The following is a 264,026-nucleotide window of genomic DNA, read 5'->3' on the forward strand; positions in this document are numbered from 1 at the left end:
GTTTTTAAATGTACATGGCTGTATCCTTTTCCATTTCTAATGATTATTCCTGGTGCTGGGTGTCAGACCCCAGTGATCTGATATTGATGAGTTATCCTAAGGCTCAACCAGCAATACACAATAGACAGCATGGTGGCTCAGTGGTAAGCAATACAGCCTTGTGGTCCTGGGTTAAAGTCCTATCCAAGTTAACATCTGCAAAGAGTTTGTATGTTCTCTCCGTGTTTGGGTGGGTGTCCTCCGGTTTCCTCCCACACTCCGAAAACATACTGGTAGGTTGATTAGATTGTGAGCCCCATGGGGACAGGGACTGATTTGGTAAGCTTTGTGCAGCGCTGCGTAATCTGTGTGCGCTGTATAAATAAAGGAATTCAATTATTATGTTACCTATATCCTAGGGGGGGGGGCTGCAAAAAACACTAGAGAAGGAGGTGGGTGAAGAAGCATTTTTCATCAAATAATAATAGTAATAATAATAAATCTTTATTTATATAGTGCCCTCATATTCCACAGCGCTGCACAAATCACTTGTGGTTACATTATGTTCTAAATGGAAAGAGACAAAATAACCACACAACTTAACTCTGATAATATAATAATTCCTTTATTTATATAGCGCACACAGATAACGCAGCGCTGAACAGAGCTTGCCAAATCAGTCCCTGTCCCCAATGGGACTCGCAATCTAATCAGCCTACCAGTATGTTTTGGAGTGTGGGAGGAAACCAGAGGACCCGGAGGAAACCCACGCAAACACGAAGAGAACATACAAACTCTTTGCAGATGTTGACCTGGGACATGAACCCAGGACCCTTGCATTTTTGACCATCTCTAATGTTAAATTATAATCTATGTTTATTGCACAGTAATTATTAAGGGGTAGGTGCTATAAGAGGGAAAATGTCAGTCATATTAACGCCCAAAACTAAATATACTTTTACAAACTGCCATTAGAAAGCCTTGACCCTATCCCTACATTGTTCTTCTCCTTGCCCCTAAACGTAAAGGGATTCTACCACCAGGGTGAAGGATTGCATGCAAATGAGCCTCAGCTGGAGGCTGGAGCCTCTCAGGCTCATTTGCATACAGCCCTTCACCCTGGTGGTAGAATCCCTTTAAACGTGCAGTTCCTAAAGTTGTATCCAATCAGCGTCTTCCCTGAAGTAGAGTCCAGCTTATTCTGCGCCTCCCAGTCTTTGATTGACAGCCCATATGATGAGCTACTACTGTCCAACCCTGCTGTGTGATCTCAGTGCTTAGAGGAGCAGGAGGTCAAAGGCCGCCCCTCCGTTCAGCTCCATCCTCCTCCTCCTCTCATGACTGTACAGCAGATTGTGAGAGGAGCAGAGATTCATCTACCGGGAGTGAAGACTAGAGGCTAGTGCAGCCATGTGTTGTGGGAAGATTACAGAATGGGGGAAGGTAGCTAGTAGTGAAGATAGGGAAAGAAGGTCAGGTATTTTGTGTAGCTGCTGCCTTATCTGTGTCTCTCATAGGCAGCAGCTAAAACAAAATAACTACAAATGCTATGCTTTGCTTTACAAAGAGATATGACAAGGGGGAGGAAATGGGAGGGGCAACAGGGAAGCCTCCGCCTAGCTCAACTTCCTCACTTGCTAAAGCTGAAATATATGGATAAATAAGATAAAGACTTGGATGGAATCCTTGTTAGCTGCTCTAAAAGGTAGTGATGTCAGAATTAATGAAAAAGAATAGCTGACAGGTTCTCTTTAATGCCCCCACATGTTCCATAGGTCTTACAAGTATAGCTAAGGACACAATGCCATTTGCCTTTGGGATAACCTGAACCGTAAGCTTTTAGTTCCCCTGCACTGCCTCCACAGGGGAAACTTAGTATTACACATTGCTAATTCAAATCAACGGAATGCCCGAATAATTCAAAAACAGGTCAAGTCCTCCAGAGACCCTTTTTGTAGCAATTCTTCCGTCTGGCCAAGAAATGTGTATTTGAAGTGGAGGACCCCTGAAAGGTCACATGACAAACCAATCCATTGAGAGTATTTACAGGAAGCTGTTAAACTTGGTATTTTTTTTTTAGCATAGAACAAAGGGGTAACAAATACAGATGTAACACGCAGAATATATTTAATATCATAATTAATGTCCACTATATCTGAAGGACAATCCTGCAATTCCTACCATGTCACAGGCCAATAATGAGTTAAAAGTTTTGGCAATTCAGCGCATTTCCGAATTGTTTTCAAGAGGACTATTACTGCACTCACTTATTGGACTCCGGAGAGTCTGGAAACGTTCTGGTGTCTCCAGAGAGGACGCTGGCTTCATATTGTCTTCTATCCAGCGCTCTTACTGTCTTCTAAATAGAGAATTTTTTCATTCCCCCCCCCCCCTTTTACTGACCCCTCTACCCATTTAGTGGTTCCTCATTTTCACCAGTCTCATAAGTGCGCTTCATTGGAGTAACCATTGAATTCACTGTTTTCAAGCTATTACTTTCTGCAGCCTCTATCTTAAAAATATATAATCAAATCTTTTTGTCAACCTTAAAGGGGTTGTCCGAGTTTAAAAAAAAAAATATATGTGGCCGGGAGCGGGGTTACTAAAACAATAAAGCTGTACTTACCTCCCGGTGCCCTCCCGTATTCAGCTTCCGGCCGGATGCGACAACCTTCCGGTCCCCATACACAATGCAGTGTATAGGGACGGATAGGCGTACCCGGCCACGGCCGGCCGGAAGCTGAGTCCAGCGCTGCTACGGCGGCCATGTTTGTTTACATGGCCCCCGGACCGGAGCGACAGCAGCGCTGGATACGGGAGTGCACCGGGAGGTAAGTACAGCTTTATTGTTTTAGTAACCCCGCTCCCGGCCACATATATATTTTTTTTTAAACTCGGACAACCCCTTTAAAGGAAACCTACCATTTGTTTTTATGCATTATGAACCAAACATACCTTGAGAATGCTGTAGCGACACTGATGCAGAAACATATCTTGTTTAATCCCTGATACGAGTGGTTTTGCTCAAAAAACAATTATAAAATTCAGGACCTTGGGAAAGCTGGGTGCAGACTGGCTGCCATACATAAACACAGGCTGGAGCAGTGCATAATTAGGGTAAGAGTAGAAGTCCAGGATAAGCCACAGGAGCGACAGAGCCTCATTATCAGAATTTTATATTAGTTTTTTCAGCAAAACCACTTGGTTCAAGGATTAAATAAGATATGTTTCTGCATCAGTGTAGCTACAGCATTATCAAGGTATGTTTGCTTCATAATGCATAAAAGCAAATGAGCTAATGACCTCATTATCGCCCACCTAGAACACCGCAACATTCTTCTCTTTGGTTTCCCTTCTAAGTAATCAAACAGCTTTGCTTCACAAGAGAGGGGTTAACTTGCAGATCAGTTGGGGTCTCAGTGATCGGAACACTATGGTCCATTGTATCCCAGTCATACCCCGAGATAAAGCGCTGATGGAGATACCCAAGTGCTGTACTCGCCAATCTCCTCCGTCCATAGAGACGCTGGGGTCCTGGGTTCAAATCCCATCCAGGTCAACATCTGCAAACAGTTTGTATGTTCTCTCTGTGTTTGTGTGGGTTTCCTCTGGGTACTCTGGTTTCCTCCCACACTCCAAAACATACTGGTAGGATGATTAGATTGTGAGCCCCATTGAGGACAAGGACCAATTTGGCAAACTCTGTGCAGCGCTGTGTAATCTGTGTGGGCAGACCCCTATTCTCATGATCCATGGGGGTTCTATCCCTGAGGCCCCCACTGATCAGCCTCTTTGGATAGGGGCTGACATGTTTGTCACTGGAGAACATTTAAGATTAATTCACAAGTACAGGCAGTCCCCGGGTTACATACAAGACAGGGTCTGTAGGTTTGTTCTTAAGTTGAATTTGTATGTAAGTCGGAACTGTATACTTTATCATTGTAACACCGAGCCAAATTTTTTTGGTCTCTGTGACAATTGGATTTTAAAAATGTTGGATTGTCATAAGAACCAGGATTAACAATAAAGCTTCATTGCAGACATCAGTGATATCTGTCTTAGCTGTTTATTGTAGCCTAGGGCTAAAGTACAGTAAATTGGCAACATCCAGAGGTCCGTTTGTAACTAGGGGTCGTCTGTAAGTCAGGTGTTCTTAAGTAGGGGACCGCCTGTACATTAAAAAGATCAATTCACTATGAACACATGGATTTACTATAAAAACACTTAAGTCTGGACCCGAAACGCGTTTCATGTTTTACGTGTCTTCATGATGTGTTCATGGTGAATTCATCCTGTAAAAGTACCTGTTAATTGAAATACTTCAATATATTAATATAAATCCTATTCACCTCGAGCAAGGAGTGCCTAAAAGTGGATCTTTTTCTCCTGAGCCTTCGCACATTTCTATACACTTTGAACACCAGGTTTTGACCAACCATGTAGGTATGAAATGTAATAACTCATTACATTAAATAGAAAAGTGAAATAGCGACAAAATTCAGGCATGATGTCAATTTTGTCTAAAATATTTTGCTATTTTTAATATCTTCCTCAGAAATTAAACGAAGGTTATCACCAAGTTAATAACCCTGAACATTAGATTAATCTTATATCAACATTTTCTGGCCGATAAGATGCTGCCTGCAGATAGGACACTATGTACAATCTGCTCAGCTCCTCCTGCTCAATAACATGCTGCCTTCAGATAGAACATTGTATAATCTGCTCAGCTCCTCTGGCTCTGTAACCTGCTGCCTGCAGATAGGACACTTCGTTCAATCTGCCTTGCTTCTCTTGCTCTATAACATGCTGTATGCATACAAGCAGGGCTGCCATAATGGGGGGGGGGGGTCTAATTTGAATGTGTCTAGGGGTCCTGAGGAGGAGAAGAGGCATGAAGTCAAAGAAAACCCTCCTCCCTTCTCAGGTGCAGGGAACTCACTGTGCAGACAGGGCCGGATTATCATTCTGTAGAGGGCCCACAAAATTTTCCATTCTTGGGGGGGAGGGGTTGGAAACTTTCTAGCGGCACTGCATATAAGACACTATGTACAATCTGCTCAGCTACACCTGCTCTTTAACATGCTGCCTTCAGATAGTACACTATTTCCAATCTGCTCAGCTCCCCCTGCTCTATAACATTCTGTCTGCAGATAGGACACTATGTACAATCTGCTCAGCTCTTCCTGCTCTATAATATGCTGCCTGCAGATAGAACACTGGGGGTCATTTACTAAGGGCCCGATTTGCGTTTTCCCAACGTGTTACCCGAATATTTCCGATTTGCGCCAATTTTCCCTGAATTGCCCCGGGATTTTGGCGCACGCGATCGGTTTGTGCCGCATCGGCGCTGGCATGCACGCGATGAAAATTGGGGGGCGTGGTCGAACGGTACGGGCTGGAACGGGCGGAAATGCTTTGTTGATGCCAGAGGTCAGAGGAGAATGGGCAGACTGGTTCGAGCTGATAGAAAGGCAACAGTGACTCAAATCGCCACCCGTTACAACCAAGGTAGGCAGAAGGGCATCTCTGAACGCACAGTACGTCGAACTTTGAGGCAGATGGGCTACAGCAGCAGAAGACCACACCGGGTGCCACTCCTTTCAGCTAAGAACAGGAAACTGAGGCTACAATTTGCACAAGCTCATCAAAATTGGACAGTAGAAGATTGGAAAAACGTTGCCTGGTCTGATGAGTCTCGATTTCTGCTGCGACATTCGGATGGTAGGGTCAGAATTTGGCGTCAACAACATGAAAGCATGGATCCATCCTGCCTTGTATCAACGGTTCAGGCTGGTGGTGGTGGTGTCATGGTGTGGGGAATATTTTCTTGGCACTCTTTGGGCCCCTTGGTACCAATTGAGCATCGTTGCAACGCCACAGCCTACCTGAGTATTGTTGCTGACCATGTCCATCCCTTTATGACCACAATGTACCCAACATCTGATGGCTACTTTCAGCAGGATAATGCGCCATGTCATAAAGCTGGAATCATCTCAGACTGGTTTCTTGAACATGACAATGAGGTCACTGTACTCAAATGGCCTCCACAGTCACCAGATCTCAATCCAATAGAGCATCTTTGGGATGTGGTGGAACGGGAGATTCGCATCATGGATGTGCAGCCGACAAATCTGCAGCAACTGTGTGATGCCATCATGTCAATATGGACCAAAATCTCTGAGGAGCTTCCAGCACCTTGTTGTATCTATGCCACGAAGAATTGAGGCAGTTCTGAAGGCAAAAGGGGGTCCAACCCGTTACTAGCATGGTGTACCTAATAAAGTGGCCGGTGAGTGTATGTACAATCTGTTAAACTCTACCTGCTCTATAACATGCTGCCTGCAGATAGGATAATATGTACAGTCTGATCAGCTTCTCCTGCTCTATTACCTGCTGCCCGCATACTTGATACTATGTACAATCTGCTCAGCTTCTCCTGCTCTATTACATGCTGCCTGCAGGTAGGACACTATGTACAATCTGCTCAGCCCCTGCTGCTCAGTAACATGCTGTCTGCAGATAGGACACTATGTACAGTCTGACCAGCTTCTCCTGCTCTATAACATGCTACCTGCAGATAGGACACTATGTACAATCTGTTCACCCCCTAGTGCTCTATAACATGCTGCCTGTAGATAGGACACTTTGTACAATCTGCTCAGCTCCTCCTGCTTTAAAACATGTTACCTGTAAATAAGAGACTATTTGCTCACACTCTCTAAAGTGCATATAAGAGATCTGCTGGCTTAGAAATAATGATGAGCAGACTTTTCCTAAATGCATTACATCGGAGAAAACTCTCTGTATGCAGTTTAACTCAATATAATTAATATTTCATAAAGCTGAAACAGATAATTGATTTCTAGTTGAGCAGCTCCTCCAGGTATCCTGCGTATCCGTCACCCATGGTAAGAGACCAGGTAAATCTGCATAGAAGATACATTGTTCTATAGGAATCATTGAGTCCGGTCATTACAATTTATATAGGAAATTCTATATTTCTGAACATATTATTGACCTGACAACATATTTAGGTTATCCTAATTGTAGGAGTTTATCCAATTTTATATAATGTATTAGATTTGCTGATCAGGACTATAGGAAAGCTGGGTGATGTGTTTTCTTTCTTTTTGTGTGCATTATTTATTAGTTAAATAGACAAAACCTATAGAGGGAGGTAAGAAGAGGTTTGGGAAATATTATACTCACTTTGTCATAGGAAACAGAAGAGAGACTTGATAAATATCATAGAAATCTTGTAAAATCTCTGTCGATGGAGGAAAGCTGAGAATGATACATTGTAAAGATTTATTATATTGTATCTGCCTGGTGAAAACAAATGACAGAAACACATGAAAAAGATGTGATTTTTTTTTTATTCGCCCTCCTGCATCATTTAAGGAAATCCACCAACCACAGAACCAAGTGTTCCCACCACCCACCACCCCCAACCCTCCTGCAATTCTGCTGCAGCCAGAGATCCGGCCATATTGAGTTTACAGTTCTGTCAGAGCTGCACCATCGAGGGAAAATTACATTATATAAATAGATATATTCCAGGACAGCAGCCGGAGACCCCCCTCACCCCTCCCAGGCCATGGGCAGGAGAGAGCGCCCAACACCCCCTGGGCTAAGCTTGGTAACACTGGCACTCAGCCTCCTGGGTAAGTTGTATGGCCAGTTCTGCATGCACAGCTGGGTATACATCTGCCGCAATGCACTTCCACCCTCCACACGCTCCGCTGTAACCCTTTCACTACCCCTGGGGGTAAACGATATCCCATGCATACAGCATAGAAATAAAGACAACAACAAAAAAAACCCAAAAACAATGTAATCACTCAAAAGGATTAAAAAAAAAAAATTAAAAAATTACATTGTATCAGAATAGAACATACAATGTCAGGACAGGGGGCACTGAAATGACTACATATACCATAGGGTGCACCCTAAGTCACCTCTATAGGCTTGACCTCATTGTAAGACTGTATGGTATTATAGGGAGAAGGGAGGGGGGATTAGATGACGAGGGGATTCCGGGGGGGATTAGGATGGAATGATGATACATGGAGGCTGACGGATCATATAGGGGATCCTTGATACAGAGAGTATGACTCTATGGGATTTTATACATATGGGATCAATTTTGATAGGAAGTGGTCATTGGACCGATGTGGATAACAATGAGGATCTATGGTACAAATAAATTGACTGTCAGCTATGTTTTTACCGGACAAGGTCACCAGATTCGTTACAATGTGTCAGTACGTCTAATCAGAAGTGATCAGATGGTGGTTATTATGTATCTCTAATGTGTTCATCACATAACAGAAACAAATGAATAGGACCATGTATGACCATATATATATATATATATATATATATATATATATATATATATATATATATAGAGAGAGAGAGAGAGAGAGATAGGACTACAACTCCCAGAATGCCCCGATAAGATGAAGAAATAAGATTCATTATTAGAACATATGGTTGCAACAATGTATAAAGACTATTCAGCTACCACTCCAGATTTTGTGACACTACCACCCCCAGCAGATGCTGAGAGTTGTAGTTTCCCAACAACAGGTTAAATATTATGGATGGTATCCTAACAATTTCGGAAAACGGGATTACGTGCTAAGTCCCATTACATCAGCATCTGAAATAGACAGCATGCTGCATACCGTAAAACTATTCCACCCCTCCTTCCACCTTAATGCAGCCGCTCCCCCTCCTCCACCCCCTGTTAACTTGACTCAGCAGAGTAGTTATTGATCATGTAATAATGGAGTTACCCTTGCCATTCCGGTGTAAAAGTGGGACTGCAGTACCATAAATCTCCACTAGGGGCCTCTTAACCCCCTCTTCTCCCATCTAGTGTGCAATGTGACCTGCACGGTGCACCAGATGCTGGTCCAGGATATACCCGCAGTGCAGCAACCATAGAGGAGACATTTAGAGGAGGGAGGGAGAGGGGGAAAGACCTGCAAAGGAGAGTAAAAGAGTTATTAGAGAGACATGCGTACAAATACGAGGATGGGAAAAAAAAAAAGTTTGTGTCATCGTTTATGGGAACTTATAAATTAGTCATTGATGCAATTAGTGTAGGATAATGATGTACGGTGTAAATGCTGCAGAATGGAATGAGGATGGAGGATGCTCTGTAAATCCATAACATAACGGAATGCAAAAAACGGTAACTTCTTATACGAGTTTATCATCAGAACCGTCACTATGCACAGTATCTTCTTATCTATACGTCCTGGGGATTATTAGTGTATTACTTCATGTCAATGCTGCACTCCGAAGAACTTAGACCTAACAGTTTGGGATAAAAAAAAACAAAACAAAAGCAAATAAACAACAAAAAATAGAGAGATGAAAAATTCTGCAACTTTATGGTTCAATTCTGCATCATTGTAATGCTATTGGATGGATATTGGATATAACTGGTACTAGAGTGGATTTACTATGATAAATGTGATTTTAAAAAAAAACTTTTTAATCACTTTTTTTTGTCTGACAAGGGGGTGGGCTTATTGGAAAGAGGGAGTGGCTTGATTGATAGGGTGGTGCTCAAGATGGCACGGAATTGAGCCAACATTAAGAATTCTGTCTCAAAAAGAAGTCAAGTAATAAGTGGCACAGACCAATATTGTTTGGAAATACAATAGAATTTCTGGTCAAATTTGTACTTTAAGACGAGGTCTTTGTAATTTCATTGTATCACTTATCTTCTGCCGATCCTGCGGTGCATCTTATAGAATCCAGAGATGCATTCAGGCTTTTCAGACTGCAGAGTAGACATCTCCCATGGTATGGACCTATGGCATGGACAAAGTAATCAAAGTAATTAATCATCTAATTGTTAATTTGCCATCAAATATTTGTTACCACTAATCAAACAAAAACCGATTGAACATTCAATCCTTTGTGAATGGGTGTGAGATTTAAAGGACTACCAGGATGAAGGATTGTAAACCAAGCACACTTACATCAAGGTTTGTGTCCCCTCTTATTATGCCTTTGTTTTTAAGAAAGAAAGGTTATTAAAAGTTACATAAATCAGCATGAGGGGCTCCTGACCCCGGAGCCCCTCAAGCTCATTTGCATAATGTTTAAATAGTTTTTTTTTTTGTACAAACCAGGGAATAAGAAGCTAAAAGTAGAGTGGATCCTGCTAGAGAGGACAGCCACCAGAATGGCAGTGTGCTTGGTTTACAATCCTTCATCCTGGTGGTAGATGACCTTTAAGGTGAAACAAGTTCAGCCCAATTGAACCACATGGGCTTGGGTGTTACAGATGTAATTTCAATGACACATTTGGCTATATGATGTCTTAAACTGGCCTTAAAGATAGTGTATTTTCTTAAAATCTGCATATGTTTATTATTTCTGCCTTCTATAAAGTTTCTGAAAAATTCCCATTTTAATCCATATGCAAATAAGGCAGGTGGTGCACCCTGAGCACTGCTATTCCTCTCCTGGTGAATTAAGTAGGAGATTCTTGTGAGAAGCATGGGGTGACATGATGAGAATGAAGTTACTCAGGCAGGAATAGCAGTTCTCCTGGTGCGATATGATATAACCACTGCACCAACTGCCTCATTAGCATATGGATTACAATGAGAATATCTTGGAAATGGAATAATGGACAAAAATATAAAGTGCATTTCTTTAGAGCATACTGACCACAGATTATAACACTTGGTGGGGGTGGCAGACTGCCTTTCAGAGCTATATACACATACACTTTATATATTTGGCATATTTCCAGTACACACACCATTCTGTATGTAAAGACTTTTAGTTATATCTTCATGCTACTAATGGTTGTATGTGCTCAGTTTGTGCATCCGGGATGGAGATCACTGTACCTGCTGTTGTTTATGCCCTTAATGGCTCCGACATACGACTGCCCTGCAATTTCAACTCATGCTACAAGATGGACACCAAACAGTTCTCCATGAACTGGACGTATCGGGGATGTGAGAACTGTACAGAAGAGACGGTGAGAGATGGTGTGGATCACTGTGAATTTAGTGGCTCATCTGTTTGTAATGCATTTGTGCCAAACCATTGTCCAGCAGTTTGTCATCTCTGTGTCAGTCCGTTACGCATCAGGATCCATCTGTGACCACCTTAAACGTCTGTCCACCATCTACACGGCCATTCACATGGTTTCTGATTCACTTCTAGAAATGTAAGGTTCATGATATAAGAAAAGTTGCAGCTATTTTGCCAGATTCAGAGATAAGCTTAGTAGTAGCCACATGGACCATAGCTACAAATGACTTCTATGGGAGAGTGTTGTGGGCATGCTCTGTGACCCGTGAAAAGGTCATTGTGCAGGGAGGTGAGCTGTGACCATCACCTATTGTGAATGGTGGATCCTGTGTTATCTAACTCTAGCTGTTACCTATTATCGTTATCCTGTCTATGCTAATGGCTGCTTGGTGATCTCAACAGAGGTAGAAGTATTAGGATTTTGTTATAGTCAGTGGCCAGAGAGAAAGCTAGAGGATTTCAGAATTATTTTATAATACAAAGTAACATCAAAACTGAGAGAAATTGTAAAAACAAATCAAAACCAAAATCAGACCTCTAATAACCCTGGGGGGGGGGGTCTGATACAGCTGCATTGCAGTATATTGTGAATATACTTCTATTATTGGAGGCCTGAAATAATAGTAAAAAAAAAAGTAAAATAAAAAAAAATCAAAAATTTAATTTCCCTAGAACACAAAAAAAAAGCTACCCCTGCATTTCAAAATGCTCGATCCATCCAAACTTAAAAAAAAAAAAAAATTCTTGGGTGCTGTGAAGGGGATAGAGAAAGAGGGGTGTTAAAAACGGAAATCCAAAATGTAACAGGGCCTGGTAAGGAAGTGGTTTTAAGATGTATGGCCACCTTAAGAGACTAGTAACAAAATTATTTCTCCATTCAGCTAAAATTGTTCTTTTAACTCTTTTACTCATGGCAAAGACAACAAAAAAGTTTTTAGGATCATAATCTGTTGCCATTTTCAATCTCAGATCTGAAGGGTAGAGACTAGCTGCTATCATGTCTCCCATACACTGCACACAGAAAGTAGTGGAAAATTACAACAGTGAGCTAAGTACAGCTATTGGGACAAAACAATAAGTCTGTCAATAGCTACAAAAGGAAATCTGTGTGATTATTCCTCTCTTCTTCCCCTAGATGCACGCCTCCTCTGTGATAACCACGCCCATATGAGTGGTGGGAGGGGCATACAGATGTCCCAGGCAAACCTCCACTGATGTGGGAGTGGTTATCACTGGGGACGTGCCAAGCCCCTCCAACCACTGATATGTGAGTGGTTATCACAGATGGGGTGTGCATATAGTAACGACACACTCCTCTTGTGGGCTATAAACCAACTTTACCAGAATAAGTATAATATGGGTGACCCTTCTTTACTTACTTTGGTGAATTTTGTTGTCAGTAGCTAACCCATTTAATGGTAATTTTAGTATTATATATATGCTAATTAGGCTTTCTATGGGGGAAAACAGCTGACTGTAATAATCAAAAAATAATCAAATTGATTGCTCAGGAATGGTCATGGATAGGGAGAAAATTTCAACTACCGTATTTTTCGGACTATATGGTGCACCGGATTATAAGGCGCACCATCAATAAATGCCTGCTAACACGTCTAGGTTCATATATAAGGCACACCAGAGTATAAGGTGCACCTGATTATAAGGATGAATGACCAGCAGGTGGCAGACCTGTGCACAGTTCAAGGCAGCTGTTGTCTGTAAGTACGGTTCATATATAAGGCGCACTGGACTATAATCACCTTTAATTTCTGGGAAAATCAAAGAATATTTTGTGCGCCTTATAGTCCGAAAAATACAGTATTCCAAAGTTAGTGGAAAAGGGCCTATTAAATAATGTAATTTCATAGTTTCATAGTTTATACGGTTGAAAAAAGACACTTGTCCATCAAGTTCAACCAAGGAAGGGAAGGGATTGGATGAGGAAGGGATTTAGGGGAAACAATTCTATATAACATAACCATCAATGTTATTTAGGTGTAAAAAGGCATTTAGACCCTTCTTGAAGCTCTCTACTGTCCCTGCTGTGACCAGCGCCTGAGGCAGGCTATTCCACAGATTGACCGTTCTCATAGAAAAAACTGCCAGGGTGGTGCAGGGTTTTCTGAAGGGAACCTGTCAAAGTGATTTGGGACACTAAACCACACACAGGTCCTTATGAATCAGTTGTTTAGTGTCCCAAATCCCCCAGTATGATTTTTTAACCATTCTGTTTGAATAAAAAACTTTATACTCACCTCAGCTCCTCGATCCCTCGGCGCCTGCAAGTGAAGCTGGTGTGTAACACCTTGGAATCACTGCACAAGCCATGTTGGAATGGCGGATGCACACTACAGATGGGATACTCCTAATGTGAGTCCTTGGGGGTTATTTATCATTAGACCAGCTCCCTGGAACATTCTATGTCTATTTTTGGAGCTCCAGTGCTCATCAGATCCATTAAGGCAGCTTGGTCCTTTAATAAATGTTCTTATGGTTTATTTTCTGTCTGGGATTATTTTTTGAAAAAGTCCCAAAAAAGTCTCAAAATGCATAAAAAGTCTCAGCACATGGACCAGCAGGGGACTGAAGTGACTACGAGACCCTCTTACATGACCCTCTTCCAATTGGAAAAAAATTTGGATTCAAATACAAATGGGTCCATAAAATATAAGCTAATATATAATACGTTGCTCCCCTTAGCAGAAAAATGCTGCGGACATAGACTGTGATGAAGAATTAAAATGCTACTGGCCCTTTAATCAGTCCAGTAATTTCCTCTGCACGGAGCAGACACATGACAGAAGATGCCGCTGGTCACATGTCCACATCACATGTCCTGTACCCGACTGAGCAGGTCATGTGATGATCACTATGTTTGGCTGTAGTAGGTTGGTTGCAGGGCATCCAGTATGGCCGGTGTTGTGGGGAAGTCATCACGGTGAGGTAATGTGCAGTGATGGCAGTTACATATCATTACTATGGTAACAGAGCAGGACAGTCTGTTACATCATCACTGGGAACAGTGCATGAGAGGGAGGAGGAGTTACTGAGAACTAAAAGATCATGGGATTTGTAGTTTCCAGTTGCGGCCATCTTGGTGATAACTCCGCATACTTTAGAGAGGCCATAACATTTTGTAAATCATAAAATCAAACTATTTAAGCTCCATTTTGTGACTAATGACATTGAGTTTTGTTATATTCATTTATTTATAGCATCATGGGTTTTTGTATTAGACGTTCATATTCCCAGAATACCCCTTTAAGTTGCTATTTCTTATTGCTTCATTCCAATAGCAATCTTGTGCGCACTCTCAATATGGAGAGTGGAGTAAGCTGTGACCAGATATGTCCGAAACACAACATGCCAATTTCTATCTCATAATATAGGAGAATTTGGCTAAAACATCCATATTTTGTAAATTTGCCTTGAAGATCGGAAGGTTTCCTCAGAAAATTCATGTTAAAAGCTGGTTCTACACTTTTGATATCTTTTAGCCAAACACAAGGCCAACTCCCCTTAGGAGAGAAACAAAAGATTGGGTATTGGAAATCCAAATGCCTAACATCTATCTACCTCAAAATCTGTTGATGGAGGTTTGGGACAACCTTAATAACTGTATTTTAGATGGATGACCAATACTATTGTAAATGGTTGGTTCCGCTAATAATCTACCAATAACTGCAGATCCCCGGTAGTATATGGCTTATGGGGTTAAATATTTGTAATGATATCCCCCCCCCCCCCCCCTCCAACCAGCACCTGTAAATAATAGAAAATTATTATTAAGCTTATAAAAAAAAAAATCAAATCTTGAACAAAAAGAAATGTTTTCTTATTATAGGAAAGCAAACGCTAATGGAAGTCGAACAATTTTTTTTAGTCACTAGAACCCACCACGCTATTGAAAGTGGGCTTCGAGGTCCCACCGCGAGTGTAGAAAAGTGTGGGAAGGTGTGAAATAAGAACATAGCGTGAAGCCAAAATGCAGAAAAGAAACAACGTGTACTGGATTAGTCAGTTAACAAGCCCTGGATATAAGTGCATAGGCCTGAACACCGGGGGAAGAAACACGTAGCGCTACACGTGAAAATAAAGCTTGTGGGAGAAATCTCCTCCTCAGGGAATAGGGACAAAAGGTGCTAGGAGGCGGATGTGGGAAAGGATGCCAACCAGGGATTACATAGAAGACTTCAGGAAAATTCAAGAAAAATAAAAACAGAATAGAAATATGAAGCACAGAACTTTCTGGCTTTTACACTTGACCATAGTATTATTCCTGCTTTGCTATGCACATGGATGTCTATTCAATGAACAGAGATGAATAAACTGCTTTCAGAAACTTCTATCTCCACTGAGAAAAAAGGGATGGGTTGGGGAACTTCAGAAATGATCAGTCAATGTGAAGTCAGTAAAGTTTTTTTCCATTTTGTATCGACAAGGTGAATCAGTGTAGTCGATGAAAATACAGTCAGGTTACGTACAAGATAGGGTCTGTAGGTTTGTTCTTAAGTTGAATTTGTATGTAAGTCATAACTGTATATTTTATCATTGTAATCCCAGCCAAATTTTTTTTTTGGTCTCTGTGACAATTGGATTTTAAAAATGTTGGATTGTCACCAGAACCAGGATTATCAATAAAATTTCATTACAGACACCTGTGATAACTGTTATAGCTGATTATTGTAGCCTAGGACTAAAGTAGAGAAAAGTACCAATTACCAGAGGTCCGTTTGTAACTAGGGGTCGTCTGTAAGTCGGGTGTTCTTAAGTAGGGGATCGCCTGTATAGAGAAAAATTCTTTTGACAACATAAATCATAAAAAGAAAAATAACTACTCTCATAATAATAATATAATAATAATAATTCTTTATTTATATAGCGCACACAGATTACGCAGCACTGCACAGAGCATGTCAAATTGGTCCAAAAAAACTTCTCACAGGGATCGGATCAGTACCCTGTCCCCAAGCACAAATCTGCTGAATTCTAATCATCAGTAGTGCAAATATCTTTCATGTGACCAAGAGGTAAAACAGACTCTAAAACAAAAACTTAATACAGACCCCCAATAGAGGTGTAGTTCCTAAAATTATTGTAAGTCCCAAAGTAAATGCAGGCCAACCAGACTGCAACCTAAAATACAAACTTAGACCATCTCCCATAATAAAGAGATGCATCAAACCAGACAGTAAGATAAACGAAAATCTCAGGCCAGACCCTGGAATAAATACATCCATTAAGCAAGAACCGTGATACAGACCCAACACCAGTCTCCGGAATTGATACAGACCTCAATTCAGACTATAGACCCCACACCAGACTCCAAAATTGATACAGACCTCAAACCAGAATCCACTATAAATATAGACCCCACACCAGAATCCAGAATTTATACAGACCTCAAACCAAACTCGACTGTAAATACAGACCCCACAGCAGACTCCAGAATTGATACAGACCTCAAACCAAACTCAAATGTAAATACCGACCCCACACCAGACTCCAGAATTGATACAGACCTCAAACCAAACTCCACCATAAATACAGACATCACACCAGACTCCAGAATTGATATAGACCTCAAACCAAACTCGAAAGTAAATACAGACCCCACACCAGACTCCAGAATTGCTACAGACCTCAAACCAGACTCCACTATAAATACAGACCCCAGACTAGACTCCAGAATAAACACAGACTCTAATCCAAACTCTAGAATCAAATAATCTCTTTATAAATACAGACTCCAGGCCCCTGTATAAAAATACACACACAGGTCAGTCTCAGAAATACAGAAATACACAGCTCAAAACCAACTCTTAAAAATAAGTACAGATTCCAGAACAGACCCAAAAATTAATAGACCCCAGACTTCATACCACCCTTATTCCATACCCCAGAATAAACATAGACCTAAGATCTGAACAGATAGCAGAAAATATACAGACTCACTACGTAAAGAAAGGCTCAAACCCTCAAAATGAGCCCAGCCGGTGCCTTATATACATGAAGACTTAGGGTTTTTAGACCGTTTTCAAGCATGCATTTTCAGACCGTTAAAAACCGCATCTGTTTTGTCCGTTTTTCCCAATTATCTTAATTAAGAAAATTGGGAAAAAAGGACAAAAACTTAAAAACGGATGCGTTTTCAAAATTTTCAAAAATTCAGAACTAAGCACATTCTTACTCTTAGACTGCTTGATAAATCTTCCTCAGTATGTTGTATTGCAGTTTAGCTCCATTGAAGTGAATGGTAGGGATCTGCAATACCAGATGCAGCCTGTAATCAGGTGTGGCGCTGTCTCTATAAAATCTAATTCACAACAGCTGCATATCACTGCCCATTGACCTGTAAGCAGAACTTTTCCCCAGCTACATAGTTATATGTAGGATTGCTATAGGGAATGCAGCAGGTACAGTACTTGGTGAGTGTAAGCCCTTCATAGTCTGTGCCAGTATATGACGATAGAACCTCCTTCCTGCTCTATGCAGAACTGTGGAGGTTGTAGAAATGTTTACAAGTCTTAATGGATCAATTGGTAATTGGTAAACACGGTCAGCGTTCTCTCTCCTGGTTTTTATATTGCGGTTTGTATTTCCGGAATTGATTTACTGCAGATTATTCTAGATCTGTTCTTCTCCACCGCACAGAATTACAGACCGAAACATAGAGACTGGTAAGTTCTGAAACTTCATTGCAGGACAATCGGTACATGATCCAATGTGATCCAATGTGATCCAATGTTCTGCAGGCAGGATGTTATAGAGCAGGAGAAGCTGAGCAGATTGTACATACAATCCTATCTGCTGGAAGCATGTTATAGAGCAGGAGGAGCTGAGCAGATTGTACATAGTGTCCTATCTGCAGGCAGCATGTTATAGAGCAGGAGGCGCTGAGCAGATTGTACATAGTGTCCTATCTGCAGGCAGCATGTTATAGAGCAGGAGGCGCTGAGCAGATTGTACATAGTGTCCTATCTGCAGGCAGCATGTTATAGAGCAGGAGGAGCTGAGCAGATTGTACATAGTGTCCTATCTGCAGGCAGCATGTTATAGAGCAGGAGGAGCTGAGCAGATTGTATATAGTTTCCCATCTGCAGGCAGCATGTTATAGAGCAGGAGGTGCTGAGCAGATTGTACATAGTGTCCTACCTGTAGGCAGCATGTTATAGAGCAGGAGGCGCTGAGCAGATTGTACACAGTGTCCTATTTGCAGGCAGCACGTTATAGATTAGGAGGAGGTGAGCAGATTGTACATAGTGTCCGGTATACAGGCGGCATGTTATATAGCAGGTGGAGCCGAGCAGATTGTACATAGTGTCCTATCCGCAGGCAGCATGTTATAGAGCAGGAGGCGCGGAGCATTTTTCACTTCAGATTCCACTTAGTGTTTCATCTACAGTTATCATGTTATAAAGCATTGCTATAAAGTATATTGCTATACAACATGCATACACTACATACCTTATAGTCCTTTTGTACAATTTCTATACAAATGTCTTAAATATAGTGCCACACGGGGCCGATATAATGCAATTTTTTGTGTCTCCCTTGTCACTTATCTCTGCAGGAATGTCTGTCCTTTTACAATATTACCATTTTGACTATAGGATTTGACTTTCCTCTGTTTCTGCACCTACAGTTTATCCAGTACGATAAGAAAATCATCAACCAGCGTCTCGAGCGTTTTCAAAACCGCATAGAATTTACAGGAAATCCCATTAAAAATGATCTGGCGGTGACAATCCATGACGTCCAGTTGACGGATGAAGGAGAATATCATTGTTATGTGTTAAACCCTCCAGACCGTCATAAGGGCACCGGCAAAATCCGCTTAGAGGTCCTTACAGAAGGTACTACATGGGCATCAATGTAATAGTGTTATGAGGATCCTTCCATTACCCATTTTTCACATCTTGTCAATAGAAGACATTAAAAAAATCAAGAAGGAACATGCACAGAACCAAATTTTTTTACTTTATCTTTATAAATATGTACATTTTTACCACATTCTGTCCCATACAATTAAACTGAGACTATAAAGTAATATTAAAAGTAATATCTCAGGATTTCTTCTTTTTCCTCCTTATTCCTTCTCATTGGGGCACATTTATTTACCCGGTCCTGTCGCGATCCCCGATGTGCGTTGTCCGATGAGGATGAACTCCGGCGCGATTCACTAAGATCATGCACCCGATATCCTGCATGTGTCGCTCCCCGCTCAGGTCCGCCGGAGTTCACCTTCTTCTTCCCGGTGTATGTGAGTGCTTGTCTTGCGACACAATTTGAATTTTAAATCCCGCGCTCAGCCCGGATTGGTCGGGTTGTCCAATAGCCATGCCCCCTGATTTGTGTCGCATGAAAGTTGGAGCGATTGCGCCAAAATCTGATTGCGTGCACCAAAAAACTCTGTTAAATGTGGCGCAAATCGGAAATAGCCCAACGGAAATGCGGAGAGCTGTAAGACAACTGACTGCAGCAGGAGCCCCCCCCCACCCCCCCCTGTCCAGTCTTAAGTAGGACAAAAATATTTTAAACACCCTGATACATTATCATATTATACACTTTCTCACTCAAGTTAACTGAGTTCTACTTGACTTAATGTTGCAAGCTTAGTAACTATTCTGAAGTAAGGACTAAAAATGTCCAGTCTAGTTGGAACCATGCCGTGGAATAGCTCTCTAGATATTAGATACTAATGTACGGAAAGTGGTACTGTTAGATGAGAGTAGCATATCAATGAGCACAATTGTCTAAAAAAACACATCACATTTGTAATATCTCTTGTGGTTCTAAAATTATCAACACAAAAAAGTTGCAACAACAACCAGGAACGTTTCCTGTAATGCACAGCTACGTGACGTGTTTCCATGTTGTTGAACACAGAGCTGAATGCTCTGGGATGAATGGTAGTGAACCCGCATTGATCTGCCATATGGTCAGCTTTTCAATGGAAAAACCTGCCCTCATAGTGTCTTTAAAGATGGCAGACATGTTACCAGCCATAACCTAAAGATAGGCCCCTCACCCATTATTCGCTGGTTATAGACAAGGCGCTCCATGTGCAGACGTCTTCTTTAAAATAGGCACTTAACTTTGGAAGTGTAGGTTGCCCTTAGTAATTCTTCAGATTTCAGCACAGTATTACTTCATATAGCTATAAATGTTAAAATGTAAGAATTTAAAGAATCTAATCAAAAAGTGTTTCGAATTTTGTGTGGTACTATATAAAATAAAAGAAGATTTTCAACTATATGAAGTTATCCTGCTCCAAAAATTGCTAAAAGGAATTACCAAGGACAACCTCCATTACTTGCTGGGGAATCCAGATACATAATTTTCCCTTTGCTTTCTGAAATAATATAGTCCAGGGACTTTTAAATCCTCCTGTGCCTCATATCTATACATACAGTATAATTGTATATACCCTGTGTATACTGCTCTGGTAACGTTTTACCTTTGTCTTCTTCACCCAGTTCCTCCAGAAAGAGACTCCACGGTTGCAGTTTTGGTTGGGGCATCGGTTGGCGGCTTCCTGGCGGTTGTCATTCTTTGCCTCGTCATCCTGAAATGTGTCAGAAGGAAAAAAATGCAAAACCTTAACTCAGAGGATCAGAAAACCGAAGAAGAAGTGAAGACTGACGGAGAGGGCAACCCTGAAGGAGAACTGAAAGTATGTGAACAATGAGGGAGAGATGGGAGAGGGTGAGTAAGGTGGGGAGTAGTTGGGGACGGGAAGCTGGCAGAGCACGCGCTTCGGGCACAAGGGGGTGAGCACAAGTCATGGCCTCTAGCGGGTCGGCGCCAGCACTGGGCATACTTGGGCAAGTGACAGGGCCCAGAGTTGCTGGGGGGGGGGCCACAAAAGGCTGTTCATAAGTTATACAAGTGGTTGAGGGGGGCTGTATCTAATGAATCCATAGGGTATAAGGGGAGCTTATATAAAATAACCATGAGGAGGCTGTTTGGTATAATAAATTAGAGAATATTATAGGAAACAGGAAACTGTTTTAATTTCTGATATTTTAATGCCGCCATGTGAGTTCACTACAAAGGGGTCCATGGAGGCTCTGTCACCCAGGGGCCTACTGAAACCTGAAGCCGACCCTGCCCTCTAGGATAGGTTTAGCATGTTGTGCTGAGATTTAGCAAGACCTTCTAATCCATATTTGTCCAAAATTGAGCTATTAAAGTTATTCCCATAATTGTTGGTCTATAGAATATGTCTCCAAAATGTGGGATCTAATCCTCGTACACACATAGACATTACCTCTCAATTCATAGCAATGGTACGGTATAAGAAATATTGCAGTTTGGGTGTTTCATCTATTTGATGTACAGAAGACTATTACTTGGGAAATTTCCACTCCACAGATAAATATAAGACATGTAACCCTAAGCCTCTATCTGCAAATCCGCCAAAAGAAAAAATCATTAGAAATCTTTTGCTTCGGACACAAGTGTCCTTCAGAACATGCAGAGCCGGGGTTCGTATTGCTCGGCTCCTGGAGTACAATACGTCTCCAGAGGGAATGAGGTTTCCATCTTACTAACCCACAGGAAAATATGTTACCAAATACAAGGACAAGGACTGTGCAATCCAGATATACCAGGGGAATGCGGGAAGGTGCTTCCCATATACATAGATTATTGCTTTGTATGTTGTGTTGACTAATGGTAATCACCGGATATAAAACAACCCTATGGAAACAATGACATAATATAGGGCATAAAGGGACATAGCTGGACTAAAAGTATATGGCAATAAAAGCGGACCAGTGTCTTACCTCTACTACCAAGACAGGTTACTAAGTACAGATCAGACACTTTGTATAAATTACTCTACTGCTACCATTACTACTGCTATAACATGTTGCATACAGATAGGACACTATGTACAATGGGGGAGATTTATCATTAAGTTTCTGAGGTAAAACTGTTCTAGTTGCCCATGGAAACCAATCAGAGCTCAGCTTTAATTTTATAAACAGCTGTGGGAAAATGAAAGCTGTGGTGTGATTGGTTGCCATGGTCAACTAGAACAGTTCTGCTCTGAGAAACTGATGATAAATCTCCCCCAATGTGTTTACCTCTTCCTGCTCTATAACATGCTGCCTGCAGATAGGTCACTATGTTCAGTCTGCTCAGCTCCTCCTGCTCTATAACATGCTGCCTGCAGATAGGACACTATGTACAATCTGCTCAGCTCCTCCTGCTCTATAACATGCTGCCTGCAGATAGGACACTGGGGCAGATTTATCAAGTGTCTGAAAGTCAGAATATTTCAAGTTGCCCGTGGCAACCAATCACAGCTCTCCTTTAAAATATTCATGAGCACTGATAAAATGAAAGCTGACCTGTGATTGGTTGCCATGGGCAACTGGAAATATTTTGACTTTCAGACACTTGATAAATCTCCCCTCCACTATGTTTAATCTGCTCAACTGATCTTGCTCTATAACATTCTGCCTGCAGATAGGTCACTATGTTATCTGCTCAGCTCATCCTGTTCTATAATGTGCTGCCTGCAGATAGGACACTATGTACAATCTGCTCAGCTCATCCTGCTCTACAATGTGTTGCCTGCAGATAGGACAGTATGTACAATCTGCTCAGCTCATCCTGCTCTATAACATGCTTCCTGCAGATAGGACACTATGTACAATCTGCTCATCCCTTCCTGCTGTATAACATGCTGCCTGCAGGTAGGACAATATGTATAATCTGGTGATAAAGGTTAGTAAAGGAGAGAAAATAATTAACCAAGAAAGGAAGCTAATTAAAGACTTATGAAGCCCAGGTCCATCTCTAGCCATGATAAATACAAGATACATTCAGAATAATGGTAGAAAATGAAACATGTAGGATAAACTAGACAACAAAATTTAGATATACAAATATCATATAAACTAATATTGTTACAAACAAATATTGTTGTCGCTATAGCCATAGTAATTATAGTCATAGCTTCCTCTGTGCCTGCCCTGGGACCGTGTGACATAGTTGCCAAGATATGAATAACATTTCCTGGGACTCTGCTGCTGGGTAGAGCTGAAAACATCATGAGCAGCGCTACCAGCATAGACCTGGGATTAATGCACTTATATATAATGTATCACCCTTCATATAGAATATATTTGTACATCACATATACATTTTACGTTATACTGTGATAATATTAATTTGAAGTGCTGGGTAAGCGTGAATAAGCTCATAAATGAAGAATAAAGAATAACACATTTTTACATATGACAAGATTCAGTTTCTTTGTTAAGTTACATTGCACACAGACAAGTCTCTCTCCCACACACTAAAAAACAGTATGTAGGACATTATACAGCAGTAATGAACATCATAGCTGTAAATCCAGCACTTGGTCAGTAAATTAAACACATAGTAGAAGCAGCAGGATGGAGGACATTATAAAGCATTACAATTATGAGAATCAAATGGCATAAAGAGTAGTATTATCTAGTGATTGGGTTAATCAGGTAACATAGTTAAACACATAAAAAGCAGCAGCATGGAGGACATTATAAAGCAGCACAATGATTTAAAGCAACAGTATTTAGAGCAGTATTAATTAGTAATTCTGTGAATCCAGCACTGGGTAACATAGTTAAACACATAAGAAGCAGCAGCATAGATGATATTATTGAGCAGTACAAAGTACAATTACTCAAAGCAACACTATATAGAGCAGCATTAATTAGGGATTCCTTAAATCCAGCACTGAGTAACATAGTTAAGCACATAAGAAGCAGCACAGTGCAGTACATTATTAGGCAGTAAAATTACTCAAATCATTAGTACATAGAGCAGTATTACTTAGTGAATCTGTAAGTCCAACACTCAGACACATAGTTAAACACATAAGAAGCAGCAGCATGCAGGACATTATTAAGCAGTACAGTAAATCAAAGCAACATTATATAAAGCAGCATTAATTTGTGATTCTGTAAACCCAGCTCTGAGAAACATCGTTAAAAATATTAAAAACAGCTACATCATTGAGGAATATACTAGTTATATTCAGAAATATACAGTTATTCAGAAATTCATAAAATATTAACAAGAATCGGCAGCAGAAGCATGGAAGACATTATTAGCGGTATACTTTATGGACAGCACGGTGGCTTAGTGGTTAACCTTACAGCCTTGCAGCGCTGGGGACCTGAGTTCAAGTCCCAGGGTCAACATCTGCAAAGATTTTGTATGTTCTCTCTGTGTTTGCGTGGGTTTCCTCCGGGTCTTCCGGTTTCCTCTTACACTCCAAAACTTACTGGTAGGTTGATTAGATTGTGAGCCCCGTTGAAGACAGGGAGTGATCTAGTAAGCTCTGTGCAGCGCTGCGTAATCTGTGTGCGCTATATACAGCAAATAAAGGAATTATTATTATAGCAGAGTACCGTAAGTGTCTCACTCTGTTTCTTGCTTCCTCCGCTCTTTCCTCCTCCTCTACAATCTCTATAGACTTCTACAGATTGTAACCTGATCCCTCTGTGATCTGATAATCTGTTCCCTACTTACCTGCTATTAACGCTATAGAAATTCAACATGACACCATTGGTGCCTTTTATAAACCACCATTGGTTGTCCCATCTAGAGTAAGAAATGTATCTTAGATTACTATATACAGTATTAGTATATAGTATATGTAGTTCCGGGTGAACGTATGGCTTCTGTTGGGGGTTAGAGGAGTAGGTTTTAAAATATTCTACCATGTATTTTTCCTAATGTTCTTTTCTACTTGTTTCTTTCCATGTTTCCCCAGGCAGCCATCCCTGAGGTCCTATGACCTGCCTCATACATGTATAGATTCAAGGGGATTCCAAGGAGAAGGAGTCGGCATTGACCCTAGAACACGTTACCAATTCTCTGATATTCATTTTGAGCATTTCTCAGCTGGCGGGCATGAAGATTATGTGTATAATCCCAGCAGACTGTGCGAACCCTTCTCCTGTGTATGATCCTGACCTGGTACTGAAGGAAACATCTGGGCATCTTCAGTCTGGAGACACACGTTCCCCTGTGTGTGATCCTCATAGACCTCATGTGATTGTCGAGTGTGTCGGGTTCCGGGGCTCTAAACCGATCCTGTAGACTGTTTTATGGAAGTGAATGAATCACAGAGAATGAAGGTCTTCTTTTATACACGGATCACTCACAGAATGAAGGGATGTTTTTGGGCACTGCATAGAATCTGTCATGTTGTATAGATGCTTCCCATTGCTCCCCATCACACAATGCCGTAGTATCTAATCTCATTGTCTAGACATGTCTGACATGGATAATTCCAAAATGGTTGTCCTTCTCTTGGATGTCATTGTGTTAGGAATGGTACAGACTGCCATGTTTTGTATATATATATAATGTCATACTGCTTATACAATGCATCCTGTGGATCAGGACCCCAAGTTACATGGTTTCTGAGACCTACAAATCCCCTGACACTACTATGCCACCAAGCTGGTTCCCTTACTGTCTTTGTGGTACATTGTTGTAAACCTAGAGACATTACGCAAAGCTATAGGGTTCCAATCTACATTATGTACCAGGCATTATCATATTAAAATATGGGGATGTTTGGACGGCTGCCCGGGGCCCATGGCCAGACAAACCAAAACAGAGACAGGGTTGTCCAACCCAGAAATTCATATTCATTTGTTGCAGCTCCTGACACAAATGTGTACAAGAGTCCATACAGGACATTTGAAGGTCCTCCAAAGGTCCTCAGGCTGGCATCAGGACCACTCCTTTCCCAAGAAGCTTGGTTCTCGATATGTTGGCAGTAAATGTCAAAACATTATAAAAAAAATCAGACCAGTGGGGGCCCACAATTTTTATACAGTACATTCTTAATTCATCTCTGGACCAGGCCCTCAGTGATAAGGTAACATTTTAGTATGTGGATACAACTACAGGAACAGTATATGGACTCCCATCCATATCTTATCATTAAATTCCTTAGCTCAGACATTTCCATACAATCTTATAAACACTGGCCTCAGTTGCCATGTGCAGTACATCCCATTACTGTTGAGGCCAATGGATATACAACTCGTCGCTCATTCAGTAATATCAGCAAAGACCACCAGGGACCCCTAGAGTTGCAGCAGTTGCGGCATTGAGGGCCTTATAAACCCTTAGAATCACTGGCCTCAGCGTCCATGTGCAATACATCCCATTACCGTTGAGACCAATGGATGTACAACTCCTCACTAATTCAGTAATATCTGCAAAGACCACCAGGGACCCCCAGAGTTGTGGCAATAAAGCGGCAGGGGATTTAAAAGGTTTTTTTAAAAAATAGCATTTTATGCCATTACTTTGCATAAGCCAATTCTTTCTGATTTTGGATAAACCCCTTCTAATTTTCCTACCTAACCAAAAATGGGAAATAACACAATAATGGGTCCAGTTTGAAAACTACAAACATAACCAGTTAAACACTGCCAGAACCAAATGTATTGGGCAAGAATATTTTGTAAATTTATAAACTCTTCCCACTATTCCTTTCTATGATACTTGGCAGGGTACAGAACTATCCATAGCATTAATTCGGTAGGTTCTTATCAGTTTTATAGGAAACGTATTGACGTACAGGATTACCTGCTCAGCACTGCCAATACACTGCCAATTGCATCAATATAGGTATTTTATCTCCCATTATTATAGCAATGTTATCTCTCGAGTCATTCAATTTCTTGGCTGGTGTTGTGCCAAGCCAATAAAGACCAGACTTTCCCGAGTCCTAAGCGATGACACTAAGCGGGAAAGACGGAGCGGCTGTGACAGCCCCCAATTCATTCAGTGTGATAACAGACTGGCCGTATCACTTCTCAGTAATGTAACAGTGTTTAACAGCAACACAGTCATCGCTTCTGTACTGCATGTAGACCACCAGCACACGTAAAGACCCTACTCTGCAAGATCCGTAACTATAGTGAATAGATGTCAAAGTTAAAACTCAGTAACAACACATGAGATTTAAAGGGAACCCTTCAGAAGGAAACCCCAGTGCAATCTGCCTGAGGCATGTTATAGAGCAGCAAGAGCTGAGCAGATTGCACATAGTTTCCTATTTGCAGGCAGCATGTAATAGAGCAGGAGGAGCTGAGCAGATTGTACATTGTTTCCTATTTGCAGACAGCATCTTATAGAGGAGAGGCTGAGCGGATTATTCAATGTATCCTACCTGCAGGCGGCATGTTATAGAACAGGAGGATTGAAGAGATTGTACATAGTGTCCTATCTGCAGGCAGCATGTTATAGAGCAGGAGGAGCTGAGCAGATTGTACATAGTGTCCTATCAGCAGGCAGCATGTTATAGAACAGGAGGATTGAAGAGATTGTACATAGTGTCCTATCTGCAGGCAGCATGTTACAGAGCAGGAAGAGCTGAGCAGATTGTACATAATTTCCTATAGACAGGCAGCATGTTATAGAGCAGGAGCTGAGCAGATTGTACATAGTGTTCTATCTGCAGGTAGCATGTTGTAGAACAAAAGGAGCTAAAGAAGTACATAGGGTCCTATCTGCAAGAAGTGCTGAGCAAATTGTAATTAGCGTCCTGTCTGTTAGCATGATATAGAGCAGGTGGGACTAAACAGATTTTATATAGAGTCCTATCTAAAGGCAGCATGTTATAGAGCAGGATGAACTGAGAAGATTGTATACCATATTATTTCCGCATGTGGCATGTTATAGAGCAGCAGCAGGTTGATATATGGTTTTGTGAGAAGAGATTGAGTGTAACTTGTTATCCATCCATATAACCTCTGACTATTTCTCAGTCTAGTGAGTAGTCAAGAGCTCAGACTATGAATCACTGCCAATCACTGAGTTAGAACGTCCATCCCTGAATCTGCTCATATTCTGCTGGTACATATCATGCTGCCTGCTGATGGGTTCCCTCTGAGTTGAAGCCATTACACACAGCAGAAGGGTCTCCCTCCTAATTGCATTTCTGTGTTTATGGGTCCTGCATGTCTAGATTAGGGAGTAAAGCAAACATGCACTGTATATTCATTATAAGGCCACTGTGGCTGCTATCAGGGGTGTAACTAGGAGAGGCTGGGACCCATAGTAGACTTCTGAATGGGACCCCCTTCCCCCTACGCTAAACAGTCTTCTTATCTCACATTTATGTCCCAGTAACTGCAGACCACATTGGGGAAGAAGACGGAAGGAAGCTAGAGACGAGAGATTCTTAGTCCTGCCGTCCCCTCCCCGACGTTTCTTATCTTAGTTTCCCAGTGTGTAATGTAGAAGATTTCACTGTTATATACATTATGATGTACAATTTGCAGCATAATATGTATATAATGGTGGAAATTTTCCATTCTTTAGTGTATCAGGTCGGATGCTGGGGCCCCCTGACACCGCGCGCCCCATAGCAGCCGCTATGTCTGCTAATGCTGTAGTTACTCCCCTGGCAGCTATAATACAGGACACAGAGTAAAGACATTAGCTTTATATTCCAGGTTAGTCAGGTTCTGCGCTGTTTGATACAGTTCTCAGCTATTATTCACTTTGTCCTTCATTACTTCAGGGATTATTAAAATTAGGAAAACTAATGTTGTGCTTCTCTGTGTGGTATCTTTACGTACATCCCAACACTCATTGAAAAGTTTTTGGATATATTAAACAGGTGTAAATGCACTACCTTCTTGTTCAATGAGGTCCAACTGCTGTGACACCAAAACATACATTAACATTAAGTGGTCATACACTGTTCATTTTTCTCCTATGCAAGGTATAGAAAGAGCTGAAGAGTCCAGTAGAGGGTCTTAAGCCATAGGCCCTTAATGGAGCAATACTTATGCCAACTCTCCGAAAATATTGTCAAAATAGGCTGCCCTAACATTACATTACACTACTGACAATAGATGATGTCACATCTTGTCTCCCCCCATCCTGTACATTGTCCTCTATATAGATAACACTGACCCATCATTACATCACTACTGACAATAGATGATGTCACAGCTTATCTCCTCCCCCTCCCTGTATAATGACCTCTATATATATAACACTGACCCATCATTACATCACTACTGACAATAGATGATGTCACAGCTTATCTCCTCCTCCTCCCTGTACAATGACCTCTATATAGATAACACTGACCCATCATTACATCACTACTGACAATAGATGATGTCACAGCTTATCTCCTCCTCCTCCCTGTACAATGACCTCTATATAGATAACACTGACCCATCATTACATCACTACTGACAATAGATGATGTCACAGCTTATCTCCTCCCCCTCCCTGTACAATGACCTCTATACAGATAACACTGACCTATCATTACATCCCTACTGACAATACATGATGTCACAGCTTATCTCCTCCCCCTCCCTGTACAATGACCTCTATACAGATAACACTGACCCATCATTACATCACTACTGACAATAGATGATGTCACAGCTTATCCCATCCCCCTCCCTGTACAATGACCTCTAGATAGATAACACTGACTCATCATTACATCACTACTGACAATAGATGATGTCACAGCTTATCTCCTTCCCTCCCTGTACAATGACCACTATATCGATAACACTGACCCATCATTACATCACTACTGACTATAGATGATGTCACAGCTTATATCCTCCTCTTCCCTGTACAATGACCTCTATATAGATACCACTGACCCATCATTACATCACTACTGACTATAGATGATGTCACAGCTTATCTCCTCCCCCTCCCTGTACAATGACCTCTATACAGATAACACTGACCCATCATTACATCAGTACAGACAATAGATGATGTCACAGCTTATCTCCTCCCCTCCCTGTACAATGACCTCTATATAGATAACACTGACCCATCATTACATCACTACTAACAATAGATGATGTCACAGCTTATCTCCTCCCCCTCCCTGTATAATTACCTCTATATAGATAACACTGACCCATCATTACATCAGTACAGACAATAGATGATGTCATAGCTTATCTCCTCCCCCTCCTGTACAATGACCACTATATAGATAACACTGACCCATCATTACATCACTACTGACAATAGATGATGTTACAGCTTATCTCCTCCTCCCTGTACAATGACCTCTATATAGATAACACTGACCCATCATTACATCAGTACAGACAATAGATGATGTCATAGCTTATCTCCTCCCCCTCCTGTACAATGGCCACTATATAGATAACACTGACCCATCATTACATCACTACTGACAATAGATGATGTCACGGCTTATCTCCTCCCCCTCCCTGTATAATGACCTCTATATATATAACACTGACCCATCATTACATCACTACTGACAATAGATGATGTCACAGATTATCTCCTCCCCTCCCCTGTACAATGACCTCTATATAGATAACACTGACCCATCACTACATCACTACTGACAATAGATAATGTCACAGCTTATCTCCTCCTCCTCCCTGTACAATGACCTCTATATAGATAAGACTGACCCATCATTACATCACTACTGACAATAGATGATGTCACAGCTTATCTCCTCCCCCTTCCTGTACAATGACCTGTATATAGATAACACTGACCCATCATTACATCACTACTGACAATAGATGATGTCACAGCTTATCTCCTCCCCCTCCCTGTATAATTACCTCTATATAGATAACACTGACCCATCATTACATCAGTACAGACAATAGATGATGTCATAGCTTATCTCCTCCCCCTCCTGTACAATGACCACTATATAGATAACACTGACCCATCATTACATCACTACTGACAATAGATGATGTCACAGCTTATCTCCTCCCCCTCCCTGTATAATTACCTCTATATAGATAACACTAACCCATCATTACATCAGTACAGACAATAGATGATGTCATAGCTTATCTCCTCCCCCTCCTGTACAATGACCACTATATAGATAACACTGACCCATCATTACATCACTACTGACAATAGATGATGTCACAGCTTATCTCCTCCCCCTCCCTGTATAATTACCTCTATATAGATAACACTAACCCATCATTACATCACTACTGGCAATAGATGATGTCACAGCTTATCTCCTCCCCCTCCCTGTACAATGACCTCTATATAGATAACACTGACCCATCATTACATCACTACTGACAATAGATGATGTCACAACTGATCCCCCCTCCCTGTACAATGACCTCTATAAAGATAACACTGACCCATCATTACATCACTACTGACCGTAGATGATGTTACAGCTTATCTCCTCCCCCTCCCTGTACAATGACTTCTATATAGATAACACTGGCCCATCATTACATCACTACTGACAATAGATGATGTCACAGCTTATCTCCTCCCCCTCCTCCCTGTACAATGACCTCTATATAGATAACACTGACACATCATTACATCACTACTGGCAATAGATGATGTCACAGCATATCTCCTCCCCCTCCCTGTACAATGTCCTCTATATAGATAACACTGACCCATCATTACATCACCACTGACAATAGATGATGTCACAGCTTATCTCCTCTACCTCCCTGTACAATCTCCTCTATATAGATAACACTGACCCATCATTACATCACTACTGACAATAGATGATGTCACAGCTTATCTCCTCCTCCCTGTACAATGACCTCTATATAGATAACACTGACCCATCATTACATCACTACTGACAATAGATAATGTCACAGCTTATCTCCTCCCCTCCCTGTACTATGACCTCTATATAGATAACACTGACCCATTATTACATCACTACTGACAATAGATGATGTCACAGCTTATCTCCTCCACCTCCCTGTACAATGTCCTCTATATAGATAACACTGACCCATCATTACATCACTACTGACAATATATTATGTCACAGCTTATCTCCCCCTCCCTGTACAATGACCTCTATATAGATAACACTGACCCATCATTACATCACTACTGACAATAGATGATGTCACAGCTTATCCCCTCCTCCTCCCTGTACAATGACCTCTATATAGATAACAGTGACCCATCATTGCATCACTACTGACAATAGATGATGTCACAGCTTATCTCCTCCCCCTCCCTGTACAATGACCTCTATATAGATAACACTGACCCATCATTACATCACTACTGATAATAGATGATGTCACAGCTTATCTCCTCCCCCTCCCTGTACAATGACCTCTAGATAGATAACACTGACTCATCATTACATCACTACTGACAATAGATGATGTCACAGCTTATCTCCTCCCTCTCCCTGTATAATGACCTCTATATAGATAACACTGACCCATCATTACATCACTACTGACAATAGATGATGTCACAGCTTATCTCCTCCCCCTCCCTGTACAATGACCTCTATATAGATAACACTGACCCATCATTACATCACTACTGACAATAGATGATGTCACAGCTTATCTCCTCCTCCTCCCTGTACAATGACCTCTATATAGATAACACTGACCCATCATTACATCACTACTGACAATAGATGATGTCACAGCTTATCTCCTCCCCCTTTCTGTACAATGACCTCTATATAGATAACACTGACACATCATTACATCACTACTGACAATAGATGATGTCACAGCTTATCTCCTCCTCCTCCCTGTACAATGACCTCTATATAGATAACACTGACCCATCATTACATCACTACTGACAATAGATGATGTAACAGCTTATCTCCTCCTCCTCCCTGTACAATGACCTCTATATAGATAACACTGACCCATCATTACATCACTACTGACAATAGATGATGTCACAGCTTATCTCCTCCTCCTCCCTGTACAATGACCTCTATATAGATAACACTGACCCATCATTACATCACTACTGACAATAGATGATGTCACAGCTTATCCCCTCCCCCTCCCTGTACAATGTCCTCTATATAGATAACACTGACCCATCATTACATCACTACTGACAATAGATGTCACAGCTTATCTCCTCCCCTCCCTGTACAATGACCTCTATATGAGTCTATCGGCCATGGCCATGAGGCTACTGTAAAGCATACTACAGCAGTCTTCATAATCATGGATAACAGATAGAATACACATGTATGTGTCCCTTTTATTTGGAATGGTTATTTTTATATAAGTCCTAAATATTTGGAATCCTCAGGGGCGGGGTTCTATCTGATATCTCGTTTTTATTCTTTTTTTATATTTCATATTTATTTTCATTTTATATTCATTTGTTGATTTATTTGGGATTATACAAATTGCCCCTATAATGTCACCGGAGACCTTTAGCAGATATGTTACTGCAGACTTCCCTGGGTCTTGGATAGAAGCCTCAGTTAGTTTGGAGATATATCTTTATGACAAAGACTGCAGAGTCTGTGTCTGCTAAGACCCAGCAACAACTACAGACACCCAGCTGCGGCAGCATGCAACATTGCTGCTTCCTGAACTATATGCACAATATATACCACCATCAGGAAGCATTGGGCGGTAATAAAGCACCCCTACTTTCTCTATAGGGAGTCTGGTTGTCTCTGACAGCTGTCTCTCCTGCATCTGTGTGATATCCGTACAGCTGCAGAGATCTCTAGTAACGTCTCTGCAGAGTGATACATGGAGATTTTCAGATGTTCCTGCAAGTGGTTAACCTGTCATTTACATTAATAGCTACGCCATATGGGAAGAGAATGTAGATGTACATATTATACACATTTACCATATATATCATTCTGCCATGTCTAGGCTATTGGGAAACCTAATCATATCCTCCTGTCAGTTTTACTAACTCATCGCTTTGATTTATTCCTTCTGACACCATTTTCCATATTCTGCTGAAACCTAATCTTCTACGGATGCAACTACTACTATTAGTCTTAGGCAGTGACTATGTATAGGATCTGCACGGTAGCGCATTATGGTTTATATGTGACTACAGGTTTCACCAAGGAATTTTAAAGACGAAAACAAGGTTCAAAGCATACAGTATTTTTCGGACTAAAAGGCGCACAAAAAATCCTTTGATTTTCTCTATAAACGTGCGCCTTATAGTCCAGTGCGCCTTATATATGAACCGTACTTACAGACAACAGCTGCCTTGTACTGCGCACAGGTCTGCCACCTGCTGGTCATTCATCCTTATAATCAGGTGCGCCTTATAATCCGGTGAGCCTTATATATGAACCTAGACATTTTAGCAGCCATTTATTGAGGGTGCACCTTATAATCCGGTGCGCCTTATAGTGCATAAAAAACAGTAATTCTATAAAGTTACAAAAGTATCCATGTAATTTAGACTAGGGGCAACTCAACTTCAAGGGGCAACTTTACACTAGTCACCAACATCCTAGATGCACCAATAACCACAGTACAACAGAAAATGTGTCTTTAGACATAAAATACTTTACCTATAACTAATACAGACCAGGCAATAACAGTAATGCAGACGCCAGATCAGATAATAAATACAGGGAACAACCCAAAAAATAATACTGGAGACCCCAGAACCAACAATAATAATACTGAAGACTCACAGAGCAGACAAATAAAAACAGTGTTGACCTCAGAGAAGACATGAATATTGGAGACTCAAGAGCAGACACTACTCATAGATTCCCCAGAGCAGACAATAATAAACACAGAGGCCCTAGAGCAGATAATTATAATAATGGAGAGACCCCAGAGAAGACTGTAATAATACTGGAGACACCGGAGCTAAGTGGAGATGTCCGATCAGATAAAATCAAGATAATATCGAATAATTAAATCGAATAATAATCAGATAAAAAGAAGACAATTGCTGGCGGCCCGAGGGAAGAAGACTGTAGGACAGACAATAGCTGCAGGAACCAGAACAGATCAAGGAAAAGAGCATTGCAGGAGGCCCCAGCGCATACCATTGCTGGTAACCCCAGAGCAGACCATCCATAGAGTCCCCGAGCAGTCCATCTCTGGACACCTCAGAGTAAACAATTGCTGGAGCCCCCAGAGCAGACAACAAATAATATTGGGGAACCCAGATCAGACACTGAAAATTGATTCCCCAGAGCAAACAAAAATTAAAATGGAGACCCCCAGAGAAGATAACTATAATAATGGAGAGACCCCAGAGCAGGCAATAATAATGAAGTGACCCGGATCAGACAATAATAATAGAGAGATACCAGAGCAAACAATAGTGATAGAGAGACCTCTTAGAGCAGACAAAATGCTGGAGACCCTAGAGCAGACAATACTGAAGACAGAGAAGACAATTGTTGGTAATCCTATGGCACACAATGGGGCTCAGTTACTAAGGGTCTGCAGACTGCACTATTTTCGGATATTCTGTCAATTTCTGATTTGTGCCACATTTAGCAGGGGATTTTGGCGCACGCGCCGGCTTTCATGTGACACAAATGGGGGGGGGGGGGCAGGCCATCGGACAATCCAATTGATTTGGACTAAGCACTGGATTTAACATTTAAATTGTGTTGCAAGACATGCACTTACATACACCTGGAAGAAGAAGGTGAACTCCGGCGGACCTCAGCAGGGAAGTGACACATGCAGGATATGTGTCAGGTAGTGGGTGTGGACCGTAATTGACTCTGCTCTGCAGGACACATGTGGCTCACAGGCCATCCACCCCTGAAACTGAACCACATATTCCAGATGTTTCTGAACCAAAGATTTATAAAGTGGTATTATCACATCAATATTCTGACAGTCCAGACCACTTTTGATACATGACAAGATCTTGCTGGCTTTAGAGGCAGCTGATTGACATTGCATGTTGCTATTTAACCCCTTAACGCTCTGCGCCGTAGCTCTACGGCACAGAGGTATAGGGAATGTATGAAGAGGGGTCATACAGAGGTGGGGGTTGTTGCATATTGCAGCAAACCCCCACCGCTAATAACCGCGGTCGGTGCTTGCACCGATCGCGGCTATTAACCCTTTCAATGCCGCCGGCAAAGTCGCGGCCTCATTTAAAAGACGGCGGCTTTATTCCGATCGCCGCGCCCCCGAACATCACCAGTGGCTCATTGTAATGAATGAGCTGCAAAAATGCCATATATTGCAATACAGAAGTATTGAAGTATATGGTAGGAGCAATCTGACCATCTAGGGTTAATGTACCCTAGATGGTCTAAGAAATAGTGGGAAAAAAAGTTTCAAAAATAAAAAAAAATTAATAAAATATTAAAAATTCAAATCACCCTCCTTTCGCTAGAACTGATATAAAACATAATAAACAGTAAAAATCACAGACATATTAGGTATCGCCGCATCCCAAAATGCCCGATCTATCAAAATATAAAAACGGTTACGGCCGGCGGTGACCTCCGAGACGGGAAATGGCGCCCAAATGTCCGAAATGCGACTTTTACACCTTTTTACATCACATAAATAATGGAATAAAAAATGATCAAAATGTCGCACAGACCTAAAAATGTTAGCAATGTAAAGGTCTGCACATTTAGCAAAAAATGACACCTCACACAGCTCCGTGCGCCAAAGTATGAAAAAGTTATTAGCTTCAGAAATGGCAAAAAAAATTTTTTCTTTTTTGTACACATTCGTTTAATTTTTGAAAATGTATTAAAACACAATAAAACCTATATAAATTTGGTATCACCGCGATTGCACCAAACCAAAGAATAAAGCCGTGCGTGCGCACGGTCGCGCGCAGCGCCGAAGCAGCTTCTGCTATAAAGTTTAAAAAGTGTTAAAACCGCGATACCGCGGTTTTAACACTAACGAAACTAGGCACCGGCACCAGCTCACCCTAAGCTGGTGCTCGGTGTTTACAGCTTACACCGACCATTTGAAATGGTAGGTTTCCTTCAAGGGGTTAATCTATGGTGTGCTAGGACACCCAGGTCCTTCCCAACAAGAAACTCTCCCAGATTTCCTCCCACTAGAACATATGTTGTGTGCAGATTATTAGTCCCAAGGTGCATAAGTCACCTTGTAGCCTATAATTATTATACATAGACTGCGCTATACTACACAACTTGTACTACTCCCATCCTCCATAGACTGCACTATACTACACAACTTGTACTACTCCCATCCTCCATAGACTACACTATACTACACAACTTGTGCTACTCCCATCCTCCATAGACTGCACTATAGTAAACAGCTTCTACTACTCCCATCCTCCATAGACTGCAACTTGTACTAGACATATGCAGGAGACTCCAGAGCAGGGCTGGAACGAGGGATAGGCGAGGGAAGGCGCAGCGCCACCCTCATCTCTCATCCTGGGGCACTGTCCCGACCCCCAGTAGCGATCATCTAAGCCGCACACAGCGCTGATCACTGGACGCAGGCAGGCGCTGTTATCGCTGCCTGCTCCCTTGTGTGTGACCCAGGCGCCGTTGATGAGATCCCAGCATCCACTCTTTCTACTCTGTGACCCAGGCACCAGAACAGGAAGATTGCACCCAGGGACAGGAAGAGGAGGGACCAGTTGCAGGGAGTGTGGAAAGGTGAGTATTCTTTTTTAGTTTTTTAACCTCTGCTGCTTTATACTAGGAAATGTGCCTGGGCTACCAATATACTATAGTTCAGTATACTGGGCTACCTACATACTATGGGGCAGTGTACTGGGCTACCTGTCTACTAGGGGAAAGATGCCTGGGCTACCTATTTACCGTGGGGCAAATACTAATAGGGATATTCCCATGAAGACAAGATTCTTAAATATACTCCGGATGACAAAATAACACATTCCCTATTAGCAAAAATACAGCATTTGACAGATATAATTCCAACCTCTCTCTATCAGTCCTGGTATTTACAATGTTGGTTGCCCCTGGATACGACCATGAATCTTCTGACTTTGGTCAGATTCTTCACATGAATTGCTTCTCTTTTCTGCACACTGCAGTGCTCTCTGCCTCCTGCCCCTCCCCCCTGCATTACAAGACCAGCTCAGACACAGGCACTTCCTGCTAGCAAGCAGCAGTGTGTAGAAAAGTACTCTACAAGCTACAGACAGATAAGGTAAAGTAAGGGGTTAAAAATGATCTTTACTGTGTAAAGATTACTAGGGGTTATAATTTGAGAACTTTCCCTTTTTAAAGGGAACATGTCATCAGGAGCCCTTTTACCAACTTATCTTTTTTCCAGAAAAAGACAGTTTTACTATAAAAACTCTTTGGCAATGTGCACACTATTCTCTACAGGGACACGAGGGAGCCAGGAAAAGGGCTCCTGATGACAGGTTCCTTTTAACTTGTACTTGACCGATACTCCATAGACTACACTATACTACACAGCTTGTACTACTCCCATATACTACACAGCTCAGTGTGAGCTACATTGAATACATGAGCCACCACTGATCAATGTTGTAAATGGCCTGTGTCACGCCTTCCCCGTATGAGGAGGGCCTGTGCTGTGGGGGCCCCGTATGTACGTTGTGTACAGTGTATTGTGTTAAGAGATTAAAGAAGTTTTCTGGCAGAGGATAAAACTCATTGGCCCACATTTACTAAGAACAGTGCAGTGAGTAGTACGTGCAGTGTCCTGTGTATAGTGCAGGGGGCGCCAGATTCAGGTTTACTGGTGCACGTTCTTCATGAATCTGGCACCTCCTACACTACTCCGACAGAGTGCACCACTTTTTTTTTGGTGCACTTTTAACATGGTGCGTGCAAAACAATTCTGTCAGACTTTGCTTGATAAATGTGGCGCGGTCCGACTGAGCACCGGAACATCCCCTTCAGTGCAGAAATTTGTGTTGCATGAAGTATAGAGCAGCCGCGCCACAAAACAGTTGTGTGTGACACAAATGTGGTGCAGACACTTCTTAAATATCTGTGCAAGCAGTTTGCACTAGAAAGAAGAAGCAAAGTCCGACAGAAAACTGGCGCACGGAGCTTAGTAAATGTGGACCATTGTTTATCTTTAAAGGAAATGAGCACCAGCTCAGGGTGAGCTGGTGCCGGAGCATATTTTCGTTATTCTCCTAAACCGATGTATTGCGGTTTAAACACTTTAGTAATCTTTTTATGTGAAGCCGCTTTGCCGCACCGTTGTATGCGCTCGGAGCATGCGCACATGCGCGGCCGTGCACGCATGATGTCACCAGCTCTCTGCTACTTCCTATTTAGATGCTCGGCGCACGGTTGCGCGCAGGGTGCGATGAGCGTGTTCCACCATGCGGCAAAGCGGCTTCACATATAAAGATTAATAAAGTGTTTAAACCGCAATACAGCGGTTTAGGAGAGTAATGAAAATATGCTCCGGCACCACCTCACCCTGAGCTGGTGCTCGGTATTTGAAGCTTACAAGTTGAATTTCATGTGTTAGGTTTCCTTTAAGTGGGGCTCCCTATATACAAATCATATTGCCAAAAATAGCCATAAGGTTTCACAACTGAACCAGATCCAGATATTATATAACAGTCACTTGCCCCTAATAGCTGTGTTTACATGCGGATGTTAACCTTTAAAATGCTGTGACACATTGCAACTTCAGCATCTAAGATTTGGGGTACATGGAAACCAATCCTCACCCTCATCCAGAATGTCACTGAGGGTGATCCAAATCATTGCCCTTTCCTCAAAAATATTAAAAAATGAATAAAAAAAAAAGAAAAAAAAAACACATTTAGTATCCCAGTGTCTTAATGTTCAACAGCAAAAAAAAAAAAAAACTTAATAAAAATTGCTCATGTTTCAGTTTATTTTCACCATGTTACCTAAAAATCATCTGAAACAATTTTGTTAATAATAAGTTTATCCAAGCGACATACGTTTCCCAAATGAGTACCAAAATAAACTACAGCTCACTCTGTAAAATTCCCCCTTACACAGCTCCCCATACACCCTAAATTGAAAAAAACCTGGAAAAAAACGCACCTTGGTTTTTACCAATTTCACCACATTAAGAACATTTTCCCTTGTCCCTGTCTATTGTCAGACAAATAACATGGTGCCTTCATCTAATACAGCTCGTCATGCAAAAAATAAGTCCCCATACGATAATTTAAATTCAAGTTGTGACTTTTAGAAGGCGTTAAGTAAAAAATGGAAAGGAGAAGAATCTACTGTAAACTTGGTGTTGATAAAGGTAGGACGAGAGATGGGACTCACATGTTGGGTGCCCTGTGGGTGGGGGGCGGTCAAGGACACAGCCCTATAGACTCCCAGCACAAATCCTTTAGCTAGATAATGATGTATGATGCTGGTCAGGTAGTAGTATAGTTACATGGAACAAGTGGTGCCCAAGTAGGGTATTACTCTATTATGATTCCGGTCAAACCCCTCAAGGGTCAATCATTTTTGGGACTAGAAAATCCATTTGCAAATTCAATAGAGTCAATAGAGGAGAATCCCCTGTCCATCAGCAACTAAAGAGACTAAGGGCAGATATATGAAACTACACTAAAAATAAAACCTTGTATTCCATAACAGCCAAAAATGTTGAATGTGTTTATGATGTGTTTCCCCCTCGGAGGACACTTATCTGTGTTCTGTGACCTCTATGAGGTGTGACCTGGAGGACCATCTCAGTGACAGGTTGGCTGTGGTCCCACCTCCCCAGGTGCCCTGATAAGGCTGTGCTAGGGGACTGGCATGTGCGTGGGCACAGTTCCCAGATTGTCACCTCCACAGGATATAGTCCCCCCTGGTGCCAGTATCTGCCTCGCACACAGGAAGCTAAGAAACCTTAATATAACTCAGACTGGATCTCACCATCACAGATACAACGTCCACAGCAGGAAAAGCCAACAGATGGCAGAGAACTTTGTGCAACAGTGAAGATACAACATTAATAGAACCTGATATTAGAAGGAAACAAATACAGACATTTATTCTAAAACTTAGATTGATGGAAATATATTTATTTATTTGTCTAGTTTAAACAAAGCAGAAAATTAATACATTGGAAAGAGACATGTCATTACATTACTAATCAGAAGGTGTGAAAAGGAAATAAGAAAAGGGAATAATCCATTGCCTGATGTCTCTGAAAATGTGGTCTACTGATATCATGTTATAGAGCAGGAGGAGCTGAGCATATTCTACATAGTGCCCTATCTGCAGGCAGCATGTTATAGAGCAGGAGGAGCTAAGCAGATTGTACATAGTGGCCTATCTGCAGGAAACATGATATAGAGAAGGAGGAGCTGAGCAGATTGTACATAGTGTCCTATCTGGAGGCAGCATGTTATAGAGCAGGAGGAGCTGAGCTGATATTACATAGTGGCCTATCTGCAGACAGCATGTTATAGAGCAGGAGGAGCTGAGCAGATTGTACATAAAGCCCTATCTGCAGGCAGCAAGTTATAGAGCGGAAGGAGCTGAGCAGATTGTATATAGTGTCCTATCTGCAGGCAGCATGTTATAGAGCAGGAGGAGCTGAGCAGATTGTACATAGTGTCCTATCTGCAGGCAGCATGTTAGAGCAGGAGGAGCTGAGCAGATTGTACATAGTGTCCTATCTGCAGACAGCATGTTATAGAGCAGAAGGAGCTGAGCAGATTGTATAAAGGCGGTCCCCTACTTAAGGACACCCGACTTACAGACAACCCATAGTTACAGACAGACCCCTCTGACCTCTGGTGAAGCTTTCTGAATGCTTTGCTAATGCTTTTGTCTGCAAAATTCACCCTGTTTTCCCTATTTGAACCTGATGCACTCTTATGTAACTACCTATGTGATGAGCTCCCCCTAGTGGCAGCTGCAGGTGACATACATTTTATCATTTAAATCTTTATCTCTAATTTTCAACAAACTTTACATAAAACAATAGTACAGAATATGTGATTTGTAATTTTTTTTAGCATACCTGCTCTTTTCCCTCTAAACCTCTTACTTTATTGCTATCCCTCAGTGGGCTTAAATCACAAGAGGAAAAAAGAGTACAAAAGAAGCCTGGTAAGTAGTGAAAGAAACATCTTACTTACTTCCAAATATATTATTTTGCATTCACCTTTACTACTCATTTATGCATTACCTGGCATAAAACTTAAATAGTGCTTTAGTACTTATAGTTTACTTATGTTGCTATGCTCCTTACCGGATGGCTAGCCCTATATCTTTACAAGTCACATATTCTCCAGGTGTGTAAGGAGTTATTCTACAGCCTCTTCTCCTTATCAGTCAAAAACAATGATGACTCCATTGGAGATGAAGGTAAAAAAAGACATGTATGTAATAAAATATACTACAAAGTAACTATTATGTACTACACTAGTTATTTTGTGTCTCTCAATACCTACATTTCCCATCATACCACTGGCTTTACATAGACAAAGTAGTGGAGTATCAACATTCTTTACTTCCTGCTATTAAATAGGACCAAGAGCAAGTGACTGCGCTTAAAAAGCACCTGTGCGTCGGCTTTGGCTACCCCACCCCTTGCCCTGCAGCACCAGGGTGGCACTCACCCTGTCACCCCATTTAAGTACCCAGCTGGTCATGAGCAGCGGCACTATCTATCTAGACTGTATCTATTTGTTATTATCACTATTGTGTTTTGTACTGTAATTGTTTCCCCATATGTAATGTAATGTGTTCTTGTATTGTGCTGTATCATAATGTCCTTTAACTATGTTTGTATGCAACCAAGGAACTAGCAACATGTAAGAACGTGCCTCTTGTAGTGTATGTATGGAACTGTTATATTAAGCCTCTCTAACTGTATGTAACAATTGCTGGGACACTATGTACAAAAGTATTCCCCCCAGGGGATCAATAAAGTACTATTGTATTGTATAATACCACAAGTGACAGATCAGTGCTCTCTTGTGTTGTAAAGTCTCTGTGTGTTCATGTGTGATACAGTTTCAATCTTGTGATAGGTTTCTCTCCATCTGCTCTTACAAGTAGGAGCCAGTGTGATGCTACATGTCACAGGATACACTGCATAAACTGCACCCAGCACCCACAGATCGTACAGGTAAAGACATTTTGCAAAGAATCACTGTATTGATATATCTATTATATTGTTAGATTCCTGCTTTATTACAGGGCAAATATTAAACGTATAGCAGTTCTCTATGATGAATTTGTCAGTCTGAAGTAGAAAGAGAGTCAAGCTGGGTAGGATTGGGTCTAATAGATACCAGGAGGGATTTGTAGGTGTTGATGCAATTCTGTAGCTCACAGGAAGTCAGTCATACAGGGCAAGATGTAGATTGGGGGCGGAGAGGAATCATATGACATACAGCTGTCCATCATACAACGGTACAAAATTACATAAGTAACAAATGAATGGATGCAAAAAATTTTACCTTTTGATAATTTATATATTTATACAGTATATGTATGTATACAGTGTATATACATCCCAATTCTTTTATTGGATTGTTTGATACAAAGAAGAGAATAAGACATACTATTATCCATATCAACCATGGAGTTACATCATAGGTTCATTGGCAGAATCCACAACCCTATACATATATGTCAAAATGTGACCTAAAGCTATCAATAGCTTTGTAATATTGACCCTAAACCAACATAGATAATAATTAATGAATATTAATCTCTAACCACTGGAGGGATCCTACATTGATAAATAGAATTTCCCTTCCTTCTTTCAATGTACTGGTGCCCTCAATACGCTTATCCGATTTAAAGACGAGGTAGAGCTGTTAAAAATAATTCACTGCTTCAATTGCAATGTTGGCACTTTACTATAGATTAATGGGTTTTGATTCTAGTTATGGCACTTGGTCTGTAAAAGGTTCACCATCACTGCTGTAGACCATGAAGAGTATTTGTTACTTTAATCAATTGGACTAAAAATGGGCTAATTAATATACAACGCTGGCAAAGTGAGTACGACAAAGTCATTTTGCTGCCTTCATCATGGACACCAATTCATTCTTAATCTCCAGCTTGTGTATAAATGCATAACATATACAATCGCTATATAATTGTTACTGGAGGTGGTTAGGATTGGAGAGAGATAGAACTGTTTATGTAGTACGTACAAAAGTTTGTAAGATTGACTTATTTTGTTACTATACTAAACAACATAATATAATTATATATAGTGGAGAAATATATGAAATAAAGTATTGATAGTAGAAGTTTCTATCATTAATCCTATATTCTACACAGAGCAATGTACTGTATTCCCCTCCTGCAGAACAGACTGTAAGTATTTGAATAGCTCCAAATAACCTTACTATACACATGGGAAGCCATACAGTTTAGTCATCTAGTGGTCATGACCTACCAATAAATAATATTAATATGATCCTCTTACCTCCGGACTCTGATCTAGCAGCTTGTCCTTCTGTCTCCTGTTCTGGACAATAGTCTTCAGTACACCACACTCATGTATCTAAATCTGTGATACTCCTTATAAGTCCCAACAACCCAACTCTCCTTACAGTTCTATCCCACTCCATGTCCCTATAATGTGGTCCCTGCAGCTTCTCTCACTGTCATTTCTTTCAAAATCTGATTCCAGGACTTTTCTCCCTGTCTCTCCTCCTCTCCCCCTCCCCTCCCTGTCCCATGTGCTGCTAACCCCCCTCCCTCCCTCTGTCCTTTACATCTATAGTCATCGCCCAGTCCTTATTATGACATTCCCTGCATCTTTCCCTATATATTCCTAATACTCTGCCCTGATGCTAAAATTAGGGGATACACCAAAAAGACCTGAGCATGTACATTTAGATTCTGCATAGTGAGTCCATAATAGTCTTGCAGCAATCTGTCTGCAGTTTTTCCATCCTGCATTGGACCGCTAGAGCTGAATTTTGTCATTTAACTCTTGGAGAACACGTCGTGTAACTCCGCATAAGATCTATGGTAAATCTACAGCCGGAGTTCTGCAAAACGACAAATTCAGTTTCCGCATGTGACAGACTCAGCTCTGCTACATCTGTATTAATTGTCTAATGATAAGTCTTACTACATACTACTATGGAATTTGATGGCGCTATATAAATAAAGATTATTATTAGATGATCTATTAATCTATGGTTTTTTTTGGGGGGTGGGGGGGTATAAGTTTGTTTGTAAATAGAATTGTGAGTATAGTAAATATTGACGTAGAATATTGTAAAAGCCAGAGGATTGTGGGACGTTATGCAGATGACATGACATGGGCACAGTGCAGCACTTATATATGTATACTAAGCACTGCCTGCATTGAAGTCTCTGCATTGTATAGCGATGGAGAGAGTATCTGCTACTCTGATACAGAAGATTCTGCAGACAGGGGCAGAGGCAGGGCTTAGGACTCTCTCCTCCCCCATTAAAACTGCAGAGATGAGAAGTCAGCAGTAGTGTATCTGCACATGGGAAGCAGTCCAGGGATAGAGAGAGGAGGAGAGGTGACAGGAGAAGAGGGGAAAAGGTGGGGGGAGCCACAGACACCCTACACTGTCCTAACACTAGCAGGTAAGTGGGCAATGTACTGGTGACATATAGTCAGGGTCACCTGAGGACATGCACTTATACATTTATTATTCACACATCTTATTTCATTGGGATTTATGTGTTTATTGCACTTTTTACTCATTCGAGTCATTTAATAGGGTCCTAAGGGACTGAATATCACCTGCCTTGGGTAGATAATGACTCTACTACCCTTTGCCACTCTGGATTGGCGCGGCTAATTCTCTTCATTATCCGAGGGCATGTAGAAGTGTACAGAGACGATGAAGAGTATTAATGCTCTTCTATCTCCTTCCAGCTCATCATCACGGCTCTTCCCTGGTATTTCGCTTCTCAACTTCTTAACTCCCCTGATAGAAAATGCCGGTGGGACCCCCGTGGGAGCGAGAATTATTCCCCTATATACGTCAGTCATGGCTCGTTGTGACCGTGGGTAAGTGGCATCATTGCTTTTAATAAGGTGTATAACTTATTCTACTGCTTAGCAATATTGTATCTGTAGGGTTTGCTTTAGGAAGATAGGAAAGTTACGTTGTATGCAGAATTGCATCCTTGCCATGATCATGTGCCAGTGCTGAGTGTGCTGCCAGGTGCCGCCTGTGCCCATAAACTCCCCCCATGTTAACGCTCTCCTGACGTTCATTACTTCGGAGTATCCAAAGTGTATCCAAATTTGATCCTCACCTCAGTACACACTAAATGGCAGACAGTGACTGCAGGGGGACTGCAGGAATAAGAAACTACCGGAGGGTGTGGTGTGTGTTACTTGGGTTGTGTTGGTATAATGCAGGTCTGACATTTTTGCTGGGCTTGCAAAATTCTGTACAAATCTGGGACATTTTAGGGGGGGGGATAAAAAAAGACGCAAAGTGAACAGATTGTTTGTGTCTTCTGTCAATGACTCAGCAGTAAGAGCCAAAAATGACAGAGCTGAGTCAGCAACTCGCCAAATCTGGCACATATCATGGGATTTCCACTACCTGCCCAATGTCTCCATAGCCCCAGGGGAGGGGATTTCTTCACCGTCAGACTCCCTACATCACCTATTCCTCAATTCATACACACTCCCTGCATCACCTAGTCCTCCATCTATAAAACTCCCTGCATCACCTAGTCCTCAATCCATACAGACTCCCTGCATGTCCTAGTCCTCCATCGATACAGACTCCCTGCATCACCTAGTCCTCCACCTATACAGACTCCATACATCACCTAGTCCTCCATTTATATAGACTCCATACATCACCTATTCCTCAATCCATACAGGCTCCCTGCATCACCTATTCCTCAATCCATACAGGCTCCCTGCATCACCTATTCCTCAATCCATACAGGCTCCATACATCACCTAGTCCTCCATCTATACAGACTCCATACATCACGTAGTCCTCCATCTATATAGACTCCATACATCACCTAGTCCTCCATCTATACAGACTCCATACATCACCTAGTCCTCCATTTATATAGACTCCATACATCACATATTCCTCAATCCATACAGGCTCCCTGCATCACCTATTCCTCAATCCATACAGGCTCCATACATCACCTAGTCCTCCATCTATACAGACTCCATACATCACCTAGTCCTCCATCTATACAGACTCCATACATCACCTAGTCCTCCATCCATACAGACTCCATACATCACCTAGTCCTCCATCTATACAGACTCCATACATCACCTAGTCCTCCATCTATACAGACTCCATACATCACCTAGTCCTCCATCTATACAGACTCCATACATCACGTAGTCCTCCATGTATACAGACTCCATACATCACCTAGTCCTCCATCTATATAGACTCCATACATCACCTAGTCCTCCATCTATACAGACTCCATACATCACCTAGTCCTCCATCTATACAGACTCCATACATCACCTAGTCCTCCATCTATACAGACTCCATACATCACCTAGTCCTCCATCTATACAGACTCCATACATCACCTAGTCCTCCATCTATATAGACTCCATACATCACCTAGTCCTCCATCTATACAGACTCCATACATCACCTAGTCCTCCATCTATACAGACTCCATACATCACATAGTCCTCCATCTATACAGACTCCATACATCACCTAGTCCTCCATCTATACAGACTCCCTACATCACCTAGTCCTCCATCTATACAGACTCCCTACATCACCTAGTCCTCCATCTATACAGACTCCATACATCACCTAGTGCTCCATCTATACAGACTCCATACATCACAAAGTCCTCCATCTATACAGACTCCATACATCACCTAGTCCTCCATCTATACAGACTCCATACATCACCTAGTCCTCCATCTATACAGACTCCATACATCACCTAGTCCTCCATCTATACAGACTCCATACATCACCTAGTCCTCCATCTATATAGACTTTATACATCACCTAGTCCTCCATGTATACAGACTCCATACATCACCTAGTCCTCCATCTATACAGACTCCATACATCACCTAGTCCTCCATCTATACAGACTCCCTACATCACCTAGTCCTCCATCTATACAGACTCCATACATCACCTAGTCCTCCATCTATACAGACTCCATACATCACCTAGTCCTCCATCTATACAGACTCCATACATCACCTAGTCCTCCATCTATTCAGATTCCCTACATCACCAAGTCCTCCATCTATACAGACTCCATACATCACATAGTCCTCCATCTATACAGACTCCTTGCGTCACCTAGTCCTCCATCTATACAGATTCCCTGCATCACCAAGTCCTCCATCTATACAGACTCCATACATCACCTAGTCTTCCATCTATACAGACTCCCTGCATCACCAAGTCCTCCATCTATACAGACTCCATACATCACCTAGTCTTCCATCTATACAGACTCCATACATCACAAAGTCCTCCATCTATACAGACTCCATACATCACCTAGTCCTCCATCTATACAGACTCCATACATCACCTAGTCCTCCATCTATACAGACTCCATACATCACCTAGTCCTCCATCTATACAGACTCCATACATCACCTAGTCTTCCATCTATACAGACTCCATACATCACCTAGTCCTCCATCTATTCAGATTCCCTACATCACCAAGTCCTCCATCTATACAGACTCCATACATCACATAGTCCTCCATCTATACAGACTCCCTGCATCACCAAGTCCTCCATCTATACAGACTCCATACATCACCTAGTCTTCCATCTATACAGACTCCCTACATCACCTAGTCCTCCATCTATACAGACTCCCTGCATCACCTAGTCTTCCATCTATACAGACTCCCTGCATCACCTAGTCTTCCATCTATACGGACTCCATATATCACCAAATCTTCCATCTCTAAAGACTCCATACATCACTTCGTTCTCCATCCATACAGACTCCATACATCACTTCATCCTCCATCTATACAGACTCCCTCCATCACCTAGTCCTCCATCTATACAGACTCCATACATCACCTAGTCCTCCATCTATATAGACTCCATACATCACCTAGTCCTCCATCTATACAGACTCCATACATCACCTAGTCCTCCATCTATACAGACTCCCTGCATCACCTAGTCCTCCATCTATATAGACTCCATACATCACCTATTCCTCCATCTATACAGACTCCATACATCACCTAGTCCTCCATCTATACAGACTCCATACATCACCTAGTCCTCCATCTATATAGACTCCATACATCACCTAGTCCTCCATGTATACAGACTCCATACATCACCTAGTCCTCCATCTATATAGACTCCATACATCACCTAGTCCTCCATCTATACAGATTCCCTACATCACCAAGTCCTCCATCTATACAGACTCCCTGCATCACCTTGTCCTCCATCTATACAGACTCCATACATCACCTAGTCCTCCATATATACAGATTCCCTACATCACCAAGTCCTCCATCTATACAGACTCCCTGCATCCTATACAGACTCCATACATCACCTAGTCCTCCATATATACAGATTCCCTACATCACCAAGTCCTCCATCTATACAGACTCCATACATCACCTAGTCCTCCATCTATACAGACTCCATACATCACCTAGTCCTCCATATATACAGATTCCCTACATCACCAAGTCCTCCATCTATACAGACTCCCTGCATCACCTTGTCCTCCATCTATACAGACTCCATACATCACCTAGTCCTCCATCTATACAAACTCCCTACATCACCTAGTCCTCCATCCATACAGACTCCATACATCACCTAGTCCTCCATCTATACAGACTCCCTACATCACCTTGTCCTCCATCTATACAGACTCCATACATCACCTAGTCCTCCATCTATACAGACTCCCTGCATCACCTAGTCCTCCATCTATACAGACTCCATACATCACCTAGTCCTCCATCCATGCAGACTCCCTACATCACTTCGTTCTCCATCCATACAGACTCCATACATCACTTCGTCCTCCATCTATACAGACTCCAGACATCACCTAGTCCTCCATCCATACAGACTCCATACATCACCTAGTCCTCCATCCATACAGACTCCCTACATCACTTCGTTCTCCATCCATACAGACTCCATACATCACTTCGTCCTCCATCTATACAGACTACAGAGAGGTTTTCTGTAATGAGGCCACCAGACATATGTGTAAATGGAGTAATGAGTATCCTTTCCATGGCCAATCCATAAGTAGACTAGCAACTCCCCCCCCATCTGCAGTGAGTCCTGAAGGTCACCTCTTAAGAAATGAGCTTTTACATACAAAGCTAAAACATATGTACAGTGGGGATCCTCAGCCATCATATCTCTGCTTCCTAAGTGTGAGATATGGGCGGATGAAGGGCCGGTGGAAATTTTAGCTTTCTGGAAGAGGTAATGGAGCTGTTTAGTGCTGATTAAAATTAGACTCCATTCTGGAGCTGGTTTACACCATTGATTCTGTGACTACCTAAGCCACGATAACTTGATATTTGTATGTAACCAAACATTGTACAGTTAAGAGATATATGGAAATCCACTCAATACGTGCTGGGCCTCCTCTCTTGTGGTGCCCATAGCAGCTGTATGAACGGCCATCATGGAACGAATGTCCTGAATTACTTCCATGGTACCTTTGTCCTGAATTTTCCCAGTGGAACAAACGTCCTGAATTTCCTTTATGGTATATATGTCCTGTCTCTATGTCCTGTATGTTCTTGGGTTCCTTCTATGGTAACATACAGCTGGCAGATAAGATGTTAAATGTTAACAATGTTGGAGCACTCAGTCGGAGCAGTGCAGGGAGCACCAGATTCATGAAGAACATGCACCATAAATCCTTAATCTGGCGCCCCCTGCACACTACACAGGCAACTGCACATAGTACAGTTTTCACAGTTTTTAGTAAATCTGGCTTAATGGTCCCCATTTATTACACTGTTTGCACCAGTTTTCTGTCTGAGTTTGCACTAAAACGAAAGTGCAAACCGCTTGCACATGTATTTATGAAGTGTTTGTGCCAGTTTTGTGTTGTGGATGCACCACAAAATTCAGCAACTACAGGGACATTCTGATGCGGAGTCTGACCGTACCCTACATTTATTACTGGGGCAGTGTCGCACGCCCTATGTTAAAGGTGGTCAAAAAAACAGTTGGTGCATACTGCCTGAGCAGTGCAGGGGGCGCCAGATTAATGGAGACATTGGGGCACATTTACTTACTGATTCCAGAGGTGCGTTCCCCGACTCCAATGCACAGCTGCCGCAATTCACTAAGATTGTGCGCCCAATCAGGTCCGCCGGAGTGCACCTTCTTGTTCCCGGTGCATGTAAGTGCATGGCTTGCGTCACAAATTTAAAATGTTAAATCCCGCGCTTAATGCAAATCCGTTGGATCGTCCTCTGCCCCCCCCCCCCATTTCTGTCGTGTGAAAGCCGATGGAGCTGAGCCAAAATATGATCGCATGCGACACAATCCCCGAAAAGTCTGGAAACCCGACGAAAGTGCGGTCGCGGGACCCTTAGTAAATAAGCCCCCATGTACCTTTGTATTCAATGTAATCTGCCGCACTCTGCACTACTTTAGATAAATCTGTGCCTTTGTCTAACTAACAAGTTTAGAGCTTCTTTTCTTGGAAGTTTGTGCTGTACCACTCTTGTGTTATTTCTCCTGAAAATGTCAAAGATCTGTTGGGTATTAGTAGTTTGGGGTTAAGTCCCTACATAGTTTGATACTATCCAATCATCACTGAAAGTATCAGACTTTAAGAACACATAGGGGCCGATGTATCAATCCAGTTTTTGGACTAACAAGGAATGAGAAAGGTGCACGCCCTGGAAATTGTGACTTTTCCTATTTTATCCTCCACTTGCGCCATTTGGCATGTACAGTAAGTGCGACCTCTTCGTAATTCGGTTGCTACTAATAATGTTACTACTTATTAACACAGTTGTAACAGGGATAAAATACCTAGAAGTGGTGACATATCCAGTATCAGTGTAAAGCCCTTGTCATGCCCTTTGTCGTGTTATAATGTATGACCTATACTGTGGTAGTGTATTACAATGATCTCTGGTGATTTTTGTTTTATTGCTCAGTATTGTCCGGTCTTTGCAGAGTTTATCATAATCACTATAAATATGAGCTATGGGGAGGACCTTAAATCACCATCTATTTAAAGAACGAGGCAATGTAAGGATCGGGCAGCTTGTGGTGTAGATAAGATAGAAATGTCAGCTTTCATGTGCTACAGATAATACATACACAAAGCAGGAGGCATTGGGTATATACTGTCATATACAGCTCAGGACACAAGGCTCCTGGGAAGTATATAGCTTCCCAAACTTAAAGTGGTTGGTCACTTTTCAATAAATCTCTCAATAAGTGTCTTTTCCTCCTTTGAGAGCTTCAGCCTTTCCCAGTTCTCACCATGCTGGCCTCTCTCTTATACACACAGCTTCCTCTCTTTCACTGCTCTAAGCCGTCCTCTCACTGAGTGTCCAAACTAAGAGAGACAGGAAAAGGGGAGGGAGAGGGAGCAGGATAAAACTCTACTACTACAGCTCCTCCTATTCAGCAGAGCTCAGACATGTATGCAAAGAATCATAGAGAGTCTGCAGGCAGCACACAAGTAAGTAGCAGGACTGCTGAATCACTTGATGAACATTCAAGGATTATTATTAAGGTAGTAAAGGCACATGGGCAACTTATGTAATAGAGTAGCCAATCCCTTTTAGCTTCCTAAGACTAGTACTCTGGGCAAAGCCGTGGGGTTTTTGTGTCTCTTCTCAAACTCTATGCAGATTACTTGTCTTTATGGTGGTTTTTGATATCTTTGTGCCAGTTGTAAAGATCTGAATGGTATGTGTATAGCCGTGTAATAATAGGTGGAATAATAATATTTTTTTATTTAAATAGTGCCATTATATTCTGTAGCGCTTTCAAAGGGAACATATACAAATATAATTTTACATTACAGAGTACAAACATTCATATCGAACAATAGGTGTGAGGGCCCTGCTCAAAAGAGCTTACAGTCTATGAGTAGAAATCAAAGAGAATTTACTTGGGGTCTGACTCTTACAAATTAGATGTTCAACAGGGGCAATGACCCTTCACACAACCTATTACAATCCTGGCAAGTGCTTTAACCCCTCGATTATTGCTTTATATCACAGTTAAAATGTCCAGCAATGGAAACGATCCTGGTTATTTAACTCTCTATATGTCTTGGTCTAAAGCAACCACCACATCTACGAGGTTATACTAAGACAGAAAGTCCCTTTTGGCAGCACATCATCATCTTACTATTAATATTATATATCAATCATCTGTCATACAGGAACAAGAGACTGTAAATAATATGGTGGGGACTTTCAAGGACAAGATAGACCCTGGTGGAAGCTGTACCCTTGATATGGACTTGTACACAAGGTGACTTTAGGCCCGCTGGTAGTATCAAAGGGAATTAGAAACTGTAAACAGGGTCCTGTTAAAAGGAATATCAAAGGGATTTGGATACTGGAATCCGGTCCTTGAATAACATTGAGAAGGAATTTTAATTGGGGGTCAGTCCTGATGCACAGAGCCCAAAGAGAGCTGTGATTGATGGGTAGAGCTTGGATTTCCATGGCCAAGGTCTGCGTGTGATGGGATGTTCTGTTTGCAATTTTAGATAGCGTAGAGAAATATTCCACATAACAGAGATGTGTGCGCAGGGTCAGGACAAGAACAAAGGGGCGAGCCGGGAGCTCGAATGCTGTTTAATTTCTGAAATGCTGAATGAAAGTAAGTAAGAACAGGACGCACGTGTCATGTCTGAAAGTGGGGACCGGATCCATGTAATATCCACCGGACTGGAAGCCCTTTTAGATAACAAATCCACAAAATCAAAAGAACTGTAGCTCATTGTTATTTCACTTGACTGCAAACCGCATCTGAGACCGGCGGCAGAGACAGTGTGTGGGCTTCTTACTCTTAGTAGTATATGTAATTTACCTTATGGTAGCGATCTGTAGCCCCCATTTATCAAAAGCATTGCAATCGGTACTAGGTGCAGTTTGCCTGTGTAGTCTGTAGGGGGCGCCAGAGTCAGGATTTCTGGTGCATATTCTTCATGAATCTGGCGCCCCCTACACTGCCCCGACAGAGTGCACCAACTTTTTTTTCTTTGGTGCACTTCGTTCTCGCTGCAGTATTGTGGCGCGCGGTCTAACTAAGGCTACATTCACACGGACGTATGAAAACCGCCGTATCCGTACCATAGCGTACCATTTTTTTACGGGTTACATACTGCCACATTCATTTCAATGGACAATATGTCCGACCATGTATTATGCCGTTTTTGACACCATATTATACCGTACCGTATACTAGCCGTATAAAAATATAGAGCATGTCCTATTTTCTCCAGTATTTCAGTACCGTATGCCCTAGTCTATGGGGACGTATAAAATACGGGATGAAAAACGTCACATATATACAGGCTCATACGGCCTGTAAATACGGGACTGGAGAAGTCATACAGTCGTGTGAATGTAGCCTAAGGACCTACACGCCCCTGTAAGTGTACATATTTTCTGCTTTGTCAGACACAGCGTAGCCACGGCACAAAACTGGCACCCACACTTTAATAAATATGACCCAATGATGTCACAATACACAGGTAATAAGCACAGTTGCCCGTGTTTACTAAGGACATTGCGCCGGTTTTCTGTCAGACTTTGCACGTTCTTTTAGATGCAAACTGCTTGCACAGGTATTTAAGAAGGGTCTGCGACACAAATGTGTTGCGCGTTGTGTCGACCGTTTTGTGGTCGCATCTGCACTATTTTTCAGGCAAACCAAATTTCTGCACTGAAGGGGGGCGTTCTGGTGCTCAGCTGGACCGTGCTCCAGATTTATTATGCAAAGTCTGACAGAAATGTGTTGCACACCCAATGTTAAAGATGCACCAGAAAAAAAGTTGGTGCACTCTGCGGAGCAGATTCTTGGGAGCGCCAGATTCTTGAAGAACGTGTGCAAGAAATCCTGAATCTGGCGCCCCCTGCACACTACACAAGCAAATGCATATAATACACACTGCACTGTTTTTAGGAAATGTGGGCCAGTAATGTCACAGTACAGGGATAATACACACAGTGATGTCACAGTACAGGGATAATACACACAGTGATGTCACAGTACAGGGATAATACACACAGTGATGTCACAGTACAGGGATAACACACACAGAGATGTCACAGTACAGGAATAATACACACAGTGATGTCACAGTACAGGGATAATACACACAGTGATGTCACAGTACAGGATAATACACACAGTGATGTCACAGTACAGGGATAATACACACAGTGATGTCACAGTACAGGGATAATACACACAGTAATGTCACAGTACAGAGATAATACACACAGTGATGTCACAGTGCAGTGATAATACACACAGTGATGTCACAGTACAGAGATAATACACACAGTGATGTCACAGTACAGGGAATATACACAGTGATGTCACAGTACAGGGATAATACACACAGTGATGTCACAGTACAGGGATAATACACACATTGATGTCACAGTACAGGATAATACACACAGTGATGTCACAGTACAGGATAATACACACAGTGATGTCACAGTACAGGGATAATACACACAGTAATGTCACAGTACAGAGATAATACACACAGTGATGTCACAGTACAGGGATAATACACACAGTGATGTCACAGTACAGGGATAATACACACAGTGATGTCACAGTACAGAGATAATACACACAGTGATGTCACAGTACAGGGATAATACACACAGTGATGTCACATTACAGGGAATATACACAGTGATGTCACAGTGCAGGGATAATACACACAGTGATGTCACAGTACAGGGATAATACACACAGTGATGTCACAGTGATGTCACAGTGCAGTGATAATACACACAGTGATGTCACAGTACAGTAATATACACAGTGATGTCACAGTGCAGTGATAATATACACAGTGATGTCACAGTATGGATATAATAAATACAGTGATGTCACAGTACAGGGATAATGCATATCATAAAAACATAGGACAACATAGAAAGCCACTGACCCTGGGCTGTATGAATATTATGGGTTCAGGCTCAACATCTGCAAAGAGTTTGTATGTTCTCTTCTTGTTTGCATGGGTTTCCTTCGGATCCTCTGGTTTGCTCCCACATTCCATAAGATACTGGTAGGATGATTAGATTGTGAACCTCATGGGGGGACAGGGACTGATTTGGCAAGATTTGTGCAGCGCTGCATAATCTGTGTGCGCTATATAAAGGAATTATTATTATCTCCTACAAATCTGGAATCACTTCCTACATATGGTATAAGAATAAAGCTTTTTGGGGGAATGGAGGATGCTTCCCTTCTGTTGCTTCCAAGCTGTGGTTTAAGGACCTTTGGAGGATCTTCAAAGGTCCTGAAATGGTTTATGTTTAATGAGAGCAAGAACAGATGTATGAGGATTTCAAGGGAGAAGATCCTTCTCAGTAAAAGATTTGGTAAGTGGTTTGGGTGCCCATGGGCCCCCAGAAGGATGGGGCCCCAGGCTACTGCCCATAAACGTCTATATTATAATGCTGTATAAAATATATAATCATGTTATATAATGCGGTGTAATACATGCACAATGTAACAGTAATCTAATGATGTGACAGTGAGAAAATAATTCTGCAGTAGGGATGGTGCCGCATGTCACATGCTGCATCAACATTGTCACCACTATGCTTTTCCTGGGCTTAGTTTTAAATGTACCTTATAAATAAAAAAATTGTGTAAAATTAACCTTTAAAGGGCAATTCCACTTAATTTTCAGGACATTGTCACAGTTTACCCCTCCTGCTATCAGAGTAGTTTCCCTGTAGCCCCGGCATGTGCTTCCTGCAGTGCTATGTCCTCTGTAGCATGCAATAAGCCTAATGCACTGGCTCCGCTGCAGTGTTGTGCTGAGTTATGTACTTACATGGGCCGATCAATATCACAGATGAGCTAAGCGGAAACCTCTGCCAATATAACCTTATACATTAACGGTGTGAAAAGTTGATTACGTAACATAATACAATAACCTATTATAATACAATATAAGAAGCTCTAAATAGTTTTATTGTGGGTTAAAGTGGGCAGTTATGATATATACATACAGGCGGTCCCATATTTAAGAACACACGACTTACAGAAGACCCCTAGTTACAAAAGGACCACTGGATATTGGTAATTTACCGTACTTTAGTTCTAGGCTACAATAATCAGCTGTAAAGGTTATTAATGGTGTCTATGATTAAGATTTATTGCTGACCCTGGTTCTTATGACAATCCAAAAGTTTTAAAATCCAATTGTCACAGAGACATTTTTGGCTGGGATTACAATGATAAAATATACAGTTCCGACTTACATACAAATTCAACTTAAGAACAAACCTACAGCACCTTGAATACTCTTGTATGTAACCCGGGGACTGCCTGTATATAATGGGGCACATTTACTTACCCGGTCCTGTTGTGATCCCCACTGTGCATTGTCCGACGACCATGGACTCTGGAGCGATTCACTAAGATCGTGCACCCGATATTCTGCATGTGTCACTTCCCCGCTCAGGTCCGCCGGAGTTCACCTTCTTCTTCCCGGTGCATGTAAGTGCATTGTCTTGTGACACAATTTAAATGTTAAATCCCGCTCTCAATCCGAATCCGTCGGATCATCTGACGGCCTGCCCCCCGATTTCTGTTCCATGAAAGCCGGCGCTGATGCGCTAAAATACGATTGCGTGCGACACAATCCCCTTCTAAATCCCTGTCCCTGTGGTGCGATCCCTAAAAAGCTGGAAAACCCGATGGAAATGCGTCCGCGGGACCCTTAGTAAATAAGCCCCAATGTGTCTTTTCCTAATTAGTGTGTGCGCTTTGTGTGTATACAGCATTTAAAGGGATGTTTTTTACCTTTGGATCTATGCATTAACTAATATTACTATTCAGTAGGGATCTAGTAACAAAAAATGCTGTATTGTGAATATCAAAGTTTTATGTGCAAAAATACTTTTATACAATTTTGTAAATTTTTTTTGCATTCCTAAATATCCTCAAGTTTTCTCTGTTCATAGGAAATGCACACAACACTCACTTCAATGTACGAAATTTATCAAAAGTTGCAAAGATGTAAGAATCTATACAGAGCTCCCGGTTTTTCACCTCCCGATACTATTACGTCTGTCACTTCTGCTGGTTGCACAGCTACAGATAAGAGAGAACCGTTACTAAAGAAAACCTTCCATTCAGATTAGGGACCGTCTCCCAATATTCATCTACATACCTGTAAAGCTCCCTTTACTTTCCCAAGGGCTGTTATCAGGGGTTATCATTCTACACAATGCCTTGCTGGAAAGTTGAGAGAGACAGACAGTGGTTGTGTGTGACATGATTCTGCTACATCAATCACACACTGCCTTCAGGAATTCTCTTCTGAGAGTCACATGTCTTTCTCATTCATGATGGGGCTGGGTTAGCAGGGTTAAGGTCAGGGAGGAGGTGGAGTATACACACTGTATGCTGTCTTCATGACTGGAACAGAGGACATCAACAAAAATTGTTTTTTCACAAGAAAATTGTCTCTAATCCCGTGGATAGAAGCCTCACTTTAACCAGGACTGGGTTATTTTTATAACTTTTTTTCCCATTTGGTGGTTTTACTTCTTACGCTTCCAATATGATTTCCCCAATGAGAAACAGCATCTACCGTATAGTTAACCCCTTCACAACTTGCATACAGCTGCATACTACACATACCCCGCGCCAATAGCAATAATATAGACATCATGGCAGGGGGGAACATTTCAAAAACCTATAACCATTGTAACTAGAAGCTGGGCAGATTCCAGGTCATTTGAACAACAGGCTGAACCTCCAGATTTCCCCCACCAAGCCAAAGTTATAATGCACACCTCAGCTGCTGCAGAACCTCATTATACATACCTCAGCTGCTGCAGAGCTTCATTATACACACCTCAGCTGCTGCTCTAGAACCTCATTATACACACCTCATCTGCTGCAGAACCTCATTATACACACCTCAGCTGCTGCAGTACCTCGTTATACATATCTCATCTGCTGCAGAACTTCATTATACACACCTCAGCTGCTGCAGAACCTAAATGATGCACACCTCAGCAGCTGCAGAACCTCATTATACACATCTAATCTGCTGCAGAACTTTATTATATATACCTTATCTGTCGCAGAACCTCATTATACATAACTCAGCTGCTGCAGAACTTCATTATACACAACTCAGCTGCCACAGAACCTCATTATACAAACCACATCTGCTGCTGAACCTCATTATACACACCTCATCTGCTGCAGAACCTCATTATACACACCTCATCTGCTGCAGAACCTAATTATACACACCTCAGTAGCTGCAGAACCTCATTATACACATTTAATCTGCTGCAGAACCTCATTATACACACCTCATCTGCTGCAGAACCTAATTATACACACCTCAGTAGCTGCAGAACCTCATTATACACATTTAATCTGCTGCAGAACTTCAATATACATACCTAATCTGCAACAGAACCTCTATATACACACCTTATATACTGCAGTACTTCATTTTACACACCTCATCTGCTGCAGAACAACATTATACACACCACAGCTGTCACAGAACCTCATAATACATATCTCAGCCGCTGCAGAACCTCATAATACACATTTTATCTGCCACAGAACACACCTGCAGAAAATCACGCTGCACACCTCAGTTGCTGCAGAACATCACAATACACACCTGAGCTGATGAAGAACATGATCATACATACCTCATCTGCTGCAGAATTACAAAATATATACCTCAGCTGCTGCAGAACCTCATAACATACAGCTCAGCTGCTGCAGAACATCACAGTACGAAACCTTATTTATAGCTGAATAAATGGGCTTTAGCGCTATGTTTTTAATTTAAATAATGAAAGGACAGGATGGAAACTAAGTTCACGCCTGCACTTTTTCTGTTATGTTCTTCTGTTTTGGAAGAGAATAACGGAAACTATAAGTGAAGGGGGAACAGAAGCTCCTCCATTCTCCTTCCTTTCCCCATAGGGATAAATGTACAGGAGGCTCCTTCCATATATGTATGTTCCATATATTCCAAATATCACAGCAGAAGTTATGTATGCTGCAACGGAGCAGGAGGACGGAGGGATGCAATGAAAAGGTGAGCCGGGCCTGACATATAGAAATACCCTTCTATACATCTCTAATATATAATGTCCCTTTATAACCTATACACAAATAAATCACCTGCTCTACTATACACATAATTATCACACACACCTATTCTTATCTGGGCATTGACATTTATTTGAATTAATTCACCATATACGTACATTTCTTCAATTGGATACTGTTAAAATAAAATGCACAATAAGTAAGTGTATGTCACAATAATTTCCCATAAATGTAGCCATGTACCTCATCTGCCGCAGAACAGATGTCATATTAATAATACCTTAGATTAATTAGTAATGAATAATCTCTCAGATAATTTAGTACATGTGCCCCATTGAGCCCCTTCTGTGCCCCGATCCCTTTTCTCTTCTCCCTGACTTCAACTGCTGCAGTTCTGAAAAGAGAGGACAGAGAATGCAGCAGAGACTGTGTTGGTGACCTTAATACTTTAGCGCCCTGGGCAGTATCACACCACCATCCGGTTTTTGTAATGTCCCTGCGTGGAAGCACAGTTCTGGTTTCATTTTAAAGGGTTGCTGTTTCTAATAGTGATGGGTCGTTCGCGAACGAGCCGGCACAAAGAGTCAGCTCTTGTTCGTGAATGACCCGGGCCGACTCCCATCAGATAATATCGGGTTAAAAGTGGAGTGGTGCAGGGCGCCTGACTGGCCTGCAGCTCTCTATTATATATTTAATAGGGAGCTGTTCAGGAGCCAGAAGAGCTGGCTCTTCTTAATGAGCAGAGCCTAACGAGCCAGCTCATTAAGAAGAGCCGGAATTCCCATCACTAGTTTCTAGGGGTCACAGAAACTAAATTTCTATTTTCAACTCCCCATTCCCACTGTGGGACTTATTTCTATAGCATCTGGATATGCAAAATGATCTTTGTATTCAATGATGTTTCCATTTACCAGTTCCACCAGAAAAATAATCTGACATACAGTGGCGTAACTAGAAGCTGATGGGCCCCAGTGCAAAGTCTGTGCCAGGCCCCGACTATAATGTATGGTTTATAGTAATAGTCTTCTCATATGGGAAAGTGACACCATAAGGGCCCCCTAAACCTCTTGGGCCCAGGTGCCACCGCAACCTCTGCACCCTCTCATGTTACGCCCCTGCTGCAGAATTGTGCAGAACTACCCATATACCAGAGATCTTTAGGCTGTGATGGGATAAACATTCATATACATGCCCATATGGTTAGTTGTGCCCATATCACCTGCTCAAATACCCCTGCCAGGGGATGTGGTGTATATATTTAGTAACCTCATCTTCAGCGTATGAGATCTTTGCTCCAGTCTGGACAGTGTCTTTATCCTGGGAATAACTTGTGCAAAGATGGTTTATTGGAAACATGACAGCTACCTGCCATATTAATAAATAGGCGAATGCTGATTGTGTTCTACTACAAAGCCCCATCTCTGAAAGCGTTCTTCAGGATGCGCTGTGAAAGGTGCGCTGGATTTTCCTGGCTCGGCAGTAACTATTTCTGGTGGATGTGATTGCATTTTCATGCAGAGAAGAAACATGGTATTCATTACCCTTGAAAGCTTACGTTCTGTTTACTAGTGTCTTAAGAAATGCTGAAGGTGATTGCTGAAAGGGAAAGTATTGAACCTGCTAAACATAGAAGAGCTTACAAGAATGCATTACAAAGTAACCGAAAATCTTACTGTGGAATGTATTGTATCGATCGGTGTGGAGAGAATAAAAATAATATATGTGTATGCTGCCTTTTATACATATATAGTAGATATTAGGCAATGTTTTTTGGAATTTTGTGCCGTGTGTGAAGAAAACAATGGAAAAGGTCTAGGTACATCCATTATCCATCTAATAATCACGTATCTGATATATGTATCTAATATGCATCCATTATCCATCTAATAACCATGTATATACGTATCCAATGTACATCCATTATCCATCTAATAATCACGTATCTGATATATGTATCCAACTTATATCCATTATTCATCTAATAATAATGGATCTGATACATGTATCCAATGTGCATCCATTATCCATCTAATAACCATGTATATAATATATGTATCCAACGTATATCCATTATCCATCTAATAATCACGGATCTGATATATATATCCTACATACATCCATTATCCATCTAATAACCATGTATCTGATACACATATGAATTCAATATCATCTTAGAATTCATTCAGAAAACATGTATCCAATATCCATCTATTAAACCATATTTCTGATATACATATGTTTCCAATGTCATCTGATAAAAAATAAAAAAAACAAATCCATCTTATATACATGTGTTTCTAAAGTATTTGTATCCCATAGCCATCTAATATACCACGCATGCTATATCATCTAATATCATCTGTGAAATAAATATGTCTAGAAATGCGCAGGCATATGATTCCATGTTTTAAGACAAGATTTAAGGGATCTGTGTTGACACAGATGGTAGAATGGGGTGGAGAGATGATCACATGTGTATTGATGAGACAGACACCTAACAACCCATATAGTGTGTGTGTCTTTGCATTTCCATTTGTACAGCCATGAGGAAGGACGCATTGTGTGTTTGAAACGCGTTGCTGTGATGCAAAGAACTTTGTAAGATGACATGTGGATTATTGTGAATTTTATGTATGGTCCTGAAATAAAGCACAAAGAAATGTTATTCGATAAAGCTTTGTGTTATTGTCCTGTTTGCTGGATCAACAATTGAGAAGCAAATATGATTCCAACCCCTATGACATTATAGTTGCACAAGTACAATGACAAGACTTCTGTGGCTCCAGTTACATGCTCCAGAAATATGAGCGGAACCTTGTAATGACCCACAACATCGCGCATTACGAACCTAAACACTTTATCTGACCCCTATCCAGTTAGTAGAGTGTGGCCAGCTCTATTGTACTAGTCTAGGTGATATCAGGTGATGCATTTTATGTTAAACCTATTTATTCTTTAGTATTTTCCGCCATCTACTGTTCATTTTTCATTTTGCAACTCTATTTACCTTCTTCCTAAATGAAATGTTTAAAGTTTAATGTTATAATAATAATAATCCCTTTATTTATTTATATAGTGCACACAGATTACACAGCGCTCCATGAAACATGGCAAATTGATCCCTGTCCCCAATTGGGCTCACAATCTAAACAACCTACCAGTATGTTTTTGGAGTGTGGGAGGAAACCGGAGGACCCGGAGGAAACCCACCCAAATGCAGTGAGAACATACAAACTATTTGCAGATGTTGACCTAGGTGGGATTAGAACCCAGGTCCCCAGCGCTGCAAGGCAGAAGTGCTACCCACTCAGCCACCTTATGATTACTGTATCTAATATGTATATATTGAAAATCCAAGGTAACCATTGTAAAGAGAGGAGGAAATTGTCATTCACTTCACCAGCCTTCAATGTCCTCACACTACCACAAAGGTATCGCGTCCACGGACGTCCCGCAGCCCACGGGATAAGCACAGAAAAAACACCCAGCACGATCCAACAGGTCGGAAATGGAGTTAAAACAGTGTATCTTTATTGTAGTATAAATCCATTCATAGCAGCAGCAACAAGTGTCACTGCGGTTAACAGTGCCAGAACCAATAGTGTGGCACCAACAGAAGCTAAATATTTTTAGATATTAGTAAAATTTTCCTCCTATTTCTTAGTAATCCCATTAATTTACTAGATGCTCATATTAGGGAACTGGATTCTGTATTATTAGAAATGATGTGAGGGGAGGTGCAAAGATGTCAGCTTCAACCCAGTACCACCCACCTGACGGGAGAGGGACTATTTAGCAAACTGGGTGCCAAAAATAACAGAAATTCTAGAAAACCCAGTGTGGGTGCTTAAATCACCGCAGCTCCGGGCAGGAGGTTCCAGAACCCGGATGTACTGATGTGACATGGGAACATGGAGCGGGGACAGCGTGAGAATTCCTGGCAAACCCCTTTAAAAGTGTGTTTTTTGGGGGCTAGTTGGATACTGACAAGCCACATGACAACGGTTAAAATTTTTTTGTGTATTTATTTAATTATTTTTTTCCCTTTAATTTTTTTCATTTGAATTAGGACACTATGCAGCCCGAATTTATCACCAATGAACGTATAGGAGATGATCATCTAAGGTGTTCGCAATGTTTCTATTGACCATCTTGCTGACTGTTTCCATCTGCAGTCTGCAGAACTATGAATGCAGCGCTAGGTTTTCGCTTAGAATTAGTGGAAAGTAAAAAAAAAAGTGACGTATTTGCAAACTTGATCAACTTTTTATCTAGATCAAATGCATTTGGGTATCAAAACAACAACCAAAACATCCTCTGTTGACAATTTTGATGGAAATATTTCAATGTTGTCAGCAAAAACGTGAAGCACTACGTTCGACAGGCACTTAGGGCCAACGGTGAATAATTGATAAGTAGTGGTGATAGAGCATCTGCTTCAAAGCTGTTTCCCATTTCTAAGCAATCCATTCATATTATTGTGGGTAATTCGAAATCAATATTTTTCCAAAAATATTCCTTTAAGAAAACATTCAGAACACATTCCAATAGGTTTATTTCCAGAGCCTAAATCACTAGTTATGTGACCTTGTAATGGGGGTCTCTCCTTATGAAATGAAGCCGACCCACCTTACACAAAAGTGGTGGGGTACACCTAATGGTTACATGACACGTTTGGTGGCACTGTACACTATTTGGTTACAGAATAATCTAAGTGACACAGTACACTTGCTGGTTACATGACACTCGGTGACACAGGATCCTAATTGGTCACAGAATATACTTAAAGGGCGTCTACCACCTCCCAAAACCTTATAATATGCTTGTAGTTTGTGTTGAGCGAACCCAAACCGCAAAGTACCGAACTTTGCAGATTCAGATCCCCCGGACCCGACTTCAGTAGACGTTTGGCTCGGCTTTCCCCGTAGTTAACCAGCATTGGTCATTAAAAGACCATACTCGAAGTCGCCAGCGCCATTTAAACAATTAACACCCAGAATCGGTGGCAGCACACCAAACAATCGTGTTTTATTGAGTCTAATCATTACTACTGCTGGAATGTTGTAGAGAAACGAACTCGACAATTCCAAAAGTACCTTTATAATTTCTGTCCATTCTACCGTTTCTGAGAAATTCCCATTTGAATACAATACTGGCCATATATTTTTTTCTATGACCTCTACAATGATCTATCATCCAAACAACTTAAAGGGCATCTACTACCACCCAGATTGTAGGATTGAGCCATAGATGATAATGGAGCCTGGAGCCCCTCAGGCTCATTTGCATAGAGTCTTTCATCTTGGTGGTAGATGTCCTTTAAAAGCTGACCCTGAATTTCATGTTTCCCAAGTGTTTTAGCTGCTGTTTCTTAGTGCCTCCTTCTTGACTTGCTTGACTTATAAATTACATTAAAAGCTGTTACATAATGGGGCTTATTTAGAGTCGCGGATTGCACTTACTTTGGTTTGTTCACTGTTTTCGGGATTTGCGCAGCTTTGATAGGTATTTAACAGGGGTCTGCGCTGAGATTGTGTCGCACGTGATCGGATTGTGCCGCAGTTGCGCTGGCTTTCATGCGGCAGAAATGGGGGGGCGTGCCGTTAAACGATCCAACTGATTTGGACTGAGCGCAGGATTTAAGATTCAAATTGTGTCGTACGAGTATGCACTTACATGCACCAGGAAGAAGGTGAACTCCAGCGGACCTGAGTGTGGAAGCGACACATGCAGGATATCGTGCGCACAATCTTAAGGAATTGTGCATGACCACCGCACAGTGTACTTTCTGTGAAATCCTCGGACCAGGTAAGTAAATGAGCCCCATGAAATGCTTAATTCTTCAATATAAAAGATGTAAGAGCAAAGATCATGGGATGAGTAGATATTAAACCATCTAATGTCCTGAACTTGCAGAACATTTGATAATTGGATCGTGGCATCTCACTGCAGACGGGCACAAAATGTGGACTTACAATGTGAAATGGTATCGCTGATTTGTGCGCAAAACAAGGGGAAGCCAAAAATATACAGTTTATAATATAACCAAGGATTGAAGGATTATGAGTCCTTTGAATTTACCATCAATTCTTTAGCTGTTTGGCTAAACGTTGTGGCACTGCTTAAGTCATTCAATGATGTGCAACACCCCTGCCAATACATAGGCAGGCTGGTAGTTGCGAATAGCGCCCTCTCCAGGTCAGGAGCTGTAAGGGGGAGTCGCAAACCCTGTATGAAGGTTCTAGAACCTGGTCATTATGTAATAGCAGCTGTATCCTCTGCCTGGAAAGGCAATAGTTAAATGGGTGTAAGATGTTATCCAATTATGTGGCTGTACTGTAAACTGAAGTGTGATTGGAGAGGTGCTACCACCTGACCAAGGGGGGGGGGTATAAAACCCCTGTGTAGTGAGAACACATAGTTTTGCCTGTCAGCAGTCTGACCTCAGTGTCAGGTCCAGTCCAGACTACAGGAGTCTGAGAGTGAACAGAGAGTCAGTGTACAGCACACCTTCAGTGAACAGAACCCAATCCCAGGACCAGAATCCAGAGTCAGCAGCTTCCACAGTTTGGACACAGCTCCACCTCAACTAACCCAGCCTGCATCTACTACCAGACTAGTGCACTATTTCTGGGGACCCCTCTCCATGACCACTCCAGTACCAGAATCCAGATCTGCTGTTTGACCGTTTAGGCCTGTTGCCTGCTACCAGTTGTTAAATAAAGAGTTGATTTGCAAACTAAATAAGGGCATAAGAAGCTAAAAAAGAACATATCCTGCCAGAGGGGGTACACAACAGTATGTCAGTGTGCTTGGTTTACAATTCTTCATCCTGGAGGTAGATTTCCTTCAAACAATATTTTAAGGGCTTATGCCATAATAGACACCTATGTCATACCCAAAGGATAGTTGATATGCATCTGAGTGCTATGACTGTAGTTCCAGTTACTGCATATAGCAGAGGTGTACATGCTTGACCGACACAGCCCCGTGCTGGCGAAGAGGAGGAGCACTGCTCGCCCCTCCCCTTTACATAGGGACATGTCCTATATTTTGCTGTGCACGGTCACAGTACGGTGAGATAACATGTGTTCACCGCACAGTGACTCAAATGTCAATGGGGACCGATATGTGCTCACAAAAGGTGTGGTCGTATATAAGTTCCCATTATGTTGTGTGAATAAGCCCCTAAAGGTTTTTTTTTCCATGTATGCTAAATACCAGCATATGTCGTAAATGATAGATGTTTGTCGGACCTCTAGGACCTGCACCTATCTTAGGAACTTTAGTTCGCTGGCCCCCTTACTGATGCCGACCATTCATGGCCACTCAACTGTATGGGAGCACCAACAATAGTATGTTACAGTGTGCTAAAACTTCCTCTGCAGCATTGAAATTATATCAAGCAGAGGGAGGAGGAAGTGGGAGGGAGCAGGTAGGAAGATGAGACAGTGTAACAGCCTGTGAAGCTGCAGCTCTTATTTTAAAAGGAATGTGGCCATGGATAACAAGTATAAGATTACCAACATTACAGTGCCCCTGGTTTATCATGATGTATTTTGATGGTAGATGTTCTTAGGTTTGCACCAGGACTTCTTCAGTCATCACTAGAAGCTCCTTCAGGTGATCTCAGCCTTATTTCTATATAATTGACTACAACCCCCCAGGTATGGAGGATCCCCATACACAGCATAATGTTACTAATGGCTTGTTATACTTTCTCTCTCTCGTCCTTCTGCTTCCTCCTTACCTTAGTAACATCAGGAGACATTGACTAATGATGCTAGGAGGAAGGCTCGCCATATGGGAGATGAAAATAGCTGACATTAAACCTCCTCACAGAAGAGGACCATCTAGGTTTATTAATGAATAGAAGGAAATTGACCACAAAACCACCAGCTCGTCCTAGCTTCGTCTTCTAGTTACAGAGAAGATTTTAATATTTGGTATCGGTAGTTACGAGAAAAAAAAATAGGGAGTTTATTATGACAAGCAGACATGAAAGGGTTACTTCTGCACATATCGAGGAATGTTGGGAGGTATTTGGAAGATTTGGGAGATATCGCACTGTAGGAAGTGATCAGATGTCTTCTAGAAATAGACCTTGATCTCCAGTGTATATTGGAGAACACCCCCCGGACATACAGGCTCTGATGGACCTGACGGGAATTCTATATTGTTCTGTAATGTGAAATAATATACATGTCACATAAATGAAAGCACTTGATCCTATTGTTTCCAGTTACGGTCAGCATATTTCCAATTTTCTAAAAATGGGATTCATTTCTTCCGCAGATCCATTAGGATCAAGCACGGTGCCTGTAGTAATCTTCTTATATTTGTAATCCTTCTAAAATCAACTGTTATAATTATGCTAATGAGACTGAAGGGCTTTGTGGAGTGTCGCCAATGCTCATCCATACTTTGGCTTCACAGGCTGTTACCCTGTGGACTCCACTTCTCCCCCTCCCCCCAGTTCCTTGGTACTACTGTAATTGTCCTTGATTTTACAGCATGGAGGGGCACTGGTAATGCCCCCCCCCCAACCCAGTCTTTTTGACTCATTAGTAAGTTAATGTTATTAGTAAGGAGGCCATGGGTAACGAATATAAGAAGATTACGTGTCCCTGGTTTATCCATACTTGATCTGGATGGTAGATTTCCTTTGTAATCTACCACCAGGATGAAGGGCTGCAAACCAAGCACACTGAGATACTGGTGTATGCTCCCTCTGGTAGGACCTGCTCCTTTTTTAGCTTCTTATGCCCTGTTTTTTTTTACAAAAAAAAAAGACTATTACAATTATGCAAATGAGCCAGAGGGGCTCTGGGCTTCTTAGGTGGTAAAGGAGCCTGTAACTCCTCAGGTTCATTTGCATAATTGCATAAAGCTCTTTTTTTTCTTAAAACAAGTGTATAGGAAGCTTAAAGAATAGTGGTTCCTGCCAGAGGGGGCACACACCAGTACGTCAGTAAGCTTGGTTTGCAATCCTTCATCCTGGTGGAAGATACCCTTTTATGGAGCTCTATAGAATCCTATCTGCAAACAGACTTAGGGAGTTGGGTATCGTAAGATGATAACAAGTCCTTCATTTTGCAAGTAATCAGATTTTTTTTTTTGGAAAAGGGAGATCATATAGATTGGAGTTGGTAGACAAGATTTAAATGGGGTCAAATATGGCTGACATGAAAATGTGCAACTCTCTTGACCTCTAGGCTTGGAGTTGTAGGCTTGGAATTAGTCAAACATAGCTGAAAAGTCATACAGGGAGTTACAGAATCAAGCTCCAAGAGAGAGGGATATTCCCATCCAAGCCAAGAAAAACTGACATGGGAATAGCCCAAACACAGTAAAGGAGACCAGATTATATGTCATGAAACACCCCCCCCCCTTAGGTTCGCAGCAAGACTCAGGACTTCCTGTGAAGTTGTGTGTCCTGCTGTCTTCTGGAGGATGGAAGGGGCAGTGGAGACATTACTGACTGCACTCCTCTTCCATCATAGCCACTCCCATAGCAGTGGTTGGAGGGGCCTGCAGTTGTCATTGATTTCAGAAATGTGAGTGGTTATGATGGGAGGGGAGTGAAGACAATAATGACTGCACACCCCCTCCATCCATGAGATAAGAAGGCTAATGATTAACTCTTTCCACACCTACAGAATATTTTCCTTAATGATTCAGCTTTCTAAAGAGATTAGACTGTCAGAGACTGACAGTTAATAGTTAATGCACATATGTTTTTCAGGATGGGATAAGAGAAAGCAATGCCTCTTTAAAGGGAACCTGTCACCACCCTTTTCACAAATACAGCTAGTGACAGGTTCCCATAAAGCCCTGTTAATTAAATGTCACTCTTCTTTTAGCTAAAAATAGTTTCCTCACATTTACCTCCCTACCCTGGCATACAGCTGGAGTCCAGCCGCCCCTCCAATCCTCACTCACCATTAAGTACTTCCTGTCATGTGACCAGGGTGATGTCATCTTAGGTCCCATCTAAGGTCCTTAACCCACTAACATTTGCAAATTGTACATGTCTGTATCTGATCACATGAAATCACAGAAGCTTTCCTGGACTTCTACTCCTCCCCATCCTACATGGAGGCTGCTGTGATCATATGTGTTTTCAGATACATACATACATGGAATAGACTTTGCAAATGTTAGAGGGTAAAGGACCTTAGATGATATCACCCTGGTCACCCTGAAGTGCTGAATGGTGAAAAGAAGGAATCTGGCTGTATTCCAGGTAAGATAACAAAGTAGATTTTGTGGGGATGTAAAGGAAACAATTTTGAGCTAAAAGAAAGCTGTCATTCAGTGAATAGGGCTCTATGGGAACCTGTCACTAGCCGTATTTGTGAAAAATGTGGTTACAGGTTCCTTTTAGCTACCTTGTAAGGCAGCCTCCTTAACATCAAGCATGACTTTCAGGAAGCCTAATGACATAATTTAGGATTAAAGTCAAACCATTAGATCCATTCCAGAAAGAACAGATTCCTAACTGTATACAGAGCTGTTTTGATGTGTTTGCATCTCTTCAGTACAGTGTAGGGAACTGGATTACCTGAGTGAGAGGCTTTTGACTAGGATCTGGAAGTAAGAGCTCTCCTTGTGGAGACTTTGCCAATTAAGGCCGCCTTGTAAAGAATTATGTCATTAGACACTTTATCGGGCAACCGATTTCTTTTATAAAGTCTTCACTATTGTTACCTCCACTGGTATTTGTATCTATTGTTTTACAAAAATTTGTCATTAATGCAATGATTGATGAAAAGTTATGGATCATTCTATGCCACCAAGGTTTAGGTGATACAATTTGTAAAATGTACCCCATCCCTTTCTGTTTATTTGACTGACCTTGGCCCTTATGTCTCAGTACATAACAGTGTAACTTCTATTTGATATTTCAGGATGTAAATTCTTTGTCCCAGTTTATTCCTACTACCCATCTTATATTAGGATGATAATTAACACTTTTTTTTTCTATTTCCAGCCGCGTTACTTGTCCATACCTGCTTCTCATTAGAAGTCACCGTAGGGAAAAACCCTCAGATCAAGGCTCGGAATGGAACAGATATCTACCTGCCTTGTACATTTACCACGTGCATTGGTTTTGAGGATGTCACCTTCCGCTGGGAATATACTTTCAATGTGTCAGCACCGCCGGAAATAGTGAGTATCCCATAAGTGAACTGGTTTGTTCCTGAAGTATACTCCTCAAATGGAAAGATAGGTCATTGCTATCCAGGAGTCTGGAATTTACTTCTTACATCTGCTACTAGAATCAGCTTCTTGGGGAATGGAGGATGTGTCCCTTTTACCTGTTTTCAATCTGTGGTTTAAGGACCTTTGGACGGCCTTCAAAGGTCCTGAAATTGCTCTTATGTAATTGTCTATTGAAATCAGGAACAGATGGGTGAATGTCCTTCTCAGTGCAAAATTTGGTTGTTGATTTGGATGGCCATTTGCCCCCTAGAAGGCTTTGTCCCCGGGCTACTGCCCACACCGCCTATGTTATAATCCACTACAGCATATGACCACAATGGGGCAGATTTACTTACCCGGCCCAGTTGCGATCCAGCGGCGCGTTCTGTGCGGTGGATTCGGGTCTTCCGGCAATTCACTAAGGTAGTTCCTCCGCCGTCCACCAGATGTCGCTGCTGCGCTGAAGTTCCCCAAGGTCCGCCGGAATGCATGAGCCTATACCTGGTGAAGGTAAGCGCGAGTCCCACGACACTTTTTTTTAAAAATGTGATGGTTTTTCCGAATCCGTCGGGTTTTCGTTTGGCCACGTCCCCCGATTTCCGTTGCGTGCATGCCAGCGCCGGTGCCCCACAATCTGATCTCGTACGCCAAAATTCCGGGGCAATACAGGGAAAATTGGCGCAAATCAGAAATATTTGGGTAACACGTCGGGAAAACGTGAATCGGCCCTTAATAAATGACCCCCAATATGTCCCCAGGGATGTTACTACGAAAGCTACAATTTAGAGTGAGTCTTGCCACATGTTTGACCCTACAAAGCTGCAGTGTTAGGTATTGGCCCTGGAGATCTGTATAATCAAACCTTTGTGTGTGTTGTTAGTAACAGCAGGACTGTGAAAAGTGGATTTATATTCCAGGATTTTAGCTGGACTTGGAGCACTGGAGGAATGTCCTCACATTGCTGTGTTCTTTGACCTTTTACATTTTAATACTGCGCTAAGTTTTTTTTCATGTTGCATTCAGTTGGTTTTTCATTTGGGAAGTGAAGTCCTTTGCTTCCAGTAATGAAAAGGGAGGTTTTTAATCAAGTACATCTGCTCGGAGCAGGTGAGTTTTTGAATTTTTTGCAGCTTTTTAGGTGCAAAATAACGATAAATGCAGTGCAAACATCTGCAGAACACACATCACATGTCAGATAAGGAGCAGACACTCAAAACCACTCAGTAAAAATAGAGACAAATCTACTAACTGCACCCAAAAATTGTGCCAAAAAACTCCAAAAACAAGCGAAAAAATTATGATCAATGTCCCCCATAATGATAGATGATTAAAGTAAAATTGGGCAAATAAAAAAACACTGTATAAATAAGGTATCGACATAATCGTAGTAACCCATAGAATAAAGATAAGATTTTTTTTCATGTTACAGTGAATGAGGCAAAAAAATTGCTCAAAAACAAGAATGAATGATTTTCTTTTCCACTCAGAAAAAGTTAATAACATCTGATCAATAACATACAGGAACCTCAAAATGAAGGATCTGAAAATAGCATCTCATCATGCAAAAAAGAAACCCTAATATGTCCACACTAACAATAAAAATATATATGATAATCTATACAAAGTGACAAAGCAAATCTGCTTTGAATGGTGCAGCTTCCTTTCAGTGTCCACCAGGTTACCACCACATCCCCAGTATCGGCATACTAAGCAGAAATTGGAAAACACATTGGGGGTCATTTACTAAGGGCCCGATTTGCATTTTCCCGACGGGTTACCCGAATATTTCCGATTTGCGACGATTTCGACGATCGGATTGTGGCGCAACGGTGCTGGCATGCACCCGACGGAAATGGGGGGGCGTGGCCGAACGAAAACCCGACGGATTCGGAAAAAACGCCGCATTAAAAAAAAAAAGTGTTGCGGGACTCGTGCTTACCTGCACTAGGAATCGGCCGGTGAACTTCAGTGCATTCCAGCGGGCTTTGGGGGAACTTCAGCACAGCAGTGCCACGTCGGAGGAACTGTCTTAGTGAATCCCGGCCGGACCTGAATCCACCGCAGAGAACGCGCCGCTGGATCGCGAAAAAACCGGGTAAGTAAATCTACCCCACTTTGCTCTGCATTTTGGTAGTTTATTCTGCGTGAATGTATACATTTTTGGAAAAATACATTCATTTAGCCCAAACAAAAATGACAATTTCAAAATCATACCTCCATTCAGTTTTAACCCCTGTGCAACACTGAAAGGGTTAACAGACTTTGTAGAATTCGTTTTTCATACGTTGAAGGGTGTAGTTTATGGGGTTTGACTATTATTTAGGCCTCTCAAGTCGCTTGGAAGCAGAGCACTTCAATATAGGAGTTTTTTTTATGAAAAAGTGAAAAATCACACCTAAAGTTCTAATCCTCCTATCATCCTACAAAAAATGAGAGGATGCATAAAAATCTATTCTAATATAAAGCAGACATTTGGGAAATGTTAATTATTGGTGGCATCTGTCTGAAAAGCAGAATTTTTATTTTTGCCAAATTTTCATTTTTTTTAAATAAAAAACTGCAAGGCATATCACCCAAATGTTTTAACTATCATGTGTTATGAGATAAAAATCTCAAAATCACCTCAATATGTAAAAGGGTTTCAAAGTGTCAAAATGTCAGATTTGAAAAAATGGGCCGTGTCAGGGGTTAAGGGATGAAATGCCTTTGTCAGCATTCTTAATCATTTCTGTACATTATATACGTTTAACTCACATTATCTGGCTCCCTGTAAGTAGTGGGTGGTAAGTCCCAGGGGGGAAGGGTGAGGGGACAGCTGCGGCCTTTGTGTGCCTGTGTCAGTCTCCTCTCCTCCACACTCATCCTGTTACCTCCCCACTTCCTGTAATGTGCATTGAGCAGGCAGGGGAGGGAGGGGAATAGTGTGGAGGAGAAGGAGACTGCATGAGGAGGCACAGGCACACACAGGCTGCAGCTGCCACCTTCCTGGGGACTCAATGCATGCGGCTGGCAGGGAGCCAGGTAATGTGATTTAAAGAGAACCCGTCATGCAAAATAACCCCCCTAAACTAAATATATTTTCATAAACTGCCATTAGAGAGCATTGCCTCTATCCCTTCATTGTCCCTCTACATGCAGTAAACCTAAGCAATGAGGTCCTAAAGCTGTATGCAAATGACCTGTGAAATGTCCAATGAAGCATTAGCATATTCAAGCTGTCCACTCTATTCATGAGTGGGAGGCACAGCCACACCCCCAGTGCTTGACTGACAGCCTGTATAATGATGTGAGGCTGTATAATGATGTGAGGCTGTATAATGATGTGCTTCCTGGTGCTGGTGCCCCCTGCAGCCTGTGTGTGCATGTGTGTGTGTTTAGGAGAGATACAGCAGCTCCAGGCAGCCATGTTACAGCAGAACATGTCAGATTCATGTGTAGCTGATGTCTGTGTCTCCCACCTGTATATTAGGAGGATGCAGCATGTCAGCAGATGCAGCACACACACTAGCCATGCTTTACTATACATTACACACAGACATGAGCAGGGGGAGGAGAGGGGAGGGGTAACAGGGGTGACATCACTGCCTCTGACCATGTGACCAGCCTCATTTACATAATAAAGAATAGATGATTTTACAATGATTAATGTATGAAATAAATAGATAAAGCCTGGGATGGGATCCTTGTGAGCTGCTCCAACAGGTAGAGGTGACAGGACAAGTGACACAGACCTGATGACAGGTGTCCTTTAAACTTATATAAAGTACTGAAATTATTCACAATGCTGACATTTTTAAAATCAGCATAGCGTAGGGTATTGGAACCTGTCACCAGCTAGAAATCACATACCTGGTGACATGTTCGCTTTAACTCCCCTTCATTACGGCAGAGCTGTACAGTGACTATAGCTTAGCTACAGTGTGTATAAGAGTCTGAAGTAGTCTGAGACAAACCTTCTTTTTCCTCATTGGTTTAGGCTGTTTCGTGCTTCTTTCTCTGATTGGCTACTGTGTAAAACCATCACTTTTCTTTCTTTTTTTTACAATCCTCCCCCCTAACCTATATTTCCTTTCCAGCTTTACCTGGGAAAACTAAAGAACAAGAAATCTCTCCCCAAAGCTTTAGATGTCCCAAATAGAAATTATCGACATGATCGACTAACCCTTGTTCCTAGCAACCAAACAAAGGATTATAATTTAACGTTGCTCTTGAGGGATGTGGAGTTTGATGATGCGGGGCGCTACACCTGTATCGTGAAGAATATGAAGGAAAAAGGCAATGAAAGCAACGCTACAGTCTTCCTTACAGTGGTGGACAAGTGTGAGTATAACCAGCACCTGCAGCATGTGTTACCCGGTCTTGGTCAGGGTCAAGATGGTGTCCCAACTCACAAACTAAGATGGTGTCCCCCTCACAAACTAAGATGGTGTCCCACCTCACAAACTAAGATGGTGTTCCACCTCACAAACTATGATGGTGTCCCACCTCACAAACTAAGATGGTTTCCCACCTCACAAACTAAGATGGTGTCCCACCTCACAAACTAAGATGCTGTCCCACCTCACAAACTAAGATGGTGTCCCACCTCACAAACTAAGATGATGTCCCACCTCACAAACTAAGATGGTGTCCCACCTCACAAACTAAGATGATGTCCCAGCTCACAAACTAAGATGGTGTCCCACCTCACAAACTAAGATGATGTCCCAGCTCACAAACTAAGATGGTGTCCCACCTCACAAACTAAGATGGTGTCTCACCTCACAAACTAAGATGGTGTCCCACCACACAAACTATGATGGTGTCCTACCTCACAAACTAAGGCCCCATTCAGATGACCAGATCATGGGCACAATAGAAGTCCATGACACCCGCTATGACAATGGTATTGTCTGTATAATGAAAAGTTCTACAGTTTTCCAATATACTTTCTGTATCACTTCCTCATAGTTTTCTAGATCTCTGCTTGCTGAAGCTTCATCGTTTACTTCCTGTGGAGAAACACAGTCTCCTGGTCATGTGATGTCACACAGGTGCACGGCTCGTTATATCAAGCAGCTTTGATTACTATCTGTGTCATGGCGAAGGACGCCGCCGCCTCGTCACGTGACGTGGGGTGCAACTGTACGGGTTAATTTAGCCTACTCAAACTTGCGCTCACCTTTCACTCAGGACACAAATTGAGCCTAAATAACACCTCATACAGCTTCAGCACCAGAACCAGACCCGCTGCCACCACTTATTGCATTTATACTGGGACCAATAAGTATCCCACTCTACAACAACTCTTGCTTCTCAGGCAGTCACTTTGTCACACCACTAGACATGCACACTCGGCACTCCAGCAGTCACACAGTTAACCACACTTCACAAGGCTATGAGTTCGCAGAGCATACAGGGACCAAAATTAAAGTGAAAAGCTTTAATTACAAAAAGTTGATCAGTGCATAAAAAGATATTAAAAACAAAAGAATTACAAAATAAAATGACACACAACACGGCAAAACAGTTATAAAATAAAAAGGGAGAAAAATAACAGAAACTTACAACTTAAAGTAAATCCTGATCCCTGGAGGTGGGAGAAATAAGGGACACACTCGGCTTGTCAAGCAGCCCCCAAAATGTGAACACCAATTCTTGGATTTCATATTGTTTTATAACTTCTCAGTTTGGTTCAGATTTCAGAACCTCCCATTCATTAATTAGTCCAGAGGGTCATTCACGATTGGGCAAAGTGGTAATGAGGGGGGGAGAGTCCAGGAATATTTAAACAGTTCTTTGTTTCCAAATCCTGATGCAGAAGGGGGGGGAGTAGGGAGACCAAATGTCCTTTGGGGTCTGAACAGACCAGTCTTCAGTTCAGAGGTTATCAGGCTGTTAAAGCTCCAGGATGTCATAAAAGCTGCCTGGAAGCTTCAATAGATGCCAAATATTTAAACAAAGTTCGTAATTACCCCGTTGTTAAACCCATCTTATACATTCACAATTAATATCTCCTTTACAATCTGTAATATAACGGCTCGTGCACCTGTGTGACATCACGTGGCCAGTGTCTGGTTTTTCTCCACAATGAAGCTTCCTATAGAATGACAGCAAGCGGAGATCTAGAAAACTTTGGGGAATTGATACAGAAAGTATATTGGAAAATTGTATAACTTTTCATTATAAATACAACACCTATTGTTTGCTGAAAGTGGCCAAGCCCTTTAAATGGAAGCTGTCATGGTGATTTGGGATACTAGGCCACCCACAGGTCCTTGGGGTTTAGTGCCCCAAATGTGGGCACTCGAAAAAAAATTAACATTTATACTCACCTCATTCTCTTTGGGCTGGAATATTACACCCCGGCTCCACCGCGCATGCGCAGTAGGTATGTCTCATGCGCAATAAAGCCGGGGTATTATCTCGGCTCCACTTGCCACATTACGAGAGGATGCGCCGGCGCATGATCTGCAGATGTGAGTTCGATGTGCCTCATTGGACTCACATCTAGGGGGGTAAAAAAGCTAGGGTCCCAAATCCATCTATCAGGTCCTCTTACAAAAGTTGACGGGGAAAAGAGTTTATAATTTTTTTGTCCTTTCCTGATATATTGAATAACGCCATTTATCTCCGCATTTTTTTGGTCTTTTCCTGTTATATTCACTTACGTTATTTATCTCCGCAGTTGAGGTGGTTGATAACACATTGACACTAATCATTGTGGGCGTCGTTGGTGGAGTCATCGGGCTTCTTATATTAATCCTTATCATTAAGAAGACAATCAGCTTCATTATAAAGAAAAATCGTGACAAAAAGTGAGTTTTTTGTTGCATGTGAATTTTTGTAAAATGTCATGTATTTGGAATGTATAAAGAATTTATAGAAAGCTGAGTAAATCTGAAAGCAGACGGACTCCAAGGAGAAAAAGGAAGAGTCATGATTGCCCCGCCCACACATAATGATTGAAAGTCTCCTGTGAGAGCTGTCAATCGCTGTCTGTGGGCGGGGTTACCAGGACTCTCGTTGTCTCTACCATGAGTCCTGCCAGGATTTACTGGACCCCAAATCACATAAACCAATCACGGAGCTCAGCTTCTTTCCCCTAGCATGTCCTGCTCTCAGATAGGGCAGCTGAGATCACATGGTACGTTCACTTGAAAGATATTTTTTAATTTTGACAACATTTCCAAGTAGGAATAGACAATTAGTATTTGTGGGATTTCCTGCCTCAGTGTGTGATAGCGCAACCCGCCCCCAGTTTAATTATGCAAAAGATAGAGAGAAGGATGTGGCCTGGAAATTGTCGTCTTTGTTTGACAAAGTCCAGATGTGGAGGTGTCAAGAAATATTAATGTGACATTCATTACCATGAAGCGAGTTGAGCCTTTGGCCTCAGGGTACAAGGGAGCAATTAATCACAATGCTGCTCTATGTATACATAGGTATACATGTGTCTATATACCATTATACATACAAAAAGTGGTTTGGGGGTGGGGGTGCATCCCTTGTGATATTACAGGCAGAGAGGTGCTAGGTAGCAGGCCTAAAGCATAGCTAATCTTTCAACAAACTTTACCCAAATCAATGGTGTAGTGTGTGTACATTTGGGTACATTTGTGTGGATTGTGTATTTTTAGCTACCCCCCCCCCCCCCCCGCCATGAAGGCAATGGGACTCATTTACTAAGGGGCCGAGTCACCGGGTTCCCTAATATCTTTTATGCTCACTTGTATCAGAGCTGGTAGCTGGAGACTAGCTTCTATGATGTCTCCAGTACATAGAAATTAGAGGAGAATCTGCTCATCTAACTCTCAATCTTTCTCTCTCACTCAGAAGCATCAGCAGCACCATTTAGGACATTATAGAGAAGTACTGACCAGCACTGATGTGAAAAAAAGCACTTGGGGTGAGATAGAAACTTGCTATGTAGCTCTAGCAGCCTCTGCTTATGCCTGTGCCTCTCCTTACTCACGCAGCAACCCCCTACCCCTGCTCCATAGACTTCAGTTTAATTTGCTGCAGTTCATCTTGCTCTAACAAGATGAATTCAGCAGGCATTTCAGAATGAATGTAAGCTTAGCAGAGAGGGAGGTGGAGGAAAGAAGCCTGATATGTGAAGAAAGAGGCTTTTTCCTCTGATAAGATATATGACATAGTTTTGTATATTTGCTTTTTCTATTGATTTTTGCAAAGTTTGTTGAAAAGTTAGTAACCATTTATGGGCAGCTTTTGCTTTTCCTTGTTTTTAAATTCACTTCTAGTTTTGCTTTATAAACGGCTTTTTAAAAAAAACCTGATTAAAATCTGCATGTGAATTGGAGTCCTAAACCTCCAGGCATATTCAATATTCACTTACATCCTTTTGCAATCTCCTTCCCTCCAAGGCATTTTACCTTTTTAATGCTGCATATTATTAAACCCTTCACATTGCCTCCATGATTTGCTTTATAACCAGCAGATATTGGATGACCTGCATATTGTCTTGAAATATTCTCTCCATGAAAACCTGCATACAGTTCTAGGTATTGATCCCAGAGAGCCATCTAATCATATCTTTGTGTGTATTGTTAGTAGGACTGTAAAAATAGGATATACAGTCCTCCCAACTTTTTATGGCAGGAAAAGATGGACAAAATCATTTTTTTATATCCTAGGCCACACTCACTTTTTCACCATTGTTCTACCTCCTAGCATAGTATAATATCCCAAAAAATGGCCCCACATTCTAGTTCTATCTGGCCCTCCCACACTCCCATTGTGGCCCCAGTCCTCCTGACATTTTGGGCCTCTCCTTGTCCTCCTCACATTGTGGCTCCTCTCTTCCTTCTACTCCACACATTGTGGGCCCTCATCTCCTCCTTATATTGTGGCCCCCTTGCCAAATCAGCCCCTGTCCCCAATGGGGTTCACAATCTAATCAACCTACAAGTATGTTTTGGAGTGTGGGAGGAAACCCATGCAAACAAGGAGAGAAAATACAAACTCTTTGCAGATGTTGACCCTGATAGCCACTACCCACTTCACATTGTGGGCCCTCTCCTCCTCACATTGTGGATCCTCTCCTCCTCACATTGTGGACCCTCTCCTCCTCACATTGTGGACCCTCTCCTCCTCACATTGTGGACCCTCTCCTCCTCACATTGTGGACCCTCTCCTTCTCACATTGTGGGCCCTCTCCTCACATTGTGGACCCTCTCCTCCTCACATTGTGGACCCTCTCCTCACATTGTGGACCCTCTCCTTCTCACATTGTGGGCCCTCTCCTTCTCACATTGTGGGCCCTCTCCTTCTCACATTGTGGACCCTCTCCTTCTCACATTGTGGACCCACTCCTTACATCGTGGACCCTCTCCTTCTCACATTGTGGACCCTCTCCTCCTCACATTGTGGACCCTCTCCTCCTCACATTGTGGACCCTCTCCTTCTCACATTGTGGACCCTCCCCTCCTCACATTGTGGACCCTCTCCTCACATTGTGGACCCTCTCCTCACATTGTGGACCCTCTCCTTCTCACATTGTGCACCTTCTCCTTCTCACATTGTGGACCCTCTCCTTCTCACATTGTGGGCCCTTTCCTTCTCACATTGTGGACCCTCTCCTTCTCACATTGTGGACCCTCTCCTTCTCACATCGTGGACCCTCTCCTCCTCACATTGTGGACCCTCTCCTCACATCGTGGACCCTCTCTTCTCACATCGTGGACCCTTTCCTCCTCACATTGTGGACCCTCTCCTCCTCACATTGTGGACCCTCTCCTCCTCACATTGTGGACCCTCTCCTTCTCACATTGTGGACCCTCTCCTTCTCACATTGTGGGCCCTCTCCTTCTCACATTGTGGACCCTCTCCTCACATTGTGGACCCTCTCCTTCTCACATTGTGGACCCTCTCCTCACATTGTGGACCCTCTCCTTCTCACATTGTGGGCCCTCTCCTTCTCACATTGTGGACCCTCTCCTCACATTGTGGACCCTCTCCTTCTCACATTGTGGACCCTCTCTTTCTCACATTGTGGGCCCTCTCCTTCTCACATTGTGGGCCCTCTCCTTCTCACATTGTGGACCCTCTCCTTCTCACATTGTGGACCCTCTCTTTCTCACATTGTGGGCCCTCTCCTTCTCACATTGTGGGCCCTCTCCTTCTCACATTGTGGACCCTCTCCTTCTCACATTGTGGGCCGTTTCCTTCTTCCCCTTCACATTGTGGCCCTGTCCTCTTCCTCTTACATTTTGGCCACTGTTCTCCTTATATTGTGGACCCTCTTCTCCTCACATTACACTTCCTTATTCCCATTCATATTGTGACCCCTGTCCTCCTGTTCCTGTATATTAAACAAGACCAAAGACATAAGTTAGTAATCATTCCTTGTTCTCCCACAGTAGTCCTGCTTCCTCCTGGTATCCAAGGCTCTGAAGCCAGCTGCACACAGCAGTAGCAGAGGTCAATGATGATGCAGGGAACAGTTGGCTCTTTATACAATATGATTGTAAACAATTTAATGTGAAGTTCTTCACTGCCCATCCAATCTGAGAAAAAGATTGACAGACCACATTGAGCATCCTCCCATTGGGGTTTGACCTTTTGGTGTTGGGGCAGCTGGATTCCCCTGGCACCTGAGTAGCTGGTTGAAGCTTAGCTTAGTGCTCAACGGGTCAGGGGTAGCTTGGTTCAGGTGAACAGGCCTCTTCCTTGCTAGATAGGGCCAGCGAGGGGATGCAAGAAGAGGGGGAAGTTGCAATATAAGGGAGGGTTCTCCCTGGGGCACACTCAGTGTTTGTGTGATGAAGGGATCACTGGGTAGATGGTAGAGGGGAGGTCCGAGATGTTAGCGGCAGCCAGGGATCACACGTTGAGGCAGTGGTTATAAACAGTATAAACATGGTCTCTTTATTCCAAGACTCCAAATACATCAACAGTTACAGGCTGAGGTAGTAGGTCCTATCTGCCAGGTCCGAGATTGTGGTTGGATGCAGTCTGGTAGTAGCTCACAGCCCAGATCCATTAACAAGAGGCTGGGGAAGAGTTTGGCTGCTGGGCAGAAACTTTGGACAAGCTCTGTAGAGGGGAAGACAGATATGCAGGCATGATGGAAGGGATAGACCTCCAATGAGAGAGGGCAACAGCAGGTTTCTAGTTTCTGCAGGCCTTGTGTCCTCATTAAAGCTGCATTCACACGATAGTATGCCCACCGTACCGTAGCACGGTAAGCACACGTCGGTGCCTGGGAGCGGCGGGGGTGAGCGCTACTCACACCCGCCCCTCTCCATAGCGGTATATGGCGCATAGTGCCGTATTCCGGGGGAAAGATAGGACATGTCCTATCTTTCTCCCAGGTACGGAACGTTGCCGCATGTGTGCTGCACCATACCACTCCCGTTCTGCACCGTGTGCCCATTGCCGCCTAATGGATAACAATGGATAACAAATATACAAAGATTACTACAGTCATGGTGCCTGGCGGGGCTTAACAATGTGGAAAGGCAGGGCCCCATAGAAGACTTCTGAATGGGGCCCCCCTATCCCTTCAGAAAATATACATATTTGAATACTCACACATTTAAGCTCTGATATCTTTCTCAGTAGCTGCTGATCACATGGGGGAAGTAGACGGGAGGAATAAGAGATGAGAGATCCCTAGTCCTGTTGTTCTGCTGTCCCCTCCCTCTCCCATGACATTTCTTATCTGAGCTACCAATTTATTCTGTGGAAGATGTGCAGTAGTACAGCTCAATATGTATATGATGGCGCACATTCTCCATTCTTCAGTGTGTCAGGCTGGATGCGGGGCCTCCTGACACTGCAGGCCCCATAGCAGCTACTATGGCTCCTACCCCTGTAGTTACGCCCCTAGAGCCTGGATCTGTGAGTTTTGCTTTATCCTTGCTGGGTTTTGATGGTAGATTTCCTTTAAGTAGATTTCTATTTTGGTCCATACCATTTATGATACATGTGTGGTGCTGAAGGGATAGAATTATTCATGTGCACATATTATATCATTGAGCATCCTGTGCCTAGGAGAGCCTAGGGGCCACTTTACAAGGAGTGTGCAGCAGTTCTGACCCCATAAACGGCACATGGCACCATATGGATGGTAGTATAATCATACCCAAGGTAATAACTCTGGCAGGTAAGTGACCACCTCAGTGCCTAAGGCTTCCTTGCCCTGAGGGCTCTCGTTCTCTTCCATTTTCTCTTGCGGGAGGGCTCCGATATCCAGTAATGAGTCTGCTAGAGCCATCACTCATGAAAATTGGTGGGAAATGGACAACCTTCATCGTGGAGCGGTATGGCCAATATACCTGTTAAGGTCAAGTTGCCTTGTAGCCTCCACAGTTTTGGCCTGAGCAGATGCAAGAACCTGGATGGTATATAGCACCACTGTAGAGCCTCATGCGTCACCCTTCTCTATTCCCAGGAAAGACTGCCTTGTTAGCTCTTCGGTCAATGACAACACAGACAACGCCTCAAAGCAAGAAGCCAAAGCCAAACCAAAAGCATGATGTTTGCACCCCCCGCCATGGACAAGGATGGAAGGACCTCGGAGCTTAGTGCACTGAGCCCCGGCATTGCAGGAACCCTATTAGGAGAACATCTTGAAGAATGAGGTCGATCCCTGTAGCCACTACATATGTTATTATCCTGCACTGCACAGTTGTTTTGTTGCCTCCTTTTTGGCCTTAGTTTAGGTATAGTAAATGCCTAATGTAATTCATCAAGGTGAGTGTGTTGCTGTTCAGAGGAGCAGGGTCCTCGGATAATCCCCCCAAAAAGTCCAGCACATGTTTGTGGCGAGGAGGAAATATTTAACTCTTTTTTTTTCTATGCATGGGGTGGGGGGCGGACAACAAAGAACCACTGCCATTGACTGTCAGTGAATGTATATATATATAAATATATCGAGGTTTCTATAGAATAATATTATACATACTAATGCACAAGTTTCACAAATGATGAAATACTTGATGTTTTTAAGGCGTATTTCCCGCTGTGGATTTCTGCTGTGCCTTGCCTTATCCCTCTGCTTACCCCACCGCTCCTCCTCCGCCTCTATATTTATAAATGCTGGCACCACATAACACGACCACCATCAATTTCCACTGCAATCGCCGCCTGGGCATCGCTCCTGCTTTCTGGATGAATGTAATAAAATGTATTCTTTAATATTAGTCGTTGTCCTTGTGTCATTTAGTGTGTTCTTTACGGTGTTTGTAGAACGTAGTGAAAATCAATATTCAACATCGATAATGTAATAATCATCTTTATTTATATAGTGCCATCATATTCCGTAGCACTTTACAAATCATAGGGGACATATACAAATATAATAAAACATGACAGAGCACTGTTAAGGTAAACCTAGCTGATAGATCAAATCCTATCATTTCTACTTGTCTTATTTTCTTAAAATGTACTGTAATAGAAACAATGAACTCAAGATGGCGCCGAGACAGAAAAGTTTTGAAGCTAAGGAATGTCAATTAGACTTCATCCTGACGTTAAAGGAGGTTCTCCAATCAAGAGACACGAGCTGGGAATTCTCCGCCCCCTTCTGCTTCTTCCCTAATTTCTGTATAGATTTGTGGAACCAAATAAAGCTTGGGCAGCGCAGATTTGCCACAGGTAATGATAGCATGAGTGAGACAAATCAGTTGTTGTCTGAACTATTCCTTACGATGTGCACACATGCTAATTGATTAGAAACACGCAGCCAACGCACACTTAGGGTGAAGACACACATGGCGTTTTTAGGCCGTTTTTAGTTAGTGCGTTTTCACATCGTAAAAAACGCATGCGTTTTTGGAAAACACATGCGTTTTTGACAGGTTTGACCAATTATCTTAATTCAAACTGGTCAAAAACGCATGCGTTTTCAAAAAACGCATGCGTTTTTAACGATGTGAAAACGCACTAACTAAAAACGGCCTAAAAACGCCATGTGTGTCTTCACTCTAAAAGAGTATGTCTTAAACCCTACCCCAACCGCACAAACAGTCATTTGGAACAAAAGGAGTTCGCAGGAGCTTACAGTCTATGAGGATGAGGGGTTGACACAAGAGCTTACAGTCTATGAGGATGAGGGGTTGACACAAGAGCTTACAGTCTATGAGGATTAGGGGGTGACACAAGAGCTTACAGTCTATGAGGATGAGGGGGTGACACAAGAGCTTACAGTCTATGAGGATGAGGGGTTGACACAAGAGCGTACAGTCTATGAGGATGAGGGGTTGACACAAGAGCTTACAGTCTATGAGGATTAGGGGGTGACACAAGAGCTTACAGTCTATGAGGATGAGGGGGTGACACAAGAGCTTACAGTCTATGAGGATGAGGGGTTGACACAAGAGCTTACAGTCTATGAGGATTAGGGGGTGACACAAGAGCTTACAGTCTATGAGGATGAGGGGTGACATAAGAGCTTACAGTCTATGAGGATGAGGGGTATGACACAAGAGCTTACAGTCTATGAGGATTAGGGGGTGACACAGGAGCTTACAGTCTATGAAGATGAAGGGGTGACACAAGAGCTTACAGTCTATGAGGATGAGGGGGTGATACAAGAGCTTACAGTCTATGGGATGAGGGGGTGACACAAGAGCTTACAGTCTATGAGGATGAGGGGGTGACACAAGAGCTTACAGTCTATGAGGATGAGGGGGAGACACAAGAGCTTACAGTCTATGAGGATGAGGGGGTGATACAGGAGCTTACAGTCTATGAGGATGAGGGGGTGACACAAGAGCTTACAGTCTATGAGGATGAGGAGTTGGCACAAGAGCTTACAGTCTATGAGGAGGAGGGGGTGACATAAGAGCTTACAGTCTATGAGGATGAGGCAGTGATACAAGAGCTTACAGTCTATGAGGATGAGGGGGTGACTCAAGAGCTTACAGTCTATGAGAATGAGGGGGTGACAAGGGCTTGCAGTCTATGAGAATAAGGGGGTGACACAAGAGCTTACAGTCTATGAGGATGATGGGGTGACACAAGAGCTTACAGTCTATGAGAATGAGGGGGTGACTCAAGAGCTTACAGTCTATGAGGATGATGGGGTGACACAAGAGCTTACAGTCTATGAGAATGAGGAGGTGACACAAGAGCTTACAGTGTATGAGGATAATGGGATGACACAAGAGTTTACGATTAATGAATCATCAAGTAGGCACGGGAGGTTTTCTGGTGTTGATCCCCTGGAGACATCAGCCATTTGTGCAGAGGTCACTTCTGAGGTCTAGGATTGGGCCCCAACTAGAAGAGGGTGGACCCCACAGCAGACTTCTGCATTTTGCCCCCCTTTCCCTTAAAGGGAATCTGTCATCAGGCCCCTTTTTTGAGTCTCCTTGACCCCACAGACAATAAATAGCATATGCCCAAACTGTTTTTATAAAACTTTTGGCATTAGTGGTTAAAACAATGGGGCAGATTTACTTACCTGGTCCATTCGCGATCAAGCGGCGCATTCTCTGAGGTGGATTCGGGTCCGGCCAGGATTCATTAAGGCAGTTCCTCCGACGTCCACCAGGTGGCGCTGCTGCGCTGAAGAGCATCAGAACGCACTCAAGTTCACCGGCCTATTCCAAGTGAAGGTAAGTGCAAGTCCTCCTGTAATGTGCCGCATATAGATCTGCCCATGTTCTCCCTCTCACCTTACTCGTGCATCTGTACACTGCTTCCCTCTGCAGGTCATGTGATCGTGACATCATCACAGGTCCTGCAGGGAAAGCAATTTAGGCTGTGTACTGTGAAGCTTCTCATCACGATCTATGTCCAGAGGACAGGGGAAGATGCCCGGGCAGCGGGACTGATGTCCTGCTGACCCAGGGAGATCCGGGGCACGAGCACATATAACTTCCTCCCAGGACATAAGCTGAAGCTTCCTTGATTGGACACAGCTACCTCCCAGCCTGCATCTACTACCTGGCTGGTGAAATACTCCTGAGGACCACTCTCCATGACCACTCCAGTAATCCGGAATATCAAGTAATCCGGAATCTGTACCAGAATTGTTTAGGCCACTGCCTGCAGTTATTCCAATAAAGAACCGTGAGTTATTATGCACAACGTTGCCTCCGTCTGATCCCTGGATACGGCTGTATCATTACCACGGGCACCCCATTACCCAGGGACATATATTACGGACACTCAGGGGTTGCCCCACAGAGATCCAGTACATCAGCCTCTCCCTCCATATTTCTTGCACACAGCACCTGCTGTAGACCTGCCAGGCTGTAGGTCAGCCCTCCGGTCCCCATACCAAGCACCGTGACACTAGCGTGCCCAAGGCTGCACTAGCCAGCCACTCCGGTATTCTGGGCCCCGGCTCCCTCCAGGACCCAAGAAAAGGCTAGGCCCCGGTGGGGGATGTTGCACATACTTTTATACAGGCGCACAGTATATAAACATTGTGTATATACATACACACACACACCATATATATACAAGCATGTGTATTTTTTGTCTGTCTTTTTTTGTGCATTCTCTCAATGCATTTCAAAACTACAAGGCAAACGCATCATGTGAACTCATTCTGAAGCAGTTTTGGATTCTAATGCCAGCAGTGGGTCATTGGAAAGACTGCTCCTGCGTCCAGCGCTGATCTCTTCTAGTAACATGCTGGGGGCTATGGGCAGAGTCGTTCGCTTGTTGGCACCAATAGATGGCATAAGTACTTGAGTGCCTAGGGCAGCATCAACACCAAATACGGCCCTGACTGTAATGAATCACACACTTGGGTCACAGGTCATAAATTTTATTACACAAAAACAGATAAAACAATTATATTTAACTGGTACTAAAAGTACTATATATACAGTTCACCTACTTCCTAAATACATAATGTACAGAAATGGAACAAAAGAAGTATAAATGAGGTATAGTCCCAACCACTCAATGTGCTGAACTATATCCCATTTCTCCAGTGATTCACTGGGTAAAAACACCTGAAAATGACATCCTAGTATAATAAAATGTTAGAACAATGTGTCATACACCTCCAGTGACCCCATTGTGGGGTAGCGCAAGTTAAAACATTGAGTCCTCGTGAACTCACATAGGCATACAGGGACCAATGCACATGAAAAATACTGTAGGTCCTCATGTGGGTTCAACACCATAGGGAAAGGCAATGGAGCAATGAGAGCTGGTCCACATCGTAGACACCTGGGGCTATAGCCCTGGTGGTCTTACTGTGTAGTTACTCTACTGTACATTGTAATGATGGACATTCAGAATATAATACGTAAAGTAATGATATTAAACAGTTTCCCTGCAGAAGGTATCTGTATTGTCCAATGCCCAGTCTATAAACGAGAGTTGTAAACTTATTGGAGGTCTCCTAAAAGACAACTTTGGTTGTAAACCAAGTGTAATGATGATGTTTAGTGTCTTAAGGTCTTTGTGTTCCTTGAAGAAGCTTATGCTCTGGACCTGCAGAGTCTAAGGCGATGCATGAATGATTGTCTCAAAGAAACAGTAGTGATGTCACATGCTCGACCCATGATTTTCACTAGGTCTGATGGAGGTAGAAATAATAATAGGACAGGTTCTGGAGGTCTACACGGACTACATTTCATAACTGAAAATTGAAGAAACAAACAAACATAAATGTAAGGCATTTATTTATATCTATTCTACATTACATGCATCCCCCCATACATCCTTGCTAACACAGATCTTGGTCTGTCTACATTAAGCCATCCATCCCCCCATTCCCCCACCCTTCCTTCCTTCCATCCACCCACCCACCCCCCCACCCTTCCTTCCTTCCATCCACCCACCCACCCATCCCCCCACCCTTCCTTCCTTCCATCCATCCACCCACCCTTCCTTCCTTCCATCCACCCATCCACCCATCCCCCCACCCTTCCTTTCTTCCATCCACCCATCCACCCATCCCCCCACCCTTCCTTCCATCCACCCATCCACCCATCCCCCCACCCTTCCTTCCTTCCATCCACCCATCCCCCACCCTTCCTTCCTTCCATCCACCCATCCACCCATCCCCCCACCCTTCCTTCCTTCCATCCACCCATCCACCCATCCCCCCACCCTTCCTTCCTTCCATCCACCCATCCCCCCATCCCCCCACCCTTCCTTCCTTCCATCCACCCATCCCCCCACCCTTCCTTCCTTCCTTCCATCCACCCATCCCCCCACCCTTCCTTCCATCCACCCATCCACCCATCCCCCCACCCTTCCTTCCTTCCATCCACCCATCCCCCCACCCTTCCTTCCTTCCTTCCATCCACCCATCCCCCCACCCTTCCTTCCTTCCATCCACCCATCCACCCATCCCCCCACCCTTCCTTCCTTCCATCCACCCATCCACCCATCCCCCCACCCTTCCTTCCTTCCTTCCATCCACCCATCCCCCCACCCTTCCTTCCTTCCTTCCATCCACCCATCCCCCCATCCCCCCACCCTTCCTTCCTTCCTTCCATCCACCCATCCCCCCACCCTTCCTTCCTTCCATCCACCCATCCCCCCACCCTTCCTTCCTTCCTTCCTTCCTTCCATCCACCCATCCCCCCACCCTTCCTTCCTTCCTTCCATCCACCCATCCCCCCACCCTTCCTTCCTTCCTTCCATCCACCCATCCCCCCACCCTTCCTTCCTTCCTTCCTTCCATCCACCCATCCCCCCACCCTTCCTTCCTTCCTTCCATCCACCCATCCCCCCACCCTTCCTTCCTTCCTTCCTCCCTTCCATCCACCCATCCCCCCACCCTTCCTTCCATCCACCCATCCCCCCACCCTTCCTTCCTTCCTTCCTTCCACCCATCCCCCCACCCTTCCTTCCTTCCTTCCTTCCATCCACCCATCCACCCATCCCCCCACCCTTCCTTCCTTCCTTCCTTCCATCCACCCATCCCCCCACCCTTCCTTCCTTCCTTCCTTCCATCCACCCATCCACCCATCCCCCCACCCTTCCTTCCTTCCTTCCATCCACCCATCCCCCCATCCCCCCACCCTTCCTTCCATCCCCCCATCCCCCCACCCTTCCTTCCTTCCATCCACCCATCCCCCCACCCTTCCTTCCTTCCTTCCTTCCATCCACCCATCCACCCATCCCCCCACCCTTCCTTCCTTCCTTCCATCCACCCATCCACCCATCCCCCCACCCTTCCTTCCTTCCTTCCATCCACCCATCCCCCCATCCCCCCACCCTTCCTTCCATCCCCCCATCCCCCCACCCTTCCTTCCTTCCATCCACCCATCCCCCCACCCTTCCTTCCTTCCTTCCTTCCATCCACCCATCCACCCATCCCCCCACCCTTCCTTCCTTCCTTCCATCCACCCATCCACCCATCCCCCCACCCTTCCTTCCTTCCTTCCATCCACCCATCCCCCCATCCCCCCACCCTTCCTTCCTTCCTTCCATCCACCCATCCCCCCACCCTTCCTTCCTTCCATCCACCCATCCCCCCACCCTTCCTTCCTTCCTTCCTTCCTTCCTTCCATCCACCCATCCCCCCACCCTTCCTTCCTTCCTTCCATCCACCCATCCCCCCACCCTTCCTTCCTTCCTTCCATCCACCCATCCCCCCACCCTTCCTTCCTTCCTTCCATCCACCCATCCCCCCACCCTTCCTTCCTTCCTTCCATCCACCCATCCCCCCACCCTTCCTTCCTTCCTTCCATCCACCCATCCCCCCACCCTTCCTTCCTTCCTTCCTCCCTTCCATCCACCCATCCCCCCATCCCCCCACCCTTCCTTCCTTCCTTCCTTCCATCCACCCATCCCCCCATCCCCCCACCCTTCCTTCCTTCCTTCCTTCCATCCACCCATCCCCCCATCCCCCCACCCTTCCTTCCTTCCTTCCTTCCATCCACCCATCCCCCCATCCCCCCACCCTTCCTTCCTTCCTTCCTTCCATCCACCCATCCCCCCATCCCCCCACCCTTCCTTCCTTCCTTCCTTCCATCCACCCATCCCCCCATCCCCCCACCCTTCCTTCCTTCCTTCCTTCCATCCACCCATCCCCCCATCCCCCCACCCTTCCTTCCTTCCTTCCTTCCATCCACCCATCCCCCCATCCCCCCACCCTTCCTTCCTTCCTTCCTTCCATCCACCCATCCCCCCATCCCCCCACCCTTCCATCCACCCATCCCCCCATCCCCCACCCTTCCATCCACCCATCCCCCCATCCCCCCACCCTTCCATCCACCCATCCCCCCATCCCCCCACCCTTCCTTCCTTCCTTCCACCCATCCCCCCACCCTTCCTTCCTTCCTTCCACCCATCCCCCCACCCTTCCTTCCTTCCTTCCACCCATCCCCCCACCCTTCCTTCCTTCCTTCCACCCATCCCCCCACCCTTCCTTCCTTCCTTCCACCCATCCCCCCACCCTTCCTTCCTTCCTTCCACCCATCCCCCCACCCTTCCTTCCTTCCTTCCACCCATCCCCCCACCCTTCCTTCCTTCCTTCCACCCATCCCCCCACCCTTCCTTCCTTCCTTCCACCCATCCCCCCACCCTTCCTTCCTTCCTTCCACCCATCCCCCCACCCTTCCTTCCTTCCTTCCACCCATCCCCCCACCCTTCCTTCCTTCCTTCCACCCATCCCCCCACCCTTCCTTCCTTCCTTCCACCCACCCATCCCCCCCACCCTTCCTTCCTTCCTTCCACCCACCCATCCCCCCCACCCTTCCTTCCTTCCTTCCACCCACCCATCCCCCCCACCCTTCCTTCCTTCCACCCATCCCCCCCACCCTTCCTTCCTTCCACCCATCCCCCCCACCCTTCCTTCCTTCCACCCATCCCCCCCACCCTTCCTTCCTTCCACCCATCCCCCCCACCCTTCCTTCCTTCCACCCATCCCCCCCACCCTTCCTTCCTTCCACCCATCCCCCCCACCCTTCCTTCCTTCCACCCATCCCCCCCACCCTTCCTTCCTTCCACCCATCCCCCCCACCCTTCCTTCCTTCCACCCATCCCCCCCACCCTTCCTTCCTTCCACCCATCCCCCCCACCCTTCCTTCCTTCCACCCATCCCCCCCACCCTTCCTTCCTTCCACCCATCCCCCCCACCCTTCCTTCCTTCCACCCATCCCCCCCACCCTTCCTTCCTTCCACCCATCCCCCCCACCCTTCCTTCCTTCCACCCATCCCCCCCACCCTTCCTTCCTTCCACCCATCCCCCCCACCCTTCCTTCCTTCCACCCATCCCCCCCACCCTTCCTTCCTTCCACCCATCCCCCCCACCCTTCCTTCCTTCCACCCATCCCCCCCACCCTTCCTTCCTTCCACCCATCCCCCCCACCCTTCCTTCCTTCCACCCATCCCCCCCACCCTTCCTTCCTTCCACCCATCCCCCCCACCCTTCCTTCCTTCCACCCATCCCCCCACCCTTCCTTCCTTCCACCCATCCCCTCACCCTTCCTTCCTTCCACCCATCCCCCCACCCTTCCTTCCTTCCACCCATCCCCCCACCCTTCCTTCCTTCCACCCATCCCCCCACCCTTCCTTCCTTCCACCCATCCCCCCACCCTTCCTTCCTTCCACCCATCCCCCCACCCTTCCTTCCTTCCACCCATCCCCCCACCCTTCCACCCTTTCTTCCACCCTCCCATCATTTTGTCCTACTATCAACCCATCATTCCTTCCTTAGCACCATCCACTCATCCTTCCTTCCATCATCCACCCTTCTGTCCTATCATCCACCCATGCTTCCCTACTACAATCCCGCATCTTTCCTACATACACCCTTCCTGTCATTCTTCTTACCTATCCTACAATCCTACTATTCATCTATAGCCATAACAGTCCCCATGTTATCATGTAGATGCCAGCATACAGCATTACCTTCATTACTTTAGATATCCATGGTAAATACGATGAGACTTTTGTGTAAACTCCTGGTTTGTTTTCCCTTCCACAGCCGTCTCCCCAGCTTACAATACCAACTTGTTCCCAGTGTGTATTACCCAAATACACCAGGGGGCCCCCACTGTCACCCTAAAAGTCATAAAAAAGAATATTGTCCACCTGGTCAGGACCCAAACAATAGTACAATATAGAAATAACAAGGAATTTTTAATGTCAGGAAATTCATGATGTATACCTGGCAAGTATCAAACCCTCCGGTGCTTCGACCAGCGCACATCATGGTTTTTTGGACTTGGCCAAAATAGTCACGGTTGCATTCTTCATTTGATATTAAGTTGATTGAGACTCTCTGTAGTGTGGAGGATAAGGATGCTGCAAGCGACAAAAGGAAGTAAAATGAGACACTGACGAAAGAAAAAAAAACTAGAAACCGTACTTTGGTCACATCTTAACTGAAAAGTTAAGGTTTAAATTATTAGGCGGAGTTCACATGGTAAAGATATGAAGAAACAAAACAAATCTAGAAAAGCAGAAGTATAAAACACAGCGTTGGTATCCAAAGTGAACTCACATCCTCCTTCCACAGTATGACCCCAGCCGGTCACTGACAATGGTGCACCATCAGGTAGGTCAATATCGTACCCCGGAAGACAGATTGGCTGTATTGATGCTGCAATGGAAAAGTTAAAAAAGTAAAAAAAAAAAAGTTTACAAAGTTTTACAAAGGCAAAAATCTGTCAAAGAACAAGGCAGAGGAGTATTCGATTCGATTAATGAAATTAATATCTTAAAATGTATTCAATAAGACAAAATTAAATGCCAAACAGGAAGTATGGGTGGAGCATGGCGAGATGCTTCCTGTCAGCCAGCCAATCAGCAGTGACCTTCCAAGGTAATCTCTTGGAAATATCCCCTCCGAACTCTTGCTATAGGAGATACCTAGCTGCAGCACCGCAGATCATTGATATGGGGTGAGGGGCACGGCATATTTTTTTCACCAATTTACACCATTGTTATAAAAAGTGTTGAACTGGAGACCCTAGGGCCCACCAGTAAAATCTTTTTTCCATGTGAAAATTCCTAAGACTGACCATAGCTTGCTTTCTAGCCCTGGCTTTAGACTGTTATGGTCCTAGGAGCCCTGTCAGTAACCTGTTGACTGGCCTTAGTCTTTAACCTAGACCATTTTAGCTCTTTGAGCCAGAAATATATGCCCATAATGTGTAATGTCCCAGCATTGGGATCTAAATTATGTGTCTGATAATCTTGCTGGAGTGGACCCAGTAGGACTGATCATTCTACTGGGATCTGTAATTCATAGACCCAGCTTTCCAGAATGTAACCCATCTTTTTAAAGAAATCTTTAGCCAAATTCCTCCTAATTACGTTGCAGAATGTGGAACACCAGCATCACCTAGTGGTCCAAGTAGGTATATTATGTAATGTGTCTTAGTTAGATATGCATATGTGGGTTTTCTAATTGTATTTACATTATAAGTCACCTGGTGCAAAATGCTGGCTGTTCCCTTGGTAGGTTCCCTGGAACTTTCCAGAGTCTATAAGTATACACTCAGCCCTGGGGTCTAATCTCCGGCTTAAGATAGTTCTTTTGACACCACTGATCAGTCAGCTGTTGAGAGCCCAGGTCAGCAGACCACTGCTGCAGAGCAGTCATAGCCCAGGTCAGCAGACTACAGCTGCAGGGCTATCATAGCCCAGGTCAGTAGACTATTGCAGAAGAGTGGTCATATCCCAGGTCAGCCGACTACCGCAGAAGAGCGGTCATATGCCAGGTCGGAAGACTACTGCTGCAGAGCTGTCATAGCCCAAGTCAGCAGACTACTGCAGAAGAGCGGTCATATTCCAGTTCATCAGACTACTGCTACAGAGCTGTCATAGGCCAGGTCAGCAGACTATTGCTGCACAGCAGTCATATCCCAGGTCATCAGACTACTGCTGCAGAGCTGTCATAGCCCAGGTCAGCAGACTACTGCTGCAGAGCAGTCATAGCCCAGGTCAGCAGACTACTGCAGAAGAGTGGTCATATCCCAGGTCAGCAGACTACTGTAGAAGAGCGGTCATATCCAAGGTCAGCAAACTACTGCTGCAGGGCTATCATAGCCCAGGTCAGCAGACTACTGCTACAGAGCTGTCATAGCCCAGGTCAGCAGACTACTGCAGAAGAGCGGTCATATCCCAAGTCATCAGACTACTACTGCAGAGCAGTCATAACCCAAGTCAGCAGACTACGGCTGCAGGGCTATCATATCCCAGGTCAGCAGACTACCGCAGAAGAGCGGTCATATGCCAGGTCGGCAGACTACTGCTGCAGAGCTGTCATAGCCCAAGTCAGCAGACTACCGCAGAAGAGCGGTCATATTCCAGTTCATCAGACTACTGCTGCGGAGCTGTCATAGCCCAGGTCAGCAGACTACGGCTGCAGGGCTATCATAGCCCAGGTCAGCAGACTACTGCAGAAGAGTGGTCATATCCCAGGTCAGTAGACTACTGTAGAAGAGTGGTCATATCCAAGGTCAGCAAACTACCGCTGCAGGGCTATCATAGCCCAAGTCAGCAGACTACTGCAGAAGAGCGGTCATATTACGAGTCATCAGACTACTGCTACAGAGTTGTCATAGCCCAGGTCAGCAGACTACTGCTACAGAGTGGTCATATCTCAGGTCAGCAGACTACTGCAGAAGAGCGGTCATATTCCAGTTCATCAGACTACTGCTACAGAGTGGTCATATCCCAGGTCATCAGACTACTGCTGCAGAGCTGTCATAGCCCAGGTCAGCAGAATACTGGAGAAGAGCGGTCATATCCAAGGTCAGCAGACTACTGCTGCACAGCGGTCATATTGCAGGTCAGCAGACTACTGCTGCACAGCGGTCATAGCCCAAGTCAGCAGACCTGATGATTAGTTTCTACCCCTGCAACCAAGAGGGAAGTTTATCTGCACTTGAACCAGCCACAAGACAGCCATTGCCTATCATCAGAGTGGAAAGTTGCACACCCGGTTACTGCTGCCGAAATCTCACAACAAAGTAATTTAGTGTTTGCATCATGTACGTTTCCAATTCTGAGTACTGGGCTAAAACCATTAACATCACCGGCCTCCCTTGTACCATCAGCTGAGGACCATCATATAAACCGAGGTTAAACCTTGTTAGCATGGAGCCCCCCCGCCCCCCCCTCCATGAAGAGCAAGAGATCACTCTCCGAAACCATCATGATCCTATCCAGACACAGTCTTCATATCTTGGATGTATTATGTGAAGAACATCATCTCATACCAACCAAACATATACTCTGTGCATACATTATACTAGCAAGTCTTAAAAGGGAAACATATATAACATGGCACCACCAGTCCCAAGGCTCTCTACTGGGACCCACTTTTGAGCAAGATTGTTTTTTTTGAACCCGCCTACCACCATACTTGGTAATTTTTCACCATATTCTGCCTCCTCTCTTCTCTTTCTCTGTGAAAGACAGCACTACAATGGAGTCTTATGACAAGTAGGTGACTGAAGAGAGTTGTCCCAGTCTTCATCATAGAAGTTCTGAAGAAGCCCGTTTCTGGTGGAGCGGCTCTACCCGACCCCATGTTTGGAACCACCATTATGTGGATGGAGTAGATACCAGAGTTATTGGTGGACAGTGGATAGGTGACTGGAGAGCATTGTCCGTGTCTTCATCATACAAGTTCTGAAGAAGCCAGATTCTTGTGGGTTCCTCCAACTTATGGGGGTCTCTACCCGACCCTGCCATTTTGGAACCACCATTATGTGGATGGAGTAGATGCCAGAGTTATTGGTGGACAGCAGGTAGGTGACCCAAGAGCATTGTCTAAGTCTTCATCATAGAAGTTCTGAAGAAGCCAGATTCTGGTGGGTTGCTCACACCCTATGAAGGTCTCTACCCGACCCCACAGTCTAGAAACAATGATCTAGGTCAGTGGTGGCGAACCTATGGCACGGGTGCCAGAGGTGGCACTTGGAGCCCTTTCTGTGGGCACCCAGGCCTTCACCCCAACACAGAGTTTGCCAGCTAGGACTCAAGGCTCCTGTTGTCCAATACAGCCCAATATGTGCAATGCTCAGTACTATTTGGCTGCTAGCACTACAGGAGGAGCAAAAAGGTGTGGATAGAGATGGATTGTCATTGGAGCTCCTGCTCTGGTTCCCCTGATTCTTCCTCTTCAGGGGACCCTGAAAGAAATCTACAATCCAAATTTCTCCATCATCTTTATATTGTATTGGTGAACTCAGGACGCCAATACGATTGAAACCTGTGATACACTAGGGATCAATAAGTTACTACTTCAATTGCCATGGTGGCACTTTGCGACATATAAATGGGTTTTGGTTTTAGCTTGGGCACTCTGTCTCCAAAAGGTTCGCCATCACTGATCTAAGTAAATATAATGTATAAAATGAGTCCTATGGGCTTATCATCTCCTTCCCTAAATTGTTGCTTTAATTTATGGTGATAATAAGGTCTCATTACCTGATAAGCTCAGCTCGCTCTTCAGTTTCAGGATAGCGATGTCATAAAGCTTCGATTCCAAATTGTAAGGGGTTGGAATGAAGATGTTTTCCACCTTTGCACCAAAGAGGTAGGAAAGACTGGCGCTACCAACCTGAACCTGCCACCGATCCACCTGACGCTCTTTCCTAGATGGGAGATAAGACTCCACATTATCTCTACGCAATGTGATAATCTTATCTACAGCTACGGAGGATCCCCATTCATGGCAACAATGGAAAAAACTAGATATCCCAAGAGCTCAAGAGAAATCACAGAGACTTACTGTTGGAAACAATGTGCCGTAGTTAGGACATGAAAGGGGTCGAGAATACTCGCTCCACACGCATGTTGTCCCATATACTGTAAGCTGGCCTGCCAAGGCGTATTCTCTATCGAGGAGTCTTGTCCTCCAATAATTCGCTGCTTGTTATGATTAACACCACAGGCTAAAGAGACAAAGGGGAAATAAAAGAATTATAAATTGTATAAGATTTAAAGGGAACCTGTCACATTGGAAACTGAAACCAATCTGCAAGCAGCTTGTTATAGAGCAGAGGGATATGATGGTGCATTGTGTGCCATCAGCAGTGAGCAGGTTATAGATCAGGTGGAGCTTAGCACTACATACATTGTAATTTTTCTGTTGGCAGCAAGTTATAGAGCAGAAGGAGCTGAGGAGATTGTACATAGTGTCCTATCTGCAGAGAGAAGGTTATAGAGCAGGAAGATCTGACTAGATTGTACATAATGTCCTATCTGCAGGCAGCATGTTATAGAGCAGGAGGAGCTGAGCAGATTGTACATAGTGTCCTATCTGCAGGCAGAAGGTTATAGAGCAGGAAGATCTGACTAGATTGTACATAGTGTCCTATCTGCAGGCAGCATGTTATAGAGCAGGAGGAGCTGAGCAGATTGTACATAGTGTCCTATCTGCAGGCAGAAGGTTATAGAGCAGGAAGATCTGACTAGATTGTACATAGTGTCCTATCTGCAGGCAGCATGTTATAGAAAAGGAGGAGCTGAGCAGATTGTACACAGTGTCCTATATGTGAGCAGCATGTTATAGAGCAGGAGGAGCTTGTATACAGTGTCCTAATATGTCAGGGTCAGGTAGCCGAACCTGACCATCAAGTCTGCTCATCTCTTATTATAAGAACAGATCCCATAGATTATATGTAAGATATATTGTAGATCAATAAGAATTGACAAACTTACTTATACAGCTCAGAGATACGACGGTGCCGGATGTGCAAATCCTGAAAAGCAGAGACATCCCATTATTAGACATAAACTACCCAAAAAGACAACTACATAACTAACATCCCCAGTCACATACAGGGAATGGCGCAAGACAGGGGATAACTGCTGAAACCCCCAATGAAATCAAATTTCAATCTGAATTTACTCACCCGTTAAGAGGATTGACCTGAATCCCACTATCAACGAGCTGAATAGTACTGAATGGCCCAGGTAGACTGCTTCCACTTGCAAAGGTGAATGTAGGGTTACTAAAATACAAGGAAAGATGGTTTATATTTTTCAGTTTTTAGGCTAAACTAAATTTACTAGTAAATGTGCTTAAATGGGGAAAAGTGAGAAAACGCTGTTCTAGGTTTTCACCACTAGAGGGCAGCAGCAAACCTTATTATACTCTTCACTGTCAAAATCATTTAACAATATTATCATGCGAAAATTAATTTCTTCTTTTTCTAGGGTACAAGTGGAGAAAACGGGTCTACATCACTTACAGAAGTCACTATGTTGTTAATAAAAGTTCTTATAGTGATTGAAAGTCGTTTTCATCTATTCCCATTTTATCCCTTTGCCACCTTGAATTAAAGGCTGTAAATTGCAGAAATATTCCTTACTTTTCTATTGCTGCATAAACAGTAAATTTTGGATTTCAGGGACCTGGGAAAGTTGGGTGACATCACGTGTAGGACTGTCAATGGCAACAGAGTTTGATTAATCAACTTTTTTGAAGGCTCCCCATATAGTCTTGGATAAGTGTTTCTCTAAGAACTATTCCTCAGGAAGAAGGTGGAGTAAGAGTTTCATGATGATGTGTTCTCCCTTAAAGAAGATATACCATCAAAACCAAGCATGGATAAACCAGAGACACTTATAGACCTTCTTATATATGTTATCCATGGCCTCCTTCCTTTTAAAATTATGCTAATGAGTCTGAAGGGCTCCTCGAAGTGTTACCAGAGCCCCTCCGTGTTGCAGCTTAAAATGCTGTTACACTGTTTCACACTCCCCTTCTGCTCCCACAGCACTGCGTGATGTCATATCACAGAAGCACATGAAGTTTCAGCACACAGTGCAAGGTGAAGTGCTCCTACACAGTGTAACAGCCTGTGAAGCCAGAGCACTGCTTTAGTAATACCTCTGCATAGTACTTGTATTAGCATAAGTTTGTGTAGCAGCCTTTTAAGCAAGATGATAAAGAGCCTCTTGGAATTAGTAGCATCATTTTAAAAGTTGATTTTAGAAGGAAGGAGGTCGTGGATAACAAATATAAGAAGATTATCACAGTCAAAGGATCACTATGTCACTATGAATAAGTGTCCCTGGTTTCTCATGATGGATTTTGATGGGAGATTTCCTTTAAACACAAGTTGATTGGGATTATTTAAATTTTACATGCACCATCCTCCTTCCCCTGAAAAGAGAATATTGGGGAAAAGTTCATCCAAAAAGTTTCATCCGACTTTGCTGATCCAGTGATGATGTCGCTACACAGGGTCTTGTCATCACCGCTGATAATCATTCATCGTAAGGCCAAAGATATATAAAAACATACAGGTACATGCTATAATATACATCTATAATATATACCTCGTATATCCTAGTTGTGCACATACGGCTTTAGCTCTTGCAGCATCAAAACCATCAAAACAAATGTAGCTCCACCTTCCGGAGGCGAACATCTGCACCACCGAGTTCAGTTCTGTCAGCCTGACTGTGACACAAGAACAAGTCAAGAGATTAGATCAAGGTTCAGGTAAAGCTCCATTATATCACCCACAGTACAGGAGGAAAAAGAGGTTTAAAGTGGACCTGTCACCCAAAATTTCCCCGAACAAATGCCGCAGTGTTAGAAGGATAGCGTTACCGGAGACCTCCTAACACGGCGGCGGAGTACAATGTAATCGTCGGACCACTTGTAAAGCTGTCCGACGTATTCATGAGGGGGCGGGTTGGGGTGTGGTTAGGGGCGGTGACTGCCACATGACGCACGGCAGTCACCGCCAGCCTATGGAGCGAGCAGGGCGGTCGGGGGAAAGAGGCAGCGCCTCGGACTGCCCCCTCATGAATACATCAGATCGCTTTGCGAGCAGTCTGATGATTACATTGTACATTGTACTCCACCGCAGTGTTAGATAGTGTTACCGGAGGTTTTCCGATGGCGCTAACCTTCTAACACTGCGGCATTTTCTCAAGCACTAGGAGCTGCTTACTTTAGTAAGCAGCTCCTAGTGCCGAAATTTTGGGTGACAGGTCCTCTTTAAGGATATTTTATGGGATCAGTGTTTTTTTCACAGTAAACCTGAAAATGTTTGGTGGTAACATAGATGTAGAAAAAGGTGGGTGGTGTAAGCTCCGGGTTAAAGATGATGGGGGAGATTTATCATAAGTCTTTTAGAGCAGAACTGTTCTAGCTGCCCATGGCAACCAATCAGAACTCAGTTTTCATTTTCCCACAGCTGTTTATAAAATTAAAGCCAAACTCTGATTGGTTTCCATGGGCAACTAAAACAGTTTTAACTTAGAAAGCCATGATAAATCTCCCCCGATGTGTATATAGGCAAGGCTCCATACAGCTGGTTAGTATATATATGGCGCATCACTGCTCAGTCCTGATTCACTAGAACAATCCCTTTAAGAAGTCATATTTACTCCCCCACGATCCCTGCCATTGCAGCCGGTCACTACTTCCTAGCCAAACACAGGAAATGCCTGTTCAGCCAATCACTGGCTGTAGCTATGAGCCGCCTCAAGATGTAACTAGGACTAAGAGACTACCCAGTAGAATTTTTTATTTATTTAAAGGGGTTGTTCACTTTCAGCACATAGGAGTAGATTTATCATACGCCACGCCCCCAGTGTCCTGCCAGATACCTCAAGAGGTTTAGGTCTCTTGACGTATCCCTCGGGTGGCACGACCGCCAGGTCCGACCTGGCATAGTTTTGCGCAAAAACCTGTAAATGAAAGTTCATAAGTTTTTCAAAATCACGCAGGAACGGGGCGGGAATGCTGACCGCCACGCCGCTGCACGCCCACATGGCGTGAAGGTGGCATAGTCGCTGCAAGAATCACAAAATCTTACCCTGCGCAAAAATTTGCTATTCTTTCACTGCTACTACACCAGAAAACTGCAGTACAAGCTTCCATAAATCTCTCCCATAATTTATATGGTGTGTCTTATACAATTTTCCAATATACTTTCTGTATCAATTCCTCATGGTTTTCTAAAGCTCTGCTTGCTGTCATTCTTTAGGAAGCTTCATTATTTACTTCCAGTGGTCATGTGATGTCATACAGGTCCATGGCTCGCTGTATATACCTGGTCATGTGATGTTACAGAGGTTCACAGCTTATATTACAGAGCTGTGTGATATAGCAAGCCACGCACCTGTGTGACATTATACGACCAGGGATACGAGCCGTGGACGTGTGTGACATCACATGACAAAGGATATAATGAGCCATGCACCTGTGTGACATCACATGACCATGGATATAATGAGCCATGCACCTGTGTGACATCACATGACCAGGGATATAATGAGCCATGCACCTGTGTGACATCACATGACCAGGGATATAATGAGCCATGCACCTGTGTGACATCACATGACCAGGGATATAATGAGCCATGCACCTGTGTGACATCACATGACCAGGGATATAATGAGCCATGCACCTGTGTGACATCACATGACCAGGGATATAATGAGCCATGCACCTGTGTGACATCACATGACCAGGGATATAATGAGCCATGCACCTGTGTGACATCACATGACCAGGGATATAATGAGCCATGCACCTGTGTGACATCACATGACCAGGGATATAATGAGCCATGCACCTGTGTAACATCACATGACCAGGGATATAATGAGCCATGCACCTGTGTGACATCACATGACCGGGGATATAATGAGCCGTGCACCTGTGGGACATCACATGACCAGGGATATAACGAGCTGTGCACCTGTGTGACATCAAATGACCAGGGACTGGATTTTATCCAGTAAACAATGAAACTTCCTACGGAATGAAAGCAAGCAGAGATCTAGAAGTCGGTGATTGATACAGAAAGTATATTGAAAATTTGTATCACTGTCCATTACCCAAACAATATCGATCATTAAAGTTGACAGCCCCTTTAAGTATTTTATTCGCTGCCTTTAAACCAGTCAGCATCTTCTTGTAATGGAAATCTAATATCAAAATCCAGCGTGGTAAACCAAAGGGCACTTACTCAAAGATCAGGAAATGTGACTGTGGTAATCATCTTTATTATTTATTCATTGAATTATTTTCAATGGCCTCCTTCCTTCTAAAATCAACTTTTAAAATTATGCTAATGATCTAAAGGCGCTTTGTAATCCGACTTTAAAGACTGTTCCACTGTCTCCTGCTCTCTTAGTTCTTGTGCAGTGAGCCAAATGCTGAAGGAGCAGAGGGAGGGTAAAACAGTGTAACATTCTATAAAGCCGTCTCATTAGCATAATTTTAAAAGTTGATTTTAGAAGGAAGGAGCCCAAAGATGACAGAAATCACATGTCTGTATCTATGAGTGTGTGTCCCTGGTTTGTCATGCTTGGTATTGATGGTAGATTTCCTTGAAGCAGGTCCCATCCATCACATTGTATTGGATAATACTCACCAGTTGTGCTGTTAGTTAAATCTACTCCCTGCACACAGCGCTGTTCATCTTCATTACTGCTACAGTCCTGGGTACCATCACACCATTTCTCCAGGGGAATGAATTTGAACGATTTGGTGCAAAAAAAGTAGTAATTATCTAGGACCACCTTAACTGTGGGGGAAAATGAGGCAAAAAAAATGTATCAGTATTGAGGTGCAGGGAGAACCGGACATCTGTGTCATATACACAATGTAATAAACTTACTCAGGATACCAATGACTGCGAGCGAGCCCAATATGAGAACCACAGTGGTGACCGGGACACAATATCTCCGAAGTGTTGAAACTCTTCTGATCTTGTAGACTAAAGGATTAGATCCCGGTCTTGGATTAGGCCTTGGAGTACCCTGAACAGGTCCTGGTCCTCTAGTGGCTCCTACAGGCCTGGAGGCAGGAGGTCGGGGAGCTGCTGCTGGTCGGTTGGGGGCAGCTGGTGCTCGAGTGGGTCCTGGGGTAACACGAGTAGGTCCTGGAGGAGCGCGAATGGCGACAGCAGGGGCACGAGTTGGTGCAACATCAGGCACTGCCGGTTGAGGGTTAACAGTCCTGGGGGCAGAGGCAACTGGTTCTGGTGGCGCCGATGGCTGCACTCGATTGCTTTCTCCCTCATTTGCACCTGGAATTGCACAAAGGCCCAAAGCAAAGTCATTGTGAAATTTTATACAACTTTTGTCTAGGTTGGTTGGAAGCATCTAAGTAAGGTGCAGTATATTCAATGCACAAAGCTACCCCCTCAGTATAGAACATGAATATTATATAGATAGGTAGAGGGCCAACTTTTTTTCAACAGGCTATAAAAAAGTGTAACTTTTTTTTTTTCACAAATCTGACAGTTTTGCCTATTACTTTCATTACCTATGTCCAGCAGTTTCTAGGCTATTCTCCTCAGTTTAGCCTGTCCCTGCAGTTGTTGCCACCTCTGTTCAAATTAATATATGGACTATGGCATGTCATGTTGATTTGTAAAGTGCTATATAAATAAAAGATTATTATTACAAATGCTTTTTTATATTTTCAAGAAAAATTTATAAGAAATATAATATGGATGGTCTTTTTTCTGATTGAACTACTATTGTCCCTTTACAGCCCCCGGGGGCCCCTTCAAGTAAGAGCTTAGTAAGGACATTTGTAAAAAGTTATCCTTAGAAAATGGCGCACACTTGAGTGGATTAGAACTCAGCACACGACTGCTGGGGCTCTTCAGGTCATATATGATTTCCGCCTGAATAGTCCTATAGGGGGTCATTTACTAAGGGCCCGATTCGCGTTTTCCCGACGTGTTACCCGAATATTTCCGATTTGCGCCGCTTGTACATGAATTGCCCCGGGTTTTTGGCGCATGCGATCGGATTGTGGCGCATCGGGGCCGGCATGCGCGCGACAGAAATCGGGGGGCGTGGCCGAACGAAAACCCGACGTATTCGGAAAAACCGCCGCATTTAAAAACCGAAAATGTGTCGCTTGGGGAGCGCTCACCTTCACCTTCTATGGGATGGTGCATTCCGGGGCGTTAAGATTATTTTCGGCGCTGCAGCGCCACCTGGTGGACGGCGGAGGAACTACCATCTTAAATCCCAGCCGAACCCGAATCCTGTGCAGAGAACGCGCCGCTGGATCGCGAATGGGCCGGGTAAGTAAATGTGCCCCATTGTGTTTATCCATAGCATATTTATAGGAGCACACACCCGAAAAGAACTCGATAATAACAATCTTACCTGTTCTGTTCAGAGGAGATGCAAGAGCTACTTCTTCCTCTCCTCTCCTCTGCAAAAGCAAAAAGGTTAAGGTTAGGAAAGGTCAAACCACACGTCAGGTACAGAAACCATCAAAAACTGTTTGTATCTATTAAACCAGCTGAACCTTACACATGGAAAATACATCTCCATCTGCAGAAAACATTTAAATAGATTCAGTATAACTTGTCATTTATGTTTCTGCTCCTTCCGGGTTTAGGAGTCAAGTGGATGGTCCTCTCTCCTATTTAGGTAGTTTTGTTTAGCTTCTCTTGTTCTATAACATACTGCCTGCAGATAGGACACGATGTACAATCTGCTCAGCTCCTCCTGCTCTATAACATGCTGCCTGCAGATAGGACACGATGTACAATCTGCTCAGCTCCTCCTGCTCTAGAGCAAGCTGCCTGCAGACAGGACACGATGTACAATCTGCTCAGCTCCCCCTCCTCCATAACATGCTGCCTGCAGACAGGACACGATGTACAATCTGCTCAGCTCCCCCTGCTCTATAACATGCTGCCTGCAGACAGGACACGGTGTACAATCTGCACAGATGGCTCAGCTCCAAGAGCAGCTGCTGTGACCACCTATATACCAGAGGGCAGCTGCTGTGACCACCTATATACCAGAGGGCAGCTGCTGTGACCACCTATATACCAGAGGGCAGCTGCTGTGACCACCTATATACCAGAGGGCAGCTGCTGTGACCACCTATATACCAGAGGGCAGCTGCTGTGACCACCTATATACCAGAGGGCAGCTGCTGTGACCATCTATATACCAGAGGGCAGCTGCTGTGACCACCTATATACCAGAGGGCAGCTGCTGTGATTACCTATACACCGGAGAGCAGGTGCTGTGACTATATACATACTGGGGGCAGATGCTGTGAATACGTATATACTGGGGGCATGTGTGGGGACTACCTATGTACCTAGGAAAGTACTGGGCTACATACAGTGTATACTGCATATGCACAGTTAGTGCTTGATGTTATATGAACACACCCTTAATTACAGAATGTTGTATGAAATCAGTTCAGGGGGTGCATTACATATAATAATTTGGGGGTTCTGTAGCTGCTATAATTCATTCTCCTGATACACACTATTTATGTAAAGCCTAGGGGAATGTGGAAAAAAACAAAACTAAACATTTAGCAATAATAAAAAAAATGTAAACCATAAAGGTCATGGAGCAAAAACAACCCAGAGAATGAGTATACAAGAGCTGTAGCAGTTTTATTAGTTTCAGTTATCACATTCTTGTACCGATCCATCTAGTTTTGTGCTGTTATTTTAATGTGAAAGGTTTGCGGCATCTTTGTAAAGCTCTGAGCCATCGGTCCCATCAATAGACATGTTTTTCCAGTTTTTTAGTATGTATTGCCTGGTGGAGTGGAAATGATGACTCAGATGTACCTTCCTGAAGAGTAAGAGTCAATTATGTCAAGTATACAGAGACCTTTTTTTATTAAAAACATATCACCCCTCACCCCTAATGTCAGCTCACCAGGCTGTGACCTCTGTGAAGGAGCAGGAGGGAGGAGCTGTACAGGAGCACAAAGGTGGGGGCTAAGAGCTGAGGAGTCTGCAGCACAGACAAGTCACATGTTGTTTTTTGAAATGCATCCAAACCAAAGCCTAACCCCTGGGACTACACAGAGGATTCTGTCAGTGTGCAAAGTAAGTTATAACACACATATTGCAATACAGATGTTTAGACAATGCAGGAAGGTATATGTGCAGCTGTAAGGGGCCTTCTGTAACCTGTCTTTACTGAAAATGAGGTCCTTGGTGACAGGTTCCCTTTAAGCTCATTGCCAGTCTAGAGATACTTCAGCCTTTTGGACAAGATGATAATGCACATACCAGTTTTCTTTTTTTATAAAGTTACATAAAGTTGGTCTCCCAATGTTTTCCATTCCCCTTTACTTACAAGGATACAAATAATGTGATCCGATAGCAAAACACGTGATCTACACAACAATAAAATGACAATGGCCAACAAACAGGTGTCGTAAATACTGTTTGGAAAGTCTCTGACGCCTCCTCCAGTAAGGCCAAGTGATTCACCGAATACAACACCAGGTAGGAATGCGGAGATCTGTCGTTTATTAATCATGCCTGAAACAATGCCCACGTTGCGATGTCTGTCGGTAAATTGTTGTAAAACATCGAAATCCATTGTGCAACAGGAATATTTAATCAACTCAAAGAAAATTTATGTTCATCTTGTGCCAGAAAATGCTGAATAGAAGCTGATGACAAACGTGATAAATGGTCGATGGGGAAATAGTAGAAAGTAAATGAGAGAGTGATCACGTCTGCTCTTTCTGAACGGGCGCCAAGGGATGAAAAAGGGAAGATTTAACGAAACTGGTAGAAAGTGGTGGAGACATCTAAACAACCAGCTCAAGGTGAAGGGAAGCCCCTAAATCAGTGATGGCGAACCTTTTAGAGATCGAGTGCCAAAAATGAGACCCAAAACACACTAGCTTTTCCCAAAGTACCAACACGGCAATTTAGGCAGTAACAAACTTATTGCTACCAGAATCTTTGAGCTCCAATCCGACCCTGTCCACACCTTCTCACTCTTTGGATAGGACCAGGCAGCACAGGATGGGTCACTTTAAAATGTCAGGGCACTACTTGGACTACCTGAGACTGCAGGAAGATGCCATGTCTGGCAAACTCTGTGCCTAGGAGACAGCCTGTGTGCCGGAGAGGCCTCCGAGTGCCATCTCTGGCACCAGTGCCATAGGTTTACCACCACTAACCTAAATTAAATGATGTTTATTCTGAGGTGTTGAACTCATTTGGAGGGGGGGGGGGGTGTTGTCACGGCTTGTACAAGCGATGAAAAAGTTACAATTCGCGGCGCACCGGCTCGAGTTGCAACTTCTCTCTGCCTTCTGTCACCTTCACGCAGGGACGGGATCTGAGTGGGCTGGTGCATTGGCCAGTTGTCGGGACCTGCCAGCTGCATGGTTGGGCGCAGGATATTATTTTTTAGTATTTCCAGTGCAACATGAATGACGGGGGTTTAGGAAGGACACGAAGAGCTGGTACACGACCGTCAAGGGTATGAACTATCTCCACATTCATGAAGGCAATATAGAACTTGGTAGAGCTAAGGGTGCGCCGAAAAAAAATTTAAGAACGAACGTCAAAATACCAGGATTGACCCCCCCCCATAAAAATAAGGCAAGTGTAAGAAAAGGAGCAATATTGTGGTGCCGACTCGGCATAAATATAGAGCGCAAAGAAAAAAAACAACAAAAATGTGAAGAAACCTTTTGTCTTGTGGATTTTTTTTAACATAGCGGGTGGATGATGTGTATAAACGAAATCTACCACTTAATGAGTGTTAGATGAACTTTTACCAGTGTGGTACAGATCCCAGCAGCACAATTCTAATTCTATATTTATTAGACGCTGTGTCCTGTTATTTTACTTCGAGGGATTGTCCAGTGGTTGAAAAACATGACTGCTGTCTTCCAAATCAGCTCCTCTCCTGACCATAGGAAGTGTGTGGTAAAAACAAGCTCCTAAGAAGCTAAAAGCAGAGTGGACCCTACCAGAGGGGCCACACACCAGTACGTCAGTGTGCTCGGTTTACAATCCTTCATCCTGGAGGGAGATGTCCTTTAAGTTGAATAGATTTCCTTACAAGAATATAAAGTTATTCATTTGCTTTTCAAAGCAGGTAGCAACAAGTTATTCTTTACATTCTGTCTATGGAATTTCTAAGCCAAAGATAAAATAATCCAGACATTTCCTTCTGGCTGAATGTTCTACTTGGCGGTCATGCATATAAGAATACAAACTTTGAGGCTGGGATCACAGGGCTGATCCGTTTAGCGAACCACAAAAAAGGATTGTTAATAAATATTGATGTGTGAATGTGTCCATTGACTATAATGGGTTTGTGTGTGATCTATGTTTGTATGAATGAGCCTCTAATTAGAAGATACTACTTTTTTTTACATTGCTTAGGGCTTATTCCTTTCATTACATACATTTTAGGGCTTATTCCATTCATTACATACATTTTGGGGCATATTCCATTTATTACATACATTTTGGGGCATATTCCATTCATTACATACATTTTAGGGCTTATTCATGTACATGGGCCTACCACAAACAAATCTGCGCTAGGGGTCCAACACTTTCGAACTACAAAAATTACTCAGTAGTAGTTTTCTTCCTAGCTCTTTCCTTGGACTGGTAAAGAAAATATACACATGGATGCAGTATTTTACACTAAGCTGGAGAAAAAAAAAAAAAACTATTTAAAACTATGCACATTAGCCTCAGTGGCTCCAGTTTACACTTGTGGCTCAATCTGATGTCAATGGCTCTCTGGATGAGGCGGCGGGAGATAATGCAAGGAAAACAGAGTCAGACGGGGAAAAAAAAAATCTCTCCAAACCTGGGCCATTAGAAGATAAAGGGAGATCTTGTTTTGGGGATACACACCAGCTTGTACGTTTGTCTGGTGTACAATACTGCATCCATGTGGTAGATTTCCGGTAAGGTCCTGGTAGCCCTGTCATTAACCACCTTTTGGGATTCACATGTTTGCCTGTGGGCTAGCCTGTCTAGCACCCGTTATTTCTAATGGGCACATTAAAATAGCCATTATTTTTTACTGTCATGTACATATCATGCAGCATATCCTTGTTTTTCTCATTCACGGTGGCTCAGTGGTTAGCATCACAGCCTTGAAGCGCTGGGGACCTGGGTTCATGTCCCAGGGTCAACATCTGCAAAGAGTTTGTATGTTCTCTCCTTGTTTGCGTGGGTTTCCTCCGGCTCCTCTGGTTTCCTCCCACACTCCAAAACATACTGGTAGGCTGATTAGATTGTGAGCTCCATGGGGACATGGTTCAATTTGGCAAGCTCTGTGCAGCGCTGCGTAATCTGTGTGCGCTATATAAATAAAGGAATTCTTATTTTTCTTATAAGTCAAAGAAAACAACTATGGAACCATCAAAGAGCTTTGGGCAACCTTCAAAACCTTAGAAATAAATCTCCAAACTACCTACACCGAATAAAATGTTACAGTTTTTAACAATATTTCCAAAAATCCACAACAGTCACAATGGGAGCCTAAACTTTTACAAAAAACGGTATAACCTCCAAAACCTGTGTCGCTTATAGATCACCTTATGGCTTGCCTTATACAGAAAAAAACACAACTGCTAAAGCGTTAATTCAACGCTGCTGAGAGCATCCAACGTAAATGCTGCAAGTCTCTGAGGCCACGAGCATCATGAGCGGGGACCAGGGAGACAAGGCACGGGCTGCTAGGAGACCACGGAAACAAATCCCAGAATCCTCGGGATAGCAGAGTCATATTTCTCAGCAGATTTGGCTTCTTTTATTTTAAGGTGATATAGAATAGTTCCAGGAGAAGAAGACAATGAGGTTGTATCCGCTCCTATGTCGCTTCCGAAATCACTGAGAGCCTCAATATTAAGGGTGAAGAACCGGCGGTGAATATAGCAGGTAGGTGCCTGCAATGGATCAATGGTCATACATTATGCAAATACTGAGCTTTATAATAGCAGGGTATGAATCATATGGCCGGGGTACACCCCTTATAGCATCCGTACTGTTATAGGGTCACTCACTCATCCTCTACCCCCACTATTAGCTTCCGATGGTAATTGTATAGCAAGTGAGATTCTTATGTTGACCATTTATTCTATATTTAAGTACAGAAAAATTTGATCAAAAACACAAACTCGCAAGGTAAATTAGATTTTTAAAAAAATATTTTAAGGAATATACTGGGATTTTACATGGATGGTAAAGTTACTGTACAGTATAAGCTCTACAGGATTACTGCGGGATAACACATCCATATAATGGCCACAAATCCATGTCCAGAATCTAAAACCCAGTTTGAATCGGGACAGGATTTGCAGCTATTATACATTCCGTGTAATATGGACACATTATCGCCTTCTTTATGCAATTTAAAGAAAGGCAGCCCCTTACTGCATGCATTGATAAATCCAGGACACTTACTCATAGAGCCAGACACCGTGACTGTGGCAATATACTTATATGTGTTATCCTTGGCCTCCTTCCTTCTACAATAAGCTCTTAAAATTATGTTAATGAGCCTGAAGGGCTCTGGGGGTGTTACCAGAGACCCTCTGTGCTGTAGCTTTACAAGAGGTTAGGCCCCTTTCACACTTGCGTTTTTCATGCGCGTTTTCTGCGCATGCTTTTGATGCGCAGAACTTGCATTGCACTCTGACCCATTGTAACCAATGGGTCTTTTCAGACTTGCATTTTTTTTCACGCACACACGCGCAGTTTTTTTGACGCGCGTTTAAATCTCGACATACTCTACTTTTGCAAGTCACGCGCGTGAAAAACGCACCATACAAGTCTATGGAGATGCATCAAAAACGCATTGCACTCTGAGACACTTGCAAGTGCAATGCGTTTTTCACGCATCAATTGCCATAGAAAAGATAGAGCTCAGTCCTGAGTCCATTTCACGTGCATTTTCTGCGCGTGAAAAACGCATTGAAATTGCATTGAAAATGCACTGGAAAAACTGAGACACTGAACAAACTCTGACTGAAAACTGCATGATGCAAAATGTGCGTTTTTCACTGAGCAAACCCTGATCGCACCCTGATCAAACTCTGACGTGATCTGCAACGCATGTGTGGAAGGGGCCTTACATTGTCTCTCCCTCCCCCCTCCCTCTGCATGATTTAATCTCACTGCAGCAGAGGATATTTCAGCACACAGTTGCTCCTTGCACATTGTAACAGCATGTGAAGCTGTAGTCTCTTAACACAACTAGGAGCCTTTCAGACTCATTAGCATACTTTTAAACATTTATTTTAGAAGGAAAGAATGCAATGGATAACAAATATAAGAAGATTACCAAAGTCACAGTGCCCGGATCTGTAAGAAAGCTTCCTTGATTAATCATGCTTGATCTAGATGGCAATTTTCCATTAAAGAAAATGTACCACCAGGATGAAGGATTGTAAACCAAGCACACTGACTTACTGGTGTGTGCCCCCTCTGGCAGGATCTACTCTTCTTTAAGCTTCCAATACCCTTGTGTGTAGGGAAAAAAGGCTTTAAAATGATACAAATGAACCTGAGGGGCTCCAGGGTCAATTAAAACCTATTAATTCAGTAGCCCTTTGGGTTCATTTGCATAATTCTAAAAGCCTTTTTTTGTAAAAACTGGGCCATAACAAACTAAAAAAGGAGTAAATCCTGCCAGAGGGGACACAGACACGTATGTCAGTGTGCTTGGTTTACAGTCCTTCATCCTGGTGGTAGATGTTTAACAAGCAGAGCTGCAGTACCAGACGCAGCCACACTTGCATGGGTGTCAGTATATCAGACACTGCAGCAAAGACGTTACATCCTCTTTGGGTGATTGGTGAGACCAAATACATACAATATCAGTCTTTTGGATATATGGGGTGCTTTCAACATTCCAGAGCTCCTTGTTCTCTTGTACTTATATCCTAAGCTGAGAGTACATATTATTATTATCAACAACAATAATAGGGCGGCAGGGTGGCTTAGTGGTTAGCATTACAGCCTTGCAGCGCTGGGGACCTGGGTTCAAATCCCAGGGTCAACATCTGCAAAGAGTTTGTATGTTCTCTCCGTGTTTGCGTGGGTTTCCTCCAGGTCCTCCGGTTTCCTCCAACACTCCAAAAAAATACAGGTAGGTTGATTAGATTGTAAGCCTCATTGGGGACAGGGACAGATTTGACAAGCTATGTGCTTGACAACTTCTACTTTACTATTTGAATGCTCTAACTTATTTTGGCTAAACCCCAAAGTTGATATTTGTGTACCTGTTATGTACATCATTATTTTGTGCGTTTTGGACACTTTGGGGGTGGGGGGGGGGGGAATTAATTTTTTTTTTTTTTGCCCGATTTAAGTGTGATTTGCACCGTGAGGCTATATTGTGGGGCGCGGCCTAAATGTATTTGATGCAACCTAAAATAATGAGAAGAAGTGTGAAACCACATTCATGAAGGAGTTAAGAAGGTGGTAGACTTGCTTTTTGGTGGTCTAATTTTTGTGTCGGGAAGCTAGAAGTCAGGATCGAAAAGCTGCGCCCAAATTGAGCAACCAATAAAAAAAAAAAGGTGTTTGTGTCAGTAAAGAAGTTGTTGCACCACTAGATCATAAATACAGTGTACAGAAAAAAAAAAAAAAAAAACACATCTGCCAAAAAACTAGCTGAAAGCAAAAAGTAAATGCCCCCCTTCGTGCCTCCTCCAACAAGGAAAGGGGAAAGATTTCAGGAAAAGAGGGTTCGGCTTATGTATTCTGAATGGGATAAATAGACTTGGAGAATCTGTAGATGTTCCAGATTTATCAATGAAATATCTGACACTATAAAAAAAAACATACATTTTTAATAAAATAGTGTCCTAGATTTGGTCTTGAATGGCACAGTGACGTAGATGTCATATGACACCTTAATAATACAGATAGTCCCCGGCCTATACATGAAATGCCAGCATACCCTGGGAATCTAGTTCCACGAGCAGTAGCGATCTGTAGGACACCCGACAATAATCATGGTGACTGACAGCGACATTATGTCTGCCATATGGTCTAAATTTCAGTAAAGAAATTCAAGCATTTTTTTGGACAATTTTCAGCTTCCCGAATGACCAGTAAAGCAACTTTTAACCTAACGTTCTGTTATATTTTGTGGTGCGAGAGTGTATCCTTTTGCACCAATGTAAAAATGTAATTTTTAGCTGGTGAAAGGTTCCAATAGATTTTAAGCATTCTGATTTCAGTACTTTATAAAAGTTTATTTCACATTTACCTGGCTCCCTGACAGCAGTGTGTGGGGTGTCCCAAAGGAGGTGCAGCTGCAGCCATTGTGTGCCTCTGTTTTCTGCATTCTTCCTCTCCTCGACACCATCCCCCTCCTCTGCCTGCTCAATGCATGTGACAGGAAATGGGGAGGGCTGCGGAAGTTTGAGGATTGTGGAGTAGACAAAAGTGACACAGACTCACACAGGCTGCAGCAGGGAGCCAGGTAAATGTGAAATAATCTTTTATAAAGTACTAAAATAATTGTGAATGCTGGCAAAGGCCTTTTTAAAATCAGCATTGCATAGGCTATTGGAGCCGGTCACCAGCTTAAAGAAAATCTAACATTTGTTTTTATGCATTATGAACCAAACATACCTTGAGAATGCTGTAGCTACACTGATGCAGAAACATGTCTTGTTTAATCATTGAACTGAGTGGTTTTGCTGAAAAAAACTAATTATAAAATGCACTGCTCCAGGCTTGTCCTGCCCAACATAATCTGAGAATACGTCATCACTGTGTTGTCCCTGATAGGCAGAAGTAATCAATCGCTGCACCATCCCCTAGCTGCTGTGTACGAGTCATCCAGCTCAGGTTGATTAGTTCTGTCTGAACAATTCAGGCAGCTCTTTTATGTTTGGAAGCAAGTCTGCACCCTGCTTTGCCAAGGGCCTGAAATTTATTATTGTTTTTTGAGCAAAACCACTTAGATGAAGGATTAAATAAGATATGTTTCTGCATCAGTGTCGCTACAGCATTCTCAAGGTATGTTTGGGTCACAATGCATAAAAACAAAATGGTAGATTTCCTTTAAAATGACATTCCTGGCAGGTTCACATTAACATACTTTTTTTTGCAGACCAAGAAGTGTAGATACCATAAACCAAACCAATAGTTTCAAACCAAGAGGTAGTGACACGTGTAGGTCCTCATCAGAAACCCTGATTTGTTGCCAAGTAGAGACTGTGACACAACCTCCCTGCCAACCCCTGTAACTACCTGTTGTCTTGTGCCTGAGCCTAATGGCCACGTTCACATGAGCCGCAGCCTGTGATAAGAGACTGGTGTTGCTAGTAGCAGCTGTCGAATACATCTACTTCAGTTTCACCACAAACTAAAAATAGAGACCAGCTTTTGGTCGAACATCCTAGATGCGGAAAATGGTCTCCAGCAATGATCCAGCTGGGCTCAGATTCACCCAAAATAATGTTATCCAAAATTACAGTAAAAATATTTTTAAAGTTTCTCCACCAGTCAACACCTACACAGACACCTCCACTCAAAAATCTTTAAGGTAGCCCAAAGTAATGGTAAAGTGACCCAAGACTCTGGCCATACAATTACTGTAGCTTTTAAGAACCAGTTGGTGAAGGAAGTCTTATAACTCAGGCAGTGCACCCTGGGAAAAATATATGCAAATTAGTTTTAAAATAGTCTCTATTAAAAGGTAGCTACCCTATAAATCAATACCCTACCCTTTAACACACCTGGCAACATATACAAGTAGCATAGACCAAATATAGTACACGAAGACAATATAGCAGGAGGTCCAAAACAGCAGCTATTCTCGTCTATAAGCGGTACCAGGAAAGTTGAGGGGTACTGATATTTGTGTAATCATTGAAAAATTATCATTTCAGGAAAACAAATCTTGTGAGAATGGAGATTCATATGGATTTTATTGGCATTAATGTGATATAAATGTGCAAATTAAATCTGATTCCTTCTAATGAATGCAAATTGCTTAAGAATGGCTGTTAATCTCCGAAGCTGGAATGTGATGACATCATTATGTGACATCATTGTGATTTAAGAATAATAAAAATGATGCCGTATCGCCCCCAGGGGGAATGAGTAATGGCGCTTTTCCCTCTCTCTCGGTTCCCTCCAACTAACACTGTAAGAAGCCTGAATATAAATAATATTACATAGTTATAAACATCTACACGATTATAACCCCATAAGATTTCATTAGCAAAAGAGGAGGAAAGTTTTCAAATACACAGTAATCATAGAGTCCCACAGCGATGCGCCAGGACAGGGACAATTCACACAAAGCGATGCGCCAGTGACATCACTGTGTGTATTATCCCCGTACAGTGACATCACTGTGTGTATTATCCCCGTACAGTGACATCACTGTGTGTATTATCCCCGTACAGTGACATCACTGTGTGTATTATCCCCGTACAGTGACATCACTGTGTGTATTATCCCCGTACAGTGACATCACTGTGTGTATTATCCCCGTACAGTGACATCACTGTGTGTATTATCCCCGTACAGTGACATCACTGTGTGTATTATCCCCGTACTGTGACATCACTGTGTGTATTATCCCCATACTGTGACATCACTGTGTGTATTATCCCCATACTGTGACATCACTGTGTGTATTATCCCCGTACTGTGACATCACTGTGTGTATTATCCCCGTACTGTGACATCACTGTGTGTATTATCCCCGTACTGTGACATCACTGTGTGTATTATCCCTTTACTGTGACATCACTGTGTGTATTATCCCTTTACTGTGACATCACTGTGTGTATTATCCCTTTACTGTGACATCACTGTGTGTATTATCCCTTTACTGTGACATCACTGTGTGTATTATCTCTGTACTGTGACATCACTGTGTGTATTACCCCTGTACTGTGACATCACTGTGTGTATTACCCCTGTACTGTGACATCACTGTGTGTATTACCCCTGTACTGTGACATCACTGTGTGTATTACCCCTGTACTGTGACATCACTGTGTGTATTATGCCTGTACTGTGACATCACTGTGTGTATTATGCCTGTACTGGGACATCACTGCGTGTATTATCCCTGTACTGGGACATCACTGCGTGTATTATCCTTGTACTGTGACATCACTGTATGTATTATCTCTGTACTGTGACATCACTGTGTGTATTATCCCTGTACTGTGACATCACTGTGTGTATTATGCCTGTACTGTGACATCACTGTGTATTATCCCTGTACTGTGACATCACTGCGTGTATTATCCCTGTACTGTGACATCACTGCGTGTATTATCCCTGTACTGTGACATCACTGCGTGTATTATCCTTGTACTGTGACATCACTGCGTGTATTATCCTTGTACTGTGACATCACTGCGTGTATTATCCCTGTACTGTGCCATCACTGCGTGTATTATCCCTGTACTGTGACATCACTGTGTGTATTATCCCTGTACTGTGACATCACTGTGTGTATTATCCCTGTACTGTGACATCACTGTGTGTATTATGCCTGTACTGTGACATCACTGTGTATTATCCCTTTACTGGGACATCACTGCGTGTATTATCCCTGTACTGTGACATCACTGTGTGTATTATCCTTGTACTGTGACATCACTGCGTGTATTATCCTTGTACTGTGCCATCACTGTGTGTATTATCCCTGTACTGTGACATCAACAGGATTCAGCTTAAAGTGTAACTGTAACGCGCGTTCTCTATGTTTATGTTATATTTTTCGGGTACTGAGAAGTGAAGTGTTCACACACGTATTGGTCTTAAGGGATATGATAATCCTCTGACATCCTGCTCTTCATATCGGCATTATTATATTACATGAAACCAACATCTATTTACACAGTTTTATATCACATAACTTTGGCAGCCAATCAGGTCATAGCGATGCGAATACATCCCCAATATATCACGCCGTCAAAGAGGAAATTTGTCTTTGTTGCCCATAGCCACCAATCACAGAGAAGCTTGCGGTTTTAAGCTGTAGATTAGAAAATGAAAGCAGTGCCGTGAATGGTTATTACGGACAAGGGCTACACAGTGACCATTAGGTCCCTTGGGGTTTTTTCAGACATGCATTTTTTTTTTCACGCACACATGTATGTTTTTCTTAGCGCACGTTAGTTGTAAATCTCGGCATGCTCTACTTTTGCAAGCCACGCATGTGAAAAACACACCATACAAGTCTATGGAGATAGACTTCTAATAGCTTTCTTTTATTCAGCACCAAAACCGCTCGCAGCGATATAAAGATTCATCAGACGAGGACACAGTCATCATCAGTGTAACAATGGTTTATAACACTAGAACAGCAATAAAACCATAATAACACCAACAGGCACCGAAGACACACAAAAGACCTCTCATATCACATAAAAGGTGAAAGTCTGGCTAAAAACTGTTTTTATTCATTTACATTTACCAATTAGTTTTTATTGATGCAAATTTTGCTACTGTTTTTATAACCTAAGGCAGGAATGGGTTAACCAGGAATATGAAAAGGAAAGTTTTTTGCACTACTTTTTTCTAAGGAAATAAAATGTGTGAATATTGAGGTCTGTGAATCGGGCAAGTGTGTGTGGAGCTCTGGTGCACATAATCATCCAATGCCCCACTCCCTCAGTAGAGAATGAAATGAGTGAACCAACGGTAAGGTAAGTGTCCCTGCTGTCCATTCGTTCTGGCACTCACGAGCCTCTATTCTCATGGGAATTCCAAGCGGTCAGACTCCCATTATCCCAAACATTTATCCCTTATTCTGTGGATGGGGATAAGCGTTCATAGTGCGCCCAAATGTCCAAAATGCCACTTTTTCGCAATTTTGCTACATTTAATAAAAAGTGATCAAAAGGCTGTAAAGTCCCCAGTATGGTAACATTGAAAACCTCATCTCTCCTCGCAAAACGTGACACCTTACACAGCTCCGTACACCCAAGAATGAAAAAGTTATAGGCACCAGAAGATGTTTTATTGTACAGAAGGTTTGAATTTTTAAAAATGCATTAAAACCTATATAAATATAGTATCCTGCGATCGTAGCGACCCAAAGAATAAAGTAGACATGTCATTTGGGGCGCCATAAAAACCAAGCCCAAAAGAAAATGACGCAAATGCATTTTTTCACCAATTTCACTGTACTTGGAATTTTTTCCCGTTTCCCAGTACACAGCATGGAATATTAAAGAAAATTGTCGAGTGGAGCAGCACTGTGGATGGAATAAATTCCAATGCGGGTGCAAGCCTCCGTAATCCCGGCTCCAGGGTTAACAAAAATACTCCATAAAAATAGAAAGTGAGGCAGCACTCCGGTATAATCAAGGTGTTTTATTCACCCAATGTGACAGGTGGCATGGAATATTAAATACTGGCACTGCAAAGTGCAATTTGTTTCGACGAAAACAAGCCCTCATATAGCTCTTTACATAATAAAAAGGTTATAGATAAATGCAGGGCCAGATTAAGGATGGAGGGAGCCCCTGGGCGCAAAATCTGGCGGAGGCCCCCACTGAGTGTAGCATACATACATATGCTCCTGCTCACTATCCACTATCCCAGCAGTCACTCAGCTACATACAGCCGCCTCGCCCCCAGTAACACAGCTACATACAGCCGCCTCGCCCCCAGTGACACAGCTGCATACAGCCGCCTCGCCCCCAGTAACACAGCTGCATACAGCCGCCTCGCCCCCAGTAACACAGCTACATACAGCCACCTCGCCGATCTGGTGGGCAAGATGGTGGGGACCCCGGGGCTCAAGCCCCGGGAGCCCCCCCTATAATCAGGCCCTGGATAAATGTGATGAATTGAATGTGGGGAGTGAAAAATGAAAAAGGGCATTGACGGGTAGGGGTTAAAGGAAATATTAGTGATTCTGAAATGTGATTAGGACTTCTGAAATCAGGATTGCAATAAGGGTCCATTCAGACGGCCGTCTGCTTGTCTGAACGGGATCCCGGGGGAGCAAAGGTCTGGAAGGATGGCAAAGGTCTGGAAGGCAGATGAGCGACCGCCCACCTTTGTCATTGTGCGGTAACCGCACCTTGATCGGGACCCATAGACTTATATTGGGTCTGTCATCAGGCCTCCATTGGTGCAGCCAGATCACGGCCGTCTGAATGTACCCTATGCATTGTATTCCAGTAGGAAAATCCACATCGACAGGGACTGATTTTCTGTACGTTTTTACAAAGGGATCTTAAAGCGGGTCCCTGCATGGAGATCCACCCTGCGTGTATACACCTTCTACTGAGCAGCTGGTATATGATATGACATCAGCAGCATTGTATCATCATATAAGCATTGTTTTCTAATAGCTTTCTTTTATTCAGCACCAAAACCGCTCGCAGCGATATAAAGATTCATCAGACGAGGACACAGTCATCATCAGTGTAACAATGGTTTATAACACTAGAAAAGCAATAAAACCATAATAACACCAACAAGCACTGAAGACACACAAAAGACCTCTCACATCACATAAAAGGTGAAAGTCTGGCTAAAAACGACATTCTCTGGTTTTATTCATTTACATTTACCAATTATTTTATTGGTGCAAATTTTGCTACTGTTTTTATAACCTAAGGCAGGAATGGTTTAACCAGGAAAATGAAAAGGAAAGTTTTTTGCCTAATGAACTACTTTTTTTGGCACAAATAATGCAGATAATGCTGCAGTTAAAAAAAGGGTGCAACCTCATGTAAAACCTGTTCCCGTCTCCTACTCCCCTACAACATATAGTCCCCCTAAGGGCGCGTTCACACGTAGACTTTTTCAGATGCAGTTTTTGAAGCCAAAAGCAGGTGTGGATTATAAAAGGTGAGAACATATCGCTGAGAGAAGCTGCTCTAACTTTTTTTTTTACTACAATTCTGGTTTGGACATCAAAAAAGTGTGATCACACCATAAGGCTGCTGGACCCAGGTGCGACCACACCCTTTGAGCATTTTTGTGCTGACATAAAAGGTATATACATAGGGAAGATTTATTAGAAGTAGTGATGGGTCGTGCCGGCTCACGAAGGTACGCCCGGTACGGTGCATCACATGTGCGGCACCGTACCTTTCCGTAGCTGGGGAAAAGATAGGACATGTCCTGTCTTTTCCCGTATTACGGCACCGTGCGCCATATATCTCTAAGTACAAGGGTGGGGGCGAGCACGCTCACCCCCTCCTCCTCTCCCGTGTGCCGCTGTGCTACGGAGCCGCAAGCACACATTCGTGTGAATTCATGCTAACTTCACACAAGTTTTCTGTGTTGAAAACACTGCATACATAATTCTGAGATTGTGCAATTTTTTCCCCTGATTTTCTGATAGTGGGATGTGTCTTAAGGGGGCATTTATCAAACTTAAAAAAAAAAATGTTCTCTCTTTTTGTGCCTTTTTTTTGCGTAACTGCACCAAAATTTGCGACCTTTACACTAGTTTTCTTTAAACTCCAGTCCAGAGTAGGTGTAGGCAAGGGGTTGCTTAAAGGAAACCTACCATTTGTAGTGGCAGGTTTCTGATGGAAATACCGGGCACCAGCTCAGGGTGAGCTGGTGCCGGAGCTTATTTTCGTTAGTGTTCGGTATCGCGGTTTAAAACACTTTTTAAACTTTATAGCCGGCGCAGGCAGGTACGTGCTCGGCGCTTACCGTGCGCATGGCTACATAGGAAGTGAAGGAGAGCCGCGCGCATGGTAAGCGCCGAGCGCGTACCTGCCTGCGCCGGCTATAAAGTTTAAAAAGTGTTTTAAACCGCGATACCGCGGTTTAAAACACTAACGAAAATAAGCTCCGGCACCAGCTCACCCTGAGCTGGTGCCCAGTATTTCCATCAGAAACCTGCCACTTCAAGTGATAGGTTTCCTTTAAGCATTTGTTACTTTTCAGACAATAGTTTCAAAAAAAAAACAACAGACCTACATCACTCATATAAATCAATAAAATAAATTAAACAAACACAAAACCTTAAATTAAAAAAAAAAAAAAAAAAAACACTACACATGTTTTCAGACTTCTTAGGCTACATGCACACTGCCGTTGCCCGCCGCACCGTAGCACGGCGGGCACACGGCAGCGCGGGGAGAGGAGGAGGAGGTGAGCGCTGCTCACCCCCGCCCCTCTCCATAGAAACATGTCCTATTTTTTCACTTCACTCTTGGCTTGGACATTAAAAACTGCATCTGAAAAACTGAACATGTGAACGCACCTTTAGTGTTTGATACATCTGGCATTTAAAGAGTAACAGGGGTTTTCAGAGACGTTAAGAAAAATGATAGATTTGCTTACCTCCGTGGTCCCTCCCGGTGTCCCGTACTGTCGTATCTCTGTGGTCCTGTACGTTTACAGGGGCACGGAAGCTCCGATGAGTTTGGCTTCCGTCATGGTACAGCGCTGGGAATAGGGACGGGTGGGCATGGCTGGCCGGAAGCGGTACTCACCGGAGCTTCTGTGCCCCTGTAAACTAACAGGGTAATGGAGAGACGGCAGAGAGGGACGCTGGGAGGGCCACATATAATTATTTTCTCAGACAACCCCTTTAAGTTTCTTCAACTCTAATACATTTCCTACACCTGGTGGTGACTGTAGCGTTTTTGTGCCAAAAATTTTGGGTTTTTTTGGCAACTTTTTTCAAAGAAAAAACATCTGGCATCTGGTGAATCTCAGGGAACACTATTGAAAAACTCACTAAGGTGAACCTCGAGGCCGTGTCCACACAATGCGTTGCATCAGGTTTTCTTGCTGCATTTTTGGCGCATTCCTTAATCACATGCTGAGGTTACACGATTCAACCCTTTGGAATGCGGCAAAACGCAGCACAAAACGCAATGCAAAGCATTGTATGAACACAGACTGTAGGGATGGTTGTCTTAGGTACAAATTTCCCAATGCGTCCAAAATATTCACAAAAATAGAACTAAACATGCAAAAAAAAAAAAAAAGCTATCCATCTAGGAATTGCATAAAAAATGCTGTCAAAAATATGTAATCAAGTAAATGTGCAAAAAAATACCATTCTATTGTTGCCAGTGATCCACAAACGTTAAAAATATAGGAAAACCTATGTTTATCCGTGATTGAGAATAAACGAATGTATGAATAAGCCCTTACATGGCACCAATAACGAAAGTGTTTTTCAACAACGGATTGATTGCCATCCAGCATTACTCTAAGGGCTCATTCACACATATATACAGTTTTATTCACTTGTTTAAAATCTTTATGCGCTGCTATCACTTTATCGTTGAAACAAAGATCTCTCTATACGTGTTCTGGATGAAAGCCAATGGGTAAAAGAAAAAAAAACGTATCTTTATTTGCATAGTTAACTTGTGTATTTGCTGACTTTTTTTATTATCATCCATAGCAACATAACAATACAGTAACTAACGATACTTAATAAACGATACTGGAATAAACACAATGTTCCGTGGCGCATATCCGAGTGTGGTCCGTTTTTTCATATCAAATTGTGCAGTGTCAGGATTTTTGGGTCCAATGGATACAATTGGAAATAGATCCTGGTAGGCTTCAAAGTGCCCAGGGGTTGGGTATGTTAGAGTCTGGGTCTACCAGGGGATCCTCCGTTTCTCTACTGGGGAAGGGTCTCCCCTGTGTTTTGGTGCTTAAAGGTTAGATGGGATATTTATGACATACAGGGGTCCCCTACTTAAGATCACCTGACTTACAGACGACCCCTAGTTACAAACGGACCTCTGGATATTGGTCATTTACTGTACTTTAGCCCTAGGTTACAATGATCAGCTGTAACATTATCGAAGGTGTTTGCAATGAAGCTTTATTGTTAATCCTGGTTCTTATGACAACCCAACATGTTTAAAATCCAGTTGTCACAGAGACCAAAAAAAAATTCCGTCTGGGGTTACAATTCTAAAGTATACGGTTCCGACTTTTTCTTTTAAAAAAAAAAAACAAAAAAAACCCAAACTACTTTATTTTGGTGACATATTTCATCCATTTGTGTGTACAGTAGTTTCTACTACGTGCACAGCTGACAGTTCTGACTTACATACAAACTCAACTTACGAACAACCCTACAGAAACTACAGAATCTTGTACGTAACCCGAGGACTGCCTGTATACTGTACAATACACATGGATCTGCTATTATTAGGCCTCATTCACAAAGCAATATTTTACTCCTTATTTTGTAGTCAAAACCAAACAGGATCCTAAACCCAGAAGATGTACCCAGGTAGCCTTCAATGAGCCTAGGTTAGAGCCTGGGTCTACCTGGAGGATCTTCAGGTACTCAACTGGTGTGAATGAGCCCTAAAACCCGTAATAAGAACTGCCCCTGCTGTGAATGAATTACACAGACATTTGTTAGTGAAGCCGCCCCATACACTTACCATGGTGATACACACAGGTCCTGGACCGTCAACCGCTCCACTACTCCGATCACCAAATCCAAAACGTATCGGACAATGTATTCCTTGTGATCGCTTCAAAGCCTCGTCTCACGTTTATCTACCTCAGCATCTCAAGTTTCCTAGTTTCTCTTCCTTATCTTCATGTCTAGGTTATAAAAAAAAACCCCATAGCATAAGAGCATTGAAAGTTGTCAAACTGGAATGGCGGGTGTAGCCCTGCCCTGCACACCTTGACTACACAACTGCTTCCGCCCTGACTCACCTGAGCATGTGAGAGGCCGGAGCGGCTCCTTACTGGAAGCACTGACGGCCTCCGTCCACAATCTTCCTCCATTGTCAGAAATAAGGAAGTAAATAAATCAGGAGTCACATCACTTTCATGTTTACCTGAATTATTGCTAAATATTGCTGCTAGGTGAGTGACAAGAGGACTGATCACAAAATTTCTAATGTGTCTCAACATAAGAACAAAAATATGTATATCCGGTAACCACTTAAGGACTGGCGCATTCTGCGATTTCCCCTCTATCAGGAGAAGGTGGAACATAAACCATTAAAATGAGAGACTGATGCAAAATATATGATAACTCTCCCCCGTGTAAGGGTGATGGCACACATGGCGTTTTGAATGCGTTTTGTGCTGTTTTTAAGCAGTCCGTCAAAAAACGCATGCATTTGACCAGTTTGCATTAAAAAAATTTGTCAAACCTGACAAAAACGGATGCGTTTAAAAAAAACGCATGCGTTTTTTAACACATGCACCTTTCAAAACGCATTCGTTTTTTAACGCATGCATTTTTTGATGGACTGCTTAAAAAAGGCCCAAAAACGCGCTCAAAACGCCACGTGTGCCATCACCCTGAGGGCGTGTTCACACGTTGCGCTTTGGTTGCGTTTTCATTGTGTTTTAAAACGCATTACAACAGCTGAGGAGAGGTGATTTGCCTAATTACATTACTATTTACATTTGTTAATGCTATCTTAACGCAAACGTTAACAGTAATGTAATTAGGCAAATCACCTCATCTCAGCGTTTTTAAACGCAATGAAAACACAATCAAAGCGCAACGTGTGAACACACCCTAAGGGCCTGTTCACATTTGCATGACACGGCACTGGGGAGTCCTGGTCGCCGTTTCCTTCTTCTACTGTAACCAGATCCAGACGTTGTACCTAAAGAAACACTCTGACACCGCCTTTTTGGAATAATCTGGCCACAGCAGCCAATTTTATTATAACATACAACAAATATTGAAACATCAATAAACATTTCCCCCCCTCATAATCCTGATCCTAATAAGAAGAAAGGTCCTTGGAGCTCCAAATTACAAATGCCATTCTGCTCTTATCGTTATTACCCCCAACCGCCACCTCCGGTTCAAGGGCACCATATCTCGCAGATGGCTTTCCCAATTTTCCACTCCCCGGGACACCACCCAGCAGGAGTCCATACTGCCATACCCCTAGGCATGGCCCCGAATTCAGGGGAAAACTATCCGCCATGTTCTCCCCCGCTCCCCCTTGTAGCTCCACCAACTCCAAGGACTTTTCCCTTCCCCCTGCCCTAAACTGCCGTGACAATATATAAGCCTCTAACCCAACCCTGCTAATTTAAGGGCGGGTGGGCGGGACTCCTTTGCCTGGTAAACCTAAAATGGCTGATCCCCTCACTACTCCTATCAAATTTAATACCTCCCCCTAACTACTCCCGCCACTAATTACCCCTCCCCCTAACAACGGCTTCCTCCCCCTGGACCGCGTCATGCCGGCCTCCCCCAACGCTGTGGGTACGTCCTCTTCTTGACACGGCACTGGGGAGTCCTGGTCGCCGTTTCCTTCTTCTACTGTAACCAGATCCAGACGTTGTACCTAAAGAAACACTCTGACACCGCCTTTTTGGAATAATCTGGCCACAGCAGCCAATTTTATTATAACATACAACAAATATTGAAACATCAATAAGCATTTCCCCCCCTCATAATCCTGATCCTAATAAGAAGAAAGGTCCTTGGAGCTCCAAATTACAAATGCCATTCTGCTCTTATCGTTATTACCCCCAACCGCCACCTCCGGTTCAAGGGCACCATATCTCGCAGATGGCTTTCCCAATTTTCCACTCCCCGGGACACCACCCAGCAGGAGTCCATACTGCCATACCCCTAGGCATGGCCCCGAATTCAGGGGAAAACTATCCGCCATGTTCTCCCCCGCTCCCCCTTGTAGCTCCACCAACTCCAAGGACTTTTCCCTTCCCCCTGCCACAGCAAGCAGGCCTTAACCCACCTTAAGACTGCGCAGCCCCCACCATTGACAGTGCTCGTTCCATTCCCCCTTGAATGCCAAGAGCCCATAAGTCAATGCCAACCGCATTAAGGTGAACCCCATCAGCTAGCCAATATTCAGCGCTGCCATCCTCCAATTCCTTGTGGCGAATCGCCAAACCCCCGTTCCTTACCACAAAACCGCCCACTGCTCTATTCAGCTTCACCCGGGCCCTGTTTAAACGGCTAACGGACCTCGCATGTCTCCAAACCCGTCTATAAACCACATCCGACCAAACAATCACCAAAGACGGGAATTCCACCATTAACTTCAACAAATCATGTTGTATATCTCTAATCAGCTCTCTCACCGGTTGTCCACCCAAGTCATTACCCCCAACATGGAAAACGACTACCTCTGGACACTTATCCAATTCCACAAACTTCCGAAACTCCGATAGCACCTTACCCCATTTCATCCCCCGAAAACCCAGCCAGCGCACTGTTACCTTCGTCCGATCAAAACCCAATTGCCTCCCATCAGGTCGCCTGGCTGCTCTCTGAGACCCCCAATATACGTAGGAGTGTCCGAGAATCCATACCAATAAAGGGGTGCTACCTGTAAATACAAAAATAGAATTAACAACAAACAACCTTGACTGAACTTAATCCAACTAAGGAGCACTATTACTCTTCCAACAGCTGCAGTCGCACATACGACTTATATCTCCCCGAACTCCATCTCCCAATACGTTTCACTGCTTCGGGACCCAGCCCTCTACCTACAGCCTCCGTTGCTGCTCCGATTCTAAACGAATGTGATGCGAACGAACTCGCATCCAACCCCAGCCGAACCAAGCTTTTCCAGAACACCGCTGTAAACTGAAAACGGGAAAGAAAGGACCCATCCGCATGACACAACAATGGGCCCGTTTCCTCTCCCCGGTCCTCCAAGAATTCCTTCAAACACCCCCAAGGACACATCACTGTCCCTCGTACCTCATACAACGTCACTCTGCGACCCATACCAAACAAATCAGTTTTTGATTTTCGTATGCCAAACTCCACCCAATCAGTTCCCAATACCACATCCTCCCTCAGAATACCCCCCTTAGCTTTTTTGTTTGGCGCTACTAACTCCCCGATTCTCAGGGCCCCATAAAACGCCCATGAAAAAGCCAAACGAAACAACTTCCTTTCATAAGCCGACTCACAAACCAACTGCAGCTCATCCCCCAAACGTTCCAACAAACCGAACGACACTGGCATTCTCCCGTCCTTACTTATTCCTACCCCCTTTTTAAAACCCCGCAACGCCTTCTTAAACAGAAAACTCTTAGTCATATCCGTCACTCCTTGTAAATTAAATCCAAAAGCTAACGCGGCAACCCCTCTACTCACTTTTGCCCTAGACCATCCCAAGCTAGCCGCTCTCCCAATCCAAACCAACAATGCTGTCAATCGCTCATCATCGGTCCCTCCACCTCCCAATTCCCCCAGTAATCTGTCCCAACTATCCAATACCTCCTTGTACGCCGACCAAGTGCCCTCAGCCAGAGACGCTCTTATCAACGCCTCCGCCGTTCGAAGGCTATCTCCCACAGATGCGGCGGGCAGGGAATCCCTTCTTCCTCCGCGACCGGAGCCAGCTGCCGAAACCGATCCCACTGCAACCGAGACAATGCATCAGCAATGGAGTTCTCAATTCCCGGAACATGAACAGCAACCACCCATGAATTCAGCCCCAAGCACAATAATACCAAATGCCGCAACAGCCGCACCACCGGTGGAGACGATGCCGATACTCCATTGATCGCTTGAACTACCGCCTGGTTGTCGCAGTGAAATCTCACTTTCTTATTTCGAAAACGTTCCCCCCAAATCTCCACCGCTGCCACAATCGGGAACATCTCCAGACACGCCAGGTTCTTTGTTAAACCAGCCTCCAACCACTCTTTCGGCCATTCTCCCGCACACCACTGCCCCCCACAGTAAGCGCCAAAACCCACCGACCCGGCCGCATCAGTAAACAATTCCCAATCGTAGCTGTCCACTACCTCCTCCAGCATCAACGAACGCCCGTTGTAATTTTCCAAAAACCCATCCCATACAACCAAATCCTCTCTTATTTCCCCGCTCAAACGAACAAAATGATGCGCCGCCTTTATTCCCGCCGTCGCTGCCGCCAATCGTCTGCAGAAAACCCTGCCCATTGGTATAATTTTGCACGCGAAATTCAACTTACCTAACAATGATTGAACTTCCTTCAACCTCAACTTTTTAACCCTGCAACTCCTACTTACCTCCTCCCTTAAAGCCACCAACTTATCCTCAGGTAACCTGCACTCCATTTTTTCAGTATCCAGCGTGATCCCCAGGAAAACCAGACAAGAAGTAGGCCCATCAGTCTTTTCCTGAGCCAGTGGGACTCCAAACTTCCTCATTACCCACTCTATAGTAGCCAGTAGAGCGTGACATACCCTGGAGTCTCCAGGTCCAATGCACAAAAAATCATCTAAATAGTGAATTAGGGAGTCCACCCTCGCCTCTTGCTTCACTGCCCATTCCAAAAACGAGCTGAATGCCTCAAAGTATGCGCACGACACCGAACACCCCATTGGAAGGCAGCGGTCGACATAAAAAGCTGACTCCCAAAAACACCCAAGCAGCCGCAGGCTATCTTGATGCACCGGCAATAACCGGAAAGCGGATTCGATATCCGTCTTCGCCAGCAGAGCCCCCTGTCCATACTTCCTCACCCATTCCACCGCCTTATCAAATGATGTATACGCCACCGTGCAAACCTCTGGTGAAATACCATCATTAACTGACAACCCCTTCGGGTAAGAAAGATGATGAATTAAACGAAATTTGTTCGCTTCTTTCTTTGGGACCACCCCTAGCGGAGACACAATCAATCCTTCAATCGGTATCCTTGCAAATGGGCCCGCCATCCTCCCTAACTCCACTTCTTTAGCCAATTTTTCACGTACTACCCCAGGATATTGATATGCTGACCTCAAGTTCCTAGTAGTAAATGGAACTGCGTGCCCCGGTGCCGGAATCCGAAAACCCTCCCCAAAACCCCCCCTCAATAACGCCGCTTTTTCCACTTCCGGGTATCTATTTAGATAAGGCTCCATCTCTAGAAGCCTCACCGGAGTCTCCCCCATGACCAGCGTTGCCTCCGCTACGCCCTTTGTTCTTTCTGAAACATTTTGCCGTCCCATGTGACGACCCTCCGCAAGTGGAGCACACATGCCTGAATTTACAGTTTGACCCGTACTTGCACAACCCATCATTAAACTGCCATCAAGCCCCCCCCTTGATGCCGCTTGAACTTTCTTTCTGCTGGCCCGAGGAACTGGAACTACTAGTTCCGGCTTCCTCCCTCCCCCCTCGAAAGGACTGCCCAAATTTTACCGGCGCCATCACCTGCAGCCACAGTCCTATATCCTTCTGATCCCACCTGATACTAGGCCGCACGGCCTTCCTCTGCCTAAAATCCTCGTCGTATCTGAGCCACGTCTGCCCCCCATACGACCTGTAAGCCTCCCCAATCGCGTTTTGATAGCAAAATAACCCCGAACAGTTCTCAGGAGCCTTTTCCCCAATTACACTTGCTAGTATAGAATACGCCTGGAACCAGTTTTGAAAGGTCTGGGGAATCATTCGCCACCGCTTTTTCTCCTCCTCCTCCTTCTTTGATTCCTCCTTCTTCCCCTTGTCCAAATTAAATTTAGACAACGGCAGAAGCGAGAAAATCTCCACATATTCGTCCCTCCAAATCTTCTCTTTTACTTCTTTCTTCAAATGAGACCCCAGCTGCCCCTCAAAACACACATACACCTCCCCTTTTGCCCTGTCGTCCAACCGAACCCTCTCATCCTTCTCCTTTTCCGTCTGAACAGACACCGTCACCCCCGAATCCCTTCGCCAAACGCCCCCCGTCCCCTGCCCAGACCACGGTACCCATGCTGCCACTGGAGACGCCCCTGCTATCGATCCCTCACATCTCGTTAACAACTCACGCATACTCCCCATCAATGACCTCATCTCTTCCACAGTCCCCCCATCACTCACTCCACTCCTTGGAGACCCCAAACCCCCCGACTGAACAGACACAGAAACTGACTCACCATGCTGCGTGGGTGCTGTGTGCCCACCAGCGGCCAGGACGTTCTCCACCCGTTGCACTCTCCTCTCGCTGTTTTCTGCAGACAGATGGCTGCTGGCTCCTGAACAACCACAGCAGGACAGGCAAGCCGCACTGGGGGACTGTGCCACTGATGATGCTGCCACCGCTGGAGCGGCGCCGCCTTCTCCCCTTCCGCCTTCCGTCTCCTCCCCCACCATCACCGACCATGCAGCCCCCGCACGGGGCCCACGAGTATCTCCAGGTTCCACTGCTGTAGTAGTCGACAAACGGGCGCCCCCCCCGACCGGAACATCGCCAGTAGGGGGCCCCGCGATCGCCAGTAAAGAGTTCCCACGGCGTCCAGAACCACCTGCTCCCGGCCTGCGACTCTGACCAGGCCGTGGAGCGCTGTCCGTGCCACCCGCCCGGGTACCTGGATTCCTCTCAGCGCGGGAGCGACAGTTACCTGCGCCTGATCCCGCGCTCCGCGCTGGAGGGTCCCTAGAGGGGCTCCTAACCCGACGGCGGGTGCGGGGAGTAGCCTCCGGACTAAGGCGATCGGGCGGTCGCGATCTCCTGGAGCGCCGCACTCCCTGCTCCTGACCTCCCGTCTCCCGAGCCGCCGTCCTCGCTCCGCTCCCAGCATCCGTCTGCACTCCTCCAACGCCCGGCAGCTCCATCGCCTCCATCACTTGCTGGCGCAGCTCCGGACCGCCTGCTGCTGCCAGCGCCCGAAGCTGTGATAGAAGCGCCGCCACATCTGCCATCAGTTCTCTCAATCTGCTGTTACTCCTTTGCCTGGTAAACCTAAAATGGCTGATCCCCTCACTACTCCTATCAAATTTAATACCTCCCCCTAACTACTCCCGCCACTAATTACCCCTCCCCCTAACAACGGCTTCCTCCCCCTGGACCGCGTCATGCCGGCCTCCCCCAACGCTGTGGGTACGTCCTCTTCTTTCAGGTTTCCCTATAAAAAACGGATACATTTTTTTCCCCATTTATTTCAACGGACTTGCAATGATGTCTATTAGCACCTGTTTTTATATCATTCATGAGACTTTCCGTCATTTGAGGAGATAGTAGGAATTTAAAAAAAACGGATAGCTATAAAATAACGAAAACAGAAACAAAGGGTGATGCCCGTTTTTGATCCGTTTTTAAGCAGTCCGTCCAAAAACGCATCCGTTTTTGGCCAGTTTTAATTAAGATAATTGGTCAAACCTGTCAAAAACGGATGCATTTTCCTAATACGCATGCATTTTTCAAAAATGTGTTTTTTAAAGGACTGCTTAAAAACTGACCAAAAACGCGTTCAAAACGCCATGTGTGGCATCACCCTAACTGACACTAACGAAAAGCAAGGTATCCATTTTTTTAAATGGATCTGCAAAAACAAACTTATACTTTACTGTTTAGGCTAATTTCACGCTACCGTTCAAATTTCTGTTTTTACCTCCATAAAAAAAAAAAAGGTAAAGAACGGAGGTTTAGGTCGGCGACACAGATGGTGTTTTTGTTGCTTTTTTTCATCCTTGAAAAACACATCATATTTGCATATTGGCTAATGGGCTTTAGGTTAAAATGTCTTAACTTGGTGTTTTCTCCCCTGCATTTTTTTGTTTGTTTTTTGAGGTGTGTTTTTCAGGGCAGTTGCGTTTTTGATCTGCTTTTTGAAGTGCATGTGATCACTTGCACAAACAGCAGAGAGAAGATGACTGCGTTTTTACAAATTCCAAGAGACACAGCCGCATGCAATTAACGCACCTCAAGTATTGCGTTTTAAAAAACACAAGCAAGTATTTGAAAAACACCTGCGCAATAATGCATGCGTATTCAATGCGTTCTAAATCGCAGCAGAAACACGACAAAAACGCCCAATGTGTCACCAGCCTCAACGTATCAATTAAAAATCCTGTTCATATCAATGTAAATTTTAAGTCATCCGCTATGGTCAAAAAGGCAGGTATCCGTTATACATGCGTTTTTTCGAAACGGAGGAAAAGTACTGCAGCCACCATGGTATTTTCGGTCCAAAAAAAACGCAATGATAACGGATAATTGCCTAAATGGAACATATTGGATGATGAGTTTTTGTAATTGATACGTTAAACCTCCGTTAACAGAGGTAAAGAACGGTAGATTTGAACTGTAGTGTGAAATTAGCCTAATATTTCTGTTTAAATTACTACTTTATTATTTTTAATTGGAAACTGCAAAACGGAATCTAAAATACAATACACCTATATACAATACAAGTGGATCTGATATGATTAGGCCCAATTCACACAAGGTCAGAAGAGGTCGTTTCAAAACGCATCATACAGACTCCTCCTGTGATCCTCTATTAAAGAAAGATACTTCAATATCAGGAGGAGAGTATGTGCGATGCGTGAAATGCTGCGCAAATGCCATGTGTGAACATGGCCTAGGATCCCACTTAAACAGACGTATTTGGCCTGTCAAATATGAATCACACGTCTGCCATTTTTACTGGATCCTAGCATCAAAGTCTAATACGATGCTAGGAGTCCCTAGGAAACATACTATCTGCTCTTCATCCATAGGTCCTGGAAATGTAACTGGTACAGTGATCTTTTGGGAATGTAGTGAAAATGGAACCTTAGTGTAACATAAGTAGTGTAAAAGAATACATTGTTTCATATCAAGTTATGGAAATGTACACAGACCAGAATGCAATTATCTAAAAGTGAGAACCAATATGACATCCTTTTCCAAACACGGAGAGAACATACAAATTCTCTGTAGATGTTGACCCTGGAACTTGAACCCAGGACCTGAGTGCGACAAGGCTGTAGTGCTAACCACTGAGCCACTGTGCTTCCCCTATATTATAATATATCAAACAGAGATGAACAGAACATAATAATGGAGTCATTTGCCTGTAAATACATGACAAGTACGACTTCTTGTGTAGTACTGTAGTAGCTGGGCTTGAAGCACATTGCGTCAATTGGACACGTTTAGTGTTTATGCACACGAGGTACAAGCTAAACCCATCCATAGATACAAAAAGGATGCCAGTGTCGTTATATGTTGCACAAATTTGTCTTTGTCTCTGGTAGTGCTCGTTGTGCATTGTCTTTTGATCCACAATTTCCCATTGTTAACTATTGTGGCCTCCAAGGCTGCAATATCACAGATAGACAGAAACTACAGGTTACCCCATAGTTGATAATGAATATCTTCTGCCCGGGATAGCCGTGCCCTGGCATCTCTGCCTGACTTTGCCTTCTCTGTCGGGTGACAGTAATTAAAATTCCTAATTTTTTATTAGCAGCTATAAATTGATGACACAGAAATAATTTGCTCATAATTGAGGAAATGCGTAAATGTGTAAAACATGGTTGTTTATACACGAGATGAACTATAACATGGCAGGTGATCAGAATAATATTGATTAACTGGTGACAGTGACACTCGCCAAGTGGTGGGATATATTTAGGTGGCAGGTGAGAAGTCGGGTCCTGAAGATGATGTGTTAGAAATGTGTAAGGATCTGAGTGACTATAACAAGGAACAAATTGCTATGACTAGATAACTGGGTCAAGTCTGATATTACTGGTACGTGTTGGTTGGTACCTACCAAAATTGGCCCAAAGGGCATAAGTGTGTAGCTGCAAACTATTCTTAGTGTCTGTGCTGCCTACAAAAAGCACATGAGCATCAGAACTGAACCATGGAGCAATGAAAGAAGCTGGCCTAAACATTTTGATTTGAGGAACATGACATGGGCCTGAGGAACGAAACATGGGTTTGAAGAACATTACATGGATTTAAGGAACGTGACATGGGTTTAAAGAACATAACATGGCTTTGAGGAACATGACATGGCTTTGAGGAACATGACATGGCTTTGAGGTACAGGACATGGCTTTGAGGAACAGGACATGTGTTTGAAGAATATGACATAGGTTTGAGGAACATGACATGTTGTCAGACACCTGTCCAGAAAATAGCCCAATGACAACCAGACTTGGCCTAAGCCATATGACTGGGTAAGTGGTGGCGAACGCACCCTGCAATGTCCATGTGTGGTTATGGCCTTGCCTACAACTGCCCTGATAAGTGTGGACTGTGTAGTGGATGGTAACATGAAGCCAGAGACAGACCACTGTTCACACAAGGACACAGATGTACAAAAAACAGAGACAAACAGGTGGAGTCAAAACCAAGATTGCAGCAAAGGGACAGAATCGATTAACTAGAGATCGGTCAAGTAAAACGCAGCAGAGGTCGAATACATAGAATAGCAAAGTAATAACACACAGTAATAGGGAAAAGGTATGAGTAGTCTAGTAGAACCAGCAATATATAATTGAACCGGGTAGGTATTTAAAGGAGTTCCCAGCAGCTGACTGGACCGGCTGTCCATCACTCTAGTAACCTTTGCTGGACAGGGCTTAGCTCCAGAGGATTTGGTTTGAGGAACATGACAAAGAATTCTAGGTGGTGACATAGCCTCCAAACTCTTTAGCTCTCAAAATGATTGACTATTTGTGGGATTTGTTGGAAAACTACGTCCAGTCCATAGAGGCCGCAGATCACATCTTGATGCCAGATAGCACAGGACACAAAAACAAGACTGGTAATGCTTCTGGTGGAACATAGCTTTATTTGTAATGTGTGTGATGGAGCATGACATATTATTTTCATCTGTCAAATTCCTTGGAGGTCCAACAAAAAAGAAGTACCAAACAAATTTGTAACACAGCCACTTGAGACTGATACACGTCACTGACTGTCACTGAATGCATAACTATACACCCCGATTTTGTAACACACCTAAATAATGGCCGCCAATACCTTCTAGACGTCATGAGATCAGCCCAGTGACATTCTGTATGCAGTCAATGTTTCTCTATGTAGTACATCTGCAATCGGTATCTGAAAGATCAGATGGTGAGTCAGTCACCTCGCAAGATCAACACAGAGAAGACAAAAGAACTTTGAAACAAGGAGAACATTGCAAGTTACTGCAAGTCCAGTGGAGTCTCTCTAAAGAATAACTTCTTAATTATGTGTTTACTTGGGGTCAGACTGCAGACGCTCACAATGAGTTGGGAATATGCAAATAAGTTTTCTAGGTGGGAAAAGGGGGAATAATGGGGGTAGTTAATTAAGACTGGTGTTTTGCAAGTTTTGCACGGTGCAAGAAAGGTGGATCTTCAGATTCAGACGCAATTTCCTCCAGGTCTGACCGCTTTAGACTTTATATTTCAGCTATCGTTTTTCGGCAGGGACTATAGTAAATGGTGGGTTATTTATGGCTACTCTACCAAGGTAGGGCATGGGTTAGAAGAACGTGACCTGGCAGAGAAGACATAATAAATCCGTCCCGTATGTCTTAAAGGGGTTTCCCCACCAATGAAGTTAGGTCCTACCCACAGGATAGGGCCTAACATGCTGAAGGGTAGGGGTCTGAGTGATACACACAGGTAGACGGTCCCTGAAAGGGCCTAACTTGCTGAAGGGTAGTTGTCTCATTGATACACACAGGTAGACGGTCCCTGATAGGGCCTAACTTGCTGAAGGGTAGTTGTCTCATTGATACACACAGGTACACGGTCCCTGATAGGGCCTAACTTGCTGAAGGGTAGTTGTCTCATTGATACACACAGGTAGACGGTCTTAACTTGATTGGTGGGAAAACTCAGGAAGCCTAGTTACATGACAAGAGATAATAACCAAACCAATGTGTCTCTACCAAAAGAAATGTAGATCCCATGTTGTGTCACATGACTTCCTGGAAGTCAGACATTGATATGCAGAGAGCTCCATGATGGAACTTGAGACCATCGTTTCCGTACAACGCCATTGTCATTGCCAATCAGTGACACATGAGCGTTCCAAAGATGAAACCCCTGAATGGCTGTCTAGTTGCCCCCCACCATGGTACAGTGTGGTACTATATGTCCATTGGATTGTATGGACATCAGATTAGGCCAGCTCCATTCTATCTTCTGTTGCACTGTAGCTGCCCCATAGAGAATAATTTAGAATTTCCTGACCTTTAGGGACTTACTTTATCTCAGCGCCATTCTGAACTGTTTACACGATGTGGCAATAGTGAAACCCGTGCAGACAATTTATTCGGTTTCCCATAGTGACATAGCCGGCATTAGTCATATTTATAATGTGGACCTGTCATTTCTATAGCCATTGGGATTGTCCTCACGCAACCTCCAAGTCCTAGAAGCTACACAATGGCGGTGACTATAACCCGGTCCGACGGCCTGCATGTATCTGGGTGTGTAAATGTGTTTTTCAGCGTTTTTGTGTGTCGAATATATGGATTATAGGTCACAATGTGTGAAATGCAGGTTCCATGTATCATGAGTGATTGTACAGGAGCTCTGGTAGGACAAGTCGGGTGAGTGATGCATCACACGAAACTCTTTGGCAGACTCTGGGCCCCTCACGTGTCCTCATTATCCTTAGTGTGGAAATAGGTCAGAGGTGGATGACATTTAAGTATCCGATGACAGTCAATAGCGAGATCGTAGCCCCACAAATATTCAGAGTATTTACGTGCTAATAACAATCCCTGTGTTCCACATCTGCCAACACAAACCTATTCTCTTGTATGAGTCAAGTCCAGGACTCCACATAGCTGGAGGATTACCGGAGGGAGCCACTGAGGCCATCCTGCATGCCATAGGCTAACATCTACGCAACCCATTTACATTGGAATCAGAAATATATAGTAAATGTCCTTACTACATATTTTCTGTATTTTCCTTACTACATATTTCTATATAATAAATATTTTCCATAAGGATTTTGTAATTTAAATCTAAATTAGATTATATAAATTATAAGTATATAATATAAATAATAATATGATAATAAATTATGTATCTGTTAATATATATATATATATATATATATATATATATATATATATATATATATACGGTCGATATAAATAGTAATTATAGTTTTATTCTTTTTTATATTATTTTTCTTAATAATAATTTATTTAATCACATTTATCTCATAGCTTAATAGTTTTTTATTTTTCAGTTCCGTTGTTTGGGGCTTCTGGCTGGTTCTCTGATATTTTTCTTTCACACCCCACCCCCATTCTTTAAAAAATCATTATTTATGTGGGTAATTGCTACTGTGACCTAATTAGCATACGTGATAGCAATATGCTCTTCCTGTTTTATACCTGTTGACACTTTGTGGAGCATTTTTTTTATTTTTGGCCCACGCGCTAATTTTTTTTACTCGGATGTTAGATTGTGGAACAAACGGTTAGAACTGTCTCCACATGCACGATATCAGCCGCACGATCTTAGTGAATTGTCACAGTGTATTATCGTTGGACAATGCACTCTCTGTGAACTCCAGCAGCCGTGTAAGTAAATGTGCCCCAGTGTGTTTGAAAACTAGGTGTGCAGGAAACTGTGTTGAATTCCCAAGGTGCACCCAAATTTTGCACCCAAAAAAAAAAAATTGTGATTGGCGGAAAAGCACCAACATTGTGGTCCGACACTTAAAAAATGGAAAAAAAAGTTTTCAGTGTGAAAGCCAATGTGTCCCCAAAATATGTGTAGAATGGCTTATTTTGTGGGTCAGCGTAATAGGTACAATTCAAATCTGAATACTTTTTAATTATGTTTCAATAAAAATTTATAAAAACAATGGGGCAGATTTACTTACACGGTCCAGTCGTGATCCGGCGGCGCGTTCTCCGACGCTGATTCGCTGTTCACCAGGTGTTGCTGCTGCGCTGGAGTTCACCGGAGTTCACTATCCTATTCCTGGTGTAAAGGTAATTAATTTTTTTTTTCTTTTTGGGAGGGGGGGGGGTTGCAGTTTTTATTATTGTTATATTCTGGAGAATGTTTGATGTTTTGATCACTTTATATAGATTTAGTTTGGGCTCATTCAGACGGGCGTGTCCATTGCGAGTCTGCAAAGATCGTGGACATGTGATAATCCTTTGGAGTCCATATTGTATCCGCATCCTTTTTTTTTATATCCACATGTGATCTGTTTTTTTGAGTCCAGAAAATAAAAACCTATAGGTCTCTAATCTACTTTCTGCCCTTCCAGGTTGGTTGCCTAGAAAGATTTGAGAAAAAACGGACGGTTGTCATCCATAAGCTGCAATATTTTCACATGGGGTCTGCACATCTGTGAAAAAACTGACATGTGAACACATTTTAATTTTTAATTAAATAGATTTAAATGTTAAATTATATTTTTCACCGGGGGGGGGGGGGGAGGGGGTGTTTGTGTTTTTTTTGTGTATTTCTTTTAACTATAAGGGGCTTTCCCCCCTATCCACAGAAAAGGGCCTAACTTGCTGATTGGTGCGGGTCTCAGAAGGTACATCCGTTGGGCCCCTTCTTGCTTCCCGAGATTAGTGGAGCAGACGGCCACACGTCTGTTTTGCCCCAGTCATCTTAAAGGAGCCGACGGAGATTGCGGAGCTGCACTGAGACCCTGTGGATTGGGTCTAACTTGTTAGGTGGGAAAACCTCCCTTTACACAAATAGACAAAAAGCTATTTTTTATGGGATAAATAAATTTATATTTTATTAGTACAGCCATTTTAAGATAAATCTTTGATGTTGATTTATTTTATTTATTTTTACCTATTTTGTAATAATTGTTCCACATTTTTGAACACTGGTTATTTGACAGCTTACACCACAGACAATAAATAGACTTAAAGGAACTCTAAGCGTAGGTTTGGGTGAAACATGTTTGCTCATTGTAACAGCTTATAAAGCTACAGCAGGGAGGGGCTCTGGTAACACTGGTAACAGCCTTTTTATTTTCATAATTTTAAATATTGATTTTAGAAGAAGGGAGGCTATGCAAAACAAATATAAGAAGATTCACACAGTCATAGGGGCAGATTTACTTCCCCGGTCCATTCGTGATCCAGCGGCGCGTTCTCTGCGGTGGATTCGGGTCCGGCTGAGATTCACTAAGGTAGTTCCTCCGCCGTCCACCAGGTGGCTCTGCTGCGCTGAAGTTCCCCGGCGGCGCGCTTGAATGCCCTGAAATTCACCGGCCTATACCTGGTGAAGGTAAGTGTAATTTTCGCGACACATTTTTTGTCTTAAATGCGTCGGGTTTTCGTTCGGCCACGCCCCCCTATTTCCGTCGCGTGCATGCCAGCGCCGATGCACCACAATCCGACCGCGTGCGCCAAAATCCCGGGGCAATTCAGGTACAATCGGCGCAAATCGGAAATATTCGGGTAACACGTCGGGAAAACGTGAATCGGGCCCTTAGTAAATGACCCCCATAGTGTCTGGGTCTATGGGTCTATGAGCAAATACAAATATCATTATGTATTTTGATGGTAGAAGTTCTTGTAGTTTAAACAAGGGAGGCCTTAGAGCCTTCAAAAGGTCAAATTGCTTTGCTAAGGGGAGAACCCTCTTTGCGAGGTCCATTGCAGTCAAACATTTTCACCTACATGGCATTTCCACTTACAGACACTTAGATTTATAGTATGTACAATGCAATAATATTTAGTATATATCACATCTGTTGCATAAATATGGCCAGTAGAGGGCACTCTGTATGCGTTAGACAATATATAATAATGCAATATTCCAGCTGTATGTCTTATGGGAGATCATGAAGGGGACAATGAATCTGATAAAATGAGATGCTGGTATCATTAAAGTGTATCATTTTTTTTCTATATACCTAACATAAACATTACACTCTTGTGAATAGAATTCTCCTAAACACTCAACATAGAAATCGACCTCCCTCTAAAAAGTGCAGGCAAGTCTGTTATATGTGCGGCACTCCTGGATCCAGCACTTTTCCATAGTATAGTCATGTAAATAAGACATTAGTAGCTTTATTGATGCTACCAGCAGGGGGCAGTACAACTTTACACAGTTTAGGAAAGAAGCACAGGTTCCCTAAATCCAGGTGACATCACTGGGGTCTACATGGACCCTCTATAGAACTCTAGAAATCGACTATCTAAATTCATCAGGATAAACCAAGACACTCACTCCAACATTAAGGCAGCGTGACTGTGCTAATTATATTTGTTATCAGCACCGGACTGGGGTTCATTAAGGCGACCCGAAAAAATTAATCTGGGGCCCAGACCTCATTATCTCCCAGGTTTTTTTCTTCTGGACCTCTGGGACTCACTGGAGGATCCTCAGGTACTCTGGTTGGCCTATCCAACAGGGTTGGAAGGCCACTTTAATTCTAAAATCAACTTTTAAAATTATGCTAATGATCCTGAATAGTAAATAATGGAACTCTGTAGATATGGCATTATAATTTCATCTATTCTGTGTGTGGCACTTTTTGGACACAGTTTAACTCAATGGGAGCATAGTACTCAGGGGTGTGACTACAGGGGTAGCAGCCATCTCAGGGGTCCCCGACATCGGGGCATTGGGTGTAAATTGAGAGTCTATATGCTGTATGTCTCTATATATTGTATGTTTGTGTGTATTTTCTTTATTTGTGTATTTGATGTGTCTATGCTCTATATGTGTGTGCATATGTGATGTGTTTATGCTGCATGGGTGTATATGGTGTATGTATATTTGATGTAAATATACTGTATGTATGTCTATGCTGTATGTGTGTATATGCTTTATCTGTATGTATATAAGTATATCAATATCTGGATATATGAGTGTATAAATGTGTTTGATTGCAACTCGCTAGTGTGAGTATACAAATATGAATACTTTTTAAGGGTGAAGAGGGGCCCCATTCAGAAATCTGCTATGGGGCCCTGCCTCTCCTAGTTACGCCCCTGATTGTACAGGCTCCTCAGACTTCCACCTACTGCATTTTGAAGGGGCTGTGGCTGCAGTTCAATACAGGGAGCTAAGAGCACAGCAGTGTGAGGACATGCCCCAATGGAAAACCATGAAATCTAAATCCATTTCACCAGGGCTGCTCTCTAACACTGTCTGCAGTTCTGTATGATCCTACGAGTTACATATTCTCTTTCATGCATGTGTTTTTGTTGCAAAAAAACCCATAAAAGCTTCTGTATGAGAGTGTTTCACGGTAGCAAGATCAGCCCCGGGCATGTCAGGACAGTATCCTGGTCTGGCAGACTTGATATCATACAGGGTGAGGCAGAATTTGAAGAATTTAGGAGATGACAAGAGAAGTAAAAAAAAAAAAATAAATGTATCCATATTAACCTGTCACATCGTATTGACACGGACAAAGATTCGGTCTGTCCCTGGTCCAAAAACTACATTCCAGGATTGGTAAACAGTAAAACCACAGCAAACAGCATTCCAGTGATGAGATCCAAGAATGGCGCTGGCAGGAGATCTTACAGACACGAAAGAGAAATAAACTGGTCCAACTTTTTCGTGATTTTATTGCCTGCAGCTATTAACTATGTATCAATGGCTGTAAGTGGTGAACGAAAATAACAACCAAGTAAGAGCATCTAACGTAAAATACACTCATGTACAGACATGGGGGGAGGCAGGTTATTTATCACACGCCGACGCTTGTGTGAGAGCCACTCTGTATCTTTGGCGCAGCCTGATACATCAAGAAGTGTGAGAAGTACTCTCGCCGGAGTGGGGACAGGAACGCCCCTCGTCAGAACAGTCCCCCCGTGAAAAGGAAAATAATCGCAAACACTAGCAATACGCAAGCATTTACGGATATTTCTGATAAATAAGCCCCAAGACCTCAGAGTTTATTCTGTATGATTGTTTAGTAATACTTGCCCCTATTCTCTCTTGTAGCCATGGTGGACGCTCTCGGTGTAGTGTTGGGCAGCAGCCTGACCGTGATGCTCGGTGCCACGGCCTTGTACATCCTGATTCGCTGGTACCAAAGCGGGCGTTGTTGTTATGGTGAGTATTGGCAATGGGTTTAGCTTAAAGGGTAACCATACTTTTGCTAAAAACTTTTATAAATGAATAGTTCAGATGATAATAGTAAACATTGTAATATACTTCATTGTAGAAATCTGTTCCCTTCTTTTTCCTCTCCTTTGTTCCTCATTTAATCTATCATCAAAATACATCATGATAAACCAGGGACATTACTCATAGATCCAGGCACCGTGACTGTGGTAATCTTATATTCGTTATCCATAGCCTCCTTCCTTCTAAAATCGACTTTTTAAATTATGCTAATGAGCCAAAAAGGCTCTGAACGGTGTTACCAGAGTCCTTTGTGCTGTACACTCCCCTCTGCTCCCTCAGTACCCACTCCGTCCCTCTGATGTAATCTCACAGCATCAGATGAAGTTTCAGCACACAGTTAGAGGGGGAAGTGCTCCTGCACAGTGTAATAGCCTGTGATTTCTGTCTGACTCATTAAAATAATTTTAAAACTTGGTTTTAGAAGGTCGGAGACCATGGAAAACTAATATAAGAAGATTACCACAGTCACTGTGCTTGAATCTATGAGTAAGTGTCCCTGGTTTATTATGAAGAATTTTGATGGAAGATTTCTAGAGATGAGCGAGCACTAAAATGCTCGAGTGCTCGTTATTCGAGACGAACTTTTCCAGATGCTCGAGTGCTCGTCTCGAATAACGAGCCCCATTGAAGTCAATGGGAGACTCGAGCATTTTTCAAAGGGACCATGGTTCGGGAATAAAATGTGTTAATTAATTGAAAAAGAATGTCTTCTGATAATTTGCAAACATCTGCAATCTATTCTTCACTGTTCCGCGCGTATATTATCTCCCGACAAGTTAACAGATGTGAAGAACAGTGAAGAATAGAATAAAAACAGTGAACACAGGATCATTTAAGTGAAAAACACAGTGAAGAATAGATTACAGATGTTCTGCACATCTGCTTACTTGTCGGGAGATACGCTGTCCCGTGCCCCGCTGCTCTCCGTGCCCCGCTGCTCTCCGTGCCCATGTCTCCGTGCCCCATGTCTCCGTGCCCCGCTGCTCTCCGTGCCCCGCTGCTCTCCGTGCCCCGCTGCTCTCCGTGCCCCGCTGCTCTCCGTGCCCCATGTCTCCGTGCCCCATGTCTCCGTGCCCCGCTGCTCTCCGTGCCCCGCTGCTCTCCGTGCCCATGTCTCCGTGCCCCATGTCTCCGTGCCCCGCTGCTCTCCGTGCCCCATGTCTCCGTGCCCCGCTGCTCTCCGTGCCCATGTCTCCGTGCCCATGTCTCCGTGCCCCATGTCTCCGTGCCCCGCTGCTCTCCGTGCCCCGCTGCTCTCCGTGCCCCGCTGCTCTCCGTGCCCCGCTGCTCTCCGTGCCCATGTCTCCGTGCCCCATGTCTCCGTGCCCCATGTCTCCGTGCCCCGCTGCTCTCCGTGCCCCGCTGCTCTCCGTGCCCCGCTGCTCTCCGTGTCCATGTCTCCGTGCCCCATGTCTCCGTGCCCCGCTGCTCTCCGTGCCCCGCTGCTCTCCGTGCCCCGCTGCTCTCCGTGCCCCGCTGCTCTCCGTGCCCATGTCTCCGTGCCCCATGTCTCCGTGCCCCGCTGCTCTCCGTGCCCATGTCTCCGTGCCCCATGTCTCCGTGCCCCGCTGCTCTCCGTGCCCATGTCTCCGTGCCCCATGTCTCCGTGCCCCATGTCTCTGTGCTGCCGCTGCCCCATGTCTCTGTGCTGCCGCTGCCCCATGTCTCTGTGCTGCCGCTGCCCGATGTCTCTGTGCTGCCGCTGCCCGATGTCTCTGTGCTGCCGCTGCCCGATGTCTCCGTGCTGCTCCCCGGTGTCTCTGTGCTGCTCCCCGGTGTCTCTGTGCTGCTCCCCGTTGTCTCTGTCCTGCTCCCCGTGTTCTTCAATGTGTTCTTCACACATATATATTGTTCTTCACATGCTATTTTGTTCGCACCGTTCCGCGCGTATCTTCCGACAAGTAAGCAGATGTGCCGAACATCTGTAATCTATTCTTCACTGTGTTCTTCACTGTGTTTTTCACTTAAATGATCCTGTGTTCACTGTGTTCACTGTTTTTATTCTATTCTTCATTGTTCTTCACTGTGTTTTTTTAATTAAATGCTCGATCTCGAGCAGGGGAAATACTCGTCCGAGCAACGAGCCGTCTCGAGTACCTTAATACTCGAACGAGCATCAAGCTCGGACGAGCATGTTCGCTCATCTCTAAAGATTTCCATTAAACTGCTCCTTAGGTCTTCTGCTGCCGGGTTCCCCCCATTTGCAATCTTTGTGGTAACATGGCAGAAAACGTTCATTTCATCTGTAGTGCAGGAGAAAGATTACACGACCTGAGAGTGGAGGACTTCCCTTTTTAAAGGGGTTTTCCATCGCATACATGCCAGAACAAAGATTATGCCATGGCTTTAGATTGGTGGGAGTCTGACCTTTTGGAGCAGCAATGATTCTACTATGTCCCATCACAAAGATCACCCTGGCCAATCAGCTTTTCTAGGAACAGTACAAATCCATGTAAAGGTACATTCACACACACTCATGCCACAGTCCTCCCCTAGAAAATAGCACCGCACACATGGGGAAAGATAAAGCATGCTCTATCTCTTCCACATGTACAGCGCGGAACGGTGCCACACATTTGCCCACCATACGACCGCTGGCCCGCCATTGCCCTCTATGGGGGGCATATACGGCCGCAAAATTGCAACCTGTGGAGACCATGGAAATTAGACCCATATAAGTTTCTCAAGAAATAATAGCATCAGCAAAAAGTTACCGTATATACTCAAGTATAAGCAGACCCGAGTATAAGCTGAGGTACCCAATTTGAACACAAAAAATTGGGAAAACCTATTGACTTGAGTGTAAACCGAGGGTGGGAAATGCATTGGTCCCAGCCTCCTGGTATATAGCCAGCTAACCCCCTGTAGTATATAGCCTGCCAGCCCCAGTGGTATACAGCCTGCCAGCACCTGTAGTATACAGCCTGCCAGCCCCTGTAGTATACAGTCTACTGACCCCTGTAGTATATAGCCAGCCAGCCCCCTGTAGTATATAGCCTGCCATCCCCTGTAATATATAGCGTGCCAGCCCCCTGTAGTATATAGCTTGCTAGCCCCTGTAGTATAAAGCCAGCCAGGTCCCTGTAGTATATAGCCAGCCAGCCCCCCTGTAGTATATAGCCAGCCCCCAGTAGTATATAGCCGGCCAGCCCCAGTAGTATAAAGCCAGCCAGCCCTCTGTAGTATATAGCCAGCCAGCCCCTGTACTATACAGCCTGCCAGCCCCTGTAGTACAAAAAAATTAACACTGTACTCACCTTTGACGTCCCCCATAGGTCCTCTTCTACTTCCAATGCCACTCGGGTCCTCCGCTCCTCTGCGGGTCTTTTTGCTCGGCTGGCACACAAAACAACATCAGCCACTTACCAACATCATTGTTTGTGAGCCGCCGGCATCGCGAGGGGACCCGAAGAGGAGCGGAACTTCCCGAAGAAGAGCGGAAGAACCCAAAGAGCATACGAAGGACCGAGGCGGCACCGGAGCATTGGAAGCAGAAGAGGAAAGGTGAGTAAATTTTTTTATAGATTTGAGTATAAGCCGAGTTAGGGTTTTTCAGCACAAATTTTGTGCTGAAAAACTCGGCTTATACTCAAGTAATACGGAATATAATATTCTCTGAGATACTGACTTTTGGGTTTTCTTGGCTGTAATCCATAATCATCAACATAAAAAAACACTGTAAAAAGTTTGCAATTGATCGAATTACTGAAAAGATCGCTAAAATTCAAATTTATTGAGAAGCACTAGATATAATCTATAATGTTTGGAAATATTATTTTGACACCAAAGTCAGAACATTTCCTCAAATTTGACCCTGGTGTACAAAATTCTAAATTTGCGCCGATTTGCCACGGGATTTTGGCACACGCGATCGGATTGTGTTGCATTGCCACCGGCTTTCACGCAACAGAAATCGGGGGGCGTAGCCGTCGGACAACCCGACGGATTCGGAAAAACCACGGAATTTAAAAAACAATTTGTGTCGCAAGATCAGCACTTACATGCACCGGGACAAAGAAGGTGAACTCCGGCGGACCTCAGCACAGCAGCGACACCTGCTGGATAATCGGGCGCACGGACCTCAGTAAATCCCGGAAGACCCGAATCAGCGTCGGACTACGCGCCGCGGGATCACGACTGGACCGGGTAAGTAAATGTTCCCTACTGATGTCATAGCCCTTAGTAGCTTCCCTCAGTTGTATTGATCTGTCCACATCGAGGCCTGTGAAGATTCCTCTTCTACAGATAACGTAAAGAATCGTGTCCACCATCATCATAGACAGGATTCCTTACTGTAAGAGCATTGGGACTATAAAACCATCTTGCAAAGTACAAGTATAGAAGGGGCCTTTCTTTAAAGTAAAAATATCACATATTTTTGGAGATTATTGGACTGCATCTGCATGATGGGATGTGTGCTTCATGTGGATTAACACCATAGAATTACTAATTGGACCTTAAAGGGGGTTTCCACGAAAATGCCCCCAGGTGCCTGGGGTACCGAAGCAAAAGAACAATATCATACCCTGGTCTGGCTCCTGGTACACGCATTTCTCATTATAAGCCCGTGTTCAACCAGAAGTTTCGGGAAAGGTCACATGACTTATTTCATCCAGTTAGCAGCTTCTTTGTACCAGTGGACAACACACGAACAACCCGGAAAACGGAAGTGACTTTCTGCATCAGAGGAGACTATTCACTAGATACAAGGCAGTAGTTCACAAAACTCTAAATACTGGAGTGATGTGAGAAATGGGAGCTGGGGTACGTTTTCTTGTGTATGTTTTCTTGGCTTTTTAGTTACTCTGGGCACCGGGGGTAATCTGAGGAAAACCCTTAATCTAAGTATACAAGTTTAATCAACTGTGATACATGACGTTCCTGGAATAGCCCTTTAAAATAATGCAGTGTATAAAACAAAAAACTAAGGCTACATGTACGCGAAGGGCTGGCCCTCAGACTAGCAACCAGGTTCAGAAGAGGGAAAAAGGGGCGTTCCTCACCTCTCTCTAGAAATCCGGCAAAATATAGGACAATTTGCTTATTGCACCATGACCGGTTGCCATAGACCCTTATAGTTGTCATGAGCTGGTGAGGCCGGATCACAGCCACAATTACATTGTGTGCATGAAGCATAAGTTGGGTTATTAAAGTATAAAGCGCAATAAGCTTCCATCAGATTTCTGAGGTTTTGTGGCTTCACATGGCGCCAGGCCTTTTCCTTGCTTAATAGTCTAAAGGTTAAATAACATCTCAATTCTGCTTTCATTTTTAGAGACCAGTTTTGTCTTCAATCTCTACAACATCCGGTAAGTGTGATCTTGCCTTTGACTTCCTAGAGTCTGTCTTCTAGCAAACTTAAAATGAGAATATTAAAGGAAATCTACCATCAAAATCCATCATGATAAACCAGGAACACTTACTCATAGATCCAGGCCCGGAGGTCCGGGGAAGAGGATTTGCTATCATAGCCTCTCTGTGCTGTAGCTTCACAGGCTGTTACACTGTGCAGGAGCACTTCCCCCTCCCACTGTGTGAGTCCACATCAGGCAGAGGGAGGGGTAATTGTTAAGAGAGTGGTCGGGAGGCACTGTAAGACACGCTGCTGCACAGAGGGGCTCATTGGCATAATTTTAAACATTGATTTTAGAAGTAAGGAGGTCATGCATAAAAAAAATTATTGTTATTTACTGTTATTATTATTAATATGATTACCACAGTCACAGTGCTTGGAGCTATGAGTTAGTGTCCCTGGTTTATTCATGCTGGATTTTAAAGGGAGATTGCTTTTAAAGGGTTATTTTCATGAAGACAATATTTTTAAATATGCTCAGGATAACAAAATAACACATTCTCTAATTCAGTGTTTTAAATAAAAATACAGCATTTCATAGATATAATTCCAACCTGTCTCTATCAGTCCTGCTGCACACAATTTTGGTTGTCCCTGGATCTGACCGTAAATCTTCTGGCTATGGACGGATTCTTCTCTTGAATAGCTTCACTGGTCTGCATGATGCAGTGCTCTCTGACTCCTGCTTTTCCTTCTTGCATTACAAGACCAGCTTAGACACAGGCACTTCCTGCCAGCAAGCAGCAGTGTGCAAAGACTTACTCTATAAGCTACAGATAAGGTCTTTATCCTATAGGATATCCTAGTGTGTGTTGTAGGTGAAATATCAGAACTGGAGTGTGTCATTATATGTTATATCCCTCTCTTGTCTCTGATCTGTCTCATCTTTGTCAGATATTAGTAAACTGTTCATAAGCTAAGTAATAGATAAACCTGAACCCTGATAATCTAAGCACATTGTCAGCTCACAGCACCAGAAGGATCATAATGTGTCTGCTTAGAGAGTCCCTGCCCACACTCAGGAATCTTCCACGGACCATCACTGAGTGGTAAGAGCTAAAACAGCAAAACTGAGTTAAAGGGGTATTCTCGTCTGGGCACTCACATTCAGTTTGATAAATCTGCCATATATAAACATTTCTTAAATTAGATGTTATTAAAAAAAATGTTCCTGTGTGAAGATAATTTCTCATAAATGTAGTCATTTTGTCCCTTAGAAACGAGATGGTTTCTCGGATACGGCCACCTCTGCTGGAGAGATTGCACAAATATACAAAAAGGTTTTGTATATGAAGTGTCCTGGAGTTACTGCAAGTCCCACAGCCGTCCTGTGGTAATGATTGCTGAATCCTAATGGTCCTGCAGGACTGAATGGCGCTTGTCTGACCACCGCTGCCAGAGTGTGACGTGGTCGTATCCGAAGAAGCCATCTCGTTTCTAAGGGACAGAATGACTACATTTATGAGAAATTATCTTCCCACAGGAACATTTTTTTTAATAACATCCAATTGAAGAAATGTTTATATATGGAAGATTAGTGAAACTGAATGTGAATGCCCAGACGAGAATACCCCTTTAAGTGGTTAAAAATTATATTTATTGTGTAAACATCACTAGGGGATTCAAATTTGAGAACTTGAGAACCCCTTTAAATGAGCAAAAAAAAATCCTGCAGTAAAATTGGTGAAAGAAGATTAACTTATACTTACTTCCCTCGGCACTCCCAAACCACCACTGCTGTGCCCTTTGGTTGCAGGGGCATAGCATTTACACTCCAAACATACAAGGGCACGACAGCGGCGGTTTGGGACACCCGGAGCGCCAAAGGCAGTAAGTATAGGACACAAGGCATGTCAGAAGAATGTTATAAAACAGACACAATTGTTCCGGAATTGGCATCTCAATGAGGGCTACAAAGACTTACAAAGACTTACCATAACACACGTCAGAAGAGGTGGTGGGTCCTATATGAATGATTGTAAAGAAACACTCTCTGTACTTGTCTTTATCATTCTTCCCACACCACCATGATGACTTCTTCTGATAATTGTAGAGTTTGCTGCTCAGGCATTTTTTGTGCCTCACTTCTTCGACACCTTTAATAACTTAAATATAGTCAGACCTCAGAATAGACTGTTTAATCAATGCGGACCCCACATCAGGCATCTAAATAAATTCAGATCCTAGATAAGAGACTCAAATTTATTGTAAATTCGGAATAATTGCCTTATGACTGGGGGACACCAGAAAAGTGGTGGACCACCAGTTCCCCATGTGAAGTGCTCCATTCCATTGTATGGGGCTGCATTTTATATACAGGCAGTCCCCGGGTTACATACAAGATAGGGTCCGGAGGTTTGGTCTTAAGTTGAATTTGTATGTAAGTCGAAACTGTATATTTTATAATTGTAGATCCAGACAAAAATTTTTTTTGCCCCAGTGACAATTGGAGTTTAAACATTTTTTGCTGTAATGGGACCAAGGATTATCAATAAAGCTTCATTACAGACACCTTACAGCTGATCATTGCAGTCTGGGACATTGCAGTCGTGTCCTTAAGTAGGTGACCGCCTGTATATAGGTCCTAAAAAGTTTAATTAAACAGAATGGAGGGAAGGTCTCTTATGTGCACCTGTGCTGTTCTCCATTAATACAGGACACTTCGAGGGCCCCGGTTCTTATGACTGCTGGATATAGTTACAGATTTTGTGATTTACAATCAATAAAACAAGTGTTCTTCTCTCTGCAGACAACTGAAGTCAATGGACTTGGAGCTGGCACCTCCCTTCACTGTCAGTGGGACAATACACGCTCACGGTCCTATGTCCGGATACCATTACTCTCAGTTCCAGGACAGCGAAGTCTAGTGGAGACAAAATGCAGCTATCCAATAGAAAATATATGCTGGGAAAAACTTTGATATTAAAAGTAGAAGTGAACTTCTACTGGTTAACCCAAAAATTCCAAGATCACAATATTAGACTATAAGAACTGATAAAATGAACTGAAATCATGTGACAAAGAGAAGTCGGGTGAGAGTTTGAGTAATCAGGCAATACCCAGGACCCAGTAGCTCGGGGAGAACCCCAGATAATGACAAAGAACATATATGGCAGCTGCTTTAGGTCACATTAAAGGGATATTCTCATCTGGGCATTCACATCCAGTTTCACTAATCTTCCATATATAAACATTTCTTCAATTGGATGTTATTAAAAAAAATGTTCCTGTGGGAAGATAATTTCCCATAAATGTAGTCATTCTGTCCCTTAGAAACGAGATTGCTTCCTCGGATACGACCACGTCATACTCTGGCAGCAGTGGCCAGAATCGCGCTATAGAGTCCTGCAGGACCATTAGGATTCAGCAATCATTACCACAGGACGGCTGTGGGACTTGCAGTAACTCCAGGACACTTCATATACAAACACCTTTTTGTTTATTTGTGCAATCTCTCCAGCAGAGGTGGTCGTATCCGAGGAAGCTATCTCGTTTCTAAGGGACAAAATTACTACATTTATGAGAAATTATCTTCACACAGGAACATTTTTTTTAATAACATCTAATTGAAGAAATGTTTATGTATGGCAGGTTTATCAAACTGAATGTGAATGCCCAGACGAGAATACCCCTTTAAGGCCTCATGTTCATGACGTGTCATAAACACACAGTATAATATGTGAATATACCATATTTTTTGGACTATAAGGCGCAGTAAAAATCAATGGTGCGCCTTATAGTCCAGTGCGCCTTATATATGAACTGTACTTACAGACAACAGCTGCCTTGAACTGTGCACAGGTCTGCCACCTGCTGGTCATTCATCCTTATAATCAGGTGCACCTTATATATGAACCTAAACGTTTTAGTAGACATTTATTGATGGTGCACCTTATAATCCGGTGCGCCTTATAATACAGTCAGAGGCTGAACCTGAAGCTACTAGGACCCAATGTAAAAGCTCTACCAAGCCCAGCAATCACAGTTTAAACCAAAACATATTTCTCAGATTGGAGGGGTATACTTTGCCTGTTTTCTCAAATTGACCCAGACCACCATGATGATTTCTTCTAGAAACAGTTTTGGAAATCAGCTCAAGTTATTATGCTGTGTCTCCAGTTTCCTCCCCATGGTCGTCTCTTGAGGATTGTGTGCTATGGTCAACATGGACAGCACCCTTGACCTGAGCAATCTCCATTTCCCTAAGGATTGTGCTGTGCGGCCTGTATATTGTCCCACACCTAGAGATTGTGCGGAGTGGCCTGTGTCCTCAAACCTTTCACCCACCTAGGATTATTTCTATGCCCTTGGCTTTGGTCATGGCTGGTATCATGGCTAGTATCTAGGGACGTCAATTTGCAGGATTGGTTGTTCAGCTGCCAATCCGGCATTATAAGTCCGGGTTGCGTGGGCCAAACCCCAAATGGAAACATTGGGGCTCATTTACTAAGGGTCCAAACGCCGCACTTTCGTCGGGTTTCCCGAATATTTCCGTTTCACGCCAAATTGCCCCAGGATTTTGGCGCATGCAATCGGATTTTGGTGCATCGGCGCCGGCTTTCATGCGTCAGAAATCGGGGGGGGGGGGGGGGGGGGGGAACATGCGTCAGACAACCCGACGGATTCGGACAAACCGCGGAATTTAAAAAAGGATTTGTGTCGCAAGATCAAGCACTCACATGCACCAGGAAGAAGCAGGTGAACTCCGGCGGACCTCGGGGCAGAAGCGACACATGCAGGAACTCGGACGCACGATCTTAGTGAATTGCGCCGGACCCGAATCCTCGTCAGACAACGCACCGCGGGATCGTGACGGGACTGGGTAAGTAAATCTGCCCCATTGGGTCCACTAATCTCTACTCTCCTCCACCTCTATTACTCTTGCTCCAAAAAGGAAAACTCCCTGTTGCAGGTTTGAAAGCTTTAAATTGATATACAGTTCAGATTTGTTGGGTTGTAGATAATCAATATCAAAATTTGAAAACCCCTTTTAAGGAAATTATGCTAATGAGTCAGAAGGGCTTTGGGGGTGTTACAAGAGCCCCTCCATGCTGCAGCTTCGCAGGCTCCTGCACTGTGTAGCAGCACTTCCCCCCCTTTCCTCCTCATCCCTCCCACTGTGTGTTGACACTTCATCTTCTGCAATGAGATTAGGCAGAGGGAGGGAGGGGTGCTGAGGAAGCCGGGGGCAAGGGGAGAGCTAAAAGTTGATTTTACAAGGAAATGGATAACCAATATAAGAAGATTACAATAGTTACTGTGCCTGGATCTATAAGTAAATGTCCCAGGTTTATCATGATTGATTTTGATGGTAGATTTCCTTTAAAGGAAACCTGTCAGCAGAAATTGACTTAATAAATCACTACCAGTATGTTGTCATGCTGCTTACACCTCCCAGCCCCCACAAAGATCATATTTCTTTCATGACCCAGTTCGGTTGTATCTACCAGGAAATCTACTTTGAAGTGAGATGTAAATTGGTTGTATGAAGTCAAGGAGGCAGAGATTTTAACACTGAAGTCAAGCTCTCTCTTCATTAGAAAGCCCCAATCACTGTAACTGATGCTTCTGCATCCAGAGACATCACTAACCAGATCTCCCAAAGTCTGATGGAGGATGTAAATCACAGAGGAGGAGGCGTTCAGAGTTCCCCACCTTGACTTCAGTGTTAAACTCTCCGCCTCCTTGACTTTATACAACAAATTTACATCTCACTTCAAAGTTGATTTTCTGGATGATGCCACCACACTGGGTCATGGTAGAAACAAAAACTAGAAGGTGTTACGCTGTTTGACAATATGCTAGTAGTGGTTTATTAGGCTAATTGCTGATAACAGGTTCCCTTTAAGTGAATGTATATTTTGACATACAGCTGTCTCTTTCCCCTATAAATGCTGTATATACATGATGCACTTTATTTCTTTTTAATAGCTGAGCTCCTCAAACCCAACGTTCTGTATGTGCTTTTTTTACTTCTATTAATCGCTGGCACCAAACATTTACTTTCACTTCATTTTTGAAAAAGATGCTGATTTTGTTTCCCTTTTCATATAAAGTCGGTGCCTTCTTCCTGTTTTAGCCTGATAATCTGTAATATTAGAAGTGCTTACATTAAAAATTACTTGGTGGCACAAAATCTCCCTGTTTTCCTACATACATATTATGCATACATTTTGACACTTTCAGTTTTAAAGGGGCTTTTTTGCTAAAATATTACTAGTCAGAGCAAAGGTCATTATGTGAGATTAGTGGGGTTCGTCCTATTGATATTATAGAAACACATGGAACATTTATGACTATAAAATCCAAGAATTGATCAATAACCGGTGCAGGAAGGAGTGAACTATTGGGTTTATGATTATCAGAGTAACACTGCATTCACACGATGCATTCACAAGCCTCCAGCAATAGGCTCCCGGTGCCGATACGATGTTATATCTTTCACTCCGTGTGCACGGCCGTGCGCCATGCATCCCAATGGAGAGGGGAGGGGTGCCCAGCGCTCACCTCTCCTCATCCAGCGCGTGACCCGTATGCCCGCCCGGCATACATTAGTGTGAATTCACACTACGTTTTTGATATATATCAGGAAAGCCATGGACGTCTGCTCTCAGACACTTCTGATAAATCTCCCCTAAATAGTGTCAGACGGAGGAATAGTTGTTGCCTCTGTCTGACTAGTAATCGAAGCATCCGCCAAAAAAAGTCTGGATGGAAAGCCGTATCCAGCTCCTCCTGAGTGACGTATACGCTCACCGGAGGCAATAGAAGGCTATAAGGAGCGGATGCAGCATATTGCCCCCTCCCCCATCCGTTGATGTCATTGTCCATATTAGGACAGTGACATCACTACCAAAATACCTTGTACACCGTCAGCAACCAATCACCGGCTGCTCCCGATGCCACAAGTGGCACAAAAGATAGTGTGAACCCAGCCCAACTACTAAAGTATCAAAAGAAAGAAAATCACCTTCTGTTATGGGAATATTTTTGCTTTTCATGTATTTTTTTATTTTTCTGTGTTTAAAAGCAGTTTTTGCTGTTTTTTTACACTAAGATTAGGCTGATACTTCTTGTTTTGTAGAGATCACTTTTCGAAAGTCATCCAGTTATGTTCACTGGCAGGATCCATCCATGACAAAATTCAACAGTCACATCTCACCAGTAAATATCTGCAAACAGCGGTCACAAGCAAGAGAAATAAAAAGAATAAAATAGAATGGGGCTCATTTACTAAGGGTGCGCGGACCGCTTTTTTGTCGGGTTTCTTGACGATTTCCGTGTTGCGCTGCATTTTGCAGGGGTATTTGGCGCACGCGATCGGATTGCGTTGCATCGGCGACGACTTTCATGCGACGCAAATCAGGGGGTGTGGCCGTCGGACAACCCGACGGATTCGGACTACGCACAGGATTTAAAATTCAAATTGTCGCAAGACATGCACTTACATACACCGAGAAGAAGAAGGTGAATTAGGGTGTACCTCAGCGGAGCAGTGACAGATGCAGGAAATCGGGCGCGCGAGCTACGTGAATCGCGGCAGACCCGAATCCTCATCGGACAACGCACCTCGGTGATTGCGACGGGACGGGTAAGTAAATGTGCCCAAATATGTCTTATTTGAAAATTCCAGTCTCTGTGCTCTGGTCAACCGCCTCCTACTCCATTATCTCTGGTGAGCAGGTTTTCATGGTGCATAACGGATGTAAACTGTAAGAATTAAAGGGATTGTCCAAAGTAACAAACATATTAGTTTAAAATTAGGTTCCATTAAATAAACATTTGTCACATACAGTATAGACTATAGAGGGATCTCAATGTGAACAAATGTCATAGTTGACAGGACCGGGGCGTTATGGGCATCATGTGATGAAATGTCTACCATAACTATGAAAGGACGGAACACATGGCCGGAACAGTGGTTCTGATAAAACCCCTAATTAACCAAAAAATGGCATTTTGTGCATCTCATCTTTTCACACTTACTGGTAGATGTGTGCCCTCACCTACACCTACACAACTTTCTGATAGGTCCCACGTCTTGTGTGGCCAGGACATGTAGCAGATGTCCTTATGAGGTGAGAACTTTCCAATCAGCACCGGATACTGGAGGTTTTAGATAGAAAGAAAGGTCCAACTTGCATGGGTCTCAGTACGTGCTCCCCAAAAGTGAGTCGTAACTTTATGGGTTTTTGTGCTACCACTGAAACCTCCTTTAGATACTATAGTTGTGGTTTTGTAACAATTGGCTTTACCTTATGTCTCTATTAAGCAGAGACCACAACCTAATAAATAGGCTGTCACAGCTTTGACTCTTCTGTCACATCTCTTCTGCAGCACATCCCACCTACGCCCAAAGAACAACCATTCACTCTCTGCTAGTATCTATAGATAATGCCACACAAACCTATATTAAAGGTTTTTTTCCTGTTTAACTGGAACAAGTTAACAAGTGGGTAGTAAAAAAAAAAAAATACTCATCCTTTTCTGACCCCATCCATATCATGGCTCTGTGCGTGAATGTTGAGCCATAAAATAATTAGTACCTATTTATTCTTATTTCCCTGCGCCAACTATGGCCACCCGATAGGATTATACACCAATTTGGTGGAGCAGGGTTTTTGTGAGATCTTCAATAAAACCCATAAAAACAGTGTGGATTTGATTTACTGTTGGTTGGTGCCAAAATAACAAAATAACAGCCAAGACGATAGCCAAGAAGCTACTCCCATATATTGTGCAGAACTGGAGTTCCAGAAACAATAGAAAGTGATAGTGATGACTCACTTTATGGCAGCAGTACTAGGGTCTTACACACACCCTGACCAGTGGGAAGATGGAAAGACACAAAATTCTAAAGATAATGTCCCAGATGGAAAACCATGAGTAGAATACCTCTCATTTGTGCTATACTCTGTGAGAACCAGCCCCAAGAGGTAGACGTGACCTCTCCTGATGAATCAAATCTTTAGCCCTTTTACAGGGGGTTAACCACTAATACGCACATTTACCAGGGTATGTATATGACCAATAGAGGAGGTATTCATTGGGGGCACTGTCTCCATTTGGAGAAATCAAGGTTTAATCACCGGAGGCGACAGGGCTTTTTTACTATGAGAACTGTCAATCTGTGGAATAGCCTGCCTCAGGCGCTGGTCACAGCAGGGACAGCAGAGAGCATTCACCAACGTGGATTAGGGTTCTGCCGGGATTCACTAAGGTCGTGAGCTCGATATCCACTAGGTGTCTCTGCTGCGCCGAGGTCCGCCGGAGTTCACCTTCTTCGTCCCGGTGTATGTGAGTGCTATTCTTGTGACACAAATTTTTTTTTTAAATTCTGCGTTTTTTCCGAATCCGTCGGGTTTTCCGATGGCCATATCCCCCGATATCTGTCGCATGAAAGCCGGCACTGATGCACCACAATCCGATCGTGTGCGCCAAAATCCCGGGGCAATTCGGGGCAAATCGGAAACATTCGGGTAACCCAATGAAACCCTTAGTAAATGAGCCCCACAGTCTCTTTAAAGGACACCTGTCATCAGGTCTGTGTCACTAGTCCTGTCACTACTACCTGTTGGAGCAGCTCACAAGGATCCCATCCCAGCCTTTATCTAGTTATTTCATACATTAATCATTATAAAATCATCTATTCTTTATTATGTAAATGAGGCTGGAAACATGGTCAGGGGCAGTGATGTCACCCTTGTTACCCCTCCCCTCTCCTCCCCCTGCTAATGTCTGTGTGTAATGTATAGTAAAGCATGGCTAGTGTGTGTGCTGCATCTGCTGACATGCTGCATCCTCCTAATACACAGAGACACAGACATCAGCTACACAAGTACCTGACATGTTCTGCTATAACATGGCTGCCTGGTACTGTTGTATCTCTCCTATACACACACACATGCACACACAGGCTGCAGGAGGCACCAGGAAGCACATGGAGCAGCCATTACACAATTATTCAGGCTGTCAGTCAAGCACTGGGTGTGTGGCTGTGCCTCCCACTCATGAATAAGCTGGACAGCTTGAATATGCTAATGACTCATTTGACATTTCACAGGTCACTTGCATACAGCTTTAGGACCTCATTGCTTAAGTTTACAGGCATGTAGAGGGAGAATGAAGGAATAGAGGCAATGCTCTCTAATGGCAGTTTATGAAAATATATTTAGATTAGGGGGTTATTTTGCATGACGGGTTCTCTTTAATGGCACACAGTTCAATGAAGCTGCAGATAACAGGCTTTACACCCATGGGGGTGGTGGATTGTTTGGCTGTGGATCCAGAATTTGGAGTTTACCTCAGCCCTGGTCCAGTAGTTATGGGCTAGCTAGTAGGAGCCTGGAATGACTCCGCTGCTTGGGCAGCAAGGTGGCAATCTCTGTGGAATTAGCACACGGAGATGCTGGTGTAGCAAAGGGGTGACCTTCTGAAGGGAGACAGCAGTAAGCTGACTTAGTGTCTCAGAAGACCATTCTAGAGGACTGGACCCAGTGATCTTATATTTATAAACTTTTGCAGAAGCTAACTGCAAAGCACGCTGACTCTGATCCACCAATCACCAGCCTTGGGCTGCAAAATAGGATTACAAATGTTGCAATTTCAAACATTAACATACATATTATATTTCATATAACATTTCATATTACAGATGTTTTACTATCTTTCCTAGCATGGGAAAGCTGGCCAGACCATTTCCAACTATCCAGAAAGCAGCCTGGAGCTAACTTTTAGAAATGCAGTTCAGAGTCCTGCTGCTTGGGGGTCATGTGGGTGACCCTATTAGCATCTTGTACTTAACCTGGTAAAGTTTCAGAATACACAATTACCTGTAGGAAATCTTAGAAATGTTCCTTCATGTGCTTGCATACAAATGACTCATAAATAACCAGAAAACTCATTATTCTAGGGAATGTTTTCAACTATATTTCAAGGTTGAACACATGAATAAAGAATCATACCGGGACATAATGGAAATATACTCATCTAAGTGAGAGAAACCCAGACAGTAACTATGAATCTATAGCTGATGAGAAAGGAATGTCACCCCTCATAGACTTCTTATCTCTAGTTGCTTCGAATAAATTTACAAAGTTCATGATAAACTATTTAATGGAAAACATTTGTGCCTCATAAGTGTTTTCCCATGGTGTTCAGAGCTAGTCGACCCCTATGATACAGAATCGGAAAGAGCTGCTGTCAAGCTAATTACCATATACATTTTAGGTAGCTGATGAAATCTACTCCTCCATAGACATGCATGCTCTGCCCTGCCAAGCCTGTGTGTGTTCTGAATGGAGAAATGGGAGTAAATCCGTGACAAAAACAAATGGATCGGACATTATGATATATAACATGCCCAAACCGTCACCCAACAACTAGCATGCTCTAGGCCTGAGGCTAATCCTAGACTTTTTGTTGCTCTTCTATGGGTATCTAACCTGTAGTACAATCAGGGTCGGACTGGGGTGCCTGGGGCCCACCAGTGAAATAGATTTTGGGGGCCCACCTACTACTGCATATAAATATTCTGGGATGAGGGAATTTGTAAGCACTAGCGGGGGCAGTGATGCAGAGGATAAGCTAAGCCCTTTCTCCCTCCCTCTCTGCTAGTGCTCGGCTCTTGGTTTGTGTACAGGGGCTGCAGTGGTGATATCACCTCAGGGCATTAATGCTAGGGATAGTATAAGAGTTACCCCTGGTGTCCCGGGCTTTCTGCTGGTCGCTGGGCTGTGGTTAGGGATAGTATAAGAGTTACCCCTGGTTTCCCGGGCTTTCTGCTGGTCGCTGGGCTGTGGTTAGGGATAGTATAAGAGTTACCCCTGGTGTCCCGGGCTTTCTGCTGGTCGCTGGGCTGTGGTTAGGGATAGTATAAGAGTTACCCCTGGTTTCCAGGGCTTTCTGCTGGTGGCTGGGCACTGGTTAGGGATAGTATAAGAGTTACCCCTGGTGTCCCAGGCTTTCTGCTGGTCGCTGGGCTGTGGTTAGGGATAGTATAAGAGTTACCCCTGGTTTCCAGGGCTTTCTGCTGGTGACTGGGCTGTGGTTAGGGATAGTATAAGAGTTACCCCTGGTTTCCAGGGCTTTCTGCTGGTCGCTGGGCTGTGGTTAGGGATAGTATAAGAGTTACCCCTGGTTTCCCGGGCTTTCTGCTGGTCGCTGGGCTGTGGTTAGGGATAGTATAAGAGTTACCCCTGGTTTCCAGGGCTTTCTGCTGGTGGCTGGGCACTGGTTAGGGATAGTATAAGAGTTACCCCTGGTGTCCAGGGCTTCTGCTGGTGGCTGGGCTGTGGTTAGGGATAGTATAAGAGTTACCCCTGGTTTCCAGGGCTTTCTGCTGGTGACTGGGCTGTGGTTAGGGATAGTATAAGAGTTACCCCTGGTTTCCAGGGCTTTCTGCTGGTCGCTGGGCTGTGGTTAGGGATAGTATAAGAGTTACCCCTGGTTTCCCGGGCTTTCTGCTGGTCGCTGGGCTGTGGTTAGGGATAGTATAAGAGTTACCCCTGGTTTCCAGGGCTTTCTGCTGGTGGCTGGGCACTGGTTAGGGATAGTATAAGAGTTACCCCTGGTGTCCAGGGCTTCTGCTGGTGGCTGGGCTGTGGTTAGGGATAGTATAAGAGTTACCCCTGGTTTCCCGGGCTTTCTGCTGGTGACTGGGCTGTGGTTAGGGATAGTATAAGAGTTACCCCTGGTGTCCAGGGCTTCTGCTGGTGGCTGGGCTGTGGTTAGGGATAGTATAAGAGTTACCCCTGGTTTCCAGGGCTTCTCCTGGTGGCTGGGCTGTGGTTAGGGATAGTATAAGAGTTACACCTGGTGTCCTGGGCTTTCTGTTGCTGGCTGGGCTGTGGTTAGGGATAGTATAAGAGTTACCCCTGGTTTCCAGGGCTTCTGCTGGTGGCTGGGCTGTGGTTAGGGATAGTATAAGAGTTACCCCTGGTTTCCAGGGCTTCTCCTGGTGGCTGGGCTGTGGTTAGGGATAGTATAAGAGTTACCCCTGGTTTCCAGGGCTTTCTGCTGGTGGCTGGGCTGTGGTTAGGGATGTAAGTGTTCGCACTGCACCAACCTTCCAATAAGGAAATGCTGAAAACCTTTATAAGAACTGATGACAATAACCCTACTCTGGTGCCCGCACCACAAAGACAAGTTATACCTGGCTCTCTGACCCTATAGATATAACAGTATATAAGCTGAGAGCAGTCTCACACTAGAAGGTAAGTCAAGGTACAATACTGATCGGACACACTGCCACCCCCCTCCATATTTTATTAATGCCCCCATGCAAACTGCTATCCCCATACATGCTGCCATTCCCTCCAGCATCTAAGGTTTAAGTGCGGTGCACGCACTCAGTGATAGTACCCAAGCGTCCGCTTCCGGCCGCATTGAGTACTATTGCAGCCATTGGCAGGGGCCTCCAATACAGGGGTGAAGAATTTAAGCCTTTATGCTGCCCGAGGCGAGCCATAGAGAGACCCCCCCCCCCCATATATGTAATATGTAGTACAAAATAATTACAGCGTAACGCCATGTAGTACAAAATGCATACAGTGTACCGCCATGTACTACAAAATGCATACAGTGTACCGCCATGTACTACAAAATGCATACAGTGTACCGCCATGTAGTACAAAATGCATACAGTGTACCGCCATGTACTACAAAATGCATACAGTGTACCGCCATGTAGTACAAAATGCATACAGCGTACAGTAATCAGTGTATACAGCTCCCCCAGCAATCACTATATACAGCTCCCCCAGCAATCACTATATACAGCTCCCCCCAGCAATCACTATATACAGCTCCCCCCAGCAATCACTATATACAGCTCCCCCCAGCAATCACTATATACAGCTCCCCCCAGCAATCACTATATACAGCTCCCCCCAGCAATCACTGTATACAGCTCCCCCAGCAATCACTGTATACAGCTCCCCAGCAATCACTGTATACAGCTCCCCCAGTAATCACTGTATACAGCTCCCCCAGCAACCACCGTATACAGCTCCCCCAGCAATCAGTGTATACAGCTCTCCCAGCAATCAGTGTATACAGCTCCCCCAGCAACCACTATATACAGCTCCCCCAGCAATCACTGTATACAGCTCCCCCAGCAATCACTGTATACAGCTCCCAGTAATCACTGTATACAGCTCTACCAGCAATCACTATATACAGCTCCCCCAGCAACCACTGTATACAGCTCCCCCAGCAATCACTGCATACAGCCCCCAGCAATCACTGTATACAGCCCCCAGCAATCACTGTATACAGCCCCCAGCAATCACTGTATACAGCCCCCAGCAATCACTGTATACAGCCCCCAGCAATCACTGTATACAGCCCCCAGCAATCACTGTATACAGCTCCCCAGCAATCAATACATACAGCCCCTCCAGCAATCACTGTATACAGCTCCCCCAGCAATCACTGTATACAGCTCCCCCAGCAATCACTATATACAGCTCCCCCAGCAATCACTGTATACAGCTCCCCCAGCAATCACTATATACAGCTCCTCCAGCAATCACTATATACAGCTCCTCCAGCAATCACTATATACAGCTCCCCAGCAATCACTATATACAGCAACCCCAGCAATCACTGTATACAGCTCCCCCAGCAATCACTATATACAGCTCCCCCAGCAATCACTGTATACAGCTCCCCAGCAATCACTATATACAGCTCCCCCAGCAATCACTATATACAGCTCCCCCAGCAACCGCTATATACAGCTCCCCCAGCCATCACTATATACAGCTCCCCCCCCAATCACTGTATACAGCTCCCCCAGCAATCACTATATACAGCTCCCCCAGCAATCACTATATACAGCTCCCCCAGCAATCACTATATACAGCTCCCCCAGCAATCACTATATATAAATATACACACACATTACATATTACACCTATATATAAACCTATTTCATGTTATACCTGTATATACACACACACATTACACCTATATCTACACCCTTTACATGGTATACCTGCATATACACACATATATCACATGTAAAACCTGTATACACACACACACACACCTAATACATGTTATACCATTATATACACACACATATAGAACACATTACACCTATATATACAGCTATTACATGTTATCAGTCTATATACAAGCACAGGACATGTTGTACACACATATATATACACATGACAAAACACACATACACAGAGAAGACACATACATATACACATTACACTTACCTGATATCCAGCAGCAGGTCCAGGTCAGGCAGTGGATGGAGCTGTCTCCTCTGTGCAGCAGGCCCGGGCTGGTGGGCGGGGCTTCTCCTGTCAGCTCTGCCGGGGCCTGCACCTCCAGGGAGAGCAGCCACAGATTTGAATGTGGTGCTCCCGCGCTTCCTTCCCCTCGCTCCTCCTCCTGTTCGCTCCTCTTGCTGCTTCTGTGGTAGTGACACAGGAAGCGCTAGCAAGTGCTTCCTGTGTCACAGCAGCGCCGCACAGGAGGTCCTGCGCGGTGCTGTAAGAAATAGTACTTGCATCTGAATGATGCAAATACTATTGTTAGTAGTAGAGGAGCAGCCTCGATTAAAGGCCCATGCTATAGTGACAGGAGTCGGGGCCCACCGGGGGATTCACCGGCCCCCCGGCGGGCCAGACCGACCCTGAGTACAATAGTTAAAGGGGCTCTGTCATCCACTTTTACACTAAACTAATCACCCTTTACCCTTAAAAATCTGCCTCCAAAGTATATGCAAATGAGCATAGAAGAGTCTTTTTTTTCCTGAGGATGAGTCACTATTAGAGGCTGGAAGTGAGACTTATAGCAACTAGATGCAGTTTTCTGGGGCTGTTGTGAAGATGAACATCTAATCTATCAATCATAAAGCATAATTCTGGTTCTGTGTACCCCATGTAGTGAAAGACATGCTCAGGGCTCCAAACTATTTATTTAACTGCCTGTATCTGATTTTAGAAAACACTCAATTACATCATGATGCATGTTGAAAGATGACATTCTCATTGTTGCAGGGTCATTAAAAGTGACTCATTTTAAGCAAATAGTGGGGCAAATTTACTTACCTGGTCCTGTCGCGATCCACGATTCGGACGGTCCGACGAGGATGAAACCCGGCGCGATTCATGAAGATCGTGCGTCTGAGTTCCTGCATCCGTCGCTTCTCCGAAGAGTTCCGCCTGAGTTCACCTTCTTCTTCCCGGTGCGTGTCTTGCAACAAAATTCTAAATGTTAAATCTTGCGCATTGTCCGAATTCGCATTGTCCGACAGGCCGGCCCCCGATTTCTGTCGCGTTGAAGCCGGCGTCGATGCGCCAAAATCCGATCGCGTGCGACACAATCCCCGGGCAATTCGGCGCAAAACAGAAATCATCAGGGAACCCAACGAAAAAAAGCGCTCCGCGGACCCGTAGTAAATGAGCCCCAATGTCTCTTCTAAGCTCATTTGCATATGACTTTGGAGGAGATTTTGAAAGAAGGAATTCTAGAAAGGAGATATGAGAACCTAACAGAGGAGGGTGGTAGTTCAGTGGGGTTAACTATGGTTGCAGCTTCCCTTTAAGATCAATCAGTGGTGCTGCATTAGCACAGGCTCTGTGGCCACAGGCTCTTACCTGTCTCCTATAGTCTTTAGTATTGGGTTCATCTAAAAGGTGTAACTGAAAAGTGATGAGTAGGAAAGCATTTGTTACAGAGTTAGGGACTCAACACTTAGGAACTGCTCTATGAACACTTAAAGGACATCTACCACCAGGATGAATTTGACATGATTTGTGCAGCGCTGCATAATCTGTGTGCACTATATAAATAAAGAATTATTATTATTATATTATTATTATTATTATGAAGGATTGTAAACCAAGCACACTGACATACTGGTGTGCGACCCCTCTGGCAGGATCTGCTCTTTTTTTATCTTCATATTCTGTGGTTTTTACAAAAAAGTTTTTTTTTTTTTTTTTTAAACTTGTTTTTATTTATTTTTTCATAAACATACATATAATATTCCAACATAAAAAAAATTGTACATTGGGATTCTTGTCTTAGCCAAAGCAGGTTATTTTAATTTTATTTACAGTCCATCACCTTGAGTCTTGTTGCTAGATTTCTCTCTGCTTTAAAGCCTAAAGAGCTCCATGCTCCATAGGTGTTATTAGAGCCGGGAGCCCCCCAAGACTAATTTGCATAATTTTTAAATCCTTTTTTTTGTCAAAACCAGGGAATATGAAATTTAAAGGACATCTACCACCAGGATTATGGATTATAAACCAAGCACACTTATATGCTGGTGTGTGCCCCCTTTGTCAGGACCCGCTCTTCTTTAAGCTTTTTATGCCTCTGTTTTTATGAAAAAAGGCTTCAAAACGAGCCTGAGGGGCTCCACGCTCCATAGAAGTTAATAGAGCCTGGAGCCCCTCAGGGTCATTTTGCATAGTTTTTAAAACATCCTGGGGCAGATTTATCAAGTGTCTGAAAGTCAGAATATTTCCAATTGCCCATGGCAACCAATCACACTCCCCTTTAAAATATTCATGAGCACTGGTGAAATGAAAGCTGAGCTGTGATTGGTTGCCATGGGCAACTGGAAATATTCTGACTTTCAGACTGCTTGATAAATCTGCCCCATTTTCTCAAAAATTGAGGGCAAAAGAAGTTCAAAGAAGAGCTGATCCTGATAAAGAGGGCGCACACCAGCATGTAAGTGTATTTGGTTTATAATCCATGATCCTGATGGTAGATTTCCTTTAAAGAGGAACAAATTCTGCCAGAGGGGGCACACACCAGTATGTCAGTGTGCTTGGTTTATAATCCATGATCCTGGTGGTAGATGTCCTTTAAGACTTTGTTATAAGACAGATTCCAACTCTTGGGATGCCCCTAGTATGGCCACTTACATGTATGTGCTATTTCAGCACATACTTCATTGTATCTTCTGTCTATACCAAGTCTTAACAAAGGTCACACATTTTCATATACTTACGCCTTCTGTTTCTTTCATTTCCTTAGCAGGTGTGAATGTGGTATCACTATCAGATTTCCACACATCAGTGTATTGTCTGATAGGTTGTGTGGTAAGTCACCAGTCTGACAACGCTCAATCAACCAAATCTATGCCCTCAGAGATGATTCATAAAACAAGACCAGACCGCCTATGATCTAGACTCCCTTGTGTCATCTCAGATAAGGCAGAATCCAAATAACTATTCTTCGAAAATATTCCAGAGGGAATTTATCAAATTCAGTACCTGATGCAACCTCTTACTTTTCCTGACCCACTGGGGCTCATTTACTAAGGGTCCGAACGCCGCACTTCTGTCGGGTTGCCCTGAATTGCCCCGGGTTTTTGGTGCACGCAATCGGATAGTGGCACATCGGCGTCGGCTTGCATGCAACAGAAATCGAGAGGCGTGGCCATCGGACAACTGGAAGGATTCGGAAAAACCAAGGAATTTAAAAAACGAATTGTGTCGCAAGATCAAGTACTTACATGCACCGAGCGAAAACGGTGAACTCTGGCAGCCGCGACACCTGCAAGAACTCGGGAGCACGATCTTAGTGAATCGCGGCAGACCCGAATCCTCGTCGGACAAGCAACGCGGGATCGTGACAGGACCGGGTAAGTAAATCTGCCCAACTGTGTTACCGAAACAGTTTGGCTACTACCAAGTTGTCAATGTGACCCCGTCCGTATTCACTCTTTTAACTCGTGTGCAGGGATCGGTTCTTCATTGCAACAGGGTTACCGGGTGGCTACTACTTGTAGTAGCCGTCCCAATATAGGGAACAGGTGAACCAGACAGCTCAAGACAGGCCATTGCAAATCACAAAAGTATATGGCAAAGAACATGTTAAGGTCAGAGAAAGCAGATGTTATGTGTAGTTGAGGATCAGGCAAAACCTCAGGACAGCGAGCTAAGATTTATGGTTGTCGTCTAGCTGGGGTTGTTTGAAAACAGTAAAAATAAATCAGAATACAGGAACATTGTCACAGTAGAGTATCAAGGCACCTTTACAGCACACTAGCTCATTAGGATCTCTACTGCTCAGGCACTTTACCATATGAGAATGGAATGCTGATTGCTGTGACCATGTATTTTGAACTTAAAGTGGTGTGCCCTGGAATATATGGGTCACACAGCACCACTCCATTGAATAACGATTGACACCACCATAGAAAGAAGATATACAAGAAAAAGATACACCAGAAGGTTAGGCCCTAACCCCTAGTCTACTGAGAGGAAGATGTACTGGTGTGTCCTCTCTTACTTTAGCTTAAATTTGCAACTTAAATTTGTTATGGAACCAATAAATCACTGGGTGGTTACACATAGAGATGCAAAATCATGTTGTATTAGGTTATACTCCTGGCCCATATGGCTGGGCATGTCGAGCTGGGAGAGTAAGCAGTGGTGTAACATGAAGCTGATGAGCCCAAGTGCAAAGTCTGTGGCAGGCCCCTGAATATAATGTATGGTTAATAGTATTTGTCTTCCCATATGGGAAAGTTATACCTTATGGGCCCCCTATAACATTCTTGGGCCCAATTGTGACTGCATTGTTTGCATCCCCTCCTCTGTTACGCCATTAAGAGTAACTATGTATCTGTATGTCAAGAACATGTCCTTCTACATGTCAGGCTGTTTTATGCGTCGACACTTCTCATATGACGGCACTGAAAGACTACGGCTGTTATCTCTTTTCAAAACAACAGGAAACCACAAAAGAAAAAATTCGATTTTGCAACATTTCTAACCACGTAGATTATATATATAATATATATATAGTGCACAGTGCTGATTTATTACAGTAGGTTATTATTACATAAGCCTCAGATGAAACCCTTTAAGGGGATGTTTCAGCACAGACATTGGTAAATGTCGGGGCTCAGGGTCAGTGAACCCCATGGACCACTGCGGTCGATGACACAAGCCTACACCTGGGACCGGAATCTAAGTGGCACCCGGTCTTCACCAGAGACCGCAGGAAAGCAGGATGGTGGTGCTGCACTGTAGTACCACCAGGTCGTTCCGCAGTCGCGACTTGTCTGTGGTGGCAGCCAAGGTTGAGGTACTTGATCGGCAGGCAATCTCGTGGTTGGGGACAGGTCAATGCAGGTGGCAGAGGTTCAGGGTCAGAGACGAAGCAAGAGGTCAGGGTTGACAGCGGAGGAGCGAAGTCGAGAACAGATCCGGGGTCACAACGGGAAATCCAATGACTAGCACGGGGCACAGGGAACAGCGAAGATCTGGCACGGTGTGCAGGAAGAGGCAGGCTTAAATGCTCTTCTGGAAATGGCCAGCGCCAACTAACGGCGCGCTGGCCCTTTAAATCTTGTGAAGCCGGTGCGCGCGCCCTATTTGTTGGGAACTCGCGTGCACGGCAGAGGTAGGCGAGACAGAAGCCAGGAAAGGTAAGGAGCATGGGCGATGCGCCAGTGGGAGAAGAGGGACACGTGTGAGCCTGCGACCCACGATATGGGTTTGCGGAACCACCCGTGACAGTAACCCATTACTTGGGGTTTTGACGTTCATAAACTTCACCCATCACTTGATATTTACTACTTTCCTCAAGGTCAGCTTGACCATTCACATTAGATGAAAGTTGTCTAATTTCACTTACTGACCAACTAATGTGTACGGGGTATTCTGAATTTCCCTAGATGGGATTGGAAAGAAAGATCAAGTTATTAGATGTCAACATATTATTTGTAATTCACATGGTAAATTATGTTTAATTATCTTCATCAGACACAGTGGGGCAGATTTATCAAGCTGTCTGAAAGTCAGAATATTTCCAGTTGCCCTTGGCAACCAATCACAGCTCCCCTTTAAAATATTCATGAGCACTGGTAAAATGAAAGCTGAGCTGTGATTGGTTGCCATGGGCAACTGGAAATATTCTGACTTTCAGACACTTGATAAATCTGCCCCAGTTTGTAGAAGTATTCGCTGCATGGGGAAAGAGCGCCATTCCTTCTCTCCAGTGCTGTCTGTCACTATCCACTACCTATTCAACACATCCTACTACAAACTGTGTCTGTTGAAGGTCTATTATATGACCGAAACATCACGAAAGTTTGCTGTGAATTTACTAATAAAATCATGAAAATTCAATTTGGGGGAGATTTGTCAGAAGTGTCTAAGAACTGTTCTACATGTCCATGACAACCAATCAGGGCTCAGCTTTCATATTATAAACAGCTGTGGGGAAATGAAAGCTGAGCTCTGATTGGATTCCACAGGCAACTAGAACAGTTTACCTCAGAAACCTCCCCAACTGTGTGACAGGAACTTAGCCAAAGGATGGGTCATCAATGGGCTGGGCATGGGCGCAACAAAAAGGAAGTCTATCAAAAGTGGGAACTGAGGCAGGAGAACAGCTCCATTCTCTGAGTAGTGGCTGAGCTGTGTTACTACAAGATGCAGTAACCAGGGTCATCGACTACATAGAGAATAGAACTGCTCCAACCCAAGACTAAGGATAACTGAACAAGCCCTTTAAATTACCCAGGAAGTTGTGACTCTGTATGATCCGTCGATGATGTTATATCCCTAGCACTGCCAATATCATTTTATCATATTGTACTGAAGACCAGAGGATTTTTTTCTATAATTTATTAATACAAAAAGAATGACATGCACACCTGTACATGAAAACAACCATATATACAAATAAATATATAAACATACTAGTGTGAATACTGGTCGAGGGAAATACCTCGAGGGAATACTGGTCGACCGGTAATATATACCGTGCGTTCAGCGTCTATAAAAACGATACTATATGACCCTTCCGAGGTTTGGAAAACATCACAGACACATTTTCACATTATTTTTTACATCATCTATTTCATGAAATGATTTAGGAACCAATACTAGTCATGGCTTGTCAGTCTTGTATATTTCTGATAATGATAGCTGTCTCAACAGTAAAGCTTCAAGGGAAACCCTTTAGGTGAAATCTGGTATCTAATTGGGCCTTTAGGATGAGGAGTCCAGTGGGCGGTCCTGTTCGATGACAGGTATCACTATACATATGCATATTGAGGGGATGCTGGTAATCAGTGACTGAGACCACCCACTGGAATCTTAATCCTTAAATGAGCAGAAATTTCGATCAATAATTGATAAGTTATTACAAATCTCTTACAGATAGGAGACGGCGTGAAATCTATGCAGTTTCTCCCTCTCTATAACACACCTCTTATAGATAGGGAGCTTATTACAATCTGCTCAGCTCCTCCAGCTCTATAACATGCTGCCTGCCTATAGGACTCTATGTACAATCTACTCAGCTCCTCCTGCTCTATAACATGCTGCATGCAGATAGGACACTGTGTACACTCTGCTGTGCTCCTTCTGCCCTATAACAAGCTTCCTGCAGATAGGACACTACGTACAATCTGCTCAGCTCCCCCTGAATATGACTATTATTCCCTGTCATTCTTATACCTCATCACTTGAAATTGCTGGCCCCCAGTGCAAAATTGGCTGCCAGCAATAATGTACTTAGTTTAGTACTGATCCCTATAGGAAGCAGACCTTTATGGCACAATGCAACTGTACCCTCTGCTCATCATGTTAATGTGCTCATTGCATAGAACACTAACATATCTCCCTTAAGAAACTCATGATCTTGTGTCTAGGAGCTCTACATCCCCAAGAGATGGTGCGCCGGTTCCTAAATCCCACAGCACCCGACTGAAAGGGCTAAAAGCTACTGTAAGTGGTATAGCTGTTTGTAATGTTTCAGGGACCTGAATCCACGGTTCTTGGAATAAATCACAGTCCTGTAGGTCCTTGCATAGGTTTTCTACTCTTTGGGAAAGGTAGTCTTTAAGTTGTGGCTGCCATGTGTTCTCCAGTTCCTGGTCTTCAAGGGATTTTGGTTTCTTCTCTGGATCTAATTGTTTTAGATATCCTAGTCTCACATTAGCCTTTGTTTCCCCTCCATAACTCTGTGCATGTCCTCTATAGGGGATATCTGTATGGCTACTGGTACGCTTGAGGGTTGGAGAACCTGTAGAAAGGCTGATACCACTGTCTTCTTCATGGAGAGCTCTATCTGGACCTTCTTCTTGTACAGAACTCTCTTGGAAGTCTATATTTACTGTTACCTTACTTCCATCACTTGGATCTGGAGAACTCTCCAGGATCATCGGAGAAGGTTTTAGTATGTTGTTTATGAAGAGTTGACTCCCAAACCCACTGTCAGCACTGCTACGCATTGGAGAATCTCGAGGCTCTCCCATCAGATGTTCTTTCAAGATGGTCTCCCAGCATAGGGTGGCTTCAATAACAGGAGAGGCAGGTCTATCCATCCAGGACCAACTTCTTTGAATGAGAGACTTCTGGAGAGAATACAATGAATTATTGTTATAATGAATGTATTTTCTGTTCTTATTGAAGTATCCTTCCTTGTAAGAATTAGCTATATGGTGGTGTCTACAACTAAGTAAGTATTAACCACCCAACAATGCGTGTGATATTCCTAAGTTCTCAACTCGGGTTATCTGGTGCATTGTTTTAATTGTGATCAACTCACCAGTGTCTTAGGGGTCTTCACAACGCCACGAATATATAGACAGATGAAGACATTGGCGCAGATCAGTAGGACCAGAAAGCACAGGATGCAGACAGCCAGTATCAGAAGAGTAGTGCTTGACAACCCTGTGAGGATATAGACAGATATGGATCACTATTGTAGATGTACAGAAAGTTATAGACATTAGAGACAGCACAATAAGTCATAATCATATAATTCAGAAAGAGGTCCTTCCCGATATCTATGGAGGTTTTCATCTCCTTGGAACCATTAAATAGATGTTGAAATCCAACATTCCCTATTGTTCCTTCCTCCTACATCGTTGGCAGGGAAGATGTGTTTTGGAACAATAAAAATACCATCAAGTTCATGGACAATGGGGCTCATTTACTAAGGGTCCGCGGGACCGTGATTCCGTCAGGTTTCCAGAATATGTCCATTGTGCGCCGAGTTGCCCCTGGTTTTTGGCGCACGTGATCGGATTGCGGCGCCGGTTTGCACGCGGCAGAAATCAGGGAGCGTGGCCGTCGGACAACCAGATGGATTTGGACAAACCGCTGAATTTAAAAACGGAATTGTGTTGCAAGATCAGCACTTACATGAATCAGGAAGAAGCAGGTGAACTCCGACGGACCTGGCTGCAGAAGCGACGAATGCAGGAACTCAGGCGCACAGGCTTAGTGAATCACGGCAGACCCGAATCCTCGTCGGACAACGCACCGCGGAATTGCAACAGAACCGGGTAAGTAAATCTGCCCCAATGACTTACCTTGTTCTGGGAGATAAATGCAGATTTCTGAAGATGGTTCTCCAATGTTTGGACGCGATGCTATTGCTGGCTGAACACTCAGGCAGTACTCATTCGACCCGGCAAGGTCTTGAATACTAAAACTTTCCGCACTCTCCACACGCTGAAACTAATAAAAACAAGACTAAGAAGCTGGAAACTGCATGAACACATAGTACTCGCTCCCCAACATATGACTACCATAAGGTGTATGGATATTTCAGTGCTTTTAATGTAATGTCCCGCAGAACGGGTCATCACTAAATTTAGCTTTGGTTAGTTCTAACACCTTTAAGGCTGGAGTTTCCCGTGGTTTGATAAGTAATAGCTATAGTAATTGTTATTTTATGTTGAAACTTTTGTTATCTTTCCTGCAGAATCACAGACTGTGATTGGTTGGCAGCTCAGCATGCTTTGGAATGAGCTCTGCAAGAATCCAGATTGCTGCCCAAGCAGCAAAGCCAACCTGATATAAATGTAGACAGTAAGCTACCATTTTCATGTTGTCTTTTTTGTAGCTACACTGAAGTTTTTTTTATATGTATGTTTTTATTATGTATGTCTGACTTCTTGCTAATGTATTACAACAAGTATTTTATCTGCCTGTTGGTAGGACTTAACACTTGACTGTAGATCAGGACTTGGTAAGACTATCAATCTACATCCGGCATGGGTGGTTGTGTAGGTGTGGAATGAACTTTAGGCCCCGGCACATGAAAGATTACTTGCGCTACAAAATTGGTATCAGCTCCATATTGCCTTTTCTTTCAATCAGACTTCAAAATATTTATGGCCTGTGTTGCTTAATATTTGATAACTACGCACTTCATGTACAATGTACCAGTACACAAATAAAGGGAAATTTATGGTTTATCTGGCCCTCTTTCTGGGCTGAATGGAGAGACTGCTGTGCATGCATGGCCACTCTCCATTCAGGTCTATGAGAGCGCTTTAGCTCTATGCTACATGCTCAACTTTCGTGGTTACTCCCATAGACTTGAATGGAGAGTGGCAGCGCATGCGCGGATAACTCAACACCTGCTCAACGACAGGAAGCCGGTCAGCGGGATCCACATCAATCATGTACGGTAGTTATAACATTTCATTCAAAGTATATGTAGAATTTTCAGCCAATATAAACAAAATTGACATACACTCACCGGCCACTTTATTAGGTACACCTGTCCAACTGCTCGTTAACACTTAATTTCTAATCAGCCAATCACATGGCGGCAACTCAGTACATTTAGGCATGTAGACATGGTCAAGACAATCTCCTGCAGTTCAAACCGATCATCAGTATGGGGAAGAAAGGGGATTTGAGTGCCTTTGAACGTGGCATGGTTGTTGGTGCCAGAAGGGCTGCTCTGAGTATTTCAGAAACTGCTGATCTACTGGGATTTTCACGCACAACCATCTCTAGAGTTTACAGAGAATGGTCCGAAAAAGAAAAAACATCCAGTGAGCGGCAGTTCTGTGGGCAGAAATGCCTTGTTGATGCCAGAGGTCAGAGGAGAATGGGCAGACTGGTTCGAGCTGATAGAAAGGCAACAGTGACTCAAATCGCCACCCGTTACAACCAAGGTAGGCAGAAGAGCATCTCTGAACGCACAGTACGTCGAACTTTGTGGCAGATGGGCTACAGCAGCAGAAGACCACACTGGGTGCCACTCCTTTCAGCTAAGAACAGGAAACTGAGGCTACAATTTGCACAAGCTCATCGAAATTGGACAGTAGAAGAATTCTGCTGCGACATTCGGATGGTAGGGTCAGAATTTGGCGTCAACAACATGAAAGCATGGATCCATCCTGCCTTGTATCAACGGTTCAGGCTGGTGGTGGTGGTGTCATGGTGTGGGGAATATTTTCTTGCCACTCTTTGGGCCCCTTGGTACCAATTGAGCATCGTTGCAATGCCACAGCCTACCTGAGTATTGTTGCTGACCATGTCCATCCCTTTATGAGCACAATGTACCCTGTAACATCTGATGGCTACTTTCAGCAGGATAATGCGCCATGTCATAAAGCTGGAATCATCTCAGACTGGTTTCTTGAACATGACAATGAGGTCACTGTACTCAAATGGCCTCCACAGTCACCAGATCTCAATCCAATAGAGCATCTTTGGGATGTGGTGGAACGGGAGATTCGCATCATGGATGTGCAGCCGACAAATCTGCGGCAACTGTGTGATGCCATCATGTCAATATGGACCAAAATCTCTGAGGAGCTTCCAGCACCTTGTTGAAACTATGCCACGAAGAATTGAGGCAGTTCTGAAGGCAAAAGGGGGTCCAACCTGTTACTAGCATGGTGTACCTAATAAAGTGGCCGGTGAGTGTATATATTCATCAGTGTTCTTGGAACATGGACTAAATGCAAACATATCTGATATATTTTGAGCACACAACAATTTGCCGAATCTTACCATGTGATTATCTTTGGCTCTCCGGATCTGTACTTTATATAAGCGGTTATATGGGAATATTTCCTTGTATGCGCAGGTTATGTTGCCCTTTGTGATCTTGGGTAGAGAGAGTTTTACACGTACTGAGGAGCCATTCACATCAACCATTACAGATGGCGGGGGGAGGATAACTGTGGGAAAATCATATGATTAGTATGTTACATTATTTGAAAGGGGTGGATTTACTAAATAAATTCACTACAATTCTCACCTAATGGCAGCTAAAAAATTAGTGTAAATGTTGCGCGCCACATTTATCATGTCTTTTCTTCTACTTTATCTGGAAAGTGGTGCAACTTGTTGACAAGGTAGTAATTTTAATTCCCTCACCGATTTAGACCATCTGGGGAGCTGCCGTATACCCAAGTTATTCTACCATAAATGGATGTTACAAAGGATGTTACTTTGTTGCCCTTTGATGTACCCTAGACCACCCCCTTACTCATCAGGAGTGTTAACTCTAAACCACCTAAAACCATTAACTACCCTAGATAACAAAGAATATATCATCCCTTCAATGCACCTGGAAAGCCACCATTAAAGGGATTGGCCACTTTTTCTCTAATCTGTACGTGTGGGGGGCAGAATATTAGGTAATTTACCTTTTACCATTGCTTAGCACGTTGTACAGGAAGTATTTGACAATAAGTTATAAAAAGACCAAAATCAAGGGCAATTACCTTCTTTAAATGTATATCGTGTTGATCGAGTCCACTTTGATGTCTGGTTTCCAAGAACACTCCTGACCCTTCCCAAATATCCAAGGTTTTGGGGCAAAGTCTCCAAGGTGAGATCACATGATTTATGGCTTATATGGTGACAATGTGAGACAGAGACCCAGCTGGAGCCATAACTGGAACATAATATTAAGATTATGTTTTCATCCTTGATTCGAGGAATATGCATGTGATTACTTTTCCATGCTGGCCGTCTCTTACCTTGCATACTGAACTTCATACAAGATGCCATCATTGTTGGTTCTGTCATGGTCCCAAACTAAAATGTGGGTGCAAAATTTCGATTGGAAGGAGACATGGGTGGGAGATGTTACATTTTCACCTGTAAAAAAAACATATATATATTTTTTTAATTTTAATTAATTTTATCATTAGAATATCGAGTCTTCATAGTTTCATCATCTCCTAGTAAAATATATTTTTGAGGCTCCTCTGGGACCCCTATGTCTCATGGAATTGGACTTGGTTGGTGCTGTACCCTTTTGGCAGATTCAAGAAAGTGCTAATGTACCATTCAAACAAGGAACAAGGGATCCTGTACCTGTAATCAGTGAGGTTCTCAATTGTAGGGCCCCTACCATTCACTTATCACCTATACCATGAGTGAGCAGCCTTGGTGGCTTTCAAGACACCTATACAACCCAATGGAAAGATTCATGTATTTGCAAACGTCTCCTATTTGCTAACAGCAATAGAAGCATAATCTTTTGTATTATACCGTTATCGGGATACATTTTCCAGGGAAAAGCCCTAGTCAAAAACTATTTTCTCTAAAGCACCTGCAACTAACACATTGTAGCTCTGTCCCATTCACTTGAATTGAAGAAACCACTGATTGATCATAGCCATTATGCTATTAGTTTTGGTCATTAGACCTATGGTCAGACTGGATATATGGCCACTGCATGGTCTGGGCAATACCTACAGAAAATTCTGCAGAGTTACACATTGAGATGGAGGGACCGGTAGGGACCAGGGGAGCCCATTTGCCCCACAGTGCTGCACAGAAAATAAAGGCTTGCCTCACATGATCTCCTCCTCCTTCCAGAGTGAGCAGGTTGCAGCAGTCCCTCCCCTCTATGAAACTGCCCTGTATCTTTTTTCTACACATCCTACAGACTCGCAGAGATAAACTGCACAGAGAGAGAAGAGAACAATCACAGACTTCTGAAGAGGAAACCATATAACCTTCTAGAAATAAGTAACCTTCTGGACATCACAAAAGTTATTGCTTTGTGAAAGTACAATTAAAGGGGTTCTCCATTGACATAATGTAGAAGTCAGCCCCAATCCACAGACCCTGACGGATCACAAGAGCAGGGCTCTGTTGTACCCAGGGTCGGCTCCAGGTTTCAGTAGGCCCCTGGGCAAAAGAATCTCAGTGGGCCCCTTTGCAGTGAACTCACATGGCGGCATTAAAAATTCAGAAACTAAAACAGTCTCCTGTTTCCAAAATTATCACCACAAACAGCCCCCTCATGGTTATTATATATAAACACCTCTCACACCCTATGGAGTCATTACAGCCCCTCTCCCCCATGGATTCCTTATGTACAGCCTTATGTAGGCCCCCAGTATCTCTGGGCCCTGGCAATTGCCCAGGTATGCCCAGTGCTGGCACCGGCACTGATTGTACCCTCTGTTTTAGCTGTAGATGAAGAGAGCAGCCGGTTGCGCATGCACCAGTTGCTCTATTCTTCTCTATGCTGATGACAGAAATTGCTTAATTCCGCGTTCGGCTATCTCCGTCAGCACCATAGAGATGATTAGGGAAGCCGGCGCATGCGCGACCAGCTGCTCTGTTCATCTCAGGAAACAAAGGGGGTGCAACAGACCTCTGTTTTCGTGATCCATTTGGGTCCCATCACTGTAACCCACACTGATCTATTTGGTTTTGCATTAATACTACTGAAATCTACTGAGTAATGCAAAAAGACAAATATTAATATCATGTATGAATGGATTTCTTGGAATCGGTATACAAAAATAAAATGAATTAATATTCACTACAAGAATCCAGATTTCACCTGTTCAGACGGTGACAGGGTCTCCACTAGTCCATCGACAAATACCAATCAGAGGTGACCCGATTCAGCCAGGGATTGGATGAGAGGGAACAGGAAGTTGAGGCCAGGGGGGGAGCACTGGGCAGGGAAAGCCAAGGGATCGGTGACATGAATATTGCTTCTTTTACTCTTTTTTTACTATTCTGAGCTTTTATTACAAAAAGTAAAAATGTTTCCCGTTCAGCCTTCTTTAACCCCTCCTTACATCATTATTCCATTCCTACGTTAAACAGGAACAACGTCGACATTGCACAGCTTTACAGTAAGTTCCCATAAGTGCTATAGTACGGAAGCTGCAACAGAAACCTTCAATGTGTACAAAGGAAATGAGCACAAGTTGTCTGTGAGACATGAGTAGGGTATTTTTGACGCTGGAAAAGTAAAGTTTATCAACATACAGTATTACTAATGTCATGGAGGAAAGTTATAAGGATTTGCCTAATTTCCGCGGTAATATCAGACTCAATTTAACCATAGTATGCAAAATCAGCAATGAAGTAGTATACTGATAACTTCCCCTCCGCGTTCTCAGGCTATATTAGGGAAGTTGTGGCCATACGTCAATAATCCTGTCGGGGGTTTTCCATCATTGTACTATCCTAACATATGAAATCATATGAGTGATACTCACTGGTTTCTGATGTGTTCACCATTACACCCTATTATATGGTCTACGGGGTTCATTGGTTTCTCATGTGTTCACCATTACACCATTCTTTATGGTACATGCTATAGGTTCAATGGGATCCGTTTTTTTTTTATATTACACCCTTCCTTATTGTAGAAATGTATGGATGTCTCGTACACCATTACACCTTTCCATATGGTAGGGATTCATTGGTGTCTCATTTGTTTACCAGTGCTCCCTTCACTGGGTTTATTGGTTTCTCATGTCTTCACCATTACACCCTGCCATATATTAAATACTATGGGTTGATTGGTATCTGATGTGTTCAGCATTACAACCATCCAAATGGTAGATACTATGGGATCAATGGTTTCTGGTATGTTCACCCTTACACCTTCCCCAAGTGGTATATACTATGGGGGTCATTTACTAATGGCCCGAATCACGTTTTTCCAACGGGTTATCCGCAAATTTCCGATTTGCGCCGATTTTCCCTGAATTGCCGGCATGTACGTGTCGGAAATCGGGGGGGCGTGGACTTACGAAAACCCGACGGATTCAGAAAAACCGCCGCATTTAAAAAAAAAAAGTATTGCTTGACACACGCTTACCTGCACCCACGATAGGACGGTAAACTTCAGTGCATTCCGATGAACTTCAGTGCAGCAGCGACACCTGGTGGACGTCGGAGGACACCTAGTGAATCCCGGCAGAACCCGAATCCTCCTCAGAGAACGCGCCGCTGGATCGTGAATGGACCGGGTAAGTAAATCTGCCCCTATGTGTTCATTAGTATCTGATGTGTCCACCATTACAACCATCCAAATGGTAGATACTATGGGATCAATGGTTTCTGATATGTTCACCCTTACACCTTCCCAAGTGGTATATACTGTGGGTTCATTAGTATCTATTGTGTTCACCATTAGAACCATCCAAATGGTATATACTATGAGGGGCCACAATGAAGTGTGACCAAAAAATAGAAATGAAAGAAAACTGATGGATTTACAAACGGTGGAAACATTTTTCGCCCAAAAATAAAACAAGTAGAGAGCATCAGAAAACACCAATATTATGGCGCCTGCACTTCATAAATTTAGGCGCAAGAGGTGCAGAGAGGAAAAAAACAACAACGCAAGTTTTCCGTTTGAAAGGCCATAATAAATGACCCCTATAGGTTAATTTTTTTCTACTGGGTTCACCCTTACACCTTCCCATGTGGTATATACTATGGATTCATTAGTATCGGATGTGTTCACCATTAGAACCATCCAAATGGTAGATATTATGGGTAAATTTTTACCCCTCTTCATATGGATACTATGCATTTATTGGTTTCTCATGTGTTCATCATTACACCCTTCAATATAGTAGATCCTATGAGTTCAATGGTTTCCGATTTGTCCACCCTCATACTCTTCTATATGGTAAATAATTTAGGTCACTATATGAGTTGCTAAAATTTCGATTATAAATTGTACACATGTATACATGACATTTATATATGCTGTAGATTCATCACTTGTATAGGTCCCTGTTCCTACAATCCAAATATTTCTTTATGTATAGTGTGGAAAATAAATAAATCAAACAATAGGAATCCAAGCAACATTGACTAGAGCATATACACCCCTGGGGTGTAATTTTAGAGGTGCATAGGATTTGTCATGGGGTATAAGGTGTTTATTTCCCATGTCAAGAGAATTATATAATAATTTATTATAATTGGGGGTTTTGGTAAAGATTTAGAATTGAGGTCCGGTATCATAAAGTTTTACCTCTGCAATATCCATATAGATTTTGCCTTTGGTCAGATTATAATCCAGGATCCCAGGGCTACAAAACAACAAACCTATTATCTACAAGGAGTAATAACATAAAATTGGTCATAGGTACAATAATAATCTCCCCATTCATCCTTCGTTCTTTCCATCAATCCTTAAAAACTCATAACAGATAAGAAGTAAATCTGCATATTTAGGAAATCATCTTGTAATTACCTTCTCTTAGTGACAGTAGACACGCGGCGACACTCAGAAATGGCACACAGCCCAGCACGGAGAGACACAGCTTTGCCATAGAGACTAATTCTCATTGCTTAGTCATACAATGCTCAAAAGTCAAACTTATCCGTCCTGATACTTCCTCATTGTCCTCCACGCCTTGGAGGAGGTGTCCACAAGTCCCACGCAAGGAAATACCGGGGAGATTTGTAAGAGCCTCCTGAAAAAAACAAAAAATGCTACACAATCACTTACATAGTGGAAGATGTACAGTGTGCCAGAGGATCTTTTACTGTATGTGGGTGGTGCGGCTATGATTTTGTTCTATAATAAACTAGATGAAGCTACAAAAGTACAAAAAAAAACACAGTTATTGTTCTGCCATGTTGGAATTGGGTACATGCTATCAGGGGTGAACCTTAACTCTATGCCAACTATTAAATGGCGCCCCCTACACCCCATCCAGTAGTAATATATCAGGTTATTTTTTTTAGTATGTGGGTTCTCCATGCAGTGTGTCACACCCATGCTGACATCTGGTAATAAGAAACACTATTTTTACATGTCAAGCTTTGCTTTTTAGCAGATGGTTGCACCCCTAATCTTGTACCACCATATTGCATCAGTCGGCGCTGTCTGAGGCAAGAGGCTCAGCTCGCCTAAGGATTGGTTCACCTCTGCCTGCTATTGACCCCAAATGGACCACTCTTAACAGGGTAAATGGTTGCAGTTCTTAAATTTAGTCAAGATAAGTAATTCCACCTTCATCACTAGCTGCTCCCTATGTATGAACCCATGTGTTTTTCCATCTACCCTGGAAGTTACCCCCAATGCCCTAAAGATTACAAAGTACAGAATGCAAAATCACCATAAAAATATGGACAATGCATGGTTCATCAAGAGTGAGTTGGGATAAGTAAATGTTCATCCCTAGTAAGTCAGAGTCATGTCTTATAACTAGTCTATCGTGACTATTCGCACATCATGTATCAGGATATAGTATATACTTTATACAGAATCTCCATGAAGAGATTTCATTGCACTATGAGCTGAGAAGGGGGGGGGGAGGGGGGTTACAGGTTAACAATTCCACTGTCTCTGTATCTTTCGGAGATGCTTCCTGCGCATTCCAGGTGAAGACACATCATCAGGTTCTGTACTGATTAACCCTTACTGCGCTGCAAAGACTGAGGATGCAGGTGTGAGCATACAGCAGTTTATGAAGCGGCGTCAGAAAATACAGGTCCTGAATCCTACAGGGAGATTATACAAGAGATAATTATTGTATATACCCCAAATCTTAACTTTCTTGAACTTATTAAAGTATGGAATAAGTGTATAATAGGATAGGAGAGCCATTTGCTTGTGTGTGGCCAGTTGGTCTACTCTTTTCAGAGTACAATGGACCCTCATTTTTGGTATCCACTAGGACCCCCACCAAACGTAAGTATCTGTCAGATCTCATAGATGAACATTAAAATATTGTTCCTAAGACTTGCTCACCAAGCCTGGAAACCAGAGTCAGACTGGACCAGAATCCCAGAGGACCCTGTAGTGGGCAAAGGCTTTTACAAAAATGGGAGTCTCACTACTGACAACCCAATATAAAAAAAGGACTGCTAAAGTCTATTTTCTAGGGAGGATAATAATAATAATTCTTTATTTATATATCGCACACAGATTACGCAGCGCTGCACAGAGCTTTCCAAATAAGTCCCTGTCCCCAATGGGGCTCACAATCTAATCAACCTACCAGTATGTTTTGAATTGTGTGAGGAAACCGGAGGACCCAGAGGAAACCCACGCAAACACAGAGGGGCACATTTACTTACCCGGTCCAGTCACGATCCTGCTGCGCTTTGTCCAACGCCGATTCGGGTCTGCCGGGATTCACTAAGGTCCGTGCGCCCGATATCCAGCAGGTGTCGCTGCTGCGCCAAGGTCTGCCGGAGTTCACCATCTTCCTCCCGGGGCATGTAAGTGCTGATCTTGTGACTGTGAAGAAGACGCATGTTTTTTTATAGTATTAAAAACTGGTTTTCTGTAACTCTGGTTGTGGTACATTAGTTTCCTGGTTGGTAACTTCTGTGTGAATGATTTCTTATTCTACTTCTCTCATTAGGCCGGCCACCTAATGCTCTATTCTCTTCTGTCTAGTATCACCACCTGGGAGCTGTGTACCAAAACCAGGGAATGTGCTGTTACAATGTAAAATTATGTAATAAATGTTATGTTCTACTTACCTGCAGCATGGTGGGTCTGCTCTGACCTTATAAGAGGCAGGCCAGCAGCAGCTCTGGTGTTTTATAGGGGAAGCTGCAGAGAATTGTGGGTATGTCAATTGTATAAAAGGTGTCACTGACCAGCAATCTGGGGGATTATGATTGTGGAGATTTGTGTTTTGCCTTCTGCTGGTCTGTGAAACTACAAGAGCCGGGTGTTTATTGAACCTGTTATGTTATATATGGACTTTTCAAAATAAACTCCTTTGGATTATTTTCATCAAGCAAAGCCTGATTGTGCATTGAAAAGCCTATGCCTCACATATGGTGTCAGAAGTGGGATTCCATTTGAGTATTGCTCCAAGTACTCCTATTTAAAGAAACAGAGGTGTTATGTACAAGACTCGTTCCTGGCGCATTAAACCAAAAGAAACTGTGCCTGTAAAGCGAGTTTCTGCAAGTAAGTCCAGCAAGATGGAAAATCCAGGTGCTAGATCTAAAATCAGGCCGTCTGCAGAGAAAGAGGAGGAATCAGAGGTCCAGGGAGCTGCTGCTGCTGCTTCATTAACTCCAGGTGTCACCAAACCTCCTGAAAAGACTTTACCTGAGAACATTGCTGACCTGATGAAATGGTTAACTGTGCAGCAGATTGAAGCAGAAAAAAGGCAAATGGAGGAGATCAGGAGAAACCGTGAAGAATTGCAACGTCAGGATGAACGCTGGAGGGAACTGTTGCAGGCATTAACATTGGAACGGCAAGCTGTTTCACCTCCTCATCCTGCACATGTGTCCGTGTCTCCTTGGAAAGACCCTCATATGACAAAACTTACTCCACAAGATGATATTGAGGCATATTTGACGACATTCGAAAGGATTGCAAGCACATGTCAGTGGCCTAAGGAACAGTGGGTGGTAAGATTAGCCCCATATCTTACTGGACAAGCCCAGCTGGCGTATAGCCACATGGACATACGTGATGCTAATAACTATGACCTGGTTAAAGAGACTATTTTGAGGCGATATGACGTCAGTGAGGAAACCTACAGACAGAGGTTCCGAGAGCTCAAGTATTGTCTCACTGATAGTCCAAGAGAAGTCTTCACCCGCCTGCAAGACCTATACTCAAAATGGATGAAGCCAGAGACCAGAACTGTTCAACAGATCAGTGAAGTTATTGTACTTGAACAGTTTCTACACATTCTTCCAGCTGATGTTCATGCCTGGGTTCAAAAACATAGACCCAAAGATGCAAAAAAAGCTATTTCATTGGCAGATGACTTTCTACTTGCAAAAAGAGACATACAGAAATCTGCAATTGGGCAATCCAGGAAGTCACACATGATCTCTGGAGGTGGAGGACAAGAAGCTAGCACACCAATGAAAACTGCTTCCAGTGACAGAATGTGCTATATCTGTCAGGGTAAGGGTCATGTAGCCAAATTTTGCCCAAGGAAGAGCATTAAAAGCCAAGCATCTACATCTTTTTCCGCCTTCAGTGACTTTATCCGGCCAGCTCAAATTAACGGACAGGCTGTGGATGCCTTGCTGGATTCTGGAAGTAAGTTAAGCCTGGTAAAAGAGAATTTGATAACCAGTAAGATGGACTTTCCCAAAGTACCGATTACCTGTGTTCATGGAGATACAAAAAATTACTCAACATCGAATGTTGAACTACAGGTGGATGGAAAATGTTTCTCTATGCCAGCAGTTGTTGTTCCTAAACTACAAGTTCCGGTGATCCTTGGTAGAATTACACCTGGATTTGATGACTTGCTATTAGGAGAACATCATTTGTCTGCTGTGACTACTAGAGCTCAAGCAAAGGTGCAAGACAGAGCAGAGACTTTGGAGGACATCTTCCCGTTTCATGAGGACATCATGGAGCCACCATCATTAAAACGTCAGCGTGTTCCAGAACAGGTCTTCAGGAAGAGACTTTCCCAGGATGGCAAGTATAAAAATGTTGAACTCTGGGACACTGATATTGCATTGCGGCAGAAACAGGACACTGGCATTAAGCCGTTATATGAGCTAGGTTTAAAAAACTGTAAAGAGGTTGAAAAAAGTGGTAAACAGCCTGCTACACCCTTTTTTCTAGTTGAAAATAATATTCTGTATAGAGTGTGTAATCACCCAAAGACAGGAGAACAAGTCAAACAGTTGGTTGTGCCAGAAAGATTCAGATCACATATTTTGAACCTGGCTCATAACGTTCCTATTGCTGGTCACATGGGTTATAAGAAGACATTGGCCAGGGTACTGTATCGATTTTATTGGCCTGGTGTTTATGATGCAATAACCGATTACTGTCGTAAGTGCCCTGTATGCCAATACACTGCTTCTGTACCTCCCAAAGCACAGCTTTTACCCTTGCCAGTAGTTGATGAACCATTTCATACAGTTGGCATGGATATTATTGGTCCATTAGAGAAGAGTTCCAAAGGTAACCGCTTTATTCTTACCATTGTAGATTACAGTACCAAGTACCCTGAAGCCATTCCTATGCGTACAGTAACTGCTAAGAGGGTTGCTGAAGAAATTCTGAATGTCTTTAGCAGGGTTGGTTTACCTAAGTGTATTTTGACTGATCAGGGTAGTAATTTTACCTCTTCTTTGCTGTCTGAAGTATATCAACTTCTTGGTATTCAGCCTCTCAGAACTACTCCTTACCACCCACAGACAGATGGGCTGACTGAGCGGTATAACCAAACCTTGAAGAAAATGCTTAGGAAATTTGTACACAATGACCCAAAACAATGGGATAGATGGTTACCTTTTCTGTTATTTGCCTATCGTGAGGTACCACAAGAGTCCACTGGGTTTAGCCCATTTGAATTGTTATATGGGAGACGACCAAGGGGACTCTTGGATGTTATCAAAGAGGTTTGGGAAGGTAACCATGGTTATCAGAAAAATGTTATTGAATATGTTTTACAAATGAGAGAGAGACTGCAACAATTGATGAAGGTAGCCCATGATAATGTACACAAAGCCAAAAGTTATCAAAAGAAATGGTATGATCAACATTCCAGAAATAAGTCGATTAGGGTTGGTGATAAGGTTCTTCTTTTGCTTCCTAGCAGTGAAAATAAGTTGTTGGCACGATGGCAAGGGCCTTACAGAGTCATCAGACAGACAGGTCCAGTTGACTTTGAAATTGAAACCCCAGATAAAAAACATAGCAGCAAGGTTTACCATGTCAACTTACTGAAACAGTGGCTAGAACCAGAGAATGGCCCAGAAGCTAACACTGCTTGTAACATTGTCACCGAGTCCTCACAGAATATGTCTGAAGAGGTATATGATTGGTTTAAAAATTGTGCAGATTGGTCAGAGGTAACTCTGAATCCAGAGTTATCTAAGGAGCAACAATGTGGCTTGAGAAACCTTATTAGGTCAAGTTCACATGTGTTTGGAAGTAAGCCAGGCTGTGTGTCCTTTGTTCATCATGAAATAAACACTGGGGACCATGCTCCAGTCAGACAGAAGCCTTACCGGCTACCAGAAAAATTAAAGTGCAAAGCAGAAAATGAAGTGCAGGAAATGCTAAAACTAGGAGTTATTGAACCATCCAAAAGTCCTTGGTCTTCACCTGTAGTGATGGTTGGGAAAAAAGATGGGACAATAAGGTTTTGCATAGATTTTCGCAAAATTAATACTATATCTACTTTTGACAGCTACCCAATGCCTCGCGTTGATGATCTGCTTGAAAAACTGGGAAATGCTAGATATATTTCCACCTTAGATTTATGCAAGGGTTATTGGCAAATTCCACTTGATGACAAATCAAAAGAAAAAACTGCTTTTGCGATGCCTAGTGGTTTGTACCAATTCAAAACCATGCCATTTGGTCTCCATGGTGCTCCTGCCACATTTCAGAGAGCTATGGACATTCTTTTGAGGGATCATGTGGAATACAGTGCGGCATATCTGGACGATGTTGTCATATTCAGTAGATCATGGAAAGACCATTTGTATCACTTAGGAAAGGTCATAGCTGAAATTAAGAATGCAGGCTTCACAATTAATCCACGTAAATGTTCTTTGGGATTTCAGGAAACAAATTACCTTGGATTTATTGTGGGTAATGGGAAGGTACAGGCTGAAATCTCAAAAGTCCAAGCCATTCAATCAGCTAGTGTACCAACCACTAAAAAAGAAGTCAGATCCTTTATAGGTCTTGCCGGTTATTATAGACGGTTTATTCCCGAATTTGCTTCCATAGTTGCTCCCTTAACAGATTTGACCAAAAAGAACAAGAGAGAGGCAGTGGTGTGGACAGAAGAATGTGACCGGGCTTTTACGCAAATAAAGGACATTTTGTGTAAAGAGCCAGTCTTGCAGAGCCCAGACTTTGCCAAACCATTCACCGTACAGACAGATGCATCAGAGGTTGGACTTGGTGCAGTCCTAAGCCAAGAGATTAATGGCGAGGAGCACCCAATTCTCTATTTAAGTAGAAAACTCTTTCCAAGAGAACAAAGGTACTCAACTATTGAGAAAGAAGGGCTAGCGATTAAATGGGCTTTGGAAGCATTACGCTATTATTTACTAGGGAGAGAATTTACTTTAGTAACTGATCATCATCCGCTAACCTGGATCCACACAATGAAAGACAAAAATGCTAGAATAACAAGGTGGTATTTAGCATTGCAGCCGTTTAAGTTTAAGATAGAACATCGATCAGGGAAGTGGCACCAAAACGCAGATCATTTATCAAGGTTTGGTGCTGAAGTGAAGATGTCTGAGGAAGGACAAGCTTCCTCTTGAGGTGGGAGGTATGTGAAGAAGACGCATGTTTTTTTATAGTATTAAAAACTGGTTTTCTGTAACTCTGGTTGTGGTACATTAGTTTCCTGGTTGGTAACTTCTGTGTGAATGATTTCTTATTCTACTTCTCTCATTAGGCCGGCCACCTAATGCTCTATTCTCTTCTGTCTAGTATCACCACCTGGGAGCTGTGTACCAAAACCAGGGAATGTGCTGTTACAATGTAAAATTATGTAATAAATGTTATGTTCTACTTACCTGCAGCATGGTGGGTCTGCTCTGACCTTATAAGAGGCAGGCCAGCAGCAGCTCTGGTGTTTTATAGGGGAAGCTGCAGAGAATTGTGGGTATGTCAATTGTATAAAAGGTGTCACTGACCAGCAATCTGGGGGATTATGATTGTGGAGATTTGTGTTTTGCCTTCTGCTGGTCTGTGAAACTACAAGAGCCGGGTGTTTATTGAACCTGTTATGTTATATATGGACTTTTCAAAATAAACTCCTTTGGATTATTTTCATCAAGCAAAGCCTGATTGTGCATTGAAAAGCCTATGCCTCACAGTGACACAAATTCTTTTTTAAATTCCGCGGTTTTTCAGAATCCGTTCGGTTGTCCGACGGCCACACCCCCTGATTTCTGTCACGTGAAAGCCCGATGCGGGATCGCGACTGGAGCGGGTAAGTAAATGTGCCCCGATGCGCCAAAATTCGTTCACGTGCGCCAAAGTCCCAGGGCAATTTGGCGCAAATCGGAAATTGACGGGAAACCCGACGAGAGTGCCCGATTTGGACCCTTAGTAAATGAGCCCCAGAGAGTACATACAAACTCTTTGCAGATGTTGACCTGGAAGGGACTTAAAACCAGGACCCCAGCACTGCAAGGCTGTAGTGTTAACCACTAAACCACTAGACCCCAAAATCATTTTAATTGTAAAGATCTAGGAACCCCATTCTGAAATGTTTGGATAGGGTTTCCATAAACTTTGCCCCATTTAGGGTCTGAATCTGCATAGGTTACTATTAAAATATGGGGAAAATTCATTGAAACAAGATCAAGATGCCACGAATAGATGAGCAATATTCCTAACGTGAAATTCCACTCCACATTCTGACAATGACTTGAATATCCATAAATATTGCATGTAATATCAAACATAATTAGAAGGAGCAACCTGCAGAGCGGCACACAAGAGCATTGGGGAACATTGCAGCCCAACAACATATCACCACAGCAGTGGATCTTACAACTTACCGCAACCCATGGGCTGCCCAAATAACAAAAAAGTAGTAATGGATTCACATCCATGTCCGTAACTGCAATCAGACCCCACATTGCATATTCTTCAGAACAGAACCAAAAAGCTCCCACTATATGGCAATGTTCTCTATCACCAATCTTTTGTCACGTTTCGGTTTTGTGACTGCTAACGGAACAGAAAACAATGCAGGCCTAAAATCACTATTGTTCCATAGTGGGGTAACTCTTCCCTTCATCTGGGATTAAGGAGAATTTATATAGAACATGAGCCCTGGATTACAATGTGAAGACATCAGACTGGAAAGACTAAACCACAGTCACAAACCTCACAAACCTGTGCATGACATTTACATAAACAGTCTCAAGACCTAGTTGTAAAATTTTACATGAGGTCACATGAAACTCCATGAAGTGCTGCTCCGTATCGGTGTGACTGAAGGTAAGTGACCTCAAGTCATAAGGTATATACAATAGCAACATATTGTATAGTATGAGGTTCTCTTCAGGAACCAGAACCATAGTGATCCACATAGGAAACAGTCCAAATATTATGCAATGTTGTATATTAACCATATTCTACATCAAAACATTGTAAAAATCCTCATACCAGTGTCAGATCAGTGTGAGCTTCCTCTTCAGGAGTGTTGTGTGTCTTGTGTAACTGCTCATAGTCGTGTTGTGTAACTACTCATAGTCGTGTTGTGTAACTGCTCATAGTCGTGTTGTGTAACTACTCATAGTCGTGTTGTGTAACTACTCATAGTCGTGTTATCCAATTATTTTTACTCTTTTTTTTGTACTTTGGCATTTGCAGTGCACATATTTGAATAGACCGATTGATTCCACTTCCATCTAGTGTACCTAACCTTTCTACGGAATTCACATAACTCAATAGTTCAGTGTGTGTACATGAGTAGTAAGATTATTTCTGACCATTACATAACTGTATATTAAGTAGTTTTCCCCCAAAAAAATTTTAATTCACAGTTGTCTTAAAGAGCATCTACCAGCAGGATGCAAATGAGCCTGAGGGGCTCCAGGCTCCATAGGTGTTAATCAAAAGCATCCAATCAGGGTGCGTTAATACTCTCCTCCAATTTTGGGGCGTAAAAAAGGTGCTGGCTTGCTCAAAATGTTTTTGGTAAAGCCATAAATAGGAATAAAAATGATGTAACAATAAAAGGTCATAAAAGTTTTAAAAATGGAATGACGCGTTTCGCGCTAAAACTAAGCGATTCCTCAGAATCCATAGGTGTTAATGGAGCCTGGAGCCCCTCAGGCTCATTTACATATACGCTTTCATCCTGGTGGTAGATGTCCTTTAAAGGAAATCTACCATCAAAATCAAGCATGGCTAAACCAGGAAAACTTCCTCATAGATCCAGGCACCGTGATTGTGGTAATCTTCTCCTTCCTTTTAAAGTCAACTTTTAACATTTTTCTTCCATTTTTTTTTAATCAAAACTTTTTATTGAACATTTTTAACATTTTTACATACATATCCCCCCTTCCCCCACCCACTAACAGACAGACATACCCCCACCCAAACAGTCCAGACAAATTGCATATCATATATAGGAATACAGGTGACCCCCTACTTAAGGACATTGGACTTACAGATGACTACTAGTTACAGACGGACCCCTCTGACCACTGTGACCTCTGGTGAAGCTCTCTGGGTGCTATTACTATAGTCCCAGACTGCAATGATCAGCTGTGAGGTGTCTGTAATGAAGCTCTATTGATCATCCTTGGTCCCATTACAGCAAAAAAAATTTTGAAACTCCAATTGTTACTTGGGCAAAAAAATATTTAAACATAGATTTAAAATGTCCCTAGTCTCTGACATTCCCACATCATGTGCATTAGATGTACTCTATCTCTTCCACACCTCAGGCAGCTATCATCCTCGGGAAGACCCATCCTGAACAACCAGTGCGATGTACGATACGTTCTGCGTAACAAATACAATTGGGACAGTGGGTGAGCTTGACATAATGTTAGCGAAGGGACCATCGCCAAGATATCTGACCACTGCTCTTCAGAAACTGAAGTGCGAATATTTAGGGGGTTCTGTTTGTGGTGTTCTTCTAACAACATGGTGTATATTCTAGATATGTACCCTTTAGTGCCATCTGCTATGACTAAGTCATCAATAATCTTGTGGTTATTGATAAGTACATCAGTATCTCTATTTTGTACCTCTAAGGCATTCCTTAGTCGTGTGTAAGGTTGAATTCTTCCCAGAGTTGGCCAAATGTTTTTAATACCCCTCCTACATATAGTTGAGTTAGAGTGTGAATACCTTTGATCTCCCATCTCCTGAAGCCCCCCAGTCACATTACCTCACTTAGGCTCGGGCTCCGCCACATTGGTGTGAGAGGAGTATGGCCTTCAACTTTCAGAATGGTTTTAACCTTCTGCCAGTACCACCTTGGGTGTGTGGTCTGTTGGCCTACCCTGTGCCCCCAGCTCAAGTATATATAGTGGCGGTCTACCCCGCCATGATGTTTGAGCAAACTTTTTAGAGATGCAGCTAGGAAATATAGCCATGTGTTGGGGACCGCCAACCCCATCTGATCCTTAGCCCTTTGTAAGGTCTCCAGTTTTATCCTAGCCTTTTTTTGCTCCAGATTAGTGATCTGAATAGTCTTTGAATTCTAGTGAACAGATGTACAGGTATCCATGTAAAATGTAGAGAAATTGGAGCATAAGCACCATTTTGCACAAATTAGTTCTCCCTATAACCATCAGGGTCAAGTCTACACCAGGCATCTACATTGGCTGTTGACCTCAACAATGGCCCTATGTTGAGAGTGGTGTATCCCTAAACACTAGACGTGATCCATGCACCCAAGTGCTTGAATTTGGGGACCATTTGCATCTGATATTACATGTATAATAGGGAGCCGCAGTCCAGCCAGTGCCCTGACTCCACACCACTTTTAACTAGATTTCGACGGGTTAAAGGGGCGTGGTGAGCCGGTTAGGGGCGGGGTTAAGTGAGCCATCGGCTCACTGAGGGGAGCTAGCTCCTGTCGTTCTCGTAAAAGAGTCGGCTCCTAGAATCACTAGTATACAATTAGAATTGTGGCACTGAACGCTGGCGGCCCGGGACAATTGGAGCGCGAGGGAATGTAAACATACATTCGTTTTTGGTTTTTATCCCCTTGGCCAGATATATATTCAACCCCTTTAAAAGGACAAAACATTCACACAACTGTATAGTGGATTTCATTACTTCTACAGTTCAAAAAGTACAAAAAGTTCAAAAGTACAGAAAAATTGACCCAGGACCACCTCATAGTTTGCCTCATAGCCACATAGTCTTGCCCCTAATCTGGGCAGGTCCGTCAGCATACGGGCATGGTTTATGAAGCAAACACTATATTTTGCATGGGACATATCTGAATTTTCTTAGATTGTTTTTTAAAATTAGGGATGGTAAGACATGTGCAAGAGACAGGGCTGATGTCTAGGAAAAAAGTGAACCGGGTGTGGCCAGTTGTAAAAGAACATTGGGGGTCTAAGGGTGTCCCGACGTGTTACCCGAATATTTACGATTTGCGCTGATTTTCCCTGTATTGCCCCAGGATTTTGCCGCACACGATCGGATTGTGGCGCATCGGCGCTGGCATGCACGTGACCGAAATCGGAGGACGTGGCCGAACGAAAACCCGACTGATTTTTAAAAAAAAAGTATTGCGGGACTCGCGCTTACCTTTACTAGGAATAGGCCGGTGAATTTCAGTGCATTCCAGCGGGCCTCGGGGAACTTCAGCGCACCACCTGGTGGACGTCGGAGGAACTACCGCAGAGAATGCGTCGCTGGATCGCAAATGGACCGGGTAAGTAAATCTGCCCCATTAAGTACAAGGGAAGAAACAAACCTGCTAATATACTGTAGACATTGCAACACAAAAGAGCAAAGAGAGGATTATGGACACAATGGGGCAGATTTACTTACCTGGTCCATTCGCGATCCAGCTGCACGTTCTCTGCGCTGGATTCGGGTCCGGCCGGGATTTATTAAGGTAGTTCCTCCTCTGCGCTGAAAAGCATCGGAACGCGCTGGAGTTCACTGAGCCGGGCTGAGTGAAGGTAAGTGCAAGCTCCGTGACAGATTTTTTTTTTTAAATGCGGCGGTTTTCTGAATCCGTTGGGTTTTCGTTCGGCCACGCCCCCCGATTTCCGTTGCGTGCATGCCAGCGCCGATGCGCCACAATCCGATCACGTGCGCCAAAATCCTGAGGCAATTCAGGGGAAATCGGCGCAAATCGGAAATATTCGGGTAACACGTCGGCAAAACGCGAATCGTGCCCTTAGTAAATGACCCCCATTTTCTTCTAGTAATGTCACTCCAGCAGAGCCTCAACATGTGACATGTCCAGTACAGAAATTCTAGGTCAACGTCTAGATTGCAGCTATTAGTTTATATGTCACATATATGGTAAAATACTGATCTGTCCTCTCTAGAATATAAGGGGCAGAACCAGGTTTTTCCAATATAAAAATGGGAGCTCCCGCAAAAGTCTCCATTCTATACCGGCCAAGCGTGTGCTCCGTCCGCTCCTGACCAGTAATCTCCCTACACCCTTGGGGGGGGGGATCCTAAAGAGGTTTTTCCAGTTCCATATTGAAACATCCTCGGTTGGTAGGGAAAAACCTTTCTGTGGTTTCCTATTCCTGCTGCTTCATTCCCTTGCTGACGCCTCCAAATGGTGTCGTGGTCAGAAGACCACTGTGGCCAATGTTCAGCAATTTACCGTCTTTGCCAACAAACCAATTGAATTTAGTAGTCACAGGTCAGTAATAACCTGAACACACAGAGCTCGTGAGTGCTGCCGGAAAACAATAGGTTTATCATAGACAGATCACAGATAACAATTTTGTGCCACAAAGACCATCCTCGCCACGTTACAACAGATTAGAGAGATTTCAGGTGGCCGTAACCTTTGACCATCAGGATTATTTCCTCAAGTTCCAACGTAAAAACAAAAGAGAAAGTAACCGACTGAGTAGAGACTAACATGTCAAGAAAGAGGAAGTTCAGTTCACTGTTTTACGCCTTATCAAATTTCCACGGAATTCTTCAAATTCTTCACAATTTGTATGAACTTACTGTCATTTTCTAGCTTTTGTTTGTCTGAAGTCTATATTCACGTTTGGGTCTGATGAATGGTATCTACTAAGACATAATACCGTACTCAGAGGAGAGGGGTATGAAGACTACACAAAAAGGCAAAAGTTTGGGTTTATCATTTCAGGGTCACCAGGGCTTTGATAACCAGGTGTCACCTACAGAGATTTCAATAGTAAGGATGAAATGCTGGCAGTGATATGATTCTACTATATGGTGTCCATATGGATAATAAAGTATAGATGGGATATGTTATGAAGTCTCTAGTTTAGGGTTTCTTGAGGCGAAGAAATTTGGAAAACACTGCTCTAGAGTATTACCTCTGCAAGATACATAATATAATAATTGCAAATCAAAAATCTGAACATGAGGGTGTGAGACCATTCTCCCCAGTTTAAAGGAAATCCACCATTTGTTTTTATGTATTGTGAGTCAAACATACCTTGTTTGGATGCTGTAGATACACAGATGCGGAAACATATCTTGTTTAATCCCTGATCTGAGTGCTTTTGCTAAAAAAAAAAATTATAGAATTCAGGACCTTGGGAAAGCTGTGTGCAGACTGGCTGCTGTACATAAACACATTACACAGAGCTTCCTGAACTGTCCAGACAGGAATAATCAACCTGAGCTGGATGACTCATACACAGCAGCTGGGGGATGGTACAGTGATTGATTACTTCTGCCTGTCAAGGACAACACAGCGAATACAGCATTCTCTGGGGCCGTGCATAATTAGGGTAAGAGGAGAAGCGCCGAGGCAGCCACAGGAGTGACAGAGCCTCATTATCATAATTTTATAATTGTTTTTTCAGAAAAGACAATCAGTTCAGGGATTAAACAAGATATGTTTATGTATCAGTGTAGCTACAGCATTCTCAAGTTATGTTTGCTTCATAATGAAATCAAATGGTAGGTTTCCTTTAAATTGTAACATGCACAATACAGAATGGCAGGAACTGTGAGGATCAGTAAAGAAAAGTAATGACATCCAGGTGTAATGGGAATGCTGTGTTGTCACCATCAGTAGAAGAACAAGAGCACAATCTAAGTGACCGGGATAATGCTCTATATACATTTTTCCCTTCGTTCTGGTCCACATTTATTAGAGCCCCTGCACCAGTATTTTCTGACTTTGCACTTTCCTTTCACTGCAAACTACTTGCACAGGTATTTATAAAGTGTCCGGGAGACAAATGTGTTGCACTGTACCCAACCCGACAGAAAATTCTGCACTGAAAGAGGCGTTCCAGTACAATGTGGGACCGTGCGCCACATTCATTATGCAGAGAGAATTGTGTCGCACACCCTATGGTAAGCAGTGCAGAGGGAAGCCAGATTTACTTGCACTATACACATACACCTAGTGCACTATTTTTGTATTATTTTTTCACTATTATGTCGGCCTCTGTGTTTTGTCTTTATGTTTATCTGTCTTGTATCTCCACTTCCTCCTTTTCTTTGATGCTGATGTCTCTACTTTTCTCGCATGTCTCTCCTGCTATGTTTCTCTTTAGCATGCTCTCTTCTCCTATTTCTTTTTTTTTTTTTCTAATCACTTTGAATTTTTTTTTTTTTTTTAACAAAATATTTATTAATCCATTCAGAGTTACAAAATATCTTGGGCAAAAAATACATGTTCAGTTAAATACAGTACAGCTGAATAAAATTATATATATCGATCAAGCAAAAATACAAAAATACAGACTGAAATCATCCTGGGTTCTCTACTGTTACCAAATAATAGTCATCGATTCATTCTTTACATAAATGTAAATGACCAAACATTACACCGAACTGTGTCCCTTACATTGAATTACCTTCAGCAAGAAAACGTAACGGGAAGCCTTTATTTCATTAAATACCCTTAAAATTCAGTTGTTTGGGAGTCTGAGAAAAATTTTGATAGTCATATAATCCTAAACCGTACTAAAGTAAAATTTAAACATCTACCCTTTATTAGAACCCTGTTTCTCTTCTCCTATTTCAACTTGCTTTTTTCACTTCTCTTTTTCTTCTTATTTACCGCGTATACACTGACCCGAGCATAAGCCGAGGCCACTAATTTTGCTAAAAATAACTGGGAAAACAGATTGACTTGAGCATAAGCCTAGGGTGCCACATTGGTCACAGCTTCCCTGAGTAATGAAATGCCCCATGCAGCCACCCCAGTAATGAAATGCTGATGCAGCCCTCCCAAATAATGAAACTCCCTTTAGTCCCCCTAATGATGAAAAGTCCCTGCAGCAACCCTCCATATTAATGACATTAATCTTTCCAATCCCTTCCCTGCTTCTCTTTATCATCTCTCTTGTTTTTATTAACCTTCTTTCTTGTCTCTCATCTCCCTCTCTTGTATCTCTTTTCCTTCTCTCGTCTCTCTTCTCCCTCTCATGTCTCTCTTCTCCCTCTCTTCTCTCTTCTCCTTCTCTCGTCTCTCTTCTCCCTCTTCTCCCTCTCGTGTCTCTCATCTCCCTCTCGTGTCTCTCTTCAACCTCTCTTGTCTCTCTTCTCCCTCTCTTGTCTCTCTTCTCCCTCTCATGTTTCTCTTCTCCTTCTCTTGTGTATCTTCTCCCTCTCTTGTGTCTCTTCTCCCTCTCTTGTCTCTCTTCTACGTCTCTTGTCATTCATCTCCCTCTCTTGTCTCTCATCTCCCTCTCTTGTCTCTCATCTCCCTCTCTTGTCTCTCTTCTCCTTCCCTTGTCTCTCTTCTCCCTCTCGTGTCTCTCATCTCCCTCTATTGTCTCTCTTCTCCCTCTCGTGTCTCTCTTCACCCTCTCTTGTCTCTCCTCTCCCTCTCTAGTCTCTCTTCTCCCTCTCTTGTCTCTCATCTCCCTCTCTTGTCTCTCATCTCCCTCTCTTGTCTCTCCTCTCCCTCTCTAGTGTCTCTTCTCCCTCTCGTGTCTCTCTTCTCCCTCTCTTGTCTCTCCTCTCCCTCTCTAGTGTCTCTTCTCCCTCTCTTGTCTCTCATCTACCTCTCATGTCTCTCTTCTCCCTCTCTTGTCTCCCTTCTCCCTCTCTTTTGTCTCTTCTCCCTCTCGTGTCTCTCTTCAACCTCTCTTGTCTCTCTTCACCCTCTCTTGTCCCTCTTTTCCCTTTCTTGTCTCTCTTCTCCCTCTCTTGTTTCTCTTCTCCCTCTCATGTCTCTCTTTTCCCTCTCTTGTCTCTCTTCTCCCTCTCATGTTTCTCTTCTCCTTCTCTTGTGTATCATCTCCCTCTCTTGTGTCTCTTCTCCCTCTCTTGTCTCTCTTCTACCTCTCTTGTCATTCATCTCCCTCTCTTGTCTCTCATCTCCCTCTCTTGTCTCTCCTCTCCCTCTCTAGTGTCTCTTCTCCCTCTCTTGTCTCTCATCTCCCTCTCATGTCTCTCTTCTCCCTCTCTTGTCTCCCTTCTCCCTCTCTTGTGTCTCTTCTCCCTCTCGTGTCTCTCTTCACCCTCTCTTGTCTCTCTTCACCCTCTCTTGTCTCTCTTTTCCCTTTCTTGTCTCTCTTTTCCCTCTCTTGTCTCTCGTCTCCCTCTCATGTTTCTCTTCTCCTTCTCTTGTGTATCTTCTCCCTCTCTTGTGTCTCTTCTCCCTCTCTTGTCTCTCATCGCCCTCTCTTGTCTCTCTTTTCCTTCCCTTGTCTCTCTTCTCCCTCTCGTGTCTCTCATCTCCCTCTATTGTCTCTCTTCACCCTCTCTTGTCTCTTTTCTCCCTCTCTTGTCTCTCTTCTCCCTCTCGTGTCTCTCTTCTCCCTCTCGTGTCTCTCTTCTCCCTCTCTTGTCTCTCTTCTCCCTCTCTTGTCTCTCTTCTCCCTCTCTTGTCTCTCTTCTCCATCTCTTGTGTCTCTTGTCCTTCTCTTGTCTCTCATCTCCCTCTAGTCTCTCGTCTCTCTTCTCCTTCTCTCGTCTCTCTTCTCCCTCTCATGTCTCTCATATCCCTCTCTTGTCTCTCTTCACCCTCTCTTATCTCTCTTCTCCCTCTCTTGTCTCTCTTCTCCCTCTCTTGTCTTTCTTCTCCCTCTCGTGTCTTTCTTCTCCCTCTCGTGTCTCTCTTCACCCTCTCTTGTCTCTCCTCTCCCTCTCTAGTCTCTCTTCTCCCTCTCGTGTCTCTCTTCTCCCTCTCTTGTCTCTCCTCTCCCTCTCTAGTGTCTCTTCTCCGTCTCTTGTCTCTCATCTCCCTCTCATGTCTCTCTTCTCCCTCTCTTGTCTCCCTTCTCCCTCTCTTGTGACTCTTCTCCCTCTCGTGTCTCTCTTCACCCTCTCTTGTCTCTCTTCACCCTCTCTTGTCTCTCTTCACCCTCTCTTGTCTCTCTTCTCCCTCTCTTGTCTCTCTTTTACCTTTCTTGTCTCTCTTCTCCCTCTCTTGATTCTCTTCTCCCTCTCATGTCTCTCTTTTCCCTCTCTTGTCTCTCTTCTCCCTCTCTTCTGTCTCTTCTCCCTCTATCATTTCTCTTCTCCTTCTCTTGTCTATCATCTCCCTCTCTTGTGTCTCTTCTCCTTCTCTCGTCTCTCTTCTCCCTCTCGTGTCTTTCATCTCCCTCTCTTGTCTCTCTTCACCCTCTCTTGTCTCTCTTCACCCTCTCTTGTCTCTCTTCTCCCTCACTTGTCTCTCTTCTCCCTCTCGTGTCTCTTCTCCCTCTCTGGTCTCTCTTCTCCATCTCTTGTGTCTCTTCTCCTTCTCTTGTCTCTCATCTCCCTCTAGTCTCTCGTCTCTCTTCTCCTTCTCTCGTCTCTCTTCTCCCTCTCATGTCTCTCATATACCTCTCTTGTCTCTCTTCACCCTCTCTTATCTCTCTTCTCCCTCTCTTGTCTTTCTTCTCCCTCTCTTGTCTTTCTTCTCCCTCTTGTGTCTCTCTTCTCCCTCTCGTGTCTCTCTTCTCCCTTTCTTGTCTCTCCTCTCCCTCTCTAGTGTCTTTTCTCCCTCTCTTGTCTCTCATCTCCCTCTCTTGTCTCTCTTCTCCCTCTCATGTCTCTCATCTCCCTCTCTTGTCTCTCTTCACCCTCTCTTGTCTCTCTTCTCCCTCTCTTGTTTCTCTTCTCCCTCTCATGTCTCTCATCTCCCTCTCTTGTCTCTCTTCACCCTCTCTTGTCTCTCTTCTCCCTCTCTTGTCTCTCTTCTCCCTCTCATGTCTCTCATCTCCCTCTCTTGTCTCTTTTCACCCTCTCTAGTGCCTCTTCTCCCTCTCTTGTCTCTCATCTCCCTCTCTTGTCTCTCTCCTCCCTCTTGTGTCTCTCATCTCCCTCTCTTGTCTCTATTCACCCTCTCTTGTCTCTCTTCTCCCTCTCTTGTCTCTCTTCTCCCTCTCGTGTCTCTCTTCTCCCTCTCGTGTCTCTCTTCTCCCTCTCTTGTCTCTCCTCTCCCTCTCTAGTGTCTCTTCTCCCTCTCTTGTCTCTCTTCTCCCTCTTGTGTCTCTCATCTCCCTCTCTTGTCTCTTTTCTCCCTCTCTTCTGTCTCTTCTCCCTCTATAGTTTCTCTTCTCTTTCTCTTGTCTATCTTCTCCCTCTCTTCTGTCTCTTCTCCCTCTATCATTTCTCTTCTCCTTCTCTTGTCTATCACCTCCCTCTCTTGTCTCTCTTCTCCTTCTCTCGTCTCTCTTCTCCCTCTCGTGTCTCTCATCTCCCTCTCTTGTCTCTCATCTCCCTCTCTTGTCTCTCTTCTCCCTCTCGTGTCTCTCTTCTCCCTCTCTTGTCTCTCTTCTCCCTCTCTTGTGTCTCTTCTCCCTCTCGTGTCTGTCTTCTCCCTCTCTTGTCTCTCTTCTCCATCTCGTGTCTCTCTTCTCCCTCTCGTGTCTCTCTTCTCCCTCTCTTGTCTCTCCTCTCCCTCTCTAGTGTCTCTTCTCCCTCTCTTGTCTCTCTTCTCCCTCTTGTGTCTCTCATCTCCCTCTCTTGTCTCTTTTCTCCCTCTCTTCTGTCTCTTCTCCCTCTATAGTTTCTCTTCTCTTTCTCTTGTCTATCTTCTCCCTCTCTTCTGTCTCTTCTCCCTCTATCATTTCTCTTCTCCTTCTCTTGTCTATCACCTCCCTCTCTTGTCTCTCTTCTCCTTCTCTCGTCTCTCTTCTCCCTCTCGTGTCTCTCATCTCCCTCTCTTGTCTCTCTTCACCCTCTCTTGTCTCTCTTCTCCCTCTCTTGTCTCTCTTCTCCCTCTCTTGTCTCTCTTCTCCCTCTCTTGTCTCTCTTCTCCCTCTCTTGTCTCTCTTCTCCCTCTCTTGTGTCTCTTCTCCTTCTCTTTTGGAAGGGGGGTCAAATCGATTGGCGCACTCTGAGAGGGTGGTGAAATTATTTTTATTGATAGTCTACAAGTCACAACGCGTTTCGGGGCACAAGGACCCCTTTATCAAGTGGATAGGACTGGTGGTGAACAAAGATAAAAAGAGGGTAGATGCGATATAAATGATAGTACAACAATGTAAAACATAAGTTGAGGAACGGTAGTTATGAGGTTTTCAGATAATAAAATATTGTAAACTTATAAAGTTGTAAAATTATAATGATGATGGTGATAACTCTAAAAGATATGTAACTCTGAAAGAGATCTATCTCTAAAACATACATATGAAAATGAATGGTTCATGTCAAACATTGATTTCATAGGTAACAAATTGCTATGCATCACTTTTGAATGAAGTATATTAAAAATTAAATGAATAAATAAATTTCATTGAGAGCAACAGTCAAATAGGCAAATAAATGCATGAATAAATAAGTAATTAAGTAAATAAATAGAAAAATAAATAAATACATATATAAATTTACATATATAAAAATACATATATAATAAAGTTAAAACAGTAATTAAAACAGTAATTAAATCGATAGCCAGAGTGAGAACAAGGATCACTCAATGATTATCTATAGTGCTCAGTGGATATCAAAGGGTTATTACCTGATGCCACAGCAAGTAAAGGATCTCTGAGGGCATTGGAGTATGTGTGTCTGCGCCCGGTTTTTATCATCAAGTGATGGGGAGCGGCTCGCGCCTGAATTTTGTGTTGCGCATGGGCAGTGGAGTCATGTACACCGAAAGAATGTCGGATCCACAGCGGGCGACATGTATGTGTTCGGTGTTGCGCGTGCGTAGTAGGTAGAGAGGTTTTTTCATATGCGCATGCGCACTAAAAAGACGGAGTTCCGTGCGGAGTACCAACGGCATCAGTGGATGGAGACAAGGTATTGGCTAACAGCTGATCGGGGTCATTGTGGTTGATCAGTTGGAGAGTGTAGGTTGTCTATATGGAGTATGTAAAATGTAGAATGGGTGGATATCGGAGGGGTATGGGATGGAGATATTATTAGTAGAAAAATTGGGGAGTGTGTGGAAGCTCAAATAGGAGGATTTGATGATTAAGGGGTAATGAGGTTGAGAAAAGAACTTGACGGCAAGATTATTAAAAATTGTTTTCTAATGTTTCGTTTAAGCCATTGGGGACCAGGCAATTCAGCCTGTAAATCCAGTACATTTCCATTTGGCAAAGTTTGGTGTATCTATCATTGCCTGCAGGGATTTGTTCGATGGGGATGATAGAAAATCCGGAGAAATCGTTTTGGTGGAAGATATGGCTGTGTTTAGACACACTGTGTTTCATAAAACCGTTTGTAACATTGCTACGGTGTTTGTTTAATCTGGTATTGAGCTGTTGGATGGTACGGCCGATGTATTGGAGCCCGCAGGGGCATTCAAGTAAATAAATCACATACGAAGATGTGCAGTTTAAGAAAGATTTGATGTGAAAAACTTCTTTGGTTGTATTGCTACTAAATTGTTTGGTTCTGTGACGTATGTTTAGGCAGCATTTACAGGTGGATTGCCCACATCTAAAGCTGCCAATGGTTTTTGGGAGAAGGTTGTTAGCCTGGGTGGTATTTTTCTTAGATCGGAGTTTGCTCGGAGCCAACATATTTTTTAGGGTTTGAGACCGTCTGTAGGTGATGATCGGTTGTTTGGTTAGTTTTGGTTTCAGGTATGGGTCATCTAGGAGGATTGACCAATGCTTCTCAAGAATCCTTCGTAGGCGGGGATGATTGTCATTGTACGTGGTGATAAAGTTCAACCTATTTTTCTTTTGTATGGGGTCGGGGGGAGTTTTCACGCGGGGAGCCAGGCATTCTTCCTGTGATAATTTTTCAGCTCGTGAGAGAGCGGCTGTGATAATCCCTTTCGGGAAGCCTTTATCTAGAAACCTGTTAGTGAGGGTCTTACTTTGTTTTCTGAAGGTGTCAGTTTCTGAGCAATTTTTTCTAATACGTCTGAACTGACTGAAAGGGATGTTCTTCCTCCATTTATAATGGTGGGAACTCTTAAAGTGCAAGAAACTGTTGCTGTCGACCTTCTTGAAGAAGGTCTCTGTGACGATTTTTTCGTTAACAATTTGTAGGGTTAGGTCTAAGAATTCTATTTCCTTTTTCGAGTTTCCACGATACCAGAACCACCACCTGAACTACAGGATGACTCTAAGATAAGCCCTCGGGACCTTTTAAATCTATTCTGTCGCTTAGAGAAATTACTAAGAGATGAAATACAACACCATCTAGATGTTTTATTTCTTAAACTGTATTTACAGGAGCAAATTGTCCCACGTGGGTTACGCATACGTACTGAGAGTTGTTTCAAACATGACACACTCTTTACCAATAACTGGAACAAGTACCTACTCAGCTGTGCTGCTGGGTGTATGGAACGAATTTGCTCGAAACGTGAAGAGTTAATCAGAAATCTCACCTTCGATATAAATACCTGCCACAACATACTCACAGAACACCACAATCACCCTGAATTTACCAAATTTGATAGGTTAATCACAGGCAGAATCCTGAGTTTCGAAAAAGAACAAATTGATAAAAAAATGGCTAAACTCCAAAGGGATAGACTAGATTTTGAAACAGACAACATTAAATTTTGGTTGAAAGAACCCCAGGCAAAGGAAAATACCAACAGTAAACCTCAGACTCCCCTAGCAATAGACCGCCCACACAAAGGTCACACCAATCATAACAAGACCGAACGCAAACTTCCACCGACTCACAATCCTGCCATATTCATCAACTCTAGGAACATAAATAACAAAAGTAATAATAAAAAGAAAACCCCGAACAAACAACATGACCCCAAAAATAGAGGAATCTATCCTAGCGGCCACAACGTAGAAAACAAAAAGTGGGATCTCCCCACTAGAACGTCTGATATTGCACAAACCCCTCCAAAATCAATCAAACCAAGTACCCCAGCATTCTTCACTCCACCATGCCACCCCACTCCAAGTTTCCTCAATATTGAGAATGGTTGTCCTCTACATCTCCCACCCACCACTTTTCCATCAGTTTCTGATCCCTCAGACCTAACAGATCATCGTAACCTGACCAATAACCTTTCGATTAGTCCCCTAAACCTGTCATCCCTCACTACCCATGACTCCCCTCTCCCCCCAAGCCAGGCTCCAGTCCGTTTGTCCCCCACCCGAGTTCACTTTGAGACTCCGGACCACCGACTAAACCCTGACCTACCATCAACTATAGGGCTCCCCACATCAAATTGTCTGAGCCCAAACTTACAATCCATCATGAGAGACCCCAGATCCACCTCGCCTACCACTGAGGTACCGATCACACCACAACTCCATCATTTTTTTCAACGGGGCATGTTCAAAAGCCAAAAAAGAAAAAATGTAGACGAGGAACCAGGGGAGGCACGAAAAGGAGGACCGCGCGACCCCCCTGTACCACTTCAACCAACAGTCATAATACAGGACCACAAGAAAAACAAAAAACTGAGATAAAGATCTTCAATCTCTCAAGCCATATTCTCAATGAATCTGAAATCAACCTATTAAATAAAGGTCTCTCTTACTGCCCGACGTCAAAATTTGATGAATTTCGACTCTTTCAAGATTTACATATCTTTACGCGTAAACTTACATTGGCGAGACATTTCAGTCTCCCAAAAATGAGTTCAACTCTCGACAGAATCGGTCCTCCCCCCAATCAGTCCGACTTGGAACTCTCCAGTGTTGAGTCCCAGAAAATAGGCACCACTCTCACTGTTTCCACCAATACACCCGAGACACCCCCTGTTATCGATAGCGGTCTGAAACCCAAATCAAGATTTTACCCTCTCCATCACAGAGGAAACAACATTGAGACTTTTGTGTCTCTAGTCGAAAAAGAAATCCGGAGTATCAATTCCGATCTCCAACTTTCACACAACTTGACATACAATGAAAGGAGAGCAATAAAAACACTCACAAATAATGATTCCATCGTCATCCGTAGTGCGGACAAAGGGGGTGGCATCGTCATTCAAGATAGAGGAACATACATAGAGGAAGCCTCCAAAATTTTATCGGACACCAACTACTACGAGGTCCTAAAAAATGACCCCACCTGTTCCTTCGCACACGATTTAAAACTCCTGCTCAATGACGCCTACACTAACCACATCATAACAAAATCTGAAAAAGAATACATTTGGATAGAGTCCCCATCTACACCAATATTTTATCACCTACCAAAGATCCACAAAGACCAAAAAAACCCTCCTGGACGCCCCATCATTTCGGGCATCGGTTCTTTGACCTGTAATTTATCCCATTACATCGACATACACCTACAAAAGTATGTTCTCAATTTACCATCATATCTCCGTGACTCCACCAGCGTTCTTCTCAGTTTACAAAATATTCCTTGGGAACCTTCTTACTGGTGGGTCACCCTTGACGTATCCTCCCTGTATTCTAATATCCCACATAATGAGGGCATCCATAGAATTGATCAACATCTCACCAGGAAGAACGACATGCCGGAGAAACAAAGGAAATTCATTCTGAGAGCTATAGAGTTCATTCTGACACATAATGTATTCAACTTCCAGAACAAAACCTTTAAACAGGTTAGAGGCACGGCAATGGGCACTAGATTTGCCCCTAGTTTTGCCAATTTATATATGGGGGAATTTGAAACCGAATTCATACTGAACAACCCCAAATGGTCCAATAACATCATCTACTACAAGAGATATATTGACGATCTCCTGCTAATATGGAACGGCACAGAAGAAGAAATCCAAACTTTTGTTACCTCCATCAATCAAAATAACTGGGGCCTATCATTTACTCAGTCAAACTCGAAAAAGGAAATAGAATTCTTAGACCTAACCCTACAAATTGTTAACGAAAAAATCGTCACAGAGACCTTCTTCAAGAAGGTCGACAGCAACAGTTTCTTGCACTTTAAGAGTTCCCACCATTATAAATGGAGGAAGAACATCCCTTTCAGTCAGTTCAGACGTATTAGAAAAAATTGCTCAGAAACTGACACCTTCAGAAAACAAAGTAAGACCCTCACTAACAGGTTTCTAGATAAAGGCTTCCCGAAAGGGATTATCACAGCCGCTCTCTCACGAGCTGAAAAATTATCACAGGAAGAATGCCTGGCTCCCCGCGTGAAAACTCCCCCCGACCCCATACAAAAGAAAAATAGGTTGAACTTTATCACCACGTACAATGACAATCATCCCCGCCTACGAAGGATTCTTGAGAAGCATTGGTCAATCCTCCTAGATGACCCATACCTGAAACCAAAACTAACCAAACAACCGATCATCACCTACAGACGGTCTCAAACCCTAAAAAATATGTTGGCTCCGAGCAAACTCCGATCTAAGAAAAATACCACCCAGGCTAACAACCTTCTCCCAAAAACCATTGGCAGCTTTAGATGTGGGCAATCCACCTGTAAATGCTGCCTAAACATACGTCACAGAACCAAACAATTTAGTAGCAATACAACCAAAGAAGTTTTTCACATCAAATCTTTCTTAAACTGCACATCTTCGTATGTGATTTATTTACTTGAATGCCCCTGCGGGCTCCAATACATCGGCCGTACCATCCAACAGCTCAATACCAGATTAAACAAACACCGTAGCAATGTTACAAACGGTTTTATGAAACACAGTGTGTCTAAACACAGCCATATCTTCCACCAAAACGATTTCTCCGGATTTTCTATCATCCCCATCGAACAAATCCCTGCAGGCAATGATAGATACACCAAACTTTGCCAAATGGAAATGTACTGGATTTACAGGCTGAATTGCCTGGTCCCCAATGGCTTAAACGAAACATTAGAAAACAATTTTTAATAATCTTGCCGTCAAGTTCTTTTCTCAACCTCATTACCCCTTAATCATCAAATCCTCCTATTTGAGCTTCCACACACTCCCCAATTTTTCTACTAATAATATCTCCATCCCATACCCCTCCGATATCCACCCATTCTACATTTTACATACTCCATATAGACAACCTACACTCTCCAACTGATCAACCACAATGACCCCGATCAGCTGTTAGCCAATACCTTGTCTCCATCCACTGATGCCGTTGGTACTCCGCACGGAACTCCGTCTTTTTAGTGCGCATGCGCATATGAAAAAACCTCTCTACCTACTACGCACGCGCAACACCGAACACATACATGTCGCCCGCTGTGGATCCGACATTCTTTCGGTGTACATGACTCCACTGCCCATGCGCAACACAAAATTCAGGCGCGAGCCGCTCCCCATCACTTGATGATAAAAACCGGGCGCAGACACACATACTCCAATGCCCTCAGAGATCCTTTACTTGCTGTGGCATCAGGTAATAACCCTTTGATATCCACTGAGCACTATAGATAATCATTGAGTGATCCTTGTTCTCACTCTGGCTATCGATTTAATTACTGTTTTAATTACTGTTTTAACTTTATTATATATGTATTTTTATATATGTAAATTTATATATGTATTTATTTATTTTTCTATTTATTTACTTAATTACTTATTTATTCATGCATTTATTTGCCTATTTGACTGTTGCTCTCAATGAAATTTATTTATTCATTTAATTTTTAATGTACTTCATTCAAAAGTGATGCATAGCAATTTGTTACCTATGAAATCAATGTTTGACATGAACCATTCATTTTCATATGTATGTTTTAGAGATAGATCTCTTTCAGAGTTACATATCTTTTAGAGTTATCACCATCATCATTATAATTTTACAACTTTATAAGTTTACAATATTTTATTATCTGAAAACCTCATAACTACCGTTCCTCAACTTATGTTTTACATTGTTGTACTATCATTTATATCGCATCTACCCTCTTTTTATCTTTGTTCACCACCAGTCCTATCCACTTGATAAAGGGGTCCTTGTGCCCCGAAACGCGTTGTGACTTGTAGACTATCAATAAAAATAATTTCACCACCCTCTCAGAGTGCGCCAATCGATTTGACCCCCCTTCCAAATATTCCTATATCCCCTGTACCGTCTGGCAAACGACAAACAGGGGAACTCTATCTGAAGGCAGCACCTGTACATGCAGACAATAACTCTTGTTACCTGAACGTAGTGTTGTGCCTACCCTCAGCACAACCTCACACGGTGAGCACATCTCTATTTCCTTACCTAGTTTCTTTTAAAGGTGTCACACTATTAGCGCTCTCTCCCCACTCTTCCTCGCCATTCTCTTCTCCTTCTCTTGTCTCTCATCTCCTTCTCTTGTCTCTCATCTCCCTCTCGTCTCTCTTCTCCTTCTCTCGTCTCTCTTCTCCTTCTCTCGTCTCTCATATCCCTCTCTTGTCTGTCTTTACCCTCTCTTATCTCTCTTCTCCCTCTCTTGTCTCTCTTCTTCCTCTTGTGTCTCTCTTCTCCCTCTCGTGTCTCCCTTCTCCCTCTCTTGTGTCTCCTCTCCTTCTCTAGTGTCTCTTCTCCCTCTCTTGTCTCTCATCTCCCTCTCATGTCTCTCTTTTCCCTCTCTTGTCTCTTTTCTCCCTCTCTTCTGTCTCTTCTCCATCTATAGTTTCTCTTCTCTTTCTCTTGTCTATCTTCTCCCTCTCTTCTGTCTCTTCTCCCTCTATCATTTCTCTTCTCTTTCTCTTGTCTATCACCTCCCTCTCTTGTCTATCTTCTCCTTCTCTCGTCTCTCTTCTCCCTCTCGTGTCTCTCATCTCCCTCTCTTGTCTCTCTTCACCCTCTCTTGTCTCTCTTCTCCCTCTCTTGTCTCTCTTCTCCCTCTCTTGTGTCTCTTCTCCCTCTCGTGTCTGTCTTCTCCCTCTCTTGTCTCTCTTCACCCTCTCTTGTCTCTCTTCTCCCTCTCTTGTCTCTCTTCTCCATCTCTTGTGTCTCTTCTCCTTCTCTTGTCTCTCATCTCCCTCCCGTCTCTCTTCTCCTTCTCTCGTCTCTCTTCTCCCTCTCGTGTCTCTCATATCCCTCTCTTGTCTCTCTTCACCCTTTCTTATCTCTCTTCTCCCTCTCTTGTCTCTCTTCTTCCTCTCGTGTCTCTTTTCTCCCTCTCTTGTCTCTCTTCTCCCTCTCTTGTCTCTCTTCTCCCACTCTTGTGTTTCTTCTCCCTCGCTTGTCTCTCTTCTCCCTCTATCGTTTCTCTTCTCCCTCTCTTGTCTCTCTCTCCTATCTTTTTTTCTCACCCCTCTCTTGTCAATGGTAGTCTCTTTCTCTCTCATCTCTCTTTCTAGTTTCCCTCTCAGAGTCAAGTAGTTCTTCAGTGAAACATAACAAAGGTCTGAGGGTGGGTGAGTAATAGGAGGATTTTAGTTGTGGCTGATAACTATTCTATTCGCTATGGAATCTATAGCCTTTCTGTGTTTTACTCATATTGAGAGTGACTTGTTTTTCTATTTTTACAGGAGACTAGATATTTATGAAGTTCTCTCAGTTCATTCTCCTTTTTCATACATTTTGGGTGACAAAAGTGTCTTTAGATAAATGTTCCCCTTTCTTATCAAAATTTCCCCTATTTTATCTTCCCTGGTATTCTTAAATGTAAAAAAATAGAGAAGTTGTAATTTCTGGTGAATAGTATACATAATTTACTACTGGAGAATTAAAAGTTTTGACAAATGATGAGATGATGCACATCTCAAATGCTAGAAAAAACCCGGCACAGCTCAATATGTGCTAATTTGGTTCATAATGTAACATGGCCCACACACTGAATATAAATCAAAGAAAAGACAAGAAAGAGGTGTGTATAATGGCCAAAAAACTATGTACAAAATTTTATTATTATGTTACATGATATAGTACCAAACAAAACAAGGTTAAAAACATCTAAAAGGTACAAGAGTACATATGAGAAAGACCTCTGTATCCAACCCTGATAAGTAGATACAATACATTGCAAAACTTAATATCCAATAAATAAATAAATATTGCCACAAGCCCCAATAGTAAACAGCAGTTTGTGCACAAGGAGTTAGTTAGAGAAAGTGAAAAAGTATAGCACCATGAGGTAGATAAACAATAGATGGCACAACCTATAAGGATCCAGCACTTTGCTGTAGTATAGTTACCACATGAAGGAACAAGGTCAATGGAGGCAAAGGGCTAGAAAGATATAATGCAATGTATAGAGATGCCCCACGCGTTCCGTCGCAAGCTGCGACTTCCTCAGGGGTCAGTTAACACACAAAATGTACTCATCCTATAAATACCTCCCCCGGGTGTCCACTCAGCCAATAACATACCAGGTAAATGCCTTCAATTCAATTAGCGCACCTGTGTGCTGTGCTGTCGGCGCGAACAGATAAAAAATGTTTGGTCACGTGATATTTTGTCACGTGATCGGTCTCATCTCGCGAAAGAACGATACAAAAAGTGGCGCATGCGCAAGTTCTTTGTGCTGTGAGCAACTCGCGATGTTTGGCGCATGCGCAGAAATTTCATTTTTAATGTTGTACTCTTTTATCCCCCCCGTTGGTGTCCACCCCCCAGCCTCTAGGTATTGTTTGCAGCTTTCTTGAAATTACGTCTTACAATTGCTACTATATCGTCATTTTTTATCTTTTTGGACCCTTTACGTCTCAGGCTTGCTGCTCAATTATTCATCATATATATTTCTTTTCCGCTTTTTGCACGCGCATCATTATAAAATCATCACTTACTTTTTGCTTTGTTGCACATGTCGAACTAAAGAATAACATTGTTATTTACTTCATAGATCTTGCGCCTCTTGTACTTTGTATCTAGCATCTCCTTGTATTCTTTAGTTTTAATTTTGCGCATGCGCCCAAAAATGTGTGTGTTGGAACCCCGACGCAGGTTCTTAACTTTATTCTAGCGTTTATTTCCTTTTTATACTTGATTTATATTACATAAATTATTGACTTCGCCATCCTTATTCAGCATTTTTTGTATTTTTGGGGCTGCAGGCTCCCTGTTGAGCGATTCATCATCTTGGTCTCTCTCTATTCTGGCGCACGCGCATAAGTAAGAACATCACCAAAATTATTACTTACCTTTTGTCCCATTGTATGGACCTTAACTAAATATGAAACTGTTATGCAGTCTATGAATTTTGCATTTATTCTTAAATTATTTTCTAGATTAGGTATTACTGAAATTTCTGCGCATGCGCCAAACATCGCGAGTTGCTCACAGCACAAAGAACTTGCGCATGCGCCACTTTTTGTATCGTTCTCTCGCGAGATGAGACCGATCACGTGACAAAATATCACGTGACCAAACATTTTTTATCTGTTCGCGCCGACAGCACAGCACACAGGTGCGCTAATTGAATTGAAGGCATTTACCTGGTATGTTATTGGCTGAGTGGACACCCGGGGGAGGTATTTATAGGATGAGTACATTTTGTGTGTTAACTGACCCCTGAGGAAGTCGCAGCTTGCGACGGAACGCGTGGGGCATCTCTATACATTGCATTATATCTTTCTAGCCCTTTGCCTCCATTGACCTTGTTCCTTCATGTGGTAACTATACTACAGCAAAGTGCTGGATCCTTATAGGTTGTGCCATCTATTGTTTATCTACCTCATGGTGCTATACTTTTTCACTTTCTCTAACTAACTCCTTGTGCACAAACTGCTGTTTACTATTGGGGCTTGTGGCAATATTTATTTATTTATTGGATATTAAGTTTTGCAATGTATTGTATCTACTTATCAGGGTTGGATACAGAGGTCTTTCTCATATGTACTCTTGTACCTTTTAGATGTTTTTAACCTTGTTTTGTTTGGTACTATATCATGTAACATAATAATAAAATTTTGTACATAGTTTTTTGGCCATTATACACACCTCTTTCTTGTCTTTTCTTTGATTTATATTCAGTGTGTGGGCCATGTTACATTATGAACCAAATTAGCACATATTGAGCTGTGCCGGGTTTTTTCTAGCATTTGAGTCGTTGTTTTTGGGGCCTCATCTCTCTGTGGAGGCCTTTTTCTACAAACCTGTTTGCACGCAGTCCATTTGGACATTTATATTCTGATATCATTAACTTTATTGGTATGGATCTCAAAGCCCGTGAAACATTTTGGTCTAGCCAGACTGGCTCTTTGTTTGATATGCCCAAGGATGGGATTGGTTCAAATGACTTTCAGGAAGTCACGAGGGGTTTAACGGAAGCACACAAAACCCTAACTAAAACTTATTGGAACATCAGGAGTCTTGAAGAGTATATGAAATTGAACTTGGTACCTAGAGGTTTGAGGGTTCAAATTTTTCCCTCTTGGGAGGTGGATGAGAAATTCAAACAGATCTGGGAAAAGGGCCTATCACAATGCTCCCATATTATCATGCATATGTTATTAACACATGATAAAGAATTGATGGCACATACTAGGGATCAAATAAAGGAACTGGAGAACAAACTGAATAATTTTGAACTCGCAAGTATGGTACAGCCCTTTAAAAACCAACTAAAGGAAACCATAGATAAATTAGAAAAGGAAGTCATACAGAAGAAACGTGGAAAGATGGCACGCGATAAAATGCACTTTGATCGTAACAGGTCCTATAATTGGAATCACAAGGGCAACCGCAGGAGGTTCTTCAGGGGACCCCCTAGGACACAAAACACCAGAGATAGTACATCAAGTGAGGATTTTTTATCAGGAAGCAGCGATTTGGACGACAGATCCGAAGGGGCAAATCGAGACCCCATAAACACCAGAAAAAGACAACCACGGAACAGAACCAAATCTCCCACCTACAAGAGGGGGAAACAACGGAATTAGAAACCACTCCTGGTGTACAAGATATAACGACCAACAAACTACGCATTATCAATTTATCACAGTATGTATTAAGTCCGGTGGAGGTTGATGTTTTGACAAGGGGACTAACCTTTTCTCCCATGAACAAACTTGATAAATTTGCGCTGACCAAAGATGTGTTCCTTTTCTGCAGGCAATTGGCATTTAAGGTTATGTTCCAACAGCCATCACTCATGGATGACATCCCAGAAGAGGACCGCCAAACTTTCAGAGACCTCCTTGATCTCCTGCAAGAAAATGAAACATCCAACCATACAGGTAGGAAACCCTGCCCGTTGAGAATACCTTCTCAAATTACTCCAAATCTGGGACTAATCCCAGCCCTTCAATTGTTTTTCAACAAGGTCACATCGGATATTGAAAATCTACCCATTAACAATTTCACACAGGAAAATCTGACCCAGAAGGAGAGAATGGCCATCAAGTCCTTGAAGGAGAACCCCAATATTATCATAAAAGAGGCTGATAAAGGGGGCAATGTGGTGTTGTGGCCCACTGAGATGTATCTGGATGAGGCCAAACGACAACTGGGAAATAGGACCTACTATAGCCCCCTACCATCGGATCCCACCGAGGTATTTAAGAGAAAACTGGACAGAATATTACACTCTGCCTACAATTATGGTATAATCACTAAGAATGAACATCGTTTCTTGACAGTAGAACATCCTGTGGTACCCACATTTTACATGCTGCCAAAGGTCCACAAATCCCTGACATGCCCCCCTGGGAGGCCCATAGTGTCAGGGATTGGGGGCCTTTGCGAAAAAGCATGCATGTATATTGACTACTATCTCCAACCCCTGGTATTGCAACAGCGCTCTTACATTAGAGATTCCACGGACTTGATCTGTAAGATATCCGACCTGACTGTACCGGATGACACATGGATTGTCACCCTCGATGTTGAGGCCTTATATACTAATATCGCACATCATGACGGCATCAGGGCGGTGGCCTTCTACTTGGACAAGTTTTGTACAGGCGATCGTAGACACGACTCCTTCCTTTTAGAACTACTGGAATTCGTATTGAGACAGAGCTATTTTATCTTCGATCTACAATATTACAGACAAGCTTCAGGAACAGCCATGGGTGCACGCTGTGCGCCCTCCTATGCCAATCTCTTTTTGGGATGGTGGGAGGACGCACAGGTGTACCCATCTAACATTTTTCAACAACACATACTGGGTTGGTATAGGTTCATCGACAACGTGTTGTTGTTTTGGAGAGGACCTTTAGAATGTTGTCAGGATTTTATCAAAGAACTGAATAATAATGGATTGAACATCTTTCTCACCTCCCATGTTTCACAGATTTCCGTCGACTTTCTGGATTTAAAGATCAGCATTCGGAACAACCATATCCATACAGATTTACACAGGAAGGACACCGCCACCAATTGTCTCTTACATTACAATAGTTTCCATCCACGGCATCTGAGGGACAGTATACCCATAGGTCAATTTGTACGGGTGAGAAGAAACTGCACTGGAAAGGAGGACTTTCATAGAAATGCCCTGGAACTAACCGAAAGATTTAGGAATAGGGGATATCCTAAAAGGACCATCTCCAGGGCCTTCCAGAGGGCAGCACAAAGCAAAAGGGAAGAACTGTTAAGACCACGTACAAAACCCACGGCCTTTAAAGGAGGGATAGTCACCACTTTCAACAACCAATGGGGAGCTGTCAAGAAAATCCTGGACAACAACTGGAACATCCTAATGGCTGAAAAACGCTTGAAAACCCTCATTACTGAGAGACCCCGGCTAATTGCAAGAAGAGCGAATAACTTAAAGGACAACCTGACGAGGAGCCATTTCCAGAGAAAAAGAATGTCATCTAATCATGGCACTAAGATTACTGGCTCCTATGCATGTGGGGAATGCACGGTGTGTCCCTTGATGAGACCCACAAAACAGGTAACTAACCCCAACAATAATAAAACCTTCACCTTGCGCAACTTCATAAATTGCAAAAGTCAAAATGTAGTCTATGGCCTAATCTGCCCTTGTGAGAAACTATATGTAGGACAGACAACACAACAATTGAGAAAGAGGGTACAACAACACCTTTCAAGCATTAGAAATGCTACGAAACACTTTGGTCAAGGAAAAACGTTATCCACAGTGGCCACCCATTTCAGACGATTTCACATGGGACAGACGAATTGTATTCGGATCGTGGGCATCGACAAAGTCCAAACAAGCATTCGGGGAGGTGACACTACACCGGAATTATTACGCCGGGAGGCGCGTTGGATCTACAACCTAGGATGCATTGCACCCTCTGGGATAAATGAGGATCTTCTATTCTCGGGATTTTATAAACAACGTTAGGACAAGGAACGCTCAGGAAATGGTGAGTCAACATCAATTACCCAATAAGTTTTCAGTACATCAATTCATCACTTCTCACACTAAATTCATAACTTTTCAGACTAAGCACTACGTCCCCTCACTCTAGTCTTTTCAAGTATACCTTTCTGAAATGGGTTTATACACAACACTTTTCTTTCTGTTAATATATCACAGCTTTTGTCAAACTTGGGGTATGTTTTCTGTATATGGCAATGTGTATTTTTTGTACCCCCTTCTAGACATTGGACCCCTCTGGCCCCTTCTCACTCACATTTTGGTAATGAGTCACTTTTCTACAGTTTATGGTCATACACGGCCTAACCATGATCACTTGGACTATGTCATCGCTTTATTTTCACTTGGAATTTAATGGAATTTCTTCTGGGTAAAATTTATCACTAAACACCGCACTGGTAAGTATAAAAGAGATCACAGTGGGAGGAATTGTTTGTAGACAAAAATTAACTGACAATATACATTTTTCAGTTCATGAAGTACCCTTTTTGTTGACACCTATATCTTTTCTTCACAGAATACCAACACTGATAATGTATTTATTGAAGTGATACGTTTATTTATACTCACCACTAATCTTCTTTCCTACAAATCATGGGCGTCCCACCGAACCTTCGTAATCCATAAGACCGTCTGACTTAACGAACCATATCCAAAAACCATCCAAGTAAAAAAGAAAAACCTCTTTGGAAGATGAGTAAGGATTTCTGCTTTACCCCACTTTTCGGATTATCTCAAAAATACCCCTACGACAATCAACCATCTCATCCATCATGGGCTTCATTGTCTCCAAATTGTATTGCAAAATTTATATATATCTTTTTCCTTTTTTTTGGACATTTGAGAAGGACTTAAATTAGGTTCATCTTTACGATAAAGATCAGGCCTTGTTCTGGTCATGGATGGACATGTTTCATGAGTATTTATTCTATCTCAGTAATATACTTATAAAATGTATACACATGGATTTATCATGATCAGCTCTTGTACCATACAACTACTTTTTAATGTTGTACTCTTTTATCCCCCCCGTTGGTGTCCACCCCCCAGCCTCTAGGTATTGTTTGCAGCTTTCTTGAAATTACGTCTTACAATTGCTACTATATCGTCATTTTTTATCTTTTTGGACCCTTTACGTCTCAGGCTTGCTGCTCAATTATTCATCATATATATTTCTTTTCCGCTTTTTGCACGCGCATCATTATAAAATCATCACTTACTTTTTGCTTTGTTGCACATGTCGAACTAAAGAATAACATTGTTATTTACTTCATAGATCTTGCGCCTCTTGTACTTTGTATCTAGCATCTCCTTGTATTCTTTAGTTTTAATTTTGCGCATGCGCCCAAAAATGTGTGTGTTGGAACCCCGACGCAGGTTCTTAACTTTATTCTAGCGTTTATTTCCTTTTTATACTTGATTTATATTACATAAATTATTGTCTTCGCCATCCTTATTCAGCATTTTTTGTATTTTTGGGGCTGCAGGCTCCCTGTTGAGCGATTCATCATCTTGGTCTCTCTCTATTCTGGCGCACGCGCATAAGTAAGAACATCACCAAAATTATTACTTACCTTTTGTCCCATTGTATGGACCTTAACTAAATATGAAACTGTTATGCAGTCTATGAATTTTGCATTTATTCTTAAATTATTTTCTAGATTAGGTATTACTGAAATTTCTGCGCATGCGCCAAACATCGCGAGTTGCTCACAGCACAAAGAACTTGCGCATGCGCCACTTTTTGTATCGTTCTCTCGCGAGATGAGACCGATCACGTGACAAAATATCACGTGACCAAACATTTTTTATCTGTTCGCGCCGACAGCACAGCACACAGGTGCGCTAATTGAATTGAAGGCATTTACCTGGTATGTTATTGGCTGAGTGGACACCCGGGGGAGGTATTTATAGGATGAGTACATTTTGTGTGTTAACTGACCCCTGAGGAAGTCGCAGCTTGCGACGGAACGCGTAGGGCATCTCTATACATTGCATTATATCTTTCTAGCCCTTTGCCTCCATTGACCTTGTTCCTTCATGTGGTAACTATACTACAGCAAAGTGCTGGATCCTTATAGGTTGTGCCATCTATTGTTTATCTACCTCATGGTGCTATACTTTTTCACTTTCTCTAACTAACTCCTTGTGCACAAACTGCTGTTTACTATTGGGGCTTGTGGCAATATTTATTTATTTATTGGATATTAAGTTTTGCAATGTATTGTATCTACTTATCAGGGTTGGATACAGAGGTCTTTCTCATATGTACTCTTGTACCTTTTAGATGTTTTTAACCTTGTTTTGTTTGGTACTATATCATGTAACATAATAATAAAATTTTGTACATAGTTTTTTGGCCATTATACACACCTCTTTCTTGTCTTTTCTGAGATGATGCACATCAAGTCAGCATTTAAAGCAGAAAACTTATCTCATGAAGTGATAGAACATCCCAGGAACATCTGTATTATCATTGAATATTTGGGGAGTTTGACTTCTGAGACCCCACTGATTCTGAGATTTAGGGAGCTGTAGTACTAATTTAATGATGTGCCCCATTCACAAAGTCAGGGCAGGTTTTACACAAAGTGGGACCCTGGTCAACACTAAAATAAAGCTATAACAGTCAGTCCCCGGGTTACATACAAGATAGGGTCTGTAGGTTTGTTCTTAAGTTGAATTTGTATGTAAGTCAGAACTGTATACTTTATCATTGTAACCACAGACAAATTTTTTCTGGTCTCTGTGACAATTGGATTTTAAAAATGTTGGATTGTCATTAGAACCAGGATTAACCATAAAGCTTCATTACAGACACCGGTGATAACTGTTACAGCTGATTATTGTAGCCTAAGTCTAAAGTACAGGAAATTACTAACATCCAGAGGTCCGTTTGTAACTAGGGGTCGTATGTAAGTCAGGTGTTCTTACGTGGGGGACCGCCTGTATATGCACAGTCACAGTCAGCAAGAGGCTCCTTTAGCCCTGCACAATAATAACACTTTGTAGTTACACACAGTAGTAGGTAAGTATCTGTAATATGGGACAGTAGGAGACTGTTATAGGAGATAGACAGATGATAGGGAGATGGATGATATAAGATCAATATGAAATATTATATAGATCTATAGATAGATAATAGAATAGATTTATAGATAGATATATTATATATAATTAGCAAGATAGATGATAGAAGATACATACCGGTAGATATGAGAGATAGAAGATCGATTGATTCATAAATTGATAGATAAAAGATTTGTAGATAGAATATATATAGATAAACAGACAACAGGCTAGACAGATAAATGGTTAGACAGATATATAGATATTGGAAAAAGCGGACAGCACTCCAAAATTCTGGTTTTAAAAGTTGGTAATCTTTTAAAACCAGAATTTTGGTTTTAAGTGCTGCCCGCTTTTTCCAATATCTATTCACGTAAGGACCAAGCCAGGACCCACCTTCAAGGGGTCTTGCAAATTGTGAGGACTTGAACTTTACTACTTTTTAGACAGATATATAGATATAAAATAGACAAATTATAGGAGATAGATAACTGGACAGATAGATGATAGATATCTAGACATGAGACAGATGATAAGCATCTTTCCCCAAGCACTCAACCAAGGGGTATTAAAGGAGCAATACATCCTCTGCCCACAAAAGCCCACAGGCAGGGCGCCCCTTTATGACAGGGGGTCCTGGGCAAATGCCCAGTTTGCGCCCCCTAATGCCAGCCCTGCACAAAGTTATCATGCAGCCTCCTCCTCTTCCCACTCTGCAGGGACAGACCAGTGGGGGTCCCAGAGGTCAAATTTGCCAAGTACAGAAAGACCCTTATTGCAGCTTCAGACAGTGTGCATGAAGACTAGGAGCTCATATGGTATTATTGTATCAGGGTTTCTGTTTCTCTTTGACCTCTTTCGATGAAACCACGTTTACATAAGATAACCGGGAGTTCAATGAACTTTGCCTGCAAAAGAGAAGATTAAATTTATATGTAGCTTTAAATGATCAAATCTTATATATAAGGGTTCAAAGTCTATACTGTCACCAGAGAGGCGTTTCTTCTCAATAAAAATACAGCCAATGTTGTTGTTTCTCACTATTTTACACTTGGGTGTGTTACCCATTTGGCTGCTTATGGTAAAGTTTACACCGGCATGTTCTGTATTTCCATGGATAACTGTGGATTATGGCGAAGCTACCAAATTACATGGAAAAGTATCATTGAGTTGGTACATGTAGTGCAACTTGTAAGTCATCTCCATTCCAAGGATGGATTTCCTTGGTACTTATGTATCTCATATACCCCAATATCTGTATTCAATGGTTGACGTGGGCCCCTGGATTTGTTACAAGTTCCTCACAGCAAGAACCATGGATCCTTAACCTGAATCCTTGGTCTTTTACCATTGTTATCCTAGAAGGAAACTACTGCTTTAAGTAGGACCTAGCATTGTAGCTTTCATGGAGGCATTGAATGCACTGTAGCTGTTGTAGGGACATTTTGGTTATTACCCTTACATATGCATCTCCATCTGTTACTAACCCTACAATGCCACCTCTCCTACCCTTAGTGTCTAGTATACCACTCTAGACAGGGCCACCAAGTCCCTTTAGGTTAGAATTGGTCTTGGAGGCAATGGTGAATCTTCCCATAGGAGGTACGGGTGGGAGCCTGGGGTCTTTGGCTTCCCAGGGGCACCGTCCGCCCATACCTGGGCCGCATATGAAGATTGCTGTGGCCAAATAGCTTCAGGTTAAGAAAAAAACTCACCCATGGCATCTTCTCCCCACAGCCCCATCTTCTCCACTTCTGGCCTGCCGCATACACTAAAGGGGGCTCTGCTGTAGAACATTTCTGTAAAGGAGGGCTCTGCTGTGGAAATTTCATTAAAAGGGGCAGTACATGTTGTGGTGGTGTTGTCAGGCAGAGGAGATAAGTCATGTTGTGGCACGAGGTTGGTTTGGACGTTGGGTGGATGCTCAGTCGTGTGAACGGCCCATGGGACACTTAATCTACCACTGTGTGGAGGTAAGTGAAAGTACTGGAAGTGCAAAACAGTATTGGACTGGCCCACAAGAATATCAGAGGATCCTTTAGTGGACCAAAGCTCTAAACTGATACAGGTCTCCAAAGGTCAAGCAAAAGACAACTTGTAATTGAATGTTGCCCCCTAACCTTTATCTGATCAGAAATCCAATCCTGGTCCTAAGTCGTTAAAAATTTTAGGAATTCCCTTTATGAGCCACTCTATATGACAATTTGGTTCAACACAGATAGTATAAGGATACTAGTTATGTAGTTTTCTACATTTTTTTCCACCATAAAACATTGTATATGAGTCTCTTACATGTGTAAAACCATGTAGGGCTGTATTCTCTACAAAATCCCAAAAATGAACTCCGCTCCTTGTCATTTTTGGGTGCTGACACCCACTCTCACACTAATCTAATTACCTGGTACCATTAAGTCGCGTGATTTCTTTTCGGTGAGATTGATCTTTTGCAGGTTTGAGCCATGTGGGACTATCCTTACTCAATCCTACTAACATCTTCTCTATTGATTCGCTAGGACTTTATGGAACATTTTTATGCAGCACAGTTGTTTTAATTCAAGTAGGACCATTCGTGGAAAATGGGTGTTGATCTCATGTAGTGTTTTCATTTTTTTCTTTCTGTAATTTTCCTTTTAGAAATACACACAGTGCAGGGGGTGCCAGATTGACAAGTTTTCACTAGTTTTGATAAATGTGGGCCACTGTGTCTAGCCACTGCCAGGACTTGTCTTGCATTCTTACTTTGAGGTTGGGGTTCTAGGCATACGTTTCTGGTTAACGGCGTCTCTACTCACAGATGCCAGATTCCTATGGTTGGAGTCAGATATTTGTCAAGGCTGGCATACTCTGGGGGAACATCCCAAGGTGACTGAGTTCTCCAAGCCTTCAGGAAACTAGGTGTATTGTAAAGGCTTAATCTATGATGATTAAAAAAGGTTACATGAAGAAGACTGTGCACTAGTCCTCCTTGTAAGGTCAGCCACAGTCATTAATACACCATCGTTATCTTATAACATCAGTTCTCTTATTACAAAGTGATAATTTCCTGGAATCTCTACATTACATTATCAGAGAGTTTCACTTCTTGGTACTGGACTCAGTATTATATTCCAAAATACAATAGAATTTTTTGGTAGAACTAGAATTTTAGAAGAAGGTTGATGATGGGTGATATATATGAAGAGTATGAGTGTGAAGCCTCAAGAAGCTATTATACTACCCTCTGGCATGTCCTTCAGCAACACTTGATATCTTGTAGGGCTTTTTCAGGTATTCCTTCCACCATGGAAGGTTTTCATCATGTACTATATGGCTAGACAGAGTTTACAAGAGCGGGAATTCCACCTTACATCTACGAGCAGGGGCGTAACTTGAGGGGATGCAGAGGGTGCGGTCGCAACCGGGCCCAAGAGGCTTTGGGGGCCCATAAGGTCTCACTTTCCCATATGAAAAGACTAGTACTATGAACCATACATTATAGTTGGGGGGGCCTGGCACAGACTATGCACTGGGGCCCTTCAGCGTCAAGTTACGCCACTGTCTACAAGTCCCCTCTGTGGTTACTTTATGTACAAAGACTACATATGTAAAGGTGGGTATGAATGTCACTACACTTGGAAATAAAGGTATGGTGCCCAAGTAGGATGGGCAGCCGATCCAGGCTTACTATCACCATCTTACTAGCGCTTCTCCACTCTCCTAATGCCGCTACTTAACCCCACCATTCTTAATCCTGCAATCCTTGTCTGATGAAGGCCTATGTTTAACGTAACGTTAATTTTGGATTGCCTCTAAAATTTGGACGAATTTTATGAGTGCTTAGGCCCCTTTCACACTTGCGTTTTTCACGTGCGTTTTCTGCGCGTGCTTTTGACGCGCAGAACTTGCATTGCACTCTGACCCATTGTAACCAATGGATCTTTTCAGACTTGCATTTTTTTTCACGCACAGACGTGCGTTTTTTTTTAACGCGCGTTTAATCTCGACATGCTCTACGTTTGCAAGTCACGCGCGTGAAAAACGCACCATACAAGTCTATGGAGATGCATCAAAAACGCATTGCACTCTGAGACACTTGCAAGTGCAATGCGTTTTTCACGCATCAATTGCCAAAGAAAAGATAGAGCTCAGTCCTGAGCCCATTTCACGTGCATTTTCTGCGCGTGAAAAACGCATTGAAATTGCATTGAAAACGCGCATGAAAAACTGAGACACTGAACAAACTCTGATTGAAAACTGATTGCACTCTGATGCAAAATGTGTGTTTTTCACTGACCAAACCCTGATCGCTCCCTGATCAGACTCTGACGTGATCTGCAACGCAAGTGTGGAAGGGGCCTAAGAGTACATAGAGAGTACATATGGTCCCTCAAATATCAATAATACTGTGAACATTCAGAGCTACTACACAAGTTGCAGAAAGCTCCATCCACTGTGTAATTATTGTGCTGGGTTATTACAGCTCATCTCCTATAAGCAATATTCTTTGGACACTAGACAGTATACAGAGCATTTTGATGTCAGGTTTGTACATAATTCTGAATCTAGGAGCAGTGAAGAACAGCTGCTTTGTGGGGCTGCTGAGTGTCAGTCCACCCACTGATTTAAAGCATTGTGTAATGGGTGAAAAAATATAAAACCAATTTTCACAAAACCTCCCGTTTCGAGGTTTCCTGGGTTCCCCTTTTTCTCTCTACTTCCTGTTTCATCACAATACAGGAGACTTGACTGTTCAGCAGATTCATGGCGATCCACCTCAATCAGTAATTTCCTAAGAGCCACTCTTAGATCGGATGGTTCCCTGTGCAGATTTTGTTGCTCCTCACCCATCATAGGAAAAGCAGTTTATATATTCCTTATATCATTGCAATTTTGGATCATAAAGGGACTCTCTCATCAGATTTACCCCATTAAACTACTAGTCCCATCAGGTAGAGTATGAAATGTGCTTTCTTTTTTGGAATATTGTTTTTATTTTTTATTTTAGTTTTCAGATGGATATAAACAAGGGTAATAGGCACATACATAAGCACATTTTGCCTGCACAAACGCACTTGTTTCGATTTTTTTCAACGAGTGCTACAAAATGGTTAAGATAGACTCTAGTGCTGGAGGAAATGCCTATGATTACCTCCGTGTCAATGAACACTTACAAGGGAAGGGAAGGGAGTAAAGGGAAAGATAAACAATGTTAAACTATAAAAAAACATAAAACAAAAGAAAAGTTAAAGGGAACCTGTGATCAGAAATTGGCCTAATAAACCGCTACCAGTATGTTGCAGCTGGACACCATGAAGATCATGTTTTTTAACGGCCCAATTTGGTGCCATCATCCAGAAATTTAAGTTTGAAGTGAAATGTGAACTGGTTGTATCAAGTCAGGGAGGCGGAGAGTTCAACACTAAAGTCAAGCTCTCCCTGTTTCTGTACACCTCCTCCCATGTGATTGACATAATGCGCTGGACTTCAGGAGATCTGGTCATGACATCCCTGGATTCAGGGCCATAATTAGAGGGTGTACAAAGGAAGAGAAAGCTTGACTTCAGAGTTATACTCTCCACCTCCTTGACTTCATAAAACCAATTTACATCTCACTTTAAAGTTGATTTTTTTTGGATGATGCCAACACACCAGGCCATGAAAGAAACATCACCTAGAAACTGTTCAGCTTCATGAAAACATCTTAGGTCCACTTCTGATGACAAGTTCCCTTTCACATCCCCAGGCAAGTCAAGGCAGACCATGTTATTAATGAATTGTCTGTAGGTTATACATATATAGCATCACTTGATGATAGTTGGATTGATAACGGGTGAGTAGACCATGAGGCCCAAATGTGAGCTTGAGAATGAGACTTATGGAAACTTATGGAAGCCAAATATATCATAGACGCAGACTAAGTTTATCCCCGTAATATATTGTTGGATCAAAGGTAGGTCTGGAGATTACCGTATATACTCGTGTATAAGCCGAGTTTTTAAGCACAAAAAATGTGCTGAAAAACGTCCCCTCGGCTTATACACGAGTCATACAGTCATAAAAAATCTTTAAAAAATAATAAACTTATATACTCACCCTCCGGTGGCCCCGACCTGCAGCGCTGCTCCCCCGATGTCCGCGCGGGTCCTCTTCTGGCTCCCGCTGCCGTCTTCTGTCTTCACTAACTTCACTGACTTCGTGCCGGGCGCCGCCATGTTTTTCCTACAGGCGGCGCCGAGTATGACGTCAGCAGCGGCGCGTCATACTAGGCGCCGTCCAGGGGAGAACAATGGCGGCGCCCGGCACGAAGTTAGTGAAGAAAGAAGACGGGCGCCGAAGTCAGAAGAGGACCCGCGCGGACATCGGGGGAGCAGCGCTGCAGGTCGGGGCCACCGGAGGGTGAGTATATAAGTTTATTATTTTCTTTTAATGCTGGGCTAGCTGTATACTACTGGGGGCAGTGCTGTATACTACTGGGGGCTGTGCTGTATACTACTGGGGGCTGTGCTGTATACTACTGGGGGCAGTGCTGTATACTACTGGGGGCAAGCTGTATACTACTGGGGAGTGTGCTGTATACTACTGGGGGCTGTGCTGTATACTACTGGGGGCAGTGCTGTATACTACTGGGGGCAAGCTGTATACTACTGGGGGCAGGCTGTATACTACTGGGGGCAGGCTGTATACTACTGGGGGCTGTGCTGTATACTACTGGGGGCAGTGCTGTATACTACTGGGGGCAGTGCTGTATACTACTGGGGGCAGGCTGTATACTACTGGGGGCAGGCTGTATACTACTGGGGGCAGGCTGAATAGATACTGGGGGGGGTCTGTGATTAATGCATTTCCCAGCCTCGGCTTATACTCGAGTCAATAGGTTTTTGCAGTTTTTGATGGTAAAATTAGGGGTCTCGGCTTATACTCGGGTCGGCTTATACTCGAGTATATACGGTAGTTATTTAGCAATCAAAATTAGTTTAGCAGATTTTTTGTGGTGGAGGCATAGAGGATACATCTAGGAGTAAAAGGGATTTCTGTGGAGAAATATTGATAGGTGAGCTAAATAGTTCTGTTAAGAGCTGGGATTCAAAGTTCCAGTATATATGTATGCGTGTATATGCTGTATGTGTGTATCTGTTACGTGTATATGCTGCATGTGTGTATATGTTACATGTATATGCTGCATGGGTGTATATGTTACATGTATATGCTGCATGGGTGTATATAGTACTGAATGTATTGGTGTATATGCTGTAGGAATGTATGTGTGGGATCAGTGTGCTTTATGCATGTTTATGCTGTATGTGTGTATATAGTGTGTATATGCTGCATGTCTACATATAAGTATATAAATGTGTGTATATAGGAGTGTATAAATGATTGTCATCACTCACATCTGTGAGTATACAAATATGGATTTTTTAATTTTTTAAGGGGGAAGGGGGCCCCATTCAGAAATCCGCTATGGGGCCCTGCCTCTCCTAGTTACCCCATTATTAGGGACATCTAGTTTGCTTCTGTAGCTGACAGAACCACAAGCTTGATACGATTTAAAAGATGTGATTCTTATCTTTATTATGACCCCAAAGCTTGATTCTAGGTACTACAAAAATTCTTTTCTCTAAGATAATTTTTAGGTAATTGGTTGAAATTTCACAGATAAGTGGGAATTCTAGAAAGGGGGTCTAGTAGTTTAATGGGATAAAATCTGGTGACAGAGTGCCTTTAAGAACAGAACATTGCTTGATTTTTGTGGTATGAGTGTGTTTTTGAATTGCAACACGTTTCGGAACATACAGTACAGTATTGAGCGTTATTACTTGTTGTTGGGTGGAGGAAACAAATAATGCCCCCACTGTGACCATGTATACAATTTTTTGTTTTCCCTGGTGGCATTTCCATGAGGACCCATGAGCTGTGGCGCAAGCCTTTGATCCAAGCTTTTGATCAAGGCCTAAGTTCTCTCAAAAGATGGTCCTGTAACGTGTGGGACTGGAACGGATGATTCTCCAGTGGGCCCCCTGCATGTATCTGTTTCAGCACAAACACAGTTTATCAGTTATATTTAGTTTCATGTTAAGCTATCATGACACTAGGGAAGTAAATGTTTCCACAAGACTCTACACTTCCCAAAAAGGGATGTGGTGGACCAGACTGGATTCCCAAAACAGAATCAATAGCTGCAAGGTCTGAGGCATCACAAATGAGCTGCAGGACCAGGGGGTGAAAAATACCTATGGTCTTGATATTTGCCCCCAGCAAAGCTACAGCCAATGGTTCCCAGGGAAAAAAGACTTATACTGCTCTAGATTTATCACTGTATCTGACACCAAATGATGAATCTGACATGATATAAGATTGTCTAGTCTTATTTTACACCTCCACCTTTTCATTGGTTTACGTCGGAAAACACCCCTGAAATTGTGTTGTAGTGTCATAATTTGTTCGGAAAATTAAGCCACATCTCTGTTCCTTGTTAGCCACCCCCTAATGTAGCTTGTCAGGTTTCGGGATGCGTGGATCCACTGGACCACCGCGGGAGGTTGTACTAGCCGACACCTGGGACAAGAGTCTTAGTGGCACCTGGTCTGCCCCAGAGCCCTCCTCAAAGCGGGTTGGACTTGCTGCGGCAGGATATCACCAGGTCGTTCCCCGGGTGCGACTAGCCCGTGGTGGCAGCCGAGGTCGAGGTACCTTAGCAGGAGACAGTCTCTGGGTCAGGTTCAGGCACAGGGTCAGGGCCGGTGGCAGAGATGCAACGTCAAGTCCAATCCGGGGTCAGCAACGGGAGGTCCAGGCAGATGGGAACGGGAACACAGGCACACAGGAACACAGGACATGGGAACTCAGAAGCAGGAACACACAGGAGCAGGATCGCAGGGTACACGGGAACACACAGGAATGCAGGAGACACAGGAACGCAGGAGTATTGCTGGGGAGCTTTTTCTAAGGCTGTGAGGCACAAAGATCCGGCAGTGGACACAGAATGGCTGGCCGGCCAGCGCAAATTATCGGCGCGCTGGCCGTTTAAATTAAAGCTGACGTGCACGCCCTAGGAGGTGGTGACCTCTGTGAAGGAGCAGAAAGGAGGAGCTGTACAGGAGCACAAAGGGCTGAGAGCTGAGGAGTCTGCAGTACAGACAAGTCATATGTTTTTTGAAATTCGTCCAAACCAAAGCCCAACCCTTGGACTACACAGAGGGCAGAGAACAGAGGATTATATTGCAATGCAAATGCTTAGAGAAGGTAGAAAGACATATATGAAATACAGGTATAATAGACTTCTGCAACCTGTCTTTAGTGAAAATTAGGTCTCCGGTGACAGGTTCCCTTTAAGTTAATATAGTGTTAAAAATGCTGAATGCAGTATTAAATATTCTAATAGTTACTGTACTATCAGGCGGTGAGGGCTCCTTCAATGTCATTCCAAGAATTGCTGATAGCAGTAGAATACATTTCCTTATTTGTGTCACAGAAGAATAACAGTTACCCTGAACCACCTAGTAATGTATCCAAAAACAGCATTTATAAACCATCATTAATATACAGAACGAAGGGTAAAAGGAAGATAAAACAAAGGTACTGTGTGCAGGTGATAGACTACAACTCTCTACATGACAAATCAATTTTCTATGATTTGCATCTAGAGTGAGAGTTTGGAACCCTCTCTGGAAGTTTTATAGATCCTTTAGAATATGGTCAGTTGCAGTTCTAAAACTTATAGGAACTAATATTGAGCCAGGCCAGTGTTTAGCTTAAAGGCCACCTATCACCAGGGACCTCTTTTTCATTAAAGACAGATTACATAAGCCCATCACACCTGCATTGCACATATGCCTCTCTGATTCCACTAAGCATTTGCATCACAATATAATTGTGTGTTATATTTTACCTTGCACCCTGACAGAATCCTCTGTGTAGTCCCAGCGGTTGGGCTTTGGTTTGGATGAATTTCAAAAAACAACATGTGATTTGTCTGGGCTGCAGACTGCTCAGCTCTTGGCCCCCACCTTTGTGCTCCTGTACAGTTCCACCCTCCTGCTCCTTCACAGACCTCACAGCCTGGTGAGATGACACCAGAGGGGGAGGGAGGAGCTGTACAGGAGCACAAAGGTGGAGGCTAGTAAGTTCTAACACACAGCAGCTGTAATGGGCTTTTGCAACCTGTCTTTAGTCAAAATTAGGTCCCTGGTGACAGGTTCCCTTTAATCCACTTTTGCCACTGAAAATGCTTTATACATGATTTTGGAGGGTGTCTGAGGGAATATTGGCCCATCTATTCAGGAGAACATTTGTGAGGTCGGACACTGAGAGCCAGTCTTGCAAACTCTATTCTAGGTTTTCCTAAACATGGTGGATGAGGTTGAGGTGAGTTGTCCCACACCAAACCACCCAACCATGGCTCCACGGACCTTGTATTGTGCTCTGATGATTAGAGGATAATGTAGGAATAGATCAATCATGATAGAACAGAAAAGCATTATATTGAGAAACTCCTGGTGACTGCAGCAGGACAAAATGTCCAGTGGTAACATGGTGCCTCCGATGATGTAAGGCTTACATACAGCTTCTCAGCTATCTAAAAGCTTGTGGCCTGTATACCTATATTCACTGGAGTCTCACCAAAGGTCACCCCTTTGAGATTTCTTTAAAGACCAATTTTCTTTTCAAAATTTGTGGTTCCACACTATCAATCTATCTGGGTTCATCTGAGCTTTTGTTACTAGTCAACTTTCAGTAAGTCATTAGGCCATATAATGTCAGGGGTGTAGCAAAAGTGGTGGCAGCCAAAGCAGCTGCTATGGGGCCCACAGTGTCAGGGGGCCTGTCATTCTACCTGACACAATAAAGAGTGAAGGATGCGCACCATTATATACATAATATACTGCACATTGTACAACATAAATGGGGCAAATTTACTTACCTGGTCCAGTGGCGATCCCCGATTCAAACGGTCCAACGAGGCTGAAGTCCGGCGCGATTCATGAAGATCTTGCGCCCAAGTTCCTGCATCTGTCGCTTCCCCGCCGAGGTCCGCCAGAGTTCACCATCTTCTCCCCGATGCTTGTAAGTGCGTGTCCTGCAACACATTTCTAAATGTTAAATGTTGCGCATTGTCCGAATCCGTTGGGTTGTCCGACGGCCCGCCACCCCCCCCCCCCCCCCCCCCCCCGATTTCTGTAGCATGCAAGCCGGCACCGATGCGCCAAAATCCGATCACGTGCGTCCAAAATCCAGGACAATTTGGTGCAAAACGGAATTCGTCGGGAAACCCAATGCGCTCCGAGGACCCCCAATGAGCCCCAATATGTATATAACAAATATGTGATGTATATATGCTGTAGCTGTAATGTGAATATGCTGTATGTGTATATGGTGTGTATATATGCTGTACGTTTGTATATGGCATTGTATATTTATATATATGTATATGCTCTATATGAGTGTGTATGAGTGTGTGTGATTGTAGCTCACATGTGTGAGTATATACAAATATGTATATGGAAAAGGGGGCCCATTTAGATGCCTGCTGTGGGGCCCTGCCGCTCCTATTTATGCCCCTGTATACTGTTGTACGCTATTAACCGTTTCCATCCCAAACTTCACCTTTATATATAAATAGAAATATATGCAAGGACATAACTCCTTGGGGCCGCATGACAAATTCTCCTCGCCCTTCCCTGTAACTGTACATTTTGATGTGTGAATGTACCAGCCTTCACAACGTACAATTACCCCACTATTAAAATGTAATTAGTGCACTAACCCCATCCACTAGCGAGCCTATAAAGTATTATGCTCATTTTAGTGGCTCCCAAATAGCATATTGCCCCCTTCCTTTAGCCGTCACATTGGTCTCCCCTTTCATGTAGCCCTCGCCACATATGATGCTCCATCTTTCTGGCACCTCTCCCCCCGACCTAAAATACCTCCCCTGCTGTAGCTCCCTACCTTTTCTCTCCCTATTCATATATACCCCAACAAGGTTTTGTCCCCTTTCTATACCTCCTTCTCCCCGTTTTTTTTTTTATACTTATTTTTCCCCCTTACTATAATAGAAGTCCTCTCTTCTTTTGGCAGAAGTTGAATGGTGAAGAGAGGAACCTACAGGCCCCTGTCCTACACATGCAGTCAACCTTCTCCGAAGTGGTCCGCCGCTGATCCGGCTGACCAGCCCCTCTTGTGCCTGCCCCGCAGACACTGCTTAAAACCTGCAATGCAATGTCATCGTGAGCGTCTGAAGTTGTGTCCAGTCATCTTGGTTTTATGAATTGTACTTTTTAACTTTTTTTCTAATGAAGTACCAAATATACTCGAGTATAAGCCGACCCGAGTATATACAGTATATGTTTTATGTCATTGGGCACATGAATTTTCCAGTATTTTGTAATATTAGGTTGGTATAATATTACTACAGTGGTAGCTCTGCCACTAAATATCTGATATAGCTTTGTACATATGATAGATTTTTCCACTTCTGGTTAGTATTTGTCTATAGATTTCTCATTGTCCGATCAGTTCCATTCATAGAAGTAATTTTCGTTTCCAATGCTTATAGTATGTAGGCTACACTGTGGGGCACATTTACTTACCCAGTCCAGTAGCAACCCGTGGCGTGTTGTCCGACGAGGATTCGGGTCTGCCGGGATTCACTAAGATCATGCGCCCGATATCCAGCAGGTGTCGCTGCTGCGCCGAGGTCCACCAGAGTTCACCTTTTTCTTCCTAGTGCATGTGAGTGCTTGATCTTGCGACACTAATTCTTTTTTAAATTCCACGGTTTTTCGGAATCCGTCGGGTTGTCCGATGGCCATGCCCCTCGATTTCTGTCACTTGAAAGCCGACGCCGATGCGCCAAAATCCAGGGGCAATTCGGCGGAAATCGTCGGGAAACCCGACAAAAGTGCACGATTCGGACCCTTAGTAAATGAGCCCCTGTATGTCATATGCCTAGAAATGTATCAGTTTGTTTTCTTTCTATTGCAGAATGTGCCCCAAGTGCCTATACAGGCAGTCCCCGGGTTACATACAAGTTAGGGTCTGTAGGTTTGTTCTTAAGTTGAATTTGTATGTTAGTCGGAACCGTATACTTTAATATTGTAATCCCAGCCAGAACTTTTTTGGTCTCTGTGACAATTGGATTTTCAAAATGTTGGATTGTCATAAGAACCAGGATAAACAATAAAGCTTCATTACAGACACCTGTGATAACTGTTACAGCTGATTATTGTAGCCTAGGGCTAAAGTACAGTAAATTACCAATATCCAGAGGTCCTTTTGTAACTAGGGGTCGTATGTAAGTCGAGTGTTCTTAAGTAGGGGACCGCCTGTATTATAATATAAATCTTAATATATTTTTCCCTGTCATCTGGCCGTGTAGTAGACGTCTGTTCCCTGCAAGGCTCGCCCTGCTCCTCTAGATGTCCTCCTATAACAACAGAATTATAGACTCGCTCGGGGCTCTGGGTTTCGGAGAGGCATGTGCCTGTATTGCACCTGCACTGATTCACATGAGTGAGAAATACCAAAGTTCTTCTACATTTACAATAAACAGATTAACAATAGAGCGCGGAGCTCAGGATACTATTTTGGTCTTATTACGTCAATAGAAATCCTGAAGGACGTTTCGATTGTAACGGCTGAAAGGAAATTATTGTTCCCTCACCCAATCTAAAGGACAATGTAAAAGACTATTTTCCACAGAACGCGAAGCACATCAGACTGTTTTTTACTTTACTAATTAAAAATTCTTATGCTTCTTTAATACTTCTCACATTAAAGAGCCAAGGAGGTCCAACACACCATCTTCTCATTCTTAAAGAATCGCTAAACACAAAAAATTTACAAAAATTGATTGCAGGAAATTTAACATGACGTATCTACCAGTTTTCTGGAAGAAAAGGCATGTAAGAAGCAGAATTTTGGAATTTATTTTGTAGGTTTTTCATCCCACACACCACTTTTTCTGAAGGTGAATGTGGTTATATTACAAAAATCATAACATCTTTTATTGTTGCAGGCAAAAAAAAAAAGGTGTTTGGCTATAAACACAAAAAGGCAAAAAAACTTCCAAGCATTGAAAGAAATGAAAACATGGCTTATCCGAATAAAAAAAAAACATAGAGATACCACAAAAAAAAATCTGACTTGTTTAGAGAAAAAGCTCTTAATCATAGGTAATCTTTTAGGGTGAGATCACCTTTTCTAGTACAAGCCTCATTTGCAAATCTTAATTACCAGTATATACTCGAGTATAAGCCGACCTGAGTATAAGCCGAGGCTCAAAATTTTAATACAAAAGACTGGGAAAACCTATTGACTCGAGTATAAACCTAGGGTGGAATATGCATTGGTCACAGCCCCTAGCCAGTATATAGCCAGACAGCACATGTCCCCAGTATATAGCCAGCCTATGCCCTCTAGGATATATCTAGCCAGGGCCCTGCCCCCTAGTATATATCAAGCCAGCCCATGTCCCCCAATATATAGCCAGCGAGTCAATGCCCCCTCATATATAGCCAGCTAGCCTATGCCACCCAGTATATGGCCAGCCAGCTCCCTGCCACCAGTATATAGCCAGCCCCTGCTCCCAGTATATAGCCAGCCAGTCCATGCCCCCTCATATATAGCCAGCTAGCCTATGCCACCCAGTATACAGCCAGGCAGCTCCCTGCTTCCAGTATACAGCCAGCCAGCTCCCTGCCCCAATATATAGCCAGCGAGCCCATGCTCCCCAGTACACAGCCTGCCTGCCAATGCTCCCCAGTATATAGCCAGCCCTTGCCCCCAGAATATAACCAGCAGTTCATGTCCTCCAATATATAGACAGCAGCCACTGCCCTCAGTATATAGCCAGCTCCCTGCCCGAGTTATGCCAAACCTATAAAAAAAACAACCTCTGGAGCATTGCAAAAAAGAAGAGGACCTGCGGGGGCGTCGGAAAGGTGAGTATTTGTTATTTTATAGACTCGAGTATAAGCCGAGCTTTCCAGCACATTATTTTGGTGAAAAACTCGGCTTATTCTCCAGTATACACGTTACACTTTAGAACCCAGATAGGATCTGTCATAATTTTCCATGTTTTTCAAAAGACTCAGTAAAAGTTTGTTTATGCAGGAAGTGTGGCCATTCTCACCTTGCAGACATTGGGACACATTTACTAAGGGTCCGAATTGTGTTTTTCCACCGGGTATTTCCGAATTTTTGTGGCGAATTGCACCAGGTTGGTGTCGCATCAGCGCCGGGGGGCACGGCCATCAGAAAACCCGGCGCATTCAGAAAAATCGCAGTATTTTCTTAAAAAAAAGGGTCGCTTGACACACACTTACATGCACCAGGAAGAGGATGGTGAACTCTGGCGGACATCGGGCACACAACCTTAGTGCATCGCTGGAATACCCAAATCCTCGCCTGAGAACGCGCCACTGGATCGCGGCAGGACTGAGTAAGTAAATGTGCCCCTGAATGTTCTGTGCATAGGATCAAAGGGAAGATCTAATCAGCATGATTGGGGGGGGGCTTGGTGTAGCTTCATTCCCAGCAAAAGTCCAACAATGGAGACAAAGAGATTACATATATTTCTTAATAATGTGCACATAATCTGTAGTTATGAGTCCAACTAACAAGATGGGGTTCATTGGGAATGATTTCACATGCCTTACTTAGCACCCCTGATTTTAAGTGCAGCAACCTCAAATTTGGAAAGGGGTGATAAAGAAAGAGTTTAAGCCAGTTAATTGATGTGTATTAAATCTTTAAAACTTACCGTATATACTCGAGTATAAGCCGACCCGAGTATAAGCCGAGACCCCTCATTTTACCACCAAAAACTGGGAAAACCTATTGACTCGAGTATAAGCCGAGGGTGTAGTATACAGCCAGTCTCCGTGTAGTATACAGCCAGTCCCAATGTAGTATACAGCCAGTCCCAATGTAGTTTACAGCCAGTCTCCATGTTGTATACAGCCAGCCCCCAAGAGGTATACAGCCTGCCCCCATAGAGTATACAGCCTGCCCCCATAATGTATACAGCCTGCCCCCGTAATGTATACAGCCTGCCCCCATAGAGTATACAGCCTGCCCCCATAATGTATACAGCCTGCCCCCATAATGTATACAGCCTGCCCCCTGCCAAGCGAATAAAAAATAAAAAACGTAATACTCACCCTCCGGTGTCCCGATCTTCAGCGCGGGTCCCGATCTTCAGCGCGAGGCTCACGATCCTCGGCGCGGTACCAGGCGGCGACGGTGGCTCCTCTTCTCTCTTCTGTAGCCGGCAGATCACGTCCATGTGATCTCCCGGCGGGCGTGCACTAGGATACCGCGGTGTCGCGGCTGATGACGTCATCAGCCGCGACACCGCTGCATCTTATTGTGCGCCCGCCGGCAGATCACATGGACGTGATCTGCCGGCTACAGAAGAGACAAGAGGACCCGCCGCCACCTGGTACCGCGCCGAGGATCGGGAGCCTCGCGCTGAAGATTGGGACCCGCGCTGAAGATCGGGACACCGGAGGGTGAGTATTACGTTTTTTATTTTTTTCTTGACTCGTGTATAAGCCGAAGTGAAGTTTTTGTGCTGAAAAACTCGGCTTATACACGAGTATATTCGGGTAATAAGTCTCTGCTTGTAGACTTAAAGAACTTAAGTTTCCAAGAGATCGCATTACCAATATCAAAGTTAAGTTATCATATAGCTAATTGTGTAATCCATAATTTGGGATTTCTTAATTGTTGAGGGATTTATGTAGCCTATTTGCCTATTATTCTTATTATAAATGAATAAGTAAAGTGGTGGCAGTGAGGATAAGTAAGTGCCAGGGCAAAGAGAGTAGAATTTAATATAAAGGCACCATCTTGTGTAGGTGGCTGGGCTTTCTACACCTAGTGTAATTGCACCTCATGACAACACCTGAGAGTTAGGGTTCATCCCAGTGGGCATCAAAGGGGGTGCAGCACTTGGGGGCCTGGACACCCCAGCCTGACATCTTTGCTATAGCCTCTGCCAGAAAACCAGTACTCACTGCTGGATTTATTATAAAGGACAGTCTCCCGCTGTGCAGTGCTCCAGTGCAGGGAATAGTGTATTAAGAGAGGTGCACTAAGTGCCAGTCTTAATAGATTCCCCCATCATTTTTCTTTCCTCTTCATCTTCTCCTTTCCATTTATGATTTTTTTTTTCATGAGAAATATCAAAGAAAATGCCTCAGAGCTTCAACGGGTCTTTATCCTATTTCTTGGAGTACTTAGACAGTAAGACAACTGGCTGCAGCAGGAGTTTCCTCGGACTCCTGCTCTGCCTCTAATAGGACAAAAACAGTGTTTAGCACCTCTCCTTTGGGGTAGTTCCACTTCCACCCTTTATTTGGTCATCTCAATGGAGCATGCTAGCTTTTTAGACCCTGTAAAGCCAGTCTTCATTAGTAGTTAAAATGCCCTCCAGTACTGTGGCGTTTGAAGGAAATCTACCATCTGTTTTCATGCATTGTGAACCAAACATACATTGAGAATGCTGTAGCTACACTGATGCAGACATATATCTTGTTTAATCTCAATGATGAGTGGTTTTGCTGATAAACCAATTATAAAATTATGATAATTAAGCTGTCTCGCTGTTATGCCTGGCTCAGCACTTCTCCTAGCACATTAGTTATGCGCTGCATCAGAGGATGATGTAATCCCTGGGATGTGTCTGAAGGCAGAATAATCAATTGCGGCACTATCCCCCAGCTGCTATGTATGCGTGATCCAGTCCAGGTTGATTAGTCCTTTCTTTACTAAGCCCCATGTGTAATACAAGCTCGTGTAACTTGTGCACTCATGCACAACGTCCTGAATGTTATCATTGCAAAACCACTCAGCTCAGGGACTAAAAAAGATATGTTTCTGCATCAATGTAGCTACAGCATTCTCAAGGTATGTTTGGTTCATAATGCATCAAATCAAATGGTAGTTTCCTTTAAAGAAAATCTACCACTAATCCGGAAGGATTGTACACCAGATATAGAGGCAACAGATGTATCACTGATTTACTACTATGTGCTATACATACAATCACAACTAGGTGTTACTGTTGTCCTTACACAGTTTTGGACCATCAAAACTGATGGGTCAATGTCAGATTGTGTAGAAGCATCACCCCCCCTCATCCCTTATTCACATATGGTAACACCCAGTTGTCCATTTTTTGTGGACAGGCATAACAGAGGAGAATAAGGAAGAATTACCAGACTAGATAATCCAGAATTATTTAATGGGAAAAGCCATTTACTAAGCCAGACCTATCCAATATGGGTGAGAAGTCCTACAAGTATCAAATGTCTTAAGAAAAAGGGATCACATGACACCGGTCACACATATCCAAAAACACAGCAAATCACAATGTTACATAACAGGGTGACAGCATTTTCTGTACAGAAGGATCTGTGCCCTATATTTTTAGGTTTTGAATTCTGTAGTATGTGATACACATACAACATATTAATAAGGTTTCTACTATAAAGCTCCAGAATTCCTCTAATTAATGCTTCTTATATAATATATATCGTACCAAGCCTCTTGTAAAGGCTCCACCTGACCGGTTTAGATCTGCATAAAGGTTTATGTAATATCTGTAATTTAAGGACAAAATATTCTCAGTAATTACGGTACAAGAAATGATCTGGTCTTGATTCTCAGAACATATGATCTGGGCGTCTACCATCTGTGGTCAGCCACAACCGTAGCTATAGCTATAAGATTCTGACATTCACTTTAGTCCCAATGTTACCACAGGCTCAAAAGCAGTTGGACATTTGGCTGATAAGATGTTCCCCAGGTCAGTCACAGATAGGACTTTGTCAGGTTTCAATCGCGGACCTGTTTCTCCAGATGTCAAGAACACCACTAGTGAGCAGCAGATGATTCCTTGGTGGTCCATGATAGGAGAATCGTGTGCGACTTCTACAGGAGTTCAGACCTAAGGAAAATCTTGATTAGTTTCTAAGTGTTTGCATTTAGTATCTGCCCAAGGCTACATTGACACAACATGTTTAACTAGACTTTACTGGTTCGAATATTGGGTCAAAATCTGTCATCTAGCTTTCAAATTTGGAATTTGACTTAATGGGGCACATTTACTTACCCAGTCCATTCGCGTTCCAGTGGCGGCTTCTCCGACGAGTGTTCGGGTCTTCCGGCGTTTCATGAAGGTCCTGCGCCCGCTGTCCACCAGGAGTCGCTGCTGCGCCGAGGTCCGCCGAGTTGCGTCGGAGTTCACTGATCTCTTCCTGGTGCATGTGAGTATGGCCCATGCGACCAATTTTTTGTTTTAAATGCGGCGGTTTTTCCGAATCCGTTGGGTTTTCGTTCGGCCACGCCCCCCGATTTCCGTTGCGTGCATGCCAGCGCCGATGCGCCACAATCTGATCGCGTGGCCCAAAAACCCGGGGCAATTCATGGAAAATCGACGCAAATCGGAAATATTCGGGTAACACGTCGGGAAAACACGAATCGGGCCCTTAGTAAATGACCCCCAATGGCCTATAGTTAAGATTCCAATTGGATTTATGGGCTTGTCATTTCCCAATGATTTTAATTTTTTGGTGCAAAATCTGTTGTGTGAAAGGGCCCACCTCCAAGGCAGAAATAATCACTAGAAATAATAATAATCTTTATTTATATACCTCCATCATATTCTTTAGCTCTTTATAATTCAGTCAATTATTAGGTATCCAAAACAAAACAATACACATACAATGGTCTAGCAATCGCCCTTGCAGGGTATGCAACCATGACCGGGCCCGGGGATGAAGGGGGTGCGCAGTCCGCTGTCGGTCCATGAGCGGAAAGACAATCAATTGTATGCATGTGAGAGGCATACAATTAATTGCAAGAGCATTGCTGTTGGAAGACTAAGAAGAAGAGGAAGCCGGAGTGTGGGAAGTAAGTATTTTGTTTATTTATTTTTTTAATATGACAGGGGCCCTGTGTGAATATTTGATTACTGAGGGGGGCTGCTGCTGGATATGTTATTACAGAGGGGAGGACGCTGCTGGATATGTCATTACTGAGGGGAGACCGCTGCTAAACATGCAATTATTAAGGGGAGGAGGCTGCTGGACATTTTATTAGTGAGGGGAGGCCACTGCTGGACATTTCATTAGTGAGGGGAGGCTGCTGCTGGACATTTCATTAGTAAGGGGAGGCTGCTGCTGGACATTTCATTAGTGAACAGGGGCTGCTGCTGGACATTTCATTAGTGAGGGGAGGCCGCTGCTGGACATTTCATTAGTGGGGGAAGGCTGCTGCTGGACATTTCATTAGTAAGGGGAGGCTGCTGCTGGACATTTCATTAGTAAGGGGAGGCTGCTGCTGGACATTTCATTAGTGAACAGGGGCTGCTGCTGGACATTTCATTAGTGAGGGGAGGCCGCTGCTGAAGATTTCATTAGTGAGGGGAGGCTGCTGGACAATTGATTTATTTGGTATATGAGTATGGTGTTGTGTGTATTATTAAGTATAATGAGCTGAATGTGGGTTGGGATGGTGAAAGTTTAGGTATATGGGGTTCCAATCCAACATAGCAATTTTTTGTTATAGATATAGATTTTTACACATAGAGATTATGCACATGTATTTCCTTTCATTCCGTGGCAGGTACAGAGATCCTTCCATAAAAGTAAATTCTCCCTACATAAGAGGAAATGAAAGACAGTTGATCCTTGTGGTTTGTTCACACTATTTAAAACCAATTGTGTTCAGGAAGAATATTAGACTCTGTGAGTAGTTTCTATTACGGCCATTATGAGACGAGTGCTTCATCATTCTTCTCATTTTCCTTACTAACATTTATTGCTATAATTATTGTCATTAACGTTTTACGTATTTTCTATTTTTAGAACAATTCCCAGGGACTTGGATTACAGGATTACAACTGACACCAAAGGTGTAACAATAAAGAAGGAAATTTATACTATTTTTAGTATAAATTGATTAGAACAAAGAAGTTTTTTTCAGGAGGTGTCATGATACCAGAACCCAGACTTTGATATTATACTTCCGGTAGTACTGAGATTCTTAGTATGAATATAATATTTTGGCAACCCCCTATTTTGGAGTATTTTACTAACTTGAGGCCCATGAGGTCATATTCATCCAATTAAAGTCAGCGTAGGAATTTTCTGTGTGTTAGTGCTGCGCGCATGAGGCCTGTTTTATCCAGACAACCTCAAGAGACCATTAATAGACACTTCACAATAAAACGTATATCATTGCACTATAAAATAATATTACAGTCTATTAATTCAGTATCTACATCTGGCAATATGTAGGGCAAGTGACTGTAATATGAAACAATGCCCATTCATGACCATTTTCCAAAGATCTATAGGTCCGGAGGGTTCCAGGCCCGGATGATCTGGCTATTGTAAGCAATGGATAGAGTCATTACCCCTTTTCTGTAGGCCTCTTTGTAGTGCCGCTTTTATATAGCCATCTTCCATTTTTTGTAGCCCTCTTTATAGTGCCTCTTTTTCAGTAGCCCCCATTATAGTGCCCCCTATATGTAGCCTCCTCCTGGTAGTACTCCTTTTTCTATAGCCCCCTTTTATGTAGTCCATCCTTTTTCTGTAACCCCCTTTATAGTGCCCCCGTTTTTCTGTAGCCCCGCCCTTTTCTGTAGCCCTTCTTTATAGTGCCCCCTTATATGTAGCCCCCTCCTGATAGTGCTTCTTTTTCGGTAGCATTTTTTCATGTCTTTATAAATACAGAAAAGGGGACATTATAATACCCCTTTTTCTATAGCACTTAACAAACAATGTCCCTTTGTATTTGACCTTTTCACTACAAGGAAACAAAATATATACATACATACATATACATACCACATATTCTCTAGTATAAGCTGACCGGAGTATAAGCCATCACATCTAATTTTACCATAAAATAAGCTGGGAAACTTATTTACTTGAGTATAGCTGAGGGTGGAAACAGCAGCTACTTTATAATAAAATGTCCAGCAGCCTCCCCTCACTAATGAAATGTCCACAGCAGAGCCCCCATAGTTATGTCCACAGCAGAACCCCCATAGTTATGTCCCCAGCAGAGCTCCCTTATAAATAATAAACTCTATACTTACCTCCAGTGCTCGTCGCAGCTCTCCTTCTCATGGCTCCAAGTTCTTCTCCCAGTGGCTTCCTGGTAGTGTGGGGAGAGGCAGGTCTATGCGCTTTTCCTGTACGCACATAATATGATGAAATTGCTCTCTGCCCGTACTGCCAGGAAGCCACGAAGAACCTGAAGCCACGAAGAGAAGTGGAGTGCTGGAGGTGAGTGTAGAGATTTTTTTTCAAGTCTTTTGGCCGCAGCTCAGGACAAGTCCTACCCGGGTCTTGGGCTGTGGCCTGCCGGTGGGGACCTCTGGTGTACACCGGTGTGAAAAGAATAAAGACCAGCATGTATATAATAATACTGTCACACACATTAGTATCACTGAAATGATCTAAGAAGTATCATAGACTGATGTAGTATTGCACAATCGCTTAGTGTGAACGTAGCTATTAGGTATGAGTCACCACAAATCTCCCATGATGGTGACAAGCCGAGAAATTATTCTGAAAGGTAAATTTTGAAAATAAACACAGACATTCACGTTGAACTGGATAACTGCACGTGAATATCACTGGAATGATACGTCCATATTTACTCACTTATATACTTGAGAACTTTTCTGCAATCCCACACAACTACAATGAGTTATTTGTAACCATAAGATAAGATGTGATGTTGTTACATCTTTGGTTTATATATCATGAAATGCTGATCTGATCATTTTATATAAATATATGGTACATATGGTTCTCACACAGAAAAGCTCCATAATGCAGGATTATCATCAAGGCAGGAAAGGTGGTGGCAAATAGAGGGTTAAAACCCTACCAGTAAGCCGTCACATAGTTGTTACCACCCCCCATGTAATTCATTATGAATATTTCTCCGATGGAGCCAGCTGCTACTGTATATAGTATGGAGCCTGTGTGTCCCCCCAGACCCTTAAAGGACACCTGTCATCGGGTCTCTGTCACTTGTCCTGTCACTACTAACTTTTGGAGCAGGTCACACGGATTCCATCACAGCCTTTATCTAGTTATTTCATGCATTAATCATTATAAAATCATATATTCTTTATTATGTAAATGAGGCTGGTCACATGGTCAGAGGCAGTGATGTCACCCCTGTTCTCCCCCCTCTCCTCCCCCTGCTTATGTCTGTGTGTAATGTATAGTAAAGCATTGCTAGTGTGTGTGCTGCATCTGCTGACATGCTGCATCCTCCTAATACACATAGACACAGACATCAGCTACACAAGTACCTGACATGTTCTGCTATACACATGTGGGAGACACAGACATCAGCTACACAAGTACCTGGCATGTTCTGCTACACATATGTGAGAGACACAGACATCAGCTACACAAGTACCTGACCTGTGCTGCTGTAACATGGCTGCATCCTGGAGCTGTTGTATCTTTCACATACACATGCACACACAGGCAGCAGGGGGCGTGGCCACCAGCAAGCACATGGAGAAGCCATTACATGGAGCAGCTGTCAGTCAAGCACTGTGGGTGTGACTGTCCCTCCCACTCATGAATAAGCTGGACAGCTTGAATATGCTAATGACTCATTGGACATTTCACAGGCCATTTGCATACAGCTTTAGGACCTCATTGCTTAGGTTTACAGGCATGTAGAGGGACAATGAAGGGATAGAGGCAATGCTCTCTAATGGCAGTTTATGAAAATATATTTAGTTTAGGGGGTTATTTTGCATGACGGGTTCTCTTTAAAGGAAAACTTCCATTCAAATCAACCTACTCAAAATAAATACTTCATAAAAAACTATGAATAAAAAGCATTGCCGTTACCCCTAAATGTTTCCTTTCCATGGCTGCAATGAGCTTGTAAACTTATATGTAACTCACCTGAGGTGAGTCCAATCCCAGTAAGGGAGTCCTGCATATTCATTGTTCCATGCACTACCCTGCCTCCCTGTTCCCGATTAACAGGTCTCATTGTTACCAACACACTGCCGGTATGGAACTAGAGATTTTTTAAATAAATATTCACTGGCATATTTTCTGACTATACCCTGGAACAGTCGCAAAAATGTGCATAAAAAGTCCCAAAAGACCTGCAAAAAAGAAGAGAAAAAAAACAAATCAAAATAAAGATACATGTCCCCCAATGCCTTGTTCAAACCTTGAAAGAAAGAGAGAGAAAGTGGATCTGTGTGAATGGCTCTTCTACATCATTAACCACTCTCTCAGGAAGGAGTGACATAGAAATCAACCTTCCTTCTCACTCCTCCCTCAGGAATTCTCTTCCGCTGGGTTAGCAGCAGTGTCAGCATCAGTGAGGAGCTGGAACAGAGGACATCGATAAAAGTCTTTGTTTAGAAGATTGCTGGTTCTAATCCCATGAGTAGAGGCATCTGTGGAACATGTATAAAGACATCTAAATATTGTTGTGTGTGGTTTGTGGGGGGAATCACTGGTGACAGGTTCTCTTTAACCCTTTCACGACCCGTGACGTAATAGCACGTCACGGGTCGGCCGCGGGTGCATGGAGAGGGCTCACGCGCTGAGCCCTCTCCATAGCCGGTAAGTCTTTGCTGCATATTGCAGCAAAGGCTTACCGGTAACACCCGCGATCGGTGCTAGCACCGATCGCGGGTGTTTTCACCTCGATCGCCGCCGGCAATGCTGCCGGCGGCTTCAAAAGCACGGCGGCGCGTGGGCGCCGCCATCTTTTCGAGGATCGCCGCTCCCCGTGACGTCATCGGGGAGCGGCGATCCGTCGCCATGGTAACCTCGGGTCTCGCGAAGGCCCGAGGCTACTTCTGGTTAACCCATGCATTACAATGTGCTATCAGCACATTGTAATGTATGAGGAGTAAAATCCCCATATACTGCCATACTGTAGTATGGCAGTATATGGTAGGATCGATCAGACAACCTAGGGTTAAAGTACCCTAGGGAGTCTGAAAAGTACTAAAAATAAAAATAAAAAAAAGTTAAAAAAAAAAAAATTATAATAAAAAACCCTAAAAACTCAAATCACCCCCCTTTCCCTAGAACTGATATAAATATAAATAAACAGTAAAAATCATAAACACATTAGGTATCGCCGCGTCCGAAAATGCCCGATCTATCAAAATATGATAACGGTTTTTCACTGTGTTTAATCCCGTAACGGAAAATCGCGCCCAAATTCGAAAATGGCACTTTTTTTGTCATTTAAAAAAATTAAAAAATTCTATAAAAAGTGATCACAAGGTCGTACAGTCCTAAAATTGATAACATTGTAAACGTCATCAAAATCCGCAAAAAACGACACCACCCACAGCTCAGTACACCAAAGTATAAAAAAGTTATTAGCGCCAGAAGATGGCAAAATCCCAAAAAATTTTTTTGTACAGGAGGTTTTAATTTTTTTAAATGTATGAAAACATTATAAAACCTATACAAATTTGGTATCCCCGTAATCGTACCGACCCAAAGAATAAAGTAGACATGTCATTTGGGGCGCACAGTGAAATCCGTAAGATCCAAGACCACAAGAAGGCGGCACAAATGCGTTTTTTTACCAATTTCACTGCATTTGGAATTTTTTTCCCGCTTCCTAGTACACGGCATGGAATATTCAATACCATCTCTATGAAGTGCAATTTGTTACGCAGAAAATAAGCCGTCACACAGCTCTGTACATGGAAAAATAAAAAAGTTGGGGGGGCGTGGCTTGGCTGCTGACTGAGATGGCCGCGTGAACAGGGAGCTCCGTCCAGCTTCATCCCTTCAAAGCGGCAAAACAAGCTAATACCCCAGCAATACACTTAACTCCTGCAGAGAAAATGCCGGGGAACGGAGCGGGCACAGTAAGCAAGCGGCGAAACACCCGAGAGCCGCAAAATAAGTCCATAGGACTATACTTCCCAGCGGACCCGCCGAGAAAAAAAGATGGCGCCGACGGTAACAGGCGCGAAACCAACCCTCTGCAAGGCAACACATGCGGTGAGTCAGAAACAAATAAAGCTAAAACTAGACTGCCTAGATTAAGCAGAGCTCCATTAGATAAAATCTCACCTGATATAGGAAGAGGACAAAACACAGAAAACTCCTCCAGCGTGAGCTTCTCTCCTGCAGAAGAGGAGAGTAACATGATCCCTCTCCAGTTACAGCTACAGGAGAGCTCAAACTCCACAATAATCTCACAGCAGAGAGGAAACAGCATCTCAGCTTCTCCAGGCATAAGCCCAGTCAAAAACAAAATCCGCAAACATGAGGCATTTATAGATTCAGAAGCAAGCCAGTCAGCCTGTTTGGAGCCTCAAACCCCTACAACACCTGACAGTTTCGCCCTATTCCAAGCCTCAGAGAAAACTGTCTCAGAGACTAAACTAAAAGCCATGCTGGAGGCTTTCAAGCTATCTTTGCAGAAAGACCTCTCCAAACTTATTTCACCACTACAATATTCAGTAAACAGCTTGGGGGAGAGAGTCTCACATGTGGAGGAGAAAATGGCGTCCCTTACAAATGCGCAGAATGAGTTAGTAGACTCACATAATGAAATAGAAGATAAAGTAACCTCCATACAAGCCAAACTGGTTGATTCTGAGGATAGAGATAGGAGGAATAACGTGAAACTGAGAGGCATTCCTGAGATCGTTATGGGAGTCCATCTACGTAGTTATGTACAACAACTCACCAAAACATTACTGCCAGATCTAGCAGATTATGAGCTAAGCATTGATAGGGCTCACAGAGTTCCAAAACCGAACTCCCTACCTGAAACCATCCCCCGCGATGTCCTGGCTAGATTTACCTTTTTCCATGTTAAGGAACAATTAATGGCAAAATCAAGAATCTTACAGAACTTACCACCCCCGTATGAATCTATCAAGCTATATGCCGACCTCTCAGCAGCAACGCTACAAGCAAGGAGAGAGCTAGCCCCAATAACAACGGCATTAAGGAAGAATAATACACCATACAGATGGGGCTTCCCAACTAAGATTCTGATAAAACACCAAAATAACATGATCTCAATCAAAAACCTAATGGAAGGATATACAATCCTAAAAAAGTGGGGAATACCATTTGAAGAAATTCCCCCTCCACGGGAAAGACGAGATACAAGTCGGCTAAACCCGGAATGGCATACAAAAAAGTAGCTGAAAAATTTTACATATCAGCAAACCTGCAAAGGATGAGGTCCTGGACCCCTGCGTGAACCTCCCTGTCACGTATCCACGAAAATACATCCCCATTGCAAGTACTAGAGAATTCTGATAGTACAGTATTATTTTTATGTATTGTATTTTTTTCTATACTTTAATACAATGTATAAGGTTTATTTTTATAATTGTTATTTCATGTTTAAGTTGATGTGGTCACATGCTCATATAAGAAACATATTCAGGTCACAGGTCCACCACTCAAAGCCGTCTAAATTAACGCTTCACTACTTTTTATATAAATGGGGATAAAAATAATGTCGCTAAATGTTAAGGGACTTAATAGTCCTTTTAAAAGATCGCTCCTATGGAAAGAGGTAAATAGACAGAAAGCAGACATTTTCTGCATTCAAGAAACCCATATGTGCAACAGAAATCCTCCCGTAATTGCTAATCCCCAATTCCCTACAATAATTAAATCTTCCTTCCCGCAAAAAAAAAGAGGGGTGTTGGTGGGTTTCCGATCCTCACTAGCATTGACTCTTCTACACCAAATCATAGACCCTCAAAGCCGGTACATCATCATCACCTGCCTTATTAATAATCTCCCTTACACTATAGTAAATGGTTATGCACCAAATACAGGGCAAGGTCCATTTCTGAGGAAACTCCTCAAAAAGGTGCATAAATATAAACAAGGGGAAATAATCTGGTGTGGCGACTTTAATACCATCAACCAGTTTGAACTTGACACAACTGCTAAATCCCCCAGGAGGGAATTTTTGCTCAATTCCTGGCTATGGAATAACGAGCTATTTGATGTGTGGAGGATTCAACACGCATCTGAAAAAGATTTTTCTTTCTATTCAAACAGGCATGGCACATACTCAAGAATAGATTTGTTCATAGTGAGCAAGGACCTATTAGATAGAGCTGAACAGACCACGATCGGATCTATACACTGGTCCGACCACGCACCTATCACCTTAACAATATCGGACCAATTATCTAACATAAACGATTTTATATGGAGAGCCAATACCTCAGTCTTCACTAACAATGAACATGTAAAATTCTTGGAAAAAGCCTCTAAAGAATTTCTCACATTCAACACCAGAGAAGACACAAACTTCTTTTCGGTGTGGATTACCCATAAGGGATTCATAAGAGGTGAACTAATCAAAATAGGCATTAAAGCAAACATAGCAAGAAACAAAGAGATCAAAAATACTTCTCAAAAAATAGCAATCTTAGAAGCCCAACACAAAAGAACTCACCTCTATGAAACCTACAAGGAGTTATTAGCAGCTAGAGATCACCTGCGCAATTTATACCTCAACACGTATGCACACTCTCTAAAAAAAATGAAAATAAAGTTCTATTCACAAGACCAAAAAGCTGGAGCAGTGTTAGCCAAAAAACTTAAAAAAAGAGCCCTAAAATCCAAAATCCCAGTAATATCCCATCCCCATACAAGGGAAACAATAATGTCTCCAAGAGGTATTTCCGAAGCCTTTGCGACATATTATAAAGATTTATACAATCTAAAAGATGACCCCACCAACCCCATTCCCACTAAAGAAACCATCTCCAACTTCCTCCAAAAAATCTCCCTACCAAACATATCAGCAGAACAACTTAAGTCTCTAAACAAACCCTTTACACCAGAAGAGATACTTAAAACAATAAAATCATTTCCCTCGGCTAAAACTCCTGGCCCAGATGGCCTTCCAGGAGAATACTATAAAAAATTCGCCCCCTCCTTACTTCCCCAATTAACGAAACTGTTTGGACTAGCTTTAGAAAAAGGAGAATTCCCTAGTGAAATGTTATCGGCCTTGATTGTTACTATCCCCAAAGAAGGGAAATCCCCCGACAAGACAACTAATTACAGACCGATTTCATTATTAAACCATGATATCAAAATATATGCCAAAATGATATCCAATAGACTAAAACCCATCATCCCATCCTTGATTCATCCCGACCAGGCCGGATTCACACACGGCAGACAAGTACCTGACAATACAAGGAGGTTAATCAATGCCCTTCAGCATAGCGAAATTAACAGAACACAAGCCCTATTGCTTACTGTCGACGCCGAAAAGGCGTTCGACAGAGTAAACTGGGATTACGCTTTTGCTGTATTGGAAAAGTTTGGTATTAAGGGCAATATGTATAATGCAATAAAAGCACTCTATTCAAATCCCATAGCCCAAGTTTTCACAAACGGAATACTTTCCTCTTCCTTCAAATTATCAAATGGTACCCGTCAGGGATGCCCCTTCTCACCTTTACTTTTTATTTTAACCATTGAACCCTTGGCGGAATATATAAGGCAAAACCAGAACATAAAGGGGATAAAAATGGGACAACTAGATAATGTAATCTCGCTATTCGCAGACGATATTATATTAGCTATAACTGACCCTTCCACTTCTCTACCCCATACCTTGCAAGCTCTGGAAGAATTCGGAAGAGTCTCTTTCTATAAAATTAACAAGACAAAATCCCAGGCCCTTCCCATTAACCTACCTCAACCAGTCCTAACCCAATTAAAACTTAAATATGACTTAGACTGGCAAGACACAGCAATCTCCTACTTAGGGGTAAATATCACATTTCCAACTTCTCAGCTTTTCCAGCATAACTATATCCCTCTACTAACCACAGTTGACAAGGTATTGGAGGCATATTCCAAAAATATACTCTCATGGTGTGGAAGAATAGCGACATACAAAATGATGATTCTCCCCCGTTATCTTTTTATATTTAGAGCACTCAACATCCCTATCCCAAAGTCCTTTTTTCAAAAAGTACACGCACAACTAGCTAAATTCATATGGCAAGGCAAAAAACCCAGAATTGCCCGGAAAATTATGTCCAGGGATAAATTAGCAGGAGGACTTGGCCTCCCTGATATGGAAAAATATTATTTTGCCGTTCTCCTAGACCAGACATATTATTGGTGGGGTGATGCTTCCAAGGCTTGGTGTCAACAAGAATCATTTCTCAACAATAACTACCCACTTGCTTTTAGACTATATAATGGTCTATGGGGTCTAAATACACCTAATACCAAGATCCTCACTATTAAAGCAACGGACAAAGCGTGGCAGGAGTTGTTACAAAAAAGGAAAGTGTCATCCACACCCTTCCCTCTCAGCAGAATCCCTCTGGAGTATATCGGCTCTAAAACCCATAACCTAAACCTGACTAGCTGGACAAACAAAGGAATACACTCCCTTCAAGATCTATGGGGACACAAAAGCATCATGTCTTTCCAAGAACTCTCAGTAAGATATGGCCTTACAGGGACGGAAATACATTCATACCTAAGGATACGTAGTATTTTAAAAGAGGCTAGCCCTAGCACGCCACATATGGATCAAACTTTACTAAATTACCTGGACAACAGGTCAACCAAAAACAAAGGAATCTCCTTTTTCTACAAACTTCTACAAGAAGAAGACAAGCAGGTAAAAATTGCACCCATGACCAAATGGGAAAGAGACTGTCGAGCCTCAATCACATCAGCAGAATGGAAAAAAGCTATTTCCACTATCTACTCTTCGTTCAGATGTGTCTCACATCAGGAAGCGGCAATTAAAACATTACTGAGATGGTACTTCACACCTTCCCGGCTGAATACCATCTACCCGAATACATCTCCACTGTGTTGGCGGGGATGTGGGAGTAGGGGAACCTTACTCCACGTGCTGTGGGACTGCCCCTACATTTCACCACTATGGGATGCAACGACACAAATGCTCTCTTTAATTTACCAAAAAGCTATCACTCTATCCCCGCAACAAGCGTTACTCATGATCAACTTACAGGAGATCGACAAAAAACATCAAACACTTCCAGCTCACCTGCTTATGTCAACTAAACTGACAATAACTAGACATTGGAAAGATCCTGTATGTCCTACAATAGATGAAGTGATCAGGCAAATCAACACCACGTGTGCTTATGAAAAGGCCTTGGCTATTCAACACAACACAGTGTCCCTAAATGAAGCCCAGTGGAGACCTTGGACCACCTCTAATTTATACAAAGAATAACATATCCCCCTCCCAATCAAAAAGTTGGGAAGAGCAGACCACTAAGTTTAAAATTAGGAACTTGTTGGACTTTCTTTTGGTTTCTTTCTTTTCAAGTTTGAGTTATACACTCTGTTTTTGGGACTGAAGACTATGTACTTGGACCGGGACTTATATTGTTTCCTCTGGCCTAAAGTGGTAGTCCGACAGACTCAAGGTTTACAATAACGAACTTTACACAGCACTAACCAAACTAACCCTTTCAATTTCCATAATAATATCATTGTGGTTATTTCATAGCTTGTATAAGGGCTAATGACGATGCAATTGATATGTAAGTTAAGTGCTGTATGTCTGCATAATAACAATAAAATTTAAAAAAAAAAAAAAAAAAAAAAAAAAAAAAAAGTTATGGATTTTTGATCATGGGGAGTAAAAAATGAAAATGAAAAAACAAAAAAGGGCCAGGTCCTGAAAGGGTTAAAACAGATATTAAATACATCCTAACATGTCCACCAAATGTATTACCGTATTTTTAGGCCAGTGCGCCTTATATATGAACTTATACAGAAATGTACTACAGACAAGATGTACTGTACATTTACCAGTGTTTAATAGCTCTATCCCCAGACATTTCCTGCACCTTCCCACACAGTATACAGGGTCCCTGGCTCCTGAAGTGCCCCCATCCTGCCCTCCCCTAGCACAGAGACACCGGAGCTACCATAGTGCCGACCACGAGGCAATCATCATCATCATCATCAGTAAGAAATCCCCCATACCTGACAGCCCTGTAACAGGGGAAAGAGAAGGAGCCACAGGGAAGCCCACAGGAATAACACCCTGCCTGAGGAGGGAAGGAGAAGGGGCAGAGGGAGACCGCTTAACCCCTGCTGCATCACCCTGCATTAACCCCCAGCAGCCCATACCTCTGAGATCGGAGCTCTCTGACACGCTGAAGACAAGTTTCCCGGGAAGTGTAGCTGGCTTGAACTGTGCACAGGTCTGTGCCACCTGCTGGTCATTTTTAGGTACTGCATTTGATCCTGCGTCTTATACTCCAGTGCGCCTTATATATGAATCTAGATGTCTTAGCAGGCATTTATTAGAGGTGCGCCTTATAGTCCAATGCGCCTTATAGGCCGAAAAATACCGTAAATTGGGTGCCAACTGGGGATTATGATCCATAGCACTCTGACCATTTACCAACGTAGCCCGAATGTTTTTAATGATGGCAGTCGAAGTGGTAGCTTCATTTTGAAAAGGTATTGCCCAGGTATGTTCCCAGTATCCCCCCTCCCACCCTAGGATTTCCAAAATGTATAATTGTTCTATTAGATATTGGATTAGATCTCTACAGTGTTCTAATGATTAAATGTTCAAGGGGGCACAAAGGGCCTCATATTTGACTGGGAGCTATTGCAACATATTGGGATAGGGAAGGAATTTTCCCCTAATTTGGACCAATTAACCTCAACCTTTGGGACAATTCCTCTTGATCAACACAGTAGGGTTATGGGTTGGACTTAATGGACCAATGTCTACTACCTAGTGTAAATTATGATCCACATGGCTCCTAGAAATTGGATCCCCAGTATTCATTTTAAAAGGCTCCTATGGAAAATAAATTAGTAAGTACTGGAATACTCTCTTAATTGACAACAGTCAACTCTCTTAATTGACAACAGTGCAAATTGACAACTAGTCAAAGGGGTGTGTCCCTATAAAATAGTCATCACTGATTAGACCCCTGATAACTGGTAACACCCAGATGTCCATTTTTCCATACATTTCTAAGAAGGAGGAAGAGCATTACCTTGTGCTATACAAAATTATGCACTGGTTACTTTTTGGACAGAAAGTATAAGCCTTTATAGACATGTCAGGAGAGGTGACGGTTTCTATCATGATAATAGGTAATGCTTCAATTCTTAGTCCATTCTCAAAATATAGAAGCAGGTCATTTTCCTTAGACGCCTTCATTTTCCTTAGAAATCTCTCTGCCGTTTGCATTTTTTACCCATCAGGTAGTAAATGCGACTTCTGAGAGAAAATCATAGGTTTTAGTTAATAACACAAGACATTGCACAAGGTTTTTCCTCTTTCCATCTGAATATGAAAGCGACTTACGCCGCGCTATATCATTATACCAGAAGGCAGCGTCTCATTTACGCCATGGCTTACCGATCCGTGCGCACGTATGGTAATTTATCTCTAATATGACACGTATTGTATGCATGCATCAGGAGCAGACGTGCGGTGACCTGGATTACAAAGCCACATTCTTCTTAGCCGGGCTCCATGAAGCACATTTCTAAATAGGCCATAATTTAATCTGATTCATTCAGCAGACTACCTAGAAATCCCCGTAATGAGCCGTAGCCATTCATGGCTTAAGAATGTTTCCACTATACAAAGCCTTCATTCAGACAAGTAAAGTGACCTGTAATCTGTCCGCACACCTTCATGATCTTCAGGAGCCCATGAGACGGACGACTTCACTCTTTGCTATCCACATTTCGTGTCTTATGTGCTGGTGCCATCCTAATATGCCAATTGTAGCAAAAATTGGGATGTACCTGGAAACCGGGTCATACGTCTCTATCGTCATGGCAAAGGAATGCGGAATTCCATTTCAATAAAAGTATTAATCTGAGGGACGGTTAGTCATTTACATATCCAAATAAAGTTTTGGATTTTTGACTCCTCACTACAACATGTCAGGTTTTCTCTAGATCATGGAGGTAAGATCGGGTTCAAGTAATGGGTACAAACATATCCCTTACGATTGTGATCAAGATTTATATGTAGATTTCTTTATATCAAAATGCCATATAAATCTGCTTTTAAAAAAAGGAAAGATGTAGAAGTGTTACACTGCAGCGCTGTACAATAGGAACGTCAGAGCACGCTCAAAGCGGTCGGGCATATTCATGAGGGGGGCAGTCCAAAGAGGCAGTAAAACCTGGCAGTCACCACTGCCCTATGGAGTGGGAGGGGTGGTCCGGGGGAGAAGCAGTGCCTTGGACCGCCCCCTCATGAATACGTCTGATCGCTTTGAGCGTTGTCCAGCATTCATATTTTACAGCGCGGCACAGTGTCTGCTAGCGTTGTCGGAGGTTTACGATAATGCTAGCAATGTAACACTGCTACATTTGCATTAGCATTAGGAGCTGCGTACTTAAGTAGGCAGCTCCAAGTGCCTTCTTTTATTGGTGACAGGTCCTCTTTAAGGTTAAGGATGATCACCCAAAAACATGGATGGGCTGGGTCCTCCTTGACTAATTGTTGATGGGTGTAACGTGTGTTCAGGACAAATGAAGAAACATAAATTTGAATGCAAAGAAAAATCCTTAAATTTTTAGTGTGTCCTTATGTCTAATAGGAAATGAAACCTCTTCCCTCTTGACACGCCGGGATCACATAGAGGAGAAACTTATCATTAGCAGCTCACAGCTCGGCCTGAGAAACACCAGTCAGGCACCAGCTCAGGGGAAACTTTTGCCTTCGTATGTGGTTCGAAGGGGTCTCATAAGTCACACTCCTCCCAACTGCTGGTTCATTCCACAACCTCACACATATGGAGATAGTCAGAATATATTCATTCTGTAGGGGCTTCTACACAGATTCAGTGGCACTTTTAATTTTCTTTCTAGCTCCCACATTTGGCGAGATATTGATCCTATTATCTAACCATATAACCTCTCCACTGTCAGACAGGAGGAGCCGGAGCTGGGGAGGGGGTGTATGTTTGTCATAGAAGATTAGCATAACACAACCCCTCCCATCACCTCCTCTCTGACAGTGGAGAGGATTAAAATGGTCAGATACTAAAATCCATATATTTCTGCAACTGTGAGAGCTAGAAAGAAAATTCAAAGTGTCCCCGAATCTGTGTAGGGTCCCCTACAACATGTATGCTACTCTCCACATGTGTGATGTGCTAAAAGGTCCTCCAATCAGTGAAGTTAAGCAATAGCATAGTTCTCTTTTAGGGTCATGGTCATCTGTATATTGTAAAATAGGTCCCTCAAAGTGAGAGATGCTTAAGTTAATAGGTAGGGTCTTATTACAAGGGGCCCTAAGACCCCACCTATTGACCCTTCTCTAACAGCATATGTAGACATGATGGTACCATTACCTTTAATTCTATCGCCGTGGTCTCCATGATGGTGTCTGCATGGCCAGAAATGTGTCTAATAATAACCTTATAAGAAGTATTGCTGCTCAGGCCGTTCCTTAACACATAAGTAACCGCAAAGGTGTTTATATCACAATAGACAATAGAGAACACCGAGACCCAGAGCGTAATGTGTCGCTTTGTTAAACTAGAATATGAATCACAAGACGCTGACCACAAGCACAAGATAATAACTCCCCGCTGATGGAAGAACTTATCTACATAATAAAAATCCCTCCATGCCAAAACCACAGAAGACACAGGCAGCCGAGCGGCCCGGGCAGGGAAGATGCATTACAATAAATACTACCGCCACCCACCTCTTAGCGGTAGTTCCTGTAGTTACTATTATGATATCGCTGTACTTTGTAAACTTCTGTAGTAAATTGCAGTAAAAGGCCAATGTGAGATCTGTGTTCTACCCTCTCACAGTCTTCTGTATGTCCGAATGTGATCGTGATTGATGCAGTTGTATCTAGGAAATTACAGAACAAAGGGCGATCCTCTTACCCAATCTGCATTAATTAAGGCTGTGAGCAAACTCTACAGAGGTCTATAAAACAATGGGGAGGATTCAACAATGTGCCTTAGGTTCCGCCAGATGGGAAATTCTGTCTGTTCCTTTTTTTAGACCTACTTTTAGCTGGTCTAAACCGTGCGTCAGAATTTTGGGCGCACAGCCGATTCCCCGGAAGCCACGCCCCTTTTCATTGAGACCACGCCTACTTTCTGAAGGCTGTACAGTGACATCACTGTGTGCATTATCCTTGTACTGTAACTTCACTGTGTATTATCCCTTTACTGTGATATCACTGTGTATTATCTCTGTATGTGACATCCCTGTGTGTATTATCCCTGTACTGTGACATCACTGTGTGTATTATCCCTGTACTGTGACATCGCTGTATGTATTATCTCTGTACTGTGACATCACTGTGTGTATTATCTCTGTACTGTCACATGACTGTATGTATTATCCCTGTACTGTGACATCACTGTGTGTATTATCCCTGCACTGTGACATCACTGTGTGTATTATCCCTGTACTGGGACATCACTGTGTGTATTATCTCTGTACTGTGACATCACTGTGTGTATTATCCCTGTACTGTGACATCACTGTGTGTATTACCCCTGTACTGTGACATCACTGTGTGTATTATCTCTGTACTGTGACATCACTGTGTGTATTATCTCTGTACTGTGACATCACTGTGTGTATTATCCCTGTACTGTGACATCACTGTGTATTATCCCAGTACTGTGACATCACTGTGTGTATTATCCCTGTACTGTGACATCACTGTGTGTATTATCCCTGTACTGTGACATCACTGTTTACATTATTCTTGTATAGTGACATTGCTGTTTGCATGATCCCTGTACTGTGACATCACTGTGTATTATCCCAGTACTGTGACATCACTGTGTGTATTATCCCTGTACTGTGACATCACTGGGTGTATTATCCCTGTACTGTGACATCACTGTTTACATTATTCTTGTATAGTGACATTGCTGTTTGCATGATCCCTGTACTGTGACATCACTGTGTGTATTATTATTAAAACTCTCATATGATAACTTGAAGTTGATGGTGGTGATGATGGAGTGTGGCCATATTCCAAATGATGGAACTCCAATGTTATTTGTTACACCCCTGCTGCAGGGTTCCCAATCACAATGGAATGGTATGAACAACTAATTTACATAATACAAAGTAAATCGAATTCTAGGTAGTTGTATTTGGTATCTATTATATTATCTAACATAAAAGTATAAAATTCTATTATGCTAGTGATCTGTATTGCGCTCATGGAGTAATGAAAGAGTTAAGCCACAATTCCTCACTTCGCCCACATATAACCTTACCCGATGCTGTGTGTCATGTGACCATGGGACAATACATGAACCTGGCCGCCCGGCTCTGCATTGTGATCTGCTGTCTCTAAGGAACATCACACCGAATGAATGGGGACGAGATGGTGACAAAAGGGACATTGTTTCCAGTCACTGGATGAAAATCATAATGCGGCCAGGCCCCGAAACCTTATCCCACTGGTAACCAGTACCACCCAGTCCAGCATGGGAAACCTGCTGCCCCTTGGGGACATGTAATACGATAGATGGAAGGCAGACGCCTCATACACCAGACAGCCTGTGCCTGCCCATAACTTTACTCAACGTTATTCATTACTTTATCATTACTTGTTGTTATTATTATTTTTTTAATAAAAACACAACATTTTTTTGAAAAATAAGCTGATTTACTTGATGACCTTTTATGCAAATGAGCATAGTCACCTTCAAATGTAACAGCATTATATTCTGCCCTACATTCTGAGCAAAATTCACACATAAATATTGTGCATGTTAGTTAAAATCTTAGTTAGAAGTCCTCACTGCAGAACTGATGCAGAATTTAATCATCCAGAACATCTTCTATACAAAGGCAATAACTTGTTACCTTATTTCAACTTCTTACCTTATGTCATACTGTATAGTTGTATTGTTTCTGTATACAACTGCAGAAGGGGTTAAGGAACATTGAGTCTGACTTTATAAAGAGAAGTAGGTAAATTTCAACAGCTATAGGGTTTACAGGAGAACATTTTTGGAGGGAATAAAATCAGACCTGTTTAGAATGGCAAATGCAGTCTGGAAACTTGTTTACCTCTTTAGAAACTTTCTGTGTCATTGCCATAGCATATTATGGGAGCTCAATGTCAGTCTATTGGAGATTGTTTTGTCATTGTTTGTGCAAAATTTTATTCTCCTCTCCCACTAATAGATAGAGAAATAAAACAGTCACAGCCCTTATTCTCCTGCAGTTAGGGAACAGAGCTTGGAGGGGAAAACTCGGCAACTCTGCCTTAGTAGCCACAAGAATAAGCTGAGACTATGCCATAGACTATGTCCAGGATACCAGACTTCTGAGAAAGAGTGGACAACAAGCCCAAGTCTTTCCTGACCTAAGACCATTCTTCTGCAAGGGAGGAGAGTGGGAAAGTCATCCCTATGCTTTGCTTGTTTTGTTTTGCTCCTGGATGTCTTCAGTAAAAAAGCCAACCATTCACTGTAGGCCCTGACTCTCTGGACTTCCCCTTGCGGTGCACCACACCTTACCATCTATTCCATATAGAATTCCAGGGGCCCAGCATTCATTTCCTGGAATTGACACTGTAATTACTGTACATTTGGGTTCGAATAATTCACCTAGCCTGAGGGACCAGGAAGCAGTGACTTTACACTGGGTTACAATTACGATCTGTCTCAGGATCACATGGTCTCCCCCTCCCAGGAATCAGAGCTTCATCACATCAAGTGACTGGGGGCTTCATGTTGGTATAATTAGGAAGCCCAGTCCCCTCCGTCATAGTAGGGTTTTGCTCCGATGCCCAATGTTTGGCAACTGCTGTGACCAAAGGTGTAGAGTGTTAAAGATATTGTTGTATATGTTAAAGGGGATGCACAACTTTTGAAGTTCTTAACAAGGTAATTGGTGAGGACCCCAGGCCATCTGGAGAACGGAAGGTCTCACTCACGGGTGGTCATAGGCCGATAAAGATAAGTACAGAGATAGCGCTCAGAGATACCAATCATACAACCTTTGACCTGAAGATCCATATTGAAGGTCAGGTTGGGTGGACCTTGTGACCTATAGAGGAGATCTCTGTACTATATGTAATGTATCCAGATGAGGATTTCCACTGTGTATATTCTCCTAAGCCAGGAGATAAATACTCTCACCCCTCCCTCAGGTCCTTGTAACAATTCTGAGTGGTCATTTTTGAGATTCTTGGAATATTACGTGATCTGCCCATAAACTTGTCGTGCACCAAAGCAAAATGCAAGGTCACCAAGAGATTAGCCGAGACTGTGAAGATCTCTAACAACACCCAGTGCTATCTGCACCCAGTGAGTAAGTAGCATGATGACATCATCGGCCTACGTTTACAAGTCGTTTACTATAACTAATGAGAACTTGATGTTTAACCTCTTCACATCTACAGAAGACAGCTCTGGTGATGTCACCCATGATGTATCAATGGAAAAATGTCCTCCTTTAACCAACTGGAGATGAGTCTTTCTAAAAACAAATGAGTAATTTGGATTCACCTCATATCTGTGTGTTCATATGGGACGCCCTGTATGGGGGTACGGCCACTATTTGGCACATTTCTGGAGGTTATCATGTGGGCTCAAAGATGTTAGGGGTTGGGTCATAAGGGATGAGATGCAATTCATTTGTGGTGTTACCCTCAGTCCTATCGACACATTAGTGGTAAAACGATGAAAGGAATCATCAAAAAATAGCAATAAATAATGCAACTGTTTCTAATCTTCTGTGTGAACACTTCAGTCAGGGGTGTAAAAAGTAACTAGTAAATTTGAATGATTATTTCATTAATGTAAAATGCACATAGTGATGTCACAGCACAGATAAATACATAAAGTGATGTCACAGTACAGGGATAATACACACACTTATATCACTGTACATAGATGATACACACAGTGATGTCACAGTACAGGGGATAATACACACAGTGATGTCACAGTACAGGGATAATACACACAGTGATGTCACAGTACAGGGGATAATACACACAGTGATGTCACAGTACAGGGATACTACACACAGTGATGTCACAGTACAGGGATAATACACACAGTGATGTCACAGTACAGGGGATAATACACACAGTGATGTCACAGTACAGGGATAATACACATAGTGATGTCACAGTACAGAGATAATACACACAGTGATGTCACATTACAAGATTAATATACACAGTGATGTCACAGTACAGGGATAATACACACAGTGATGTCACAGTACAGGGATAATACACACAGTGATGTCACAGTACAGGGATAATACACACAGTGATGTCACAGTACAGAGATAATACACACAGCGATGTCACAGTACAGAGATAATACACACAGTGATGTCACAGTACAGGGATAATACACACAGTGATGTCACAGTACAGAGATAATACACACAGCGATGTCACAGTACAGAGATAATACACACAGTTATGTCACATTACAAGATTAATACACACAGTGATGTCACAGTACAGGGATAATACACACAGTGATGTCACATTACAAGATTAATACACACAGTGATGTCACAGTACAGGGATAATACACACAGTGATGTCACAGTACAGGGATAATACACACAGTGGTGTCACAGTACAGCGATAATACACACAGTGATGTCACAGTACAGGGATAATACACAGTGATGTCACAGTACAGGGATAATACACACAGTGATGTCACAGTACAGGGATAATACACAGTGATGTCACAGTACAGAGATAATACACACAGTGATGTCACAGTACAGGAATGTTATGACATGGAAATAATGGTACAGATACTGTTATAGAGACTAGGTAGTGTACAGGGCTGTATGCTGTTCTCATACTCCATTCCATGACCATCACCATGTCTTAGTGGTAATGTAATCTAACTCCTTGGTTGTTGGATCCCCTTGCAGCATCAGTGTCCGCTACATCCAGTCTTAAAATGCTTGATAAAGGTTCCAGCCCACCAGAGATATATAAAGGATGTTAAAAACTACATCTTTATTCCAAAAAGGTTAAAAAATGGGAATGACAGGGACAAAAACTAAAAACTGCAGGACAAAATGCAAAACAGGTGACGCCTCTCGGACTGATGACATTTTTGTCCTCATACTATTATACTGCTACACTGTGACCGCAATAGTATCATATTATCATAGTTTATATGGTTGAAAAAAGACAATTGTCCATTAAGTTCAACCAAGGAAGGGAAGGGATTGCATGAGGAAGGGATCATCAATGTTATTTAGGTGAAAAAAAGGCATCTAGACCCTTCTTGAAGCTCTCTGCTGTCCCTGCTGTGACCAGCGCCTGAGGCAGGCTATTCCACAGATTGACAGTTCTCATAGTAAAAAATCCCTGTCGCCTCTGGTGATTAAACCTTGTTTTCTCCTTACGGAGACAGTGCCCCCTCGTCTTTTGATTTGATTTAATCTGAGACAACTTACCACCATTTTTTTTGTATGGACCATTCATATATTTAAATAAATCTATCATGTCCCCTCGTAGTCGTCTCTTTAGCAGCTATAAGAGGAGACAACTTAGGGATTCATTGGACTCAGGTCTGCAACAGACATAATACTTTGTGCCAGTCCAGGAAACTTCCTTGAAGTACATAAGATTCATAGAAGTATCAGATTCTGTGTCATTGTTTCCCTCACCCATATTACAGGGTACAGTACACAGGATTGCACTTTGCTATTGTTTTGTAGCCATGTCACAACCTCATTGATAAGTATGGAAATGCTTTTCAGAAATTGACATATCATATATTTATATAGACTGTATACTGTATATGCCTGTGTGTGACTTCTTTGCTGTTTGTCAATCTCCCCTAGATGATGCTTATATTCTATCCTTTCTGAAGGGGATAGTTATTGTACGGTTCAATATGTAATAAGATATAGCATAGGGGTGGGGATTGGGGGGCTCCTGGCTATTCGGCCCCTGTATAGTGGTACAGCCCTGGTTTGAGTGTCCTTGTGTTCCCTGTGTATAAGGCCGGACAGCGAGAAACAAGCCACTACAATAAATGTTTTATGAAAACATGACATTACAGTATGTCCATTTACCAATGATAGAAGAAGAATCAGGTCATCAAATGTTCTCAACTCAAACCTCCCAGGTCTATGAACCCCAGTGCCAACCGATTCCTAAAAATTACAAAAAGTTGCCCTTAAAGCAGGGGCTACATTCTATAGGGTTCTTTTAAGTAGTTCATAAAAAATGAATGGTCCCTGTGGTCGGAACCATTACAATTTGTTATTTAGGAGCTTGGCAATGGCAGGTCTTGGATAAGGCACATGCTGACTCTTGTAGTTTTAATTTTGTAGCCTTGTTTGACGCATAAGGGAAGAGGTAGAAGAGATTCTATTCCCTTCTAATGGATTCCTTATGTGCCCCTCCCCCCCCCCCCAGTAGCCCTGGGCCCTCGGCACTCGCCCAGGTATGCCCAGTTCTGGCACCGGCCCTGATCATGTCTAAACATGGCATTATAGTGGAGTGCCAATGCTTTCCTTTACTATACTACAGAATGTAATGACAATTTCCTGGCTGCGCCACAACACAGAACGCCTGTGATACAGATTACAAGGTCCTCATGGGAATATGGCAGCTGTGATTGTGTGTCCCTGCTCTTGTTGTTGTTGCACAGCTTTGGGTGAGGTTGTGAATCATTGAGCCGTCACACTGGTTTATACACCTGCTTCATGCTGCACTTACTACTAGCACAGAGAATCCAGCCAATTATAGGACTGATAAACTTGTCTACATACACTGCACTATATGTGTCCCCATCCGTAGGGTCTTATCCACATGCTTTGTATGTATCGTCCCATTGACATTCATGGTAAATCAGTTGTCCCACAAAACAGACCAAATTAGAGAATGTCCCATGACCATAGGAATATGTCCAATAGGAAGACAGTTCTGCAGGTAAGGCTTAGTTACGGCCTAGTGAGTCTTAGGAGTCTTCTGTTTCCAGTTTCAACCACTGTGGAAGCCCCCAAAACAACAGAATGTTGGGGGTGTTTGTTTTCAGATCCCATGACAATATTATATTGTGATATGATGATATATTTATACCTATTTTAAGACTCAGACAACCCATTTGAGGGTGGGGCCACACGTCGCGTTTACTGCATGCGTTTAAAAACGCATTGGAATAGCTGAAGAGTGATTTGCCTAATTAAACAGCTGTTAACACTTGCGTTTACAAAACGCAAATGTTAACACCTTGTTAACACGTGTTAACAGCTGTTTAATTAGGCAAATCACTCTTCAGCTGTTCCAATGCGTTTTTAAACGCATGCAGTAAACGCGACGTGTGACTGCACCCTGAATGAAAGCAGAAGATAAATGGCTAAAATGAACATATGATCTACAATAAATGACATCTGTGGATACAGAAGCAAGTAGAGTCATGTTGCTTCAATCATTAGGACTCAATTAAAGCAAAGAGGGCAGGAACACGTAACATCTGGTCTACCATCCTCTGGCTCACATCCAGCATGTTCATGTGACTAATATCGATTATTTTTATAAGTCAACATTAATATGTTAATCCTATCTTTAGTGTGCAAATGTCCTTTCAGTAGATTTAATACCCTATAATATAATATGAGCTAATGAGCATAGGTTATTTAAAAAATAGTCAGTCAGCAGTTAGTAACCTTGGCATCTCTCATGGGATAGGATAATATTACACTACTAAAAGTTGTCAAAATGAGGGCAAAGATGTTGATAAAAATCAAATTCCCAGTTGCTTATATATATAGGCCCGAAATCAGTGGGGGTGCGTTAAGGGAGCCCTAAGGAGAAGAAGGGGCCACAAATCAAAGAAAACCCTCCTCCTTTACCAGGTGCGGGGAACTCACTGGGGCACATTTACTTACCCATCCGGTCGCGATCTCCGCTGTGCGTTGTCCGATGAGGATTTGGGTCTGCCACGATTCACTAAGATCCTGCATCCAATTTCCTGCATGTGTCGCTTCTGCACTGAGAATAGCCCGAGTTCACCTTCTTCTTCCCGGTGGATGTAAGTGCATGTAAAAAGTCGGGAAACCCGCCGAAAATGCAGAGCTCAACAAAGGGGTAATGCAGGGAGATCTCAGGTAATCTACCGCTGTAGATTCTGCCTTAACAGGCAATAGTTAAGGGGGTATAAGAAGTTATTGACCAATGATGTTGCTGCATTGTAAACTGTAGTGTGATTGGAGAGGTGCTACCACCTGACCAGGAGGATGAAACCCCAGGGCAGGGAGGAGCACAAGGTCTTTGAGCACATGCTCTTACCACAGGTCCAGACCGCATGGTCTATCTACAGCAGGGGTCTCAAACTCGCGGCCCGCGGGACAATATTTTGCGGCCCCCACCTGCATGGAGAGGGCAGGTCGCGCTGCATGGAGAGGGCTCACGGGCCGAGCCCACTCCATAGCCGGTAAGTCTTTGCTGCATATTGCAGCAAAGGCTTACCGGTAACACCCGCGATCGGTGCTAGTACCGATCGCGGGTGTTTTCACAGCGATGGCTGCCGGCAAAGCTGCCGGCAGCCTCAAACAGATAGTGGCGCATGGGCGCCGCCATCTTACCTGGGATCGCTGCTCCCCGTGACGTCATCGGGGGGTGGCGATCCGTCTCCATGGTAGCCTCGGGTCTTCCGAAGACCCGAGGCTATTTCGTTTTAACCCCTTCATTACAATGTGCTGATAGCACATTGTAATGAATGAGGAGGAAAATCCCCATATATTGCCATACTGTAGTATGGCAGTATATGATAGGATCGATCAGACAACCTAGGGTTAAAGTACCCTAGGGAGTCTGAAAAATAGTATAAATAAAAATACAAAAAAGTTAAAAAAAAAAAATGATAATAAAAAAACCTAAAATTTCAAATCACCCCCCTTTCCCTAGAACTGACATAAATATAAATAAACAGTAAAAATCATAAACACATTAGGTATCGACGCGTCCGAAAATGCCCGATCTATCAAAATATGATGACGGTTTTTCAATGCGTTTAACCCCGTAACGGAAAATAGCGCCCAAAGTCGAAAATGGCACTTTTTTGCCATTTTGAAAAATATAAAAAATCTATAAAAAGTGATCAAAAGGTCGTACAGTCCTAAAAATGATATCATTGAAAATATTATCAAATTTCGCAAAAAATGACACCACCCACAGCTTCGTACACCAAAGTATGAAAAAGTTATTAGCGCCAGAAGTTGGCAAAATCAAAAAAATAATTTTTGTACAGGAGGTTTTAATTTTTGTAAAAAACATTATAAACCTATAACAAATTTGGTATCCCCTTAATCGTACCGACCCAAAGAATAAAGTAGACATGTCATTTGGGGCGCTCAGTGAAAGACGTAATATCCAAGCCCACAAGAAAATGGCGCAAATGCGTTTTTTTCATCATTTTCATTGCATTTGGAATTTTTTTCCCGCTTCCAAGTACATGACATGGAATATTTAATACCATCATTATGAAGTGCAATTTGTTACGCAGAAAACAAGCCGTCACACAGCTCTTTACGTGTAAAAATAAAAAAGTTATAGATTTTTGAAGGTGGGGAGTGAAAAATGGACATGAAAAAACAGGAAAGGGCCCGTAACCGGTTAATCCCCTTCCCTCCGGTACTTGAAGAAGATGAAGTCGCCGCTCTGAACGCACTTGGTGCAGGTCAGAGCGGCGACTTCATCTTCTTCGATGGGAGGCAAGTACCGGGGGGGAGGGGGGGATGGAGTGTCCTGGGCTCAGTGCGGTAGGAGCTTGGGACCCCTCGGTGCACAGGACGCGTTCATAGAGAGAACACGTCTCCCAGCATGGGGCTTTCCTTGCGCTGGGAGACACCATGACATTTGAATCTGAATAATGATATTTTGTAAGCGCATTTTGTGTGGAAAACTTGATGCGGCCCAGCCTTACCCAGAATCTACCTCCAGCGGCCCCCAGGTAAATTGAGTTTGAGACCCCTGATCTACAGGGACAGAGTGAAGAGAGAGAGAGACAGTGCACAGTACACCTTCAGTACTGAGACTTAACCTAATCCCAGGACCAGAGTCAGGAGACTCAGATTCAGAGCTGCAGCTTCCACAGTTTGGGCACAGCTCCATCTACCACTACCAGGCTGGTGCACTACTCCTGAGGAACACTCTCCATGACGACTCAAATATTCTAAATCCTCATCCATTACACAGGGAGTGATCTTACAGACACTAAGGGGTTGCCCCAGGTAAAACCAGTACATCAGCCTCTCCCTCCATACTTCTTGCATACACCCCCTGCTGGAGACCTGCCATGCTGAAGCCCACCGGTCCCCATACCAAGCACTGTGACAGCAGCGTGGCTAGGCCGCAACGGCCAGCCACTCCGGTGTTCTGGGCCCTGGCCGCTTCCAGGCCCCAAGAAAAGGCTAGGCCCTGGTGGGGGATGTTGCAGATTAATATGCACAGCCCACTCAGCAGCTCTGGGCACCGGCACTTACCTGGGTATGCTCAGTGCTGGTGCCGGTCCAGGCTACTGCTGATCAGCTCTTCCAAGTACACAGAGAAGTGAGCAGAATTTTTGTTCTGTGAATGGGCCATTTCTTCCAACTAAATATTTTTTAATAAACTAACAAATGGATGTAACCAATCCCTGTGCCACAACATCAAACTGTCCAGTAACACCCCCAAATGTCAATCTAATCCCCCCAGATGCACAATTTATTCAAAAAGTTCTACAAAGTATAACAATGATGGAACCAAGGAACCACCAAGATGATCCTGAGTATATATCTGCTTACTAAGATAGGTGAGGATATGTCTTCTAGGCTAGATCCAACTCCCACCTATAAAATGTAGCTA

At 43.2% G+C, this 264,026-nt stretch overlaps 5 protein-coding genes and 1 long non-coding RNA gene across 13 annotated transcripts; 3 read left to right on the forward strand and 3 right to left on the reverse strand.

The window, feature by feature from the left end:
* Window positions 1-6,051: 6,051 nt before the first annotated feature.
* LOC140134897 (uncharacterized) lies at window positions 6,052-44,435 on the reverse strand. 2 transcript variants are annotated; one of them, XR_011856422.1, is made up of 6 exons: window positions 44,235-44,435; window positions 20,516-20,623; window positions 9,110-9,812; window positions 8,784-8,972; window positions 7,192-7,266; window positions 6,052-6,908 (listed from the first exon to the last, which is right to left on the reverse strand). It is a non-coding gene; the product is annotated as an uncharacterized lncRNA (long non-coding RNA). The 2 variants fall into 2 exon arrangements; XR_011856421.1 differs by having other exon boundaries at window positions 8,784-9,812.
* SCN2B (sodium voltage-gated channel beta subunit 2) lies at window positions 7,433-28,637 on the forward strand. 2 transcript variants are annotated; one of them, XM_072155695.1, is made up of 5 exons: window positions 7,433-7,646; window positions 10,836-10,999; window positions 18,701-18,911; window positions 20,535-20,763; window positions 24,833-28,637. In XM_072155695.1, exons 1-4 carry the CDS (start codon window positions 7,580-7,582, stop codon window positions 20,744-20,746), a joined length of 654 nt encoding a protein of 217 aa, XP_072011796.1. In that variant the 5' UTR covers window positions 7,433-7,579; the 3' UTR covers window positions 20,747-20,763; window positions 24,833-28,637. The 2 variants fall into 2 exon arrangements, with proteins under 2 accessions (XP_072011796.1, XP_072011795.1); XM_072155694.1 differs by having other exon boundaries at window positions 7,434-7,646; window positions 20,535-20,731.
* Window positions 44,095-84,456, forward strand: SCN4B (sodium voltage-gated channel beta subunit 4). Of its 3 annotated transcripts, XR_011856420.1 has the most exons (7): window positions 45,229-45,379; window positions 45,675-45,809; window positions 71,097-71,275; window positions 75,385-75,628; window positions 77,976-78,105; window positions 79,124-79,196; window positions 83,706-84,456. XR_011856420.1 is itself a non-coding variant. In XM_072155692.1 (6 exons), the coding sequence occupies exons 2-6, from the start codon at window positions 45,737-45,739 to the stop codon at window positions 83,788-83,790; spliced, it is 711 nt and encodes a 236-aa protein (XP_072011793.1). In that variant the 5' UTR covers window positions 44,095-44,122; window positions 45,675-45,736; the 3' UTR covers window positions 83,791-84,456. The 3 variants fall into 3 exon arrangements, 2 of the variants coding, with proteins under 2 accessions (XP_072011793.1, XP_072011792.1); XM_072155692.1 differs by lacking the exons at window positions 45,229-45,379; window positions 79,124-79,196 and adding an exon at window positions 44,095-44,122; XM_072155691.1 differs by lacking the exon at window positions 79,124-79,196.
* Window positions 84,457-88,021: 3,565 nt separating this feature from the next.
* LOC140134898 (transmembrane protease serine 4-like) lies at window positions 88,022-163,388 on the reverse strand. 4 transcript variants are annotated; one of them, XM_072155699.1, is made up of 14 exons: window positions 163,247-163,388; window positions 124,305-124,470; window positions 105,308-105,356; window positions 103,798-104,208; window positions 103,552-103,704; window positions 100,490-100,613; window positions 99,058-99,156; window positions 98,864-98,904; window positions 97,932-98,094; window positions 97,628-97,794; window positions 93,687-93,785; window positions 93,351-93,487; window positions 93,092-93,244; window positions 88,022-88,862 (listed from the first exon to the last, which is right to left on the reverse strand). In XM_072155699.1, exons 2-14 carry the CDS (start codon window positions 124,305-124,307, stop codon window positions 88,857-88,859), a joined length of 1,605 nt encoding a protein of 534 aa, XP_072011800.1. In that variant the 5' UTR covers window positions 124,308-124,470; window positions 163,247-163,388; the 3' UTR covers window positions 88,022-88,856. The 4 variants fall into 4 exon arrangements, with proteins under 4 accessions (XP_072011800.1, XP_072011797.1, XP_072011799.1 ...); XM_072155696.1 differs by lacking the exon at window positions 163,247-163,388 and adding an exon at window positions 124,588-124,693; XM_072155698.1 differs by lacking the exon at window positions 163,247-163,388 and adding an exon at window positions 124,555-124,575.
* SMIM35 (small integral membrane protein 35) lies at window positions 110,723-151,145 on the forward strand. Its single transcript, XM_072155700.1, has 4 exons — window positions 110,723-110,844; window positions 142,478-142,588; window positions 147,939-147,972; window positions 150,766-151,145. Exons 2-4 carry the CDS (start codon window positions 142,480-142,482, stop codon window positions 150,881-150,883), a joined length of 261 nt encoding a protein of 86 aa, XP_072011801.1. The 5' UTR covers window positions 110,723-110,844; window positions 142,478-142,479; the 3' UTR covers window positions 150,884-151,145.
* Window positions 163,389-169,676: 6,288 nt separating the features above from the next.
* On the reverse strand, window positions 169,677-180,552 carry IL10RA (interleukin 10 receptor subunit alpha). The gene is made up of 7 exons (XM_072155701.1): window positions 180,255-180,552; window positions 175,759-175,879; window positions 175,501-175,673; window positions 174,782-174,951; window positions 172,336-172,483; window positions 171,567-171,691; window positions 169,677-171,372 (listed from the first exon to the last, which is right to left on the reverse strand). The coding sequence occupies exons 1-7, from the start codon at window positions 180,331-180,333 to the stop codon at window positions 170,650-170,652; spliced, it is 1,539 nt and encodes a 512-aa protein (XP_072011802.1). The 5' UTR covers window positions 180,334-180,552; the 3' UTR covers window positions 169,677-170,649.
* Between the last annotated feature and the right edge of the window lie 83,474 nt (window positions 180,553-264,026).

The sequence above is a fragment of the Engystomops pustulosus genome, chromosome 6, assembly GCF_040894005.1.
Source record: "Engystomops pustulosus chromosome 6, aEngPut4.maternal, whole genome shotgun sequence".
NCBI lineage: Eukaryota > Metazoa > Chordata > Amphibia > Anura > Leptodactylidae > Engystomops > Engystomops pustulosus.

What these genes read in the sequence shown, in the direction of transcription:
- SCN2B (XM_072155694.1), top strand. Translation starts at nt 7,580, where the DNA reads ATGGGCAGGAGAGAGCGCCCAACACCCCCTGGGCTAAGCTTGGTAACA. An exon ending in CTTAGAGGTCCTTACAGAAG is followed by an intron (nt 18,912 to 20,534) that starts GTACTACATGGG and finishes TTCTTCACCCAG; the next exon opens with TTCCTCCAGAAAGAGACTCC. An exon ending in ACCCTGAAGGAGAACTGAAA is followed by an intron (nt 20,732 to 24,832) that starts GTATGTGAACAA and finishes ATGTTTCCCCAG; the next exon opens with GCAGCCATCCCTGAGGTCCT.
- SCN4B (XM_072155692.1), top strand. Translation starts at nt 45,737, where the DNA reads ATGCCGGTGGGACCCCCGTGGGAGCGAGAATTATTCCCCTATATACGT. An exon ending in TGTCAGCACCGCCGGAAATA is followed by an intron (nt 71,276 to 75,384) that starts GTGAGTATCCCA and finishes TTTCCTTTCCAG; the next exon opens with CTTTACCTGGGAAAACTAAA. An exon ending in CCTTACAGTGGTGGACAAGT is followed by an intron (nt 75,629 to 77,975) that starts GTGAGTATAACC and finishes TTATCTCCGCAG; the next exon opens with TTGAGGTGGTTGATAACACA.
- LOC140134898 (XM_072155699.1), bottom strand. An exon ending in ACGGCACATTGTTTCCAACA is followed by an intron (nt 97,795 to 97,931) that starts GTAAGTCTCTGT and finishes TCTCCCATCTAG; the next exon opens with GAAAGAGCGTCAGGTGGATC. An exon ending in TCATACTGTGGAAGGAGGAT is followed by an intron (nt 93,488 to 93,686) that starts GTGAGTTCACTT and finishes TGTCGCTTGCAG; the next exon opens with CATCCTTATCCTCCACACTA.
- SMIM35 (XM_072155700.1), top strand. Translation starts at nt 142,480, where the DNA reads ATGGTGGACGCTCTCGGTGTAGTGTTGGGCAGCAGCCTGACCGTGATG. An exon ending in AAGCGGGCGTTGTTGTTATG is followed by an intron (nt 142,589 to 147,938) that starts GTGAGTATTGGC and finishes TTTCATTTTTAG; the next exon opens with AGACCAGTTTTGTCTTCAAT. An exon ending in TTCAATCTCTACAACATCCG is followed by an intron (nt 147,973 to 150,765) that starts GTAAGTGTGATC and finishes TTCTCTCTGCAG; the next exon opens with ACAACTGAAGTCAATGGACT.
- IL10RA (XM_072155701.1), bottom strand. Translation starts at nt 180,333, where the DNA reads ATGGCAAAGCTGTGTCTCTCCGTGCTGGGCTGTGTGCCATTTCTGAGT. An exon ending in TCTACTGTCACTAAGAGAAG is followed by an intron (nt 175,880 to 180,254) that starts GTAATTACAAGA and finishes TTTTTTTTACAG; the next exon opens with GTGAAAATGTAACATCTCCC. An exon ending in CATTTATCTCCCAGAACAAG is followed by an intron (nt 171,692 to 172,335) that starts GTAAGTCATTGG and finishes ATATCCTCACAG; the next exon opens with GGTTGTCAAGCACTACTCTT.